The following is a 288,358-nucleotide window of genomic DNA, read 5'->3' as shown; positions in this document are numbered from 1 at the left end:
TGATCTATGTAATGGCCATTAATCATCGCCCACCACATTTTTAAAAAAATTCCTGAATGGTTGTTCTTGGCCCAGGGAATCCTACTCAATGACAATTTCATACACATCCATCCTGCCTTAGAGTCTCTGGGACCCTTTCCTCCAGCAAAGGAGATTTTCCATTCGAATTTAGGGTTGTCCCATTGATCAACACCACACTACTTTGGAATGTAAGGGCACACTCGTTATTGTGGACTGGATGTTATCTGATAACACGAATGCTTGATTAGAAACTACCTCATATGCTTCAGATCTCAGGATGTTTTTCTCAGAAGACTGAAGTCAATTGTCATGCTTGGCAATTATCTAAAACAAAAATAAGCACCTTTTACAGAACCTCACTTAATGAGCTGAGACTGGGCTAAGCATTTTACATGTATGATCTCACTTTTTTCTTTTTTTTTAATGTTTATTTATTTCTGAGACAGAGAGAGACAGAGCATGAGTGGGGGAGGGGCAGAGAGAGAGGGAGACACAGAATCCGAAGCAGGCTCCAGGCTCTGAGCTGTCAGCACAGAGCCCAACGCGGGGCTCGAACCCACAGACCGTGAGACCATGACCTGAGCCGAAGTCGGACGCTCAACCGACTGAGCCACCCAGGCACCCCTGTATGATCTCTATCCTCACAGTGACCCTGAGGAATTATGGCCACTTTATAAGGAGGGGACTGGTGTTCAGAGAGGTTAAGTGACTTGTTCAACAGGACGCAGATGGTATGGGGTAGAGCCCAGAACCAAGGATAGCAGATTCTAAATCACCCACAGGACACATCAATGTGTGCCTAAGAAATGGTGGACCGGGCCCAGTTGTGACAAGGACCCAAAAGGGTGGTGAGCACATTGGCTAAAAACGAATGACTGTGTTTCACTAAGTTCCCACACAACTTTTTTATTGCCCTAAGAATATTTGTTTCTTTCATTATTCTCTTGTTATCTGCCATAAAGCTGGAAACTGGAACCTGAGGCTAGGAATGGTTGGGAGAGCATTACTCCTCACTTCTCCACTGGAATTTGACATAAGGCCATATATCTAAGGCCACATTAGGAATCTCTTGAAAGCAATAAGTTTGCAAACTACATTACCAGCAGCAAAGCATACCACCTTGGGGTTCATGAGGTCTGCGTTCTCCGAGACTAGAATGCAAACTATAAAATCCTTGAGACCTAGGAGGATAAGGAAGAGTCCTCGAAGGCTCCCTCTGGATGCAGTAGACAGAGGCTCTGTTCTAGGCAACCCACCTGGGCCTCCTATGGACACTTCCCTACAAATTACAGTGATGCTCTGATCAATGTCCAGTGAAACTTCCATTCAGATTAAATGACATAAAATGGTCAAAAAACAACCATGTTTGGGTCTGAGCATGCACCCTGCTTGACCTGTTCTCATCAGGGTAGATTTCTCCATTGGGCCAGGAAAAAAAGAAGTTCTAAAAATGCTGAATCCAGGTATTTTTAAATGGATAAAAAAGAACATATCAAAATTTAATGGAGGAAAATAGGTCAGCTCCTATTTTTCTTCAAGAAACAAGTCTCGGTGGTAAGGCCTTGAATGTGCCACACACTGAAAAATATTGCCATTAGAGGAACTGACACTGAGGCCTAAGAGTTCCCTCCATCTTAGACTTTCTGTCTCCATAAGTGACAGGAAATGTGATTTATTTGTAGAATTTCACTGTGGGTTGCTTGCGGAAAGTTGACTTGAAAAAAAAATCTATCAAAAAAAGACAGGGGCGCCTGGTGTCTTAGTCGGTTAAGCCCCCGACTTCGGCTCAGGTCATGATCTCCCAGTTCGTGGGTTTGAGCCCCACAGCCCCACAGCAGGCTGTCAGCTCAGAGCCTGGAGCGTGGTTTGGATTCTGTGCCCCCTTCTCTCTCTGCCCCTCCCCTGCTCACATTCTGTCTCTCTCTCTCAAAAATAAATGAATAAAATTTTTTAAAGAAGACAAATGTTCTGTGGAAAGCAGATACGCAAATGAAAGGCAATGTTTTTTTCTCAACTTTTTTTTTTTTTTTTTTTTTTAATTTTTGGGACAGAGAGAGACAGAGCATGAACGGGGGAGGGGCAGAGAGAGAGGGAGACACAGAATCGGAAACAGGCTCCAGGCTCTGAGCCATCAGCCCAGAGCCCGACGCGGGGCTCGAACTCCCGGACCGCGAGATTGTGACCTGGCTGATGTCGGACGCTTAACCGACTGCGCCACCCAGGCGCCCCAGAAAGGCAATGTTTATGTTCCACTGAACTACCGATGATTTTTAAAAATAGTAGCTGTGAAGCAAGGCAGGGTTGGAACTATTACTGGATATTATGCCTTATCTAGTTAATCTTGAGAACCAAAGTGAGTTAAAGGTGAGAAAGCAGAGCTATTCCAGGCTTTACCACTGATTCGCCAATTAATGGGAACTTTCTTTTCTATTTCCTGTGGAAATGTCATTATTGCCTTACTACATGTCCGTGGAGTGATGCTTCCAACAAAGAATGCCACATTAACGTCCTTTGCTCTTGTGTCTAATTCCAAAACAAGGCATTCAATAAAAGCCCAAATGTCCATCAACAGATGAGTGGATAAACAGTGGCATATCCACCCAATGGAATATTATTTGACCATAAAAAGGAGTCGAATTCTGAGACTTGTCACAGTGTGCATGAACCTTGAAAACATAATGCTAAGAGAAAGATGCCAGACATAAAAGGCCACGTGTCATATTATCCTATTTACATGAAATGTCAGAATAGATAAATCCATAGAAGCCAAATGAATGCTAGTTGCCAGGGGCTGCAGGGAGGAGAGAACTGAAAGCAACGATTTATTGGGTACAGGGTCCCTTTGTGGAGTGATGAAAATGTTTTAAAACTCGATAGAGGTGGTGATGGCACAACATTGTGAATGTACCAAACGTCACTGAAATTTTTCACCCTAACATGGCTAATTTTATGTCCTGTGAATTTCACTTCAATTAAAAAAATGTTTGCAATAAGACAAGGCATTTACTTTATGTTTTTTTTTAAAAAAATGCCATATGGAAATTTTAATACAAGAGGAAGAGTTAGGACTGTGTGATAAATGCTTCTAATAAAACAAAATTATGAACACAGGCATCCTGTCCTCCACAGCACTCAACAGAGAAACATAAAATCCTTCAGATGGGCCAAAATCTTCTGAGGAGAAGTGGATTCAATCAAAGAGCTATGGATTTAGTTGAGGGGCAGCTAGGTGGCTCAGTTGGTTGAGTGTCTGACTTTGTCTGGGGTCATGATCTCCCGGTTCAAGAGTTCGAGCCCCACATCAGGCTGCCGTTGGCACCATGGAGCCCACTTTGGACCCTCTGTCCCCCTCTCTCTCTGCTTCTCCCCCATCCGTGCTCTGTATTGCTCTCTCTCTCAAAAATAAATGTTAAAAGGGGCGCCTGGGTGGCTCAGTAGGTTGAGCATCCCACTTCGGCTCAGGTCATGATCTCGTGGTCTGTGAGTTTGAGCCCCGTGTCGGGCTCTGTGCTAATGGCTCAGAGCCTGGAGCCTGCTTCAGACTCTGTGTCTCCCTCTCTCTCTGCCCCTCCCCCACTCACATTCTGTCTCCCTCTCAAAAATAAACATTTAAAAAAACTGATAACATAAATAAACATTTTAAAGATTTTAATAAAATTAATAAAAATAACCTTAAAATTGGGGCACCTGGGTGGCTCAGTCGGTTAAGTGTCCGACTTCGGCTCAGGTCACGATCTCGCGGTCCATGAGTTCGAGCCCCGCGTTGGGCTCTGTGCTGACAGCTCAGAGCCTGGAGCCTGTTTCAGATTTTGTGTCTCCCTCTCTCTCTGACCCTTCCCCATTCATGCTCTGTCTCTCTCTGTCTCAAAAATAAATAAACGTTGGGGCGCCTGGGTGGCGCAGTCGGTTAAGTGTCCGACTTCAGCCAGGTCACGATCTCGCACTCCGTGAGTTCGAGCCCCGCGTCAGGCTCTGGGCTGATGGCTCGGAGCCTGGAGCCTGTTTCCGTTCTGTGTCTCCCTCTCTCTCTGCCCCTCCCCCGTTCATGCTCTGTCTCTCTCTGTCCCAAAAATAAATAAACGTTGAAAAAAAAATAATTTTTAAAAATAAAAAAAATAAATAAACGTTAAAAAAAAATTTTTTTAAAAAGAATAACCTTAAAATTAAAAAAAAAAGACCTATGGGTTTAGTTGAGTGGGGAAAACTACCAGCCACAATGTTCTACCCTCCACCCCCTATGCAAAACTGCTGCAAATGACAACCTCTCCCAAGGTTCTCACTTTATTTATTTATTTATTTATTTATTTATTTATTTATTTTAATTTTTTTTTTTTTCAACGTCCATTCATTTTTGGGACAGAGAGAGACAGAGCATGAACGGGGGAGGGGCAGAGAGAGAGGGAGACACAGAATCGGAAACAGGCTCCAGGCTCCGAGCCATCAGCCCAGAGCCCGACGCGGGGCTCGAACTCACGGACCGCGAGATCGTGACCTGGCTGATGTCGGACGCTTAACCGACTGCGCCACCCAGGCGCCCCATTTTATTTATTTATTTTTAACATTTATTTATTTTTGAGACAGAGAGAGACAGAGCATGAATGGGGGCGGGGCAGAGAGAGAGGGAGACACAGAATCCGAAGCAGGCTCCAGGCTCTGAGCCATCAGCCCAGAGCCCGACGCGGGGCTCGAACTCACGGACCGCGAGATCGTGACTTGAGCTGAAGTCGGACGCTTAACCGACTGAGCCACCCAGGCGCCCCCCAAGGTTCTCACTTTAAATGTGCAGTTCGTTATGTCTGCCTCATGCTGGGCACCTGAGGGTGGGGTAGCGAAGCTGTCCACCCCACCCCCGCCACAGATGACCCCTTGGGCTCATGGAAGTGCTGCATTCTACCGCAGTCAGTGACCTGCCTCCATAATCAGAGACCAACCTCCCAACAGAGAGAAACAGACCTGACTTTTAACCAAATCAGGGAAGGTGAGAACGTTAGGAAGTTCACCTTTTTGCTGTTTCCGGCTCTGCGAGATTTGCTTTATAGCTTGCCTGCACACAACCCTAACCTAAGAAAGGTGTTCAAAAGAAACAGGCGGCCCAAAATGGAGTCACTTCGGTTAAGGCCCACCAAGACTTAATACCTAGCCTCACTGCAGTTTCTGCCTTTTCCAGGAGTAGAATTTTATTTATCTATTTATTTATTCATTCATTCATTCATTCATTCATTCATTTTTAATGTTTATTTTTGAGAGAGAGAGAGAGAGAGAGAGAGAGAGAGAGAGAGAGAACATGAGTGGGGGAGGGGCAGAGAAAGAGGGAGACACAGAAGCCAAAGAGGGCTCCAAGCTGTCAGCACAGAGCCCAACACCGGGCTCGAATGCATGAACCACAAACCACAAGATCATGACTTGAGCTGAAGTCAGAAGCTTAACCAACTGAGCCACCCAGGCGCCCCCTAGGAGTGGAATTTTAAACCAATCAGTTGTTCAGTACTCCTGAGGTTGTCTGCCTAAGACCCCTGCCCTCCCCACTAAGGGAAGGTGACTTTGCCTGAAACAATCCTTACCTTTTGCTAATAACTTCCTTGGGCCACCCCATTCCTGCCTATAAAAGCCTTCTCTGTTGTACAGCTCCTCAGAGCACACTATTTGTTACACGGGATGCTTCCTGATTCATGAATAGTTGACTAAAGCCAATTAGATCTTTAAATTTAGTTGAATTTTTGTTCTTTAACAAAAGGTACTGTACACGAGAGATCTATCAATTTTGAATCCCAGGCCATTACTCCTACCCGTGCTCTTACCAGAAATTAATGCCCTGGAATTCAAAACTGCCACTGCCTTGACCCCAGGACCTGACCTTTACTGCTCACCTGCTTGTACCCACCAACTCTGGTCCACCTTTTTCCTTAAGCTCTTCTTTCCAGCTTATCTTTTAACTCAGGCAAAAGACCCAAAGGGTGTAACATTCTATGATGGAAACCGAAAATACCCCTCAAGCAATAAGGACTTCCCAGACCAAGAGTTCTGGCGGGCCCAGACCACCCAGACCAGTTTGAACTCAACTCCAGATTGACACCTGTGCAGATGGACCACAGAGCAACCCATGGAGTGACTGACAGTTACCTGTACCTCATTATAATACTACAATCTCCACCCAAGGAGGACCACCAGCCTCACTGACATCACATACCATGTAGATATAAGCAGGTTTCCTTAAGGTGCATGTGCAACCTTATGCCAACTCCCACATACAATGACAAGGCTTCCCTATCTAAATATTCATTCTAACCCTAAATAAAAGAAATCCATTCTCCCTTGCTCAGGGAGTCATGGCTTTGGAAGTTACTGGTGATCTCCTTATTTGCTGCAAATAAAGTTACCTTTGCGCAACAACTCACCTGGTGCAGTTTCTGTCTGTGACTCACCAAGGAGCAAACTCATGCTGGTTCAGTTACAGAACTGCTTGGCTCGTAAAATACTTTGCCGAAACTTGAACATGACTCTACTGGCCATGGTCAGAATGGCATCGGACTGGCGTCAGCAGGTTCAAAGCTGAATCGGTGGAAGAAGCAGTGAGGGCGTTTCCTAGTGCAGGTCTTTCCACATGGGATGATCTAGGAGCATCATCTGAACAGACCACCAACCTTTGCACACACTCTTTGCAGGTCGACTGTTTGCACAGGACAGTGGCTGGAAAATCACTTATCTGAGTGCACACAGAAGGTAATCCGTAAGCAATTATGCAGAGTTGGAAGCCGAAGCTGGATGCAGCCCTGAACGCTACATTTGTGTATGGCACCTTCATTTAGAAAGTCTTCCATACTGCGGGGGAAGAAATCTAATTTGTCAGCGTTGACAAGAAAACAGACGTGATTATTCTAAAAATGACTATACCTTGGGGCTCATTTTCAGCAGATGCAGGCACAGAAAACACGGGAATACGTACACCCTGAACCATATGGGGTTTCCAACCAAATCTCCTACTGTTATCTCCCTTGAGAAGAAGGAAGGAAATAAACCAAGAAAATAAATATTTGTACATCGAACTGATAACTAGAAAATCAGTAAACGAGACAAACCCCAAAGATTGGATAGCATTATACTTGTCTTCCTCTCCTTGCTCTAGAGTTTTCTGCACATCTTTGCAGAGGGAGCAAGGATGGAACTCATCAAAATAAGAAGTTACAGTCCATCTCTACACGCCTCAGGCCATGAACACAACATTCCTCTGATTAAGTATCTCCATTCATATCAAGGAACTTGAGAAAGACAGGTTTGCATTGGCATTCTTTTTTTTTTTTTTAATTTTTTTTTCAATGTTTTTTATTTATTTTTGGGACAGAGAGAGAGCATGAACGGGGGAGGGGCAGAGAGAGAGGGAGACACAGAATCGGAAACAGGCTCCAGGCTCCGAGCCATCAGCCCAGAGCCTGACGCGGGGCTCGAACTCATGGACCGCGAGATCGTGACCTGGCTGAAGTCGGACGCTTAACCGACTGCGCCACCCAGGCGCCCCTGCATTGGCATTCTTAACCAGAGAGGTACCACCTGAGTTTGTGAACTCTCTGGAATTTACAAAATGTTGCAGTTTACCTGTATGTAACATGTAAAGTGGAGGTTGCAAATTTCATTAGGCTTTCAGAGAGAGCCCTGCCCCCCAGAAGCTCTCAACTCTTTATTTTAAAGGGCTCCCATGAGACAGATATTGAAACTGAGCAGAACCTAATTTTGATCCAGCCCTAGAGGTACGCCCAAGCGTTAGAGTTTCACTCCCTGTTTGTTCAACCAATTTTTGTTGTGCCTACCATGTGCCAGAATGGAGGGTAGGGCAGAAAACTATTGCAACATTTGAAGCCAGAAAGCAGGCAAACATTACAGAAGAGAACTCACAGTGGGAAACCAAATCAGATACATTTTAGGAGACAATGTTTGCTCCGGGTCAGTGATGAAGGAGGTTGACCTGTCCCACTTGAGATTTGAGTCCAGACCAATTACAGTGGGAAGAAACCTCATAAACCCTTCAGCCTTCCCTGAGTTTAATCTACACAGGAAGATACTGCATTGTGAAGGTTGCACTTTACATTGACATCACATATCTACAGATATTCACAAAACTGAATTAAGTCATTAACATATTGTGGTTTCCCCAGATTCTACTCCTACATAGAAGTTTTTGACAGGCTAATGTTGCTTTGTCTCACATGAGTCCATGTGAAACTGATTTTGCCCTCTACAGTCTGCTCTGGTTAGATTCCATCTCATCCACAGAAAAAGCACGAGTCAGATCCGTAAGCACACCATTTAAAAAACCAAGTTCCAGCCCAGAGAACGCAGGTCGTGATCCTTAGTGGGTAGGTCCCACGGAAAGCCCCACCCCCCATCCCAATGTATCTCTCTGACTGGCTGCTGAGAGACTGTCTAGGGCTTAGAGATGTACAGTTCACACCGCAGGCAGCAGACCTGGATGGGAACCAGACAGTGCTGCAATCGCAAACCCCACACTTCTAGTCTCAGGCCATTCTAGAAATGTGCCATCCCATTTTACAGATAAGAAAACAGAGGTACACATATGCCCATAAAGTGACTCAGTCACTCACAAGCCAGTGTTCTTCCCATTCCTCCATAATTATTAACCACAGCAATGAGTCAACCTTAAGGCAAAAGTTCCAGATCAGCCCCAGGCAAGACAGCTGGGCTGGCCACATTTGGCTTTTCTTCCCCTCACCCCATCCAGCCTCTCCCCTTTCTATTTCTTCTCCTGCCCCAGTGAATCATTCACCCATTCTTAAGGCCAGCCTGCTGGCCCTGACACCTGCTCCCTGGGGGCGTGTTCTCTCTCACCTCCAAGGGCAGTGGAAATGTCCTCCACAACCAGCCCTCTCTCCCCCCACATAAAATGTGTGCATCTTCGCAGTGACCTTGGCGACCCAGGCTTCATATCTGCTTCCCAGTGGAAAGGGGGGAGGGCGCGGGGAATCCCCTCCGTGCCTATAAGCCATCAGGTCCAATCTCGCTCCCACCAGCCTCTCTCCACCAAACTCAACACTCGGTATTAGCTCCTTTTCGTTCTCTGCCTCAAACCTTGGGGGAGCTGCTAATGAAGGGAGAACTGCGCGGAGAGCATGGGTGGTGGGGTCAGCGAAGCTGGAAGCCGTCCAAAGGGGACAGGCTCCGCAGGGCCCATGGAGAGGTGACACTTCCAGGGCAAACCCACAGCTGCCTGAGTCCCGCCGCCCTGCTCTGTCCCAAGGGGAGAAACACCGTTAGCAGGCACCTGACCTCAAGCCTGCTCCTCCGCCAGAAATGCAGGTGGCAAAAATAAAAAATGAAGGACAGCCCTGAGAGAGAGAGGGGGGGGGGGAGGGAGGGAGGGAGGGAGAGGCAAACCAAGAAACAGACTCTTAACTACAGAAACAAACTGATGCTTGGGGAGGGGAGGCGGGGTGGGAATGGGTGAAACAGGTGATGGGGATTAAGGAGTGCACTTGCGATGAGCAGCAGGTGATGTACGGAAAGGTTGAATCACTATCTTGTACACCTGAAACTAATATTACATCGTATGTTACCTGGAATTTAAATAAAAACTTAAAAAAAAAAAATGAACGGAGAACCCAAGTAGGTCTCGGGCAGAAGTCTCCGCCCCAGCACCATGCGATTCAAAGCCCCCCTCCCAAGGCAGTCTTGCTCGTGGGGGGCTCTGTATTCCCCGAGGGGATGTAGGCAGCCGTGAGACCGGAGTCTGGCGTCAATCGCCTCGCATCTCCGCAGGTCTGGACCACTCCTGGCTCGGAACCCTCCCAAAGGGATTCGCACCCCTCTCGGGCGCCACCTGCTGGCCGCTGCCTGCGCGTCAGCTCCGTGTCTGTCAACGCATGATTGTCACAGCCGCCTACTGGCGAGTTGAGGACAGTTGGATGAGTACAAGGCTTAGAGCGGTGCCTGGTGGAGTAAGCACTAGAGAAAAGGTTTCTTCTAACAAACCTTGTGTGGGCCGTGTCCCTCCAGTCACAAGACAGCACTACATTTCACTTAACAAGGGCACAAGGCTAAAAATGAGGCATTCTTACGCAACCAACTTGTAGATTACAAAGAGAAAAAATGGTTTATTCACATGATACACAAGGTGCAATAGTCCTATTTATTCAGCCACTAAGAGTCTCAGCCTCAGTTGTCATTTTCAGACAAAACCCAAAATTCTTCAAGCTATGTTAACATGAAGAACATTTCCTCGTTCCTCCTCAGCTGTACTCATACTTTACAGGAATCAATCTAACTTTCAACCTTTTCTAACATAAATGGAGAATTGAGAACAGGGGAGAGAAACTGTACTGCTTGGTAACTCCTTGTTATGGGCTGAATTGTGTCTCCCCACCCCCCCCCCGGCAAAATTGATATGGTCACGTCCTAAGCCCCAGTACTTCAGAATTTGATGTTAATTGGAAATAGGGTCAGGGTGCTCAGTCAGTCAAGCATCCGACTTTGGCTTGGGTCATGATCACACGGTTTGTGGGTCCGAGCCCCGCATTGGGCTCTGTGCTGATAGCTCAAAGCCTGGAGCCTGCTTCAGAGTCTGTGTCTTCCTCTCTCTCTGCCCTCCCCTGCTTGAGCTGTCTCTCTCAGGACTAAATAAACATTAAAATAAATTTTTTTTAAAAAAGGAAACGGTCATTGAAGTTGTAGTTAGTTAAGATGAAGTCATGCTGGAGTAGGGTGGACACATAATTCAATATGACTGGTGTCCTTATCAAAAGCAGACATTTGAGGGGTGCCTGGGTGGCTCAATCGGTTAAGCCTCCAACTTCAGCTCAGGTCATGATCTCGCAGTTTGTGAGTTCGAGCCCCATGTCGGGCTCTGTGCTGACAGTTTGGAGCTTGGAGCCTCCTTCATATTCTGTGTCTCCGTCTCTCTCTGCCCCTCCCCTGCTTGTGCTCTCTCTTCCAAAAATAAACATTAAAGAATTTTTTCGGTTTTTTTTAAATAAAAATTAAAAAAGGGGAGGGGGGCATTTGGACACCAACAAACACCCTGGGAGAAGGCTATGTGAATGTGAGGGCAGAGTTCGGGGTGATACATCTACAAGCCAGAGAATGCTAAGATCAACAGCAAACCACTAGAAGCTAGGTCAGAGTCTTGGAACAGATTCTCCCTCCCAGCCCTCAGAAGGAACCGACCCTACTGACCCCTTGATATTGGACCTCTGGCCTCCAGAACTGTGAGACAGTATCTGTTGTTTAAGCTACCAAGTGTGTGCTACTTTGTTATAGCAGCCCCAGCCAACTAATACACACTTCCACAGCAAGAAAGCATAGAAGGTTTAGACATACAACTCGGTGGTCCATGAATACACAAGGATTTGTTCCACAAAGACTTTTGGGTACCTGCCCTGGGTAGGCACTGTGCTCCATCCTGGGGCTACAATGGTCCCACCACACGGCCCTCGAACCACAGTACTGAATTCCCTATCACCGGGGTGAGTATTTGGGAAGGGAAGGGGAGCCGTGAAAAGCTTGGACATGGCCCAACAGGGGCCTTCATGTGACCAGCAGCAGCTGCACATTAACTGCGGAGAGCCAGAGGTGGCCAAGGTGACAGAGGCCACATCATCAGGAGTCTGACATTGACAGAAGAGGCGCTTGCCGTCTTTATATGCCCACGATTGTGTTGCTGATGCAAAAATATCAAGGGAAAACATCATCTCGTAACAAGTGGCATGGCAACGTTTCTTGTTAAAAAGACACCTTGCTAAGAATTTAGCTTGAAACCCCAAAGGTTATACTCCAGTAAAACCATAGGGTCATTAAACTGCTCACAGGTAACAGCTGGGTCTATTGACCAAGGTTTTTCATCTGGTTGAGCTCTGCAGAGGGAAGGAGAGACCTCTAGTGGGAGGGCAAGAGAGAGGAGACAGGGGACAAGATAGAACAGTCTAACTGGGATTTTTTTCTGGTGTTTATGGGGGGTGCTTAAAGTCCCCTCCCTCCAGCTTACCCTAGGAATTTTTCAGTGACTGCCCCATGCTCCTTGGTCCTTTGAGGGCTTAGTGGGGGCAAACCAGTGAAAAGGAAAAATGAACAGCTGACAGATGGCTTAGCCCAGAAATTACTTTATACTTGCTTATCATCTCTCTGATTGCAAGGCATGTGCACAAGGAAGAGCACAGTCTGACCCCATGTAAAAACTATTCCCTGAAATAACAAACTCCCAAGATGGCAAGACATTCTTAAACTGGTCCTTCTGGAGGCAGGGAAGCTTATCTGACTCAGGTCTCACAAATACCTTATAAGATTTAGAACATCCTGCCCATTTGAAAGATGAGGAAAGAACCCTCAGGAGAGCCTAAGTCACCAGCCAAAGAGTGCAGTGATGTGCTGTGGGAGCTGGATTCTCACCCCATCTGCCCAGTACCCTTTGCTCCAGACGGTGCCTGCCCAGCCCTTTCATGCACCACAGGGAGTCCCCCAAACAGGGAATCGCAGACCGTGTTCTTTGAAATAAACATCTCAGGGGCACCTGGGTGGCTCAGTAAGTTAAGCGTCTAACTCTTGGTTTCAGCTCAGGTCATGATCTCACAGTTCATGGGATCGAGCCTCACATCAGGCTCCAAGATGACAGTGCAGAGCCTGCTTGGGATTCTGTCTCTTCCTCTCTCTCTCTCCCTCTGTCTCTCTCTCAGCCCCTCCCCCTTCTCTCTTTCTCTCTCAAAAATAAATAAACATTAAAAAAAATTTAAAAAGAAAATGAAATAAACATCCCAACAAATTTCCTAGGGGAAAGAGGATAGTTGGAGCAGTTATAAGATTTTTTCTAGAATGAAAGCCCTTGGTGTTCATGGACTCTGCAGTCTAGTTCTCTCCATTGGATCACATCCCCAGAAGCACTGCTGACCTTGGCCTGTCTCACTTTTAGACTCATATACAGAAAGATGACCATTAAAAGTTGTTTTGTCACATCTGCCCAAATCTCAGTTCACAGAGAGATGATTTGTACAGCCCAGAGGAGCCCAAATTTTTCCTTAAGGGGCAGAAATCCATTGAGTTCCCCGTTTTTTTATGTTATATGGTATTAATTCCACCCAACTGATTAAGATTCTAAACATATTAGGAGTTGCATTCAGTCTGCAGGCTGCTAAATTATATTTTCTTAAAGTTCATGAATTATGCTTTATATACAATGAAATTCAAAACAGCTATTAGTGCAGCAGATCTATATATCCTGAAAAGAAAATACTTCTACAGCATGTCAAATGAAATTAAGTAAGGAGAACAGTATATATAACATGTGCCTATTTTTATTAAAAAAAAATAAATAAAAGATTACATGTAAAGAGGTACAAGACTTACAACCATACAACAGTGAAAATTGGGAAAGGGGCCCCAAAGGACAAGAGAGTTCTGTAGTCAGCTTTCCACTGAACATCAAGGGAACAGCCCGAGAAATTTCTACTTTGCCAATGGGCCGTCCAAACTGGCATAGTCAGTCTTTGACTCAATAAGAGTTGTTACCATGAACAGGTATTGGATTTCATCAACAGCTTTTTTGGCATGTGTTGAGATTATCCTAAGACTTTTCTTCTTTAATATGTTAATATGATCATTTATATTAGTTGATTTTATAATGTTAAGTCAAATCCAACTCATTCATGATTTACACATTTAATTTATGCAGGATTTTGCTTGCTAATATTTTCTTTAGGATTTAAAAAAAAATTAATGTTTATTTTTGAGAGAGAGACAGAGAGAGACAGAGTGCAAACAGAGGAGGGGCAGACAGAGAGAGAGAGACACAGAATCCGAAGCAGGCTCCAGGCTCCGAGCTGCCAGCACAGAGCCCGACGCGGGGCTCGAACCCACAAACTGCGAGATCATGACCTGAGCTGAAGTCGGACACTTAGCCAACTGAGTCACCCAGGCGCCCCTTTAGGATTTTTGTAACTATGTTTATGAGTGATTTTCCCTTCCCATTCAGTCTTTATCAGATTGTGGGATCAAAGCTATCCATCTCTCAAAAAATGAGCTGTGTGGAAGGAAAAATAAGATAAAAACAGAGAGGGAGGCAAGCCATAAGATACTCTTAAAGACAGAGAACAAACTGAGGGTTACCGGAGGGGAGGTGGGTGTGATGATGAGCTACATGGGTGATGGACATTAAGGAGAGCACTTGTTGGGATGAGCACTGGTGTCATATGTAAGTGATGAATCACTGGGTTCTACTCCTGAAACCAATACTACACTGTATGCTAAGTTGAATTTAAACAAATAAATTTTTAAAACTAAAAAAAATTTTTAAAAGAGGGAAAAAATGAGCTGAGTATTGTTGTTTTTATATGTTCTGGAATAATTTGTATAAGACAAATTATTGGGCACCTACGTGGTTCAGTCAGTTAAGTGTCTGATTCTTGATCTCAGCCCAGGTCATGACCTCATGGTTCATGAGATCAATCCCCATGTTAGGCTCTGCACTGACAACATGGAGCCTGCTTAGGATTCTCTCTCTCCTTCTCTCTCTCTGCCCCTCCCTCACTCTTGTTCTCCCTTAAAGTAAGTGAATAAACTTAAAAAAATAAATAATTAAATTAAATGAATCATTTATTTCTTAAATATCTGACAGAGCTTGTCAGTAAAAACCATCTGGATATCCTTTGTGGAAAAGTTTTTACCAAATGGTTCAAACTCCTTAGATGATGAAACTATTCAGTACATATCGCTTCTTGAATCAGTGTTGGTAGGCCGTATTTTTCTAATTTCCATTTCTAATTTTTCCATTTCATCTAAACTTTAATTTTTATAGGCTTAAGTGGTTTACACTATCCTATTATATTTTAATGTCCACATTCCTAACATTTTTAATTTCTAATATTGTTTCTTTTTTTCTAGATCATTCTTACCAGAAGTTGGAAAAATTTTTTAGTCTTTTCAAAGAACCAAATTGACTTTGATGATCCTCCCCATTAAAAATGTTTTTCTAGGGGCGCCTGGGTGGTGCAGTCGGTTAAGCGTCCGACTTCAGCCAGGTCACGATCTCGCGGTCCGTGAGTTCGAGCCCCGCGTCAGGCTCTGGGCTGATGGCTCAGAGCCTGGAGCCTGTTTCCGATTCTGTGTCTCCCTCTCTCTGTGGCCCTCCCCCATTCATGCTCTGTCTCTCTCTGTCCCAAAAATAAATAAACGTTGAAAAAAAATTATAAAAAAAAAAAAAAAAAAAAAAAGAATGTGTGCCTGGATGTCAGGATTTGAGCACCATCAGGACTTTCTCATCCTCTCTCTAGTTTTCTCCATGCATCTCCAGTGTCTCAGGCAAGCTTCTCCACAAGGTGGAATCATGGTGGCCAGTGGCCCCATCATTATTCTCTCAAGAAGAAAAGTGAGGATGTCCCCCAAAAGCTCCAATTAGAAATTCCAAGTGGGGACTCTGGCCCAGGTTAGGCAACATGATTATCATTGGACCAATCATCATGAAAAAGAAGGTAATGTGGATTGAATTGTGTACTCCAAAAAGACCTGTTCAAATCCTAACTCCTGGTATCTGTGAATGTGACCTTATTTAGAAATAAGGTCTTTGCAGATGTAATCAAGTCAAGATGATGTCATACAGGATTACGGTGGGCCTTAATCCAATACTGGTGCCCCTATAAGATGAGGGAAATTTGGACACAGAGATACACACACAGGGAAAACACCATGTGACAACGGAGGCAGAGAATGGAGTGATGTTTGTAAACCAAGAAACACCAAAGATTGTCAACTACCAGAAGCTAGGAAAGAGACACGGGACGGATTCTCCTTTGGAACTTCCAGAAGGAGCCAACCTTGCCAACATCTCGATTGGACTTCTGGTCTCCAGAACTGTGAGAGAGTAAGTTTCTGTTGTGGTAAACCACCTGTTTGTGGTATTTTGTTTTGGCAGCCCTAGGAAATTCATATGGGGAGATAGTGGTCTGGGAGGCTAGGTACTATGAAGGTAAGCACCCAATACATGGATGGAGGGGAGGAAAGGGCTGTATCCCAAAGAAAGGAGAGGGGCTCCATTAACAGGGGAAGAGGGTAAAGGGAGCCGGGCAGGCAAAAATAGCAGCCACGACATTAACACACACTGTCATCACCTTTGGCTGGATTTCTTACAGGTAAAGAGAAAGCAATATGGTTTTGCATTGCAGAAAATGTTTATTTCTTCTTCCAAAGACATTACAGACTCCTTCATCCAAACTCAGGAATATATAAGCCACTGCAATTTGAATAGTTTTATTCTTTCAATAAGGACTTAAATAGCTTGATTTTCTTTGACACTCAGGAAGGTCTTGGATTCATTCGGTTGTGCAATTCTGCTGTAAGAAATGTTTTATTAATTATACCAAGGTACATAAAAAATTAAAAGTTAAGTTCCTGTGAAGCACATATTCTATTTCAGTTACCTATCAGATTTAACCTTTTATCTTGGCCATAAAATTCAAATTATGCATCAAATATAATAAAGATCTGTTTCAATGAATCGAAATTAGTTGTCATTTTAACGTGCCTTTAAACTATTCTTAATTGATAACATGCTTTTATTAAATGGTCAGTTCAAAGATGTAAAAGTGTTACTTATAGAGAGTGATCTTTGAGCAGACACTATCAGATAGATGGCCTTGTGCTTAAAGATTCTATTTCAAGGCAAGTCCCCTGCAGTTAGAATTCTAATGAACCACACATACAGAATCCTTTAACAGCTTGGGTAGACAGGAATGTTCTCCAAGACCATACTCACTTTGAAAGTGCTGAGCCTGTGAACGAACTTTAAAGGTTAGGGAATTAGCTGTGTGAATATGCGTTCAAATAAGTCAGCAAACATCGAATCTACCGAGACCTTACAATAGCTAATGTGTCAGGTGCTGCTGTATGCACTCTGTGGGTATCAACTAAGGTAATACCCCCCATCCCTCACCATGGGATGGGTACGATTATCCCCTATTTTACAGAAGTAAACTAAGAAACAGGTTATGAGATTTTCCCAGATCATGTAACTAACAATGTGCCGAGCTCCAAGATTCTAACCTAGACCAGAGTCCATAATCTTCACCTGCTGGAGACACAGAGCCCTGACCTCCTGCCTTCAAGGGTCTTTGAGGAGATAAAACCTTTCCACATGAAATCATAGCCAACAGTGCTTGATGGCAAAGGTGAAATAATTCATACGGAAGACAGTCCTACCGATCAGCAGGGTGTTTGACGACCACCAGAATGGGCAGGTAGGCTGGGAAAGGTCAGGACTGGCCTGAAAGGACCTGGAGGACAGACAGGATTGGATTAAGGTGAGCAGGATTTGGATGCTCACCATCCACGGAAGAGTCAGTTTGTCTCTTCTTTGCCATAAGACAGAGTCATCAGTTTCCTTTCACATTGCTAAGGCCACAAGCCACAGGTCACCAAGAAACATGGCAAAAACCATCCAGGTAAATGGCTACAAAGCCCTGTAAGTAGGGTCAACAACTCATCTTGGTTGTTCTGGACTTCCCTAGTTTTAGCGCTGAAGTCCCAAGTCCCAGGGACCCTGTGAATCTCAGGCAAACATGGTTAATCACTCTGCTTGTTAAATTTTAATAGGAGAAAGACAGTTTTTTTTAAGAAACGGTTTAAAACAAAGCTGATGCCATGCACATATTACAGTAGGTAAGGTGACCTATCAAAAGACTAAAACCTTTGAACTTGAGGTCCTCTGGACACTGCAACATAGAGGCTGTGGGATCTTAGGACAGTCACCACCATTCTGGGCCCAGTCTCCCTCCCTATAAAATTAAAGGTCTGAAGTCAGATAAGCTTTAAGATCAATTTCAGGGCTAATAACCAGTCTATTACTCTTGAGTTAACATCAGTATTGGGAAAGCCCTGTGGCCATAAACATACACACACACACACACACACACACACACCTATACAAGTAGACACTTATGCACACCTATACAAAGCTTTCTAATTTGTGGGGGGGGGGAAGTCTCGTGGTACGTATTATCTTGCATTTGAGATGTGAATTAATTGGAAATATACTCAGATAAATTTAGTACTTGGAGGGGTTTTTTACCATGATTCTTTTAGATTTTTACTGTTTCCTAATTTTACTGTCTTAATGAGTTTTACAAACAATAGAGGAAATGCCTTCAGAATAAAATAATTGATAAAAATCAGAAGACAGTTTTCATGAATACTAACCTTTGGCTCCCAGACGTGTGCCTTGGGAAGGCCAGATGAGCTAGGACGGGACATAAGAAACAGGAATGCTCTGGCTCCAAATAGGAGCCTGTGAACAGAGCTACTACAGGGCCACTGGAAGGCAAGGGTAGAATTTGTCTAATGGAGTGTTTGGTGAGAAAATGCCACGTGGAACAATACAAGTCAACAAAAATCTATCAGAATGTCAGCCAAAAAGAGATGTGGCTCAGCAAATCTAAGTATAAGCAACTGAAAGTTAAGAAGTATAACAAAATGGTTGTAAACTCCCCATTTTCCATACTGATGCCAGGGAAGGGGAAAACCTAGGTTCAGATCACTGGCCAAGTAGTATATCATGTGACCCACTCACCTTTCCTCTGTGCCTTAGTATGATTGACTCTTGCTCAGTGTTCTCCAAAGGACCCCAGGGCCACCTTGGTTAATCATGTCCTTGAAATAGACCATAGGCTCTGGGAAATAGATTCAGACTATGAACACTGATACCCTTCTGACCTGACTCAGCTTTGTACTCAGCTCCCGGGTCCAACCTGCTTCTATGGAAGGCAGGTGGCAAATAAACACACAATTATGTTGTCCTATCCACTGAGAGTGGGGTGCATCACAGGGAGGGTCACAGTGTCCATCAAAGACAGCAGACTTGGATTTTAGGCATCTGGTAAACCAAGCAATAAATATTTTTACTTTCCAAATCAGCAAGAGGGATACCTCATCTTTCTTTCTTTGGTAAGAACTTGCTCTGTGGGGAGATTGCAATTTAACCCCTAAAGTGCCATCGCTGATGGTTAGCAAGCACTAACTCCCTGCCATTTCATATCTCCAAGTTCAGTGCAAGTGTCCCCTGAACACAGAGGTACTCCTGAGTGGGGGTGCCACAGAGCATCCTGACAGAAAAACAATGAGAGTTTAATCCCAGCCTAGAATTCCTCTTCACTGCAAATGGAATCATCAGTGTGATGTAGGATGCCCCCCAAATACACACCTGCCACCAGCCATTCTTTCATTAGAGTTTTGTTTCTGAGGCACCTGCGGCTTCATTCTCCTATTACAGTATCTTCCCAGACGTCAGTCATTTAAGATAACATGGCATTTACGAAAGGATAAACATAGATATCAATGAAACAGAATACTGTCCAGAATTAGATGCACGCTTATGAGATCAGTTGGGTTTTAACAAAGGTGCCAAGGCAGTTCAAAGGGTCAAAAAACTGTCTTTTCAACAAATGGTCCTGGAACAACTGGTTATCCATTTGCAAGAAAAAAATTTTTCAACTTCAAACTTTACCTCAGACAACACAGAATAAAATGACTCAAAATTGATCATAGTCCTAAATATGAAAGCTAATACTGATAAAACTTCTAAAAGAAAACACGGGAGGGAGGGAGCCAAGATGACGGAACAGCATGGAAGTTTTTTGTGTGTCTCGCATCCATGAAATACAGCCAGACCAACACTAAACCATCCTGCGCACCTAGAAAACGGATCTGAGGATTAACACAACAACCTGAACCACAGCATTCTCAGGTACGCAGCGGGGAGAGGTGAACTTGAGGAGAGAGAAACTGCGGAGGGAGCCGCTCTTGCGGACAGAGAGAAGACAGAGATGCTGGGGGAGAGGAGTACAGGAAAAGCACCCCTCCCCAAAAGCAGCTGGAGAGAATGTGGAACATTGGAAACAGCCGCAGGGACTAAACTAAAAAGGGAGAAAGGAGAAAGGAGAGGGTTTAAATTCCATTAAGACTGTAAACAAGGGGAGCGCAAAGGCTGCAACTCCGCAGCTCCCTACCTGGCGGTGCTCTGGTGGGAAGGGCGAATCCCCAGGAGCAGAGTGGGGTCCGGGAGTTTCTTGGGCCACGCGGGGAAAAATGGTTCCACTGCTGGAAGGACGTTTGGTAGAGGCTATGAGGCCACCTGGTCCCAGCAGACCCCAGAGAACAGCCACATTCGCTGGTGCTGGAACAAGGTCGTTAAGGGTGAAGCCTGGTGCCAGATGTGTGGTCATTTTCCATAATCCCTGAAACGCTGCTGCTACCCTATCTCGCGAACTTTTTCTGGGGCGAGCTGGCACCTGGCCGCAGTCTCGGGCCGGCAGCAGCAGGGTCCAGCAAGCGTTCCTGGGTGCAGCCGGCATTCAGCCATTGCTCATTCGGCCATTGCTGGTGAGACCCTCCCGCAGGGGGCAGAGCGGGTCAAAGTCGCTGTCCTGCGGAAGTAAGGGGCCGGGGAAAACAGCCGCCTCTGAGACAAAACTCAGGAGAGGGGTACTACCTGGGGCTTGGTTACGGACAGTGTAAAAGTGGGGAGAGGATGAAAGCTGAAGACAAAGGAGGGGTGCACGATTGCTGGTCGGAGAGAACAGAGTTCTGGCACTAGTGACTGGGTGGCTGGGGGACACCATTTTCACTGCTCCTGAGCATGCGCAATGCACCTCCAAGCGCCACAACAACCCACCCCGGTAGGCTAGCAGCGCCATCTAGTGGAGACTGGAGCCATTACACTAAGCCCCGCCCAACTGGGCCAACCTCCCTCTTCAAGAACACAAGTCTCATCCCCTGCTTAGTTTATGGACTATACAGCGCTTCATAGTCTGACTTCTAGGGGAAAACGAAGTAATTTCAGTCGTATTTCAGTCTGTTAGTAGGTCCATCTATTTTCAATTTTCTTTCTTTTTTTCTTTTTTCTCTTTTTCACTTCCTTTTTTTTACTTGAATACAGAAAGAGAAAAAAATCATTTTTATTTTCAATTTTTCTTAAGAATATTTTCTTTAATTTTTTAACTATATTTTTTACTTTTGTGTAAATTTTTTCAAATTCTATTTTACTTCCATCATTTTATTTTAGTCTACTTCAGTGTATTCACTTTTCCAAATTTTCAAACAATTTCCCTTTTTTCTTTTTTTCTTTTGTTCCCCCTTTTTTTCTCTAACCTATCAAGCCACTTTCAACACCCAGACCAAAACACACCTAGGATCTAGCATCACTTATTCAATTTTGTGTGTGTGTGTTTAATTTTTTATTTTAATATTTTTGTAATTTTAAGTTTTCTACCTCATTAATTCCTTTTCTCCCTTCAAAATACAAAACAAAGGAATTCATCCCAAAAGAAAGAGCACGAAGAAAAGACAGCCAGGGATTTAACTAACACAGATACAAGCAAGATGTCTGAACCAGAATTTAGAATCACGATAATAAGAATACTAGCTGGAGTTGAAAATAGACTAGAATCCCTTTCTGCAGAGATAAAAGAAGTAAAAAACAGCCAGAATGAAATTAAAAATGCTATAACTGAGCTGCAATCACGGATGGATGCAGCGGTGGCAAAGATGGATGAGGCAGAACAGAGAATCAGTGATACAGAGGACAAACTTATAGAGAATAAAGAAGCAGAAAAAAAGATGGAGATTAAGGCAAAAGAGCATGATTTAAGAATTAGAGAAATCAGTGACTCATTAAAAAGGAACAAAAGCAGAATCATAGGGGTCCCAGAATAGGAAGAGAGAGAAATAGGGATAGAAAGGTTATGTGAGCAAATCATAGTGGAAAACGTTCCTAACCTGGGGAAAGACACAGACATAAAATCCAGGAAGCACAGAGGACTTCCATTAGATTCAACAAAAACCGACCATCAACAAGGCATATCATAGTCAAATTCACAAAATACTCAGGCAAGGAGAGAATCATGAAAGCAGCAAGGGGAAAAAAGTCCTTAACCTACAAGGGAAGACTGATCAGGTTTGCAGCAGACCTATCCACAGAAACTTGGCAGGCCAGAAAGGAGTGGAAGGATATATTCAATGTGTTGAATCAGAAAAATATGCAGCCAAGAATTCTTTATCCAGCAAGGCTGTCATTCAAAATAGAAGGAAAGATAAAAAGTTCCCCAAACAAAAGTTAAAGGAGTTTGTGACCACTAAACTAGCCCTGCAAGAAATTTTAAGGGGACTCTCTGAGGCGAGAAAAGATGAAAATATAAATAAATAAATAAATACCAAAAGCAACAAAGATTAGAAAGGACCAGAGAACACCACCAGGAACTCCACTCTACAAGCAACATAATGGCAATAAATTCATATCTTTCAGTGCTCACTCTAAACATCAATGGACTCAATGCTCCAATCAAAATACACAGGGTATCAGAATGGATAAGAAAACAAGATCCATCTATATGCTGTTTACAAGAGACCCACTTTAGACATAAAGACACCTTCAGATTGAAAATAACAGGATGGAGAACCATCTATCATGCTAATGGTCAACAAAAGCAAGCTGGAGTAGCCATACTTACATTAGACAATCTAGACTTTAAAATAAAGACTGTATCAAGAGATGCAGAAGGGCATTATATCATAATCAAGGGGTCTATCCACCAAGAAGACCTAACAATTGTAAACATTTGTGCGCCAAATGTGAAAGCACCCAAATATATAAATCAATTAATCACAAACATAAAGAAACTCATCAATAGTAATACCATAATAGTAGGAGACTTCAACACCCCACTCACAGCAATGGACAGATCATCTGATCAAAAAATCAACAAGGAAACGATGGCTTTGAATGACACACTGGACCAGATGGACTTAAAAGATATATTCAGAACATTTCATCCTAAAGCAGCAGAATATACATTCTTCTCCAGTGCACATGGAACATTCTCCAGAATAGACCACATACTGGGACACTAATTAGCCCTCAGCAAGTACAAAAAGATCGAGATCATACCATACATATTTTCAGACCACAACGCTATGAAACTCGAAATCAACCACAAGAAAAAATTTGGAAAGGTAGCAAATACTTAGAGACTGAAGAACATCATACTAAAGAATGAATGGGATAACCAAGCAGTTAAAGAGGAAATCAAAAAGTATATGGAAGCCAATGAAAATGATAACACCACAACCCAAAACCTCTGGGACACAGCAAAGGTGGTCATAAAAGGAAAGTATATAGCAATCCAGGCCTTCCAAAGAAGGAAGAAAGATCTCATATACACAACCTCACCTTACACCTTAAAGAGCTGCAAAAAGAACAGCAAATAAAACCCAAAACCAGCAGAACACAGGCATTAATAAAGATTAGAGCAGAAATTGATGCTATCGAAACCAAAAAAAGCAGTAGAACAGATCAATGAAACCAGAAGCTGGTTCTTTGAAAGAATTAACAAAATTGATAAACCCCTTGTCAATTTGATCAAAAAGAAAAAGGAAAGGGCCCAAATAAATAAAATCAAGAATGAAAAAGGAGAGATCACAACCAACACAGCAGAAATAAAAACAATAATAAGAGAATATTATGAGCAATTTTATATGCCAATAAAATGGGCAATCTGGAAGAAATGGACAAATTCCTAGAAACATATACACTACCAAATCTGAAACAGGAAGAAATAGAAAATCTGAACAGACCCATAATCAGTAAGGAAATCGAATTAGTAATCAAAAATCCCCAAAAAAACAAGAGTCCGGGGCCAGATGGCTTTCCAGGGGAATTCTACCAAACATTTAAGGAAGAGTTAACACCTATTCTCTTGAAGCTGTTCCAAAAACTAGAAATGGAAGGAAAACTTCCAAACTCTTTCTATGAAGCCAGCATTACCTTGATTCCAAAACCAGACAGAGACCCTACTAAAAAGGAGAACTATAGACCAATTTCCCTGATGAACATGGATGCAAAAATCCTCAACAACATATTAGCCAACTGGATCCAATAACACATTTAAAAAATTATTCACCATGACCAAGTGGGATTTATACCTGGGATGCAGGGCTGGTTTAATATCCACAAAACAATTAATGTGATTAATCACATCAATAAAAGAAAGGACAAGAACCATATGATCCTCTCAATAGATGCAGAGAAAGTACTTGACAAAATACAGCATCCTTTCTTCATAAAAACACTCAAGAAAGTAGGGATAGAAGGATCATACCTCAAGATCATAAAAGCCATATATGAACGACCCAACGCTAATATCATCCTCAATGGGGAATAACTGAGAGCTTTCCCCCTAAGGTCAGGAACAAGACAGGGATGTCCACTCTCGCCACTGTTATTCAACATAGTATTGGAAGTCTTAACCTCTGCAATCAGACAACACAAAGAAATAAAAGGCATCCAAATTAACCAGGAGGAGGTCAAACTTTCACTCTTTGCAGATGACATGATACTCTTTATGGAAAACCCAAAAGATTCCACCAAAAAACTGCTAGAACTGATTCATGAATTCAGCAAAGTTGCAGGATATAAAATCAATGCACAGAAATCGGTTGCATTCCTATACACCAACAATGAAGTAATAGAGAAATCAAGGAATTGATCCCATTTACAATTGCACCAAAAACCATAAAATACCTAGGAATAAATCTAACCAAAGAGGTGAAAAATCTATACACTGAAAACTATAGAAAGCTTATGAAAGAAATTGAAGAAGACACCAAAAAATGGAAAAATATTCCATGCTCCTGGATAGGAAGAACAAACATTGTTAAAATGCCGATATTACCCAAAGCAATCTACTATCATTGACTATAGCATTGACTACGTTGACTATAGTCAATGCAATCCCTATCAAAATAACACCAACATTCTTCACAGAGCTAGAACAAATAATCCTAAAATTTTTATGGAACCAGAAAAGATCCCAAATAGCCAAAGAAATCTTGAAAAAGAAAACCAAAGCAGGAGGTATCACAATCCCAGACTTCAAGCTACACTACAAAGCTGTAATCATTAAGACAGTATGGTACTGGCATAAGAACAGACACTCAGATCAATGGAACAGAATAGAGAACCCAGAAATGGATCCACAAATGTATGGCCAACTAATCTTTGACAAAGCAGGAAAGAATATACAGTGGAATACAGTCTTTTCAGCAAATGGTACTGGGAAAACAGGACTGCGACATGCAGAAGAATGAACTTGGACTACTTTCTTACACCATACACAAAAATAAACTCAAAATGGATGAAAGACCTATATGTAAGATAGGAAGCCATCAAAATCCTCGAGGAGAAAGCAGGCAAAACTTCTTTGATCTTGGCCGCAGCAACTTCTTACTCAACATGTCTCCGGAGGCAAAGGAAACAAAAGCAAAAATGAACTATTGGGACCTCATCAAAATAAAAAGCTGCACAGCAAAGGAAACAATCAGCAAAACTAAAAGGCAACCAAGGAAATGGGAGAAGATATTTGCAAATGACATATCAGATAAAGGGTTAGTATCCAAAATCTATAAAGAACTTAGCAAACTCAACACCCAAAAACAAATAATCCAGTGAAGAAATGGGAAAAAGACATGAATAGACACTTCTCCAAAGAAGACATCCAGATGGCCAACTGACACATGAAAACATGCTCAACATCACTCATCATCAGGGGAATACAAATCAAAACCACAATGAGATATCACCTTACACCTGTCAGAATGGCTAATATTAACAACTCAGGTAACAACAGATGTTGGCAAGGATGCAGAGAAAGAGGATCTCTTTTGCATTGTTGGTGGGAATACAAGCTGGTGCAGCCACTCTGGAAAACAGTATGGAGGTCCTCAAATAACTAAAAATAGAACTACCCTATAACCCAGCAATTTCACTACTAGGTATTTATCCAAGGGATACAGGTGTGCTGTTTCGAAGGGACACATGCACCCCCACGTTTATAGCAGCACTATCGACAATAGCCAAAGTATGGAAAGAGCCCAAATGTCCATCGATGGATGAATGGATAAAGAAGATGTGGTGTATATATATATATATATACATTGGAGTATTACTCGCCGATCAAAAAGAATGAAATCTTGCCATTTGCAACTATGTGGATGGAACTAGAGGATATTATGCAAAGCAAAATTAGTCAGAGAAAGACAAAAATCATATGACTCCACTCATATGAGGACTTTAAGAGACAAAACAGGGGTGCCTGGGTCCCTCAGTCGGTTAAGCGTCTGACTTCGGCTCAGGTCATGATCTCACAGTTAGTGAGTTCGAGCCCCGCATCGGGCTCCGTGCTGACAGCTCAGAGCCTGGAGCCAGCTTCAAAATCTGTGTGTCCCTCTCTCTCTCTCTCTCTCTCTCTCTGCTACTCCCCCACTTGTACTCTCTCTCTCTCTCTCTCTCTCTCTTTCTCTCTCAAAAATAAACATTAAAAAAAATTAAATAGGTAAATAGATCAACAAAGTTTGGTATATCCATACAAAGGACTACCAGTCAACAATAAAATTGAACAAAGTACTAATGCACACAACAGCATAGTTGACTCTCAAAAATATTATGCAGAGTGAAAGAAGCCAGGAACAAAATACATATATCTTGCATGATTCTGTATACTTGAAATTCTGGAAAATCCACCTATAGTGCTAGAAACAGATCTGTGGTTGCCTGGGGCCAGAGGTAGAGAGGCCAAAGGAACTTAGGCATGATGGGAACATTCCATCTTGATTGTGGTCGTCATGATTTGTATACATTCATCAAATTCGCCATCACTTAAAAATGGTGCAGTTTATAAGATGTAAATTTACCTCAGTAAAGTTGTTTTTTTGTTTGTTTTTGTTTTTAGGAAGAGAGAGGAGCACGAGCAGGGGAGAGGGGTAGAGGGAGAGAGAGAGAATGTTAAGCAGGATCCACGCTCAGCACAGAGCCCAACACAGAGCTTGATCCCAGAACCCTGGGTTCATGACTGAGCCAAAACCAAGAGTCGGACACTCAACCAACTGAGCCACCCGGGCGCCCCGCAAGTTGATTTTTAAATAAAAAGTTCAGGGGTGGGAATTTCCAAGAAAGAGACATTAAACTACATTCTGGCCACAAAATGAAACTTTTTTCCTGAGCTCAACAGAGAACTGAAAAGAAATAAAAGAGAGGGCATTTTCATCATTTGAATCAATGTCTAAAATCAACTGTGAGAAACACTGTCCTCTATAATTTCAACTATCCTGGGAAAGACCTTCCCTTAAACCCATATTTTGGTTCAGATTTCAATTATCAGCTAACAATTTAGCAAGAAGTGGTCAGCAATCATCTAAGAGGGCAGGCTTTGTAGAAGCGGAACAGAAGGGAAGAAAAGGCTGTGATTTCACCAAAAGCTTCAGGAGAATATCCCCATGAGCTATGGCGTGGAGGGAATTAAATAATCTAGGGGGGGGGGAGAGAAAGAAGGCAGAACAGGCCATCCTCATGTACTAAGCCTCTTGGTCCTGCTCAGGGAGTTGACCATTTTGGTTTCCCATGGGACAATCTGGACACATCGAAGTGGAAGAAGGAACACAGCAAATGAATAGTCAAGAATAAGCAGCCCCAGGGGCACCTGGGTGGCTCAGTCTATTAGGCATCCGACTTCGGCTCAGGTCACCATCTCCTGGTTCATGGGTTCAAGCCCGCATGGGCTCTGTGCTGACAGCTTGGAGCCTGGAGCCTGCTTCGGATTCGGTGTCTCCCTCTCTCTCTGCCCCTCCCCTGCTCACGCTCTGTCTCTCGCTATCACAAAAACAAATAAACATAAAAAAAAAAAAGAATTTAAGAAACAAAAAATTGTCAGTTAAAAGAAAACTTAAAACTTGCAATTTAACAACTTTAACAATTAAAATGATTTTTATGCTTTCAAATAGGCTATTTTCCTTCTAATACATTCCAGTGTGTGTGTGGAGGAGAGAGTATGTATGGGCAAAACAAAATGTTGAATGCATGAATATAAAATTTTTAAAACAAAAGTTCTTAAAACTGAAGTTTTAATTTTTTGAAAAAGGTAACCATACCTTATGGCGTATATTTTATAGAAGTAAAATGTTTCACAGTTCTAGCCTTCAATTATCATCTCGTTGCCCATGTGCAGAATGGACACCACACGTCGTGCACGCTGTATTTAGACCTACAAATATGCAACTTTAAGGATAATATGCATTGTTTTAATATTGCAAAATATTGCTCAGCTGCCGCTGAAACTCCTGCAAACACTGTGCTAATTTATGAGTTCCTCTGGAACGAAGAATTGGAACACAAAGAGAAGCCGGAGAAGGAACGCTTGGCACAGCTGGGAAGCAATAACTCTTTCTACAAGAATCTGTTGGAAGTTAATTAAAGATAAATTAATTAAATTGTCTTTGCTTTACCTCGGTGCTCTGCTGCTCACATCATTCTTACACCCCAAAGGCGCCCCAACACAGACAGCCACATGACAGTGACCCCTCGTGACATCCGAGGCAGCTGCCTGTGTGTCAAGGACACGGGACCAGAGGCACAAAGCAGTTCCCTGAGGCCTGAATCCGGCTACTTACAAAAGCAGGTGTTTAGGTTTTAAATTAGCATTTAAATTAGTGGTAAATCAAACTATGCCCATGTTGAGTTCCTCAGTGACAAAGTTGCCCCTTTCTCTGACGTGTGTGTGCGTGTGTGTGTGTGTGTGTGTGTGTGTGATAATGGACTCTGCAAAGCATAGGGTTCAGGGCAGGATCCCCTCTGTCCAGGTCCAAGGGCAGCACTGCTTGAGATTTCTCTCTTAAATTTTTTAATTTTTTTTAACGTTTTATTTATTCTTGACAGAGAGACAGCATGAACGGGGGAGGAGCAGAGCAAGAGACGGAGACACAGAATCCGAAGCAGCTCCAGGCTCCGAGCTGTCAGCACAGAGCCTCACACTGGGCTGGAACTCACAAACCGCGAGATCGTGACCTGAGCCGAAGTCAGACGCCCAACCGACTGAGCCACCCAGGCACCCCTCTCTTAAATTTTTTTTTTAAATGTTTATTTTGAGAGAGAGCCTGAGCAGGGGAGGGGCAGAGAGAGAGAGGGAGAGAGAGAATCTTAAGCAGGATCATGATCTAAGCCAAAACCAAGACTCAGACACTCAACTGACTGAGCCACCCAGGTGCCCCTCTCTTAAATTTTTAGTCTGAAGATATCCACCAGGTTTTTTAGGATCTGTTAAATTAATTTTTTTTATTTTTTTTCTAAGTTTTTTATTTTAATCCCAGTTAGTTAACATACAGTGCTGTATTAGTTTCGGGTGTACCAATTAATTTTTAATTATATAAGTAATATGTGAATTGTTTCTTTATTGCAAAAGTATTTAAACGTTAAAGGTAAGGCTAAAATCCAATTCTTTCATCCTCCCATCCCACTGTTATGAGTTTGGCTACAAGTTCAATACAAATCGTTCCAAATGCGTTACCTCATGGTAATAACTAACACTTGTGACATATTTACACTGTGCTAGACATTGTTCTAAGCATTTTACACGCATCATCTTTTTTTAATCCTCATAACAACCTGATGACACAGCTACCTACATATATTCATATATTTATGTAGCTCTGTGTGTGCCTGTAACATAAAATGAATCATACTTAGGGCTTAGTGTTGAAACTTATTCATTCTTTTAATATATCTAGGACACCTATTCATGTAGGGACACTTAGGGTATACTTTCCTTCCCAACAGCAAGAGGCACATGGAAGCAAAATTTGCTTTGGGAGGGAAACAAGTTTTCCAAAGGCCTCCAGAATGTTCCATTTACTGAGACTTCTAATTTCTTGATTTCTAATTCGTTTCAGCTTCTGAGATCCGCAGGCAATTAGCCGTCAGGTGAAAGGTTAGCTGCACAGCTGGCCAAGGCAAAACTCCAATCTGGGCAAAAATTCCTATCTGCTGTGCCTCGTTTTCTCCCACTGGACAGCTCTGTGAACGAAAGAGGACAAAAGTCCCACCAGGCTAATTCAGGATGACTTCCTGATAAATAATGTGAAGGAGCAGAAAGTGTAATGTCCATACAATTATTCTTTAAGCAAAGGGACTCCTCCTACTCTAGACTAAGTTACTAGAGAGCCCAAGCGAATCTCAGCTTCCCCTTCGCCTCTCCCAGCATCAGGGCCCCAGCACCACATGCAATTCTCTCTGACATCCTGGACTGAAAAAATCTCCCCCCAACCCCATCACTACTTTCTTCTCCACCTCATAAACAGATAAATCTCTTTCTAAATGGAGCTTTCAGCTTGGTATGGGAAGGGAAAAAATCTAAGTATTTCACACTAATAAGTGAGTGGCTGGATACCTCTCCTTCAGAACTGTCCAAAAGATGTCTTGTTTTAATCCGGTCTCTACTTGGGGAATTGAGGCTCTTTGGGGCAGACATTTAGGCACAGAGAGAACAGTCAGATGCTTACTCCTCTTTATTGTTGTCAGTAGGAAAGACAGATTAGCTGATTAGTATTTACGATGCATCAAACGAGCCAGGATCACAGAGTAATGCAGAGCAGGGCTGAACATGAATAAACAAATAAAGTGAGCATCATGAACTACCCAAGGCTGTTGGGACCATAAACCTGCAAGCCAGAGATGAGGGAACAAAAGAGGCAGAGATTTCATGAAAGCGGATATTTTTAGCTTTTCTGCTTTGCGATAGCAAAGTAGAGTTCACCTCCTTTATAAATCAAGGGCTTGGGTTTTAGCATGCTAGAACCTCTCTGTTTCTTCATAAAAGAAAGCACCAGGATCATTTTTCTAACACTTATTTGTCCCCAGATTCTCAGTGGGAGAGTTTTCCACCATCACCCAGAGTCAAGAAAAAAAGATTCTTGCACACCTGGGCCATCGAGGTCCTGTCTCTAGGTAATTCTCCATGATTTTAAGGCTCTGTAAGAGCTTTGTGCACAAATCAGCTCTGTAACATTCACCCCATCACCTCTAAAACATAGAGCCAGTACACGTCATGCCACTGTGCTAATCAGCAGAAACGTGGTGTGCACAGACTTCGTGGGGACAATTCTGCCAGGGGCACCCACGCTCCTTCCACAATTGCTCTGGCCACCCCTCTTGCCAGAGATCACACGCCCCAGTTCTCTGCCTGGTCCTCACTGCTCGAATGAATCCACTGGTTTTGGTCCCCCATGGCCCAGGCAAGAAGAACATGATCCGTGTTGGCCTGCTCACAGACTCCAGACTTGGAAGTGGAAGGGACTACACCCTCACTCCAGATGGCTGGATTCGGTGAAACCTTTAGCACTCCATGAACATTTGCCACTCATTATCCAATCAGCAGACAGTCTGGGCAAGTAGACCCACAAAACATCAAGGAGTGAGTGTACAGGAGGTCCTGTGTCCCACGCCTGGGGCAGGAAGCAAATCTGGGCCATGGCCACGGAGTCTGTGCTGCAGGTAGAAAATGTCACAGAGGGTGGGGGAGGCGTATTCCTGAAGTCCTGGGATCCGATGACAACTGGTATAATGACAAGAGGAAGAACAGCCTATGGGAGAGGTCATGACCCACAGCACTTCCAGAAGGAGTGGCCAGTTTATACAAATCAAACCCATTTTAAAGATGAGGACCACTCCTGTCCCAGGTGCCTCGGTCTGTCTTAGAAGCGCTTACCGAGGTTGAGCGTAGCTCCAGGTAAGTTGGCTCAAAGCATCCCCTGCTTGGAATGCAAAAGGGAAACCTTCTGCCCAATTCCCCCATTCCTACTGGAAATTTTCTATTTTGTACTTAAAATGTTAAAGAACTCCTCCTGAAATCTGTGCTTGGAATGCAGGAATCTAAATTACTTGAAAGACGGTGCTATATAAACGCTCTTTGTAAAAGTTCCTAGAGGAGTGGTCCTCAGACTTCAGCAAACATCGAAACTGCCTGGGGATCCCAAATGCTGATTCTGAGACACCTCCAGGAGTCTAAGGTTGGATCTGTATTTTTAACAAGGACTCTAGAAGATTCTGAGAATTTTTAAAAATTTTTTTAATGTTTATTTGTACTGGGGAGAGGGAGAGAAAGAGAGTAAGTGTGCAAGCAGGGGAGGGGCAGAGTGAGAGAGACAGAGACAGAATCTGAAGCAGGCTCCAGGCTCTGAGCTGTCAGCACAGAGCCCAACACGGGGCTCAGATTAATGAGCCATGAGATCACGACCTGAGCTGAAGTTGGATGCTTAACCTACTGAGCCACCCAGGCTCCCCGATTCTGAGCATTTTTAACAAGGACTCTAGAAGATTCTAAGGTGACTAGTCCATGGGTCATAATTGTGAAAGCACGTTGCCATGATTCATTAGAAACATCTGGAAAAAGCACTTTAGAAATAAAATGTGTGTGGCTTTAGTGAAAAAGAATCTTTCAAAGTGTAAATCATAGAACTGTTACCTAATTATCATGAGAATTTCAATGGTTTCTGGATGGGGAGAAGGTGATCTCTCCTGAGTCACCAAACTCCCAGTGAAGACCAGCCGTGTGCCAGAAGTTGGGCTGAAGGCAAGGGACACGGATGTACTTCTAGTCCTCGAGAAGCTTATCGTCCAGGGAGGGAATTCAGTTGGTGATCGCTGCTGTATAATTCACACTCACTGCCTAGCTAAGCCTGACCACAACTAGTTGGACAATCGTGGACAAGTTGATGAGCTTCTCCAGGGTTCCGTGGGGAAGAGAAAACAGGAGACAGAGGCTAACTCAACAATACTTCCGGTTTCTTCCCGCTCTAAAAAAGTCTATGATTCTACCTACACCCCTACTTAAGTAGCCATGCCCAAAATCTCTTCCAAGTAAGTACATAGAACAGACTTAATTGTGAAAGATTTCATCTTATGATCCTTTTTAAGAATGAAATTGCATCCTATTCAGGAAGCACTAACCAGAATGGAAAACAAAACCTCATGTCCAGGGGTCTTGATCTAGAATCTCTCCGAAAGGTGCCCAAGAGAAATGTAGATCTTTTCCTGAATATACAGACCGTCATCCTCAAATATTCTACATACGGCCTGGAATGTTTGCCTTCAAGAATACTCAGCTAATTTACATTTCCTTTCAAAATAACTTTCTTCGTGCCAACTCATAGTGAGGACCAGTGAAAAGAAACCCCTTTCAAACCTTATGGGAATTAGATATTTCTTTTTTTTTTTTTAATTTTTTTTTCAACGTTTATTTATTTTTGGGACAGAGAGAGACAGAGCATGAACGGGCGAGGGGCAGAGAGAGAGGGAGACACAGAATCGGAAACAGGCTCCAGGCTCTGAGCCATCAGCCCAGAGCCCGACGCGGGGCTCGAACTCACGGACCGCGAGATCGTGACCTGGCTGAAGTCGGACGCTTAACCGACTGCGCCACCCAGGTGCCCCGGGAATTAGATATTTCTAAGAACAACCTCACCTTAAAACCATTCTCTCCCACAATACAGGCTTTAAAGCAGCACATTCCACGGTAGCTATTTGCTTCACGGTGGGACTCACCAAGTATTTCTCTTACATAAACTTTTGTCGCATCATAAACGAAATGTTACATATAAGCCATTATCTTTACATATTTTTTCAGAAACACAAAATAATAATAGCTAATATGTACTCAATGCTTTGTGAGGTGATGGCCAAAATCCTGGATGTGTTTTGGTTTATTAATGCTAGAAGAAAACTCCCAAGTTGGTACTATTTTTCCCCATTTTACGGGTGGGAAAAAATAGGTTCCATGCGATAGAATAACTCGTCTGAGTTCACACGACAATACAGCCAGAGAGTCTGGAGGCCAGAATGTACGCTGTTACTTACAACACGATACCTTGCAAGAACAGAACCTGAGACACAGCAGGTGCTAGAACGGGAAACTAAGGTCAACAGCCAGCTTGACCTTCTCTTCAGGCTCCCCAAGGTGATGACTCCTTGGCATGATCTGTTTTGACCTTTGAGGTCCATCTAATCCTAACCCGATTGAAATTTGAAAGTTAAAACATAGTATCACCCTCGAGATACAGTCAGGCTCCATTAATTCACAGCTTCCGAACCTTCCATCATTTCTGTACCCTCTGTATGATTTTCCCCATGTTCATGTATCACCTAAACTACTTCATGCTTAATTTACTTAATATTTCCTTCGAAATCATCTACTTTATTTCAAAAGGATCATTTAATATCTTTGAATTCACTGGGTGCTGTGCTAGTTATATTTTTTCCAACTAACTTTAAAATAAATATATAGCCACTGAAATTCAAAACCCATTCTGAGATCATTTCTTAGGATACTCGTGGCAGGGACACACTGCCATTGAAGTCTGTGGCTTCCAGAATGATGTCAGTTAAAAGGTATCAACAACAAGGTCTTTACTGGAAGCCGGTAGGAACCTTGTACTTGTGGAATGTCTTTACTGATAGACACACATGCAAGGACAGGTTCCCCCAACCATCTGTGCCTTATAAACCCCAACCAACTGTCTTGAAGAAAAACGAAGAAATACATATGTTCCCAGGGAACAGTGTTTGCAACCCTGTCATGTACAATTTGTCTTCACGTTAAATGTAATATGGTATCTCATTTGGCATTAGATCTTTTAAGCTCTATTTCCCCCCCCCCCCAAACTAGTGCTTTTTCTAACTTCCGTATATTTGGGTTGACTTTGGAAGGGAAACTTCCACTGTTGGATGGAGGGCAGGGTTTTAAGGTCTCCACTGGTCTGGGAACTAAGTTACTGACACTGGGATCTCTCCCGATTCCTGTGAAAAGAAATTCCCATCAAAGAAATGGTTTTTATCATAGTGTGTCATCCCAGCAAAAAGAATATAAAGGACTGAAGGCAGAAACTATGGCCAAATTCCGTTCACTCACTTTCTTATCATCCTTATAGAATCAGACTTATTCATAGTTCTTGGTGTCCTGAGAGCTGGTTAATCCCTCGAAAGAAAAAGGTGACGAGCCAGAAAATAGATGAATCACTAGTTAGTGTGGACAACTGTGAGGTCACACTTCCTGCTGAACTTGTAGGCATTTTTTTTAATGTTTATTTGTTTAGAGAGAGAGAGAGTATGAGTGCACAGGGGAGGGGCAGAGAGAGAGGGAGAGAGAGAATCCCAAGCAGGCTCCGTACTGTCAGTACAGAGACCAATGTGGGGCTTAATCCCACATTGTGAGATCATGACCTGAGCTGAAATCGAGAGTCAGATGCTTAACTGAATGAGCCACCCAGGTGCCCCTGACCTTGTAGGAAATTTTAGAATGTACCGAAGAAGCAGGAGAAAGATATGAACCCGGGGGGCGGGGGGGGGGAGATAAGGAGAGCATCTGATATATTTCTCTATAATTGTCATCTTTATTTCACATAAAAAGGAGTCTTAGACTCTAACAATGGAAAAGAGAACTGCACCACCTTTTAGTTTTATAATTCATGCTACCATTTTACTCTGTTTCGAAGAGACAAATGATATTATAACATTCTTAAATCACTTTAGGCTTAAATTTATGTTAGGAAGGTAAACCGTGATCACTGATGGTTTCATAATAAGTTTGATTTCCACTCAGCCTCTCTTTACAAGACCACAGAACTCATTCCTTAAATTTAAATCCCATAAGAATCTGTTAAAATTACATCCAAAAGAACAGTCACCTTTTGCTTTAAGTGTTTAAAGTCAGCCTGTCAGTACTGTTGGAGGGGACACTCTAGGGAGTTGAATAGAACTCCTCAGCAGATTGTCAATAAATCACATGATGCAGGCAAACAATGACTTCAGGATTTCAGAGATAAATTGTAAAAACCATGAAAACACAACGTGACCTGATGGATAGACAGAATTTTGCCCTCAACTACAGTGCCATAGACACCAAAATAACCCACAGAGTGGTGTTTTCCCACCTGCATGGAGTTTTAGAAAATTGAGTTAATTGCTTGCATTTAAAAATTGGGAGAGGGGAGCCCGGGTGGCTCAGCCGGTTAAGCATCCGACTTCGGCTCAGGTCATGATCTCACGGTTCATGAGTTCAAGCCCCACATTGGGCTCTGTGGAGCCTGGAGCTTGCTTCAGATTCTATGTCCCCCACTCTCTCTGCCCCTCTCCAGCTCATGCTCTGTCTCTATCTTTCTCAAAAATAAATAAATGTTAAAAAATTATTTTAATAAAATAAAGATAAAAATTGGGAGAGTTCACAGAAAATGTGGATTTCCATCTACACTTTAAAAACTCATTTCTGATGGGGCGCCTGGGTGGCGCAGTCGGCTAAGCGTCCGACTTCAGCCAGGTCACGATCTCGCGGTCCGTGAGTTCGAGCCCCGCGTCGGGCTCTGGGCTGATGGCTCAGAGCCTGGAGCCTGTTTCCGATTCTGTGTCTCCCTCTCTCTCTGCCCCTCCCCCGTTCATGCTCTGTCTCTCTCTGTCCCAAAAATAAATAAACGTTGAAAAAAAAAATTAAAAAAAAAAAAAAACTCATTTCTGGCTGAGAATGTAAGCTGGTGCAGCCACTCTGGAAAACAGCATGGAGGTTCCTCAAAAAACTAAAAATAGAACTACCCTACGACCCAGCAATGGCACTACTAGGCATTTATCCACGGGATACAGGTGTGCTGTTTCGAAGGGACACATGTACCCCCATGTTTATAGCAGCACTATCGACAATAGCCAAAGTATGGGAAGAGCCCAAATGTCCACTGATGGATGAATGGATAAAGAAGATGTGATATATATATACAATGGGGTATTACTCGGCGATCAAAAAGAATGAAATCTTGCCATTTGCAACTACGTGGATGGAACTAGAGGGTATTATGCAAAGCAAAATTAGTCAGAGAAAGACAAAAATCATATGACTTCACTCCTATGAGGATTTTAAGAGACAAAACACATGAACATAAGGGAAGGGAAACAAAAAGAATATAAAAACAGGGAGGAGTACAAAACAGAAGAGACTCATAAATATGGAGAACAAACTGAGAGTTACTAGAGGGGTTGTGGGAGGGGGGATGGGCTAAATGGGGAAGGGGCATTAAGGAATCTACTCCTGAAATCATTGTTGCACTATATGCTAACTAATTTGGATGTAAATTTTAAAAAATAAAAAACTAAATTAAAAAAAAACTGCTAGGAGAAATCTAAAAGAAAAATAAAATCATGTAGGGGCACCTGGGCGGCTCAGTCGGTTAAGTGTCCGACTTTGGCTCAGGTCATGATCTCATGGTTCATGAGTTCAAGGCCTGCATCAGGTTCTCTGTTGTCAGCACAGAACCCGCTTCAGATCCTCTGTCCCCGTCTCTCTGCTCTTCCCCTGCTGGCATGCTCTATTTACAGATTGAAAATCAGTATTTACAAATACAGAAGTGTAGATCTATTAGAGTAGTGAATTTACATATAATGCCTGAGTTTGATTTTAATAGAATAAACTGAGGTATAAAGGAAAACTAAAAAAAAAAAAAGAAAGAAAGAAAGAAAGAAAGAAAGAAAGAAAGAACAAAACCTCATTTCTGGCAACACTGCATCCACCTTCCAGCAAGGTCAGAGAGAGAGGGAGACAGGGAGACAGGATAAGTCCAACTGGTGACAGAATAAAGAGAGTCCCTGGGAAGTCACCCATTCTGTCCGTGGCCAAGCAGGTGCTAATACTGGCCTCTATCCTTCTTAGGAGGTGGGTAATTTTGCATACAGTGTGTTTCTGGGAGCGATTAGATTGTCAAACTCTGCCATGAGTTACAGACACCATCAAAACTTTTCAGACAAGTTAGAAGCGAACTCAGAAGCTATCTTTCCAGAGTTCCCGAGAGGCCATTCAAGTTGGGAACACATACAAATGTGCAACTACAAACAATGATGTGCAAGACACCACATTTTTCACTTCTTTAATGTTTGTTTCTTTTTGAGAGAGAGAGAGAGAGAGAGACAGAGTGCACACGAGGGAGCGGCAGAGAGAGAGGGAGACACAGAATCCAAAGCAGGCTCCAGGCTCTGAGCTGTCAGCACAGGGCCCGATGCAGGGCAGAACGCACAAACCGTGAGATCATGACCTGAGCCGAAGTCAGATGCTTAACCAACTGAGCCACCCAGATGTCCCTCATTTCTTTAAATCAACTCAAATGCAGGTAGCACCTGCTAAGTAAGCACCATCACCACACAGAATATGGCTGTGACAGGGTCGGGATTATCGAGCATGATGGCAGTGCACAGGGGACAACCTCGCTCCCAGGGGCGCCCTACAGACTCACCATGAGAAGTCCTCTCTCCCAGGAGGGAAGGTAGACTTTTGCTCTCATCTCGTGTCCGGGAATCCATCTCACCCGTGTTCAGTGGCCGTCCCGGGGGAGTGCCATCATGGACCATGATTCAAAAGGGCACTAGGTGGGTATTGGACCAGTGCCTCTGGCCTGTTTCTCAGAGTGAACTCATCAATTGAGCTGATCAGACGCCAGCACAGGGAACAGGAAGGAGATATTGGAAATCTATGGCCAAGTGGCTGTGGGAAAGAGTAGCTAAGTGAAAAAAGCAATTTGCAGAGAGTACATGTGTGAAGAAAATAGCTGGAAGGACGCACATCAAATGTCAACACTGACCCTCAGGGAACGCATGGGAGTAAAGACAGCGACTATGGCTAACTACATTGTAGCTCACACAGTCTGCTCGCCTCAGGTTTCCTACATGCATTGCTTTCATAATTATAAAAGCTTTTTGAATCAAACATTTATAAAATATCAAGTATAAGATATTCTTATATAAGGGGTGCCTGGGTGTGTCGGTCGGTTAAGCGTCAGACTCTTGATTTCAGCTCAGGTCCTGGTCTCATGGTTCGTGAGTCTGAGCCCCATGTTGGGCTCTGCACTGACAGGGGGGAGCCTGCTTGGGATTTTCTCTCTCTCCCTCACTCTCTGCCCCTTCCCTACTCTCTCTCTCTCTTCCTCTCTCTCTCTCAAAATAGATTTAAAAAATTTTTTAAGATATTCTTACATAATACATGCTATATGTAGGAATATATGCACTAAAAAAGCTTGTCTCTGGGTGGTGGAATGGTGAGTAATTGTTTCCTCCTTTATAATCATCTGTATCCTCCAAATGTTCTACTTTGAAGGAATTAAGTAAATTTAACAGTACATTTTAAGATAAATTTTGTATCTTAAATCATCTCTCACCTTCACCTTCTCACCCCTAAAAATTTTAACTAAAACAGAAACCTCTCCTTGCCTCCCTGCCCCACCCTGCTGATTTCCCACATATTGTGTCCCTACATTTCGTCACTCACAGCTGTCCATCCCATGACAACTTCTCTTGACGTGGTCAGTCAGTGACAACATTTCAAACAGAATCTCAGCATTAAAACCGGCTCAGAAGGAAACCTGGAGAGGCAGCAAGCTCTTAAAGGCCACGTTCATTGTGTTCCCTCGATGTCCCAAACGTGCACATCCACTGTGTTGAGAAGATCTTCCACTCAAAATTCATGTTCTTTGATTCAAAGCATATTGACCATAAGCATATGGAGGTGAATACAGATCATCAGGTAAAGAGAACCCTCCCCTCAAAAAAGTTCTATTTTTTTTATATTCCCAGACAGGGGCTGTTGGAGCTTCAAATGGGTTTATCTAGAGTAATTTCTTGGTAAAGAATGGGCAAATCTTCACTAGATAATGAGGCTGAAGGATGTGTCACCCCCACTCATGAAAGCTATTCCTGGAGCTCGTCCTAAATCCTATAAACCTCTGATGAATGTTCTTGATATGAATGATGGCCTACAGGTACTTGGGGAAACTTCTCAAAAACTCTTAAGTACAGAAAAATTCACACGTGCTAAGTCCGAATGGTTATCAAGTAACAGAAACATACAGTCACGATGCAGTTTCTGTACGAAGTTGTACAACTTGGTGGAATCTGTCTCATCACTTTAAGGATACATGAAGCAAAGGGAGGATGGAAACACACACACACACACCCACACACACACACACATTCATACACAAACACATATGAAACAGGTCCCAAGCAAGGACATACAGCAGGATGATGACCTTGTGAGTTAGAAATCTCTACTCACAGTCCCTTTGGATCATGAAAAGTAGGTCATGCTCATGTCCCAAGGTCTGTGACCAGGTCAAGTCCAGAGGACAGAGTCAACAAATTATTCATTTCTAAGTTCAAAAGGCACCGTTCAAATAAAAGACAGAAAACATCTGAAAAGAGGTGCCATCTGGCAGAAGTGGCTCCCCATCCTGTGCCCTCCCCACCCCTCACCTACCTCTTCCCTTACCCCGGAGCTACGCAGGAAGGAGGCAGAGAGCGGAAAGGGAAGGGAGGGGGCCGAGGCAGTCTGTCTTTGGGCCCTGCTCCCAGAAGAGAAGGTGTGAAGGCTGGTGGCAGAGACCCAGAAGGATTAGAAATCCCAGAGTGGAAAGCATCAAGCCTCATCTGCCCCATGTGGAACCCTGGACACTCCATGTCTTGTCTCCCATGTCATGAAGGCCAGGAAGTAACAGCACAGGGAGAGCAGCGAGGATGGTTTGGAACTGAGAGGGTCCTCACAGTCAGTCACAATCTTCCCAGAGTCCCAGAAAGGCAGGAGAAAGAGAACCATGCTTTTGAGGAGCTCCTGAAATGTATGGTCAACTCAGAGCCCTCTTCCCTATAAATTCAATGTCCCCGATGACACCACAAGACTGGGTGTGTCCTGCCCCGGAAGACACTGAAGTAAGAACTCTCCAACGCTCGCCAGGGAAGGAAAGGGGGTGTTTGTCCCCTAAGGTGTTGAGAAATGACCAGAACCTGGAAGATCCAGGGGGAAGAGCCTCTGAGGGCTCACTGCAGGGTCTGGGGTCTTTTGCTCGGGGAACTTCCATGATGGTTCAGATCCTGTTGGAGGGGCAGAGGGCTTGCTTACACCGACAGGCGGGAAGGATCTCCAGGGAGGACATGCCAAGCTCACCATCCACCACCTGCTTGGCTCCTTGGACTTGCTGCTGGCCCTTAAGCCAGAATGGGATTTCCAGGAGGTACGGACAGTAAGCTCTGGATCTTCCATGGACTGGCTACGCAACAGCGGTCCGTCAGATAAATTACCCTCCCTGAATCTCACTTTCCTGACGGTGAGAAAGGACACAGCCACCTCCCAAGGCTTTGGTAAAGCACACAGAATGCCTCAGGAAGTGGTAGGTAGTCCTACCTCCCTCTCCCTGACCCCAGCTGGAATTCTCCTTGTCCGCAGCATCCTTACAGAGACAGCTTAAGGCCCAACACTTACTATTTGACTTTTATGCCCATGGCTTCTTCCCTCCTCAGGTCTGCATTTAACAAAACTGCACGTAACTCTTCATTTGCCTTCAAAGTACACAGGGAGGGAGGGTGGGTGATGGGTATTGAGGAGGGCACCTTTTGGGATGAGCACTGGGTGTTGTGTGGAAACCAATTTAACAATAAACTTCATATATTGGGGGAAAAAAAGTACACAGGAGAGGCATAAGGAAATACTTTTTAGAGACTTACATCAAAAACACCTAATTATTTATTGACCCTACTATTCGCCAAGCATTTTGCAAGGGGTTTTATAAATATAACCTTATGACCCAAAGGGGTCCTCATTTTATAAATTTTATGCACAAGTAAACCGAGGCCATTAGGTTACATTAGGTTATGCAACAACAATAATGCATCATGTTTATTAAATATTTATTATATACCAGCTACTATTCTCTTTATAGATATTAAATAGAAAAATAAATATGTTTGTGTACCGGGCACATACTTCGCATTAAGTGTGTGTTGATCATGTATTATCAGAAGTTCACACTTCATTTCTCCCACAACCCTAACAAGGGGGTAATGTCCCCATGAGAAATCAGATCACAGAGAGGTTAAACAAATTGCCCGGGTCACAGGGTTCCTACATGGTAAAATGAAGCATTGAACCCAAAGAGCCGGATCTCAGCGACTACGGTCTTCTGCTCAGTCCCACAGCTGGAAGTGACAGAGGCAGAATCCATACCCCAGGTTCGTCTGACTCGAAAGCTCTTGACCACCTGGTAATTTGCAAGGGGCCAAACTCCACTGACATAGAGAAAGCTCAGGCAGCCTCTTTGTCGTGGTGGAGGATGAGCGCACGTGACACCACCCCCTACCCAGGCCCTCTGCAATGGCTGTCTATTCCAAGTCTGCAGGTGGCCACTCTGTGTCAGACAGACAGACGATGTAAGCCAGGCAGTTGGGATATAATAATATCCATGGCCATCAGGCTGCAGGGGAATGCTGCTCTCAAAATGCAGACGTCCTCGTTTCTAAAGCAAAGCTAATTTGCTCTCCTAATGGATATGATTGCTCCCTCCTCCAAACCCTCAGAGCATTTACTGCACTGTCTCCTGGAACTTCTCATATCCTGACGTGCATGACGGTTATTTCTAGAGTCTAGTGCCTTAAGAGCTATATGGTTAAAGATGGATTGGCTGCTATGGAAGAGACATCTCCAAATAAGAGTGGCTTAAAGGAGATGGCAGTTAGTCTCTTGCTCACATAGTGGAACAGGTGCAGAGTGCAAGGCTGGAGGACAGCTCTGCTCCGCTAGGCGCTACGCAGGGATCCAGGCACCTTCCGACTGCGACTCTGCCGTCCTCAGAGGGTTGCCTTTAACTGGCTACAATGTGTCAACACCGTGTCCAAATTCCAACCAGTAAGAAGGGGAGAGGGGGCCAGAGAGCAAAGAGAGGGCAAGTCCCTGCCTTCGAAAGGCAGAACCAAGTTAAAAGTTCTTATACTAGCAAAAAAAAAAAAAAAAAAAAATGGAGAGCATATAGTGAAAGAAAGTTGGCCATCTCAAATGACCATTTCTTAGGAAACGCATTCAAAACGGTATTATATGAATGCAAACAACATTTCTCCATCCAACAAACATGTATAACAACATGTCACCCATATGTCACACACTGCTAATTATTGGGAATCCAGTGCAAGGTGTTTACAAACAATGGATGAATAAATGAATGAGCCCTTTTATGGAACAGCATCTGGAGGTGAGGGCATGAAAATTTCATGAAGGTAAATAATTTAAAATACGGACAGAAGTAATTTCTTCCCATAGAAGGTCATAGATAAAAACAGACACATTTAAAGCTGAATTTTTTGTGGCTTGCTGAAAAATATGGAAAATCAATTATAAAGAAAATAAACAAACAGACCTGATTTATTGGGCTATACTGCCACTAGCAAAATATATTATAGAGTCCCAGTGCCGAATTTTTACTTTAATGATTTTTTTTTTTGTATTTTACTTTAAGACACATTTTTACTTTTTCCCTATACAAAACAAAACAAAAAAAATTGTCATTTACAGGGTAGATAAATATACAGGTCTAAAATTGAATTCTTTCTGTGTCTCCTATAAGATAAACATTCAAGGGATTTAATCTGGGAGAGGAGCCAAAAATCCAACTCCAATTTATTATTATTTCTAAATTATATATAAAGCACCACATAAAACCTTTAATAATAATGTCAGTGGCTGCCACTGGAATGCATTATTGTTTTCAGACATCCACATCCCCAGCTAGGCTTTTCTCATTTCCCAAATTCCATTAAGATGGGATTCCCCCCCTCCCCACCTCTCACCACCATAAAAAAAGTCCAGCGACTGATTTGCCCTACACACTTTAACTAAAGTGCCAGCAGCACTGTGAATAGTAATGTTAACGAGCGAGTTTTTAAAATTCAAATTGAGAGATGCACGGAATTTTTGTGCTGAATTAAAATGACCTTGGGTTTAATTAGACTAGTTCTCTGAACTTAGGTTTTAGGTTTCAAAGAAGCAGAAGTATTTGTATTTCCCCCCACCTCGTGTTGTTAACTTGTGATGTTTTTCTCTGCACGCATGGCCCCTGAGAACCTGACAATTTCCCCTTTCTCTCCAAGGAACCCAAACATCGTACATCCCCAGCATGCCATTTCTAGGAGAGCTGCCCCTGGACACATTCTGATAGCTTCCCGCCCTCAAACTGCTTTGGGCTCCACCTAAAGGAATCATTTCTAGGCTCTCAATAAGTTTCTCCTTGACAGGAGGCAGAGCATTGTCTCTTAGAACTTTGTAAGTCTCCTTTTACGTAACTTAATTGTGCGCGCATTTATTCGGCTAGTGTAGGTAAAGTATTTGGCAGTGTGTTTGGCAAATAGTTACCATTTGTTTAGGGCTTAACTCAAACAAGGTACCATTCCAAGCCCTCTGAGATTCATTCATTCATTAAAAATACTTATGGATCATTAAGTAGGTATGTGTGCCCATACGTATGAATGAATATATTCATTCAACGTCTATCTATGGAGCGATGTGCCAGACTTCAGTCTAGGTTTGCAAAAACATAGTCCCCACCTTCATGGAGTTCACAGGCTAGTGGGGAAGGCAGACAGCCAAAAATTTGCACAAGTAAATGTGCAACTAATTATCCAGTGGGATAAATGTTGTTGCCCTCATATTATAAAGCGTGGGTTCCTGTGGTTCAATTTCCTGGTGGTGTCACAGTCAGAGAAACACAACCCAACAAGCAGAAGTCATTTCAACCTAGCTCAGATCTCTGTCGAGGTAATGAAACCAAGGAAAGATGAAGAAGTGGTCACACCAGGAGGCTGCAGACGTATAATAATTCAAGGCAAGGTGGTGCCCTGCGTGGGATCCTGGAACAGAAAGAAGACATTGGTGGAAACACTGGCAAATCCAAATACAGTCTGCATGTTGATGAATGGCAATGTGCCAAGGTCAGTTTCTTAGTTTTGGCAAATGGAATATGGTGATGTTAGGGGTTAACACCAGTAGAAACTGGGTGAGGTATAGGGAAACTCTTTTCTGCTGTCTTTGCGATGTTTCTGTAAATCTAAAATTACCCCAAAATAAAAGGCTTGTTTAAAAAAAAATAACACACATCTTTATTTGAATTCTCAAAAATTCATGATGGCGTCTAAATACGCCTTAACACACAAAAATCTCCATTTGTGATTTACCTCTTATTTTGCTATCTGTTGCTGCGTAACAGATCAACCCAAAACTTAGCAACTTAAAACAGCAAATAGTTATTATCTCACACAGGTTCTGAGGATCAGGGATCCTGAGAGTGGCTGAGCCGAGTGAATCTGTCTCGGGGTCTCTGATGGGGCTGCGGCTCCCGACATCTCAGGGCTGGGCTGGGACTGGAAAATCAAATTTCAGGCTCACTCATGTGGTTGCTCGTATGCTTCAGTTTCTTGCCTGGTTGTTGGCTGGAGCTGTCAGTTCTTCACCACATCAGCCCGTAAATCTAACTGCTCCAAAACAAGGCGTGCCTGGGCGGCTCAGTCGGTTAAACGTCCGACTTCAGCTCAGGTCATGATCTCACGGTTTGTGGGTTCAAGCCCCGCATCGGGCTCTGTGCTGACAGCTCCGAGCCTGAAGCCTGCTTTCGATTCTGTGTCTCCCTGTCTCTCTGCCCCTCCCCTACTTGTGCTCTTTCTCTCTCTCTCAAAATAATAAGTAAACATTAAAAAAAAATGTTTTAATAACTCTTCCAAAATGAAAGCATATTTAAAAAGTAGAAGTGGTAGTTAGATCTCCTAGATGCTCTCCCCAACTTCATGGTCAACCATGCAGGCCATTTTTAGGTATGTGATTTATCCCCTAAATAGGGAAACTCTGAAGGGTCTCCCACAGGGATGCTGGGTCTTATTATTATTATTATTTAAATTTGTGTTTTTCTGATGGAGGTTGAGTACTTCTTCATATACTTATTATTCATTCAGTTTTCCCCTCTGTAATTTGCCTAGACATATAATTTCCCTTTTAATTTTTTTCTTAATTTATTTTCTATATTTTTCCATGCTGATTGTTAGATATTTTTCTCTGCATCTCAGAAACTATTTTTAGTTATAGATGTTGCACATAGCTTACCAGCTGTCACCTATTCATTCATTTTGATGATGGCCTCTTAACAGCAGCCCCCCAAAATTTAAATTTTTTTAAGTTTTAATTTTTTTGAGAGAGAGAATGCAGGCACACGTGCACACTTGCATGAGTGGGGGAGGAGCAGAGAGAGAGAAAGAGAGAGAGAGAATCTTAAGCAGGCTCCATGCCCAGCATATATAGCCCTATGCAGGGCTTGATCTCATGACCATGAGATCATGACCTGAGCCAAAATCAAGAGTCAGACGTTTAACTGACTGAGTCACCCAGGCGCTCCCCACCAAAAGTCCATTTTTAATGCATTCAAATCTATCTCTTCCTTTATTGTATAAGTTTGAGGAGCCTGTTAAGAAATCCTCTCCACCCAAGATCATGAAGAATAATTTACATTTTTTTCTTTTTTTTTTTTTTAATTTTTTTTTTCAACGTTTATTTATTTTTGGGACAGAGAGAGACAGAGCATGAACGGGGGAGGGCCACAGAGAGAGGGAGACACAGAATCGGAAACAGGCTCCAGGCTCCGAGCCATCAGCCCAGAGCCCGACGCGGGGCTCGAACTCACGGACCGCGAGATCGTGACCTGGCTGAAGTCGGACGCTTAACGGACTGCGCCACCCAGGCGCCCCTACATTTTTTTCTATATGGGACAATTCTATCTTTAAATTTATGTCTTAAAGCCACCAGGATATGGTTTGAGATGAGGATCCAACTTTTTTCCTCCAGATAACAACCCAATTTTCCCATCTACAATATCAATTTTTCCATATACAATTTGATAAAATACCAAATTCCCATATACACAGGGTCTGTTTCTGGATGCTCCTCTGTTCCATCGGACCTGTTTTTCTGCCTTGTTCTATAATACATGTTAATATCTGGTATCGTAAGTCTCCTTTTTTTGCTCCTTTTTTCCCCCCAAAATGTCTTAGCCATTCATGAACCATTATTCATTTATCAAATTTGTAGAATCAGTTTATTAAGCCCCCTAAAAATGCTCTTGGAATTTTAATTGGAGTTCCATTGCATTTACAGAATAAATACGTGAAAATCAACTGTTTTATAATGTTGTCATCTCACTCGTAGCTCTTCCTTTATTTACATCTTATTTTATATCCCTTAATAGAGTTTCAAATTTTTCTTTGTCAAGGTCTTGAGACTTTTTATTATGGTAATTCCTAGAAACTGGATAGGTTTGTGGGGCTTGGCGGGGTTTTTTTTCTATTTTAATTGGTATCATTTTTAATATTTTATAATAAGCTATTTATAGAGTATGTGTTAAAAAATCTCCAACTATAATTCCTGATTTGTGTCTTTTATCAACATGCAACACCTTGAGATATATATAATTTTTTTCCATACACTTGTTTTGTTTGATACTGAAATTGCTTATTGAGCTTTTATTTGCCTGGGCACACATCTCTTTTTTTTTTTTTTTTTTTTTTTTTTTTTTTCAGTTTGCCAGTGTCCTTTGGGTCCAAGTGCAACTTGGTAGATGGTGAATGAGTCACTGGATCTCAGGATTCTCTCACTAGCCCATCCTGGAGTCCTTGACTTTAAGCAGTCATCTTTCTTCCCAGAGCTTCTGCTCCTCAACTGTCTCCTAATTGTTCTGAGTTCACCTTACTCCCTGAAGAATGACTGTTTCTTGGCTGGTGATAGCTGTCCAGTAGAAAGAGAAGACCCTACCTGCATTTCTCTGGGTGAGTTGGGGGTACAGAGACAACTAGGGGGTACCTAGGATTTCCAGGCTCAAGCGATTCCTGCCTGGGCATCCTCTAGGGGTGGGAGTGATAGACGCTCTGGTCTCATGGAAGTGGGCACTCAGATCAATCAGTGTATCTATTTGTCTACTTGTATATGGACTGCCACAGATTGTGAGCTTTGGAGCAACATGAGTTCTGGTCCAGCCATGCAACGTAAGCCTTGCTATTGCACTGGGGAGTGCCTCCCAGCCACCCACCTGGTCCACCCAGGGCAATGTGAGGGAGGAAGAAACCCCCAAGTAAAACCCAGTCTTAGTTCATCCTGGCTTGGGTTTCTGACCCTGCACAACTGCAGCCCCCATGCCCTGCACCCAACCTTCCACTTCCTCCAAAGAGTTTAGGGTCAGTTGCAGAGTGAGTCCTCCCCATCTCCTCTCGGGTGCCTCCAGGGCTGGGATCAGAAGCCACTGGCTTCCTTGACCAGAAGATGAATTCTGAATAGCCTGTAACGGAGATTTTTCTCTTGCAAGAAATTTTGTGACTGTTTGTTGCCTATAAATCAACTTAATTTACATTTTGAGCCTATGGTCAGGCTAGTGGGAAATCACAAGCCCTTTCTCTCTTTATTTTCAATAGGTGATATATTTATATGGCTCAGAAATAAAATATATGTAAAGTGATGCTGTGAAAATCTCCTTCTCACCCTCATACATAACCATGGATATTGGTTTCTTATGAATCTTTCTAGGCTTTCATTATATTTATATACAAGTGAGCATAAGAATGTAATTGAATGCAAGTGTGTGTGTGTGTGTGTGTGTGTGTGTGCGTGCACACACACACACACACACACACATTCTGATTTGCTCCCTTTTCCCACAAAATATGGCCTACTACACAATCTACCCAGCATTTTACCTTCGTTCTCTCCCTTGAAATGTCTGGTAGATCTTTCTCTACAGAGAGGTTGGTCATTCTTTTCTGCAGCTGCCTGGTATCCCATGGCAAGGAGGACTGTGGTTTGACCAACCATCTCCCACTAACAGACATCGAGATTGTTCACGAACTTCCACCATTTCAACAACGCTACACTGAATAATACAGAGAGTTTAAACAATGGGGGGAAATGGAGAAACTAGCATTTTATTATGTTTTTCCCAGTGATTTCTTTCTCCTGCTGCTGTTTCTTCCTGCTGCATTTTTATCTTGCTGGAAGCCAAATGCTGATGCTTTATTACAGTTTGCGCATGGTTCAGGGCCATTTTCACAGTTGGAATTACACAGTAAAACAGAAAAATGCATATTTGTGGAAGTCCTAAAAGTAGTGACAACAGCAGCAAATCTCACATTTTTCCAGGATCTTCTGCAGCCCTCAGTGCTGACAGGGCAGGCTGGTGGGGACTGGGCAGGTTCGGCGCACGGTGACACAATCAGATGCAGACCCCTCCTTAGTGTCCCAGGACACTAAGAAGCCTAGGTTGTGCCAGGGCTGCGGACGACCCGGAAGTCACCCAGGAATTTTTTCCTCCACTCACTGGTGGAGAGGATGGAAAGCCAGGACTCCAAGTGATATCTGCCTGCCAGCGTTCGAGGCAGCATTATTCACAATAACGAAGGGGTAGTAGCAAGCCTAGTGTCCCCTGAGCAATGAAGAAATAAGAAAACATAGTATGTGCATATAATCGCATGTCATTCAGCCTTTTTAGGAAGGAAATTCTGGCAAATGCTACAGTATGGATGAGCCTTGAGGACATTACAGTAAATGAAATAAGCCAGTACAAAAGGACACATACTATGTGATTCCACTGCTGTGAGGTCCCGAGAGGGGTCACACTCCTAGAGACAGAAGGTACAATGGCGGTTGCCAGCGGCTGGTGGAAGGGAGTGGGGAGTTACTGTTTGATGGGTACGGAGTTTCTATTTTGCATGTAAAGAGTTCTGAATATGCATGGTGGTGACGGTCGTATAGTAATATGAATGTGCTTAATGAGACTGAATTGTACACTTAAAAATGGCTAGGATGATGAGTTTTATGTATATTTTACCACCATTTAAATTTGGTTTTAAGAGGAAAGCAAGAAAGCAAGAAAGCAAGAAAGCAAGAAAGCAAGAAAGCAAGAAAGCAAGAAAGAAAGAAAGAAAGAAGAAAGAAAACATATGCAACCCCTTGAGGTCTCTGTGGAAGCAGCTGTAAGGGAGGCTTTTCCAGTGAAATCCTTGTTCTCCACGACCCCTTCGCCTGCAATCAGTGGAGGGAGTCACAGAGAAAGTCTCCACCATGAGGCTGGTAGCAGTGGGAAGGCTGGCTAACACTTATCAGCCAGCCTCTAAGCTAGGCTTCTTACTTTATCTCATGTGACCCTGTTAAAGCTCCACAGAGTCAACACTATCTGCATTTTGCAGATGAGAAAACTGGTGACCAGCAAATCCAAGAAAAATAACTAAAAACCATTAATGCTAAAAAATACCACAAAATAAAAACAAACAAACAAAACAACCAAACCAAAAAACCCTGCAAGGAGTAAGGTGGACAGGACACAAAGTAGATGACAATCAGTGCCTTCCCCGGTACTAAGGCATCCAGCTGAGACCGTAAAAGTCATTTCACGCACAGCAACAATCTAACTACTAAGGACTGGGGAAGCACTATGAAAATCTGCTGAAGAAACTAAATACAAGAGGGATTGGGGCAAGGGGATAGTGTCAGAAAATTCACTCCTACCTGGTGTAATGGACTGAACATGTATGTTCTCCCAAACCCAAATGCTAAATCCTAAAGCCCAGAGTGACAGTATCTGGAGGCGGGGCCTTTGGGAGATGAGTCAGTCCTGAGGGTGGGGCCCTTGAAAAATGGGATTAGTGCCCTTATGAAAGAGACCCCCAGAGGCTCCCTGGCTCCTTCCACCACGGGAGGCCACAGTGATAAGATGGTCATTTACGAACCACAGAGCAGGCTCTCACCAGACACTGGATCTTCCAGTGCCTTGATCTGGACTTTTGGCCTCCAGGAAATGATTTTCTGTTATAAAATACCCAGTCTATGGTAGTTTTGTTATAACAGCTCAGACAGACTAAGACACCTAGTATTAGCTCTGTACAATTTGAATTTTTATGACAAGTATTTTTATAACAATGAAAAGCTGCTAAAATACAAGTAAGGTTAAGAAAATTGTCCAGGTCAGAATTTGAAAGCAAATCAATCCAAATCCAAAAGGATTCCTTTATCCTCCACCACCCCAGAGTCCACCCACGATGACCCCTGTTGGTTTGCATTAGGATCATCAACAGAATGAAAACACGAATATCTAAAACTCCTGTGGAGGGCTAAGCGGGCCCTGACTCTACACAGTGCTCTGACTCCAGCATAAACACTGTTGCTATAAAAAGGTTCCCTGATTTAAGAACTTTCCAAGCCAGGCCACAGTATGGGACAGGGGGTGTGACACGTGGGGCAGAGTCGGCAGGAGGGCACGTTACATTGTATTCAGAGAATGGTGCCCCCTGGACCATAATTCAAAGCAGAGCCTTTGCTCTGGGCCCCGAATTTCCTATCCCATTTTCCCAGCGACTTGTTGTATGTCACTGCCCCCAAGTCTCACCCCTTGGCTTGGACCTAGTTTCTCCCTACCCAGGCCCTTTGGATGGGACCCTTCACTTATACTGTCTGCTTCCCCTTGGCACTGAGCCTTGAAGCTTTGGACCTACCCTATGACAGACCAGACTCCACTTCATGAGAGCAGATTCCGGGCAATTTCCTGAAGGTGCTGCAGGAAAAACCTTTATCCCTTGGCTCCCTGGATGACCACATTCCCTGCAAGAATCCATCTCATTGTACTCTTAGTACCTTCCCAAATCCTCAGCTCTTTACAAGACCCACAGCAATGCACAGCCCAGAACTCCCAGAAAAGGACACCCAATCACTCTTTTGTGCTTTCCTTTCTATTACCCATGCCCAGATTTCCAGTCTACTAGGCCCACGTATCTCTTATATATTCATTTTATGTACAGCAAATTCCTCCCATACAGTTGAGTTACTCTAGAAATGTAATAACATTTGCAAAGCACTCTTGCATACCTGTTTCACTTGGTAGTTACAGAAACCCTGTTAGGTAGCCAGGTGACCCGCTAGGACGGGCCATCTGCACAATAACAATCATGATAATATCTGACATTACGGAGACCTGGCTGTGTTCCAGGCAATGTGCTAATAAGCACCTCATATGCATTATCTCATTAAAGTTTAAAACCACCCTCTGAGGTTGCCATTATTATCCCCACTTTACAAATAAGGACACCGATGCTCAGAGATGTTAAGTAACTTTCCCAAGGTCACACAGCTAGTAAGAGGTGGTGCTGGGATTCAAACCCGGGTCTTCAAAGTTCTTTCTGTTGTACTATGATCCAGAAAGATATGGTGATAGTAATTAGAAATGCCAAAGTGCATGAAGGGTGAAAGAGAAAAACCATAAAAATCAAAAAAGAATTCAAAAAGCACATATATCTAGACCAATGACCCTACACTCCTCCTGGAACCCAGGAAGTTCTGTATCATGATTGATGTCATTTACACAGCACTACTCTGTGCTAGGCCAAGGGGCTTCCGCGTGACTTTCTCTTACTAGTTGTGTGACTTAGGCATGGTCAAGTCTCCCAACATCCTGAACATCGTTTTCTCTCTTATAAAACGAGCTGGAGATGCCTAGTCACACAGCTGTTATTACAGGTGAACGGATGGCACTCAACGTTACCGTCACAATGGTTGTGATCAGAGTAGGGGGACACTCAAGGCCCCCTTAGGTATGAGGGGCCCCCTTCCCAGAGCACCCTACCCCGACCCTAGCCTGCTGTCTCCCCCCACAGCATTGGCCAAGACTGAGTACATGACCATCCCTAAATCAGTCACTGGCAATGGGATAAATGCCATCCAGGTTAGACTAGTCACTGGCGGGGGGGTCGGAGTAGGGGGTGGGGGGGTGGAGGGGGGACACAGTCTAAACAGGCAAAAATAATTTACAAGAAATTCCTTTTTACTTTGTTTAACTTGAGCCTTTCTAAACATCTTCACAATTCTCGGGAGCCACTCAGGAGGCCCCTTCTCCCAAAGCTCCCCCTCTACTTCCAGCCCTCGGATCTCCCTCCCTCGTATGATGCATCCGCCCATCCCTTCTGATGCCAGCTTCCCCTTCTCTCCAGTCTGGTCCTTCTCCACCTCGCCTTGGAGTCATCCTTACTCCTCTTTGTCTCCCACCCAAACCCAATCTAACAGAAAATCCTTGGCCTCTACCTTCAAACCAGGTAGAGGGGCTGGTGGCTTCTCAGCCCTTCCCTGCCCCAGCTGTGGTCCAGGCCACCACACTCTCTCCCCTGAATTCGTGTAAGATCACCCACGATCTCCCTGCTCCCACCCTTGTCCCGTGGTGAACGCCATGAAGTGCCACCCGGATCCGCCCTTGGGACCACAGCACTCATTTCCCTAGCGGTCAGGAGTGTCACCTGCTGATGGCTCTCAGCCGAGTCCCTCCCCAGGAAGGCCCTCTGAGGAAGTAAGAGCAGCCCACGTCCTATGACTGGTCAGTGTAGGGATATAAAGCCCCAGCCACTTCCCTCAATCCAGGACATCTCCCATTGAGCCAATGTCACCGTTGCAAAACACTGACGTGCAAAACACCACGTGCCCTGCCTCCCTCACTCCCCGACGGACGCTGCTGTCGAGGGTACACCCTGCACACCCTCCTCCCTCTCGGAGTCCGTTTCTGGGGAAATCCAACTATGACACCCTCTGCTGTCTCCTTTCCCACCGAAGCAGCCAGAAGGATACTGATAGTATCATAACACAAATCCCATCATGTCACACACTCTGCTCACATCTCCCTCGTGGCTCCTCATCTCTCTCAGGCTAAAAGCCAAGATCCCAGTAATGGCTCCAAGGCCCCCAAGAGTCTGCGCATGAAACTCTCTCTCCTTTGCTCCCTCCCCACAGCCTCCCCACCCTCCCTGCCATGCTGGGCGTGCCCCACCTCGGTGCCGTCGTCGTTCACACTCATGTGCGCCCTGCCCGCCGTTGTCGTCCAGCTCCCTGCAAGCGTCAGTTCTCACCTCCCTCTAGCCTCTGCCCAGATGTCGCCTGTGTGTGAAGCCAAGCCTGACCACCCTTCCAGGTTCTAACACCCCTCCCAGACCGTTCATCTCTCCTAGCCCACTTCATGTTTTCCGTTGCACTTACCGTATTCTAGAATACCAGCACTTACTATGTTTAATGCTTATTACCTACCACTCCTCCCACTAGAATGTAAGTTCTCGAAACAAATGATCCCTGTTTTGTTCAGTGCTGCATCTCGAGGGCCTAGAATGAAGCCTGGCTCATAGAAGGCTCTCAGCGAATCCGTGTGGAATGGACAAGTGAATGAATCCAAGAATGAATCCAAACGTGCTTTACAAGAGCCTAAATTCTCCCCAAAACGCAACAACAGTTCATTTATGTCATCCTGGGAAAGAGGAATAAATCTCTGTCAATAATTTTTATCCCAGCACATAAATACACTCTGGGCCCTCTACCTTACAGCAGAAGCCTTCCTTATAAGTGAAGATTATACCTTGTGAGTGAAGAAGTCCCACCAATTTCAGTACCCAAGTTCATATATGTATTAAAATCAGATTTCTGGGGCGCTGGGTGGCTCAGTCAGGTAAGCGTCTGTCATGATCTCAAGTCATTCAGCTCAAGTCACGATCTCACAGTTCACGAGTTTGAGCCCCTCATTGGGCTCTGTGCTGACAGCTCAGAGCCTGGAGCCTGCTTCGGATTCTGTGTCTCTCTCTCTCTCTGCCCCTCCCCTGCTCACACGTTGTCTCTCTCTTTCAAAAACAAACATTAAAAAAATTAATCATATTTCTGCCTAGTGAAAAAAAGAATAAACGATATGGTTGGCCCATAAAGGCTTCCCCACGTTGTTACAAGGACAACATGAGATCTTGCATGGCGACGGCTTCTTCTGATGCCTGACAGATACTTAGCACTGTCTGGAAGGCAGATTCGGTTATTTCTTTCATTTCCTCAGTGCTAACCCAGGGAGAGCCAAAATATCAGACAGGTTGCTGCTAATGGTGGCGGGCATTAGTCTTTGACATTAAGAAAAATTTATTTTCCAATTTTCTACAATGTAGCTAAAATTACAATATAAATTGCACAAGTATGTATTTACCTAAGGAGCAGGAGGAATAGATTGTGAGTAAAACACATTGGAGTATTATTGGAGTAATACACCCAGTGTGCGCCTAGATAAATAATATGAATACATTTTTTAAAAAAATTGTTTAATGTTTATTTATTCTTGAGAGAGAGAGACACACACACACACACACACACACACACACACACAGAGTGCGAGTGGGGGAGGGGCAGCGAGTGGGGAGACACAGAATCCGAAGCAGGTTCCAGGCCCTGAGCTGTCAGCACAGAGCCCGACATGGGGCTCGAACTCACAAACGGTGAGATCAGACCTGAGCCAAAGTTGGACGCTTAACCAACTGAGTCACCCAGGCACCCCTGAATACATTTTTTTAAATGCCTTAACAAAGAAGTTAACAGTAGTCAGGTTAACAGACAGTTGAATCAGGAATACAAGATTCAATTGATGGAAATTACTATTAAAGAATTTTCCAGTGGAGAAAGTGGTGCATCCAATGCATCAACCTTTCTTAAAAGGCAGAACTAGGAAGCAGATGAAAATGGGCCAGGGTAGTAAGAGCAGTACCCTTTACTATACACAGAGACAAATCCTTCAACCAGCCCAGGTGGTTTATTTGATCCTATCAGGGTCTGATCTTTCTGGCTTTTTTGGAAACTTTTCAAACTTTAACAAAGTTCACTTCCTCCTTTGAAGGGTGAAGTTCACCAACTCTTGTACATACTTAAAGAGATTAATTTTTAAGCTCTCTCCTCTGATATAAAATGTACACCTCCTCCTCTCCTTTCATGTTCGGTTCCCACTGGGGCAAAGCAGGCACAAAAGGTCTGAAGGAGCCTCAGCTACTCTTAAGGAAGAAATGCATGGTTGTGATCAGGCTGAAGAAATCGATCGGGAAGACTTAAAAACGAGCCCATCCACTAATTGTCTCCTATACGTCAGACACTTTACAAACATGAGCTCATTTAAATCTCATAACAGCCCTTAAAAGTGTAACGGCTATCATCCTTATGGGGCACATAAAGCTCCAAAAGGTAAGATTATACAATGACTAAGTGGTGGAAGAAGGAGGTGAGCAGGCATAGTGATCTGTTTCCAGAGCCCGTGCTCTCAGCCATGACCCTATGTACCTTCCGACCTCTCAGTAAAAGGCCTGCCCAGGCGGATGAGGCACTAGGCATTTCTCCCCTGGGACCACAGACCAGGGTGCAGTGACAGAAGCGCAACAGCCCTGGGGGCACAGGGACCTCGCTCAGGGCAAATGCTGGTCCTTGGAAAATGCTCCAAAGAGAGATGTGCCTGTGAAGAATTTGAAGGCAAAGCTATGGAAGCAGTTGTGGGATACAGAGCAGTAGTGTTTGCCCAAGGCGGTGAAGACATTCTGGTCAAGTAGTGACTTAAGGAGTGATTTAACTCAGCATTTTACCATGATGCACTTTTAAGGTGTGGTTTTCTTTGTATTTACTCAGCTTATGGTTTACGGAGCTTCTTGAAACCATTGTCAGTTTTGGAAGGTCCTCGTCAATTTGCTCTTCAAATACTGCTCCTGCCCTAGTCTCTGACCTGCTTGCCTTCCAGGACTCCAAATACACGTTAGATCGTTCATACTCCATATGTCTCTTACACTCTTTCCTGTGTTTTCTATCCTTTTCCTCTGTGTGGTTCAGGCTATTTCTTCCTGACCTGCCTTCTAATTTACTATTCCTCTCTTCAACTACTACATCGTATCTGTGTTGAAACCCACTGCTGAGTTCTTATCTTCTATTACTATATTTTTCAGTTCTAGAATTTCCATTTGGTTCTTTTCACATCTCCAATTCTCTACTCCAAATTGTCCGCTAATTTCTTGATGATATTAATCACCATCATTTTTAAGTCTGTATTGAATAACTCCAATGTCTGGAGCTGTTGTAGCTGTGTTTTTTCTTCAGGTTTTCAGTCATGTAGATTTGACATGATGTATGAAAAATTACACAGAAAATTCGAAGCTCTGGGTGATAGTATCTTCCTTCCAAAACAATTTGTTTTTGCTTCTTTCAGGCAGTTCACGTGGGAGCAAATCACCGTAATGCATTCAGGGATTCAGCTGATTTAAATCTGAGCTTCAGTCTTGGTGAGAGGTTCTCTACTTCTGGTTCATCCCCATCTGAAAGAATGGACTTTCAGAAGTCCCAGCTGAAATCCTGTGATTTGTATCAGAACCTCTCCTCGTTGGTGTGCTGTAAACTATCATTTCTGTCCCCTCAGTCCCATAAAAATGCCAGAAGCTCTGCTGTCACCTCCATGGTATCTCAGTCACCACCTTCTGCTTTGGCAATTGCCTCAAGGGGATAAGTGGCACCCGCTGTCATGCTTACGTTGCTGAATCTCCTCTCTGGAACCTTGGTCCCTTGGGTCCTCGCTTCTTTGGTAGGTCTCTGCTACTCCCAGACATTGTTTTCTAGATATCACAGCTCCTAGTTGTTTATAGCAAGATGGTGTGCAATAAGCTAGTCCATCATTACTGAAAGTGGAAATCCCTCTCGTGGCTTTGTAATTGAATAAAGTGATGAGTTGGGTAGTGAAAATTGGTGTCACGGCAGTGGGGGCTGCTGGGCAGGAAGCCAAAAAGGGAACAAGTGTATTCTGGAAGACAAGATTGCTCAGCAAGAGGAAACACTGGATGGGCTACTTTGCTCTCCCTCTTCCCCTCTCATGCACGTAATTTGGATTTAAGAGTCTCTGGAAGGTGGATTTGAGAATCTGAATAGGTTTGTAAGGAAACAATACCTACAACCAATAACTGTATTTTCTGAAATTAGAGCTTTATGGTCAAGGGCAAATTTCATTTTTAAATAAGAGTAAATAAATGAAACATGCAGGGGTGCCTGGGTGGCTCAGTCGATTGAGGGTCTGACTCTTGGTTTTGGCTCAGGTCATGATCCCAGGCTGTGAGATCGAGTCCTGCATCAGGCTCCACACTCAGCATGAAGCCTGCTTAGGATTCTCTCTCTCTCTCTCTCTCTCCCCTGCCCACACGTGCATATACACTCTCTCTAAGATAAAAATAAATAAGTAAATAAAGTGCCACAGATACCATAAAAGGAATTTAAAATATTGCTAACACTGGCTACAATGAATTAGACCAAGGACTAAATTTCCATTTGCTTGAATGAAAGCAAATTAATTGAATGCAATATGAATCATATGCACCCCATACAGTGGATAACTAAAACCTTTCTGGAATATAAAGCCTTTCCAGAAGATTTGGAAAGGTTCAGAAGTCATATCATTAGGCTTCCATGATCTTATGTGCAAGCCACATTTAAATGACATCTGCTGGTCAAAACAGCTTGTGGATTTAACCTTTTGGGGTGTCTGGGTGGCTCCGTTGGTTAAGCGTCTGACTTCAGCTCAGGTCATGACTTCACCATTCGTGAGTTTAAGCACCATTCGTGCTGACAGCTCAGAGCCTGGAACCTATTTTGGCTTCTATGCCTACCTCTATCTGCCCATCCCTCACTCACACTCTGTCTCTGTCTCTGTCTCTGTCTCTCTCTCTCTCTCTGCCAAAAATAGACATTAAAAAAAAAAGTTTTTAAATGCCACCTTTTGGTAAACACACCCCTTCTAAGTGAATCAGACTTGAAAGCCACTGTGGGTGTGTGAAATGGTCACTGTGTTCTGACAGAGGCGTGCCTTATAGAATTCTCCTTTCCAACAACTGTCCACTTTTGCTTTAATTTCATTCTTCAGTAGAATTAACTTTTGGTTTGAAAATAGAAAACCGCTTTACCACCCAGCTAAGTAACTGAGGTTGAAATCTACATGTAAGATGGGGTTTTGGTGGATACCAGCACTGCCGTTCAGGGAACAGAATCTTGAGGGTGATTTTGAGCCTTTTGAGAGTGTACAAAGACTGAAATAAAGCCACCTCAGGAAAGTCTTATTTCCTTAGCAACTTCCTGTTTCATTGGACCTCAGAGAAATCATACCTGTTCAGTGACTGAATTTAAAACTCATTTTGAGTTTATTTTTGTGTATGGTGTAAGAAAGTGGTCTAGTTTCATTCTTCTACATGTTGCTGTCCAGTTCTCTCTCCCAGCACCATTTGCTAAAGAGACTAAGACAGTCAAAGAAAGACAGATATCATATGTTTTCACCCACATGTGGATCTTGAGAAACTTAACAGAAAACCATGGGGGAAAGGAAGGGGAAAAAAAAGTAGTTACAGAGAGGGAGGGAAGCAAACCATGAGAGACTTTTAAATACAGAGAACAAACTGAGGGTTGATAGGGAGTGGGGGAGAGGAGAAAGTGGGTGATGGGCATTGAGGAGGGCACTTGTTGGGATGAACACTGGCTGTTGTATGTAAGCCAATTTGACAATAAACTATATTAAAAGAGAGAGAGAGAGAAATGTAAAATACATACATACATACATACATCTTTTTATTTTTTTAATTTTTTTAATGTTTATTTATTTTTGAGAGAGAGAGACAGAGCACGAGCAGGGGAGGGGCAGAGAGAGGGAGACACAGAATCCGAAGCAGGCTCCAGGCTCCGAGCTGTCAGCACAGAGCCCGACACGGGGCTCGAACTCACGGACTGCGAGATCATTACCTGAGCCAAAGTCAGACGCCCAACCGACTGAGCCACCCAGGCGCCCCAATAAATACATCTTAACTCAAATGTTCACAAAGCTTTCTCTGAAAGGAGGTTCATCAAAAGGTTGATCTAATGTGTCTATCTTCCTATACACACACATACATGTGCATATATATTTGGAAAATTGGAAACAATTCAAAAACCAAATGATGGTGATTGGATAAGTCAAAAGTGATTTAATTTTATAGATTTTTCAATGACAGAAACTTCAAGCAATAACACACATAAAAAGTAAGTTCCAAACATTATAGTGTGATTCCATTTTTTTAATGTTTATTTATTTTTAAGAGAAAGAGACACACACACGGAATGCAAGCAGGGGAGGGGCAGAGAGAGAGGAAGACACAGAATGCGAAGCAGGCTCCAGGCTGTGAACTGTCAGCACAGAGACTGACGTGGGACTTGAACTCACGAACGGTGAGATCATGACCTGAGCCAAAGTTGGACCCTCAACCGACGGAGCCACTCAGGTGCCCCAAATGTGATTCCATTTTTATGAAGAAAGAAATGGTGTAATTTTATTTTCTCATTTATGCCTCTCCGTATTTTCCAAATTTTCTAATACAACACGATGTCAAGAGCTATTTCATATTTACACACTTTGGGGTCTGGCAGAGTTCCCAATTATATACTGATACGAAATGTATTCCCAAGGAGCAGCAAGCAGTCTAGGATGCAGTGTAGGGCAGGTCTAGGATGGAAAGACGTGAGCTCCGGTCCCAGCTTCCTCATCCACTCCCGAGTCTCTGTGGACAAGTCACGTCGCCCCTGGGAACCTCGGTTCCCTCATCTATAAAGATGGAGATGATCATCCCTGTCCTGCCTTCTTCCCTTAATGAGCACAAAGATCAAACGCAGTGAAGTTCATGAAAGCGTTCTGCCAAGGGGCAAGTGCAAACCAGTAAGAGAAATAATTGCCACTGCTAAAGATGCTCCTAATGTTCGTATGGGTCTGACTCAAGCTCATAAAGTTAAGGCTCTGTATTTTACATCAATTAAGATATTCATCCCTACCGTGCGCCTGTTCCATCCAATACAAACATGGGACCCTATGCAGAGCACTAAAGCGGGGGTACCAGACAGGTGGGTAGCACCAGCCAATCCAGAAAGAGAGAAAAAAAAAAACAAGATATTTACAAAACCCACTAAAGTAAGGAACAGCTGTCCAGACCCCAGGGGCACATTATCAACAGTTATACGACGCCAGAAAAGGTAAGGATGTTGTGGGAGATATGTCCACATATGAAGGACAGGATAATTTTTTAGATGATTAACATACTCCTCTCCCTTCCAAATCCATGAAAAAAAAAGAATTTTTGATCAACACACTGAGATATTTTGTCCAAACATGGGAGGAACATAAGAAAAGCAATAAGTAAAATCTTGACCTTTCATCTCAGTTTTCCATTCTTGCTTTCTCTACTCTGACAATTCCACCACTGAATCATTGTGTCATCTTAGACAAGTCACTCCATTTTCCTTTTATTTTTAAATATTTTTAAATGTTTATTTGTTTTTGAGAGAGAGAGAGATACAGAGTGTGAGCAGGGGAGGGGCAGAGAGAGAGGGAGATACAGAATCCAAAGCAGGCTCCAGGCTCTGAGCTGTCAGCACAGGGCCTGATGCAGGGCTTGAACTCACAGACCACGATTTCATGATCAGAGCCGAAGCCAGACGCTTAACCGATTGAGCCACCCAGGTGCCCCATCTGCTTTTCTGATCTCAGTTTCTTTACCTGTAAAACGGGCCTGTGCCATTCCAAAGCCACAAACATTGAAGTGATACATGAAGCTGTCGCTAAGTTTTGGGCTCCAGATGGACACAAATGGGCTTTGGACTCAGGAGACGGGACTCCACGCTGGCTTTGTTGTTGTCTGCAACCCAAGCCCACCGCCCCCCACAGTGCTCAGATTGCTCAGGACTGGTTAGGAGGGTCTTGAGCCCCCAAGTCTAGCCACCCTTAAAGCTACACACATCCATCGTCCGCCCAGACTGGCTTCCCTCCACTTCAGGTGGCACTCTGTGTGAGGACACTGCCTCTGACATGCTGACCCTGTACAGACAGGGAATGCACGTGGGTTGTTTTTATACTTACAAAAATAAACAGATCTGCACTGAACAGTCCACATGCTTTCACTGCCCAGTAAGATTCCTGGTGGCCAAGACTAGAAATGTGTGAAATCTCATGTCTCCCTTCCTCTTCCCTGACTTCTTCCCAAACTGACCATCTTATTTTGCTTCCAGATCTTCACTCTAAAAAGCTCCCCTGATGAATAATCCAGGGTATATAAATCTGTGTCCATTTTTAAGACTATTTCTGAAAGTGAAACTATGGGGTTATAAGACCATTTTAAGGCTCTTAACACACAGTATACCACATTGTTTTCTGGAAAGAAGTATCAATTGATATTCCTACCAGCAATGTAAGTTCTGTGCACGTCTTTTTTTTTTTTTTTGCCATTATGAGCAGTTTTTTAAAAATGTTCTTCTTCTTCCCTCTTAGTTTGTATTTCTGAGATAAGTTACAAGCATGAACGTTTCATTTCAAGTGTACTAGTCTTTTTTAGTGAATTATCTGTTCGTGTCCTCTTCCTATTTAAGTGGCTATAAGTTCACCCTAAAAAATTTTGTGAAGCAATTTCTTCCTTAGGGGGGAAGACTCAATTCTAGCCAGAAAAATAAAAAGTGGCCACTTTCTTTTCAGTTGGTTGGGATTGGCACCATGCAAAATGAAACAACATCTATAAAATAAAAACAACTTTAAATATTCATTTCCCTTTGAGGCTTGGCGACTGGGAACGTACTTCTAGTTTATTGCACACGCTCACTCTTGCTATTCAAGAAAGCTTTCCAGAACTTTAAGATATGACAAGGAGAAGACTTTATGTTCTTCTCTCAGTACCGAAGAAAGCAGACGTGGCTCTAAATTCCGGCCAGCAGGTGGATTTCATTCTCTGCACAGAAGCAGCACATGTTTTGACTAGTGATGCCCAAGGATCAGAAACCTTAATCTTCATGTCTCTTCTGGAGGAGACTTATTGAGACTCCAAATCGCCAATTCAGAACTCATTATATTTGACAACAGTTGAGGTAAACTATCATTTTCAGGTAACAAAACATTGTCATTTCGTAGACAACGAAACTCCACAGGGCCCCATCGACAGAAAGTGATGACAGAGGAAGGTAATAATACACTGTCATCCAGAAACCAGAGCCGTGCGAGATTCAGGTGTTGACAAAGCTAATTTGGGAAAAGGAAAAACCATGTAGGGCCATCTAAGGCATTGGGAAATGAATTTTGAAGGGAGTTAGGTGAAAGGCGTTTGAGCTAAAAAAAAAAAAATTGAAGCAAAGTCTCAAGGGGTAAAAAGCAACTGTACCTCACAACTGTTGTTTCTTTTTTTTTTTTAATTTAATTAATTATTTTTTTTTTAATTCACATCCAAGTTAGTTAGCATATAGTGCAACGGTGATTTCAGGAGTAGATTCCTTAATGCCCCTGACCCGTTTAGCCCATCCCCCCTCCCACAACCCCTCCAGCAACCCTCAGTTTGTTCCCCATATTTAAGAGCCTCTTATGTTTTGTCCCCCTCCCTGTTTTTTTTAATATATGAAATTTATTGTCAAATTGGTTTCCATACAACACCCAGTGCTCATCCCAAAAGATGCCCTCTTCAATACCCATCACCCACCGTCCCCTCCCCCTCCCTGTTTTTATATTCTTTTTGCTTCCCTTCCCTTATGTTCATCTGTTTTGTCTCTTAAAGTCCTCATATGAGTGAAGTCATATGATATTTGTCTTTCTCAGGGTGACTAATTTCGCTTAGCATAACACCTTCTAGTTCCATCCACATCGTTGCAAATGGCAAGATTTCATTCTTTTTGATTGCCAAACAACCCGTGTTTCAAACACAAGACTCAAGAGCTTCCTGCCCAAATGCTGAACAAAGTAACAAAATCTGTCCTGTTGCCACACATGACCAAGACATGACCTAAAGCAAGTTGTAATGAATGATCGAAAAGCGACACTCCAAAAGAGGCAAATTAAGGAATTTCTAGATGGCCTCCGGAAAGATTTACCTAGTAAAAGCAATCATGGATCCCATTTAGAGAAACTTTTTGACACAAGATGATACTTCAGCGGGGGGGAATTTTGTATCTTTTCACGGGGGAGGCTTTGTAATTAAAGCTTTTTTGTTCAGACCAACAAAATGCATTCAGTCCGGATCCTTGAAGTGAAGGTGAGCTCTCCAGCCTAACAGACACGTCACAGGACCTCTTTGTGTTTTAGAAGCGGCACCTGCGGCCTGGTCGGTGGCTCAAGTACCTCCCCTCACCAGGTGACCCGCCACACAGGGGTGCTGGAGAGCAGAGGGTGAAGACGTTTACCCTCCCTTCTCCTGGCTTTCGGATATTCAGGTGGGAACCTGTCACTCTGATGTGGCTACTCTGCCTAGGGTGCGGCACCAGGTTGAGGACAGCGTGGCAGAGGCCGTGGGGGCCAGGGAAGAGGGGCAAAAAGGGTCTGCATGTCCGTTCGCCTCCCTTCAACGTCCTTTGAAGGCAAAGGCTGGAATCCCAGTAGTCATTCCCCCTGTTCAACTGTGCTTTTTGAATAAACCCCTGAGACCAAACTGAGGCACAGGGGCTGGGGGAGGCAGCGGCCACATGGGGCCGAGACAGGTGCAGGGAGCAGGTGGGACGGGGCTCTGGTCCCACAGAGAGGCCGGACTCGCAGCTGGGGGCAGCACAGCCAAGAAAAGAAAAGCCACTGGGGAGAGTGTAGAGTCGGCTTGATTCATGGAGGGAGCAGAAGGCAAAGCCAGAGAGAGGCTGGGGAAGAGGGCAAGGGGGACAGGAGATTGGGAACAAAGGAAAACCTCTCAGTGGGATGGGGAAGCCAGGGGCAGCATCTGAGGACAAGCTGGGAGGGCTGAGGTTCAGGCTGGACTGACGAGCCAGGGCGGTGTTGTGGCTACCTGGGACTGAGGCAAATGGGTCATGGAAGGGAGAATGGAGAACCGGCCCACGGGACAGCCTCCCACACATCCTGAATGCACTTCCCCACTTCCCACCTGGCCACTACTTACCTGTCCTTTTAGGTCACCTCAAGAGGCTGTCCCTGCCAGTACCTCCGAAGGGAGGGGAAGGGTACCAGGGGATTCATTATACCATCCTCCATACTTCTGAGTGCGTGAAAATTTCCATAGTAGAGTCTCTTAGAAGTCACTCTTTAACATAAGGAATGAAAGAAAAACATGGTGGGTCATCCCAAGGATGCCATTTGCACCTGTTCATGAACCTGAACCTGCAGCTCACCCTCTAACGAATCTACTAGCTCCAGAACGGGTCCTTGATAATCCCCGGTCCGTTTGAGGTGTCATCGTGCGGTTTCACATGCTGAACTGTATTTTGTGGTAGTTTCCGGGGATATTACGTGTGTATACCACCCACGTAAAATCGGTCCGTTGGACCTAAGACTGAGGTATGAAGAGGCTGCGCTGTCTCACGAGCTCCCCCTGGTGGTCACAACGTGAAGTCATCTTCCAAGTGTTCTGCGGGGCCAGTGAGTTTAGAGGAAATCTAGAAGGGTTGATGTTTTAAAGCAGGAAAACAAAATATCAGGGAGAAAAGAGAATTTAAGAAGGAAAAACATGTTTTCTTGATCGTTATCCCAAAAAGAGCTTAGGGAATCAGGGCATGCAGAAGTAACACACAGGTGCTTTCTTTTTTTTTTTAAGTATATTTTTATTTATTTTGAGAGTGTGTGCGAAGGGCAGAGAGAGAGAGAGACAGAGACAGAGAGAGGGAGAGAATCCCAAGCAGGCTCCACACCATCAGTGCAGAGCCCGACATGGGGCTCAAACCCACGAACCATGAGATCGTGACCTGAGTCGAAATCAAGAGTCGGACGCTTAACTGACTGAGCCACCCTGGTGGCCCACAGGTGCTTTCTAACGGTCCTGCTGACCTGCGGGAAGCAGCAAAGAAGCATTAGCATCCCCACCCCCGCCATCCCACCCCACTGGCTCCGCTGTCCCTCATCCTCCTTTCTAATGACCGCCGCCTCCTCCAGGCCGCCATGCTTCACACACCTGCACAGCCGCTAGCTGCTCTCGGCTACAGGAAACCTGGCAAAAGTACAACCCAGGGGGGAGAGAAGTGGCCGTGAGCCAGCCGCGAAGGCCTGGGTCTTCCCTGACGTGAGTGCTCCTGGCGGCAGAACCGGGCGTTCTGAGTGCTGCTATGTGCCTGGTGCTGTCACACGCACTTTCCCCACATTTCCATTGCGTGTCACACAACTGCGGGGTGGAGGAATCGCACGGCAGAGGAAACGGACCAAAACCAAAACACGCCGTGCCTGCCGACAAGTTGGGGACAAAGTCTTGCCCCAGGAGCCACAGCGGAGGGCTTGGACACCAGGGCGCGTGGGTGCCAGAGCTCTTTATGAGGCTGTCAAGGTCTGGGAAGCTCATTCGGAGGTGAAATGGCAGGACAAGACGGATAACCTGCCGGAAGTATGACAGACATCTCGAGGAGAGGGCCCAACAGCAGGAACGCAGGGTCAGGGTCACTGCTCACAGACCGCGTGTCGTGACTATGGCACACATATGGTCTTCCCGCCGGGATGGCGGTTATCTACTATGATATAATCTGTGTAGTTATGATTACACTCGCATTTTGAGAAAACACCCTTACTTGAGAGACCCAGGAAACACACAGGTGTATCAGAGCTACAGAGCTCTCTCCCCTTGTTACACATCAACGTAACCAGCCAGGTTACCATCATCGGTTTTATGAGGACTCGGGACCTCCAACTTCAGACACTCCTGCTTTTTTTGGTCCCACACTCTGGGTCTGAAACCCTTTCAGAAGGACGAGTGATGACCTTCCTCACCTGGGGAAAGTGAGGACATTAACCTGGATCAGGGGCTGGGGTGGGAGGTTCCAGGCGGGGGGGGGGGGAGGGTTGTTCCTGGGGGAAGTGGGGAGATCAAGCTGGACTCGGAAGCTATGCTCACGTCTAGGTTATGTTCTGGAATTTGGTGAAAGTTCTGTTTTGCAGACCACTGATCTGGATGGCCTTCCAAGGCCTCTTCCATGCGTTAAACCATGTTTTTGATTCTTAAAATTCTTTTATTCAAGAAATATTTGGAAAGCGCCTTAGTATGAGACAAGACTGTGCCAGGCCTGATATGCTATCAATAGTGAACAACATGCTAATAGATGCCGATTCCGCCCTCATGGGACCTACCAACTATGCGCTTTTTTTTTAACAGAAATTGAAGAGTAATACAAATACACGTCCACAGGCAGAGTCACCAAAAAATTCGAATACGTGTTTCAAGTGTTAAAATCTCAAAATTCCTGAAACTCAGCTGGTCCACAATTTATTCTTTGCACACTGGTTCAGGTGTTTCTTCTTTGCACAAGACTCAAAAGACATAGGCAGACGAAACCACTTGTCAACTGAAAATTCAAACTGGATTTTGTTTAGTATCCATAAACAACCCTCATTTTTCTTTATGTCGTCAATTTGGGGAAGATAAGTGGCTATTAAGTGAAAAACAATAGTACTAGGTGTAGAGAAATGAAGGCCAAAACGGAGTCAGGGAAACTGTGTTCCAGCCCCGGTCTGCAGTCAGAGAAAGGCACTTAGCGTTGTGTCCTCAGCCGGAGAATGAGGTTGGTTGGAATGAACACATGTTGCCTGAGATCACTTCAGCTCTAAAGTTGTTCTGTCCTAATTCTATTATTAGGAGTAAATGCTAGGAACAAACCACATACAGCACGTACTCACAATGAAAAAGTAAATGAATGCAGGAATATTCACAGGAACATTTTTAAGAAAGACGAGAAATACAGACGTATGCTGCTTTTTAAAAATGCCATTACTGTTTTATTCACACTAGTTAGAATATATACACAAAAAAATGTGTATCATATGTTGCTTTCAAAAAATTCTATGTTCCATGAGAACTATGTAAACAGTGTAAAATGTTTCTATCGCATAACAAAAGAAGAAAAATCGGCATTCCCATGTAGTATTAGGAAAATATTTAAGATAATTTGATTTTAAAGTCATAGTAAAACAAAGTGAAATATTACAGAACAGTCTTTCCAGGAAGTAGATCTACAGTCTAGAAGCAATACATTTCATACTCTGAAATACTTTGGTATACGTGAAATTAATACAAAGCAAAAAAACGAACAAAAAAAACCCACCCCAAAACCTAAAAAGTCTACTTTGGTTCTCATATTAACTGAAAGTTTAGCAATGAGGCGACTGCACAGCTCCTCAGATGACAAAACGGAAAACCTCTCATTTGCTCCCCACACCCCTGCGAGTGGACGCGGATGTGCCCGGAGGACACTTCACAGGACCTCTGGAGCATCTCACTTCTTTCCACAAGTACGCTCTCAGCGAGAGCCTGAAAGGCTTCATAAAACCTCAGATTCAACTCGGAATATAAGTGCTCTTGGTTACTTCCTCTTAGACACCAATGACCCCTCATTAAAGCAGCTCGAAACTACAAGTCACATTGAAGGTAGAATATAAATTTTTGGAAAGTCGTATTACTATAGTTTCTCAAGAAGTCCATACTTGAATAAAAGAACATACTACATTAATTTAAAAAAATGCAAGTTTAATGGCCCATTGACAATAGGTTTTTAAGAAACAGAAATAACCATCTGCATGCTACAAATATTTCTTCATTGATATCACGCATTACTCTGACAGCTGTACAACTAAACTGATCTGAGGAATTTTTAATTGCATCATTTTTCAAATTATGTTTTCTTATCTATACTGTCCACATGTGGTACTGATTTTCTCCATTGTCTTTTTGTTCTGTACGTTTTCTTTGAAACGACTTCCTACATGTGAGAAATTCTGAGCAAACGCTGATGAACCACTTTTCTGTCATCCATCACGAGAGCAAACTGGGAATGTCTTCTGAGGGTTTTCTCAGCAATGCAATTTCTTGCCCGACTTTCTGGAAAGACAAGAAAGCCTTTAGAAGAAAAAGAAAATACCTGGTGAACTTCACAAAGTTACAGTAATAACACACTAATGCACTGTTATTCCTTCCTGAAGTAAAAGAAATACTGTCAAGTGCCTCCGAAGAACACAGCCCGTGAGCACAAGGCCTCGGGCCTTCCACGGGGGTGGACGTGAGGCGAGGAGCGTTCACTGAGAGTCGCCAGCATGGTAGCTCTCCAGAACAAAACACGTATGGAAAATAAGAGAGAAAGTTTCTGTCAGATTCATGAGAGGCTTTTTAAAGAACAATTCTTTTTCTATTTTTATTTTTTTAATTTGAGAGAGCGTTCATGAGCAGGGGAGGAGCAGAGAGAGAGAGAGAGACACGGAGGGAGAGAGAATCCCAAGCAGGCTCCACACTGTCAGCGAGAGCCCAATGCGGGGCTCAAACTCACGAACCGGGAGAGCATGACCTGAGCCAAAATCAAGAGCCGGACACTCAGCCAACTGAGCCATCCAGGAGCCCCTTAAAGAATACTTCTAAAAAGGACTAAAGGAGAAAAACATAAAATTATTCAATAAAACTGGCCTAAGCTTACACGAACCAAGTAGAGAAGGACTGTTCATATTCTCAATTATCGTATACTATTACAACAGTCTCAGGAACCAAAGTTCTGGCCCAAATTTTACAACCAAGTATAAGGAGAAGTAAAACAATGAGCAGTGAAAAATTCTGTATGAAATGAGAAAGGTTCTTAGTTTTTCATGCTAGCTTTTGCTTTCTTTTGTGGAAAGACACTGTCAGGGGAACTTGGGTCATTTCAAAAGTCATTTGCGACAACAGCCAAGACCGTCGTATACTCAGAACTTGCACCGCCAGACAGCAAAATCTTTGTTACGGTCACTAAAACACCGTATTTCACAAAGTGTGAGACACCATCGATTGTGAGATGTACCATCATTTCAGGCACCCATCTTAGGCAAAGAAAAAAAGATGTTCAGGATACAGACTCTAAAAGGAGACAGAGACCATCACAAAAAGTGGGGACACGGAATGGCCACAGCCTCAATGAGGGGTAAAAAGAATAACCCTTCCTCTACAAAGGACAGCCAAGAAGTCTGCACGCCTCTTCCTTGATGATGGGAAGAAGGGAAAAGATATTCCTTGGTATGTGAACTGGTCCCCCAGCCCTGCCAGCCCACAAATTTTATGTCTGAATTCATACTAGCAGCATCGTCCAAAAACCTGAAGCGGAGAAATTAGCTTAAGCAGGCTCAGGTTGGTAGTGCCCCGCCCAGTAACTGGGAGAAAATAACGCAACCCCTTTTGGCAAGAAGTCAACACCATCCAGGCAACAGCTGATTAGAAGATGCAGTCCAGGGGCACTTGGGTGGCTCAGCCAGTTGAGCGCTGACTCCAGCTCAAGTCATAATCTCACGGTTGGTGAGTTCGAGCCCCCGCATCGGGCTCTGTGCTGACCGCTCAGAGCCTGGAGCCTGCTTCGGATCCTGTGTCTTCCTCTCCCCCTACCCCTCCCCTGCTCGTGCTCTCTCTCTCTGCCCCTCTCAAAAATAAAATAAACATTAAAATAAAAAGAAGATGCAGTCCAAACGTAAAGATAAAATGTGGAAAATATACGACTTGCAATCAGTAAAATATGGTAGACAGATGAGTAAGTCAATAGAAGAAATGTCAAAAAACCTAGAAAACAAAGACTGGGTACAATTATCCTGATGAGCACTAAGCTATGTATGGAAGTGGTGAGTCACTATATTGTACACCTGAAGCTAATATAACACTGTATGTTAACTACACTGAATTAAAAAAAATTTTAAATCAATTTTCTTGGGGTGCCTGGGTAGCTCAATCGGTTAAGTGTCCGACTCTTGGTTTCAGCTCAGGTCATGATCTCACAGTTTCATGGGTTCGAGCCCCGTGTCGTGCTCTGTGCTGGCAACCCAGAGCCTGCTTGGGATTCTCTCTCTCCCTGTCTCTCTGCCCCTTCCTCACTTGCACTCTCTCTCAAAGTAAATGAATAAACTTAAATAAATAAATTTTTTAAAAGCAATTTTCTCATCAAAAAAAGAAAACAATACTGGGCATATAATAAAAATGTCAAACAAGAACTTACCATAGAAACATCAAATCAATGACCAAAGGATGCATTTCAATATATGGCATGGGCAAAACAACTAAGACAAAAGTTAAATCCCTCTATTCTTCTAAAATATATCTTTCTAACCTATAAAGTTAAATTAAAACACTATATAAAAACAAAAAATTAAATGTAATTATTGAAATGGTAAGTCATCTCAAAAGACTGGCTTATGTATTTTTAAAACATATTCTCTACCCATCCAAACCCCCAAAATCCAAAGCATAAGCAAAAATAAAAGGCCAATGTCAAACTGGAAAAAAACTCTGCAGTGACAAAACGTTATTATCCTTAAATATTATAATATAAATCATTAAGAAACAAAAATATCCAGAGAAACACGTTAAGACTAGACAACTGACAAAAAATACAAATGGGCACTTAAATATACCAAAAATGTTCCATTTCACTAATAATGGAAATATAAACTAAAACAATTATAACAATTTATGCTATCAAATAGGCAAAGTTTTTAAAAATAGTAATACCCAGTGTTGGCAAGGGTACAGGAAAACCAGCACTTTTATACTGATGGTAAACATGAAAACCAAGAAACCTTTCTGAAATGCAATTTAGCAATAGGTAGTATAGATCAAAATCCTTTTATTTTGGTTGTTTTTATTTGAGAGAGAGAGAGAGGGAGGGAGAGGGAGAGAATCCAAAGCAGGCCCCACAGTCAGCACAGAGCCCAACAAAGAGCTTGATCCCACAATCCTGGGATCGTGACCCGAGCTTAAATTAAGAGTCGGACGCTCCAATGAGTCACCCAAGCACACCAAATTCCTTTAAAATGTGCAATACTCTTAAATCCAACGATGCTACATGTAGGAATTTATCCCAGATATGTGCAAAAAGCATATGCAACTACATGTCAGAATTATTTATAATAAAGTTGGAAAACATCTAAACACTCGACAATAGTAGATAAATTAAGTATTTTAATAAATAACAGAACTATAAAATAGAATACAATGCAACTCTTAAATACTATGAACAGTAAAGCCTTCTTTATACTAGTAAAAGATCAGAATGACCTAAATGCCTATTAACAAGGAGCTGGTTTAAAAAACTATAGTGTAGGGGTGCCTGGGTGGCTCAGTTGGTCAAGCATCTGACTTAGGCTCAGGTGGTGATCTCACAGTTCGTGAGTTCAAGCCCTGTGTCAGGCTCTACGCTGACAGCTCAGAACCTGGAGCCTGCTTCAGATTGTGTCTCCCTCTCTCTTTGCCCCTCTCCCACTCACACTCTGTCTCTCTCTCTCTCTCTCCCAAAAATAAACATTAAAAAAAAATTTTTAATTAAAAAAAAAAAACCACAGGGGCGCCTGGGTGGCTTGGTCGGTTAAGCGTCCGACTTCGGCTCAGGTCATGATCTCACGGTCTGTGGGTTCAAGCCCCGCATCGGGCTCTGTGCTGACAGTTCAGAGCCTGGAGCCTGTTTCAGATTCTGTGTCTCCCTCTCTCTCTGCCCCTCCCCTGTTCGTGCTCTGTCTCTGTCTCTCTCTCTCTCTCTCTCTCTCTCTCTCTCTCTCTCTCTCTCTCTCAAAAATAAACATTAAAAAAATTTTTTTGATTAAAAAAAAAAAACACATAGTGTAGCAGTCAATGGAATAGCACACAATCATTACAAAGAATGAGGCAGCTCTTATGTTCTGATACATATACTTCTCTCTGCCTGAAATGAGCTTTCCCCAGATACCCGCCTTGCTCACTTGCTCCAAAGACATTGTATCAGTGAGACTGTCCCTCACCATCTGATACAGAATAGCAACGAGTCCCATGCCAAACGCACTCCCTCTCCCCCTGACGCTGCTGCTCTACTTTTTACCATCTGGCACACTTCAATTGTTTATTTACTGTCCGTCCTCCCCCAGACGAAAGAAGATCCCTGAAGGCACCACCAACGTCACCACCTATCTGCATCAGTGTCCACACTCCTCTCCTAATCTGGCACCGGGAAAGATGCATCCCTGTTCTTTTCCTAAGGCTAAACGCTTCACTTGACCTAGGCCCCTTCCTGCACTGCCTTGGCAAGTATTTCCTCTACAATTATCCCCTTTTGCTCCTGTCTTATCATTTTCTCCCCCCAGCACTGGGTCGTTCTCAGTAGCAAACATACCTTAATATCATAAAATGTCCCCCCATCTTATTTCTATTCCTTCACAGCAGAACTCTTTCCTATCTGATCCCTCACTTCTCCTCAACCCACTTTACCTCTGCCATGGTGTTAACAAGGTTACCAGTGAAGTTCTATGCCCTCCTCGAGCCTCAAGCACACGGCCCAAGTCTTGGCCCTCCTCCTTCTTGACCTCTGTGTCAGCAGCCCTGGACACCACTGACCACTCTCTCTTGAAGCAATCTTCTCTCAGCTTCTCTGAGATTGCAAGCCCCCAAATTTTCTTTCACTTCTATGGCTCCTCCTTCTCCACCAGACCTCTTCTCTTCTCTTCTCCACCTACTCACTCCAAGGTGATCCCATCCAGTTTCCGGCCTCAAACGGCCAAGTATATGCTGATGAATGATTTCAAGGTTATTACCTTAAGCTCAAACTTTCTTCTGGGCTTCGGGCCATCAGCTTCACAACATCATCAACTACTGACTTAACACAACAGAACTACGGATTCCTCGTCCCCACTCCCCACCCCCACCCCCACCCAAGAGCCTGCTCTGTCCATAAGCCCTCCCAGGAAAGGTACACAATCCACCCAGCTGCTCACCTCAAAATCCTAAGAGTCATCCTCAACTTCATTCCTTCCCCGCTTACGATGAAGTCCTCCCTCCACAACAGATCTGCCCTCAGCCATCTGTCACCATCCCTATCACTAGAGCCCTCGTCAGTCACCACTAGCCTCTTCACAACTCCCCCTTCCACCATTCTTGCCCGGCAGTCTGCCCTCCACCCAGCACCGAGAGCATTCCTTCTACAGCCTAAGCCAAGTCATGTCACTCCGCCCATTAAAGCCTTCCATGTTTCCATTATACTCAGAGTAAAATGCAAAGGCCTTACCAGCGACCTCATAACCAGGCCCGCCCACCTCTCTGACTCCTCTCCTCTTTTATTACCACCAGCCACAATGATCTGCTTGCTGTCCCTCAAACGTGACACGCCTGTTCCCATCTCATGACCTTAGAAGGAAGCTGCCCTTCCTTCTGTTTCTTCTCCCCAAATCCTCAGATGTCCACCTCCTTCTCATCTTTCAAATTTCAAACCCAATGTCATCATCGCCCAGCAAGGCCTTTCCCAGTAGCTACCCATCACTTGCAACGTCTTCCTATTTTCTCTCCACAAAACCTACCAATATCTGGAATGTACTTGTGGGGAAAGCACAGGTTTACTACTGCTCTCCTCCCAGGAGAAGGGAAGTTCTTTAAAGGAGAGAAGGCTATCTTATTATCCATTTATCCACAGCATGAAAACTGGTGCCTGGCACACAATAAGTACTGAATAAATATTTGTCAACCAAAGGACAGACCATTTTATAACTGAAAATCTGAACTGGGGTAGCTTTTGACATCACCTCCAGTTTATTTTAGTACTATAGTATCAGAAATGGTGAGAACTGGTAAAACTATATCAAGAGCCTGATTGCAAAATGGCTTTTTTAAACCTCTTACCTACTCTGTTGACTAAGACTCCCTAATATATATTAGGGAATGATCTAAATGTGCATTAATGGGAAACTGGCTAAATAAGACGGAGTACAGCCACACAAGAGGTTACTATGCGTCCACTAAAGAGAATGAAAAAGATACCAGCCAACATAAAATACAAGCTGCACAAGTGAGAAGGTTGATGGAAACCATCAAGTAGCACAATACGTTCAATGAGATCCCTTTGTTTCCACGTGCACACATACCAGCCTGGATATGCACAGGGCGATCCCTCGAGGGCAATCCTGAAAGTGGTTACCGCTCCAGAATAAGGTGGAGGCTGAACTTTACATTTATTGTTAGAAAGATAAAAAGTGCCAGGAACTACTTTTGACTTCACAGTTTAGAGCTCACCACTTGTATTTCATGCTTTGAAGGGCTTCAAAATTTCGAGCTCTTTAAAAAACACACCTCTTTTTTGTAAATGATGCATCATCTAGTGAGGAAGAGGAGGTGTCGGGGTCTCAGGAGAACCGTCAGGAACGCAGGCTGGCTCGTTCTTCATAGGTTTAACCCCCTTCTCTACCCCTTCCCTCTATAAGGACTGGGGCGCATAAAGCATTGCTTTTATAACCCTCCATGCAGTTTGGGGTTGGAGGAGACATGGGACATGTGGTACAGGCTTAGTCAATAGCAAATTCATTAGTGAATTTGCTTTCCTAATTAAAAGGAATAGATATAACGGACAATCCTTTCCCCCGTATTCATGTCTCAAAGGTACACATGATGCCTGGAACCACGGGACCCGTCTTGTAATTGTGGAGTAAGAGCCGAGGTGCAGATGAAAAGATGCCAACAGTGTGGATGTCCAGTGACTTTACCCAACAAATGACACAAGAAAAACAAACCTCTCTTCATTTAAGGTACAGTGAGCTGGGTTCTGCTACCTACAACCAAAACAACTCCTAACTGATATTCTTGGGAATGTCTCATTGAAAGAAATTGAAAACAAAAGAACTCAAATTTGATGTGGAATTAGAAAACTGTTAACACATCAGAAATGCAGACTGCAAACCAATTCCCCTCTTTAAGGTCTCTATTCTGAATTTTTAAAAAAAAAAAAAAAAAGGAAAAAAAAAACTACTAGGAAGAAACAGAAAAAAGAGAAAATTATAGTCAACATCAACTCCATAAAAAAGACTTCAGAGAGGTGCCGGCTGGCTCAGTCCAAGTGGAACATGTGACTCTTGATCGCGGGGTCATGGGTTCTAGTCCCACACTAGGCACAGAGATTACATTAAACAAACAAACAAAAAACAAAAACTAAAAAAGACTTCAGAATGAAACATTCACAATGTATACACATAATAAAGATAAACTCACAGAATGAGACTGAAGTCCAATCAATGCTGGGGCTGTTCTGGACTAATGTTCATTGTTCGATAAATTTCTTTAAGTAACAGCAGGGCAGTATCTTCAGATTCCCTATCACAAAGAAAAGAACATTTTTACTTAACAGACCATGAGTAGAAATTTACCTCTATGCCTAAAGGTGAAAAATGCAACTTTGGTTCTAGTCAACCTACCTAAGAAAGGCAAATGAAAATAAAGTAGTGTAGCCTTAAAGCTGCCCTTAAAAACTAGATGGATACCGATCAGCTACAAAACAGCTGTGCCGCAATATGAAAGGGTGGCTTTTCAAAGTCCCCACCCGCTCTCATTCTGTGAAAGGTATCCCTACAGAAACAGTGTGCAAGTACCAAAGGCCTGTGGTCAAAGTCAGATGACACACTGCCATCTTGTGGACAACAAACTAAAGGGGGAAAATACTGATTCTGAATACACGGCCGCCGAAATTAATATTCCATCCCAAGTGATAAATCCGCAAAAGAGTCTCCCTAAAACTACTGTATGTGCTAGCACCTAAAGGCCACGGGAATGTTATCAAAGAAGAAGACACTTACCAATAGCATAAATGACTCTGAAGAGCGAAAAGATATTCATTAAAACTCTCTATTGGCTTTTCTTGAAGAACGTAGTCAATTCGACGGCCTCCGTTTAGCATTCCCACCTTTCCTAAGTAGTCCTCATCCTTGGAAAAATCTGGACTTTCAACAATCTTTTCTGCTAGAATTTAAACCATTTCAATATCAAAGTCAATCACTTAATCATTATCCTTTGACTTTAGCTGACTTTCTGGGCTCAAGAGAATATCGCTTGCCACACGTAGCGACCTGGGGAGCTACCAGGCTCCCTTCCCATTCCTCCAAAGAGCCGGGGGAAGGAAGAGGGGCTGGTTACCCGACAGAGAGGAGAAAGAGCCAACGAGCTGACAGCAGTTTTGAAGAAAAGGGGTGAGAGAGTTGCAGAAAGAAAGGAAACAGAATTAGAATCTGAAAGAGTCAAAAAACATCACGGCACAATGACCTGACTATGCAGGTAAAGTCTACAACATAATGACACAGTTCAACAACAGCAAGATAACTTCTCACAGCGAGCGGGCCTTTAACATGCCTGAATGCGAGCTTAGCTCTCAACTCTGACATGCCATTCTGGCCTTAGGAGTTTCGACAAAAATTTAAGATTGCAGAGTAAAAAAGTCCAGCACCTATCAGGCGAAACTCCAGGAAAAGGCCGACACGCATTCTGAAGCAGTTTATCAGAACAGATTTTCCTTTGTAGGAAGAACATTTTAACAAAAGAGACTAGAATGGAAACGCCTCATTGAACAATTCGTGAGTATTATGTTTACAAACGACATTTGTACTAGAAAATGCCTCAAAGGTTAAATTTACCTTCAACGACTTGTTTTTCTTCTTCTTCTTTGATCTGATTGGCCACCTTTTCCAGTTCTTCCTGAAGCTGAGCTGAAGAGGTGTGAGCACGGGCAAACTCGTTCAGCGTCTGCCAAGCGCTTTTCAGGGAGCTGATGAAGCCCTGCTTCAAATCAGATCCCATACGAGAGAGACTGTCTTTCAACTCTAAAGAGATTAAGACGACATATCAAGTGAATTAGGCACTGGGTAAAATTCTGTACCACGAAAATTAAAACAAAAGTTAACACTGTCCTCAGACAGGTTAAGACCCCCTCAAGGCCTCAAACGCCAACCACACGGGAGTTTCTCAGCCAAGAACTTTCAACATATAAAAATGTTTTGAGGAGTCTTACTCTGTCATTTTTTTAACAACTAAAGCTAATCCAGCCAAAATGTATACATTTCCTCTCTCCAAAAAAGAAAAGAAAAGAAGAGAAAAGAAAAGAAAAGAGTTCAAATACCATAAAAATTCACGTGCTTTTTTTTTTTTTACCATAAGTTAGAAGAAAAAAAAATAGACCCATAAGATTTAAAAGATGACTGCTTTTCTAATCTGTAATGGTAAAATGGTTTTGAGAATTTGAGATTCTGACATAACCACAATTTAACTTCTTTAAAAATGAAAAAACTCCTGCCCCTTCAACCTTTTCTACTTCAGTCTAATAAATCCTATTTGAACTCAAGGTATTTGAGTATCAAATTTCTCATTTTAAGTCCAAAAGAGTTAAATACATTTTTATTTATTTTTTACTGTTTATTTATTTTGAGAGAGAGAGAGCAAGTGAGTGCAAGTGGAGGAGGGGCAGAGAGAGAGAAAGAGAGAGAATCCCAAGCAGGCTCCACACTGTCAGCACAGAGGTAGATGCGGGGCTCGAACTCACAAGCCTCAAGATCACGACCTGAGCCAAAATCAAGAGTCAGACAGACACTTACCCGACAGAGCCACCCAAGTGCCACAAAAAAGAGGTAAATATTTTTTAAAAGCATGATGTAAGCAAAAAAAAAAAAAAAAAGGAAAGGAAACCCCCACTTTCAAATAAAAAGGCATGATCACTTTCCTCACTCTTCTGTGCTACACTCCCATCCTTTCCACCCAGATCTTTAAACCTATGAGTAATATACACCCTTAACTGGCATAAGAGAAACCTAAACCCCACTTGGAATTATTATCGATCCACTACGTTTAATGAACATTTTTAAAGGGAAAAGTTTATCCTGTTAGCAAGGACATGACAGCTCACTTAACTTAGCATAGGGTTTATTTCCTGATTGTTGGTCCTTAGTTCGTGTTACTCGGCTTCCCAACTCCAAAAATTATGACCAAATTCTATCAAAATCTATGCGTCTCATCATTTTATTACCAACTTCCCCCATTCCTAAGTATCTCAACCATTAGAACGCCATTTCAAGGAAAAAGTCAACAAGGAGAAGCAACGCATTCAAAACCTTTCTTCACAGTTCCTCTGAATGTTCTAATAAATGGGTTCTAAACACAGCAGGCATTTCAATAACACTAATTCCATCAAGAAAGAACTTAGTGTTAAAATTTTCATAATTCAATTACAAATGACAGGAAACACCTAATTCATTAGGACTGACAGATTCCAAAATGACAAGAAGGAAACAAGTTTTTACAGTATTTGCTTTTTACCTAAATGAAGTCTTTTTCTGCCTTTGTGATGGGGAATGAGAACTGCTTTCAGGTCCAAATCTGGAACAATCATAGGCTCTAATCTATACGCCACTGGATCAAGCTGTAAAGGGAAGAATTGGAAATTCAGGAAAAGCTGTTTTATCTTGAGTTACGTATCTCAGTTGGGCGACCAAACGGATAACCAGCAAACCAGAGATTTTGATTTTTTCCCCCAGGTTATTCTGGTATATTACCAGTATAATTATACTGGTAATTATGAGGAGACTTCCACGTTTGTGGGTAAAATTACTTTGCAAGCAAAACAACAGAAATATTTCCTTGAACAAAGGCTCTCTGGTAGAGAAGTTTATTGGAAAGCATCAGACGGTTCTCTATTAGGACAGAGAGCTGAGCTGTATGTACCTCAAAATCAGAGTTAGTTCCTAAGAAATAAGGATCTGAGAAGCTATTAGGATGATCCAGATAGGTGTTTCTATGTGGGTGTTTCATCTTCTCCAAAATAAAAAGTAATTCAATTCACTCACTGGATGATAAATATTGAAGAATCCTTTACAGGTGGGAAGCCTGTAGTTCTCATCTATCCTATCCACTCCTCGAACAGTGAGAAACATACCAATTGGAGATCCCAAGGCAAAGAAAATCTCTGGTTCAAAGTCTAATGAGTTGTAAACAACAGAAACCTAGGAAGAATCAAAAATAATGAAAGATCATCATTCCAGTGGCATATAATAGAAAATTCACAAGTTCAAGCTGGAACTGCACTTAATTAAAATCACCTCAACGCAGATGATGCCATTCTAGGTGCGGCTTTTGAGGCTTATAATCACTGTCACGGCTATTTTAAAAGGGACTAAAAACTCTCTCTTTAAAATCTTCACAGGCTTCTCCATCTTCTGTTGTACAGCATAGTATGTACAGTACACAGTAAGCATTCTATTTACTTTGGTTATAAATTACCCTTAAAACTGCAGACTCTAGCTTCAAACCGCCTGGGTTTGAATCCTGGCTCCACGCCTCACTATGTGGCCTTGGGCAAGTTTCTTAACCTCTCTTGCCTTAGCCTGTTTCCTCACCTATAAAATGGGGATCATAACAATGCCAAACTCATAATGGGGTTAAAAAATCAAGAACCTAATCCACATGAAGGGCTAAGCACAGGGCCTGGCGTTTGCCAACTGCTACTTCTATTCCAGCGACCATCTTTGTTTGTTCAAGCAAGTTGCTTTCCATTAGGAAACGATGTGCCCCCAAAGAGCTGTTTTGGGACAGCTTGCATGGAGTGTCACAGCCCGCTGAGAACTGTCGAGATTAAGAAAAAGCACCTACATTGGTGCCACTCTACAGTTTACAAAGCTCTTCTGTTTGCTGCTCAGTGGCAGGATACAGGCCTTTGTCACCCGAGTACCCTGAGAACGAAGAACAATCCCCACGTGCACGACAGAGACCCAATGAAAGGGATGTAGGCAAGATGATCATGTCACCCCTTGGATGAAGATGTCACTTCTCGGATGAAGACGGTTAAGCTCAGACAGGTGGCACCACTCACCCGAGAGCACTCAGCCGGGGTGGCAGAACGAAGACTTCTCATTCCCACTCCGATGCACCCTCGACTACACTAGGCTGCCCCTTCCAACAAAGTGTGGACTGCACATGCCTTGGCTTGTCCTTATATATGCAAATTCAATGGTTTCTGCTACTGATGAGGGCCACACAGGATGTGCTCCCAAGATTACCCACTTCCCCCAGCTCCAGACAAGAAAAAAAGAAGAAAATCCAAAGCTAAAAGGAAAAATACCAACCAGAAAAGGTTTTTACCACACAGATGACAAAGACCAAATACCCTTAATATACAGAAACTCTTCGATATCTGTGAAGGGAAAAAGAACTCAGCAGGAAAGTAGGTAAAATCAGCACTTCTACAAAGAAATCATGCCAAACAGACCTACGAGCCAACAGCTAACTTGTCTAGTGCTCAGAAACACAGCGAGGCGCCATTGTCCCCACAAGGTTATCAGATCAATGAAATACTAGAAAGAAAGTAAAAGTCCTCTGTTTTCACGAAACAGTTATTTCTTCAGAAGAAAGAGACCAAAGTGACAGCACTGACTATCCGTAAAGGACGCATGTGTAAAGGGTAGCACCAGTGTCAGTGAGGAGACTGGATGGGGGTCAATGCTATAAACTGCTAGCCAGAGTACAAACCAGCACAGCCTTTTCAGGGGCAAGTAGACAGAACTACCAGAATTTTGTGTGTACGTTCTTGGGCCCAGCTATCCCACTTGTACTTATTTAGCTAAAGGAAATAACGAAGAACGTGCACAGAAAATTGGTTTAAAAGTGTTTATCACTGGGTGGCTCAGTCAATTAAGCATCTGACTTCGACTCAGGTTATGATCTCAAGGTTGGTGAGTTTGAGCCCTGCATGGGGCTCGCTGCCATCAGCATGGAGCCTGCTTCGGATCCTCTGTCTCCCTCTCTCTCTGTCTCTCCCAGGCTCACTCTCCCTCTCTCAAAAATAAATATTAAAAAAAAAAAAAAAGTGTTAATCACCGGATTACTTAAAAAGGTGGAACACCAGAAACTGCCTACATGTCCGATGTTCTGGGTGAACTGTGTCCCCCACAAGATACATAGCACTTCCTCAGACCTTATTTGGAAATAGGGTCTTTACAGCGGTAATCAAGTTATAATAAGGTACTCAGGTGGGCCCTAATCCAACATGATTGGTGTTACTATAAAAAGGGGAAATCTGGACAAAGAGACAGACACATAGAGGATGCAGACACAGGAGGAGCCATGTGAAAACAGACACCTGGAGAGCTACATCTATAAGCCCAGGAGCCCCTGGAGGGCCGCCAGAAGCTGGATGAGGCAGGAAGGGTTCTTCCCCGTAGGTTTCAAAGGGAGCGTATCCTGCTGACACCTCGCTAGACTTCCAGCCTCTAGAACTGAGACAATAAGTTTCCGTTGTTTAAAGCCACCCACCGTGCGATAGCTACTTGTTACGGCAGCCCAAGCAAGCTAATACATCCGGTAACAAGTAAGTGACAAAATAAATCATTATCTTTCCAAACAGTAATACAAGGCAGTCATTAAAAATGACAGAAATATTTAGAGATGGGAATATATCCATAATATAGTGTTTGAAAATAGCAGTAGAATGTTTTGGTAAAACACTATGTAGTATTTTCCCATTTTTATTAAAGCATATATATATAAATATATGCTTAAATAAAACTCTAGAAGGGCTTGTTCAAACACTTCACAGTGGTTAGTTCTGGCTAAGGAGAATATGATGTTGTTTCTTTTCTCTTGCTTAAGCAGAGTTTCTTGGCTTTCCGGCAACAAGCCTGCACACAGGCTATTGTCCACACTGCCCCATAGGCCTTTGGGTAACAGACCCTACTTGCCCACATTGGCCCACCCCCCACAGAGGTGGCATGTGACTTGGGCTGGGTGAATCAACTTGTGCCCCATTCCCCAGGCAATACGAATTGGCCAAAATGGACTTATAACCCAAACTAGGTCAAGTAAATTTTCCTAACTGGACCAACCAGGGGAGATTCCTTTTCCTCTGTGGTCATAAAGCTATAAGGAAAGGAACATACAGTCAATGACACCCATGAGCCCAGGTTCATGGAGAAGGCCAACTACCAGAGAAGGGCATGCAGTGAGAGCGTCCTGGTCACAGGGAGTCCCTGTTTCCACAAATCTTCTGTGCTCTGATCCTTCACAGTTAAATGAGGAAATACCTGCCCTTCATTTGCTAAAGTATGCTCAAGTCTGCTCATGTTTAAAAAGAAAGACATTTTAGAGGCGCGTGGGTGGCTCAGTAGGTTAAGCATCCGACTCTCGATTTCCTCAGGTCATGATATCACGGCTCATGGGTTCGAGCCCCACATCAGGCTCCACACTGACAGTGCAAAGCCTGCTTAGGATTCTCTCTCTCATTCTCTCTGACCCTCCCGCATTCTCACTCTCAAAATAAATAAATAAACTTAAAAAATAATAATAAAGGGTTCCTGGGTGGTTCAGTCAGTTAAGTGTCCAACTTTGGCTCAGGTCATGATCTCACAGTTTCTTGAGTTCAAGCCCCACGTTGGGCTCCACACTAATAGTGCGGAGCCTGCTTGAGGTTCTCTGTCTCCTTCTCTCTCTCTGCCCCTTCCCCATGTGAACTCTCTCTCTCAAAGTAAATGAATAAACATAGGGCACCTGGGTGGCTCAGTCGGTTAAGCTTCCAACTTCGGCTCAGGTCATGCTCTCACAGCTTATGGGTTCGAGCCCCATGTCAGGCTCTGTGCTGATAGCTCAGAGCCTGGAGCCTGCTTGGGATTCTGTGTCTTTCTCTCTGCCCCTCCCTCGCTCACGTTCTGTCTCTCTCTGACTCTCAAAAATAAATAATAATAAATAAACTTAATAAAGGTAATAAATGAAAAGAAAGACATTTTAAAAAATGCAATCTTTATCAGTGAATTGGGTTAAAAGCTTGAATAAACTGTAATAAACACCTTGTTCCATTTTCTGCCTTCTTTAAATCAGTCGTGAATTCCTTTATGATAAGGAACCTTAGAGACCCAACTATAAATACATTCAAAAATACAATGTCTATAAAGATTTTAATACTCCCAAGCCACTGAGATACAAGTATAATAAAGTATACTATTAAATGAAGCACCACTGACTCCTTGGTTTTTATAGAAATTTTCTGGGAAAAAAAAAAAAAAAAGAAATTTTTTCTCCAAGGGAAGAATTGTGAATACTAAAAACTGTAAGTCAAGTGAATGCAGCAAGTTTCTCTCACAGGAATCTAAGGATATATTAGTCTCCCCTCATCCAAGGGGATACACTCCAAGACCCCCCGTGGATGCCTGAAACCTCAGATAATCTGGTACACTATATACCACGTCTTTGCCTACACATACATACCTACGACAGTTTAATTTATAAATTAGGTACAGTAAGACATTAACCACAATGACAATAAAATGGAACAATTGCAACAATATACTATAATAAAAGTTATGTGAACGTAGTGTGTCTCTTTTGAAATATCTTCTTGCATTGCACTCAGCCTCTTCTTGTGATGATGTGAGATGATAAAAGGTCTACGTGATGAGATGAGGTGGGGGGAATGACGTAGGCATGTGACGTAATGTTAGGCTACTGCTGACCCTCTGACCATGTATGTCAGAAGGAGGATCATTTGCTTCCAGGTCACGGTCGACCTTGAGTCACTGAAAACTGCAGGTAACTGGCGTCTACTGTGTTCAGAACATAATTTTCTTTCTAAGTACTGCCACTCTGTTGCTGATGGCTATGAGAGACTAATACTATAAAATATAAAGTACTGCTACAAAATAATGGAAAAACTGAAATGAAAACAATTTCAAAAGTAGTAACGTTCAGTACACAATCCCTTATTTGGAACATTTCCATGAAAGCAGCATACAATCCTACTGAATGCAAATCAGTTTTCTCCATCGCCCCCCATAAATGTTGAATTTTTAAAGAATTTAAAGCCAACTCGGGGCGCCTGGGTGGCTAAGTCGGTTAAGCGGCCGACTTCGGCTCAGGTCATGATCTCGCGGTCCGTGAGTTCGAGCCCCGCATCGGGCTCTGTGCTGACAGCTCGGAGCCTGGAGCCTGTTTCAGATTCTGTGTCTCCCTCTCTCTGACCCTCCCCCGTTCATGCTCTGTCTCTCCCCGTCTCAAAAATAAATAAAACGTTAAAAAAAAAAAATTAAAAAAGAATTTAAAGCCAACTCAAATAAAAAAGATATACGATTCCAATATAAAATGTGCAGCCCTAATCAACATATAAACTTACCTGTCCAGTGCCAACTTCAAAAGACTCATAATCAACATGCACAGAAGATACATAAGCACCAACTGGAAGTTTCCTCTTGGACTCATTAGATTCTGAGGGGAGAGAAGCCGTCTCTTTAGCTTTCTGAGCACTTTCCTCTTGCCCTTTTGTCGAAGCAGCCATCACTGCCTTCTTTTCTGATGCTGCTTTTTTCTGTTCCTGTGAAACACCAACAATTCATAACATAACCTTGAGGAAAAGTTCAGTTAATCAGCTATCACTATGGAACACGTTATGCTGATGGTAAGGAATCCTCAGTCATTTCTTAGGCAGTGTGGTGATTAGAGAAATGTCCTTTTTAGAGACACACACTAAATATTTAGGGAAGAAACACCAGGATTTCTACAATTTACTTTAAAATTCTTAAGAAAAAAGGGGCGCCTGGGTGGCTCAGTTGGTTGAGCATCCGACTTTGGCTCAGGTCATGATCTCACGGTTTGTGAGTTCGAGCCCCGCATCGGCTCTGTGCTGACAGCTCAGAGCCTGAAGCCTACTTCAGATTCTGTGTCTCCCTCTCTCTGCCCCTTCCCTACTTTCTCTCTCTCTCTCTCTCTCACTCTCCCAAAAATAAACATAAATAAATAAAATGCTTAAGAAAAAAATGACTAAGAGACTAAGAAAAACAGCAAAACAGCAACAGTTAAATCTAAATACTGGCTATCATTATACAATTCACTCTACTTTTTTTTTTTTTTTTAATATATGAAATTTATTGTCAAATTGGTTTCCATACACCCAGTGCTCATCCCAAAAGATGCCCTCCTCAATGCCCATCACCCACCCTCCCCTCCCTCCCACCCCCCATCAACCCTCAGTTTGTTCTCAGTTTTTAACAGTCTCTTATGCTTTGGCTCTCTCCCACGCTAACCTCTTTTTTTTTGTTTTCCTTCCCCTCCCCCATGGGTTTCTGTTAAGTTTCTCAGGATCCACACAATCACTCTACTTTTCCATAGAACTTAGATTTTTAATAAAAAATGCCAACTTCTTCCTTTATGGTCTCAACTTTAGACAAATTAAAGTACCATATAATTGTAAAATACATACTTCCCATAAAGATATGAATTTGGGGAGAAATTTCTTCATTCAACATGTTTACACCCATCATGTCTACATGGAGCCACTGACCAATTTTCCTCAAAACCATTTTGGGAAGAATGGACGAGCCCCCTACAGCTAGAGTCGCACAATGGAAAAACTACTCAGAGATAAAAAGGAATGAACTGCAAATGTTGCAACAACTGGATGAATCTGAAAAACATGATTGTGAGTAAAAGAAGCCAGATACAAGAATATATGATGCTGATTCCATTTATGTGAACTTGAAGAGCCAGCGAAACTCCACAAAGATGGAAACCAAAGTAGTAATCGTGTGGCAGGAGGAGTGGACTACAAAGAAGCGTGAGAGAATTATCTGATGGCAGAAATGTTCTAACTCCCATCTTAGGTGGTGATTACACAGGTGCAAAAACGCTCAAAACTTCCTGCGCTGAACAGAAGACCCACGTATTTCCATGAGTAAGGAAGTAACCAAAGCCTTAGGAGCCTCTGTGGAACAGGTATGCCTCTGCAGTAATGAGATCAGGTCTGTTTGTGAGATCACTGGTTTGTGAGCGCAGCCTGACACAGCAGCCCGACAGAGTCAGAGGAACGTGAGCAGCTGCCACGGGTGGACTGGCCTGTTCACCACAAGCCCACATCTCAGCGGCCCTCGCTCGCCAGGCTGCACACGACTGCCTAAGTCTCTGCTTAAAAGGGCGCCTCAACAAAACAGCTGGCCAAGCGATCTTGTCTATTAAGGGCTTCCAAACACCAGGAAATCGGGAATCAAGTCTAACTGGTTAATTCTTAAGCAAAAAGAGAATACAGAACTCTCTGCCAGCCTTCTTTTCCACTTCCCAACACACCCCCATCATCTCTCACTGAGTCACTAAATAATCACAATGACTGCTCTGAGATGTGTAACAGCCCCTCACTGCAGGGGTTCAAGAACCGCGTCCCCTCAGAAACTGGAGCAAGAGGTTTACGGGGGCTATATGAAACTATGGCCCAATTCACACACACAAAAATTTTTTTAATGAAGTCAATCCAATTTAAAAATGGGCAGCGGATTTAAATAGACATTTTCCCCTAGAAGACACACATACACATGGCAAACAGGTACACGAAAACGTTCCACATCACTCATCATCAGGGGAATGCAAATCCAATGCACAATGAGGCATCACCTAACAACTGTTAGAATGGCTATCGTCAACAACGGCAAGAGATAACTAGTGTTGGAAATAACGTGGAGAAAAGGGAAAGCTTGTGCACTGTTCATGGCAATGTTACCTGGCGTAGCCACTACAGAAAACAGTATGGAAGTTCCCACCAAAATTAAAAGTAGATATACTATATGATATCTAGAGGGATAACCAAATCAAACAAAATCACGGTCTCGAAAAGACATCTTCTACCCCCATGTTCATTACAGCATTTTTTACACAACAGCCAATATATGAAAGCAACCTAAGTGTCCACTGATGGATGAATGAATAATGTTTTGGTGGGTGTGTGTATAAATCTGTGTGTGTGTGTGTCTGTGTGTGTGTATATACACGTAGGAATATTATCTATCAACAAAAAAGAAAGGAATCTTACCACTTGCAACATGGATGGACCTTGAGGACATTATGACAGGTGAAATAAGAAAGAGAAACACAAATGCTATAGGATCTCACTTAAGTGTGGAATCTAAAAATCAACAAACTTATAAAACTTGAGAACCATTTGGTGTAGCCAGAGATAAGGGCTGGAGGGTACGAGAAATGGGTAAAGGGGGTTAAAAAGTACAATCTTCCAGGTATAGCATTTAAAAAAACTTTTTTAACCAAGCTGATAATAGAATTGTTTCAATTTTAAGCTGACCTCCAATTTTTTTTCCTTTAGCCCTCCATATCAGCCAGTAGGCCCTAGCCAATAGCAAAAGAAAGCAAATGTTAATGGCAAAACCAGGAAGGAATCAAAATGTTAAAAACTCATTTATTACAGACACATTGCTCATGGCTGAAATTTTATAATGTGGTTTATGGTACATATTTTTAAATTTTAACATGTCTAAAATAAAAATTAAACTTCAGACTAAACAGATGATTTGATACTAAGTCGTAATTTGTGACAGAACTAATAAGCAGGAGAGTATTTCATGGTATTTCTTTAAAAGCACCATGACTTTTATGGCACTTAGGTGGCTCAGTTGGTTATACATCCAACTCTTGATTTTAGCTCAGGTCATGATCTCCTGGTTTTTGAGATCAAGCCCCGTGTCGGGCTCTGCACTGACAGCTTGGAACCTGCTTAGGAGTCTCTCTCCCTCCCTCTCTGCCCCTCCCCCTGCTCACATACATATGCACTCTCCCTCTCTCTCAAAATCAATAAACTTAAAAAAAAAAAAAGTACCATGACTTTCATGGCCATAAAAACATGCTTCAGAACCACTCCCTTATAAAAGAAAATCCAAACTCCAACACCTGCCATTCCCGCCTCCAGGAACCTTTGTCCTACAGTATTCCCAATTCACCTGTTTCAGCCCCAGGAAAACACAAGCCCACTCCTGGAAAGCCATCTCCCCTAATCCTCTCTCTCCTTCAAGCTCAAGCATCAGCATTTGGAGGAGTCTTCTCTCCCCATTCCCAGCCCCTTCTCCCCAGGCCAGAAATACCACCCCTCCCCTGGCTGACAGCACAGAAGACGCTCTGTTCCAGGACCGATGCCTCATTTGTGGTCAAATCTCTGCCCCTAACTAGACCACCTAACCTTGTTCGTCTCCAAATCCCAAATACCGAGCATGGTGCCTGACCCAAAAGATATTCATAAGATGCCGAATAACTCAACTACACAACCTAATCGTAACAAATCAGTTCTATGACTTTATAGTCTATTGCGTATAAAGTGACATATGTGAAGTTCCAAACACGTGACACAAATAGAAGAACCACAGAAATTAAAAAGATGGAAGGATCAACATAGACCATGATAACAACAATAAAAATAAAGTAGCCACGCTAAGTGCTAATTTCTCTAAGTATTGAGAAAATCTGTCAAATTAATTTGATTAATAAATGAAAATTAAACAAGTGAGTTTTTCCCAGTTGTTCTATTTCTTTCTGCATGCTTTTTAGTTGTGGCTTTGTTTTGTATTGTTAATAATTTTTGCTTTTTGGTTGTTACTAATTTAACGAGATTTTAGTGGTCTGTTCTTGTTTCTTTAGATGGTGAGGCCTGAGAAGGGAGAACATGAGCTAACATTTACTGGGGGCAGAGCCGACACGTATGACTTCATCCTCACTGCAGCTCTATAAGGAAGGTAGCATCATTCACATTTTAGAAATGAGGGAAACAAAGGATCCGAAAAGTGAAGCAAATTGCTCACGAGTAAGTAGCTAATAAGTAGTTGAACTGGGAACTAGGGTGACCAATCCATCTTCCTGTCCAGGGCCTACCCAGTGTTTGCACCAGGAAATCCCCAAATACCAATTTTAAAACTGCAAGTCCTTTGGCCTGGGAATTGTCTCGGTTCCAGGAAAATCAGGATGGTCAGTTACCCTAACTAGGACTGAAATTCAGCTCTGGCTGCCTCCAAAGTCTGGGCCTCCGTCAACATGACTGTGCCCTCGGGCAGGGAACACAGCCGCTGGCCTAACCATACCAGTATCAACACAAACTTCCAAAATACAAAGGAGCTAGTCAAAGATGGGTTTGGGTTTCTATTTTTAGGGCAGAAATCAACTTTACCAGTTTAACCGCTTTCTGTTTTACAAAGTTAGCTATCTTCTTTCTGGGTCCAAGGGGTATGCCCATCTCCTTCAGGTCATCAACTGTGCACATAAGCTTTAAAAGGAAACAGATAAGCACATTAGTTAATTGGTCTAATGACAGATGAGCTGCAACTGAAATAAGGAAATGATAACAAGAACCCATATCACTGAAAGCAATCTAAGATCCAGTCGATTTTTTAAAAGTCCATTTGTTGGGGCGCCTGGGTGGCGCAGTCGGTTAAGCGTCCGACTTCAGCCAGGTGACGATCTCGCGGTCCGGGAGTTCGAGCCCCGCGTCAGGCTCTGGGCTGATGGCTCGGAGCCTGGAGCCTGTTTCCGATTCTGTGTCTCCCTCTCTCTCTGCCCCTCCCCCGTTCATGCTCTGTCTCTCTCTGTCCCAAAAATAAATAAACGTTGAAAAAAAAAAAAATTTTAAAAGTCCATTTGTTTTTAAATCACGGATTAATTTAGGTTGTAAAATCTGGGGCCTCCACATCTAAACCATTCTATTTATTTTTGGCTGAAAATACATGCGTGTTGTACAAAATTCAAAAGCTACAGTCGAGCAGACAATGAAGTCTCTCTCCTCCCCTCCTGTCCTCACCACCCCTCTCAGCAGCCACTGCTGACAATCTGCTCTCCTTCCAGAGACACCTTCTGTATATACAACACCTATGTGGTTTTCCTTGTATGTGTAGCCTGCTATACAAACAGGACTAAACTGTGCACTTTTCTCATAACATACCTTAGGAATCACTTCACACCAGTATTTCTGACACTACCTTATTTATTCCACAGCTGCAGGGTATTCCATTGTGTGCATGCACCATTAATTATTTCACTGGTGCCCTACTGGTGGACATGGAAGGTGTTTCTGAGGTTTTGCTATTATAAACAGTGCTGCAGTGAATACCCTTGTAGAAATTCTCGTGTAGGGGCGCCTGGGTGGCTCAGATGGTTACGTGTCCAACTTCGGCTCAGATCATGATCTCACCATTCGTCAGTTCGAGCCCCAAGCCCCACATTGGGCTCTGTGCTGACAGCCCAGAGCCTGGAGCCTGCTTCCGATTCTGTGTCTCCCACTCTCTCTCTGTCCCTCCCCTGCTTATGATCTTTCAAAAATAAACATTAAATATATATATATATATATAAAATAGTTTTTTTTTTTAATTCTTCTGTAAACACTTTTTTTTTCTCCCCTTATTTTCCTACTGTGTTGATGGGCTTTGTGGAACTATTTTGTAGGAGCTTTAAATAATAAGGAAATAAACTCTTTGCCCAGAAAGGATGTTCCAAATATTCTTCTTAATCTATTGCTGGCCGTTAGATGTTGTTTAGGGCATCTCCTGCTATGCAATCTTTCTCTTATGGCTTCTGGGTTTTGTGTCCTACTTAGAAGCATTCCCAGATTATACTAAAAAACAAACAAAACTCCTGCCTTCCATTTTTTAAACATGTAAGTTTCTGCCTTATCTGAAATGTATTATGACGTAAGAATGTTCAAACCATTCTTAATGTTTGATCTTACAGGAAAAACAATTTCAAACAGAAAGGAACGAAACTATCATCGGTACCAGAGATTCCATGTCAATCTTTTCCTTTTCAAAAGTGCTAACATATTCAGAGAGGCTAAGTGCTTCCAGAGTTTCTTGCAAACTTAGGACTTCTTCATTTTCAACATCAAGGTCACAAGACTCATCCAAAGTCAGCTTTGACTCTTCAGGCATCTTAAAAAAAAAAAAGTCAAGGGAACATTACAAAGCTCAGAAAAACTTCCACAAAATGTCTCCTGACCTACAGAAAATCTTAAACAATTTTGCTCCACAAAGAAATCCATTTTAGGTAGTTTATCATCCAAAGTTTGAATGTTCTGAAAAAGAATATAAATTTAATAAATCATTCTCACTCCCGTTTTCTACAGTAATTTGCTTAACATTTTTTAAAATCCTAAACTTTCTTTCACATTTAAATTTATAATCTAGAAGAAAGAAAAGTGAGAAACTCCAACAAGCTACATGATCCTATCATACTTATAAACCTCAGGATAATTTGATTTATAAAAACATTTCAGGAGCACCTGGCTGGCTCAGTCAGAAGACTCATATGACTCTTGATTTCAGGATTGCGAGTTCAAGCCCCACGTTGGGTGTAGAGATTGCTTAAATAAACTTTAAAAAAAATTTTTTCCGGGAAAGTTCAGACTTTAATAAACTTTTCAGCTTCACTTCTAAATCTGAATGTTAATCAGGCCATACCTGCTTTTCCTGAAAATGTGCCTGCTTCACAACTCCATTAGCAACAGCAAAAGGCCCAGGAGACTTTGACAAATTCAAATCTTTTTGATTAGATAGGATGTCAAATAATATTAAAGAACCTAGAAAAAAAATTGCATTTTGCTTCATAACGTACTAATAATTTTGTAACACTAATTATCATTTTTTTTACAAAGTCCCTAGACAGAAGTCATACAAAAGTTAAATGTCATTCAAGATCTGATCATCAATATCATTGTTTTACCAAATAGCAAAATAAACTAAAATACAAAGCATTCCTAGGTAATTGAAAAGCAAAAGCAAAGGGGCGCCTGGGTGGCGCAGTCGGTTAAGCGTCCGACTTCAGCCAGGTCACGATCTCGCGGTCCGGGAGTTCAAGCCCCGCGTCAGGCTCTGGGCTGATGGCTCAGAGCCTGGAGCCTGTTTCCGATTCTGTGTCTCCCTCTCTCTCTGCCCCTCCCCCGTTCATGCTCTGTCTCTCTCTGTCCCAAAAATAAATAAAAAACGTTGAGGGGCGCCTGGGTGGCGCAGTCGGTTAAGCGTCCGACTTCAGCCAGGTCACGATCTCGCGGTCCGTGAGTTCGAGCCCCGCGTCGGGCTCTGGGCTGTATGGCTCAGAGCCTGGAGCCTGTTTCCGGTTCTGTGTCTCCCTCTCTCTCTGCCCCTCCCCCGTTCATGCTCTGTCTCCCTCTGTCCCAAAAATAAATAAACGTTGAAAAAAAAATTTAAAAGTTTAAAAAAAAACGTTGAAAAAAAAATTAAAAAAAAAAGAAAAGCAAAAGCAGAATCTAACTAGACTCACCGCATTCATGTCTACCCTTTATAAAACTTAAAACCTGGGGCACCTGGGTGGCTCAATCGATTGAGCATCTGACTTTAGCTCAGGTCACAATCTAATGGTTCGTGGGTTTGAGCCTCGCGTTGGGCTCTGTGCGGACAGCTCAGGGCCTGTAGCCTGCTTCAGATTCTGTCTCTCCCACTGTCTCTGTTCCTCCCCCACTCACACTCTGTCTCTCTCTCAAAAATAAACATTAAAAAAAGAATTAAAAAAAAATTAAAACCTGTAATTCTAAATCTCACACTAACATTGTCACCCTCTCTAAAAGCAGTGAGGACTCAACAAAAATCATGTTTAAAATGTGGATATTTGAGTTTTACCTAAACTGTGACCAGCAACAGAGACTCCTCCTTTAAAGTCTGGATTCCGACTCATAAAAAGTGCATGTAGACGGTTGATCTCCATGCTCACTTTTTCCACAATCGTCTGACAGTAGGTGGGGCTATTGTAAAATAAAATATCTAGCAAGGTTTCATTGGTAAAGTGACGAAACCGACCAATACTTGGTAAGGTGATTTTCTTAATATTCCTGTTTAAAGAGACGAAAAAGTATATTCAGTCAGTAGCCACCTTAAACCTATAGATTTTTTAAAGTTTAGATCCTGATTTCTAAATACACAATAAGTAAAGGAATCCCATAGGCTAATTATGAGCTGATTCTGTAGACAGTTATTATAAATGAATCAAGATAAAGCAAAAATTATGTGTGCCTATAGCTATACTATGACTTTGGGGCTTCATGAAGAGTTATTACATAAAAGAACGCCTACGTAAAAATTTAAATTTTATTTTTAAAGATGAAAGGCTACTCTTCCATTTTTCTTCCAATTAAGTGGAAATGAGGACACCTGACAAAAACTGCAGCGGAAAGGACAACAGGGAATATAACAAAGAATCAGAAAGCAGCTTCATGCAATGAAAAATCTTTCCTGATTTGAGAATGGAGGTAGCCAAGTTCATGAACATCCACATGGAGAGAAAACACCCTCATAATAGGGCCTGCCTGGAATAACATATGGAATAACACAGAATGCCGTCTGTAGAATTAGTTTTATTAAACTACATGCCTTGAAACATTATGATGTTCACTAAAACCCAGACATGTTATTAGCCCTGTGCCCCAGCAGAAATGTTTACCTCAATCTGTGTTTCTCAACTGAGAGCATTCAAAACTGAGTGGGACACTAACTTGTCGTAGTGCCTACAGAGTGCTGCTGGTCTTTAACAACGACTGGAGAGGTCTTTGGCTGTTATGGGTTCGAGGCCAGAGGAGGGAGTGCGTGCTGTTGTTGTCTAGTGGGTAGAGGCTAGGATGTTCCTAAATGTCCTACAACATACAGGACAGCACCCTGTCTCAACTACTACAGGTGAGAATAGTATTCTAAAACTGGCTTAAATTCCTTAGATTCTCAGGGCACCTGGGTGGCTCAGTCAGTCAGGTGTCTGACTTCGGCTCAGGTCATGATCTCACATCTCATGGGTTCGAGCCCCACGTCAGGCTCTGTGCTGACAGCTCGGAGCCTGGAGCCTGCTTCGGATTCTATGTCCCCTCACTCTCTGCCCCTCCCCCGCCTTGTGCTCGGTCTCTCTCTCTCTCTCTCTCTCTCTCATAAACATTAAAAAAAAAAATTCCTTAGAGTCTCTTATTTATAATAGGAACACATACGTATGCCTACACACATGTGCAAAAACACACATGTAAACACACACAGATAAGTAGCATATAAACATTAACGGCCAGTATTTAAATCATATGTCAGGGCAACTAGAACATTTAAATAAACAACTGTATTTGTTGAATATATCTATTGAAGCTACAACAAACTATTTTATATTATGGTTTAAATCTTGAATCTAAGTGTGACTAATCCGAACGACAAGTTATCAAAGTCCACAAACCTGTCAACACCTGTGGCGTCCCCACCCAAGGAACTGTGCCAATGAACAGGAAGAAACTCCACTCTGCTTACTTTCCGATCGTCTAAAGATTTCTTGAAATGTGTCTGCAGCAATTTCAGAGAAACCACCCGAAAATCATCCACTTAAAAAAAAAAAAAAATTCAGGAAGACAAATTAAATAGGTTAAATTTTCCCAGCTTGACAGGTAGTTAGCAATTCCCATTAACTATGCCAGTATGCTTTATAACAAACTCTTAAGAAAAAAAATAAGAATGACAAAATCAGTCCAATAAAGAAAAAACCCAACTTTTAGGAAGCTCTTTTCAACTTTTCAATAGTTTAGAGGAATATGTAAATGAATTAACTTAACTACCACTTCTGGAAGGCAGCATGGCACTATGGGTACAGACTCTGGAATCAAACTACCTGCCACTGGACCCCTGCCCAAGAACCCACAGACCACGAAAGCAGAGAAGCTAACTTGCGCTTACAGGCCTCAGTGCCGCACCTACCGGTGCAGAGGACAGACACCCCCAGGGTTTATTGGGAGAGGTAAGTAAAATGACACACACAAAATGCCTGGCACAAACCAAGTATTGAATAAGTACCAACTATTATACAAATATAAAAACAAAACTTCAAAAATGTAAGTAAACAGGCAGATTCACTGTTCCATTAAACAACTTCTTTCAACTAATTCACTTTAAATTTAAAGCTCAAAGCATAGGTATTCCCAGTTGCTAGACGTGCTTAGGCAGAGGGTGTCTGTCAGGAAAGGCTAAATCATTTCAAAGATCTCCCTAATTCTAATTATTCTAATTCTTCACAGTCTAGGATTTTATGAGTTACACGTATCATAAGAGCAAATGAAGTACAAATTATTTCCCAATGACCATTTAAAAATCTCCTGTCCTTACAGTTCCTCAGCCGGTAGCACACAGCTGGAAACTATCTTTAAGATGAACATTTAGGGGCGCCTGGTGGCTCAGTCGGTTGGGCGACCGACTTTGGCTCAGGTCATGATCTCACGGCTTCTGAGTTCCAGCCCCACGTTGGGCTCTGTGCTGACAGCTCAGAGCCTGGAGCCTGCTTCCGATTCTGTCTCCCTCTCTCTCTGCCCCTCCCCCACTCATGCTCTGTCTCTCTCTGTCTCAGAAATAAACATTTTTTTAAAAAAAATTTTTTTAATGAACATTTAGTTTTGAGGGAACAGGTCTATCTTAGAAAATATTTTGCCAGGTATTTTCTATTTGTTTTAACATAAGGGTGTTACCTTTTGAATGTCTCTGAATAATACCAGAAAATGATACTTGTTCCAGGAAAAAAAAAAAAATGAACATTTCAATGTTCTTCTGTTAGTTCTCAAGTCATCACATGAAATAAAATGACTAACTTACCACATTCAATAATGCTTCTAAAGCGCAAGTCACACACAGGTCCAATGCCATGCACCATGAACACCAAATGGTCAACCCGAGGCATTTCTCCTACAAAAGAAATGCATACATGGCTATATACATGCAATATTATAGATATCCCTTTAGTCACCACAAACTGGGCAAAGAACTGTAGGACCCTTCCATGCTAATAAGCTTTATTACTCTCTATGAGATGAGAAGAACAAAGCTCAAGGTCCATCTCGGTAAGTAACAGTGAACTAGACCAAGAAGTGGAGGAAGGTCACCCCTGATCCCAGAAGTTATGAGCATGTGATAATCATTAGTTTTGTGCCTCCTGCATCTCCATAACCTTCGTGATTTCTTCAGGATTCCCCAGGAGACTACTAAGTCCCACATGGAAAAGCAATATGCCAATATAAAACTTTAAAATATTTCCCCCAGTGGGGCGCCTGGCTGGCTCAGCTGGAGGGGCATGCAACTCTTGATCTTAGGGTTGTGGTTTCAAGCCCCACACTGGGTATAGAGATTACTTAAATACATAAATGTAATTAATTAAAATAAAGCATTTTCCCCAAATCCTTCCATTTCCCTATACAATATATATCCTGTATCAAGAGCATCTTCAAGATATATATAGGAAAATCAAGTTAAATCTATTATCTTACTCGGGCATATAGGAACATCTACAAGTTAAATTTACTATTTCACTCTGGTTATTTTGTTCAGATTCACAATGAGTACATTTACTTTATAATTTCATAAGACAATGAAACAAAAACGAAGTACATAACTGTCAAAATAAAATGTGTATATTTTTTAATGTTTATTATATTTTTGAGAGAGAAAACGCGCGTGCGCGTGCCAGTACAAGCAGGGGAGGGGCAGGGAGAGGGGGACAGGATCTGAAGCGGGCTCTGTACTGACAGCAGAGAGACCGATGCGGGGCTCAAACTCACCAACCACAAGATCATGACCTGAGCAGAAGTCAGAGATTTAACCAACCGACCACCCAGGTGCCCCTGAAATGTGTCATTTTCAATGGTGCAACAGGAGAAACCAAAGCATATACACTGGAGCAGGGGTTGACCAAACAGGCCAAATCTTGCTCGCTGCCTGTTCTTTACAAAGCTTTACTGGAACACAGCTATGCTCATTTGTTTATATACTCTCTACGGATGCTTTCGCACTGCAATGGCAGAGTTGAGTAGATCCGACCAAGTCCATATGGCCTGAAATATTTACTACTTGCTCCTTAACAGAAAAAGTTTGCAAACTTGCACTGGAGTAATACAAGGTAGATAAGGCATAACCAAAAAAAGCCCAAATGTATTGCCAAAAGCCTGGTTTCAACCAGCAAAGTGTTTCTTCACAACAATACGTATTTTAGAATTTACATTACATGGTTTGTATATCTTCAACAGGATTCTCAACTTAAAAATTAAGAGAGAGAAAACAGGATAAAAAGAAAGATATGTGCCAACCTGGCTGATTTCTGCATGTTACAGCAGGTATTCCTAATAATTGCTCCCTTTTTCATCATTCTAAAAATGATGCTACAATAGAGGAGTCGAAAAAAGACCTTGGCCCTAAGCAAACTATACACACCATCAGGAATTTCATCAAGGTTATCATCAATTCCACGCTTTACAACCCTGGGCCTTGTCTGTCCATCTTGTGTGGTTCCCCATTCATCTGGCACTGATGAAGGCTGGAACTGAACAATAACCTTCAAGACATGACAGAAGGATTATGACAGAGCTCACGACCAAGTGCATTTCCACTACAGGCTAAATAATTTATTTCAATACATACTAAACTACTTCATAGTATGAATAATTTATAAATCAAGTACTCGTATTGTTCTCCCAACACCAATTTTATAACAGTCCTGCTAGAGTTCATTAACCATTAAAACTAGGCAAATCAACACCATTACCTCCAATGCGTATACTGGAAAATACTACAACTAAATCAGAAGTAGTATACCTTGATTTTAAAAATGTAACGTAACAATCCAGGGTTATGCGTAAGAAATTAAGGAAAAGTTACCTAGAAGAGAAGAATCTTTGCCTAACAAAAATATTTAAGGCATAGTCCTTTAAATAGCAAGATTCTCAATTAATTTACAAAGTTCAATTTCAATGCCAAAAACTGATATACCCACCACTTTTTAGGAAAACACATATTCTGTTAAACCAACTGTATTGAACTTAGTCCTATGTCACACAGAACATTTTCTTCAAAAAAAAAAAAAAGGATGCATGTAAGATGGTATGCAAAATGTTTGTGTTTGCATCAAAAACAAATGAAAAACAAAAGGTTAAGAGTACTAACAGGAGGAGAAAAAGGAAATGCAGAGTAAGAGGCTTTTATTCTTGATTTGATACCTTTTTATATTGTTTCAATTTTGTTGGCAAATGAATGTTTTTATTTTTATTTATTTCAGTATCAATAAGAACTACAGAAGTGATGAGATTAAAATTACTTTTGTTTTCTTTTATGCTTTTCTAAAATAAATAAATAAATAGCCTATGTTCTGAGAAACTATGGTATGCCAAGTACTATGCTGGATGTTTTTGTAGAAATTACTTCATTTTATTTAAAATATGATCCTGACCCTGGAAAGATTGAAGTAAATCTTATCACAGGTGAGGAACCTGGAACTCAGAGAGACTAAGTGTGGTAAATGAAAGACCACCACTAATCAAGACCTTAAAAAAAAATAAATTCATGGAGACAATACGAACAAAAATAGGAAGAACATATTTTTAAAAGGTGAAATGAAACATCATCAAGTGGAGGGTGGGTAAACTATGATGTACACTAAACTTCAGCGGACACACAGACATCAACAGCCTCATGAGAAAAATTCAAATTTCATTTTTGTTTCTACGATCAATGTGAATAAGCAAGCTTTTAAAAGCCACGTGCTTGTTACAACTAGATCCCTACAGAAGTTAACAAAAATGAGCATTTATCTACAAATCAAAGCCACACTGAGATACCACCTCACACCGGTCAGAGTGGCTAAAATGAACAAATCAGGAAATTATAGATGCTGGAGAGGATGTGGAGAAACGGGAACCCTCTTGTCCTGTTGGTGGCTGGTGCAGCCACTCTGGAAAACAGTGTGGAGGTTCCTCAAAAAATGAAAAATAGACCTACCCTATGACCCAGCAATAGCACTGCTAGGAATTTACCCAAGGGATACAGGAGTGCTGATGCATAGGGCACTTGTACCCCAATGTTTATAGCAGCACTTTCAACAATAGCCAAATTATGGAAAGAGCCTAAACGTCCATCAACTGATGAACGGATAAAGAAGATGCGGTTTATATGTACAATGGAATACTCCCTGGCAATAAGAATGAAATCTGGCCATCTGCAGCAATGTGGATGGAACTGGAGGGTATTCGCTAACTGAAATAAGTCAGGCAGAGAAAGACAGATACCATGTTTTCACTTGTATGTGCATCCTGAGAAACTTAACAGAAGACCATGGGGGAGGGGAAGGGGAAAAAAAAAGTTACAGAGAGGGAGGGAGGCAAACCATAAGAGACTCTTAAATACTGAGAACAAACTGAGGGTTGATGGGAGGTGGGGGAGAGGGGAAAGTGGGTGATGGGCATTGAGGAGGTCACCTGTTGGGATGAGCACTGGGTGTTGTATGGAAGCCAATATGACAATAAATTATATTTAATATAAAAAAAGGAGCATTTATCAACCACATTCAATAAAATCTTTATTGAAAGGAACCTTACACTTTAATATCTTTTTTTTTTCCTTAACACTTTAATATCTTAAACATTACCTTTGGATTGTGCATAACGATGGTCTCTCCACTTGGGAACTCTAATCTACGGTGCCACTGATTGGTGGTTACTGCTTTTTTATATTCAGCCTAAAATAACAGAAACATATAAGCCAAGAAGACAAATCTATGCCACGGTGAGAAAAAGTGTGGAAGAAAAGTAGAACTATGATGATGATAAAAATAACGTAACAGCAGTTCTCATGTACTATTTATCATCCTTGTCTGTCATTTTACGTACATTATCTTATTAATTAATTACTCTCAATCACTCCTAAATAAGATTATCCTCATTACATACAGGAGAGAACAAAGGTTTACCCAGTCTATTAGTTTCCTAGAGCTGCTATAACAAAGTACCACAAAATGAATGGCTTAAAACAATAGAAATGTACTGTCTTGGAGTGCCTGGGTGGCTCAGTCAGTTAATCCTCCGAGTTCAGCTCAGGTCATGATCTCACGGTTCGTGGATTCGAGCCCCGCATCAGGCTCTGTGCTGATAGCTCAAAGCCTAGAGCCTGCTTCGGATTCTGTGTCTCCCTTGCTCGCTGCCCCTCCTCCACTTGCACTCTGTCTCTTTCCCTCTCAAAAATAAATAAACATTTAAAAAATTTAAAAAAACAAAAACATAAAAAAAAAAATGTACTGTTTCACAGTTCCAGAGGCTAGAAGTCTGAAGTCATGTGTCAGCCAGGGCCGTATCCCTCTGAAACCTATAGAAGACTCCTTATTCCTTCCTTGCCTCTTCCTAGCTTCTTCTGGTGCTTTGCCAGCAATCTTTAGTGTTTTTGCTTTAAAGATGCAACACACCAATTCTCTATTTTTACTTGGTATGATGTCAAGTCATACTGGATTAGGGGCCCAACCTTTTCCAGAATGATCTCGTCTTCACTAACTATACCTGCAAGCACCCTATTTCCAGGCAAGATCACATTCTGAGGTGCTACAGGTTAGGGCTTCAACATATCTTTTGCGGGGTGCAAAGGAGGACACAATTCAACCCCTCAGTAGACATTTTAAGTTCACAGCTGCACGAGATCGCAGGCGTAAAGTAGCACGGGCAGAACCGCAGTTCACTCCCACCCTCAAATTTCTGACTCCAAAGACTGGACTGTTGAACAATCTTCTTTCTAGGGAAGATTAACATTTTAGGGGCCCCTTTCAACGTTAACACAGTGTTGTTTTAATGTTTTCTGTTAGTGCCAATTATCTCAGTTTTAATAACTACTACATTAAAAAATAGTAAGTAGGAGCGCCTGGGTGGCTCAGGCAGTTAAACGTCCAACTCTTGATTTCAGTTCAGGTCACGATCTCACGGTTGGTTGGATGGAACCATGCGTCAGGTTCTACGCTGACAGCCCTGAGCATGCTTGGGATTTTCTCTCTCTCTCTCTCTCTCTCTCTCTCTCTGCTCATACCTTGCTCACACGTGCTCGCACATATCCGCTCTCTCTCAAAATAAATAAAAGTTAAAAAAAAAAATAGCAACTAAAGTGTTCTGTATTTCATTTCCAGTGTACGTAAATTGAATTCATTTATTAATTCAACCATTAAGTAGAATTATCGTAAGAAATGAATGCAATTATGTGAAACAACATTAACCACCAGTTTTAGAATGGCTAAGTCTTAAAACATTTGTTTCTATTCCGTTTTCTATTTTCAAAAATCAGAAGTTAAGCTCAAGTCTTTTACTGAACAGTGATCAGAAAAGAATCCATATGCTTGGCACGTGCTTTGAACAACAGATCCCAGCAGACTAAGTTGGTTTGAATGTTTGATACAAGTATCTAGTTTCCAGATCTGTGATACGCCCCTATAAAACAGTCTACCTTCAGCTACTGAGGCCATGATTAGCACCTCATCTGAACAAAGGCACCACTGAAAAAGCAATCTTCTCTGTGAACAGCATCAAAACAGGCTCTTAAAAAGCCTGCTTCGTTGTGAGCGGTGTCACGTGAGGCTCCAATGTATACAGGGCCTACGGTTTGGAAGGAAAGCATAAAAGAATGAAGCCCACGTACCTCTAGTTTTTCACTGAACTCCTCTGTATAGGGAATAAATCTGCTGTCTGTGTCCCCTTTGTAAAACCAAGTACAGCGTCTGACTTCCGCCGGCTCCTCTTCCCAGTACACAGCCTTCCTCAGTCGATCATAGAGATAAACGTCATAGCGCCCTCCATCTGTGCCTAGAACCACACTCTCAGGGTCCGGCTGGACTGGAGCACAAAGTTCACGTTTTAACCCGACAGTTACAAGGCAGGTTGAAAAATGATAAGTAATGAAAATAAATAAATCAACTTTAAAAAATAAAAGTAATAAATAATGAATATGGTGGCTAGTTGACCCCTAATGACACAGAACTAAGTTCATTCGTGTTTAAAAATTGAAGTTTGGGGCGCGTAGGTGGCTCAGTCAGTTAAGCGTCCGACTTCGGCTCAGGTCATGATCTCACGGCTCGTGAGTTCGAGCCCCGCGTCGGGCTCTGTGCTGACAGCTCAGAGCCTGGAGCCTGTTTCAGATTCTGTGTCTCCCTCTCTCTCTCTCTGACCCTCCCCCGTTCATCCTCTGTCTCTCTCTGTCTCAAAAGTAAATAAACGTTAAAAAAAAAAAAAATTAAAAATAAATAAATAAATAAAAATTGAAGTTTAACATTAATTTGTGCTACTCAAAATTATGACTCTTCTTGGAAACAAACTTGGCAATAAATTTCATATATTGAAAAAAAAAAAAATTATGACTCTTCCTAAGTGAAGAAAAAATAGCCGGAGCAGAGTTGTGTAGTAGGACCATAAAATAATTCAAATGAAAAATAAATAAATAAAATAATAATTCAAATAACTGGATTTTCTTTTTTTAATCCAAGCAGCAAGTCTCCATGAGGTATGCTTCCAGAAGGTATTGAGGGATTAAGTCTCATGATGAAATATCATCAGGATGAACAAAAACACATAATTCTATACTCCAGGACTTCTCAGAGCCTTAACACACTGCATTGCACTATCTCAAGAGGTGAATGAAGTTAAGTCACTTTCAAAACTGCCTGACTACAGAACACTTTTCAAAGCATCTTCAGGAACAAGAGTTCTAAAGAAGATGTTTTATAAATGTCCGTTAACTACAAAAGAATGACAGAAATAGGAAAATTGACACCTACATTATATGAACTACTCTATGTCTCTAACTTAAAACATCTTTAAACAAAGAAGAAAATTACTAAAACATTTTAAAAACCTTGCTTAAATAATTCAGGCCTTCTATTACTATCACTATCTTAAGATACAGAGTCTGGTGAAGTCTACAAGGGTTAAGGAATTTGACATTCACAAAATATGAGCCATGGATAAATACTATTTCTTCTCTTCCTAAAATGAGATAAAAATGATGCATGATCTGTCCTTACCTGAATTATAGATTTCTTCAAGATTCAAAGAGTCAAACACACTGAAAGGCATCCACAATTGTTTGTATTCTACCTCCTTGCAGTAAAACCAGTGGGGTTGAACAGGTTCATATTGGTTTTGAAGTAGAAAAGGAGGGGGCGTTTGCACAGAAGGACCTGTGGGTCTAGCAAGAGCCTGCTGTTGTGTTGGAGGGGTCAACCCCGATGGCACTGAAGGAGGAATCTGGAACACACCAGAAAGACAGGACTATGATGTTTGTCCAAAAAACAACAATTCCGTATATGCCTCAGACCCAAAGTAACATTCATAATGATTATCCTACATATATCTCTGGACAACCATTTAGTTTAATAATTGGGCCCTAAAACAATGTTTCTTAACAACAAAAATCAACAAAATCCAACATCAGTCTCAAAGTAGACTGGGCTTTCTCAAACTGATGGTGAAGTAAACTGGCACCTTTACAGAAATCAATCTAGCAGTGTGTCTCCTGTGATTTATTTAATCTCTATAACTTGCATATTCCTTGACCTAACAATTCTATTTCTAAGAACTCATCTTAAAGACATAATACAGAAACCAAAATTTACCTACAAAGACATATACTAAACGGTCACTTATAACAGAAAATCACTGGACACAATCTAAATGTCTAACAGAGACCTGATTAAGTACATTATCTGTGACTTAAAGGGTGGAATTCTCTAGAGCCATTAAAAATGTTTTAGGAAAGGGGCACCTGGGTGGCTCAGTCGGTTAAGCGTCCTACTTCAACTCAGGTCATCATCTCGCAGTTTGTGAGTTCAAGCCCCACGTCGGGTTCTGTGCTGACAGCTCAGAGCCTGGAGCCTGCTTTGGATTCTGTGTCTCCTCCTATCTCTGCCCCTCCCCTGCTCATGCTCTGTCTCTCTCTCTCTCTCTCTCTCTCAATAATAAATAAATGTTAAAAAAAAATTTTTTTAACGTTTTAGAAAACAATCTTAACATCTAAAAAACGTTCACAGAAATCATATACAATGTTTGTCTACAAAAAAAGATAAAACATAAAAAAAATGAGAAGAAGGGTTATCCAGATGCAATTTTTAATCATTTGACTATTCTGCATTTTTCAAATTTTCTGCACTGGAAATACTTTTAAAATCAGAATCAGGGATGCCTGGGTGGCTCAGTCAGTTAAGCATCTGACTCTGGATTTCGGCTCAGATCATGATCTCACGATTTGTGGGTTTGAGCCCTGCATCAGGCTCCACACTGGGATTCTCCCTCTCCCCCTCTCTCTCTGGCCATCCCCTGCTTATGCAAGTTCTCTCTCCCTCTTTGTCAAAAAATAAACTTAAAAAAAATTTAAACATGATGTGGCGCCTGGGTGGCTCAGTCGGTTAAATGTCTGACTTCAGCTCAGGTCATGATCTCACAGTTCATGAGTTTGAACCCCACATGGGGCTCTGTGCTGGCAGCTCAGAGCCTAGAGCCTGCTTTGGATTCTGCATCTCCCTCTCTCTCTGCCCCTCCCCCACTTGTCTCCCTCAAAAATAAACAGTAAAAAAATTAAAATAAAAAAACAATTTTTTTAATTAGAAAACAATTATTTTTAAATGTTTTAATTAAAAATCATTTTGGAATGTTGTATCAATGTTAAAATTATGGAGGTGATAACTGTACTGTGGTTATGTAAAAGGACATCCTTATTCTTAGAAATTTGCACTAAAATAGTTAGGAGTAAAGAGTCATAATGCATTCAACTGACATTTCCCAAACAACTTGCACACACACATAGTGACAAAGGGAGAGAGAGGATGTCCAAATGTGTGAGTGTGTGCCTGTGCACAAGTAAAAGAACAAATGGGGTAAAATGTTAATGACAGGTAAACACGCATTAAGGGCACTGGGGTACTGTTTGTGCTATCTTTATTTTTGTAACTTTCAAGTCTGAAATTATCATTTTTAAATTTCTTAATTAGAAACCTTTTCAAAAATTTAATCAGCAAACTAATATGTTAACTATCCCACATGCTGTGACGCGCTTACCTTCCAATATGCTGAAATCCAACATTATCAAGTTTGTGTATTGATAGGATTTAAATTAAACAATAAAACTGAGCCCATTCTCTATTCCCAAGAGAGAAGTTAGGTTATTTTCTGATTATAATACCGCTATCCCTGCCACACTTGGGTTAATTCTTCCTTTGAATCATTTCCCTTTTTTTGATTCAGTTGATTTCCCTGTGGAAGTCAGTTCAACAATCAGCTGGGGAAAAAGCATAAGGGAATTTCATAGAATTTACCCAATGCAAATGTTGCCCCATCACCCTCCTGAGATAGAGTTTGACTGTCTAGACCCAAACTTCATAAAGTAAATAAAAGAAATTATAGAAGTAATAAATTTTAGTCCCTGTAATTGAATGTTTTGATTGAGTAGGATAATTAAAAACTGAGAAAATGGCAGTCTGTTAATAAATGCTTCAACTTTGACATATCCCCAGATAACATTTATTATTGGTATCTTACTCTAAAATCTGGAAATATTGACATGTAGTTAACTCATTAAAATCAGGTACTACTTTCATAAATCAATAATATATGAACCATTTAATGAGCTTCCTTTAAATTTTTTTTTAATGTTTATGTATTTTTTTGAGAGAGAGTGGCAGTGGGGACCCACGGCAGAAAGAGAAGGGGGACAAAAGATCCAAAGTGGACTCTGCACTGACAGCGGGGAGCCCAATGTGGGGCTTGAACTCACGAACCGTGAAATCAAGACCTGAGCCAAAGTCTGACTCTCAACCAAATGAGCCACCCAGGTGCCCCTTTATGATTCCTTTAAAAGAATGTTTACTTCAGGGGCGCCTGGGTGGCGCAGTCGGTTAAGCGTCCGACTTCAGCCAGGTCACGATCTCGTGGTGCGTGAGTTCGAGCCCCGCGTCAGGCTCTGGGCTGATGGCTCAGAGCCTGGAGCCTGTTTCCGATTCTGTGTCTCCCTCTCTCTCTGCCCCTCCCCCGTTCATGCTCTGTCTCTCTCTGTCCCAAAAATAAATAAACGTTGAAAAAAAAAAAAAAATTAAAAAAAAAAAAAAAAAGAATGTTTACTTCAAAACACATAGCTTACAAAGAATCACCTCTGAGAACAGTTTATCATCACATTGACTATTAAACGCCCAGTGTTGGGACACCTGGGTGGCTCAGGGGGCTGAGCGTCCAATTCTTGATTTTGGCTCAAGTCATGATCTCGTGGTTGGTGGGATCGAGCCCCAGGTCGGGCTCTGCGCTAACAGTGTGGAGCCTGCTTGGGATTCTCTGTCACCCTCTCTCTCTGCTCCTCCCCGACTTGTATATGCAGGTGAGCATGCGCCCGCTCTCACATTCTGAAAATAAATAACTTAAAAAAAAAAAAACAGGAATGAAAAAATAAAAATAGAAGCTCACTTTTTAAAAACACAGGCTAAGATGAGAGAGAGATAAAAAATCAGAGTGAGGGAGGGGCGCCTGGGTGGCTCAGTTGGTTGAGCATCCAACTTTGGCTTAGGTCATGATCTCACGGTTCCTGGGTTCGAGCTCCGCATCAGGCTCTGGGCTGATAGCTCAGAACCTGGAGCTTCCTTTGTATCCTGTATCTCCCTCTCTCTCTGCCCCTCCCCTGCTCGCATTCTGTCTCTGTTCTCTCAAAAAGGAATAAACGTTAAAAAAAAAATTGCTTTTAATAAAAAATAAAATAAAAAACAAAATAAAATAAATCAGAGTGAATAGCTAAGATATAAAAACACATCTCCGTACCGGTGGCAAAGATCCTACAGGCATCTGGTACATCTGAACCGGGGGTCCGGCGGGTGGAGGATGGGGGGGATGGCCTGGTGTTTGGCACTGTTGCAGCTGTGGGGGTGCAATATAAGGATTAGCCCTGCTGCTTACAGGGGTGTGACGATATGGATTGTGTCCTTGTTGGGGCGTTCCTTGCGGTGGGCTCCCAAAATTGGAAGGAGGGAGACTACTCGGCTGAGAAGGCAGGTAAGTATTCATTCCCATCTGTGCAGAAGGTGGAGCACCATACTGAGCCTTCGAAATGGCTGGTGAGCACGCATTCGACGCATCTTGGGATCCAGTTGTCAAAGGGAGGGCAGCTGGGGACTTGGAGTATGCCGAGGGTCCAGGCGATGCTGCCACAGTTGTTAACGGCGACTGTCCAATATTCCCAAAAGGATCACTACTGCTTGATACCTGAGAGAAGTAACTAAAGGTCTGTGGGGTAGACGTGTGAGCAGAAGTCTGACCGAGGAAGCTGTCCTCCTCCCCAACATCGGTGGAATCTTCTGAAAAGGAACAGGAGAGCCAAAGATTTAAAGGATATTCTATTTTTCTGTAGCTACGATCCTATAAGGCAGATCGAGCAATTGCACGTGTTCTTTTTTCTATTTCTGCATTACAAAAAAGAAAGAAAGAAAGAAAGAAAACCTTGTTCTTTTTTTCTTTGAGATGAAAAACTAGAAAGTAAGAATACGAAACAACAAAAGGAGGGAAAAAATCAGAATTCATTCATAAGCCCACCTCCCGAAGACAATCACTGTTAACACGTTAATGTTTTGGTACATAACCTTTTATATTTTTTTAAATGAATAGTCAAGTATTTATTGTAAATATATATAAGTTACACATATCTGTATATAGGAGTTTTTGAAAACAGAAACAAAACCTATACCTACTATTTTTACATCTTATTTTGAATTTCCTCCTGGTAAAAAATAATTCAAATATTTTCTGCTACCAAATACACGCAGTTTTATTTCTACAGTAATAAGAAACTTAAGTGCAGACATGAACTCTGTTGACAAGAAGGGGTGTGTCGGGACTCTTACCTACAAAGCATTCATTGTACAAATGAACACGTGGTATTTGTATTCCCAAGGCAAAGTAGGTCAACCATTAATTGCCATCCCTAAAATCACACTATTGCGACCAGAGAACTAGCCATTAGAGAATGCCAAATCACTAAAAAAGCCATTTTCTAACCAAAGTTCACTTCTCTTCACTTCCCTTTGCCCAAACTGATCTTCACCACAGGGATTATCAACCCCAAACTACCTTCTCTTCTGCAACCAAGTTGTAAAATAAAAGTATTCTCCCTCTACATGGCCTCAAAAGTCCAACCCACTCTTCTTATCAAACTTTTATAAGCCCTTAGCTTGTAGAAACTTTCTTCCTAGGGGCGCCTGGGTGGCTCAGTCAGTTGAGCGTCCGACTTCGGCTCAGGTCATGATGTCACGGTTCGTGGGTTCGAGCCCTGCATGGGGCTCTGTGCTGACAGCTCAGGGCCTGGAGCCTGCTTTGGATTCTGTGTCTCCCTCTCTCTCTGCTCCTCCCCTGTTCATGCTCTGTCTCTCCCTGTCTCAAAAATAAATAAAGATTAAAAAAAAAATTTTTTTTAAAGAAACTTTCTTCCTAATCTTTTCCTTCCCCCGGCTCATTCCCTCTTATCTCCTACTGCTGGAGGCATGGAGCCCAACAGAAGACCCACATTCAGCACACAGGCACACTGTGATCCTTGCCCCCTGAGAGGCCTTCTTTCACTGGCTCACAGAGATTCTGGCTTGAGCTTCTAGGCTGCTCCCACTGTATTTCTCACGCATCAATTTAACTGAGATACTCCACTACTCAAAATACTCCTCTCCATTGTTTCTTTGTAACCAAAAATAAATTCTCACCTCCTTCACAAAGTCCTTTGTCTGCTGGCTTTATTCTCCTTTGGAGATACATCTCCAGTTCCCTCTCTCTCTTTTCAGCTGCCTGGACCTCACTTGTCTTACATTTCTCAGTTCACCTCTCAGCAACTAAAAACATGGAATGGAAACAAACAAACAAACAAACCCCTGTGGTATCTTTCTTCCTTTAAGACAACCTGGGAGCAACCTGATCCAAGAGACTTTTTTCTGATTAGCATCAACTGCAAATGAAATACTGATCTCCGCATGCTGCCAGCTCACCTCAGGGGCACTTTCTAATTACATGTGGACACATTCGGCATCGAAACCTACAACCTTAATGAGCACTTGTACACTTTTGACACTCCCAAATCTGTCTCAAACCAGGAGCGTTCTCCTGTGCTCCACAACCTATCAACCAACTGCTTCCTCAACACTTTTGGCAGACTCAGCCACATACACCTCAAACCTACTAAGCCTGAAAAAGAACTTACCACCTTAACTGTCCTCCTTCATGCGCTCCTTTTAGCACACCGCACTATCTCAACAGGTGTTCACCAACATCCATCCAGACACTCAAACCAAAACATCATCTCTTAGACTCCTCCCCCGCTTCCTTTCTCAATCCCTTCATTTAACCATTCAGACACTCATTCAAGAAACATGTACACAGTATCCATTACACGCCAGTCAGGGAGCCAGGTCTTCTGGCTAAAACTGAAGGAAGAGAAGGAGCCTCTGGGCTGATAAAGCTGACAGTATGGCCCCCAGGGAGTCACTGAGGCCCAACAATTTATAGTCTAAAAAATCTCTCCCCTCTCTTCCCTGCTCTTCATACCCAATGTGGCTGGGTAGGGCTAGAGTGCCATCCACTCATGCCTGACTCCCAGTGGCCCCCAGACTGACCGCTCTTGCTACAGTCAGCTTTACTCTGGTGCAATCTCAGAAAACTCCAGTCTTTTGAAACACACCTCCAGTTTCACTGCCTTGTTACCTTAAGATCCTTCGAAGGCTCCCCCACACCCTACAGGATGAACTACAAACTCCTCAGTACGGCATATGAGGCGCTTCGTGATCTAGTCCCCACTGACTACTCACGCCACTCCTCTGCACACACTCTAGCAACAGCTGCAAACTTCAAGAAGCCCACAGTCCAACTAGAGAGGCAGATATGTTTATTTCACAAACATGTAGGTAACACTATGTGCCAGGCACTGCACTCAGCACCTTACAAAAATCAATCCACTTCTCCTTACAGTTTTATGAGGCTGTACGGACATGGAAAGTGAAGCACAGAGAGGTAAAGTAACATGCCTAAGGTCATACAGCAAGTTCCTGGCACAGCCAGGGCTGGAATGCAGTCTGTGCCCCTAGACACTGTGGTCTGGGTAATGCCACACAATCATTAAAAAGCAACACCCCTAGACAATAATAAGGAAATGAAAGAGCTAGGGTGCACGTAGGAGTGGGGGCCAAGGAGAACAGGAAACGGCTTCTTAGACAATGTGATGATGCACTGTCTTGAAAGATGAGTACTGCATCGTGTACCTCTACTTTGCAAGTATTACAGGTCTATCCTAGGAGATCTCCTACTGTATCCTAGTTAAGAAGCACTATGCTCTTTGCATTCCCTGCCAGCACCTGGCACACTAGCATGTGTTCGACAAAAATCTGTGTAATGCCAGTGCCAGCGTGGAGCGTCCAGCCCTCGGATCAGAGGATTCCTCGACGAAAAGCAAGTCTCATGATCTGGCCCCCTACTTCCAATATTTCAAAGTCCCCGGGCCACTCAAACCTGGCCACGGATGGCCCTGGCAAGCCACCCAGAGTCGCATCGAGGCGCAAGGAATACCTCCTTTCCGACCCTCGTCACCCCACGCCCTCCGCCCGCCTCCCTGCACACACTCTTCCCACCGGACACCTCCCCCCCTGCCCCCACTACCTCCAGGCAGGAGCAAGGAGGCCGAGGCAGCGGCGGCTTGGGTGACTGGGATGAAGGGCACGTTGAAGCTGAATTCCGTGGCCGAGGAGGAGAAGAGTAAGTTAGTGCCCGAGGAGGAGGTAGAGGCGGCGCCGCCGCTACCGTTAAGTTTCCTCTCGGCCATGGCTGCGGCCCACCGTCCGTTACACGTCTCCTGGCAGCCGGTGCGGCACCACCGGCCGGAAACCGGTCACACTCGGGGCCAGCACACTTCCGCACTTGCGCACAAGGCCCGGAACTCGGGTCGGCTCGTCAGCGGCCTTGCCCTTCCCCTGGAAAGCGCCGCCAGCAACCAACATGGCGGCGCTGGCTTCACGCCCGTGTCCTGGCACGTGACACTCCCCGGCGCGGCCGCGGCGGAGGCTGGGACTGGAGCGTGGGAGTGGCAGTACTGCTGGTTCTGAATCGAGTTGACGCCGAGGGTCACGGATTGCGGGGGGCGCGCTGGGCTGCCTAAAAGTATCGACAGAAGAGTTTAACTGGCAAGATTTTGGAGGAACAGCGGGAACCTGCGGGAGCAGTCAGCAGAGCGCTGTCCCCATTGGGAGGGAAGAAGAGGTGTTGAGCCATTTGTAGCCAAAGCTGAGCCCAACTCACCCACGCTAGCACTCACATCCAACCCGCCCACATGTCTTTCTGGACTGAACTGAACTCTTTTTGTTGGCCCAGAAATAGAAACGGTAAAACTTTTGAAGTTTTTAAGCCATGTTTAAAAAAGGAGCCAGGGAATTGAAATTTGGAGATGCTACATTTTAAAATAGCTTTCTATATCTGTCTACAATAATCTGATTAGTTAAATCCCAAAATGCGCCGTGGGTGACTTGGATGTAATTGTCACCTTTCATGTAGGTAGAGATTATGAAATAAAAAATAACAGACAAGTAGCTTTTTTGGAGGGAGGGAGAGAAAGATAGACCCCAAAAGAAGCTTTGAAATAATGAAACTCCTCCCCTGCAGCCATTCACTCCTGTGCAGAACCTGTTTACTTAATTCAGTAACTATTTAGTGTGCTTACTGTCAGAGATAAACAAAGTGAGACACTAGTTAAAGCAGTAAGGATAGATTTTACTGGGTAATAACTACTACAACAGGAAAGAGGGTACATCGTGAACTGAACTGAACTTCCCCAAAAGACTGCAGACTTTCCAAAGATCAGAGTGCTAAGGGGAAAGCATTGAAAGATGCCAAGGGATGTTGGTCCACGTGACTAGGCCACCTAGGTTTGTTAACTGCCAATTATCTGGAGGAGAAACAAACTTCTCATATCTTTATGACAGGCAGTTGTACAAGTTAGAGCAATATACCACCAGGCTGGGAGGAGATGGGCCTTGAGAAGACAGTTCTGTATGGCAGATTTACATCTCAAAATTATAAGGGATATAGAATTGCAAGTTTTCTAAAGTAACTGCTCTGAAATGAAGCTCAGGGGCCCAAATGCCTAGCACCAGGTTTTGGCTGGAACATACAGTAAGTTCTCCTGGCAGCGTTGAGCTTTCTCAGGGCAGGCATTTTAAGGAGGACTGGGGTCATTCTAGGGACATGACCTTACACTGTTAGAAACCTTGCTAGAATTGGGTCAAGGAGAGAGTCTTTGTCGTTCCTATGGGTGACCAAGGCACTACACCAAACACTGCGGGTTCGGTGGTGTTTAAGAAAGACACAGAAACTTTCCATCTTAGAGCTTATAGTTTGGCCAGGAAGACAGGAAAGTAAACAGTGGTGAAAGTTGTAATGTAGAATTTCCCAAGTGTGTTATGTCTAATATGGACACCATCAGGGGAGGGAGGTATAACCCTTCTGTGAGAAAAGATAGCAAATATTTAGACTAATCAGACCATCAACAAAGGACCTACATAGTGTTGAGTGACGTGAAAGGCTTCCTCGAAGAAGAAAATTTAAAGTCAAGCCCTGAAAGACAATGAGTAGAAGTTAAGTGGAAAATTTGGTGGTTTTGGGGGGGGGGTTGGAGGAAGCAATGAGAGATCATTTCAAAAAAAGTCACAGTATGTAGGAATACCCTGAAATGCCACACTGAGCAACTGGAAGAATGTTGGGAGATGAGAATGAAAAGCAGAGCAAGGCCAGATGATGCAGGGGCTTACAAGTCAAGAGCAACAGGGAGCCAAAGAAGGGGTTAAAAGAGGGTAGAGAGGGGAGCCTGAGTGGCCCACCTGGTTGAGCATCCGACTTCAGCTCAGGTCATGATCTCACGGTTTGTGGGTTCGAGCCTGGCGTCAGGCTCTGTGCTGACAGCTCACGAGCCTGGAGCCTGCTTCACATCCCTCTCTCTCTCTGCCCCTCCCCCCGCTTGCTCTCTGTCTCTCTCTTAAAAAAATTAATTAACATTAAAAATGTTGGGGCGCCTGGGTGGCGCAGTCGGTTAAGCGTCCGACTTCAGCCAGGTCACGATCTCGCGGTCCCTGAGTTCGAGCCCCGCGTCGGGCTCTGGGCTGATGGCTCAGAGCCTGGAGCCTGTTTCTGATTCTGTGTCTCCCTCTCTCTCTGCCCCTCCCCCGTTCATGCTCTGTCTCTCTCTGTCCCAAAAATAAATAAACGTTGAAAAAAAAATTAAAAAAAAAAAACATTAAAAATGTTTTCAATAAAAGAGGGTGGTGGGGCGCCTGGGTGGCTCAGTCGGTTAAGCGTCCGACTTCGGCTCAGGTCACGATCTCGCGGTCTGTGAGTTCGAGCCCCGCGTCAGGCTCTGTGCTGACAGCTCAGAGCCTGGAGCCTGTTTCAGATTCTGTGTCTCCCTCTCTCTGACCCTCCCCCATTCATGCTCTGTCTCTCTCTGTCTCAAAAATAAATAAGCGTTAAAAAAATTAATAAAAGAGGGTGGAGAAATAACATTTGCCCTGTAGAAAGTCCACTCTGACTTCAGTGTAATAAAGTAGATACGGAAAGAGCAACCCGGGCTGCTACAGTGGACCAGGGGAGCCGTGAGAGTGGCTCAAATTAGAGCAATTGCAGTAGGAATGAGCAGAGAATTCCTGGGGTAATTCCTGGGGAGAGACATCACATTGAACCAAAGTGTCTTCATTTCCTTCCTCCTGAAACTCTGTGGAAAACACAAATAGGTGTGTTTGATTTTTAAACCCAGAAGGATAAGGGGGATAGGAGAGGATTCTGCAGCAGCAAGATTCCGCACACACACACGAAAATGGACCTGTAGTGGGTGAGTTAGCAAACCAGTAATGGGGAGCCCAAGAGCAACTTGTTTGCACCACAGAATCTTCATAAGATTGAGGGTCTGATGACCCCAGGCACCTGAAGCTAAAGAGTTTGGAAGATTGGGTAAAACTGTGGGAGAAGCTGTTAGGTCTGTACCCCTACTCTGAGTAACTGGAGCACTAACCATCCCCCTTCTGGAAAAAAAAAAAAGACGAAATTTTCCCTTCCGGAGTGGGTAACAGAAGAAACACTTAGCAAACGTGTACATACTGAATAAAAAAATAATCTCTCCCACAACCCCAGCCAAGTTTCTCCACTCAGCTCTGAGAACACTGGCTGCCAGATCTTCAACCTTCAGGCAGAAGATTAGAAAATTCTTCTTTGGGGCGTGGGAAAGAGAGATGTAGAGGTGCTGAAATCTGGAGTCCCTAGGAAGACAGCCCAGCCAGATCACCCCATATTAAGTTCACAATCAACAATCCCTATTTATATGCTCTGAGCTCCCAATCACCTTGTCAGTCCCCACACTTTTTTTTTTTTTCAGTCGCTTCTGTGGCCAATGTGGGGCTCAAACTCACAACCCTGAGACCAAGAGTTGCATGATCTACGGATTAAGCCAGTCAGGTGCCCCTAGCCCCCACACTTTAAATATGATCACCACATAGTTGAGAAGATCCTTTAATGTGAAAGAGATCAAAACAAGACACACACAAAAGGAAGGAGAAATAGCAACTTAGAATAAACAATGCACACGGGAAGAAAAAGACTTAGAAAATCTGTCAATAATATCCTCAGAGGGATAAGAGGGTCAGTAACCAAGAAACAAGATCGGTGTGTTGTTTTTTAAAAAAATGTTTTTTAACATTTATTTATTTTTGAGAGACAGAGACAGAGCATGAGCAGGAGAGGGGCAGAGAGAGAGGAGACACAGAATCCAAAGCAGGCTCCAGGCTCTGAGCAAGCTGTCAGCACAGAGCTCGAACCCACAAACCGTGAGATCATGACCTGAGCCGAAGTCGGACGCTCAACCAACTGAGCCACCCAGGCGCCCCCAGGATGTCATTTTAAAAAGAAAATAAATGTTCAGGGAACACACAAGAAAATCAGTAGAAGGAAGATAAATAGTGAGGAAATTTCCCAAAAAGTAAAGCAACAAGACAAACAGATGGGAGCTAGGAGAGAGACATAAGAAAATTAGAGTGCTGGGCAAGGAAAGCCAATATCTGTACATTAAGAGTTCTGCTAAGAATAGAGACAGAGAAAACGCAGGGGAGGGAATAATCAAAGAAAAAACATTTTTATTCCCAGAAATGAAGGATACCAGTTTCCAGATTGCAAGGGTTGAGTACCCAGCACAATAGTTGAAAATAGACACACACACGAGAAAACGCTGGAGACAAATAGAAGATTCTTAAGGCTCCAGAAGGATAAAAACAGGTCAAATGCAAAGGAATTCAGCTCTCAAAATACTTACCCCTCCAGCACACCTTCTAAGAAAGCAAATGAAGGAGGTCCTCCACCAAAATAAAGGAATAAGCTAAGGAAGTCTTCCTATGTGGGATACAGGAAACGTGATGTGCAACCACAGGTGTACCGGAGAACGTAAGCTGTTTTAACAAAAAAAAAAAAAAAAAAAGAGGGGCGCCTGGGTGGCGCAGTCGGTTAAGCGTCCGACTTCAGCCAGGTCACGATCTCACGGTCCGTGAGTTCGAGCCCCGCGTCAGGCTCTGGGCTGATGGCTCAGAGCCTGGAGCCTGTTTCCGATTCTGTGTCTCCCTCTCTCTCTGCCCCTCCCCCGTTCATGCTCTGTCTCTCTCTGTCCCAAAAATAAATAAATGTTGAAAAAAAAAAATTTAAAAAAAAAAAAAAAAAAGACCGCAAAATGCAGTGGCTCAAAGTGAAGGTTCATTTCCCACATGAGAGTACATGCAGGTAACCAGTTTTTCATCTTCAACACAAGGCTTCCAAGGCCGCTCTAGTTTTTTGCCAGCCAAGGCAGCGGCCAGAGGTCAGAGCAGTTCAGGCACAGACGTCTCATCTTAAGAAGTAAGGCAGACCTTGTACAAATCACTTCTGTTCACATTCCGCTAGTGAGAACTTGGACAAAAGGCACTCCTGGTACAAGAGCTGGAAATACGATCTTCACCTGAGTATCCACATCCTACCTACAATTCTGTAACTGTTCTGTATGGAGAAAGAAGATTTTAGTGGGCAAATGATGATCGCCACCACAGTCTGCCCCTCTGGCCACCAAACGCCAACCCTTCTTCCCAAATGTAGAATATACTCACTCCTCAAAGGAAGCAACATGCTGCATCCTGTTCAACAGTCTAGGATCTGTGGGTGCAGCTCAGCCCTTTCCACTGGGCCTGGATGTGGCTTCTCACCTATGGCGATAGGGCACATTAGACAGTCATGGGCCGAGAACAGGGTAACTGTATGGAGACTCCCACCGTTGCACAGAAATGATTAAATCCTACGAGGCATAAATTGAAAATACTCCCTGAGAGTGGAGAATGTTTTTGATTGGTCCTGACTGCCCCTGGTTTGGGCCTCTAGAAATACTTCCTCAGTCTACAGTCCTCCCTGGCCTCACCTTTGCCCTCAGGGAGGTTTCTTCTTGTCCCTGACCATCCATGGCTATATCCCAAGTGGCACGAGGAGGCACGTCCTCTTTGGGGGCTGTACAGCTTTGGTAGCCCACTGTCTCTCCTATGAGTCTGGGGCCTGAGACTTGCCTTAAAACTTGACAAGTTGCAGACTTTTTCAGGCCAAGCTCCTGGCATTTTATTTCCTGAAAGTTCCATGTTCTTTACTTCCTTGTCTGACTTGAGCCCTTTTTCTGTCAGCCTAATAGGTATAGGTGGGAAAGCTACATCCTTGATCTGACCTTTGCCATAAGGCAGGATTCTTTAGTTTACCAGAGAAATCTTAAAAGACCCTTGGAAATGCCTTTGAGCAAGATTCTTACCTCCTCTGATCTGAATACTGAGGCCCTGGTCTCTCCTGTGCTGCCTCACTGGATGGTCCTGGCTACCTGTGGCTATCGAGGTCTAGAAATGTGGCTGTCTGAATTGAGAAGTGCTGTAACTGTAAAATGCACACCAGATTTCAAAGAATTCATTCTATTTTTTTTTTATTTTTTAATTTTTTTTTTAACGTTTATTTATTTTTGAGACAGAGAGAGACAGAGCATGAACAGGGGAGGGGCAGAGAGAGAGGGAGACACAGAATCTGAAACGGGCTCCAGGCTCTGAGCTGTCAGCATAGAGCCCGACGCGGGGCTCGAACTCACGGACCGCGAGATCGTGACCTGGCTGAAGTCGGACGCTTAACCGACTGCGCCACCCAGGCGCCCCTCAAAGAATTCATTCTAAAAAAAGAAGATAAAATATTCATTAATAACATTTATATTCATCATCCCAATTACAATATTTGGAATATGTCAAGTTAAATATAGTACTAAAATTTTTTAAGTTTATTTATTTATTTTTGAGAAAGACAAACCCAGTGTGGGGGCGGAGGGGCAGAAAGAGAGGGAGAGAGAGAACCCCAAGCAGGCTCCACACTGTCAGCACAGAGCCCAATGTGGGGCTCAAACTCATGAAACCATGAGATCATGACCTGAGTTGAAACCAAGAGTCAGATGCTTAACTGACTGAGCCACCCAGGCACCCTACTATTAAAATTAATGTGATCTGTTTCTTTTTACTTTTTTTTTTTTTAACATTTATTTAGTTTTGAGAGATGGAGACAGAGACAGCATGAGTGGGGAGAAAGCGGGAGACAAAGAATCTGAAGCAAGTTCCAGGCTCCAAGCTGTCAGCGCAGAGCCCAATGCGAGGCTTGAACTCATGGACCATGAGATATGACCTGAGCTGAAGTTATAGGCTTAACCGACTGAGCCACCCAGGTGCCCCTCTTTTTACTCTTTAAATCAACTTTATTGAGGTATAATTTACATGATAAGTGCATGAACTGTAAGTATACAATTTTATGAGTTTTGACAAAAATATCAGTATAGAATAAATCCATCACCCTACAGATGCCTGAGTGGCTCAGTTTGTCGAACATCCAACTCTTGATTTCAGCTCAGCCCATGATCTCACAGTTTGTGGGATTGAGCCCCACATCTAGCTCTGCACTGACAGCACAGAGCCTGCTTGGGATTCCCTCTCTCCCTCCCTCTGTGCCCCTTCCCCACTCATGCATGCACACTATTTCTCTTGCTCCCTCTCTCAAAAATAAAACATTTAAACATTTTTAGAATGTTTTATTTATTTTTGAGACAGGGAGTACAAGCGGGAGCGGGGGAGAGACACACAGAGACGGGAACAGAAGATCCGAAACAGGCTCCGCGCTGACAGGAGCAAGCCCCACGCGGGGTTCAAACTCACAAACTACAAGACCATGATCTAACCCAAAGTTGGACGCTCAACCAACTGAGCCACCTAGGCGCCCCATCAAAATAAGTATATTTTTTAAAAAATAAATCTATCACCTTAGACTATTCCTTTGTGTTCCTCTTTCCAGCCAATTAATAACGTCATAAATTCTATTCCCAGCCCTATTCCACCACTGATCTACTTTCTATTTTTTACATTTTTACATCTGTCTTTAGTAAGTTTTGTATAAATGGAACCATATAGTACATATTCTTTTGTGTCTTCTTTTGATTAATGTAATATTTTTGAGGTCCATCCATGTCATGTGAATCATAGGTCATTCTTTTTTCCTTGTTAAGTAGTGTTTTATATGACTATACCACAGTTTGCTTATCCATTCATTGGTTGGTAGAGATTTAGGTTGTTTCAAATTTGGGGCTATTATTATTAAAGTTGCAATGAAAATTTATGTAAAAATCTTCATGGGAAATGTTTTCATTTCACCTAGGAGTAGAATTACTGAGTCTTCTAGTCATGTATATTCAACTTTGTAAGAAATTGCCACATGATTTTCCGTCATCTTTTTTTTTAATGTTTATTTTTGAGAGAGAAAGAGACAGAGTGTGAGTGGGGGAGGGGCAGAGAGCAATGCAGAGACACAGAATGTGAAGCAGGCTCCAAGCTGTCAGCACAGAGCCCGATAACTGTGAGATCATGACCTAAGCCAAAGTCAGATGGTTGACTGACTGAGCCACCCAGGTGCCCCTTTTCCATCATCTTATTTCCCCACTGTATCATCTTATTTTCCCACCAGTAATATCTATACTTGGTGTTGCCAGTATTTTAAATGTTGGCCATTCTAACCGGTGTGTAATATTATCTCACTATGGTTTCTTATTTGTTTTCTATTTAGAGAGAGAGAAAGAGAGAATGTGTGCACATTCAGGCACATTCAGGGTGGGAGGGGCAAAGGGTGGGTGGGTGAGAGAGAGAGAGAGAGAGAGAGACAGAATCTCAAGCAGTTTCCACACCCAGTGCAGAGCCTGATGCAGGGCTCCATTTCACAACATTGAGATCATGACCTTAACTGAAATCATGAGTCAGGGGCTTAACCAACTGAGCCATCCAGGTGCCTCAGTTTGTTTTCAATTTTTTTTTTAATTTTTTAATGTTTTTTAATTTATTTTTGAGACAGAGAGAGACAGAGCATGAGCAGGGGAGGGGCAGAGAGAGGGGGAGACACAATCTGAAGCAGGCTCCAGGCTCTGAGCTATCAGCACAGAGCCCGACGTGGGGCTCAAACTCATGGAGTGTGAGATCGTGACCTGAGCTGAAGTCAGATGCCTAACTGACTGAGACACCCAGGCACCCCAGTTTGTTTTCAATTTTTAATTGAAGTATAGCTGATATATCTTTCAGGTGTAAAATATATTGATTTGACAGTTATATACATTATGAAATGCTCACCACCACAAGTGTAGTTTCTACCTGTCACCAAAGTTATAACAATATTATTGATTATATTCCCTATGCTGTGTTTTTCATTCCCGTGATTTACTGATTTTATAATTAGAAGGTTGCACCTTTTGGGGCACCTGGGTGGCTCAGTCGGTTAAGTGTCCGACTTCAGCTCAGGTCATGATCTCACAATTTGTGAGTTTGAGCCCCACGTCAGACTCTGTGCTGACAGCTCAGCTGCTTCAGATTCTGGGTCTCTCTCTCTCTCTCTCTCTACCCCTGCCCTGCTTGTGCTTTGTATATCTCTCAAAAATAAATAAACATTAAAAAGTAAATAAATAAAAAAGAAGTTTGTACCTTTTATCAACTCTTAATGTGACTACTAATAACTTTTAATTTACATATATGGCCTGCACGATATTTCTGGGAGGCTGAATATACAAACAATGGCCAGACCATATTTAACAAAAGAACTCTGACAACCTCTGCAGCGATTGGCCTAGAAAAGTCAGAACTTGGTCAATGAGTCCAACTTCCCTAGTAGTTGCCCCCCACTCACTCCTCAGAAAACAGGGATAGTTAAGAAATCCCTTCTTGTTTCTGTGTTCCAAGAAAGGATTATAAATGCAAAAGACCAACTCGTTCTTGAAAATTCCAACATAAGGCTCACCTCCATCCTTCCTCAACGACTTCCTTGCTTTATGAAACTCAAAATTTACCACTCTCCTTTGAGATGTTTCTGAACGAACATTCTCCCTACTGCAACAGCCTGAATGAAATCAATCTCCTTCGCTGTCTCAGGCATTTCATCTTTCACTGATTGCTACCTTCCTTCCAACCACTAAACTAGAGCCACCTTACTTTGTGTTTGTTGTGATAACACCCCACTTACACCACTTGCTGAATTACTTAGAGTAATGCTAGCAGTTGTAACAAAGAGGCCTCAGAATGCAATGTTCATATAAAAATCCAGGCTGTCACACAGAGTCGTTCTAGTCATCACCATCCTGTCCATCACAAAGGAGGAAAGAACATATCCAGGCCAAAAGTTTTCTCCAAACAAATTGAGGGGGAAGTTCCAGACATAACATTTGCTCCCAGTTCATTGGTAAGAACCTAATCACAAAGCCCTACCTAGCTGCAAAGAAGGCTGGGAAATGTAGTCCCTCGTTGGGCAGCCAGCCTCAGCTATACGTCTGTAGGTAGAAAATGCAGGTCTTCCCTAGGAAATCTATAGCTGTGGAAGATGGAGGAAACAGATTTTTCTGAAGGGTCAGTGAAACCATGAAAGGAAAGAGAATCTTAAGGATAATGGATAATGGTGGTAGGAGATCCTAGGAAGACAGTTTTGTACCAGAGGTAAAGGGCAGCAAGTCTAGATCAGAACAGGTCAAAAGGCTCTAGGAAAGATACCCAAGAAAAGGTGTCTAAACACCTAGAGAGGAAATTTAGGCAACGGATGGAAAATGTGTATTATCCATTCAGAAACCATTTATTGAGCACCTGTGCTATGCCAGGCACTGTTCTAGGTGCTAGGGAATAAAATAACATGTAACTACCAAAATCATTGCTTCAAGGATCTTACAGTCTAGTGCAAATTCTAGTGCAGTTGAGGCTTAATTAATAACAAATGTGTAGAAAACTAGCAAATGTTTAAAAAAATTTACTCCACCCTGAAGGCAACTGCATTCAACTCTTTCTGCTGATTCTTTCAGGATTTCTGTTTCCAAATTAACATGATTACGTTGCCACTTCTGATGTTTTTCCTGTTTGCATTATATTGTTGACTTTCCAGGTGAACAATGAGGATTTTGCCCCTTTTGATCTTTGTCCTCATCACATATATGAACCCTTTCCCCCTAGCCTCTCGCTGAAGTTAAATTATAACATTGGTTAGATTAACACTCAAGTTTTACCTTTATTATGATTACATAAAGATGATTCATAGCCAAATGATATAATAAGTTGTCACTATTTTAATTTTTGTTTGCAAGCTTTGTTTTCCTAGGCTTGGAACACTCTTCCCTCACTTTTTGCCTAGTTACCTCTTATTTATCTTTCAAGTCCTAGGGTAAATGTCACATTTCAGGAAAGTCCTCAAACATCCTTTGCCTTTACCCCACAGAGGTAGACAGGGTTATTTAATGCCCTCCTAAAAAATATAGGCTTGGTGTGGGGGCAGCGGTGCCATTCGTGGTGGCGGGAAGTCAAATCTTGCCACAGAGATGTGCTTTTATGGATCCTCCCTGGCCTCTTACATTTTCATAACTACTTAGTAGTAGTATCAACACATCTTGCCTCAGAAAAATTAGGTGTTATGATCATTCACATTTTAAAATAATGACATTTCGGGGTGCCTGGGTGGCTCAGTTGAGCATCAGACCTCGGCTCAGGTCATGATCTCACCATTTGTGAGTTCGAGCCCCAGGTCTGGCTCTGTGCTGACAGCTCAGAGCCTGGGGCCTGCTTCAGATTCTGTGACTCCCTCTCTGCCCCTCCCCTGCTCATTCTCTCTCTCTCTCTCTCAGGAATAAATAAATGTTAAATATATATATATATACACACACACACACACACACAAAATGAAATAATGACATTTCAAAAGCACCGTGGGGTCTCTTTAAGTAAATCTGAGCGATAGTTTGTTTCTAAGTCACTAAATACAGAGGAAGAAACCTAAAGCTTCAGTGTTCCTCGCCACTGTTGACTTGGTATCCATCGGCAATTTCATATGAAGCAAATCAATCTGCAATTATTATAACTTAAAAGCAGACATTTTCATGTCCGCATACATTTAATTTGCCCGTTACTGGTCAAGACACTAACATATGGGATTTCTCCATTTAATACAAGGGTCTTGGCAACCCTCTCTGCTAAACACATGAATAAATGAACGACATGGTGGTAGTGCCCTGGATTTGAAACTCCGTTTTCTCAGCTCACCCAAACTCACAAGAGCCAGATGTATAATCCAGTAGACCAATTAATTAGTTCACAATGAGAATACAAACCACCCGCCTTTGCCCTAAGTAGGGCTTAAGCTTCGAGTTCAGTTCTTATTCTCAGGCTTTCCACTTTCCAGTCTCCATTCAGATCATCCTCCTGTTTAACACGCTCTTTCTTCAGCTGTGGATATTTCAGTTTTCTCAGGTGTGTTCCAGTCCTAGGAGAAACATGCTGTTTCATCCCTGAACTTGGATGTTTTTCTGAATTCCCTCACTAAAAGTTTACCCCTAGATTTGATCTTTTTGTGTGTGTTAATGCCACCATCTTCAATCTTAGGGTATCCAGAGAGAGGCACACATTGTTTTACTCTGCTTAGCTTTACTGCCTTTCCCAAATACTGCGTTTTTTCACAAATTGAAAGTTGGTGACACCACCATTTGGCGCAAGTCCATTGATGCTATTTTTCCAAGACCATTTGCTCACTGGGTATCTCTACATCAGGTTGTGTTAGATCTTGGCAGTATTTCAAACATTTTCGTTATTACTACATTTGTTATGGTGGTGATCTGTGATCAGTGATCGTGACTTGCTGAAAGTTAAGATGACAGCATCTTTTAAGTTAAAAAATATTTTTAAATTGACATATATACTTTTTAAGACTTAAATATATTGCACGCTTGATAGACTACTGCATAGTGTACACATAATCTTCATGTGCCCTGGGAAACCAAAAACTTCATTTGATTTGCTTTATTATGATTTTCGCTTTATTGAGATGGTGTGGCACAAAGGGGCAGCATTTCGAAGGTATGTCTGTACACACCTTCTGCAGGAACCTGCCAAAGCTCCCTGGTTGTTTCCAGCTTCTAGGCAGAGGCAGACAGGTACGTTTCCACAGTGAGGAGCTTGCCTCTCAAATTATGAACTCGTCACTCTACCACAGTGCCAGAGATCCAGCAAAAGGCGCTTGTGAGTTTTCAAAGTACCCCTTATCCAAATGCATACCTCCCCCAGTGGGATCAGACTTTATGCAGCTGAGGGAGTCACTGTATGGGTGTTTCAGGCAGGGCGCCACAGAAAGGAGCAAAACAAAACAAAACAAAACAAAACTAGCACCAAGAGTGGATGGACCGACACCCAGGGCTGTTTTGCCCACTAATTTTGCCCAGAGAGGACCCGAAGGTCTCCTTGGGCTTGTGCTTTTGGGCTGCTGCGCCCTCCAGCCTGTGCAAGGGCTCGTATTACGAATTAATAAACCGGACCTCGGGAACTTCCCCCTTCACACTAGCACAGCGTGACAAAACGCGATACGCAGAGCTCAGCCTCGAAGCCCTTCCACCCACCAGCCCTGCGTGCCCTTCCTTTTGCCCATCTCCAAGATGGCGGCCGCCCCGCCGCCGCGTCGCCGCCGCGTCCTGGCTCCACCCCGCCCCACCCCCGCGCTCCCGCCGCCCCTCCTCCCGCCCTCGGGGCCGCGCCGCGCGCTCCCGCCGCCCCTCCTCGCGCGAGCTCCACCCAGGTCGCAGGCAGCGCGGTCGGCGGCGCCTATTTCCCGCCATTGTGCGAAGTGGAGGCTGGGGGCCCGCACGCGCCGCCTGCCCGTGGCCAGCTGCTCCTTGGCTGCCGCCGCCACAGCCGCCGTTCCCTGAGGCGCGGGCAGGCCGGGCGGCCCGCGCCCCGAGGCTCGCCGTGCGTGGGAGGGCGCGGGCGACGAGCGGCCGAGCCCCCGAGGAGGAGCCGCGGCGCGGGACGCCGGGCCGCGCCGGCCCCGGCCCGTCGGCGAGATGCCCTGTGGGGAGGATTGGCTCAGCCACCCGCTCGGGATCGTGCAAGGTTTCTTCGGTGAGTGGCGGCGCCGGGGGCGGGCTGGGCGGGCCGCTGAGTTTGCCGAGCCCGGGGCCCGGCCCCGCCGCGCGGCCCCACGCGGGGCTCCCCCGGAGGCTGGCGTGGCCGGCCAGGCCTGCGCGGAGACACCCCCGTGCCAGGGCCCGTGCCCGTGCCCGGGCCGCGGCTTCCCCGGCCGGCCGCAGGTGCCTCCCACCTGCCCGATTCGTGATTCGCGAGCGGCCAAGGTTACGCGGCGAGGAGCCGGCGACCGGCCGTGATTGCCGGCCTCGCTCCCCTCCGTGGCGCACCAGGGACCCGCGCCCCGCGTTTGACGCTTCGCGGAGGGGTCCTTGAACCTTCGGGGGGCCCGCCGAGACGGGGCGAGGAAAAGCACTTTGCCTATGGGAAGCCTGCAGGATATTTCAAAACTTCCGGTGTGTCGGGGGAGTGCTCGCTCGCAGCAGAAGTTGGCTCTAACTACTGTATTACACACATCCTCCCTTTTCGCGATAAGATTAGGGGTGACAGCTTAATTTTTTCTGTTATGACTTTAAAGCCTTTTTAGTACACGTCTGCTTTCGTGCCAGAGCTAGCAAGAAATGTTGAACTCAGCTGAGTTCCTACGTAGAAAAGGGCTTTGAATGCTGCAGACCAGCTTAGTAAATTTTAGTTGTAGTTCTTGTTAACGCTACTTTTCTGCTAAGCATCCATGGAGGAAAATTGAGGCTTGTTTGCGGTTAACTGGGCATTTTAACCCCCCTCTCCGTTCTTTTTGGACTTACGAGTGGTGGAGGCAAACCAGAAATCACTGTTAGATTGTGGCACCTGGAGGTAGCTTAGCAGTGAGTGGCCTTAGCTCATTTAAAACACCAGGCGGGTGTTAGTGAGAACGCCTTGATCTAGAAGCTGGTCTCCAGCAGCCAAAACCAGTGGCGTAAAATGCACGTATTTCTTGTAGGAGGGATTCAGCAACTCTTTATTCATTTTCCCTATAATTTGAACTAGTTTAGTTTTCTGGTTTCCCAGGCTGAAACTAGAAGCAGTAAATTAGAAGGCCTGTGTAGGCATCAGGACTGAGTCCGTGAACACTGACAACCTGATAAAGAAGTCTAAAACTATGTGTGTGTGTGTGTGTGTGTGTGTGTGTGTATGTATATATATATATGTGTGTGTGTGTGTGTGTGTATGTGTGTATATATATATATATATATTTTTTATTTTTTACTATATCCATAAGGGTGCTTTGAGGAAGGGGCATATAGTCCTCCACTAAATCTTAGTAATTGATGTTCACATTACTGGAACCCATAATTGATGTCCAAAATAATGGCTCCAAAATGTGGAGTGAAGATTAAATTGCACAGTTGGTTTAGGTCGCTGTAAATGCATAGGTACTTCTTAGGGAAAATCCATCAAAAGTGAAACGTTTTGGGGCACCTGGGTCGCTCAGTCGGTTAAGCGTCCAACTCTTGGTTTCAGCTCAGGTCATGATGTAACAGTTCATGAGTTTAAGCCCCGCATCAGGCTCTGCGCTGATGGTGCAGAGACTGGGATTCTCTCTCTCTCTCTCTCTCTCTCTCTCTCTCTCTCTCTCTCTCTCTCTCTCTCTCTCTCCCCCCCTCCCCCCCCCACCCCGATTGTCCTCTCTCTCTCTCTTTCTCTCTCAAAAATAAATAAACTTAGAAAAAAAAAGTTTTGGTGCTGAGGGGCAAAGTTCCAGTTATGGATATTTAGTAAATTTCCCACACCCTGGTCTTGCTGGATAAATAAGATGACTTTATATTTGATGTAGTTTTGAAAGTATTTGTCATGTTTTGTTTCCTATGTGTATGATCCTAAGGGACATATCTCATTATAGTACAGAAAGGGTATAATTCGGATAAAAATACTGGCTTTACAGTATTTTGTAAATTTTGTAAGTTGCTATGGGCACCTGGATCTTGTTGAAATGTTTCCCTACAGAATGTCTTATTTCCCCATATAGATTATTTTATAGAGAAGAAAATAATACTGCTTTATAGCCATAATTTTTTTGTAGAAGCTGTTCTGAAGTATATGTTTTTACTGTATTTTCCTACTGCCATGAATATGTTGAGTACCTTTGTAATAACAGCATTACAGGTATGTTTCTGTGAGAAGTAGGTCAGGTGTTAAACTTGTAGACTCTTTTTGGTTTTGTAGTAAATTGTTTCAAATTGATTTTTCACCCAGTTAGAGAAATGACTGTTGTAGTTTATGAGGCCTTTCTTGGCTCCACCCCTACCTAGTTCTCAGACCTCACCTTATCACTACATTCCCTCTCCTGCTGAACCCTCTTTCAGTTCTTTAATTTTGGACCTTGCTTCTAGACCTTCTGCATCTCAGCTCTTTCCTTTGCCTGGCCCCCTCCTCATTCCACTTGTACTTTCCTGGCTAAATCTTCTTTTGGAAACCTAAGTTAAGTACCCCTTGCTTCGGTTACTGCAGGATCCTTTGTGTCCTGGAAATTATTATACGTTAACCCTAAAAATAAAACTGCCGGTTATCTTACCAGTAAGAATGGGTTTACTGGGAAATAACAGAATTACAGTGCGGGACATGCATGCAAGCTAAGGCAAACCATAGACAAGTCCCACAAACAAAGGAGAGGAACTTTATTTTATAAAGGAGGAGGAAGTTGGGACGGGTTATTTTGAAGGGAAGCCCATTGGAGAAAAAGGTTCAGGGTGATGCTGGTTTCTCACTGGCTGAGTTGCAGGGATAGTAGATATCTTGTAGGAGATGCAATGTACATCTCTCTCTGTTGGGGCCTGTAATTGATACTTACCTGTTAAAGATTTTTTTGTTAGGGATCTTTAATTGATAATTCTTCTTGTAATTAACATTGAGTGGTAGAGCTCCCCCTTTCAGCCTCCCAAGTCCACTTTAGTGAGGTTTCCCTTTATTAATTTTCACATATGTAAAGCAAGTTGTTGAAAGTACTTGTTTCTTGGGTTCCTTTGCTATATTTTTTCTCAGCACATTCAGGGCCTGTCTCTGACTTATTCACCAGTATATCTTCATTGCCTGGAATGCACCTTGCACAGTGAAAATGCTCAGTGAACATGTGTCAGAGGCAGTGGAAAGACTGATGAATCAATCAGAAATGGTGTGAATTGGGGTGGTTACTGTGAGCGCAGGTCTCAGACATAGGACAGTCCTGGCGGACCTCCTATTGATTCAGAGAATTCATGATCGTACCAGGTATGAGCTACATTCACATGCAAGTCCTGATTCTTCTTCATTTGGATAGGAAACTTTGAAATTCTGTGAGTGGCCAATCATAACTACCTGGGTCATAATTCATCTTTGCGAATCAATCTGTACTTTAATTTGTATCTGCCATGTTATAATTGCACATTTTTTTAAAAATGCACATTTTTTTCTGTAAGCCCTCATAAAGTGTCATTAATGTTTCACTTGGAGTTTCTTAAAGATTTTATGTACAGGACATTGAGATCCAAAGCTTTAAATTATGATTTAGGAATACTTCAGCATTATCTTTGTTGGCCTCTGTTATGTGTATAGTGCTAATGGCTGAGTCCCTACGATGATTATTTAGTGATCCATATCAAATTGCTTCCTTTAAACAAAGGCAGGAATAATAATTAAAAACAATTTTGGTATCCTTTTTTTTTTCTCCTAATCAGTTTTTATTTAAAAGAAATTTTTTTTCTTCCTTCACTCAGGTCCTCTCCACTGTACCACATTAACCCTGAAAGACTAGCTATACTCATTCCTGTCCTCTGCTGCCTCAGTTTCTGTTGAATGGTGTTCTCCTCTGGTATGACTATACCCACACAGGTGGCTCCAGCAAGCACCAGGAAGAATGAACATTGGTGGAGCCATCCACGGGAAGCATGATGCACTCAGCTCTCAGACAACCATGAAATAAATGAGAGGACTTCTGTTGTAGCCTATCTCCATTTTCAACCACTCATTCTCATCCTTGAGTGGTAGCTGTTGAAGTGGAATTTGCTTTATTTAAACGAAGACTCGTAAGACAAGATTTCTAGATCTAACTGTTGGTTAGAAAAAATAGATAAAATAAATTTTCTTAGGGCAGCTGACTGGTTCAGTCAAAGGAGCGTTCTACTCTTGATCTTGGGGTCATAAGTTTGAGCCACATGTTGGGTATAGCTATTTAAATTAAAATACTTTAGGGGTGCGTGGGTGGCTCAGATAAGCGTCAGACCCTTGGTTTTGGCTCATGTCATGATCTCACAGTTGTGGGATCGAGCCCCACGTTGGGCTCTGTGCTGAGCACGGAGCCTGCTTGGGATTCTCTCTTTCCTTCTCTGCTCCTCCCCCACTTGCACATACTCTTGCTTTCAAAGAAGAATAAGTAAAAAATTTAAAAACATTAAAATTTTTTTTCCTTCCCTGAATTAATAACTCGTCAATTTTGGAAAACGTAGGAATGCTTATTGACCAGTTTCTTTAACTGTTTTTATTAAAAAAAGTTTTTTTAGTGTTTGTTTATTTTAGAGACAGAGCATAAATGGGGGAGGGGCAGAGAGAGCCAGAGACAGAATCTGAAGCAGGCTGCAGGCTCTGAGCTGTTAGCACAGAGCTGGACAACCCATGAACCATGAGAAGATGACCTGAGCTGAAGTCGGACGCTCAACCGACTGAGCCACCCAGGCGCCCCTCTTTCACTGTTTTTAGATTGTTGGTTGGGTCAAGATCATTATTATTGGTTATATTCAAAGTACTGTGGTTATATCCAACAACCAGAACTAGACTAAAAGAGCAGTGTTATGTGGAGAAGGGCAGGGAGAAGTATTTGGTCACTAGCATTTTAAAGAATTTAAAGCAATAATAAAATTGACTAAAAGTTTGCTTTTTTATTGTCACCACGATTCTGGACAGACAATTCATCCCCTTTTGTTTGTACCCATCTTGGATCTCTCCTATCATCCTGACCTTGGTAGACCACTGAAAAAAGGCATTTGTTACAAGGCTATGGAACCCAAAGATAGGGAGGATGTCTTGGCGTCCCAAAAGTGGAATCTGGAACTGGAAAGCTGGCAGGAATCTAAGCAGCTCTTCTCAGATTTTCTTCTTAGGCTATATTCATCTCTGCACACGAACTTTATCTGTCTCTACTCCACAGCTCCCAAATTCACTTGGTCTCAGTTCCACACTAGTTAGCATCTTTATCTTAATCTCAGATTCCAGGGTTAGAGAATCTGATTGGTCCAGCATGGCGTCAGGAGTCCACCCGTGCACTAACAAGCTGTGTCCAGGGCACAGAGTTATATAGGACAGTCCTGACTTTTGAGTCCCACACCTCAACAATGGGGCAAGTTCTCAGAGAAGAAGAATGGATTGGGCACCTGTGGCAAAAGGTGTAGATATGTATGTATGCATTTTTAAATAATAGATCACACATGATTTTAAGAAACATGGTAATAAGTAGAAGGATGCCCTTTTCCCACTGAAGTAACCACTTGTGATCCTACTTTTAGTGCCTTTATTTTTGTTTTGTTTTTATTGAGATCTAACTCACAGACATTTAGGTATGTATACTTCAATGGTTTTTAGTATATTCACAGTGGTATGCAGCCATCACCACTATCATTTCCATCATTCCAAAAAGAAACGCTGTACCTATTAGCAATCGCTCCCAATTGCCCCCTCCTCCATTCTCTGTCAATCAGTCTACTTCTGTTTATGATTTACCTATTCTGGACATTTGTATAAATGGAATAATACATGTGGGCTACTGTGTCTGGCTTTTCACATAGCTTAATATTTTCAAGGTTCAACCATGCAGTGGCATGTATCAGCACTGTATTCCTTCTTATGACTGAAGATAATATTCCACTGCACGGATATACCACGTTTATTCGTTCATTCGTGGATGGACCCTTGGGTTGTTTCCACTTCTTGGCTATTGTGAAGCGTGCTGCTGTAAATATCAGTGTACAGATTTTTGTGTTTTCACTTCTTTTGGGATATACCTAGGAATAGGCTTGCCTACTCATAATGGTAATTTATCTTGATGTATATATACATATATATGTGTGTGTGTGTGTGTGTGTGTGTGTTTTAGGTTTATTTTGAGAGAGAGAGAGAGAGAGAGAGAAAGTGCACACTCATGAGGACTGGAGGGGCAGAGAGAGAGAGGGAGAGAGAGAATCCCAAGCAGGCTTCGCATAATCAGTCGGGAGCCCGATATGTGGCTTGAACTCACAAACCGTGAGATCATGACCTGAGCCAAAATCAAGAGTTGGATGCTTAACTGACTGAGCCACCCAGGTGTCACTTTTATGTTTAATTGTTTGAGGAATTGCCAAACTATTGTCCAAAGTGGCTATACCATTTTACATTTTCACCAGCAATGTGTCAGGTTTCCAGTTTCTTACATCTAACATTTGTTATTTTCTGTTTTATTAGTTATAGCCATCCTAGTGGGTGTGAAGTGATAACTTCTTGTGGTTTTGATTTGCATTTCTCTAATGACTAATGATAATAGCATATTTTAATATGCATATTGGCCATTTGTGTATTTTCTCTGAAGAAATGTGTATTCAAATCCTTTGCAAATTTTTTAGCTGGGTTTTGTCTTTTTATTGTTGAGATTTGAGTTCTTTGTATATTCTGCATACTAGACTTACCAGATATATGTGATTTGCAAATATTTCTGCCATTTTGTGGATTGTTTTCACTTTCTTGGTGTAATGCATTTCAGTGTAAGCTTTTAATTTTTTGTGCATAATACACCATGGTTTATGTAGAGGAACAGAAAGCACAGAAAAACTTTCATAACATTCTATTTGTATACGTTCAAGTTTTTAATTTGATGAAGTCCAATTTATGTCTTCCCTTTGATTGCCATATTGTAGAACCCATTGTCTAATGCCAGATGTAAAAATTTATACCTATGTTCTTTCTAAGAGTTTCAGAGTTTTAGCTCTTAGATTTAGGTGTTTGATTCATTTTGAATTAAATTTTGTATAAGATATGAGGTAGGGATCGAAATTCATTCTTTTGCACATGGATATCCAGTTGTCCCGGTATCATTTGTTTTTGGCTTATTTTTTACATTTGCCAGTTTATTATAAAAGATATTATAAAGTATTCAGATAGACAGCCAGATGAAAAGGTGCATAGGGTGAGATCTGGAATAGTACCTCGTGCTTTTGTCTCCAGGGAACTGGAGTGTGATAGCTACCTCCCAGCAGTGGATGCATTTGCCAACCTGGAAACTCCCGCACTGTTTTTTGAATAGTCTGTTCTGCCCACTGAATGGTTGCCACTTAATGGTTGCCATTGAATGACACCTTTGTCAAAAAAATCACTGGACCATAGATGTGTAGCTTTATCTCTGAACTCCCAGTTCCGTTGGTCTATATGTTTATCCTCATGCCAGTACCACATTGCCGTGATTAACTTTGCAGTGTTTTTAAATCAGGAAGTGTGAATCCTTCAACTTTGTTCTTTTTTAATATAGTTTTGGCTCGTTAGAGTCCCTTGCATTTCCATATAAATTTAGAATCAGATCGCCCATTTTTGCAAAGATAGGCAGTGGGCATTTTGGTAGGGATTGCATTGACTCTTTTAGTTCTTTTGATAATAGAGTATAGTTAAGATTACAGACTCTAGAGCCACACTGCTTCTTAACTTCTGAACCATACTGGGTATTTGGCTCCCTGAGTCATTTTTTAAAATATTTACTTTTTTTTTTTTAACTGCTGAATGATTTTCAGTAATAATCATGAAATGAAGCTTAAAGTATTATGTATTTCAAAATAGTATAGTTCTGCTTATTGCTTCTGTCGCCTTCTTCTGTACGCAACGCCCCTCCCCCCGCCACTGATTTTAGAATTTTTTTGTTGAGTTCCACTGTAATGATGTTGTTTCATGTTGGTATGGGTACCGCACATGAGATTGGAAGAATTTTGTTTTAATTGTGTAATTAATTCTTTGAATAACTTCCCAAGTTCCTACAGGACAAAAAAGAAACAATTGATAATTAATAAGTGAATTCCAACTACTTGGCAATGGCAAAGAATGAAATCTGGTCATTTGTAGCAACGTGGATGGAAACTGGAGAGTGTTATGCTAACTGAAATAAGTCAGGCAGAGAAAGACAGATACCATATGTTTTCACTCATATGTGGATTCTGAGAAACTCAACAGAAGACCAGGGGGGAGGGAGGGGGGGAGTAACAGAGAGGGAAGGAGGCAAACCATAAGAGACTCTTAAATACTGAGAACAAACTGAGGGTTGATGAGGGGTGGGGAAAGTGGGTGATGGGCATTGAGGAGGGCACCTGTTGGGATGAGCACTGGGTGTTGTGTGGAAACCAATTTGACAATAAATTTCATTAAATAAATAAGTGAATTCTGATAAAACAAGCAACTACAAAAGACACAAGTTAGGCAGTTCCCAAAATCGTGCCCCTGATGTTAATGTATTTTTTGTCATTGTTAACGTTTTTTCTTTTCCTTTCCTTTTCTTTCCCTTCCTCTTCCTTTCCTTTTCTTTTCCTTTTCCCTTTCCTAGAGAGAGCACACACACCAGGAGGAGAGAAGGGCAGAGGGAGAGAGAGAATCCTAAGTAGGCTCCATGGTCAGCGCTGAGGCCCATGTGGAGTTAGATGCAGGGGCTCAATCTACCATCATGAGATTGTGACCTGAGCCTAAATTAAGAGTCAGTCACTTACCCAACTGAGTCCTCCAGGCGCCCCTGTTAATATATTTTCTTGATTCATTCTTTAGTTACAAAGCGAATAACAGTTTGATAAGAATATATTTTAGTATTAAATACTAAATTCAGTGCAATATATACGTGTGAGCTAAAATTTGCGCTTCCTATGCCCCCATGCCTCTCATTTTGCACTGTTTTAAATATTAAACACACTCCCAAGTTGTCTCATAGAAGATAGAGTTGAAATAACTCAAGTTCGGTCTCTTCATCTTTACAATCACTGTGGTGTTTATTTAAAATCTGTTGTATGCATGTAGGGCTCTAGAGTGCCACACAGGGATTGGGGGATATTCACTGCCCCTAAGAAACTTTGGACTGTTCTGGACCAGTTAGAGATTTACTGTCCAAACAAATGCACTTAGCTGAGTCTTGATTGGGAAGAATCTTGACAGTATTTAGTCTTCCTAGCCATGAATGTGGAATATTTCCCCATTTATGTAGTTCTTGAGTTTCTTTCATCAGGCTTTTATAGCTTTCCTCATACAGATCTTACACATATTTTGTTAGATTTATATACAAGAATTTCGTTTTGGGGATGCTAATGTGAATGGTTCTGTGTTTTTAATTTCAAATTCCACTTGTTCATTGATAATATGTAGGAATATGATTGACTTCTGTATACTAACCTTGCATTTTGCAATCTTGCTATACTTGCTTATCCAGGCGGGTTTTTCTTTTTGTTGATTCCTTTGGATTTTCTATGTAGAAACATGTCTTCTGTGAACACTTTTATTTTTTTCCTTCTTGGCCAGTATACCTTTTCTTTTTTTTTTTTTTTTTTTAATTTTTTTTTTTCAACGTTTATTTATTTTTGGGACAGAGAGAGACAGAGCATGAACGGGGGAGGGGCAGAGAGAGAGGGAGACACAGAATCGGAAACAGGCTCCAGGCTCTGAGCCATCAGCCCAGAGCCCGACGTGGGGCTCGAACTCACGGACCGCAAGATCGTGACCTGGCTGAAGTCGGACGCTTAACCGACTGCGCCACCCAGGTGCCCCATACCTTTTCTTTTCTTTTCTTTTTTTTGTCTTAATGTATTAGTTATGGCTTCTAGTACAGTGTCGAAAATGGTGAGAGGGCCATCATTGCCTTGTTCCTATCTTAGTGTGAAGCTTCTGGTTTTTCACTTATTTTTAATTCTTCAGTTGCTTTCCTTTTGAATGTAGAGGCATATTCTAAAGTTGTTTTTTCTCTCCAGCAACTTTAGATACCATTTCAGAGTTTCCATTTCATAAGATGAGGAAATAGTGTCTACACAACCCTCCATTGCTTGTACCCAATTTTTGTCAGTCATTGTGCCACAAATGTGGCACCAAAGTTTACAGTGCTCTAGTGCTTTGTCTGACCGTATTATAAAGGTCAAAAACCAGTGAGTAACATTTATGTTGTTATGATTGTATAATAGCTTTCCCTACAGAATCTACTAGGGTGTTTGGACCAGTAGGGGAGGAAGTAAAATCCTGTCATTAAATTATTTTGCTTTAAGGACAGTGTTTCTTTTTTTTTTTAATTTTTTTTTTTCAACGTTTATTTATTTTTGGGACAGAGAGAGACAGAGCATGAACGGGGGAGGGGCAGAGAGAGAGGGAGACACAGAATTGGAAACAGGCTCCAGGCTCTGAGCCATCAGCCCAGAGCCCGACGCGGGGCTCGAACTCACGGACCGCGAGATCGTGACCTGGCTGAAGTCGGACGCTTAACCGACTGCGCCACCCAGGCGCCCCAAGGACAGTGTTTCAAGAATCAAGGTCAAAAGGTTTCTCTTATACTCCAAAGTTTACTATCAAGCCATAATTTATCATTTTTCATCATGAAATAGGTTTTGCACTTTATCAAGTGCCTAGTTTTCTATCCCCTGAGATGGTTATATTTTTTCTTTAATCTTTTAATGCCATAAATTATCCTCTTAGGTTTTCTGGTCATAAACTACTTTTGTATTATTGGGATAAGTACTGCGTGATCATGATTTCTTTTTGAATACTCCATTGGATTCAGTTAATAGTTTATATGGGAGTTTTGCATCTTTATCTTTTGTGAACAGCTTGGCTTGAAAGTGCATAATTTTCTGGACTTGGGACTTCATGGGATTGAGAGGAAAGATCAGCAGTTTTTCTCTCGTGCAGTATTAGACATACAATGTTCTTTGACCAGATGGTGATAACCAGAAGAGCTCTGCCTGCCAATCTTGTGGCAGTTCGTATTCTTTCAGAAATTCATCTTTCACCTGGATTTTCAAATCTGTTTATAGTTCATAATATTTTGCATAGTTTTTAGCATTTCTGTCATCTATAGCATTTTCCCTTTTTTCATTTTGCTCTACCTATATTCTTTCCTTTTAGTATTGTCTTCTGTGTCTTGTTTTTATTTGTCTGATTTTGTTCTTTGGGTTTTCTTTGTTCTGAACTGGCTTGCCAAAAAATTTAGCTATCTTAACATTGATGATTTGTATTAGTATTTTTCTCCATTTTATTTACTATTTTTCTTATTCTTTGGATTTTCTCTTCTAAAAGCTTCTTAAGTTGAAAAGTAATAAACTCATCTATTTCCATTCTTTCTTTGTACTCGATAAGCATATTCGAATCTATAACTTCATAAAAACCACCTTGGTAACCCACAGACATTAAGCTGCACAGCTTTCTTTGTTATCCGTCTGGGAGAATTTCATAATTACTCCCTATAAAGTCCTCTCTAAATTATGGATTATTTATTATCATGGGCTTCTCTGTTTTTAAAAATCATTATAGACATAAGGGTGCTCATGTATTAAGCTTCCCTTTTGTACTGAGTTCTTGGCACATTTTGGACAGAGAACATACACCTGGCATCTGTTGAGGCTTCCTCTGTGACTAGTACGTAGAACTTTTTGTAAATGTCACATGCTAAAAATGTACTCTGGATATTTTTATTTATTAGAGAGCTTACTATCTTCATACCTGCTGTGTATTTAATTTTGTGTTTCATGCTTGATTTATGTTTCTGAGAGGGCTGTGTCAAGTCTTTGTGATTTCTGTTTAGTCTTTCCTCCTTAGTTCTGAAAGTTGTTGCTTTATGTATTTTGAGGCTATGCTGTCAGGTACATACACACTTCCTTGAGCAGTACTATGTTAAAACTTAATTTACTTATATTTGTATTCTTGCATTTCCTTATTGAACAGAAATTTGACATCATATTCAATAAGTTCTTCCAGCATCTCATTCATATTATTTACTAAGAAAGAACTATGATCTCTTTGTGGATGTTCTTCAACTTCTTCGTTTTTAAAATTTTATTTATTTTGAGAGAGGGGGAAAGAGAGAATCCCAAGCAGCCAGAGCCAGATGTGGGGCTTGAACTCACAAACTACGAGATCATCACCTGAGCCAAAATCAAGAGTTGGACGCTTACTCAACTGAGCCACCCAGGTGCCTCAACTTCCCTTTTGAATTATTCCACTCATTTGTGCTAGTTGCTTTTTAGGTTTGTTGCTTAATTATGATGCTTGGACTTCCCCCCCCCCCCCCCATTGCATTCATGAGTTAATTCTGTTGTTTCTTAGACCTTAGGTCTTCCTCTTTAGCGGATTCTTCATTTTAAATTTAAAAATATTTTTAAGAAATATTGTGTGAGAAGAGAACAAGAGATTCATCACATAATGATAAAACAGCTCACTAAGAGGCCCTACATGTAAATGCACCTAACAGCAGAGCTTCAGAATACAGGAAGTAAAAACTCCTGGAACTGGAAGGAGAAATAGAGAAATTTGTAATTATATAATTATAAGTGGAGATTTTACCATTTCTCTTTTAGTACTCTACAGAACAAGCGAATAGAAGATAAGCAAGGATTGGGGCACCTGGGTGGCTCAGTTAAGCATCCAACTTTAGCTCAGGTTATGATCTCATGGTTTGTGAGTTTGAGCCCTACATTGGACTTGCTGCTGTCAGCATAGAGCCCATTTTGGATCCTCTGTCCCCCTCTCTGCCCCTCCCCTGCTTGTGGGTACACATGCACGTGCTCTCTCTTTCTCAAAAATAAATAAATGTTAAAAAAAAAAAAAAAGCAAGGATTTAGAAACACTGCAAAACACCATCAACCAAATAAATCTAATTGACATTTGTAGAATGCTCCACCAACATCAGAACATACATTTTTTCTGAGTGCGCATAGAACATTCACCAAGATAAGCCATATTCTGGATTATAAACAATATTAACAAATCTTAAAGAGTTGAAATCATCAACTATGTTCTCCAGCCATAATGAAGTCAGATTAAAAATCAGTAACAGATGACAAGAAGATTCAAAGTTGTGGAAATAATATTTCTAAATAATCCATGGATCAAAAAGTCTCTAGGGGAATTTTAAAACATTTTGAACTAAATGAAAATGAAAACACAGCATATCAAAATTTGTGGGAAAGAGCCAAAGATGTGCTAAGAGGCATTAAGTGCATTTATCAGAAGAGTAGATCTCAAATCAATAATTTAAGCTTCTGTCTTAAAACTAGAAGAGCAAAATAAACCCAAGTCAGAAGAAAGGAACTAATAAAGGTAAGGCAGAAATGAATGAAATTGAAAATAAGAAAAAAGAAAATCAGTGAAACCCAAAGCTGTTTGTTTTATTTTTTTAAAAAGATCAGTAAAATACATAAGCCTATAGCCAGACTAGCAAAGGAGAAAAAAAAAAAAAAAAGACACAAATTACTAGTACCAGGAATGAAAGAAGAGCTACCACTACAGACTCTATGGACATGGAAAGGATACAAGATAACTCTAAGGACATAAATTCAACAACTTAATGGAGCAGTTCTTCAAAGAACTGTATTTCCTATTTTTACTGTGACAAATCACCACAAACTAAGGGCTTAAAACAGTATAAACTTATCTTACAGTTCTGGAGGCCAGAATGATGGGAGTCTTACTGGGTAAAATCAAGTTGTCAACAGGACAGCATTCCTTTCTGGAGGCTCTAGGGGAAAATCTATTTCCTTATTGTTTTCCAGCTTCTGGAGTCTGCCAACATTTCTTGGCTCATGGCTCCTTTCGAGTTCTTTTCTCCTCGCTCTGAAGACTTCTGTCTCCCTCTTCCATGTTAAGGACCCTTGTGATTATATTGGACGCACATGGATAATCTCTCTGCTTTAAGGTCAGCTGATGATCAACCTCAATTCTATCTTCTACCTAAATTCCCCTTTGTCGTGTAATATATTCAGTTTCTGGGGATTAGGATGTGGCCATCTTGGGGTGGGGGGAGGCATTATTCTGCCTACCACTCCACATACTCATACTCACCCCAAGGTAAAATAACCATCAGCTCCCCCTCTTTCATGTGTCTCCCCTACAAAAGCCTCTGTTCTAATTTTTGTCTCTGTGATTTTGCCTATTCTTGGTACCTCATGTGAGTGGAAGCCTACAATATTTGTCCTTTTGTGTCTAGGTTATTTCACCTAGCATAATGTTTGTAAGGTTCATTCTTTTTTTTTTTTTTTTTAATTTTTTTTTTTTCAGCGTTTATTTATTTTTGGGACAGAGAGAGAGCATGAACGGGGGAGGGGCAGAGAGAGAGGGAGACACAGAATCGGAAACAGGCTCCAGGCTCTGAGCCATCAGCCCAGAGCCTGACACGGGGCTCGAATTCACGCACCACGAGATCGTGACCTGGCTGAAGTCGGACGCTTAACCGACTGCGCCACCCAGGCGCCCCTGTAAGGTTCATTCTTGCTGCTCTCATTGTTTGACAGAGTACAAAGATAATTCATGGAAAAGGATATTTTCAACATAAATGTGGGAACACATTTAAAACCTTTAAATCTCATACCTTATACAAAAATTAACTCAAAATGTGTCACAGTTCTAAGTATAAAATTTAAGACTGTAAAAATATAAAACTTTTAGACGTAAGTAGAAGATCTTTGTGACCCAGGGTTTGGCAGTGAGATCTTAGACATACACCAAAGACACAATGCATGAAACAAAAATTTGATAACCATCAAAACTAAAAACTGCTGCAAAAAAATACTATTAGAATGGAAAGATAAGCCATTAATTAGAATATATGTGAAAACCATAGATGAGATTTGTATCCAGAATGTATAAAGAAAGCACAATGGTAATTAACCCAGTTTTAAAAAGGGCCAAAGATTAAATAGATGCCTCACCAATTCAGCATCATTAGCCACTAGGGAAATGCAAATCTGAACCATGATGAGATGTTACACACCTATTAGAACAGCTAAAATTGGAAAACATAGTGACAGTACCAGATGCTGGCAAGGATACAAAGAACTTGATCTTTTATACATTGCTGGTAAGAATGCAAAATGGTACAGCCATTCTGGAAAAGAGGTGGAATCTTAACTGTACATTTACCGTATACCCAACTGTCCCATTCCCAGGTTTTTACTTAGAGAAATGAAAGCCTACGTGTACACAAAAACCTCTACACAAATGTTTAGTTGTTTTGTTCATAGTTGTTAAACTTGGAGACAATCTAAATGTCCTTCAGTGGGTAAATGGAGAAACAAATTGTCATTCAGCTATACTGTGGAATACTATTCAGCAATCAATAGAAATGAGCTATTGATATACTCATGTGTTAGGGTTCCCAAGACCACTTCTATCTTGAGAGACTCACTAGAAGGACTTAATGTGACTCCATGTATAGTTTTATTCAAGGCCAAGATTTATTACAGCAGGATAGTAAAGATACACAGCTGGATCGTAAGGGAAAAAGACACAGATGAAGTCTGGAGGAATCCACGTGTAGGCTCCCTTATTCTGTCTCCCCTGGGAGAATTCATGGATTGGAAGACTCTGTTAAGATGTCAGTTCTCCTCAAATTATCTGTAAGTTCACCACAACCCTAATCAAAATTTCAGCAGACCTGACACAGAAGTCCATAAGCTGGTCCTCACAATTACATAGACATGTTAAGGATGACAATAATCAAGACAAATTTGAAGAACTTAACTATTTGATTTTTAAGACTTAAGACCGAGCCATAATGGTTAAGACAGTAACGAATATAGTATTAAGACAGCATAAAGATAAATAGATCAGTGTAACATAGCAGAGTGTGGAAATAAACTAACATAAGTACAGTGAGTTGATTTTTTGATACAAGTGCCAAAGCAATTCAATGCTAAAAAGAAAGCCTTTTTTTTTTTTTAACGTTTATTTTTATTTTTGGGACAGAGAGAGACAGAGCATGAACGGGCAAGGGGCAGAGACAGGGAGACACAGAATCAGAAACAGGCTCCAGGCTCTGAGCCATCAGCCCAGAGCCTGACGCGGGGCTCGAACTCCCGGACCGCGAGATCGTGACCTGGCTGAAGTCGGACGCTTAACCGACTGCGCCACCCAGGCGCCCCAAGAAAGCCTTTTAATGTTGGAACAAGTGGATATCTTTTTGGGGAGAAAATGAGCCTCAACCCCTATGTCACAATATAAACAAAAACATTAATTTGATGTGGGTTTACAGGCCTAAGTATGGAAAATAAAAAATGTAGAATATCTTCATGACCTTGGGGGTCAGTTACTATGAAAGAAAAAAAACTTGGCAAATTGGACTTCTCCTTAAAAGACACCACTAAGAATGTCAGAGAGATAAGGGGAAAATAATGTGCCGTGCATATATATCTGGCTTCATCATCAGTTAGGTGGCATGGTCTTGTTTGTATAACTTTCTTTTTTATTTTTTTAAAAGTAAACTCCACACCCAATGTGGGGTTTGAACTCAACCACTGTAAGGTCATGAGTTGCATGCTCCACGGACGAGCTGCCCTCCTCCCCTCACCCCCCCAGCATGTCATGTTTCTTACTCAGATGCACTCAGAATAGCAATGTTGCTGTGGCTGTCATGGCTGTGTATCAGCCTTTTCTTTAAACATCCATTTTCACTGAAAGCAAAAATGCCCATTCTTATTTACTTATTTATTGTCCATTTTGGTAATCCTTTATCGGCACTCCTCTAGTACAACAGCAGCTCTCTTTAGTATGCATCAGATTCACTTAGAGGGCATTTTATTTGTGTATTATTTTTTTTTTAATTTTTTTTTCAACGTTTATTTATTTTTGGGACAGAGAGAGACAGAGCATGAATGGGGGAGGGGCAGAGAGAGAGGGAGACACAGAATCGGGAACAGGCTCCAGGCTCCGAGCCATCAGCCCAGAGCCTGACGCGGGGCTCGAACTCACAGACCGTGAGATCGTGACCTGGCTGAAGTCGGACGCTTAACCGACGGCGCCACCGAGGCGCCCCTGTATTATTATTATTTTTTTTTATCGCGATTTACCAACAGCACTTTATTTTTGTCTTCTCGACATCTTGTTCCACGGCCTCCTTGGCCCTTTCTGCCGGGGCATCAGAGTCCAGCGTTGGCACCGGCCGTGTAAACACTGGCTGCAGTTTTCCTCCTCCTCTGTTGTGACTCTGACTTCCTCCTTGCAGACATTCCGTATGGGCATGACCGGTCCTGTCAGCTGGGTTTGACCGATTTGAGGTCTTCCGGAGAGCGCTCCCAGAGAGGGGCAGAGAGAGAGAGGGAGACACGGAACCGGAAGCTGGCTCCAGGCCCCGAGCTGTCAGCACGGAGCCGGACACAGGGCTCGAACTCACAAACTGGGAGATCATAACCTAAGCTGAAGTTGGGGGCCGAGGGCGTCCAGGAAGGAGGATGGGCTGGGAGCGGTGCCGCCACCACGGCACGCCGGCCTGCAGGACTCTGCAGACTGGTTCTGCCCTCTTGGATTCCACCGAGATCACTGGTTCATGCCGCCTCCTTGTGGACGCCAGCCTCTCGAGACTCTTCTGAGCTGAAGGCCCTGCCGGCTCGCACTTGGGTGTGACGCTGCGGCAGAGGGCACCTTGCTGTGGGCTGGAGGGGTCCAGGCGCAGGGTGCGGGTGAGGCACCAGGCCTTTGGTCTGTGGATCTTCCAAGCCGGCTGGTTGAACCACAAGGCGCGCGCCACTGTGGTCCTCGTGGAAGTGGGACTTCGGGGTTCTGCCATTGCGGCCGCTGGCGGTGGCTGCTCCAAGAGGGGATAGCCAGCGGGAAGGGACGGGCGTCGCAAAGCCATTTAGGCATTTTAAAACGCAGATTGCTAGGCCTCAGCTCCAGAATTTCTGATTCAGTAGGTCTGGAATGGGCTGGAAATTTTGGATTTTTAACAACTACTCAGGTGATTCTAATGATGGTGGTCAGGGCACGCGCTGAGGACCAGTTTCCCGGTGGATTTAACCCTCGTTGCACATCTGAATCACCTCAGGAGTTTATTCCTCCCTCCTTTTTTCAGAATTAGACTTGGCTCAATTAAATGAAAGTGTTTGGAAGCCCTGCTGAGCATGGTGTTAGTGGAATTTTATGAATATTTCTAACAGAATCAGCTCGTCACAAATAGTTCCTTCCTTTACTTCACGGCACCATAGCACCTGTGTGATGAATATAAATGGTGGAAGTATTGGCTAGCTATGTGGTTTGCTGGTTCTCCCCAAGCAGATAATTCCTAATTCTGTCAATAATTCACTTTGGTCTTGGCCAAATGCTGTAATTTTTTCAAAGCCTTGGTTTTCTTTTCTTTTTCTTTTTTTTTTAAGATTTTATTTTTATTTTTAATGTTTATTTATTTTGGAGAGAGTGAGAGAGTGCAAGCGGGGGAGGGGTTAGAGAGGTTAGGCACAGAATGTGAAGCAGGCTCCAGGGCTTGAGCTGTCAGTGGGGCTTGAACTCAGTGAACCGCGAGACCATGACCTGAGCCGAAGTCATACGCTTAACTGACTGAGCCTCCCAGACACCCCTAAGATTTTATTTTTAGGTAATCTCTATGTGCAACGTGGGGTTCAAATTTACAACCCCGAGATCAGGAGTTGCTCCACTAACTGAGCCAGCCAGGTACCCCGGTTTTCTTCTCTTTAAAAAACATTTTTTTTTAATGTTTATTTATTTTTGTGAGAGAGAGACAGAGAGTGAGTGGTGGAGGGGCAGAGAGAGAGGGGGGGAGATGCAGAATCAGAAGCTGGCTCCAGGCCCTGAGCTGTCAGCATGGAGCCTGACGCAGGGCTCGAACTCACAAACTGTGAGATCATAACCTGAGCTGAAGTCAGCCACTCAACCAACTGAACCACCCAGGCACCCCTCTTCTCTTTAACATGACATTAGAAACACCTTTCTCTTCATTTTACAGTCATCATTGTAAGAGTTGTCAATGGATGCTAAATCTGGGGGTGGGGCAAGATTTGTAATAATTATTTGCATGCTCTTGAAGTGCCTCCTGCAGATTACTTAACAGTTGCAAAGGGGAAAAAAGTAACTGTACTGTGGAGAGATTGGCTATCCTTTTGACTGGGTGGTTAAGGTGAACATCATCAGTGAGGGGAAGGTGGACATTTGTCTCTAGATGATACCATTACAAGGACACAGCATCGCTTAGGGAATAGTCTGATAGTGCACACCTGCAATCTAATCATAAGAGAACATTAGACAAACCCAAAGTGAGAAGCATTCTATATTTTTATCTAGGGTTTGTATTCTTCTTAAATATGAATGTCATAAAAAATAAAGATTGAGGAACTGTTCCAGTTTGAAGATTAAAGACACATGATAGCTAAAAGCAGTCAGTATGTGATCCTAGACTGGCTCATGTACCGAAGAGGAAAAAGTGCAATAAAGGATAGTATTGGAATATGGACGGTGGGTTAGGTAAAAAGCATTAGTTTTGAATTTCCTGAGATTGGTAACAGTACTGCTAGTTATGTAAAATAATCTCTCTGTTCTTAGGAAATGCATATTGAAATATCTAAAGGCAAAAGCGTATGGATGTGTGTAATTTAAATCGGGTCAGAAAACTATGAGAGCAGATAAATGGAGCAAAGACAGAGGTATTCTTTGTACTGTTCACGTGATTTTTTGGAAAGTTTGAAATTACTCCCAAATTAATTTTTTTTTTTAAAAGAACATCCTCTTTTTATTTCAGGATAGCTGTAAGGGAAAAAAATCTGTATAAAAATGTTTTCAAAGAACATTGTGCTTTACAAATGATGGTTCATATGCTGCTTTGCGTAGCTTTAGGCCTTGTTCTGTGGTGGTCTCAGCTAGGGTGTTGGCTTCTGAGAGCCTGCACGAGGTCACCATGCCCTTCCTTGTGACACCCAACCCCCTGGAGGGCAGCCCCCCCCCGGGTGCCCACTGCAAGGCTGCACCTGAACGCGAAGTGCCACACCTGACCAGAGTCTGTTGTTACGTATTGTAATATTGTACATGTAGCTGTGAAAAGTGCCTTTTTTTTTTTTCAGCCCAAAATGGAGTTAATCCTGACTGGGAGAAGAAAGTAATTGAATATTTTAAGGAAAAGCTGAAGGAAAATAACGCTCCGAAATGGGTAAGTTTATTGCTGCTGGGTTGGGCTGACTTCCAGGTTCTCTCTGTAGAGTGGTAATCCACGTAAAATTTTAAACTATATACACACATTATATATATACTATATGTATACATTAATGTGCCCTGTCTTCTGCATTAAGTGTATATGTATTAAAAGATTTTGCCCTCTTTCAACTGAAACGTCGAGCAGTTCGGTGCTTCTATGTTGGTGCCTCTAGGTGGCAGTAACTGACCATATTACTCTCTAAGACCAAAAAAAAAAAAAAAAAAAAAAAGGTGTGAGTCTCTATTATCTTTGTTTTATTGCTTTCATTTAAAAAGAATTGGCATGTACTAGGTTGTTTTTAATGTTTATTTATTTTCGAGAGAGATGAGAGACAGAGTACAAGCAGGGGAGGGGCAGAGAGAGAGGGAGACACAGAATCCGAAGCAGGCTCCAGGCTCTGAGCTGTCAGCACAGAACCTGATGTGGGCTCTAACTCACGAACTGCAAGATCATGACCTGAGTCGAAGTCAGGTGCTTAACCAACTGAGCTACTCAGGTGTCCCTGGGATGTACTCGTTTTAAGAGAAGAGCTCAGTAAGGCAAATGCCTTTCTGCTACTTGCGAAGTTTACATTAGAGTCCAGTGTCATTATACAAACTAGGAAGAACTCAGTACTTTTATGCCCAGCACTTATGTTAACTGTTGAGATCATTGGCTTCCTAATGGGGTTTGGGGTGTGTGTGTGTGTGTGTGTGTGTTGCAGTTTGGGTCTGGATATATAGTTTCTGTATATGTGCTTAATGTTTTACAGATAGGAGTATTGACTTGTTTTCCTTTAAGGTGCCATCATTGAATGAAGTTCCCCTTCATTACTTGAAACCTAACAGTTTTGTGAAGTTTCGCTGCATGATTCAGGATATGTTTGACCCTGAGTTTTACATGGGAGTTTACGAAACGGTTAACCGAAACACAAAAGCACGTGTATGTATTGCTTTTTTTCATGAAACTTTCTGTTTGTAATTAGTGGTATTAATCTTATCCTTGTTGTTTCTGGTGGTTTTGATTCAGATATACTGATATGATACTGTTTTTCTTTGTTTTGGATCATAGGTCCTTCATTTTGGAAAATACAGAGATGTAGCAGAGTGTGGGGTATGTATCCTTAAGATGTATAAAACATTTTTAGTAAGAATTTTTTTTCTTAAATGTTTATTTTTGAGAGAGAGAGAGAACACAAGGGGGTGTGGGGCAGAGAGAGGGGGGTGGACAGAGGATCCAAAGCAGGCTCTGTGCGACAGTGGAGAGCCCGATGTGGGACTCACAAACCATGAGATCGTAACCTGAGCCAAAATTAAGAGTCAAACGCTCAAACCGACTGAGCCACCCAGGTGGCCCAATATGAATTTTTTCTTAAGCAGCAAATTTATTTCCTTTGGTTGATCTTAAATGTATTTATCTTGTGTGTAAGTAAGTTCTAAGAAGTCACATGAATGTTTTATTTACCTTTTATTTGAGTTTCTCTGATGTGGATGTATTTTTGATCTTCTAAAAATCTCTTAGAAGGTGGAGTACTATAAGTAACAAAACTAATTCCTTTTCCTAATATCTCTATACTTGGTTAAAAAATTACAGGTTATGATAAGTTATTTTAAAATAAAAGTGGAAGATTAATTTAGGACTTAACACTTGCTTAATTAAATTTCATTAAATCCTGTCATCTTTTTGTAGGAGGAAAAATGTTTTTAATAAACTTAAGCTTTCTTTGATAAAAAGAGGTAATGGAAGCTCTCTTACATATCATGGGAAAGGCAAGAAGGCAGAGAACACCAGTCAGGATTATGTTTGGGAAAGGGATTGTCATGAGGTAGAAACTTACTAGGAAAGCAGTTATAGAGAGGACCTACAGTATATCTGCAGTTTTTTAAAAATTGCTTTTCTGATAAAAGCAAAAATAGCTCCCATATTTTACTTTTTATGTGTTTTTCATGTGGTTCTATTGAAATTGATGGTAATTTTATTGTTGGGGAAAAAAACAGGTATCATAGGTGGGGATTGATCAGGTAGGTGCTTACGTAGAAAGGTGTCACCTCCATTCTAGGGTCTAGTTCTCTGGTTTGCTGATCCAGAATCTTAATTTAATCAGATTATGTAGGGCTTTTTATATTTTGGGAGTCTGACTCCTGCTTACCCGAACCTTAAGAGATTGATTTATAACCCTCATACCAGCCGTTAATTCACAGTAGAAGCTGTGCCTGGCTGAATAAAGTGTTCTAGTTCAGGGGCCAGTCTGAACAGAACAGCCCTAATTTGGAAGGTTGCCGTGAAGATTACATTCAACAAAAATGTATCTTCCTACAGTTATTTAGGGGGACCCATGAAAGATGGATTTGTTCGTCTTAACACATGATGAACCAGGTCTCCCGACGTCTTTTTTTCTTTTACAGTGTTTCTACAAAGTAAAATGTGGGAGTAAAACGTGGTGCCAAATCGAATGAGTTAACTTTATAAATGCTTGCTGCCTCCCTTTTTTGAGGAATCCTAAGGCACATTAGCCTAATGTATTAATAAATACACAGTTTTGTCCAGTACACAAAATGCAATATCACCATAGATTACCAAATCTCAGCATCTGGAAATAGGAAAATATAAAAGATGATGTGTCTGTCCACGTGTGACACTTCCGAAGGCAAATAGTTTCTATTGTTTTGCTAAAGGTCATAAGTAAAAGCACCAAACTAGGAAAACTTGGGGCCTGGAAAGAAAGCAACAGCAGAAAGCCCAGGTTGTACATATTGGCTAAGGCTCACACTTGATGTCTCTTGGGTTTGTGGGTCCTTGGGCCCTTGTTTTTTTCCTTACAAAATGGAATATATATTTTATTTTCTAAGAATTTTTTTGTACTATAAAAGTAGTATGTACTTATTAAAGTAACATTTTAATATTACATCCTGGGTTCTTTCTTACCTCTTAGGATTTTCTAAGTGTATTTGATATAGAGAACATGCCTCTTTTAGGGAATAATATCTGACTCCAATCTCATATCAGTTACCTCCTAATGAATATTTCATTAAGTTCCTGTTTTGTAGGCTGATTCTGATCATTTTCTATGAAAGAGACAATGGAAGTACCATGTATCCTGTTTATTAAAAAGGATTTAATTTTGTAACAGGGTGCTGTGTATTATGGATTTGAGGGAAGCTAGTATATTCATCATTGCATGTGAAATGATTTTATGTCCATTTTCCTTTTTAAAAAGTGACAGTTTGGATTTGGTATTTGTTTTTTAGTTCTTAATGTGTAATATTTACAATGATTTATAAATAACATGAAAAATGTGACTTGCTAATTAAAATTTTTGTTTTTGTTTTTCTTAGTAAAATTTTAAATATACTTTTTGTGTACATCACAGCCTCAACAAGAAGTTGATTTAAACTCTCCACGGACTACCACATTGGAAAGACAAACTTTCTATTGTGTTCCAGTGCCTGGGGAATCTACGTGGGTAAAAGAAATATCCTTTATCTGAAGTTTCTTCCATATTGAATGGTTCCTGATTAATTGAAAAGACCACAATTAGGGAGGGGTACCTGGGCAGCTCAGTTGGTTAAGTGTTCACCTCTTGATTTCCACTCAGGTCATGATCCCATAGTGTGTGAGTTCAAGCCACGAATCCACCTCTGCACTGACAGTGTGGAGCTTGCTTGGGATATTCTCTCTCTCTCTCTCTCTTTCTCCCCCTCTCCTCCTTCCTCTCCCTCTCTCTTCTCCCCCTCTCCTCCCCACCCCTCCCCTCCCCTCCCCTCCGTCTCTCTCCCTTCCTCCCTCCCTCCCCCCCACCTTGTTCACACACACCCACTCTTTCTCTCAAAATAAATACATTTAAAAATAAAATAAAAAACAATTAAATTTTGAGTTTTTAGAAACTTCATCTTTTTATGCCAATGAAGTTAGCCGGGAAAAAATTGTTCTTCATTTACAGAGGTTGGCTTTGTTTTAATGAGGTGTTTTTCATTTGTCCTAAATAAGAAAGCTTATAAAACAACCCAACTATTCATTGTGGAGAAATCATAAAATTATGGTATATTCCTATAGTGAAATACTGTTGGGGCACCTGAGTGGCTTAGTCAGTTAAGTGTCTGACTCTTGATTTCATTCAGTTCAGGGCTTGATCTCACAGTTCATGAGTTTGAACCCCAAGTCCAGGCTCTGGTGCTCGCAGTGCAGAGACTGCTTAGTATATTCTCGCTCTCCCGCCACTGCTCACACACACACTCAAAATAAATAGAAAAAACTTAAATACTGTTAAAAAGATTGAGGTGGCTAAATTAAAGGTACTTGAAAAGTACCATAGTTAAGTAAAAACATAGTTTCAAATTAGAGCTAATGCTGAATTTCTTAAGGGAAGGCAACATGTTGGCTATTTTGAGAGATGTGGAAACATCTTGGTGTCTTTTTTATTTTTTAAATTGTATAATTTTTTTAGTTAGTAACTTTTTTAGGCATAGTTCACATACCCTGAGATGCGTAGATTCTAAAGGTACACTGCAGTGATTTGGACAAATGCATACCCATTCCATTTACACCCGTCAAAGTAAAGAACTTGTGCCAGCAAGTTCCCTTGTGTCTTTTCCAGGCACCTGTCTCCTCTTGGAACCACTGTCCTGATTTCTTTCACTATAGCTTCATTTTACCTATTCTTGAGTGTCCTGAAATGGAAGCAAGAGAGTGTGTGTCTGATTTTTGTTCTGCATAACATATTTGAGATTCATCTCTGTATGTATGTTAGTAGCTCCTTCTTTTTTATCACTGATGGTATTTGTTTATATTTTTTTTCTGCTTGATGAGCTTTTAGGTTGTTTCCAGTTTGGAGCCTGGTGTTTTCTTTGTGAGAAGATTTTCAATTAAGTTTAACAGTTTTTTTCTGTGTCAGTTGTAATAAGTTGTATCTTTCAAAGAATTGTTTCAAAATCATTTAATCTAGTTGTACTTATGTCAGTATCAAAGCTTTTCATAATATTTCCTAGTTTTCCTTTTAATGTCTGGGGCATATCTAGCAATGATCTCTTTTCGTTTCTAGTAATACTAATTAATTTTTCTTTTATTCTTGGTCAGTGTTAGTGGTTTGTCAGAGAACCAACTTTAATTTTCTGTTTTCTATCTCATTGACTTCTGTTCTTGTTTCCTTTTATGATAGTTTGGTTTTAATTTTTCTCTCACTTCTCAAAGTGGATGCTCAGATCATTAATTTCAAATCTTTTATTTCTAATATTAACATTTAAGGCTATACATTTCTCTATAATCACTGCTTTAATTGCATTCCACAGATGTTGATTTGTTGTTTTCATTATCATTCAACTCAGACATTTTCTAATTTCCCTTGTGGTTTCTTCTTTGTTCCTTGATCTTTACAATAGTGTACTTGCATTCATCCACTTCATACTTAGTGCTGCTGCCATAACACTTGATTTGTACTTAAATTGTAGAGCCCCCAGTATATTATCATGTTTGCTTTAAACATTTGGCTTCTTTGTAAATTAAGAAATGAGGATGGGGTGCCTGGGTGGCTCTGTCGGTTGAGCATCTGACTTCAGCTCAGGTCCTGATCTCACAGTTCATGAATTCGAACTCGTGTCAAGCTCTACAGCTCAGAGCCTGGAGCCTGCTTTGGATCCTGTGTCTCCCCCTCTGTCTGCCCCTTCCCTGCTCATGCACTGTCTGTCAAAATTGAATAAATGTTAAAAAAAATTTTTTTAATGAGAAAAATGTCTTTTATGTATTTTTGTGTGTATGTATCATTTCTAGCTCCCTTTGTTCTTTTTTAAGTTTATTTATTTTAAGAGTGCTTGAGCAAGGGAGGGACAGAGAGAATCCCAAACAGGCTTAACTGACTAAGCCACCCAGATACCCTTGTTCTTTTTGCTTTTATATAGAGTCATTTTCCTAAGCTTTTTTTTTTTTTTTTTTAAAGTACACATCTGTTGGTGATGAATGAATTTTCTCAGCTTTGGTTCAACTGAAAATGTCTTTATTTCACCTATATTTTTGAAAGATGTTTTCGCTGGATATAGAATTCTTGATTGATAGCTGTTTTCCCTCCCCAGTGCTCTGGTGGTATTGTCCACTGTCTTCTGGCCTCCATTGCTTTTTTGATGCAAGGATAGCCATCATCTTACTGTATTCCTGTGTGTAATGTCTCTGATTTTCCTCTGGCTGCTTCTAATTTTCTCTCTTTGTCTGTGGTTTTCAGCAGTTTGACTGTGATGTGTGTGAGTATTTTTGTATTTATCTTGCTTGGGTATTTTTGAGATTTTGGATCTGTGGACTGGTACTTTTCAGGTTTCGGCCTTTATTTCTCCCAATGTTTGTCTGTCCAGTCTCTCATCATTGTGTCATTTTCTGAGGATCCACTCACATGATCATTAGATTCTTTGTTACTGTCCTCCTGGTGACTGGGCTTCTGGGAGACTTTTGTTTTTGTTTTTATTTTTATTTCAGGTATCTTATTTTTCTCTTCTTCATTTTTCTTTTTTTTTTTTGTTTCCATTTCTCTGCTAACATTCCTCATCTTTAACTCATCTCATCTTTGCTTTTAAAATTGTGAATTTTATAATTGCCCTTTAGTGTCCTTGTCTGTGAATTCTAATATCTGAGTCATCTCTGTGTTATTAGTGATTTTTAAAAAAATTTTTTTTAACATTTATTTATTATTGAGAGAGACACACAGAGCATGAGCAGGGGAGGGGCCGAGAGATGGGGAGATACAGAATCCGAAGCAGGCTCCAGGCTCTGAGCTGTCAGCACAGCCCAACGCGGGGCTCGAACTCACAAACCGCGAGATCATGACTTGAGCCGAAGTCGGACGCTTAACCTTAACCTTAAGATTGAGCCATCCAAGCACCCTGTTTTTAGTGATTTTTAAATTTTTTTTTAATGTTTATTTTTGAGAGAGACAGAGCGTGAGGGGGGGAGGGGCAGAGAGAGAAGGAGACAGAATCCAAAGCAGGCTCTAGGCTCTAGGCTCTGAGCTGTCAGCACAGAGCCCAGTGCAGTGCTTGAACTCACGAACTGTGAGATCATGACCTGAGCCGAATTCAGATGCTTAACCAACTGAGCTACCCAGGCGCCCCTGATTATTTTTAATCCTGATTGTAGGTCATATTTTCTTGTTTTTCATCTGTAGCTAATAATGTGTTACTATATGCTGATATACAATATTGTAGAAAGTTTGGTTTTGTCTTATCTCAGGAATGTTGCATTTTGTTCTGATAGGTAGGTGATTTAAGTTGATCCCTTGGACCTTGTTTGTCATGGCTTGGTTTTGGGATTGGTTAAGGTGGGTATGGAGTGGCCCTTGCTGTGTAGGACACAGTCCTTATTCATGAGATGCGCTATTTCTGGGTCACACTTAAGTGCCCGATATGTTCATCAGGGTCCAGTTCTAATATTGTACAGTTTCCCCCAGCTGCATTTAGCTTCCAACCAGCTAGCAGCTGTTCTCTGCTAGGCCTCAAGGAATCCTGACTTGAACATCACAGGTTTCAGTTCAGCCAAAGACCCAAATGGAACCTGCACAGATTTCTGGGTGTTTATCTGCAACCAGTAGCCCGAACTGGGTGTTCTGTTTTCTCTACCTAGCAAGGGCAGGGCCTTTACTTCTCTTTGTTGCAATTTGGGCAGTGTTCCAAGAGAAAGCTGGGAAGAATGTGGAGTTTATCCGCTGTGTTTTCTTATTCAAGGATTATAACCTTACGCTCCCTTACGGTGACTAGAAATCGTTGCCTTGTGTCTTTTGCCTAGTTTTACACTTCTTTATAGCAGGGGTTGGGGGCATGAGGCTAAGTTGCTACCTTCATAATCAAAACTGGAAGTCTAGTCTTCTTTTAAAAGAATGTTTTAATTTTAACCAAATTGCCAAACTAGTAATCTTTTATTGGTCCTGTAATTAGCATACCTTAGGATATTCATTTCATGGTGGACTTTTCTTAACTTATTTAACGCCTATGTTAATGCAAACCAAGCTCGAGTCAGTCCTTCAACGTCCTACACCCCCAGTCGTCACAAGAGGAGTTATGAAGATGATGAAGATATGGACCTACAGCCCAGCAAACAGAAAGACCAGCATGCGGGTGCCAGACAAGCAGGTATTGTGTGCCAGTGGGCTTTCTGTAGACTTCTCTCTCAGATTCGGTTTCAGAGTGAATTGTCGTGTGATGCAGCTCTAGATTTAGGAGCTGGCAGTGATGGGACAACCTCACTTTCAAGTTTATTGCAATTACAGACGGTTTTGAGAGATTCTGCAGTACTTTTGGTCAGACTGTTTCATAACCAAGCAGTTAAGCATCACTTAGTGAAAAGTGTCTGCTCGCCTATTAGTTTGTAAGGGTCTTCAGGTGGTTAGTCAAGAAAGGCCTTTGGTCATTCTTCATACTGGTTTTTATCTCTGCTCATAAGTAATACGGAAGCATAGTACTTTATCCTGAAAATGTTTTTTCCATATCTGAAAACATCCTTTCTTATTTTCCTTTTGAGATAGTGGTATTTTAAGTTAGATTGAGAACACCAGCAGAAAACCTGAAATTGTGGCACATGAGATGACTTAGTCCTCAGCTTGAGAGCAGAAAGCCCTCAGGATAGGCAGAATTATATTTATACATGTTTGTAGTGGTTTATCTCGAAATGTGCTGAAAACCCAGTGAATTCTTGTTAACACAGGGAGAACAAAAGGGGCAGTGCCCTAAGAGATGAGACCATTTCAGGATTGGCATAGTTCATTCTCGATCTCACCGATCACGGTTTTTAGGAGTATTCTTTATTGTGGCAGGTAGAGGTTTGTCTTTCCTCCTTTTCTGTCCAGTCATTGAGCTTGAGCACCCTCATCAGAGGGCAAGTTGAAGGGAGAGGAGGTCAAACAAGTCTGTCTTGTCAGTGAGCTTCTGTAAGATTGGGCTGAGGGTGGTAAACAAAGAATTAGTAATGAATTTCACTTACCCATATGTTTTCCTACTTAGTAAGTTCATATTACTATATTTCCTTAAAGCCAAGGCAGATTTTAATGTTCTTAAAATTGGGATGTTTAATAGTAAATCTATACAAATGTGGTTATTCTTTTTCTCCACACCACCCCCCCCAAACAGTATAAATTAATGGTGTAGCATAACAATAAGTAACCTTAGAATCCAGGACATAGTAATTCTCTTATTGTCTAAGCAGTTGATGCTCTCTTCTGTTTTTTGCCTTTTGTTTGAATGTCATACTGTAGGGGTTTTTTTAATACATTTGAGTGTATTATTTATGTAAAACTTGTTTGTTGGTTTCTGGGTAATCTGTCAAGCAACATATATTTTTAAACTTTCTTTGAGATAAGTGTAGACCACATGGCAGTTGTAAGAAATAATACAGAGAGAGCCTGTATATCCTTGACCCAGTTTCCCCTGATAACATCTTCTATAATTCTAGTAGAATATCATAACCAGGAAATGGTCATTAATACCACCCATTGACCTTATATTCACATTTCTTATATGCACTTATTTGTGTGTGTGTGTGTGTGTGTGTGTGTATTTAGTTCTGGGCAGTTTGGTCACGTGTAGATTTATGGGCCCACTACCACGGTCAAGATCCAGAGCAGTTCCTTGCCTGCCATCTCTCAAGTTGCCTTGTAGAGCATACTTACCCCTTTCCTGCCTCTCCCCTCCCCACAGATTCCTAACCCCTGGCAAACACTAACCCATTCTTTATGCTTCTGTTACTGCATGACCATATGTAGTCAGGTATACTTCAATTAAAAAAAAAAAAAAAAAAAAAAGATTCCAGCCTAGCATTAACCCTAAAAAAAAAAAAAAAGGTTACATAAATGCAATCAAATATTACGTAAACTTTGTGGATTGGCTTTTTTCATTCAGAATTTCCTTGAGATCCATCCAAGTTGCTGCAGGTATCAGTAATTTATTCCTTTTTATTTTTTTATTGCTGACCGATACTTTATGGTATGGCTGACTATCTGTTGATTCTAATTAGTTATAAACCCTAGGCTGGGACTGCTTCAGAGATAAGAGGGTACTTTTTAATCATCTTTGTATCCCCAGCAACTGGTCTGATTCCTAGTACATAATGATGCTAATAAATATGTGGTAAATGAATATATTGCTGTTATATGGTTTTATTCTGCTTAATAAGTAGAAAAAAGTTCTACCAAGGTGGGTTTGTTGTCTGTAAACCATGTATTTCTTAAAGATGTCAAAGTAACTATTAAATGTTAACTTTTAAAATACTTACACTTGAGATTTGATGGGAATTTTTTGCCATCTTATTGTAGGGAAGAAATGATTAAAATTTGCAGATCTTCATAATAATCTTTGTTCTTTTAGGTCAGATAGTAGGTTTTGTTAGCATATGTTATTTAAGAACCGTAACAACTTGAAGTTTGTGAGTTCAGCAGCACCATTTATATCAAACTTGAGAGGCTCTTTGGAATGTTCTTTATCTCTGGGAAGCCTTAAAAATGACTAAGTGCAGTGTTGTTCTTTGAATTTAGGCAGTGTTGGTGGTCTTCAGTGGTGTGGAGAGCCAAAACGTTTAGAAACTGAAGCTTCTACTGGGCAACAGCTGAACTTCTTGAACTTCTCTTCTCCTTTTGACCTGAATTTTCCACTGCCAGGGGAGAAGGGCCCTGCATGCCTTGTGAAGGTACTAAACCCTTTATAGACCCCATGTGGATACAGATGTGCTATGCGTCTCAAGTCGACATGGAGTGCTCTTAGCATTGTGTTTGTTTCCTGTGGCTGCTGCAGCAAATACAACTTCAGTAGCTTTTAATAACAACAAAAATGTATCATTTTATAGGCTTTAGGTCAGAAGTCCAACATGGATCTCACTGAGGATAATATGCAGTCCTTAGGGCTGCATTCCATTATAGATGCTCCGGGAAGACTGTTTTTCTAGCTTCTAGAAGTGCTCACGTTCCTTGGCTTGGGACCCCTTCTTCCATCTTCCAAGCCAGCAGCCATCCCTCTCTCTAACCATTTTTGCATAGTCACATCTCCCTCAGACTGTTGGTAGGAGAGATTCTCCAGTTTTAAGGGCTTTCATGATTATATTTGGGTCCAGTCAGATAATCCAGGATAATCTCCTCATTGCAGGGTCTTTAATTTACACACATTCCTTTTGCTTGCAAGGTAACACATTCACAAATTTCGGGGATTAGGATGTGGACCTCTTTAGGAGGCCATGTTCTGCCCACCACAGCATTCTGAAAGAATTGAAGAATATTCGAACACAGAAGAGGAACAGTTTTTTAATTCATGTCTACTGCCTTCCTTAGTCATTTCCATCTTCCTAATAACGACTTCATTTTCAACATTCTCGCCCCAGAATCCATTTCTCATTTGAATTTAAAATAAAATAGAAGGCAGCAAATCTATTGGTAGTTTGTTCTCCAGTCTTGCTTACCCTGGTTTTTTTGAAGTTTCAGAAATGATCTTGAGAATTTCCATTCTCATATTTTGTGGTTTTAACTTCAGTGGCACTTCAGTTATGTAACACAGGGACCAGAGTTAGGACAGCTTTCCTGCCATGCTTCAGTTAGGTCTCCCCAGTAGGAGGCTTTGCCAGTTACTAAAGTCCATTAAAGACAGACAACTTTGAAAGTTTGTTTTATTGTGAAAAACCTCATGGCCTGAGTTAGTGTTAATCCTCCTAATGGTACCTAGTGTGTGAGTAAGTCCAAAGGTAGTCATTCTGGTTTTTTCCCCCTTCCCTTGGTATACCTAATGGATTTTGAATTATATAATGCATGTTTCTTGTTTAGTTGGCCATCCTTCTTTGGGAAAGCCCTTTTCTTCACAGCAGTGTGGTATATTGAAAACAGACCATGGTCTGGGAGTCAGGAGTCCTTTGTTTTAATTGTTAATTGCTAACTAGGAGAATGACTTCAGGCGAGTACTTTACCTCTCTTGGTTTCAATTGATGAAATAAAGGAGTTGCCTTAAGGTCCATTTCCTGTATTTTATGATTTTTTGGTGTTGGTTAGTGCTAACAACATGATTTTGTGTGGTTTCGTCCTGTTAGGTCTACGAAGACTGGGATTGTTTCAAAGTAAACGATGTTCTTGAGTTATATGGCATTCTGTCTGTGGATCCTGTGCTAAGTACACTGAATAATGATGAAAGGTGAGTCTGTTTGCTCTTTTTGGGGGAACTTTATTTTGATATAATTTCAAACTTGCAGAAAAGTTGGAAGATCGTTATAAAGACCTTTCTCCCTATGCCCAGATTGACCAGTTGACACTTGTGCCTCATTTGCTCTGTCATTCATTTGTGCTCTTACATGTACACATTTTTGTGTGCATACATACATTTTTCTGAAACACTTGAGAGTAAGTTGCCTACATTATACCCTAAATACTTGAGTTCATACTTCCTAACAACAAAGACTTTCTCATACACATTCAGAATATAACTATCAGAATTAAGAACTTTGCCATGAATGCACAATACACTGACCCACAGTCCACACTTAATTTCCCCAGCTATCTCAGTCATGTTCTTTCTGGTGTTTGTTTTTTGTTGTTTTGTTTTTCTTCTTTTCCCTGGTACGGTATCCATAGGGTCACATGTACCACTAACCTGGAATAGTTCTCAACTTTTGTCTTTTCTGGTCTCGATGCCTTTTTTTTTTTTAACAACAGAAATTCATTGCTCACAGTTCTGGAGGCTGGGAAGTCCAAGAGTAAGGTGCTGCCAGATCCAGTGTCTAGTGAGGGCTCGTATCCTGGTTTGCAAATGGCTGTCTTCCGTGTCCTCACATGCACAGAGCCTTGACACTTTTGAAGAGTAAAAGCTAGTCATTTTGTAGAATATCTCAGTTTGCGTTTGTGTGATGTTTCCTCATGATTAGATTCAGGCCATCATCTCGGGAGACATGTGATGTCTGGTTGCCCTATTACTGGTGATACTAATTTTGATTACTTGGTTGAGGTGGCATTTGCCAGCCTTTTTGTCCTACAAAGTTACTGTTTTTCAATTTGTAATAAACAAGTAATTTGAAGGTGATACATTGAGACTATAAATACCTGGTTTCTCATATAACATCCACTTATTTTAATATCCATTGATGATTCTTGAACCAGTTATTACTGTGATGGTGATTTTGTTATCAGTCATTCTTCCTACATTTATTTATTGGCATTCTGTTGGAAGAGCAATTTCCCTTCTCTCTCATTTGTTTATTCCAGTTATTTGTTTATATCAGCATGGACGTTAGCCTGGTATAATTTTGAGATTCAGATTTTCTCATTTTGCTAGTGGGAGTCATCGTAAGCAGGCTTTGGGTCCTTGCTGACATGACCTTTTCGATTTTGAACATCTCTTTTCTGGCACATTAACAGTGTTTCAGCTTCATCTTGTCCTTCCCATGCTCCAGCTGCAGTATCAGCCATATTTCTAAGGAGCACCAGTTTCTTTTAGGGAGGAATTGTATTTAAAAGTCTAGATCTGAGTGCTTGTGTGCTCCTTGGTACTAGGATTGGTATTGCTTCTATGCCCTTTGAGTGGACAGTGCTGGGAAATATATATACACATACTCGCACTGTATACATACAAATAAATGCACGTTTATATACACATACACATAGATCTGTGTATTTTCAAGTCTGTATATCAGAACCATGAGTTCACACTGTTTCTGGTTCCAGTTCAGCACGTAGATCGTCCTTCCCCCTTCCCATGTTTGTAACTCCTTTTCTAACAGAAAGAAGCTTGACTCTCATTATTCTCCATACATCCTGCAATACAGGGAAGGTCATTGCAGAATTGGTAGTCCATAGCACTGCAAACAACAAACCTCATAACTTGAGTTCAAGATTTGTTTCCATTTCTTCTTGTTTTAGAATGAGGTTTGTAGTCAGAGTGTTATGTCCAGAATTACTGGGGTGGGTACTTTCCTTCCCCTTGGTTCTTTTTTTTGCTCATCATTCATTTTATGTGGTCGCGTTCCTTTGCTTCCATTGTGCTTCATTTCAGAGTTTTTCTTCCATCCTTAACTGTTTTGATTTTTAAAGTCTAGAAAACATTGACATTATTGCCAAAGTTGCAGCTGTACACAAAGAATGCAGGGCTGTCATCGCCCTGCCCTGTTCCCCTCACCCTCCACAGGGAACCAGCCTCCCTTTCCACTTTTATCTTCCATGTAGTTTTGGCCAAAATAAGTAGAAACGTGTGTATTTTATTCCCCCTTTATTCTTATGGAAAAGGTGGCACAGTATATGTATTCCTTTATACTCTTTCTGCTCATTTAACAATATATCCCGAAAATCCAGATCTTCCTCATTATCTTTTGAGTTTGCCAGAAGAGTGGAATCGCATCTCGCCCTTCCCCTCCCCCGCCCCGCACACACACACGATAGCTTTGTTGAGTATTGGGCATTGATCTTGGTTTCTCCACAGAAAGAACTTTTCACTGTTAAAAAAAAAAGGTACAAAATAAAAATTTTAAAGAACTTTAAATAAATAACATTTCCATAATAACAGTATAGCAAATTACTTTTCTCAGCTGTTTCTGGTTATGATGATTTTTCCTACGTCGGTTTCTTCATTTGCTGAGGCCACGCAGTGTAGAGAGAGACCCGGATCGCTTGGGCTGGGTCGGCAGCCTGGTTTGGCCATTTACTGGCTGTGCAGCCTTGGGCTTAATTGCTGCGGTGGCTTGGTTTCCTCTCTGTAGCTGAGGGTGTTGGTGCACAGCGAAGAACACTGCCCAGCACATAGTACGCGTCACAACAAGGGTTGTCATTGTCCTTGTGTGTGAGGGAGATAGCAGTATGAAGTGGGGACTCTAGAGCAACCTGTAAAGTCTGAAGTTCTAAAAACATTTTAGTGTTTTGTTTCAATCATATCACAGCAAATCTATCGTCTGCTCATTTATTTGGCAAATTTGAAAAACTCACACTTTATTTTCACTGCTTGACTACTCTTCAAGGGAGGTGTCGTGTAGGAATAACATTTAGGAAGAGCAATTAGGATAGAGGTGAGTGGATCTTCCACACACTGAGTAAGAGATACCTGATGGCTTTTGAGAAAAAGACCCCAGTTTGGGGGTAGCTGAGATGCTGCTGCGAAGTATTTCATGTTTCAGCTGATAGCTTAAGAGTATCTGTGTTTTGAAACAGCCTTATCAGTGACATACTCTGTTCCGTTATTTGCAGCTACAGCACACTGAGTAAAAATGTTCTTGTTCTCAAAGAATAAATCCATATCCTCCTACGACCTTAACTAGCCTGAAATCGTGTGACCTGACAATTTAGAGGGGCCGTTTTTTGTTCTTTAAGGAGATACACAGGTGGAGCCGTTCTCGGCCTGAATTCTCATTTCATTTTCAGAGATGTGTCTGGGAATTGAAGCTTTATCCTGTCTCCGTAGGGATGCCTCTTCGCTCCTGGATCCAATGGAATGCACAGACACGGCTGAAGAGCAGCGAGTGCACAGTCCTCCTGCCTCGTTAGTGCCAAGAATCCATGTGGTTTTAGCCCAGAAGTTGCAGCACATCAATCCTTTACTGCCTGCTTGCCTCAACAAGGAGGAGAGCAAAACCTGTAAGTGTAAGTGCTGACGCCGTGGGGCCCAGACCGTCAGCCCCTGTGTGTGTCGGGAGCTGCCTGTGACATGTGTTCACGGTGGCGCTGAGTTGGTCAGGTCCTCGCTCCTCAGGTTGAGCTTCTCTAGTAATCCCCCTTTCTCTGCCCCATTTTCCTCTGTGTTAATCCTCTTTATTAAAACGAAGCAAACGAAAGTTTACAGGCTGTCTTATTTTGAAGATTGGCATCACATAATGACCAATATTTTAAGTCTACGTTAGTTGTCTGTGGACCATAGTGCTCTGTTCCACTCGGGTTTGTTTCGTTTTTTTAGCTGAGATGCTCGAGAGGAGCCGTGTGTGTGTTCTAAATGTGGTCTCCCCTCTCCAGTCATTTCAGGTTTCATGTCCGAACTGTCTCCTGTCCGGGCAGAGCTGCTTGGTTTCCTCACGCACGCCCTTCTGGGAGACAGCCTGGCCGCCGAGTACCTTATCTTACATCTCATCTCCACAGTGTAAGTGCGGTCGTCCCGGGGTGCTGAGGGCAGCTGGGGGTGGTGTGGAAAGTGGAAGAGAGCGGGAAGGTTTCTCTGCTAACTTGTGTGTCACAGTTTATTAGCTTCATCATCAGATGGTTTTTATTCGTTCAGTGTAACAAGTGTTACACAAGATGGCAGACAAATTCCTTTTCTCAGTTTCACATTGAACCTTTTGTTTATGTCTCCCGTAAATAGAAGAGCCACAGTCAGACAGAGCCTGGCTGATGAGTAAAATGAGCTGTTTTACTCTTTTTGGGTCCTGCATTCTCTGTTCATACAATCCAGGGCTCCACACAGTTCAGTGTGTGCACCTCTGACTGGTCTGTGGACGTGAGCGCCTCTCCCTTGCACAGCACTGTACGTGTGTCTTCCCTGATTTCGGAAGTAACATGTGTGTCTTCAAAGTTTCAGGAGCGTAAAGAAATGGGAAGTCATCTATAATCTCTCCAGTCAGAAATGATCTCTGTTAACACATCTTGGCTCACGTCCATTTCATCTTTTTTTTTTTTTTTTTTTTTAATGTCTGTTTATTTTTGAGAGAGCAGGGGAGGGGCAGAGAGAAAGGGAGACAGAGGATCTGAAGCAGGCTCTGCAGTGATAGCACAGAGCAGACACAGGATTCGAACCCACCAACCATGAGATTGTGACCTGAGCCAAAAGCAGCCACTTAGCTGACCACCCAGGCGTCCCCATTTCGTCCTTTTTGTTTGCATATGGATTGGATATATCCCTACACAGATACTCCATTGCATTCTTAACACAGATCTACATCTTGGTTTTATCACTGAATATATCTTAAATATTTTCCCTTTGTGATTCTTCATAAAACTTTTCAATGGCTGCACAGTATGTATTTCCTTATAGACAGTTGTACTGTTTCCATACGTGTTAGATTTCCTAGTTTTTCATTGCAGTAAACATCTTTGTACTCCAATAAATCTTTCCTTGGATACGACTCAGACAGCCATACGTGATGGTTGAGTGCACAGATTCTGGAGCCAGACTGTAGGTTTGAATCCAGTTCTCCCACTTCCTGACTGTATGAGCTCTGGGCATGTTACTTCAGATTTCTGTCTCAGATTTCTTACCTGTGCAGCGAAGATGACCTACCTTAGAGTGTGTGGGGACTAAATGAGGCATTTAAGCTCTCTGGACAGTCCCTAGCACCTGATCAGCACTTAGGTTCTGCCTGCTACTTTTATTGCTGTCATTCTGATAAATGAACCGATCAGAGTAGTCTGCTTTATTTATTTTTTCTAAGTTTATTTATCTTGAGAGAGAAGGGGAGAGAGGGGAGATCCCAAGCAGGTTCGGTGCAGTCAGGTCAATGCAGAAGTGGACACGAGGCTCAAACCCACAACCCTGACATCATGACCTGAGCCGAAATCAAGAGTTGGACGCTTAACCAACTAAGCCACCCAGGCACCCCTAATCTGCTTTATTTTTAATGACAATACCGTGCTGATCTTTGTTTGCTCTTTGGTGGAAATCAGGAAATGACCTGAATATCTTATTGGTTGGTGTCTTTTTTTTCTAGATATACAAGAAGAGATGTTCTTCCACTGGGAAAATTCACAGTTAACTTGAGTGGTTGCCCGCGGAATAGTAGCTTCACAGAACACTTATACCGAATTATTCAACATCTTGTTCCAGCAGTAAGATCAATATAAATATTTATTATAAACCTAAGCAGACTTGAAAAATTTATCTAATTGTCTTTCATTCAACCCAAGTATTTAACTTTGAGATTATAATAGATCTTACTCAGGGGAAACAAAGCCTGCCAAGTTCCAGAATTTAAAACCTATTCACCCCTCAACATGTCACTTTTCTGTTACTGCCTTAGCATATATTTCTGCAAATCTAACAGCACGATTGCAGGGAACTTCCTTAAAATTGTACTCTCAGTCGATGCCTGTTTGTGCAGTTTGGTATCCTTTGTGTACGTTAAAAATCTTAAATCTTTAAGTGAACCTAAATTACAGGAGCATAATTCATTTAGCTGAGGTAATAAAGATCTTTATGTCCATTGCCCCAGTTGTAATTCTTGCTTGCAAAGTCGAGCTGCCTTTGTTTGCCAGGGCATCTAGAACGAGCGTCACCGTGGGGAGCGAGGGAGTTGCTTCTGAGTAGTAGTGTGACCGGCAGTGCTGACCGCTTGTTTAACTGTGCTCACTGAGGGCGAGTGTCAGCGCTCTTCTGGGCCCTCAGGAAGCAGCAGTAGACCAAATAGACCAGCATTTCTCACACTCCTTGACTCACTTTACGCTCTTAAATTATTGAGGACTCAAAGAGGTGTAATTTATTTGGGTTGTTTTTGTCATCAGTTTACCATAGTAGAAATCAAAAGCTAAAATACTAATTCACAAAAATAAATCAGTTACATAGGAACATAAAATATTTTTGTAACTATAGCTATTTTCTCACACCAAAAACCATTAGCGATAAAAGTGACACAGTTTTTTGCCAGTCTCTTTAATATCTGGATTAGTAGATCGCTGGGTTGTCAAATCTGCTTCTGCATTCAGTCTATTGTAATAGGACACTTTGATTGAAGTATATGAAAGAAAGCTGGCTCCTTACAGAAAAGTAGTTGGCCAAGGAAGGACTGTTTTCATAGCCTTTTCGGATACCTGTGGATATTCTTTGATACTAGACCAAAACTGCCTACGGGACATTCTCTTGAAGGATGGTTGCAGGTGTGGGATCTGTAATCTCATCCGTGAACTTGCATTCTCCACTACAGTAAATTCATTGGTCTCTCTTGCACGTTGAATGGATCTTTCATCTATGTGTGATTTTGACCTCGTGGACTCCATAAAAGGGTGTCAGCAACTCCCAGGCAGTTCCCTAGACCACATTTTGGGAATTACTGAACCGGTCAGATTTTAGATTGTAGTAGAACACCAGTAGATACTAAGTAAGTATGTAGTATGTCATTGAAGTGCCTTGGTGAACAGTAATGGCCCAGGAGAAAGGGTCTTGGGGGCGCTGGGCCAGGGTGGAGTTGCTAATGTAATCCGAGTGGTCAGGGAAGGTCCCGCCTTCAGGGAATTCAGGGAGACACTTGGTCGAGTGTGGGAGCAAGTCAGATGCTCTGTCGGGGGTGGAGGGTGTCCATCCTGGGCAGAGAGAGGCAGCAGTGTGCCTGGCACGTTGGAGGCCCAGTACAGGCCGGTGTGGCTGGTGCAGAATGAGTTCTGGGGAGGAGGGGAGGAGGTGAAGTCTGAGCACATACTAAGCACGAATTGTATTTTGTAAGGTGTCTGTGCTGGGTACTCAAGGTGTGAGAGTGGTAAGGGATTTCCTTTTGGTTCCTTCTTATTTTGCATCACTTTGTAGTGGGTTTGCGGGTTTTACTCTTTTATCGCTACCATATCCCACTCCCTACTGTTCCTCTTATGTTTATGTCCAGCACCAAACTCTTTCTGAACTCTTGCCTTGTTCATCCCTTGTTTAGTTTCCACAGCGGGTTAGGTATGAGCGACCTCATGCCTGCGTGGAACTAGACCTGCTCTGTGCCACCTTGTGAATGACAGACTCTGCTTCTTCAGGGCTTGTTTGCTTCCATCTTTGGTATTCCAGCCCCCTGCGCATTTTCTTTGAGTCACCGAGCCAGCATACCATAATCCTCTGAACTCTGAAAGTTTCTCTCTTCCTCAGCACCCTTTTCCCCAACCCCAGTCTCCACCCCATCCACGCCTACCTCTTCTGAGGCTGGAGCAGGAGGAGGGGTTGGAGTGGAAGCAGGGTGCAGAGGGTGTTGGTGGGCTCGGGGAGATGGAGGAGAGGCTGCATGTGGTCTAACGGATACCGAAGCGTGTTGAGACGGGACGAGGAGGCTGCATGCAGCAGGTACACGACCCGCAGGGCCCAGTCCCCGCTCCGTGCGCTTTGCACCACAGTGTTTATTTATCGGGGCTGTTTGTTCACTGGTCTGCGGTAGCCTGATGAATGAATGTGATTTTAACTTGAGGCACACAGAGGAAAATGAAACTTTTCTCTCCCCATCTTGAATAAGTATTTTCTGTTTTGTTAGCATGTGGTCGTGGTAGGCAAAAGAAGTCAAGCTCCTGAATATTTGATAAATGTATCTGAATTATCTGTCGTTTCTTGTTCACTGGTAAAATAGAAATTAGTCATTAAGAATAGCAAACAAAACGGTTGAGAATAAAGCAGCTCATACAATCAGTGAAATTCTTATTTAAGATGTAGATATTATTTTTGCTTCTAAGAGCTCAAGAAACCATGAAACTGCACCCTGAGGTTGCAGAGATAAGCTCTTTCTTACACACATGTGGCAAGTGTTTAACCCCGCGTGTGTATTTTCTTAAAACAGGGAAACTTCGTTCCTTGCTTAGTGAAACGTGTCTCTTTGTAGTCTTTTCGCCTGCAGATGACTATAGAGAACATGAACCATTTGAGATTCATCCCCCACAAAGACTATGCAGCCAACCGCCTCGTCAGCGGGCTCCTCCAGCTCCCCAGCAACACTTCCCTTGTGATCGATGAGACTCTCCTGGAGCAGGGGCAGCTGGACACACCAGGTATGGACGGGGGATGCTCCCCTTCATTTCTGACCTCCCGGGAAAGCCGGATCTGGTAAGGACTTTTGAAAGAATCACTGAACAAAAGGCAGACTCCCGTTTCACAAATATTTAATTAAGGTCAAGGCTCGCCCTATGATCTGCATGCTGTGGGTACTGTAAACTTACAGATTGGGTACATCAGCTGTGTTTTGTGTCGTAGTATGGAAATAGTACAAGGACAGAGCAAGGACGTAGCAAGGAGTTCTTTAAAAGCTGAGAAGGCAGGAGATTTTGCCTTCAGTAATCTGTTAGCTAAAAAGGAGAGGGTAGAAAAGATCTAATAAGATGTTTTTTACCGCCCGATGTGAAACTTAAAATTATTTTTCCCAGAATCCCTGAAAAAAAATTACTATGTTGAATGGTTTGAACTAGCCTCAGTTACAAAACATGTTATAAAATCACAAGAAAGCAGATTGTGCTCAGCTGAGGTTGGAGGAGGCACCTTGCTGGTGGGGGTTCAGGAGGCAAAGGTAGAACAAGTAGTGTGGATGGGGGTGCTTAAGGCAAAGGTGAATCTAAGAGTCACTGCAATTCAGTAACCTCCTTTCTCTGCATAAAACAGTTTTAGTTCTGTCGTTGCAGACCTGTGACACCGCACACAGTGATCGTACTTACTGGGAACCTGTCTTAGGCCTGGTTGCACGCTGGGTGCTAGAGTGATGTGGGGGATCTTGGCCCCAAAATACGTTTGTCCAGCATTGTCTGTGGTGTCTGTTAACGTAGTGAACATTTAGTTGAACGGTGCCCCAAACGCTTTTTTTATAGAGGTAGAAACCTCACGTCTTAAAATCAATGTCCGTAAAACCAGTTTGTTTAGGTGATTAAAATCAGATGACCAAAAAATTATTTTTTTTATTTTCTAGGTGTTCATAATGTGACTGCCCTGAGCAACCTAATAACTTGGCAGAAAGTCGATTATGACTTCAGTTACCACCACATGGAGTTCCCCTGCAATATTAATGTTTTTATCACTTCGGAGGGGAGATCACTCCTTCCGGTAAGAGGAGTCATTCTGAGATGGAGGGAGGTTACATTGGAATGGGATCTGTATTTTTGTTTTCTTTCTCGGTACTGCTTGTTATTATTGGTAAGTTAAATTTGTTTCACAATTGTGGCTGCTGATTGTCAGTAAGAGAACTGGTTATTTTGTTCCTGCCTTGGGGATGAAAACCTCTCTGAAGAACTGGCCATCGGCAGATCACAACACAAGCAAGGGAAAGCTTTTGGTAGCCGAAACTCCCACATCCAGGCCTGGAGAGGAGAAGCTGTCTGTAAATTGCCTGATTAACATCTAGACCTTTGTTCTTGCTGCCTCGATCCCATTGTTTTCTGTCCGTCTTCTGTGAGAAGTATTTTAGAGTTGCTTTTAAAGTGTTCCCAATGACATGGTAATTAGTTTTGTGCCTTATGGTGGAATGCTGTGGTAAATCATCAGCGTGATTTCTGAAGAGAGCTTTTAATTCTGAATCTTTTAATGATGAAAAGTATGCCCAGTTGCTTAAAAGGTATGTCGTTTCTCTGGAAACTAATGTTCACCTGTGATTTATGAGAAATTGCCTCTGGATAAGAATGAAATAGCCCAGGAGTAAGTTTTCTTTGGGAAAGTGTTATGTTATGTGGTTTTTAGAAATGCAGATCAGTAAGAAACAGTACCTATTCCAGGATGAGGAAACCTCTAAAACATTTTAATTGGCTGCTTTTTAGAGGTGGGCTCCCTTTTTATACTGATACCCTTTTTACTGATACTGTTAAGGAAATAAAAGTAACCAAACAAAGGCTAACTTTAGTGAGTATTGCTGAGGTAATCATTGTGCTTGTAAATCAGTGTTAGGAAGTGACATCCCCACCCCTCCCAGGGCGCCTTGGTGGCTCTGTCAGTGTAGCGTCCGCCTCTCGATTTTGGCTCAGGTCACAATCCCAGGGTTATAGGATCAAGCCCCGTGTCGAGCTCTGGGAGTGGAGCCTGCTTACGGGTCTCTCTCCCTCCCTTCCTGCCCCCCTCCGTCCGCTCTTCCCTCTGCCCCTCACCTCTGCTCGCATGTGTGTGTGCTCGCTGGCTCTCAAAACCCCCCAACCCCCCAAAAAACACAACGTGCCCTTCCCCCAGTAGTAAAGAGTATTTTCTGATACGTGCAGGGGCCGATAAGGTGACGCATCCCCCCGAACCGTCAGACCCTGTGGCAGCCTGGAAAGCACTGTGCCCTTTGTCCTTGCAGGCCGACTGCCACATCCGCCTGCAGCCACAGCTCGCCCCGCCCAACATGGAGGAATACACCAACAGCCTCCTGGCCGCGGTGCTGCCGTCCGTGCTCAACAAATTCCGCATTTATCTGACCCTCTTGCGGTTCCTGGATTACAGCATTTCTGATGAAATCACCAAGGTGGGTTTGGGTCAAAACACGGGATTTCCCCGTGTGGAATCGGACCGTCACATCGACTCCCGTGTCCTGGGACCGCCCTGTGGTGCCTGCGGGTCCCCCGTGCCCTTGGTTCCCTCGTTCTCCGGCGTCGTGTCGTGTCGTGTCGTGTCGTGAGGAATCGTCCCTTGTATACAGTTGCGGTTTCCGGGTCTTTGTTTTTATGGTTTGTCTTCCTAGTAGCTGTCCTGGGTTCTGCGGCTCCCAGTGTGTGTGGGGTCCGTCGCAGCGTGTACGAAACGGCGACTGTAACCCCGTTCCCGGTCCCCCCGGTGCTTTATTGTCACGCACGTCACACCGTCGGGCCTGGCTCTCCGCCGGCGCTTTTACAGTTTGTGCTGTGTGCGCTCGTCTTTAAGTCGGAGGAGAGAAGTCCCAAGGCAAGAGACCTGCATCCTGCTTTTGTATTTAGCTGCGTGCTCACCTTCGCCGGTGACGTTTGCGTGGATGCGAGTCACCGTGCGGGGTCCCTTCCGTTCCGGCCTGAAGAGCCCACTCGGGCTCCTGTGGGGCAGGTCTGCTTCCCTGGGCCTGTCTTCGTTTCTGCTTCGCTTCCGGAGACTGCTTCTGCCGGATGTGGTGTTCTCAGTTTAGAGACTTCTTTCAGCTCTACCATTTCCTCCGGTTGCCTTCCGGGCCCGCGGTCTCTGACGACAAGCCCGCTAGGGCCTGAGGAGAAGCTTCTCGGTGCACGGTGAGTCCTTTTGCCCCCGCGCCTTCGGGACTCTCTCTGGCCCTTGACAGCTCAGCTGGGGCGCGTCTAGGCGAGGAGCCCCGGGAGCCTGCGCTGCCGGCCTTCGTGGGGCGTCTTGGGTGTGCGGACGGGGGCACATCTTGGGAAAGTCTTGAAGAGGCTTGGTGGGTTTTGGGGGCACCCGGCATGGCTCGGTCGCTCAAGCGTACGACTTCTCGGGTCGCCATCTCGCGCTTTGGGAGCCCAGCCCCGCGTCGGGCACTGTGCTGTCAGCGCGGAGCTGCTTCGGAGCCCCTGTCCCCCTCTCCCCCCTCCCCCACTCGCGCTCTTTCCAAAACAAATACTAAAGAAAGATTTGGTGAGGTTTTGACCATTACTTCTTTACGTTTCTTTCTGCCCCCCCCCCCCCCCCCGTCTCCTCTCCCCTCGACACGCCCATACGTATGCGAGTGTTCGCGCGTGGAATCGGGTCCCCCGGGTCGCTGAGGATTCGTTCGTTTTCCCCCCTCCCTTTTACTGTCTCCTCCGCAGACCGGACATTCGCATTCGACCTTCCCACGCGTTCGCAGAGACTTTCTTCTGCCTGCGGCGCAGAGCTGCTCTGGAGCCTAGCTTCTAGTGAATTTTCAATTTTGGTTCTGTTTTTGTGAAAGAATTTGTCTCTGTTGAGGTTCTTTATTTGGGGAGACGTTCTCGTCCTTTCTCTGAGTTCTTTATATGTGGTTTCCGCTGGTTGTTGGAATGTATTTAAGATAGCAGATTTAAAGTGTCTGGTGAGGCCGATGTTTCGGCTTCCTCAGAGACAGTTTGTTGCCTTCTTTGTTCCCAGTGAAGGGCGCCGCACATTCTTGTTTCCCTCCCCGTCTCCTCAGTTTTGTTTGGGAAACCGGATGTTTTACGTCGTCGGCTGGCCCTGCTCTGGGGGCTGCTCCCCGCTCCGGGGGTGGTGGCGTGTCGTTCGGCGACTTCTGAGTGAATTCTGTGAAGTGTGCTCTTGGTATGTGGCTTAGCGGTCAGCCAGTGATCAGACAGAAACTTAATTTCCTCAGATGCGATGTCTCAGTCTAAGCCGAGGGCTGTGGGTCTTGTGTGGACAGGCCTCCTGCTCTCAGCCATGCAGGTCACGACTGTGACCTACCCTTCTCCTTCTCACACAGAAGAGGCTACTCAGAGGGGATGGCCTGGAGCCCGCTCCCTGTACACGCACGGGGCCTTCTGCGTTCCCGGGGAGAGGGGGCTAGATCTGTCCGCTGGGGGCTCTGGGAGGAAAAACCTCGCATTTCCTAGTTTTTTCTTTGAAGGGTTTTGGTTAACCGCGTATCTGCCCCGACTAGTACCCGACGCTTGAGGCGGCCGGGACGATCGGTAATCGCTTCGGGTGGTTTCTGGTCAGTCCCCTGGGAGAAGAGGCTGTTCACACTGGGCAGGCCGAGTCAGGCTGAATGAAGACCACCTCGCAGGTGGGTTCTCCCGGGGAACCGCCAGTCAAATAACGACCGTTCTCCCCGGTGGTGCTTTGAGAGGACCCTCTCCAGTAGTGGCCGAGAGTTCCCTCTTCAGGGCTGCTGGGGCCAGGGGATAGATAGGGCAAGCTGAAATGACTCACAGCCTCGTGTTGTGTCTTTCTGGAACAAATGCTCCCTGCATTCTGGTTAATTTTCAGCTCTCGAAGAAGCAGATTTTCGTATTGTTTGCTCCCGTTCTTGTGCCCTTTAATGGGGGAGAGAGTTTTCAGAGGTCCTCGCTCTGCCACTGTGGTGACGTCACTCTTCCCCGTAGGCCACGCACACTGCCGACCGGGACGTTTGCCTTGCCGGGCCCCGGTTCCGTCAGCAGCGACAGCCCCGCGTGTGACGTGTGCTCCTCTGTCCGCTACCTTCTGGTCTCCGCGGCCTCAGAATCGGGGCCCGTGGCCCATGTTACTCTCGCTTTCCCTGCGGAATGCATGTCGCTTTTCCAGAAGCAGTCGTCTTAAAGTCCGTTTCCTCTCTCGATACAGGCAGTCGAAGATGACTTTGTGGAAATGCGCAAGAATGACCCTCAGAGCATCACCGCGGACGACCTCCACCAGTTGCTCATTGTTGCTCGGTGAGGAACGATGTGTCCGTGAATTGCTTCTTTGTTTAGTAAGCCGTGTACGAACCTCGCGACTGGGGGGAGTAACAGAGGCAGATTTCTACAAATGGAAGATGTTCTTCCTTTAGAACACCTTGCGAAAGTGCTTAGCGAGGGGGATTGCTTGGCAAGTGACCACTACAGTGGGACGGGCTTGCTCTTTGGCTCCAAGCTTCAAAGATCCCTCTGTGGAAGTCTAACTGGGCTCTTGACTTCCGTGTAGCTAACAGATGGTCTTGACCTGTAACCCAGGATTCCTAGGTTCTTTAAAAAAAGAGAGAGAGAAGGAAAGAGAACTAGAGACTGCCCTAAGTCTAGACTTCAATCTATTTCTGTGTTTCATTCCAGGTTTCTGTCTCTCAGTGCCGGTCAGACAACGCTGTCTAGGGAACGATGGCTAAGAGCAAAGCAGCTAGAGTCTTTAAGAAGAACCAGGCTTCAACAGCAGAAATGTGTGAACGGAAATGAACTTTAAAGATCTGACACTTATGAGAGTAGTGGGCAAGTTGTAGCCACATTATTGTAAAATTCAAATGCCATTTATACCACATTGTTTTGTAGATAATTTGTATCAAAAACCAACGACTTTTCCTGAAATCAAGCCTGGTAACATCTGAAGTTTATATAATATTCAGTAAGGGCTTTTACCTTACTGATTTTATGGAGCTTTTGATTGTTTTATAATTATATAAATTAGTAACAATGTACAAAAATGTATTTGATATTAAAAGTTTAATATTGATAATGTTGCTGATTATACCATTTCCTTAGTTTCAGCTAAGTCATAGGCCAGACTCTGTTGAAATGCTCATGTCAACTTCATTTGAAGAAAATTGTTGGAATTCCAAAGTCAGAAGGGTTGTTCGCTTCAGATTTTTACATCTTTCCGATTAACGGTGGGTCTGAACGTGTTTAGTGGTCCAGGTTTGGGGAATGGGGTGTACTTGCCATTAAGTCACACGACCGTGTGAGATTCTGCAGTATCATTTCCCAAACATTTGGCCACAGATTTTTTTTCCCCCACTTAACAGTTGTTAATAACCTACAAAATTAGTCTTTTTACGTGGCAGTGGTTCCCAGACTTTTGGATTTCATGGACCAGTAAGGTTTCCAAAAATTTGGGGGACAGGGTTGCCAATGTTTTGCCAAGTAATCTGAAAGAAACCCCTGTATTGCCATTTGTTTCTTCCTAAAAGGACAGTCTCCGAAGGAGAGTCCTTGAAATGGAATAAACACAGCTTTTTCAAAAACAAAACAAAACACTACATTGTCCTTATTTTTCTCATTTCACCCCGGTGCATCTGGGAACCACTGTTTCATGGGGTTTGTTTAGGGGAATGCTGCTGGCCTGGGATAGGATATCTTGCCCAGATCTGAAGAGAGCAAACAGTTAACTTTTTAAAAGATGCCTTCTGTAGAAAATAAAGTTTTAAATTGTTTTCCTAATGGTCATTTAGTTGCTTTGATGATTGTATTGGATTTTGAACTTTTATCTAAGTTTCTCCATTAGTTCCAGATGAGTTAGTTCAACTAACATTATCTGCTAGTCCAGGAATAACTGATAAAGCTATGGTAAGTTTGTCCCAGACCAATTACAGTTGTAACATGAAAGCTTTTAAACTAACAGAAAGCAGTTTAGTACAGTGTAGTAGGGAAACTGTGGTATCAGAAAGGTTTGGCAAGTTTAGACCATTACTTTTGTTAGAAGCCATCAGTGGTAACGTATAAAGATGGTTTTCTTAGGCAGCAACTTACATAGTGGGAAATGCGAGAGCTCAGTTAACTCCCGAAGTCTGCCCCCCACTCCAAATTGACACAGCTAAACAAGGAAACAGGGTCTGCCTTGAAAACCAAGGAATTCGTTATGCTTAACTGAAGTGAAAATTACTAGTTGTTTAACTTTTCCTAAACTCAAATCTATTTTTATAAACTAATGTAAATAATGTTTATATTTAGAATTCTAACTGGTTTTCATTTTTATAACTGGTAGACTAGACTTCCTTAAAGTTTTAGAAATGAAATGAACACTCAACTGGATCTGTGAGAATAAAATTCAAGAGAGTAGATTAGTTACCATGTGATTACTGTGCCAATGTAAACTGTAATTTACCAAAGAGAAGTACATGATTTGCTTGATTTTGCAGAAAAGTTCCCCTGAAAGGAAAACCCTCTTTCAAATAAATAAAACTTCCCAAATGACCAGTACTTGGGGTTGTTTTTCATGAATTGTAAGACTCTTCCCCTGTGACGTGTGGGGAAAAGATCCCACTTCTTCCTGGTAGAAAACCATTACTGGAAACTGTGTCCTTCTGGCGTCCCACTTGGGTAAGACAGCCTAGAACTCTGGGCTTCGGAACTCCCTTGGCCTTTGCCTACACACTGGACCTCACAGGATTGTAACCTCTACGTGAATCACCAGGAAACTGAACATAGTACCCTCACTGGAATTAAATGTTGCTTTATTTTTCAAAAATCTCTTTGGAACGAATTCTGTGGAGCTTAAAAGATACGTTTTATCACCTGACTTTGCTTGTATTTCTCTCTCCCGTTGTGGGACACTTCAGCATTTCAAGACCCAGAAGAGAAGCTGCTTGAGAACAGGATAAAGCATTCAGTGTTCGGGTGTTTAAAATTTGCGATGTGCTTCATCGTCACGAGGGGGCACTTGGGTGGCTAAATCGGCTAAGCGTCCAACTTTTGGTTTCAGGTCAGGTCATAATCCCAAGATTGTGGGCTTGAGCCCCGGGTCAGGCCCTTCACTGATCGTGAAACCTGCTTAAGATTCTCTCTCCCCACTCTCCCAAATTAAAAAAAGGGGGAGGGGGGGCAGAATACCAGAAGGGCTGTGACCTTTTTTTTTTTTTTTAAATGTTCGAGACAGAGAGGGAGACTGAATCCCAAGCAGGCTTCACGTTGAGAATGGACAGCCTGACGCAGGACTCAAACTCACAAACCCTGAGATCGTGACGACCTGAAGTCGGCTGCTTAACTGAGCCACCCAGGCGCCCCCAACCCTTATCTTTAAAATGTTATTCAAGGACTCCTCATACACACTGTCACATTAAATTACAATGGTCTTTTATTTTAAATAGTCACAAGATTCGACACTTCAAAAAAAAAAAAAAAGATACCGCTAATAAATAACAAACGTGGAAATACTTATCAAAGTTACAACAGACATAATGTTTAGCTGAGAATCCCTTCAACAGAGTAAGGCTCTAAAGATACCAGACAAACCAGAACTTGTTTGTAATAACGTTCTTGTCGTGTAAGGGCCCTTCTGGGGCCGTGGTTCCACGTGGTCAGGATTTGAAGTCCTGTAATCGGTTTCAGCACCGCTGTGCTTCAGCTGAACCTTTAATACTTTTCAGTGAACACAAGATGTTAAGGAATGCCTCCCTGCAACAAATGATGACTTGAACACAAGAATTACCAGTATCTAATAAATGCACAGTCTTACACTCCTGAAAACAGCAAAAATTTAAGGTGCTGATCTTCACATCTGGTGTCTCAGGTTTCATGACTGACAAGTCTTAATCCTAGACTTCGGGGTGCAGAAGGAAGCAAAATATTTTAAATTTAGGCTACGGGGAATGCATCAGATGGGCATACCCTTCTTGGGCCAATAACCCTCAATTTAGTCTTTCTAGGGGATGGTTAAGCCATCAAAACTAAGTTAGTAGTTTTTATATTCAAACGCTTCTTTGTACTAGTAACTCTAAAGTCGCTAAGAACTAAATGTATTTACACAAAAGAACGGACAGAACAAAAACACATGGTGAAGAGGCTGTTCCCCTACATGTGTCCACGTGTGTACTTTCCGTGTTTACTTGCACACGCCACCCACCCACCTCACTCCCAAGAAGGGTCGTTCAGGTTATTCTGTCTCAAAGTAATTATCCCGAAATTCCTTCCAGAGAGACACCGCTCCGTAGCGTATAAGCTACTCACGTGTGCACCCTTCGGGGATGACGCACTTCTGTTGTTCTGGCTCTCAAATCTGGACATCTGCTCAAGTTCACACTCCTTTTAAAACCTTTCCCGATAAACACAATTAGCATTTGCGATCCCTAGCTTCAAAGACCACGAAGGTTAAAATTGCCTCACGCATGAAACCTCTTTTTGGATCAAACGAACGCCAAAGGATTCTTGGCAGCTAAAAACTAAATCTGAATTATTCGTGTCTGGCATTGTGTAAACATATTTTTAAGTTCGTTTTGCCGGACTTCCTGGACCACTTCAGACTCTGCAGGGCTCTTCTGGACCTTGGCCACCGCAAAGTTTATCCCCTGGGTTAACCCGGCTTGGGTAATACTCGCCACCTGGACCATGGAACTTCGGATCTTCGCAAAGGGGGAGACTGCCCTGCTGCCAGCGCCCTCTGAAGGAGAAGGAGTCACCGGAAGCCCGGTCTCCAACTCCCGCGTGCTGGAGCCAGAGCCCGGGGTCTTCTGAGATCCAACCGGATGCACCGGTTCAACCGACAAATACTGGGGGCCGCTTGCGGAAGAAGCCACGTCTAACTGAGACGGTCGAGAAGGTAGCGGTTCTGTTGATTCAGACGGTGTTTCTTCATTAGAAACTTGATTGGTCACTTGGTTTCCTTCCTCACTGGCCTGCTGAGAAACAGACCCCGCTTCTGATGGCCGGGTCATTTTGTTTTGTGCATCTCGTACAAATCTGTGGCAGTAAATATCCACAGGCTTGGCAAAGCCAGTCAGTACGTGTATGTTGTCGGCAGAAGGGCTCTTCTTCAAAGGGGACTCCTGGCCTTTTCCAAAACCACTTCCGTGAGCGGCACCCTCTGGAGGGACGTGAATGCTAATATCCGTGCTGCTGAGAGACTGGGACCGACTGCCTAATCGAGGTGCTGAAGCAATAATCCCACAACTCGGAAGAACGTAGTCTATTGGCCCTACGTTCTCTAGGGAGTTAGCTAGCTGTCTGTCTTCATCAGACTTGGAATTTGTGAGGAATTCATCAGAGTGGTAGGAGTCGTTATCTGAAGACATTTCCCCATCCGACTCTGCCTGGACTTTATTATCCATCACACTGGTGTTCTCCATGGTTTCCAGACTACTATCTGATTTCCAGAGATTTACTTTTAAGTTTGGTTTTAGAAAGTTAACTTTCATTTCAGGTTTGGTAAAGCTTCCTAGCTTTCGTAGATTGCCAATATTTACATTAGATTTGGTCTGTTTCACTTTTTGATTTAGAGATGAAAATTTGCTCATTAAAAAATTTTTTCCCTGTGCCAAAGAGCCTTGGTTTTGAGATCTGATGCCAATGATGTCTTCGTGAGGTTTACTGCTCTTCCTACAAATGAGAAGAGAAAAAAAGTTCCCTGTGAAATCCAATATGCCAGTTCCAATTACTAATGTAAATGAAAACGGTTACTTTCATTGGGCCCAATTTCTTAAACTCATATAATCCCTTGGAATTGAGGCTATAATAGTACTGTCCAATAGAAATGTGAGCTATATGGTAATTGTGAGCTACACAGTAATATAATTTTCTAGCCACTACTAAAAACATGAGATTTTGATAATCTTCTGTGTATATTAAGATACTGTATCAACATATAATCACTATTAAAAGACAATGAGATATTCTTTTCGGTATGAAGTCTTTCAAGCAACCAGTGTGTAGCAGTTGACCACTGGGCAGCAGAAGCCTCTGGAAACAGTGTGGACAAGTTGTCCCCAAGTTCTGAGTGGGAACAGTGGCCTGGCTGTGACTTTAACCCCAAGTCCAGCAAGCAGTGTCCTGCCCTTACCATCCTCAGGCCATGCACTGAACAGCCAGTCCCTGGAAACACAACACCTGTAAGATCTTAGTCTGACTCCGTGAAGCTCTTCACCATAGTTAGGTTCATCATATTGGGTTCTTTGGGATCAAACCTTTTGTCTTTAAAGTTGACTGTAATTATTTCATGTTTCCTTCAACTGAGTTCTCTCTGGCATCCAGAGGAGAGGGAGGCAGCAGAGGAAGGCAAGGGAGAGAAGCATCCCAATGGTTGCCTCAACCTGCATTTTGGGGTATTCTGAGAATTAAGCACAAAAAGTTCCCCCAAAAACCACACCTAAAATTCAGGCAACAGCAGTTATCCCCTCGTCTGTGGTGGATACATTCTAAGCCCCCCGCAGTGGCCATCTGAAGCCATGACTGGACTAAACCCTGTATATATACTAGGTTCTTCCTTACACATATGCACCTGTGATAAAGTTTAATTTATAAACTAGACACAGTAAGAGATCAACAGCAGTAAGACAATAATACTGTAATAAAAGTTATATGAACACAGTCTCTAAATACCTTCTTGTACAGTACTCACCCCCCTTCTGATGATGGGAGATGATAAATGCCTACACGATGAGATGCAGTGAACGACGTAGGCATCGTGACTTAGGCTACTACTGACCTTCTGACAATGGGTCAGGAGAAAGACCACCTGCTTCCAGACCGTGGCCGACAACAGGTAACAGAAACGTGGATGTCAGGGGGAGGGGAGAAACTACTACAGTCACTTTGGGGGCATGTCCACCACATCCACAATCTAAAGGACCAGCAAAGACAACAGGCCCATAAATGGGAATCTAACATCTTGACTAAAGCTGCCTGCACGCATTCCATTTGGCTGAATTCGGATGGGAGGGAGGGAAAATTTTCCTTATGTTTTCTATGATTTACTTACATTTATTTAAAAAGATACGGGCTATTTAACATAGCGTTTTCGCATTTGGCATCCCTCGTGACAGCTATGAATGTCAGAAAAAAGTATTGCTGTTTGCCACATGTCTCAGTATGTACGTTTGACTCTTGCTGGTCATGTGGGATTGCTGGTCATGAGCATGTTCAGAACAACTAGGATGTTATTAAAGCGCTACTGGAACAATTCTCTCTACTAACAGAAGACCGAACAATTATTCTCTAGATGACCAAGTGGCTCTCTTTAGTGGAATGTGAACCATGAAATGTGATTAGATAGAAAATCCAAATTTTAATGTAAATAATCTCTTCACAGGCATTCATTCCTTCCCCAAACTCAGAAACCACTGGTGTTTAAAACATACTGGCTCGGGGTGCCTGGGTGGCTCAGTCGGTTGAGCATCTGACTTCAGCTCAGGTCATGATCTCACAGTTTGCGAGTTTGAGCCCCACGTCGGGCTCTGTGCTGACAGCTCAGAGCTCGGAGTCTGCTTCAGATTCTGTGTCTCCCTCTCTCTGCCCCTCCCCTGCTTGTGCTCTCTCTCAAAAATGAATAAATGTAAAAAAAAATTTTTTTTAATTTAAAAAAAATTTTTTTTTAACATTTATTTATTTTTGAGACAGAGAGAGACAGAGCATGAACGGGGGAGGGTCAGAGAGAGAGGGAGACAAAGAATCTGAAACAGGCTCCAGGCTCTGAGCAGTCAGCACAGAGCCCGACGCAGGGCTCGAACTCACGGAGTGCGAGATCGTGACCTAAGCCAAAGTCGGACGCTTAACCGACTGAGCCACCCAGGCGCCCCCCCCCCAAAAAATTTTTTTAAATATATTTAAAAGAAAAAAGAAAATAAATAAAACATACTGGCTTGTCATTTTCTCTATACAGTTGTTTAAATTATGGCCACAAGTAATGTATTGCTTAGATCTACTCTCAAGAGAGAGCATTCAGATTCAAACAAAAAGCATTACTTATTGATCCACAAAAACGGGACACTTCCCAGCCTAAATACCAATACATTATCACAGATTTCTCCCCATCTTGCAAATACTTTTAAAGGAGTAAGACTTTGAATAACAATGTCTTCATTCTTCAGAAAATCAAAGTACTGTACTTACCTCTCAAGTTTTTTCTCAATTATAGGTACATCTAATCCCATGGCTTGCTTGGTTATCTGCAGCATCTCCGCAATGCACTGAAGGGTATCTGAAACCCAAATACAACTGCTTGACAATCTCTCCAAAAACAGATGAAAAAAACAGCACTTGTAATTCAGAACCCTGAATGAAACGTGCGGTCTTAACGCTTAAATACAAATGTACTTGCTGCGATTTACAGAAAACTGCTTCTTGTTCATTACTCTCCCCCACTAATTTAAAATGTCCTAAAACAAATTTTTTTGTTGTTCTAAAATTAATAAAGGGCAAAAGGAATTAATAAAGGGCAAAAGACCCAAATCAACTGGAATTAGAAGTTTCTTCTCATTTGTCCTGTGTTAGACACCAAGGTTGCAACAGCCACGAACAAGACAGGAACGGTCCCCGACGAGTGTCCACGAGAGGCACCTGGGTTGGGGGAAAAGGCCTGGCACCCATATGGCCAAATACACAGATCTCCCATCAGATACCCTTGCCTGAGCTACATCAGCTCAAGTAACTTCCCTGCTTTGCTGGGGACAAAGTTGCTATGTGAAGGTTGCAAAGCTCACAAAGCGGTTTTCCTGGATCATTCCGTTTGTAATGGTATGTACCTTCCCCAGTTCCACCTGGATTTTTAAGAGCAGATCAAAAGCTACCCCTGAATACAGGCATCTCTTCATTACCTTTCCCGTCCTCTTCTGGATTGCGCATTACAGCTCTCAGTGTGTGGAAATAGCCACTTGCTTCTTTGTATCTGTAGTGCAGTCGCATGCAGGAGAACTTTGGCTTACCAAAAAGAGTGGGTTCAGGACCTAAAAACCCAAAGGAAGATGTTTAAACGATTCATATAACACTCACTTTTTTAGCTCCAAAATACCAACACTTACTCATCATTAACTATTTAGCACACGTTTCTTATTTCTTCTAAATGAGGACACACAAAATACAAGCTTACTGTGATGATTTGGTTTGATGAGACTACATAAAAACTCTTCTTCAGTTTCAAATATGTAAACTTTCTTGATCCCTGGGTTAATCCTCACAAGGTATTAAGCACAGTTATTACAATCTATCCATCACTCATCTCTAAGGAACAGAAGAGAGTCCTAAAAATTAGACTACTTGCAGTATAGTATCAATACCCCTTTCTGGGTCCAGTATGCTATAGTGCTTGCTCAAACAAAGTGACCCATTCTTGGAAGAAACCATGTTTGCTTTCGAGGAGTTGATTAGCATGTTAAAATTTACCTATTTCTATTTTTTCCAGGTCTTCTAGACTTAGTCGTTGATACTGGTTTACCTTATCAACTTCATCATCATAACTGGATAAAAGGAAAGGGAGTAAAAACAGGATTAAAATCAAAAGCATATTTGGTTTGTCGGCTGAAACAGCAGCAACTTCTATACAGTTAAAATATTCCAGGGCATAATACACTATGGGATAAAAGGTTAAACATTTTAAAAACTAGATGAAATGGCATTAACATATATATACAGTTCAAAAGCTAAGTAACAATCAGCTTATATCTTACATTAAAATGAATTACAAAATGTAATTTGTTTTATAAAAATTTTTAAACCCAACCAAACTAAAACTTAACCTAAAAGGCAGGTAAACACATACATACTACACTAAAGGCATGTATCTGTGAATAATAACAGATACATCTGATATCCGAAATCAAGAATAAAAAATCCATACATCAACCTCAATGGGCACCTGGGCCAATGACTAAAAAAAAAAAAAGACCATTCAGAGTCACACAAGTCCAAAAAGAGAGTATTTACTTAACAGGAAAACAAAACAAAACAAAAGCTGATTCTGGTAAGGCTAATGAGGAAGTGCTTGTAATTTTGCTAGTGGCATTGTTAATTGGTAGCCTTATTGGAGATCTGATAAACCACAGAAGTATTGTAATTCATCATACCCTTTTAACCAAAGAGAAGCAGGTGTGTGCATGTGTGTGCACACACATATACAATTACCTGCACAATGACAACTGTATCATTCCTAACAGAAAAAAAAAAAAAAAAAAAAGGAAGTATTTCAGTGCTAAAAGATGGGGAACTTTACTGTAGAGTAATAAAAAATAATGTAGAGTCATTTACATTAAAAGTATGGAGTACATCAAAACATGGAAAATATATAATACTTAAATACTGAAAAAACATATAAATACTGATTACAACTCTAAAATCCCATTTTCAAGTTGATAAGAACAGTTATATGAGGTAAAGAAGTTCAGTGAAGTTCCTTAAACTATGTAACAAAACCAGACTCTTAATTTTTTTGTCATGAATTCTAATAAGGAAGTTGACTTAAATTAAAATAACAATTAAAAAGTTTTAAATCAAAAAGCAACTTACTAGGCCACGTAGTAGGCAGAGTTAGAAAGCAGTAACAGCACATCCACATCTCTGTGAGTAGCATCAATGAGGCTAAACAGACACGACACAAATAATTAAATATTTTCATTTTCACCTGCATTTGTGCCAAGATTATTTGTATAGCAGAGCCACTTGTGATAAAGATTGGTTGGGGGGGCAGAAAATCAAATAATCAAGGAGTCCCACTTTTGAAGTTAAATGTATGCAATCTATCCATCTGGAGGGGGGAAAAAAGGAACTCCGTTTGAGAATGGGGGGTAGGTATCAGGGAGGACTAGCTGAGGAGAGAGGTCCCTTCTCAGAGAGAGGTGGCCAAAGAGGTGGGAGGATTCGGCAAAATAAGATAATATGTGGGGAGAGGGGTTTGAGAAGAAAGGAAAACCAGGGTCTCAGAAAAGAAGAAAAGGTCTACATGATCTCACAAGACCTAACCATCAAAACGACAGCACACATTAAGGATATTTTTACATATGTGCAGAATGCATCTTTTGAAAAATATTTACATAAATAAAACATTTAGATGCAAAAATGGGACCAAGCCCAAGCAACTTGGTGTATTTCTTACTCCAGATTAATTTATTTGGCTTTTAAGGAACAAGTAAACATTTCCTTATTCTAAGTCCATTTTTTGGACTTGTTTTACCATATTTTTACCTCCCCTCTCAAATCAAATATCAAAATAAGGGTCATAAACATGAGTGTTGGTGAGACCATTAAGCCCCACAGCAAAATCTACATTCTTGTAAGATTATGAATTAAAAAATGGTCCAAGTATAAAAATCTACAAATAATCAGCAGATAAAGCGGGCAAAACCTGAACTCAAATAAAAGTCTTAATATTCATCTAATATTAACAATATTAATTTCCAATCAAAAGGTGGAAGTTAATCTACATTCTTATATTGGTCTCAATATTCCACTGCACGAGTGGATATTGCTCCTTTAGAATTTCATACCTATTCGCCCAGATTTGCCAAAATGCTACTACTGAAAAACAAATGGAAAACAGTAGGGAAAAAAAATCATTTGTAGATGGAAGTCACGTCCTTAAACTGCGTCAGAATGAGGTCATTGTTTAATGCGTACTGCAGAGACTAACTAACCAAAATCTTAAAACTGCAGTAATTTACATCCGCGGCCCCCTGCCGCAGCATAACTCAAACGGTCTTAATCTGAAATAACTAATTCGCCTCAGTTTTCACCTACAGTAAGACACCGAAAAATACAACGAGTAAGATGCTAGGAACCGACGTTACGCAGATTGGTCCAAGAATCACGCGCACTAACTCATCAATCCACCGGGAACACAAGACCACGCACTCAGGCTACCGGCAGCTCCACCGCGAACCCCGGATCACACTACGGCGCAGTGGGGGTTTGCGCAGCGATACTTACATGCACTCTGAAAACTGATGCTGGAGCCAAGCCATAAAAATTCTGTCACGACACTTATCTTAATGAGAAATTCTACTTCTACAAGTCAGTGGTTACTTCCTCCGAGCTTTTTCCACTGAGGCATTAATATATTTACATCAGTCCAACAGGATCCTCAGTCAAAAACATTATGTCTTTAACGAAAAGCACTGGGCACGTAACAGGCGGTCAAGAAAAAGGTCAGCCCTCCCCCCCCCCCCCCGCAATTTTACTGGAGTCTTAGCTGCAGTAAATACTTAATTTCCCTCCCCGCCCACCCTGCCCCTGAAGCGCACAAAAAAAGACACGTTTTTCAACACGGACAGTAAACGAAGGAAGCCCCCCCACCCCGCTTAGGTACCTCCCCACCCCCCGCGTTTGCAGCTTCCGAAGCTGCTCTACTCGTTTTTGTTTTCCTGCCAGTCAGGCATGCCCTCCTTCCACACGATGAAGACAAAAACTGCCAGCACCACATGCAACCCCACCACTGCGACAATGGTCGCATAAAAGCCACTGTCGTCAGGAGACATTAACAGGAGACTTTGGAAAAGGAGCAACTTGCAGGAAAAATACAGCCCCACAGGAACTTTAACCATAAGTCCTGCAAAAAGGAGAAAAATCTTGAAAGTCGTGGCCAGGCTGCCGCCTTCGGGCTTGGGCTCGGCAGCGTTGCCGGTGGCATTGCCGGTGGCGTTGGCGGGCCGCTGGGCGGTTGGTGGAGGCCTGTGGGAGCGCGGCATCGCGTCCGTCCGTCCGTCAGTCCGTCCGTCGAGAAGTCGAAGCTCAATCGGAGCCGCCTGCAACCAAACTCGCGCCTGCAGCGACTGCGGAGACTGCGGCAACTGCGGCAACTGCAGCGCCAAGCCACGCCCAGGAGACACGTCTTGCTTCCGGCCGCCCCCGCTGCCGCGGCACGCGCCCAGTGCGCATGCGCATCCGCCCCCGCTATCCCGCCCCCGCGCACCGCGCGGTCCCAGCCCGCGGGGGCGGAGCGCCGAGGTGCCCGCGGTCCGCCCGGCCCGGCGTTCGCACTCGCTGCGGTTCAAAGGGACGCATGCGGCCGCGGCAGTGTGAGCATCTGTCCGCTGCACTCACACGCCCAGCAGCGTGGCCGCCCCACGCCTCCCCACGCCTCCCCGCTGCCCTGAAACGAGTGGAGAAGTGGGCATCTACTCGGGGCAGAAAAAGCGGGCTCGACAGAGTTGGGCAAAATAACGAGTGGGCTGGTGGAGGTGCCGAAGGGCACCTGGGCGGTACGCCCGCTGTCCTTCCACTCTGCCGACTCCCCTCGCGACCAGCAGCGCGCCCCCAGGCACCTGTCGTTCAGGGCCCAGCGTTTTCGCGGCAACGGGGCGCAGTGCAGGGAGCAGGGACTCAGACCACCCGTCGTCCGCGCCGCTGGCTGGCCGTGGGGGTGCAAGCCGAGCTCGTCGCTGGAAGGCAAGAGGCCGCGACGGGAGTACCCGGGAGGCCCGCAGGCAGTGCGGGAACAGTGCAGCGACAGTGCGCGGCCGCCCCGGGAGGGGTGGAACAGCACGGGGAGCGGGTCGTTCCTGCGGTGGCAGGGCTGCGCATTTGTCAACTGCGGCCCAAACTGTTTTCCTGCCAGAGTTAAGTGACCGGGACCGCATTGCGGCGAGCCTCTGACGCAAAATTTAACCGACATCAAAAACACCCAGCCATTAATTTTTTAGTGCAGTATTTAAAAAAAAAATCCTAACGCCAAAATATCATGAACAAAACACCAGCCAACATTTGAAATAACGACAGGATCTGACCCTGCACTTGTACAACCTTGTCTCACTTGCCTCACTCCATCCCCAGCCCTGTAAAAGTTTATTTACCAAAACACAGTAGCTCAACAACAAAAAGACACAGAACTGTTTTTAAATGGGCAAAAGATTTCAACAGACATTTTTCCAAGGAAGATACACAAATGGCCAACAAGTACAAGGAAAAATCCTTAACATCCTTTGTCAGTAGGGAAATGCAAATCAAAACCACAGTCAGATACTACTTCACACCTCTTAGGAGGACTGTAATTAAAAAAAAAGGGGGGGGGGACAAATGTTGGCGAGGTGGAAAAATTGGAACCCTCATACACTGTTGAGAATATCAAATGACACAGTCACTCTGGAAAATAGCTTGATGGTTTCTCAACAGTGAAACACAGATTTACACATGACCCAGCACTTTCCACTCCTAGATATGCACCCAAAATAAAAACTGATGTTCAAACCCAAACTTGTACAGGACTGTTCTCAGTGTTACTATTTACAACCGCCAGAAAGTGGAAACCACCTAAATGTACATCCATGGAAGAAAATAAGCAAAACATGCTATATCCATATGACGGAATGCTACTCAGCTACAAAAAGGCCTGAAGTTCTGATATGGTCCACAGCATGCACGAACCATGAAAACATGATGCTAAGTGAATGAAACCAGTCACAAAAGTGGTCATAAAAGTCACTTATTATATGATTCCATTTATATGCAATGTCCAGAACAGAGACATCTATAGATAGACAAAAAGTAGACCAGTGGTTGTCCGGGCAGAGGGACAGGAGAATGGGGAGTAATTGCTAGTGGGTGCAGGGCTTTCTTCTGTTGTAATGAAAATGGTCTAAAATTCACCATGGGGATAATTGCACAATTCTATGAATATACTAAAAGCCATTTAATTGTATGCTTTACATGGATGGATTACATGGTATATGAACTCTATCTCAAAGAAGGTGTTTTTAAAAATATATACACACAACCCAGGAGCAAATGGCGGAGGCAGGTAGGTATCAACTGCTGAAGACCCCAAGCCCCATGGCTGGCTGGCTGGCTGGGGATCTGAGCCCACACAGCCATTCCTGGAGCTCTCTCTCCCTGTCCTCCATCAGGGTCCGCCTGCTCTGGGTTTACCTCTCTGGCTTAGTCGATAGACTGTACAAAGGTTCCGTAGCAAGTCAGCCAAAGAGCAAGTTTCCAAACATCCCCCTTCAAGGGAAAATGGTCCGCCATCTAAAAAAAAATCTTTAATCTTTGCAAATGAGGAAAAATACCGGTAGTGAAGTTAAAGAAATTTTAGCAGTATTAGAAAGAATGACAGCCACAACAAAAAGTAGAGAGGAGCTGACAAGCAGGAGAATTCTAAAGAACTGTGTGTATTCGAGATGCAGACACACAGTTAACTTTGGAAATTCAAATGGGCACATGAGACCCATCAGAGAATAACCCACCTGAGAGGAAAATGTAGTGAACCCGAAGATGGTAATAATTCTGTATCTGAAAAAGCATCACCTCTGGAATAAAAGAGAAGACTGACCTGAAACAACGATGGCTTCTGCTCCAGCTCCTCCAAAACCCAAATGTAAGGCTCCAAACCATGCCCCCCATAGGGGCCGACGCTGGGGCCAGCCGCAGGGTGGCAAAGTGTCTCCCATTACCTCAAAGATACCAAGACTCTTGATGGGCGGGTCCCGGCCTTCTACCCAAGCCACCAAGCCAAAATACAACCTTCGAAGTCACTGCCTCAGCTTCACTACCTATTCTATCCATGTCATCTTGTCCCACAGCTTCAAGGGTGGCAGTTTCTAGTAAAACAGTAATAGTGGGAAACACAAAGGGCAAGAAAAAAACCTAGCAAGCAGCTAACACCTCAACCGTTATCAGATGCAACCGCTTTCAGTTTGGTCAGCCTCAGGGAAAGGAGATCCTTCCCAGACCAGAGTAGAGAGTCTCAAACCTGAGCCGTCTGTCCCTGTCACCCAGTAGACCACGTGCAGATTCCCACAAGTCTGTGTCCCCTCTGCTCCCCCAACCCTGTCCTCCTCTTGAGAATCCATACGTCACTTCCTCAGACACTCCTGATGTCCGACGTAGCAGTGGGGCTCCCTGCCCATCTCTTGTCGGACCAAGTCCAGTGCCTGTGCTGAAGAGGCAACACACAGAACCATTCTCCTATCAGGAACTGGCTACGTGTGAGAACCAACAAGACACAGAAGACGACACCTCGGCCAATGAGATGTAAGCTGATGGGACAATCTTCAGAATCTTTCTGTGTCCTATAGCACAGAGGTCACAAGGTTTCACTACGTCCATGACTCTGGCTCTGATGGGCCTCTTTTGTCCACCAATGACCACGAGGAAGAAGACAAGGATGAGGACGGCGGGGGTGAATGTGCTTCGGCATGTGACATGGGCAAAGGGATCCTCTCATCACACTAAAACTTAGCCACAGACCGTCTAAGAAAGAATTAGAAGACAAAACACCTCGCAGGGGTGACACGTGAAGAAGAGAGGCAGGGAATCCAGGAACAGGTTGGAAATTAGGAGACTTAGCCAGAGGCCCACAGCCGAGGAATTTGAGGGAAGAGATATCCTTAACCCAAAGGAATGGGTAGGGAAGGATTCAGGGACACTCGCTGCCTAGTATGGGTTATCCGAGTAAATTATTCTTCCTCAGGAGCTTCAACCAAAGATGAGCAGAACACAATCACTGTCTCCCAGTTACCAGAAAGCCCAACGGTATAGTGCAGGATTAAAGAAAAACGAGGAGTTCAATCATCAGGCACTAGAAAGGGGTGGAGGGGTCAAAAAAAAATCAGAAAAAAAGAGAAGTATTTCATCATGTGAATGAAGAAAGGACAAAACTGGGATAGGCATTGGCATCTGGAAAGTTATTACGGGTTTGGGAATCTAACCACCCAGCAATTTTCTTAAGGACCTGATCTGATCCCAGGAGAGGAGACCAGTCTTGTTTCAGCTGTTCTGGTACATACGGTACCAGTAATTTATGTTGTGCCAGTGAGCCCAGTTGCCAGAAAAAAGCCTTGAGTGTTTTCATACACATTTTTCTTAAATGCAGGAGGCTTCTTCTGACTCTTAACAAGCGTGCCTACCCAAGTTGTGCAGCAAGCTTTAAATACAGCACAAACACACTTTACCTATTTTTAAACTCCTCATCCAGGAGACCAACTTCATGTGAGAATTACAGGATTGGAAATCAAATCAGGTGTAATGTGACCTTGCAAAATGGTAGTCAGCTTTAGAAAAGAACATTTTGGGGCACCTGGGTGACTGTCAGTTAAGCATCCGACTTTAGCTCAGGTCATGATCTCATGATCTCACGGTTCGTGGTTTCAAGCCCCACATTGGACTCTGTGCTGACAGCTCGGAGCCTGGATCCTGCTTTGGATTCTGTGTCTCCCCCCTCTCTCTCTACCCCTTCCCTGCTCACACTCTGTCCCTCAAAAATAAATAAACATTAAAAAAAAAAAAGAACATTTTGGTCTTTCCCTATTTCAATAATCTCCAAAGCAGAAATAAAAATACTTGATCTAAGGAATATGATATTGACAATCACAACACCTTTACAAATCTGAAGTGCAAAGTTAAAATTCAAGCAAACTGCAGGTGTGCTGCCCATAATTATTCCTGAATCTCCCTCTTTTGGGATGCTGCCTTAAGTTGAACTAATGTTATTTAAAAAACACACACAAAAACCTAAGGTACATGAATCAAAAATTTTTACCAAATGGCTCATGGGAACCCAGAAGTTTTCCGCTAATTTGTATGTAAGAAAAACTCATCTCTTATTTTATGAGTCTGAAAACTGCATCCACACATACAGTATTGATTATCAAAGTGAAATAATCCAGGAAATTAAAGTCATGGAAGGATTCCCTATGAACCTACAGTCAATATTGTTTTTAATTTTAGTATACATATAAATATTACCTTGCATTCAATTGTTCTTTCAAGCTTGTTTTACGCCTTTTATTAAAAGCACATGAAAGGTAAAGTGCAATAAAATCTAAACAGAGCCATTTGTCCTCAGAGCTTGGTCTAGAATTTTCTGCAATGTTTCTAATTCATAATATTGAAGATTATAATGTTAGATTTTAGCGTAAAAGCAAACACTCAATCTGTGAATGAATTTAGATCCTGCTGTTCCTTTTGAAGAACAACTTGAAACTGGATGGTTTTCGTTTAAAAAATGTTGAGCATTCGTTGGCCGATTGATTTTGTGAAAGGCCAGGATACTTTCCAAACAATCCAAGTAAGTGCCATCATTGTTCCTCTTGCTGCACTCAGTGGTGGGCAACAGAGCAATAAACCTAGATTCTGGGGTGTGTGTGGGGGGGGGGGGCAGGCAGCTGTGAACTGTAGTTCTACAATTTGACTCAAATATGGATTTTTTAAAAAATTGCATTAAAATATGTCTCTTCATTGCCGAGTTTTTTAAATGCCCCTTCAATTTTGCACCCAAAGTGAGTGCCTCTGTCAGCTTGCCTCAGTTTCCAGCCCTGGTATATGAAAACTGCCATGCACCAAGCATCCATGCCCACAGCTTGATGGACAGCCACTAGTGCTAAGTATGACAACAACATCAGAAATTGAAACACGTTAGTTACCAGAACGTGACTCCAACTCACCTAGGGTCACAGTCAATGAGGGCCCAGCCCCCATGGAACTTTTCATCATCAGGCAGCAGTAACTTCATATAACTTTGTAACAGCTGGCTAATTAGTTCCTGGTGGCTTCTCTGATTCTCCTTATGCAAAGCTTCATGCTCTTTCTCCTTGGTAAATATGGAATAAAGATCTTCTGTCACTGGAATGCCTTGCATCAAATCTAGAGTAGAAAGTGTTAATATCTATCATCATCTTAATTTGCTAATATAATTTAAAAAAAACAAGCCAGTGTAAGACCTAAAACAATAAAACGCATAAGAAAACAAAGGCATGGGGGCGCCTGGGTGGCTCAGTCAGTTAAGCGGCCGACTTCGGCTCAGGTCATGATCTCGCGGTCCGTGAGTTCGAGCCCTGCGTCGGGCTCTGTGCTGACAGCTCAGAGCCCGGAGCCTGTTTCAGATTCTGTGTCTCCCTCTCTCTGACCCTCCCCCGTTCATGCTCTGTCTCTCTCTGTCTCAAAAATAAATAAATGTTAAAAAAAAAAAAAAATTAAAAAAAAAAAACAAAAAAACATAGGCATGAATCTTTGTGATCTTGGATTAGGTGGGTTTTTTCTGGTTTTTGTTTTTTTAAAGTAGGAGTCACACCCAGCACGGAGCCCAACAGGGGGCTTGAACTTAGAACTCTGAGATCAAGACCTGAGCTGAGATCAAGACCTGAGCTGAGATCAAGAGTGGGATGCTTAACCGACCGAGCCACACAGGCGCCCCCCTGCATTAGGTCTTTTTGTTTCATTCAGATAGGGCACAAAAATCATAAGCTACAACAGCAAACTAGACAAAGTGGACATCATCACGATTAAAAACTTGTGTGTCTCAAAAGGCAACGCCATGAAACCGAAAAGAATCTACAGAATGGGAGAGAGTGTTTACAAATCATCTGATAGGGACTTACATCCAGAACGTACAAAGAATTCCTACAAATCAGTAACAAAAAAAACAAACCAATTTTCAAACGGGCAAAGGAACTGAACAGACCAGCTAACTTCTTTGTGGTGTGGCATATAGCTCAAGCCTTCACACAGCACTGTAATCCATTCTTTACAGGTGTTCAGGACAGTGAGCCTAGCAGCTTCTGGGAGAAAGCTGCTGGCCACTGGCCTTACAAGGGGAAGCAGTAAGCCCAGACTGCTGTGGCCTCACGCCTTCTCTCACCTTAGGATTAGGGTGAAGCTGATGCAATGGATGGTCAAACAGAGAGGGACAGAGTCTGGGTCCTCAATGACTTAACTGAGCTGCTAGATCAACCAATGGAGGAAAAGTGTCTTATTTTTTCTTGAATAAACTGCTCAAATCCAATTTTCCGGTCAATGCACACCCTACCTATGGCCAAAACCAAACTTTTTTATACCAGACTTCTCAAATACCTAACTGACCAGTGTATAGGCCTTACCATTGCATGTATGGCAAATAATCAGATTAAACAATAGAATTTCAAAAATATTCTTAGAGGGATGCCTGGGTGGCTCAACTGGTTGGGTGTCAGACTCTTGATTTCGATTCAGGTCATGATCTCACGGTTTGTGGGATCGAGCCCCACGTCCAGATCTGCGTTGACAATGCAGCCTGCTTGAGATTCTCTCTCTCTGCCCCTCCCCTGCTCTAAAGCATGCACTCTTTCTCTCAAAATAAATAAACTAAAAAGCAAAAAAATTCCTCAGAGACCATAGGACGAGTTGTTACTTTGGTTCTAACCCAGAACGTTCTACATTTACTTTAATCCTATGAGGTAATACTTTCATGAAAATTAAATTAAAAACGTGCCACTGTATGAATTCCACTGGGCAATCTACCTCCATTTCCTCTTCTAAATCGTGATAAGAACTGGTTAGGATAATCTCTAAATAAGGAACCCTAACATCATGTTCATTCATGCTTACAGGAAAGGATGGTGTGCTGTCCACAGCAAGAACATATGACAAATGTCATACAGGGCAAGAAAGACATCTCATCACATCTCTCAGCCTTGAGTAATGGAAAAACAAATAGAACATGGAGTTTTCAGTTGATGAAATTTTAGGGTACCTCATGCCATACTCCAGGAACCTCAACTCTGCCTTCTGTTACATGAATAGCAAACTGACAAATACACATGGAAATGAGTGGTTGCTTTTGTGCTTCAGCCTAAAAAAATCTGTCAAAGTCTAGTCTTGAAAAAATCTGAATTTGATTTCTTGGGTAAGATGCTCAATATAGAAACACAAGTAAGTATATTATAAAACATGCGCTGTGTTAATGAAGTTGGTTTCTGCAAAACACTAGTCAGGGAGGAATAACAAATTTTAAAGAAAGAAAACCATTTATGTTCCTTACCTATAACAGCTTGCCTATAAGCATCCTTAAATCGATTCAGGTAATACCGATTTGCCGAGTTCACACCATCTTTCATAACTCCAGCTAACTTCCTTTCTCCTGTCCTTGTAAAGTCACCCTGTTGAGGAAAAAGTCATTCTGACAATTGATTCAAATGTAAGAATTTTCCCAAAGTCAATGTGGGCTTTCAATACAAGACCAAAATTCTATAGGCTTTTACAATCTCTAAATAGTGCTGTTAAATTAAAATACCTACTAATATTAGGCTGTGACACAAGCACATCAAATAATTAAAATGCTATTTGTGGCATTAAGTCTTCAGTTAGAAGGTGCTTTAAACTAAATCCATTCTTGGCAACCTGTAGAATTTCTAGAATTTACAGGTCAGAACTTACTACATAACAAACAAAAAGATCTAAAGCCTCAACCTGGTAGGATACTCAAAAACTACAAATTTCTGATGTGGGAAAATGTGGACCATTCGCTAGAGTTTATTACAATGGTGTTTAACTGGTGGATGTGGATGTTTGTGTCCAGAGAGAAAGAGATTTCTGTATTTTTCTGTATCTTGCTGCCCATTACAATTTCTGTAGAATGATTTAATGAAGAGCTAAATTGTTTTCTCTTGCTTTTCAAAAGAGGTGTCAGAGCAAGGCCCTGGAGGGCAGTGATTTAAACTTAAACAAAAGGAAAGCACTGTCGTCTTTTTTGTTTTTCCCCATCACAACCCTACTCTTTCCATCCAAGGCGATTTCAAAAGCAGTCCTAACACTGATGGCTTAGGAAGAACATATTGCTAATTAATGAAGTTATTCATAGGAAATATTTAGCAATTGCTAATTAGTGAAATTATTCATAGGAAATATTTAGCAGTAAGAATCTATTTTTTTTTTTATTTTTATTTTTTAAATTTTTTTTTTCAACGTTTATTTATTTTTGGGACAGAGAGAGACAGAGCATGAACGGGGGAGGGGCAGAGAGAGAGGGAGACACAGAATCGGAAACAGGCTCCAGGCTCCGGGCCATCAGCCCAGAGCCTGACGCGGGGCTCGAACTCCCGGACCGCGAGATCGTGACCTGGCTGAAGTCGGACGCTTAACTGACTGCGCCACCCAGGCGCCCCTGTTCTAATCTTTATTATTTCCTTCCTTCTGCTAACTTTGGGCTTACTTTCTTCTTCTTTTTCTAGTTCTTTGAAGTATAAAGTGAGATTGTTTAAGATCTTTCTTTTTTCTTAACGTAGGCATTTATAGCTATAAACTTTCCTTTTAGAACTGCTTTTGCTGCACCCCATAAGTTTGATATGTTGTGTTTCCAATTTCACTTGATTCAAGATATTTCCCTTTTGATTTCTTCTTTAACTCACTCATTATTCAGGAGTGTGTTTCATTTCTACATATTTATGAATCTTCCAATTTTCCCATTATTGATTCCTAGTTTTATATCACTGTGGTCAGAAAAGACACTGATATAATTTCTACCTTTCTGAACTTGTTGAGACTTGTTTTGCAGCCTCACATATGATCTGTCCTGGAAAATGTTCCACGTGTGCTTATGAAGAATGTGTATCCTGCTGTTGTTGGATGAAATGTTCTATATATGTCTGTTGGGTCCATTTCACTGTTTCCTTATTGATTTTCTGCCCAGATGACCCATTGTTGAGAACGGGGTATTTAAAGTCGCCAACTATTATCGTACTATGACTTAGGCAAGTTATTTCTCCTTTTCATTCTATTAGTCGCTGCTCTATATATTTAGGTGTTCTGATGTGGGGTGCATCAAAGTATTTCTCTTTAAACACGAACTTGTACAAGGACTTCTAAAGTTCAATTTCTTTAATTAATAAAAAGCTTTTTGAGATTTATCACTCAACCAAAGATGGACTATCTGATGCCTGTTGAGACCTTGACAGTTTTTTTATAAGAAATATCCTGAGATGAACTATTACCTTAAAGGAAAATTAACACAAAACTAAACTAATTCAACCACTTCCTAATGCCCACAGAGGGAGCATTTAGTGACCAGTAACTATAATTTACATGTAAATTAAATTCTGTGAAGAATGGCTCTGTAGGATCCTCCAAAGACTTATTCATAACAACCACGAAAAGATAATAAAATATTTCTTCAGCATTTACTATGTGCCAGGAATGGCCCCCACATGCACTAAGGCGTATAATACCATGACAATCTTTTTTTTTTTTTTAATTTATGCTTTTTTTTTTTTTAATTTTTTTTTAACGTTTATTTTTGAAGGAGAGAGAGACAGAGCATGAGCGGGGAAGGGGCAGAGAGAGAGAAGGAGACACAGAATCCGAAGCAGGCTGTAGGCTCTGGGCCATCAGCACAGAGCCCGATGCGGGACTCAAACCCACCAACTGTGAGATCATGACCTGGGCCCAAGTCGGACGCTTAACCGACTGAGCCACCCAGGTGCCCCTTTTTATGCTTATTTTAAGAGAGAGAGAGAGAGAGAGAGTGCACACAAGAAGGGGAGGAGCAGAGAGAGAAGAAGACATAGGATGTGAAGCAGGCTCTGGGCTCTGAGCTGTCAGCATAGAGCCCGACACAGGGCTGAAACCCATAGGCTGCGAGATCATGACCGGAACAAGATCATGACCTAAGCTGAAGTCAGGGCTCAACTGACTCAGCCACCCAGGCGACCCTCTCATGACAATCTTTTGAAGTGTGCCTAGTATTATCCTGTTTTACAATGAAGAGACAGACACAGGTTAAGTGACTTGTCCAAGGTTGCAGAGCTAGTAAGACGCAGGATTGGGGATTCAAATTCAGTGGAGGCCAATCATCATACTAGGGACTGAGTCCTGTCAACGGACACATTTTATCTGTATAAAGTTTTAAAAAAACAACTATTTCACATGAAATTCCTCATTTCCAAACTCCCGTGAAAAACTGGAAAATCTAGCAACCCTGGGCCTCTGTCCCAAAAGGAAGCAGAACAGTCCCCTCCTGAGACAAGATATGCTTTTCCTTAGGGTCATACCCATCTCCCCCTTTAATCTAGTGGGTGGTCACATTACCTGGCCTCAGCAGGATGTGAATGTGTGATTCGCACCTTAGCCAAACATTCCTGAAAGGAGTCAGCTACATAGACTACCATCTGTAGCCCACATATCTTCCTCTCAAAAGCAGAGTCAGTTTTCAACCACGTCCAATCTCCCCCAGAATGATCCACAAAAGCATGCTGCACTTACTTACCTTCAGAGCAGCTGTCCCAGCATATTGTCTGCTAATGGAGTCTCCGTTGTTGGCCCACATTATCTGATAGATCCGATTGCATTTCACTGGTAGTGGCTGTTCCGGGGGCATCACACCTAATTTTTTTAGCTGAAATTAACACATTGGTGGATTAGCTACATATAAGCCAGGAAACCATAGCATAAAATACACACTGCAGAAAAAGCATGTTCATAAACAGTTTAGGATCCTCAAATAAAAGTAATGGTGTTTTCAGACTTTCCCCCAAAAAAAGCACAGTTGGGAGAGAGTTTTACGAACTGTTACACATGAATGAATAGAAGGAAATATTTATACTGCTTTGGTGTAATTTTTAATGTGTAGGCTCTTATTATATTTTGTCCGTGTTTTTAATTTTCCTATGAAGTCAAACTATCAAAAAAGCCTACTGAGACAACAATAACACTAACGGTAACACAGCAGTATGTGCCCAATAAAGGTGAACTCTGTGCTGGGGTTCTAAGAGATTTTTTATATAAATTATTTCCTTTACTCCTCATAACAACCCTACGCAATCAATACTCTTATCACATCCATTTTAAGGATGAAGAGACAGAAGTTTCGAGAAGCTGAGTTCTTCACATGGGGTCAAACCTCATATGTGGTAGACAGAGCCAGTGCTTGGACTCAGAATCTGGCAGCTTTAGTGTAACGTTAGAAGGAACGGACTCACAATCTCAAACAGTCACTAGGCTCTATCAAAAAAGCCCTGAAACCATGCTAAGAATTTCCACCTTGAGAACTCACTACTCAGGTGTTGCGGCGTTCAAAGATCTAAAGGAGGACACCGAGTGACAGGCGTAAGGACTGCACAATGCAGCTGCAACCAACCGGGGCGTGGAGGGTAGAGGCTGGTCCTGTGGTGCCAAAGGAGCCAACGGCTGGAGAGGGCGCTGCCAACAGGACCATAACACAGGTGAAGAAGCCTGTTCCTTCTCCTTCCTCCAGCCTCCTGGTCTTCCTCTGGCACCTCCTACTGGCAGAGACCAACACAGAGCTCGGGCTGAGCAGAAAGTGTGGCAAACTCCCAGCCCCATGTGCACAAGGCAGGGTTTGGAGCTGAGAGAAAAAAGGCGTATGACCACAAAGTGCCACCCAATCGACGTTGAAATGCGGGGGTCTCGTATTCTTGAATTGAGTACGTAAGAAAATGCCCCTAATTCCACTTATTTCTAGTGAAGGTTGTACTCGGCAGGTTTGAATGTAACAAGGTTGTTCGTATGCTGTAAATTGTCTACAGAACAAAGATTTTAGTTACTTGTTTACATGTGGGGAAGAAAAGTTAGAAATGAATACTTATAAATCCGAGGGACCACCAATTACCTGCTGTTCCATGACCACTCGCGCAATGGCGGCTTGGACCACGTTGGTGCGATCCAGGCAGTCCATGCAATTGACACGAAAAATCCCTTCTTGTTTACATATTACTCCAGCTTGATCCACCCTTTTCAAAAATAGTATGGGATTATGTTACAATATGAAATACTTCAGCAAGTTTTTCAAAAACCACAATTCCTTAGAGTAGAATAACAACAATAGCACTGGTTATCCATTGTTTGACATATCATTATGTGATGGGCATGACTGAGTACTTTGTAGACGCTGTTGTTAATTTACCTAGTAACTTGGTAAAACAGATGTGATTATTCCCATTTGGGGAAAAAACAAAAACAAAACTGAGGTACAGTGACTTGCTCCAAGTTTCACAACTACGAGGCAGAGGTGACACAACCCCAAATTATGATATTTAAATAATTTAAATATATATTAAAGCCAGAATTATATTAATATATTAAAGCCATAAATATATGATATTTAAATATTTAAATATATATTAAAGCCAGAAGCCACTTTAAAACACCATCCTGTCCCTCCTTTTTGACTCCAAGTAGAAATGCATCTGAACGCATGGAGCTTGAACAAAGTCACTTTACCACTCAGTGAGAAGGCATGAAGCATGCCTTGTGCGTCCAATCTCTCTGTCCACCTCTGGCCTTTCGAGTCCAATTGAAGGTTCTTCCCTAGCATTTAAGCCAATTTCTTCTTCCTACACCTCCCTCCTGCAGTCTGAGAATCATCTTCCTTCTAATTTTGAACTACCTGCAAGCTGAGACCGAGTACCTCTAAGGCTTCCTTCCCTTAGATGAAGGGATGGTGAGAAGAAGAGGAAGAGGAAATATAGACCATGGAGCATTAGATGGAATTAAACAACAGTCCTAGAGCATTTCGCTTCATCTTGCCTGACCATCTGACACCTCTTCCCTTTTCAAAGCTAATGCTGCCTAGTGACTGACACTCTCGAAAAGGAGACTGGGAATTAGGAAGCAAAATAAGAAAAACGAACACGCTTTTTCAGCTTGCTGCTACTATTTTAGTGCTTAGCAGTACCAGACAAATACATCTGATTTCACAGTCCAACAGTTTGTCAAATTGACTTCTTAGGAGATACCTACCAACACCACTTCATGTCAAGAATAATGTCATAAATGGCATCCGTTAGTGTTTGAACATTCTCAAACTTCATTCCTCGGCTAAAACACATGCCAAAAGAAAAAAAAAAGTTTAATAATAGGTTAAACCTAATAACAGATTTTTTAGCTTAAGTCACAGTATTTAAAGTAGCTTGGAAAAATTAAAGAAAACTATTGCTGTAAGTATGTGAGGTTAACTCTACTATAAATTATATAGGCAATTATATACATATTTGTAATTAATCTCTATTGTGAAAGAAAATATATTTAAGAATACATTGAAACCTATCACAGCTATCAGAAGCTTCTTTCCCCCCACCAAATTTTCAAAACTTAGGTAAACGAACCCACATCAGAGCCAGGATTAGGACAAAAGAAGCTAGCTTTCAGAACACACACAAGTTAAAATTACCATCAAAATGATCCAGTGACTGTTGTTTTTCCAGAGCAAACTCTAGTGAAGCTTATCCATAGAGAAAGAAGTATTATTAATAGAGCATGAAGATGAGCCAGCAGAATGATTTTTAAGTAAGGGTACTCGATTACTTCTGCTAGGCTTGGACTCAAGCTGAAAGGAAAAGCTCCAGAAGTTCTTCGAGTGATAAAAGGAAAAATGGAACTCTCCATTGCCATGTTGTTTTGGGGAAGATGAAATATTTCAGGAACAATTCAATTTTTAGCCAAAATAAAGCTCATATGAAAATTAAAACTAAGTTAACAATGAGAAGAAGAAAGTGTTCTTCCCCGTAAGGAAGAGGAGAGCTCAGCTTGCTGTGGGAGCGTGTACCACAAACACTGGAACTGATCAAAACTCCCATCAGGAAGCCCTCTTACCAGTGCTCATGGAAGTCAAATGAGACATAAGTGAGGTGTGAGCTGTTGAAGAGTAACACTTGTTTCAGGTAAGCATCGCCGATAATTTTCTCCCTGCCTGCCTGGTCCACCAAGTTAATAATAACCTGTGAAAGTTAAGGGAACACAAATTCAGTTTAATCAGATGCTAAACTCAATGTGGTTTTGAATCAGTTTATTTGAAATTGTTTTAGAAATATTTGATAGCCATACTTAGAAATTTATCCACTCAGGCATAAATTTTTTCCCCTATAAAGTTAGATTTTCACTTGTTATATTTAGGTAGCATTAATAGTTGTTTAATGTACTATGTATCTGCAATGACCAATTAGAATAAATTGGTAAAAACCAATTAAAAAACCAATTAGAATTGGTTATAATAAAATAACAAACAAGGTCCTTTGTAATGCAAATATTAAAAATATTTAGAAGTTTTAAAAAATATACAAGACCTACTTATGAGCACTATAAAACTTTGCTTAAACACGTAAAAAAAAATCTGAGTAAATGGAAAGACACACTATGGTGCTAGATAGTGAGATTCAATATTATAAAGATGTCAAGTCTCCCCAGATTAAACACTCAACAATCCCAATCAAAATTTGATCAGGATCTTTCTGTGGACTTTGACAAGTTAATTCTGAAGTTCCTCTAGAAGGTAAGTATATGGAAAAAGTTTTGAAGACTAATAATAAAGGAGGACTTGTCCCATTGGAAAGCAAAACATACTCTAAATCTGCAGCAATTAAGACAGAAGTACTCGTGGAGAAACAGATGAATGACCCATAGAACGGGACAGCCAGCTTAGAGACAGACCTATGCACATTGAGGAATCTAAAATATTAACAATATCATTCTGGGAGAAATAAAAAATACTCTATAAATGGTACTGGGATAATTATCTATCTACATAGTGGGGGAAAACTTACTGTAGCTCTCTAAATCTCATTATATACAAATCATAAGATGCATTAATGACCTAAATATTTTTTGAAGTTATAAAAAAGCTAGAAGAATATTCGGGGTGATGTTTCCATAACTGTAGGATGGGACGTAACTTTCTAAGCGTAAGAACCAGAGGGCATAAAGAAAAAGATGGACAAATGTGACAACATAAAAATTTAAAACCTCTTTACCCAATGACAATACAAGTAAGCAAAGGTAAAACAAAACAAAAAGACACAAAGGACTACGTGGGGGAACAGACCCGTAACATTAAACCAATACTATATAAGAGTGCTATAAATTCAGTAAGAAGAAGAGTAAATTCACAATACAGAGGAAATTCACAAGAGAAAATATATAAATAGCCAATAAACATGAGGCTACAACTTTGTTAATAATCAAAGAGACAGAGGCAAACCAAGAGACAGACTCTCAACTGTAGAAAACAAACTGGTGGTTACCGGAGGGGAGATGGGTGGAGGGATGGGTTAAATAGGTGATGGGGACTAAGGAGGACACTTGTGATGAGCACCTGGAATCGAATGGCAGTGTTGAGTTGCCATATTGTATACCTGAAACTAATATTACGCTGTATGTTAACTAAATGGAATTTAAATAAAAGCTCTTAAAAAAAAAAAGAAATACTAATTTTAAAACAGAAAACTAGCTTTCATCTTTACAGAGGCAAAAATTGAATCCTAAATGTCATCAGCATCGGTGAATATACGGGGAGATGGGCATGGCTCCCACTGTTGCTGAGGGTATAAACTGTTGGGATCTTTTGGGGAACAACAAAGTGGTAGTTATCAAGTTTCAATGCATCCTGTTTGATCCGGTCATTCTGCCTCTAGAAATCTGTTCTGTAAAGCAACTAAGTGTCCCAAAGTACACAAAAGTTGTTTTCTGGAATTTTTGTTTTTACAATAGCAAAAACTAGATCCTAAGGGTCCACCAAGAGATAAACGGTTAAATAACAGCCATGGAACATTAAGTGAAAACAGCTGCAGAATAGCATACATGGTATAGCCCTCCACTGACTTCATTTTAAATGTGCATATATACACGTGTCCAGATGGGCTTTTGCTGCAAATGACAAATCACTGACTCAGGTCTCAGAGCAAGAAGTCTGGAAGCGGCATGGTTCCGGAATTGCTTAATTCAGTGGCACCAGTACCAATTCTCCCCGTCTTTTTGCTCTGCCATCCTCAGCACACTGGTCAGCCCTGAGGCCAGTTCATTCACGGTTTTGCCATAGCTGCAGCGGCACGTCACATCCACACACAACAATCACGGAGGGACTGTTGGGTTCTGTATCTCCGCTTATTTATTAGAGCAGGAGATCTTTCCCAGAAGCTTCCCAGCAGACTTCCCTCACATCATCCCTCACTGGCCAAACTGCCGATGAACACAAACAGGCCAATGCCTAAGCCAATCACTGGCAACAGGAACAGTGGTGCCACCCTGATTGAGTCAGGCTGACCGTGGGCCCACCTCCCAGAAAGCAATTACCCAGGGGATGCAGGTGGACAAGGGAACATTACTGGGGTCCTATCAGAAAGGAGGTGTCTGCTCAGTACACACGCTGGTAAAACTGACGTGTACAAACAGGCTTTAAAAGTCCGTACAGAACAGGGATGAGGGTGGTTAAGGAGGTTATTGTTACTACTTCCTTTACACGCTTCAGTATCATTAAAATTCATATTTTAAGCAAGTCTATTTTTTTAATGTTTATTTATTTTTGAGAAAGAGAGACAGAGTGAGACCGGGGGAGGGGCAGAGAGAGAGGGAAGACACAGAATCCAAAGCAGGTTCCAGGCTGTGAGCTGTCAGCACAGAGCCTGACACGGGGCTCAAACCCACAATCCTGAGATCAAGAGTTGCATGCTCGCCAGCTGAGCCAGCCAAGTTGCCCCTAGTTGTTACATTTAAATTGTGGTTTGGAGCGCCTAGGTAGCTCAGTCGGTTAAGCATCTGACTTTAGCTCAGATCACAATTTCACATTATCTCAAAAATAAACAAACGTTAAAAAAATAATAAATTGTGGTTTATTTTCTGTAGTGCTAATTATAATTGCACATATTGCTGATATATGAACTTATTCACACTGTAAAAAATTTCAACCATATGGGAATGTAAGCCGGTGCAGCCACTCTAGAAAACAGTATGGAGGTTCCTCAAAAAACTAAAAACAGAACCACCCTATGACCCAGCAATGGCAGTACTAGGCATTGATCCAAGGGATACAGGTGTGCTGTTTCCAAGGGACACATGCACCCCCATGTTTATAGCAGCACTATCGACAATAGCCAAAGGATGGAAAGAGCCCAAATGTCCATCGATGGATGAATGGATAAAGAAGATGTGGTATATATATACAATGGAGTATTACTCGGCAATCAAAAAGAATGAAATCTTGCCATTTGCAACTACGTGGATGGAACTAGAGGGTGTTATGCTAAGTGAAATTAGAGAAAGACAAAAATCAAAGGACTTCACTCATATGAGGACTTTAAGAGACGAAACAAATGAACAGAAGGGAAGGGAAACAAAAATAATATAAAAACAGGGAGGGGGACAAAACAGAAGAGACTCAAATATGGAGAACAAACTGAGGGTTGCTGGAGGGGTTGTGGAAGGGGGGATGGGCTAAATGGGTAAGGGGCACTAAGGAATCTACTCCTGAAATCACTGTTGCACTAGATGCTAACTAATTTGGATGTAAATTTAAAAAAATAAAACAAGTTAAAAAAAAATTTCAAACATAAAGGTCAAATCCCTTCTCACCACAACCCAGACCCACACCCTTCCCTGGAGGTAACAACAGTTACCGTTCAGTGTGTGCCCTTTCAGCCCATATAAAGGTATGCCTACGTAAATGTGCACGCCACATATGTGTGAGAACATATATGTGGAAAAGAACTACGTGTATATAAACGACACGGTTTTGTTTTGTGGGTTTGAAATGGCAACACACCATATGCTCTTACAGTCTTTTCTCGCTCTGTGTGATCTTAAGATGTTTCCATGCTAGTGCACACAGATCTACCTCATCGCTTTTAAGCGTCTGTAGTCAACACTTTATTTTTTTTTTAAATATATATATTTTTTAACGTTTATTTATTTTTGAGACAGGGAGAGACAGCATGAACGGGGTAGGGTCAGAGAGAGAGGGAGACACAGAATCTGAAACAGGCTCCACCCAGGCTCTGAGCTGTCAGCACAGAGCCTGACGCGGGGCTTGAACTCACAGACCGCGAGATCATGACCTGAGCCAAAGTCGGATGCTTAACCGAATGAGCCACCCAGGCGCCCCTGTAGTCAACACTTTAAATGTGTCACACTGTTTATCCACTGACGTTCTGATGAACAGTCAGGTTACTTTCATGCTGCAAAAAATGCTCTTGTACATGCCTCCTGGATTGAACGTGAGTTTCAGGTACATTTAAACATTTTTTTGTATTAGAGTCCCAGTTATTTCACATCCTTAATGGAACTTGGTATGTATGATTGTTTTATTTTAGTCATTCTGGTGTATAAGCGGTTTTAGTTTGTATTTCCCTGATGATGGGTGAAGTTCAACACCCTTTCAGATGTTTATTGGCCTATTAAATACACTTTTTCATGAACATCTGCTTAAGTCTTTTGTCGCCTTTTCTTTTAGGTTGTACATCTATTTTTAGCGTTTTTAAGAGGTTTTTTTGTTTTTAGTAACTCTAGATAGGAATCTTTTGTCCTATATATTGTATTAAAAAATCTTAAATATCTTCTACTTTGTGAATTGCTTTCCCATTCTTAGTGGTGCCTCTTAATAAACAGAAGTTCTTTATTTTAATAAAGTCTAAATTATTTTTTCATTATGGTTTGGGATTTAAGTCCTATTTAATTTTAATACAGTTTAAATAAATGATAAAACTTTGATAACAATTAAAAATTTAGTAAAGTCAAATGTATCAATATTTTTCATTATTGGTTAATGCTTTTTAAGTCCTAAGACCAAAGATCAAAAAGATGCTCTGGGGGTGCCAAGGTGAGTCTGGGCCAAGGCCCTGGGTCTTTTTAAAACAAAACAAAACAAAACAAAACAAAACAAAACAAAAAAACCCTATATTTTCCTTTAAAAGGTTTACAGTTTAACTTTTTGCATTCAGATCCATATCCACCTAGAAATGACTTCTATATATAATATATAGGAAAGATATCAAAAAGCAAAACTACCAGATTAACAGTATAAGCATATTTTATTTTGATTGATAATACCATTCAAAATAGCTATACCAACTTATGTTTCCTCTAGCAATCTGTGAGCGTTCTCATTTCCCCAATTACTTGCCTTTATTTCTTACTGTCAAACTTTATAATTTTTTCAATCTGAGGGGTTTTAAAATTTTTTTATTTTTGAGAGAGAGAGAGCACGAGGAGGGGAGGGACAGAGAGACAGGACAGAGGATCCGAAGCGGGCTATGTACTGATAGCAGTGAGCTTGACTTGGGGCTCGAACCCATGAACCGTGAGATCACGACCTGAGCTTAAGTCTGACACTCAACTGAGCCACCCAGGTGGCCATGAGGGTTTGCTTTTTATTTCCCTGCTCAGACTTTGGGACTGCACGAAATTTCTACATTAATTTTGGAAGAACTGAAATCTATTCAGTATTAATCCTTCTTTCCAGGAACATGGTATTTTTTCTCCATTTATCCAGGTTTTCCTTTGCATTCTTTAGTAATTCTTCATCCCATCTCCCATCCCCATACACCACAGACTAGACTATCGTAGACTCTAAGTCTCAAGTTCTCTCTTGGCCAGCAAAAGAACAGATGCAGGATTAAAAGTGAGAGATGGCTCATGTCTGGGAAAAGACAAGAGCCCCGAATAAGGGTCCTTGCTCCGTATTTATGAAGATTTACAAACTTGATGGGAGTGCATAAAGAGACAATGAATCTGTGAACATTAACTCATGGGCATGAAGGAAAGGGGGTTTTGAAGATATACGGTGTTTGGGGTTTGGGTCAATATAAAACAAAATCCTGGCACCGCACAGATGGTTGTTAAAGGCAGACAGGAGGCACTGCGTCTGTTTATCTTAGCTAGCCTAGGGGATAAGACAGGGAAAATAACCTCAGGGTTAACAAGGCACCTTTCTCTTGTTAATCAGCTCAGCTCTGGGCAGCATCACCGCAGGGCAGCAGTCTATAGCCTTATTTACCTGTTTACCTAATTTGGTCCTTCCTTCCTGTGAAAGCTTTCTGCTATAGCACTAATTTGGGGGGCTTGGGGGGTAATCTTGCTTACCCTACATATCTTTGTATTGGGGGCCTTTGCCCCACCTACTCTATTCTGGGGGCCTCAGCCACCCCCCTTTCTCTATCCTTATAACACCCAATCTTGTTTACCCAAACTTGGGTGTGAGCATCCTATGGCTTTGTAATTCTTTTTTTTTTTTTTAATTTAAAAAAAAAATGTTTATCTTTATTTTTGAGACAGAGACAGAGCATGGGGGGGGGGGCGGGGAGAGGGAGACACAGAATCAGAAGCAGGCTCCAGGCTCTGAGCTGTCAGCACAGAGCCTGACGCGGGGCTCGAACTCGACAACTGCGAGATCATGACCCGAGCCAGAGCCAAAGCCGGATGCTCAACAGACTGAGCCACCCAGGCGCCCCTGGCTTTATAATTCTTTATGCCTTGTTAACCCATCAGTGCTTATTCCCCAAGCTTATCCCCCACAGGTTATTCTATACAAATCTTGTATCTGAAATCTGGTCATCTTATTGAACTTGTAATTTCACTTAATAGTTTTCACTTGATTTTAGTCTATATGATCACAGTCCTACATATAAATACATGAGAGGTGGGCAGAGAGAAAAGATCTTGAAGATAGACACATATCAAATTGTTATCTTCAGGAAGCAGAACTACAGGTGGTACTGAGAGATGCCTTTCTTTCCTTACTCTGGATACTTCAACTATAATAATTAACGACAGTAGACTAATTCTTATCTAAAAACAGTCTAAAGTAGCTGATTCAATTCTTCCTAGAGAATATTAGAAATACTCTTAGCTTATGTATTCTTCAACTTCATGGCAAGATGCCATTTTGTTTAATTACAAATAGTATATTGTTATTTTCACGAAATTTAAAGAAATAGATACATAACCATGGCTGAAAATGAAGGAACATTAATACAGATCAAAGCCCACCTGTTTTTTGTAAATTTTCAGTTGTTCTTCGAAATGGGCACAGAAATAGGCAATGGTGTCCTTTTCACCTACAAAGAAGTGATACAAAATCTATTTTTCTTTCCGATGTTTGAGACAGAAATTAGTGTCTATTCCACCCTTACTCTTACTTTTCAACAATTTCTTGGCCACCAAATGTAACTAAGATGGTCTAAAACCAGTATTTTAAAATAAAATGAGCCAAAGCCAAAGCCCTCAGATTCCTTTTCCCCCCAGTTAGACTGCACCAGGTCACACTGGAAAAGCACACTATGTAATCAGGACCTTTATTGTTCATGTGTCCAGCCTGTTGTCAGAAAGGGTTCCATGTAGTTTATAGTAAGAGAATAAAACTCCTCTAAAAATATGAATATTATAAACTGAAGGTTTACTGGATTCTTACAAATATCAATTGAGTTTTGAGAGAAAAATATTCTGTAAACAATTTTTAAAATCAACCTCATTGAGTTACCTGGTTAGACTGATATGATTTAGCCATTCCAGCGCTAAAGTTAAAATACTAGAAGAAATTAAATCCTCAATAGCTAAAACAACAACAAACCTTACACAGCGAGACACTTGAGTAAAGGCATCTGATCTATTTTTTGTAGATGCCATCTGAACATATCTCCTGCTTCTATTAATATTGACTACATTCACCCTTTTCCAAAAGTAAACATTTCATAAAGTATTCTCCAAAGAAACAATTAAAATCTGTGAAATAAGCTTTATTTTATTCTATTGTGAGGGCATTTTTTATTGTTAAACAACTTACTTAAACTGTCAACAACCATTATAACTCTTGCAATTACAATACCTCTATTAAATCTCACCAACTGGAATATTGTTTTAAATGAAGTATCTGGCCAAGCAAATCCAAACCTATAAAATACCTAATATTTTAAAAAATACTCTCTCAAATCATCATCTACGTAATGAACATGCTTACTTTTGTCCAGTCGTGGTCGCGGATTATATCGATACCCAACCTGGCTCCAAAAGACAGGCACAGAGCCTCGTGTTTGAATAAATGACAAAGTATGATTATGAACATGAATCAACTGCTCAGTTTCCACATAATTGGCAACATTGCCATTTTTATCCACTCCTCTTCGTTTATAACGCATTCCTAAAAGAAAATTAAAACAGAAAACAACATAAAAAAACATTAGTCTGATTAGATATGCTACTGCTTTTTCTTTTTTTTTTTTTTATGTTTATTTTGAGAGAGAGGGACATAGAGCACAAGCAGGGGAGGGGCAGAGAGAGAGGGAGACAGAATCCAAAGCAGGCTCCAGGCTGTCAGCACAGAACCCGATGCAGGGCTCAAACCCACGAACTGTGAGATCATGATCTGAGCCGAAGTCGGATGCTTAACCGACTGAGACACCCAGGCGCCCCTGATTAGATATGCTTCTTAACCAAATCCATCTTCCCGGATAGCTTTAAGGATCTAATGTGCAACTTCCAGGCAGAACAGCATCAACTTCCCCCAAACTCATAACTCTATGCATCATTGTTTTGTACAAGTTGAAGCGAAGCTACTTTCTGTGAACTGAAAGGGAAAGGTTTTCCCGAGGGCGCTGGTGCTCAGGAAGGATTTATTACCGTGATACAGGCTGTCAGTGGGAACAATGGTATTTAGAAACATATCCCAAGTGACTTTCTTCTCTTCTCCATATATATACCTCTTTTTCTTTCTGCTTTTGTTAACTCTCCCCCATTCACCTCCCTCCAAAAATTGGTCCCCAATTACATCACACGATTTAGAGTCACTGAGCACTTTGAAGCCAATTATGCTTCCAACTCCATTATTGTCATTAGCATTTCAACCCATCTGCAGCTTTTCCATTCTCGTCTGAATTTAACTTGCACATGATTTCAACCCTTTTACTCACCTGCTCTGTGCCTACTTCGGCGTGAAATGAGAGCCACGAGAAATCGTGGGTGAATGTCATCTACACAGGTGGACTCCTGAGGGGGGGTCTCTGGGCTGCTTTTCTCATCATCAGATGATTCATTATAATTAACCACAAGTTCTTCAATCTGCACGAAACCTTGGATAATGGGGAGAATCCAAAAGTCCACATCTGGTGTCTGAAAACAATATGAATATCATGTTGTTTCTATTCTGTATGGTCCTGCTGCTTTCTTAAATAGAGGCTAGCACATATTTGTCGGTTTCCTAGAAGCAGAAACCTTCTGTTTCTTAACCATGTTTTCTGCTTATTGGAGAATGGCAGAAAAAAGGGAGGGAGGAAGGAAGACAAAGGGGAGAGCCTTTTTCTCTATGGTGAGCATTCAAAAACAGCTGCCTGAGAGGTCCCTGGCTGGCTCAGTCGGTAGAGCAGATATAGCATGAGACTCTTGATCTTGGGGTTACAAGTTTGAGCCCCACATTGGGTATAGAGATTACTTACAAAAATAAATAAATAAAAAGAGCTGCCTAAGAGGACCCACCGGATAGAAGCCACACTGCCTGGGTAACAAATTCAACCTCCACCACTTACGAACTCACTCTGATGAATCACTTAACCTCACCGTGCCCCAACGTCCTGCTTTGAGAAATAGGAAAAACTGTTACCTCATTTGGTTGAGTGAGTAAAATGTAAAAAGTGTTTGGCATAGTGCCTGCCTTATTGTAAGGATTTAACAGACATAGCTACTATGATTATTCCCATTGGTACAGAAAAAACAAAAAACAAAAAAACCACTTACAGGCTGATTTTTAACTCACCATTGTATCAAGGCTTTAACAACATACAACCAACTCTGATCCCCTTACTACAAAGCGCAGAGGTCCAACTCTATGTTCTAGTTTAGAAAAAACTTGCCTTGCCAAGCTAAAATCCACATAGTAAATGAACCAAAAAAAAAAAAAAAGGAAAAGGAAAAAAAAAAACGCTTTCCATAAATATCTTATTTTACAATGTCACCCAACATAATTAGGAGAGTATTAATTACAGTTAGACATTTCCCCTTCTGTGCCTTTGAGGCTAAGAATACTCCAATTTCCCGGCTGACTGTCTGCAGGGAGAGTGAAGGGTAAGAAGTACTCTAGGGTGTTGTTCTCTTTCTCTCCCGTCTCCACAACTGTATCCAGCCTTAACCTCAGCATGACCTTCAAACCCACCTCATCATCCATAACCACATAAGCCGGGCAGGACCTGTCTCACAGTTTTGTTTTATGGAGCAGCAGACAGGATCCTAGGAAGGTGGTTAGAATTGAAAATTATGAAGGGTCTATATGCATTCATTATCCTTACCACCATCCTCATTATTTGTATTTTTGTTCTAGCAACAATGCAGAACTCTTGACGGGAACAGAGAAACACACGTGGCCAAACGCCACCTCTACTGCAAGCCATCAATTTTAAATGGTAATTCGAAGTTCCTGACAGAAACCCTGCAAAACGTATTAGAGCCCAATGTGTCAGCAAGCAGGAAAAATATGCATTATCGTCACCCTTATTTTTCTCCCCTGTCACTGAGTCTCAGTGGTCACAGTTTGATCAGCCTCCTAAAAAGAGGTGAGAACATTTTCAAGCCTCATTCTCAATAGAGGCATGACAGATATCTCGTGGGAGACACTGCTAAAGTCAAAATCATTTATACTAACCACTGCCAAGGGGGAGAGATAGGAGAAAAAAGGTTTGAAATTTTTGAAAAGTTAATGAAAAGATAGTATGTCATCCATTCAGCTATTTGCCCACTTTGTGTCCAAAACAGCAACTGACACACAGGAGGCCTTCCATACATATTTGTTGACTGAGTGAACTGTCCTTGGATGGGTATAATTCTTCCACACAGGAGACAGAGTGAAGGAACAGAGTAACCATTAAACTGGAAGGATCCTCATACAATAATCTCAACATATTCCCTCTCGTCCCTGATTCAAATACTGGCAGTACTGGTATGTCCTCAAAGATCTTTCTACTCCAATCCCCAGATGAGGAAACAGGAAAGGGAAGTGACTGGCATCATTAAAGAAAAAGCACACTTCACCATTTCCAATGGGTGCAAACAAAATCTCTGTCTCCTAGGAACTCTGTGGACATTAGTTCCTCAGCCTTAAATTACTTCTATCCCATGGGAACCTGCTAAAAAGGCAGGCCTGTGGCTAGGCTGTAGAGTTGGGAACTGTCTTAAAACAAGGTCTTGGTGTTCATAGCTAAATGATTCCCATTCTAGAGAGGAAAACATTATAGTGAGATTTTTTTTTAAGTAGACTCCATGCCCAACGTGGGGATCAAACTCACAACCCTGAGATCCAAAGTCACATGGTCTACCGACTCAGCCAGCCAGGTGCTCCCATTTTAGTGAGATTTTGAATTCGTTTTAATACAGTGTTTAAAACTTTGCTTAACAACCATAACTACCTTTAGGATATTTTAGAAACAACTACTCACACCAATCTCAGTAAGATCTTGTATCATATATTTATTCCAAAAAAATCGGTCATCAACCTGGAAAAGGTAGAGAATGAACAGTTCAGAAACATGTTGAGCTTTCTTATAGAAGTCAAATGGGCCCATAAATCATTCTGGAGGGCAAAGCCTGCCCTGAGCCATGAGAGAAGTACCTTCTGCCAGAGGGGACGGGGGTCCCTCTCCCCAGTGCTTTGCCTCTGTACCGAATTGGTTAGGTCATAAGTCAAGCTATAGTAAAAGGATTCTGAGTCCATGAACATCTTCAGCAACTCCTCGAGTAATCTCCTCTCCAACTTCTCCTTTTCTTTACTTTCCTTAACCTGTAAGAAGTTAATCTACTATTACTACAGGAATTCAATGTACAGCATTGTGTGGATAATACCCAACTTCCTAGGAGGGAAGTGAAAATAATCCCAAGAACCATACATGGGACAAGCAGTTTGAAAACAAGTTTCCTGGGAAGGAAACTACCCTTCAATTTAAAAGTAATCAAAGATGGATTCCAAGCCCGTATCAATGAAACTCTTACTTTCTTTTTATTAGGAGCAGACACATTGGATTTAATGTGTGTAAAGGTCTTCAGTAGAAACTTTGAGTCATCAGGAGATGGTACAATCTTCTCTGGTTTGTTAATTCCAAAATGATGCTTCTTACAGAGCTAAATAATTAGGAAGAGAAAGAAAATTCATTATTATTACCGTCTGCTTGTTAAATGTCCGGGTACAAGTGCACAAGTGACTGCTACTGCTCATGCATGGTAGTTAAAAGAAAACCTCAAGATTTATTAGTAAAATGACCAAGTAGACAACTGATATTAGAGAGCACAGCTATGGTTTCAAGGATTAGAAAGCTACCATAGAGGGGCTCCTGGGTGGCTCAGTCGGTCAAACATCCGACTCCTGATTTTGGCTTAGGTCATGACCTCAATGGTTTGTGAGATCGAGCCCCGTGTAGGGCTCTGAGCTGATGGCATGCAGCCTGCTTGGGATTCTCTCTGTCCCTCTCTGTCTACCCTTCTCTGCCCCCACCCCTTCTCAAAATAAATAAAAATACACGTTTAAAAAAAAAAAGCGATCATAGAGGATAAGAAAGTAATACAGGACAAGACATCCTTAGGATTTAGGGGTGGGAAATTCAGGTTTGGATCACAACGACAGTAAGTCCTTACCCAGTATAACTGAAGAATAACATACTCTGGTTGAGGTTTATCCATGCTTTGAAAATCGGCATCTGAGATTTAAAATATCGCAAAATACACATCTGCTATGCCCTAGGGGCATTACTTTACAGCTGTCTGCTAAAGATTCATTCATGCTAGTTAATGGAGCATTTGGGTTGAGAAGATGTCAAGAGTCTGCTCTGTAGGGAATCTTAAAAGCTGGACATTTCAATCACTCTCCTCCTATCCTCATACCTACTAACGGAATCAGCATAAAAACATACTCTTTGGGACCAGAGATTAAATTTGAAGAAGCCGTAAGCAGAGGCTGCAGGAAATGTGCAGTCTAACTGACAAGTATGAGGAAGAGGATGGGAACCTGTTAAGAGAAGGGCACAGAGGTTCCAAAGAAGGCTACCTGCTTAAAGCCAAGGGTTTTACATATAATTTTCACGTGGCTCAACACACAAGGCAAATACTCTGAGAGGTACACAGAGATTCTTTTAACTGTATGCAGACGAATTCCATGTTTTCAACGCAATGGGTGTATCACTACACTAAGTGGTAGACATTCACGAAGAGCAAACAATTACTACGTGCCTATTGTAATTAGTGTCTTACTTGCAAAATAACTATTACTAGATGATAAGCAGGATAAAAAAATGAGAACAGAATCTAGCTCAAACTGTGATTTTAAATTTAATAAAAAGGGGAGAGGTATTCCTCATCGATCACCCTTGGAAGTGGCCAATTTTGTCAATTCTATATACCTCAATAAAGCTGGAGAAAAACCATAAGTGCAGACTGAGAATGGGACTGTATTCAGACAGAACAGGATCTTACAGACTTCAGGCCTTTTCAAAATTATGGCTATCAAAACCTCCGTTCACTGGGGTCTCACAACCTGACTGCAATTTTATGCTGCTCCTGCTCCGCTTATGAACACAGGGGACCCGAAGATGGAGTCGCTCACGGCTGTCCTGCCGAAACTGAGCTGACGATTTCCCAGAGAGTAAGCAAAACTACCAGGCTCTGAAGCTGACAGGGAAGGAGAGGAGAGCTAAGCAAGTACACACCGCTCCGGGGGCTCTCTCCTCCTCCCCTCCTTGCGTGCGGCACTCCCACCAGCATAGAAACAGACCGATAGATCTTTCTTCAAACACCTTCACTTGACGCCTCTTCTTCTGCTAGCCAGTGCCCTGTTCTTGTACTCCTCACTGCCTCCAGCCCATGGCATCCCCTCCTCTCCCGGGCCCACTCCAGTCAGGCTTCAGCCCCCCACTACTCTACGTAAACTGCTATCTTCAGTGCGACCAATGACCTCCACTTTGCTAATAAGTCCAGAGGCGGACTCATCTTAACCTCTCGGTGGCATCTGACACAGTTGGTCACGCTCTGTCATCACATCATGCCATCTGTCATGCACTGTCTGCACTTGGCTTTCACCGGTTGTTCCTTCTTTATTTCTTCTGCTGGTTCCTTTCTGACCTTTTGACTCAATGTCTTGGGCACCACAAGGCTCAGCTCTAGACCCCCTTCTCTATCTAAATTCAGTCCCTTCGTGATTTCATCCAGCGTCGTGGCTTCAGATACAACCCATATGCCAACTCCTCCTTCCCAAGTGGGTATTTCCAGTCCAGCTCTCTCCCCAGATTCTAGACTCTCAAATCCCAACATTCCCTTCTGAATTGCCACCGGGCATCTGAAATTCAACGTGTCCAAAACTAGACTCTTACTTTCCCTCCACTGCCTTCACCTCCCACTTTCCTCCCCTTGTTTACTCCACTCCATCCACACTGGCCTTCTTGCTCCTCAACACGTCAGGAATGCTTCCGCCTCGGGATTCCATTCTAGCTGTCCTCTCTGCCCAACACCCTTCTCCCCAGACCTCTCACCACAATCTCCACTCCTGAGCACTCCGCCCACCGCCCTTCCTGTGCCCTTTTATTTCCCATAGCATTTATTACTTCTCAACATACTGCATAATAATCATTATGCTGACGTTTACTATCTGTAACGGAAGCTCATAATGGCAGAGGTGTTTGGTTTTTTGCCTCCTGTATCTCTAGTGCCGCATAGTCCCTGGCACAGGAGGTCACAATATTTGTTACGTGACTGAATGAGCGCTGATGCTAAAATATAAATGGTACACTCCAGGTTCATACACGGGGCAGGCATCGAAGTAGTCCCAGGAAAACGGTCACTGCCCTTATTCCAAGAATATACCTCACCCCCCACGCCCCCACCTGCATTGGTGCAGAATCACTGGGGTAGCAGAGAACTGGTTTTAAAAAGAGGCTCTCCCGTTAGACCCCTGCTGCCTCCTCCGCTTGCAACACTGAGCAACTGTTGGTTAGCAATTTTTATACAGAATGTTAGTAATTATCTAGTCATATTAATAACACTCTCAAAAAAATTGAAAACATGCCCAAACCTAGTTAGGGACTATCACGATTTTTATTTCCAAAACAGGGTATTAGGCATTTGTCAGACATAGTTATTCCTTAACAGTACTCAAGCCAGCAAAATTTCTCCCAGGAAAGTAGAAAGCAGATGCGTAAGACCCAACTACTCTAAAGTCAGACCGTGTCTGCACCCACACATTCCTCACTCTCAGAAGGAGCGGAGACCCTCTCCTCTGCAAGGCTAGTTTCCTGCTGTGTCCCTTCTAGGACCAGGACCTTTCCTTCATTTCCTCCTCTCTTATCTGTTCCAGCCTCTAAGAGCCCCTTTGCTACCATCTTTTAACACTGTTAGAATTTACCAGAACATGTATCTTTTAATCCATTCCTTAACCCTAGAATCTCCTCTGAGGTAGCAGGGTAAAAATGGTGTCATGGTCACTTGAATTGTGAGGATTGTGGTCTGGTAGGCATGGGTCAGAGAGTAAAAGCCCAATGGGACTGCTCAGGCAGAGTAAAATAAGGGCCTCCTCAAGTATGGAGAGGACAAACTTTATCCCTAAGAACATGACGCTAACACTCACCCCTGTGATCTCTTTCTCTGGTTCCCACGACTCTGGGCTCTTCCCCCACCTCTAACTTCTCCTGCTTAGTCTTCTATGTTGGCATCTCTTTCTGTCACTAAAGACGGTGGTATGTCCCAACATTCTGCCCTTAGCTCTCTTCCCCTTCTTCATGAATTCTAGAAAATGTCATCCTCTCTCCTCATTTGAACTATTGCTAGGTTTAACTACACATTTCTAATGCCACTCTTGTGCTGAGTTCATGACCCAAAAATATAACATCTCCCAGCTACTGACACCCTAGTCCCTCAAATTCAGCATTTCCAAAACTGATCAAAGTTTGTTTCCCAAATCTTGTTCTTCCTCTGCTTGCCGTAGGTCATTGACTACACTATCTACTGGATCCCTTACACAAGAGATGGACCCCTGTGTGGCCATCTTCCATTATTCTTCCCTAGCGTCTCTCCTATCGATCCCAGCTAGTTCATGCTGATTGCCATTATGTTAATTCAGATCCTTACCTTTTGCCCAGATCAGTATTTCTCAAGGCAGGGGCTACTGGCTAAACAGGAGAATTCTTTATACATAATTATCCCACATAGAGCAGACAACCTAACAAGCCTCCTCTCACAAGGTAGCAAGTTGGGCTCCAGCACTGAGCATGGTTCCAGGCCCCCATCTCTCCTGTAGTCCTTTTAGTTCCCTTTACTGTGCAGATGCCAAATCTCCACCTCCCACTGCCTGATTCTGGACCCAGAACCAAGAAGGCCTATAGCCTCAGTTCGACCTAATGTCCATTTATGGTCCATGAAGATGCTTCTCCTCTCTAGGCCTGGCCATGTCTTTGTTTTCCTTTTTCTTTCTTTTTTTTTTAAAAAAAAAAACAAAACAAAACAAAAAAAAAAAACCTATCCCCTTCCTGGGCTTGGAATAGAGCCTAATCCCAATATCCCTTAACTTCATTATCCACAACTCCAAAATAAAAAAAAAATTAAAAAAAAAAAAATCAATGAAACCTGCAAGTTAATTTTTTTAAGTTTGTTACAAACTCATTTAATTGCCAAATATGCCCTGAACTGATAGAAGGCTATCGAAAGTCATCCTAGTATGAATATTCGTATGATTCTTTAGGAAATATTAATGTATTATATTATGGGGTAATGCCCCAGACTCACTGGATATGTATGGAATGCATGGAATAGCCTTTTGAAAACTCTCAAAATCCTGAATTCTAAGACAAATATGGCCCCAAAGTTTTCAGATAAGGACTGTGATCTGTATAGCAAAGCACAAACGCAGGATACCATCTTACCTGGAAGTCGATTTCTGTCTCTTAAAACCAATTTTTCTAAATAGAGATTTAGGGGCACCTGGGTGTCTTAGTCAGTTAGGCGTCCAACTCCAGATTTCAGCTCAGATCATGGTCTCACGGTTCGTGGGATGGAGCCCTGCGTCAGGCTCCACACTGACAGCACGGAGCCTACTTGGGATTCTCTCCCTCTCTCTCTCTCTGCCCCTCCCTGGCTCGTGCTCACTCGCTCTCTCAAAATAAACTTAAAAAAATAAAAATAGAGATTTAAATTTACTTAAACAATTCCATAAATATTTTAGAATCTTCCACATAGTTACCGTTAGAAAAGTGTAGACCACAATTGTTTTTAAAAGGGCTAAATTTTTTTTTAAAGGGTTACATTTATTTTTTTTAAATGCAGGCTACCATTTATTTTTAAGTTTTTATTATCACCACCTGGTGCTCGTCACAACTGTGCGTTCCTTGATCCTAAAAGGGTTAAATTTAGTCCTTCTGAAAAACAAGGATAGAGAAAATAACCTCTTGGGATCCTGTCCAGTCCTAAGATGCTTTGTTTAGACAGAGCTCTTGGGATTACAACATTCAGCACTGACAGTGGGATCACCTTCCCTTTTCCAGAGGCCCAGCCAGTTGTGCGCAGTATGTGCTTAGGCCCTTATCACAGCTTTGATCCACACGATCTCAAAAAGAAAACCACCACCAGAGGCCCCAGGGTGCTCCGCTACTTCTTGTATTACTCTAGCAACTTCCGTCTCACAACCAAGATTAAGGGCTGATGTTGATGCTGCTATTTAAGAAATGGAAAATGAATGATTTTACTTTCAAAGTTGGTATCTGTGTCCATCTGGAGCTAAAATTTTAAAGATGTCTAATGGGAAACCAAATATGGAAAATGTTGCAGTTATCTATTAAGGCAATGAGATACAGCAAATAAGATATGCAGACATGGGACAGAAGGCTATAAAACTTTAAAGGATGTTTTTTCAAAAGCAAGAACATCGATGTTATCTACTGAACCCCACAGATTCTTCACGCTCTTGGATAGATGTTTTAAAATGGCATACTGCTCTGAACAACAGTCTGGTGCTTCCTCAAAAGGTTGATCACAGGGGCGCCTGGATGGCGCAGTCGGTTAAGCGTCCGACTTCAGCCAGGTCACGATCTCGCGGTCTGTGAGTTCGAGCCCCGCGTCAGGCTCTGGGCTGATGGCTCAGAGCCTGGAGCCTGTTTCCGATTCTGTGTCTCCTTCTCTCTCTGCCCCTCCCCCGTTCATGCTCTGTCTCTCTCTGTCCCAAAAATAAATAAACGTTGAAAAAAAAATTTAAAAAAAAAAAAAAAAGGTTGATCACAGAGTTACCGTATGACCCAGCAATTCTAGTCCTAGGCCATGCCCGAGAGAAACGAAAACAAGTGTCCACCAAAAACTTGTGCACAAATGTTCACAGAACTACTCCTAACAGCCAAACAGTGAAAGCAACCCAAATATCCATCAACTGGTGAATGGATAAATGTGATATATCCACACAGTGGAATGAAAAGGAATTAAGTACTGAGATACGAACAATGGTTATGCACCTTGAAAACACTGCACAAAGTAAAAAGAAGCCAGTCACAAAAGGCCACATATAGGGTCTCCTGGGTGGCTCAGTTGGTTAAGCGTCGGACTCTTGATTTCAGCTCAGGTCATGATCTCACAGTTCGTGAGATCGAGCCCTACATCAGGCTCTGCACTGACAGCAAACAGCCTGCCTGGAATTCTCTCTCTCACTCTCTATGTCCCTCCCCACTCCCTCAAAATAAATAAATAAACATTAAAAAGTATTTAAAAAATAATATTAAAAACAAAAACAAAAGCCAAATATCATATGATTCTATTTAAAAGAAATTTTCAGAATAGGCAAATTTAGACAGTAGATCAGTGGTTGCCTAGGACTGAGGGAGCTGGGGTTTGGAGAAAAATGAGGAGTGACTGCTAATGAGCACAGGGTTTCTTCATGGAGAACATACATAATGAATATGTTCTAACGTCGATTGTGGTAACGGTCACAAAATTCTGAATATATTGAAAGCCACTGAATTATATGCTGTAAATGGGTGAACTGTATAGTACGTGAATTTTTTTTTTTAATTGGCAAACAAGCCTAATACTTGAGGTGAAAAGGCAACCAAGGCAGAAAACTAGAAAATCTATTAAATTCCAGAGTCTGGAATAAGACTGTTTCTGCTCTAATTACAGAACACAGACGAGGCCCCAGCAAGTCTGAGAAGTGACCGCACGAAAGAGTCCGAGGGCCCTGCTGGGAAGGACGAGGGCACTGAAAGCAATACACAGACATCCAAATTAGAAAGAGGTAGAAAGAAACATAAGAATTGGTTTTAAAAATATGTATGTTTATGAAAAATAACAGGAGTTAAGTAGGAAAAAAATATGTAAAAATGCAAAAAACCGAAAACTAGTCTAAAAATTTCAAAGTAATATTCCTTCAAAAGCTTGGGGCAATGGAAATAACCATTAAGACTCACTAAAATATGGACAATGATTATTTCTAAGTAGTGGGCTTTTTTCCCTTCTCATTACATACAATTTACTATGAAATCAAAACAAATAACAATGATTGCTAAGCTTCTAAAAGCTCCCTTTAAATGGATTTATATGGCAATTGGAATAAAGATCCCAAAGATTTAAATTAATGTGTTGGAAAATAAGCAAGCAATTCATGATTTCCAAAATAGCTGTTCTTTGCCCTTTCCTCCTGTTTTTCACTGTTGAAAAGCTCTCCTAAAAAAGGGGGAAAGGCTTAAGTGCAAATTTCTAAAATGATAATCTCCTCAGAGAAAGGTGTGCCAAACTACTCATGAAAATAAGATCTGGAAATATTTTCCCTATGTCATGTTTACCCCCAATTAACAGGGATCATTACATATTTTCAGCTCTTAACATGGACCACACCCTTAATGTCCATAAGTGCTATAGTTAATATGGTCCAATAGTGCTGTAAAAACATTCAACTCTCTTATGTTGGGGGTAAATCTCATTTTCATTTTATTTAAAGATAATCTGTTTTACTTGAGAATATCAAGAGAGAAAAAAGGAAAAATGTGAAGAATGAAAATCTCAAAGTTTTCATAATATTCACATTTCTGTGTTTAAAAATTCCACATAAATGTCATTTGCTTGCCCACCCCCCCCACCATTTTTACAATAGCCAGCTACGAATCTCAAGAATATTACAGATTAGGGAGCAAAAGGGTGCCAGAAAACTTCCCTGAAAAATCCAACAAGGGTCCCAGGCTTCTCTGGATGAGGAGTGACCGTACATTTCCCAGAGTGGGGAGTGCAAATGTGCAGACCAATGACTGACAGGTGGATAAAGTGCCAGACAAGCTGGTCCCCTACTCTAAATCTAACTACCAGGGTCCCTAGCTTAGTGCTTAAACCAGAACGCCAGTGCTCCCCCTCAAGGCAAAGGTTGGTGACAGAAAAGTCATGCTGATCTTCCAATTTGTCAGCAAAGCCATCCAAAGACAATGATGACACATTTATTGGTTTAGTAAACTGAGTTTTTGCTAGTCTGGCTGCCCTTCCCTACGATAAAATGCAAACAAAAACTGCCAAGACCTGCTTTTAATAGGCTTAACTGCTACCTAAGTTATTTGTCTCTAGATCAGCAATAATGATTAATGTTCTAGCACTGGAACCAATAAAGGGGAGTAAGAAATACTCTAATCTTTTTTGATTCCCATAATAAATAAAGTATCAGGGTCCTCTTAAATTCAATTTAATGTTGGTTTCTAAAAATTAGATTGTCAAACTTCCAGTACAATCTGAAACATAAAAATAACCGTATTTTTACTTATTTTTCTAAACAATTTAACCCTGTCCCCAAATTTCCTCCCCAGGAGACCAGCCCAGAAAAACATGTATTGAACTGTGGGAGAGTGGGTGCTCTGGTACCTGTTACCTGCTGTTTAGGTACTAGGGAGGCAGCTCAGCGGAGTGATACAGGACCAGATGGCCTGAGTCCAGGCCCAGTCCCCATGATGTGCCAGCTGTGACTTAACTCTTGCCAAGTCTCCTTCCTTCATCTGTATAGCGTGGATCCAACAGTGCTCACCTTATAGGGTGCTCTGAGGCATCAGATAGGATAAGCCACTCAACCTTCAGGGCCTCACATATCACATAGTGATGAGGACACCCCAGGACCAGGGCAGAGTGAGGACATCCCTAGAGGCCACATCCCTGCACCAACTGCAAACATGATACAAACACTTTCGTGGGCTACTTCTACCTACTGGTGGTACAGTTGGTGAAAAGAAAAAAAAAAAAATACTGGCCCTGGGAAATCTCATTATTTTGGCCTTAAGTCCCTCTATTGTAGGCTTGGTTTCCTTTTGAAAAATTAAAAGATTGCACTAGATCAGTGGTTTCTTTCTTTAAGAAAAAAAAATTTTTTTTAATTACAAAAACAAATATATGTTTAAAAAAATTTCAAGAAATACAGATAAAAAAGGATGCAGAATAAGTTAAATCTCATCACCTTCTTGACTAACTCCACTCTCTCCCAAATCAGGAGTTTTTAAACTGTACTGTGCAGAGTTCTGGGTTCCCTGGAAGCAGAAAATGGCTTTCCAGTAGAGGCCAGGTGGGCAGGGTCCCAAGGATCCCCTCCCCTGTATCACCACCTCTGCCTTTATGCATTTTATACACTGGATTCCACAGATTTTGAAAGTTTCCACTACTGAAGTGAAGTTTGAAAACCACAGGATTAAGTTACTTTTAAAAATATTATCCAGTTCTAAAATTACGATTTTGGACTATTAAACCAAATCCTATTTGTTGTTATATTTACATCAAGCTTCCATAAAATTTCCTGAGACTTCCACCTTACCTCTAACTCAAGATCCTGAGGCTCCATTTCAGAAAGCGACAGCACAGCAATTTTGGTAACTTTACAGACCTCATGGTCTCCTGGAAGTTTGCCCACCAACGCTTTCTGCCGAATTAAAATAAGCCACCATGGAAGATCTGAAAGAGAAAAAGTCACACTAACGTCTGGTATCTATAAAATGCTACTATCCTAGCAAGCTGAAGACGAATAATCTAACAACACAATATACATTAAATATAACCCTTCAAAGTAAAGCACACGACAAAGATATAAAAATGGCCCTGAATATGGGAAAAGATGTTCCGTCTCACTCATAATTAGAGAGATGTAAATTAAAATGTAGTGATGCCACGTTTACCTATCGGACTGGGGAAAATAAAAGGTATGACAGCACATTCACTGGCAAGGCTGTGGGGACACAGGCACCATCATACAGTGCTGGTGGGAATACAAACAGGCAAAACTTTTCTGGAGGGAAATTTAGTGATACCTAACAATAAAACATATGCACTTACCTTAAACCTAGCAATCCCACTCTTGTGAGTTCACCCAAAGATATGCAGCCAGCCCAAAAGTAGGTAAACTCAAGTCTATTCATTGCAGCGGTTTGTAATTGCCAAATACTAGAAACAATTTAGCTGTCCAGACATAGGACAGTGGTTGAATAAACTGGGACACATCCTCTCAGTGGAATACTATGAAGCTGTAGAAAAGACATTAGGCATGTTCTAGGAACTGACAAGAAACGATTCCTGGATATATTACATGGATAAACTGGAGATACTTATAGAACAAGGATATAATGAAGTCATAGATGACTTATTATCAAATCAAAGTACAAAAGAGTATCTAGAGTGTGCCACCTTTTATGGAAGATATGAGGAAAAAACACACACACTGCTGAGTTACACACAAAAATAAAAGAGAAATTAGAAATTAATGAGACCGGTTACCTACAGAGAGTAGTAGGCAGAAATATGATGCAAAAGGGGGGAAATGGAGATAAAAGGGATCAGGGGAAATGAAAGTTCTCTGAGTATACCCTTTTGTATAGTTCTGACTCTTAGGACTACGGTGATATTTCACATCTCCTCAAAAATAAGGAAATAGTTGCTTTCAACCAGAATGGGGAGTGGGGGCAAGACTAAAAACTAAATGCAAACAGCAACTTAACTCTAATACAAATGGAAAATGTAACCACATGGTTAGAAAAAACTCACCTAAATAACTCTGGAAAACATTATTTTTTAAGGATAAAGACAAAAAGAACTATATATAATACTGTACTCTGGTTAGTGAATTTGTTGGAAGGGCGTGAGTTAGCGATTCCAAAACCACTTTATGCGCACACTAGGACCAAGCAAATAATATACTGAGACGAACGGGTGGGGTGAGAGGGGAGGGAGATGGTAAAACAAACTAAAGAAATCTTTAAGTACAAGAAAGAAGGAAAGAAAACACCCAAGGGCCCAACAATGATCTTTCCAATCCAAATTTTTTATTTCTCACAAGATTTTTATTTATTTTTTTTAAAGATTTTTAATTAAATGAGAAATGGTCTAGAAAAGACGGCATGCAAATGCTATTTTTCAGTTCATGAGGTTACAGACACCCTTAAAAAAAGTACTCCCTAATTAACACCAAAAATAAAAATAATCAAAATAGTGTTTCAGTAATTTCTTGTGGAAAAGCAACATGATGGATATATATTCACCATATAAAAAATGTTCTTAGAGAGATATATAGCATTTCAATTTCCCCCAAATATCAATCAACTCACATTCTAGGGACTGTGCTTTGAAAATGTGCTTAAGGCATCTCATAGATGCAAGAGTTTGGAAGAGTTTCATAATTCTTTATAAAGTAGGATGGAAATTTACTCCAAAGTTTCAAGGCTTTTACAGGCCATTTCATTATTCATTATCATTAAACCTTAAGCAGGGACCTACCACGGGCTACGGAGTATTTTAGGCATGGATCAAAGTTATCAAGCACCTATCATATAATAAACCTAACACATAATAAATAAAGCACATAACACTTGTTCTTCAGAAAGGTAGGAGTTAGCAACAAACAATATACTGTTGAATGTCAATACAGTATTTTGTTGAATAAAACAAAATCCTTACTATAGGATTCCTAACCTCACAGGAATAATTTCTTTTAGAGTGCTGGCAGTTGACCAGGCAGCCAACACTAGGAAGTCCTTTCCCTAGCTTATGCCTTCTAGCTGGAGTTGACTTTGGATACATTTCATATTAACATTGCAAATTATGGTTTTAATAAATAACAGCAATGAAAAACACAATATGCATAATCAAATGTAATAAATATCTTTCCAATAAACCACCTTATGGCATAGTGCCAACATATAAAAATATTAACCTTCGAACCGAGGTTTTGCTCCATGCATAAACTCACTTGGGAAACCAAAACGCATCATTTTTTTCTTTCATAAAAATACTGATCCTGCCAATACTGAAATACAACTTCCAAACCCAAACACATTTTAAAATAAAATATGCATACTTTTAGAGTTTAGTTAGCTAGTTCTACAGAAAAAAAAATATATGAAAAAAGGTGTTCTTTAAAAATTTATATATTATGGACTGAAGTTCAATATGTTTGGGGAGTTATAAGGAAGAATAAATCTGAAAAAGTATAACGTAAGTGATCAAACAACAGAGAAAATCTGTAGTGGGCTGGACTTTGAGGTCAGAACTCAGACTGAAATTTTAGCTCACCACTTATTTATCGGGTACCTAGCAGCACAATACTTAGCTGACTTCCTGGTTTTCTTATTTGTACAGTGGGATAAAACTGCCTGCTACAGAGAATAGCTACGAGGATTAAATAATCTTTATGATTCATGTTATTGTTACTAAGAGCTAACGTTTACCAGATAGCAAAACATACTATAAAGCAGGTAAATAAAACAATGGGGTAGTGGCATAGGAATGGCCAAATGAACACTGGAAGAGAACAGAGCAGACAGATACAGACCCGTAGAATATGAACACCTGGTACATGATGATAAAGCAGGGGAGAGCGTGTAGGTCATTAAACGGTGCTGAAACACATACTGAAGCATTGGTGGATAAACAGGGCATCTGGAATCGGCTTTGAAATAATTTAGCAGCTGGAAGTGTGCGAACCATGGATTTAAAAAAGGCTTTTTTATAGCTAACTTCCAACCAATCTACAAACTGCATCAAAAAGAAAACATGAGGGGTGCCTGAGTGGCTCAGTAGATTAGGTGTCAGACTCTTGATTTCCAGTCAGGTCATGATCTCACGGTTCTTGAGATCAAGCCCCGCGTCGGGTTCCATGCTGAGCCCACTTGGGATTCTCTCTCTCCCTCTCTTTACCCCTCCCCTGCTCATGCTCTCTCTCTCTCAAAAGAAATAAATAAGCCTAAAAAAACTAATAAAAATTAAAAGAAAACATGGAAAGTAAAATTAATAGGGGAATAGATTTCTACTAGTTATAATCTAAGGAAATTGGGATGATGAAAATATTTTGGAATTAGTGGTGATGATTGTACAACTCTGAGAATGTATTAAAAACCACTGAATTATAGGGGTGGTTTATATGGTTCACCATATAAAAAATGTTCTTAAAAGAGATATATAGTATTTCAATTTCCCCCAAATATCAATCAACTCACATTCTAGGGACTGTGAATTTTCAGGGGTGAATTTTACGGCATGTGGATTACATCTCAATTTTTTTTTACCTTTTTATTTAAAAAAACTTTTTTAATATTTTGAGAGGGAGAGGGAGAGAGAGTGAGCAGGGGAGGGACAGAGACAGAGAGGGAGAGAGAAAATCCCAAGGAGGCTCCATGCTGTCAGCACAGAGCCCAGTGCAGGGCTCAAAATCATGAGACATGAGATGATCACCTGAGACAAAATCAAGAGTCGGATGCTTAACTGACTGAGCCACCCAGGCAGCTCCTCAATTTTTTTTTAAAGTTCCTTCTAAAAAAGAGAAAAGAACTTGTTAGGAGTCTTACCTAGCAAAGCAGAGAATAAAAAACCAAAAAGTGTATTTTCTGCCCAAGACAAAGGTAAAACTAGGACAGCCTATTAATTCTTGAATTACATCAACATCACTCCAAACAGCTACCAGTTTTCACTAGTGTTGAAAAAACAAAACAATTAAAATTATCACAATGGAAAGAAAATGAAAATTTTGAATTGGACACAGAGCTATCTCCAGACAAAAATCACTGACTCTAGAAAACAAAACAAACAAAAACCTCATGGAAAATAATAAACTTCATTTCTATAATTATTTTGCTTTAGGTGAAACCGCACATAACAACCCTGTAAGCCTGAAAGTCTGGCAAGAATGAACATGTTAGGAACAGGGTTAAATGATCCAAAAATATGTTTTATAGTTTAAGAAAAATGTAGAAGCATCCAGTCACTAGTGTTTGGCAGTCCCAGTATGCATCAGGCAAAATTCTATAATTAAATTTTTAAAAGCACCAATGATATTAATTTATATCATCCACCAGGGAAAAAAAAGTGTGGCTCAATGAAAGCTGCCACATTGAGATGTGGATGTGCAGTGCAACCAAGTCAAAGGTAACTTCGGCGTAAAGATACTCTTTCACCTTTTTTTAACATATTACAATGGGAGAAATAGTCAGTTTTGTAACCCTGGCTCCTCCAGGAAGAGACAGACAAGGAACTCTGACTTCCCCAGCAAGATAAGAAAATGGATTAGGAAATAATTATCTTGAAAAGGATGACCAGTAGGGCAAGCTAAAACAATAGTACTGGAAAAGATTCAGCTGTTTGCTCTATACAATAATTGACTCACTTAAAAGGGTAAAAACAATTGTGGAATAAAGATTTTCATCAAAAAAAATTTTTTATCCAATTTCAGAAAATGTTTTTACAGACACTCATGACCTTACCTCTGGGAAGTATTCCATCTACATGTTTCTCGACATGGTATGCATCCTACCAACATAATGATAAGCATGTGATCCAACGATGAGTGGCCAGCAATCCTTTTTTGTTAATGTTAATTTTATGAAGAATATATAAACACATTCATTTGCTTAAAAATGTAAACGTTGGGGCACCTGGGTGGCTCAGTCGGTTAAGTGTCCGACTTAGGCTCAGGTCATGATCTCACAGTTCCTGAGTTCAAGCACAAAGCCTGGAGCCTGCTTTGGATTCTGTGTCTCCTTCTCTCTCTGCCCCTCCCCTGCTCTCTCTCTCCTTCAAAAAAACATTAAAAAAATGTAAATGTTAACAGATAAAACTAAACTTCCTTTTGATCATTATTCCCCCTTCCACAGATATTCTTTATATCAAATCCAAACCCCACTTCAGGAGAACAATTAGTTACTATGCTTGGCACTAGTCCTTTTACTTTTTATTTAAAAAAAAAATTTTTTTTTGAATGTTTATTTTTGAGAGAGAGAGAGAGACAGACAGAGCATGAGCGGGGGGAGGGGCAGAGAGAGAGGGAGACACAGAATCCGAAGCAGGCTCCAGGCTCTGAGCTGTCAGCACAGAGCCCGACGCGGGGCTTGAACGCACGATCATGACCTGAGCCAAAGTCAGATGCTCAACCGACTGAGCCACCCAGGCACCCCTGGCATTAGTCCTTTTAATCTTACTTGAAAGCTTAAAGATGACATATAAAAAAAGACTATTTTTTTTAATGTTTATTTTGAGAGAGCACATATGTGAGCACACACCTGCATGCAAGGGGGAAGGGGGAGAGAGAGAATCCCAAGCAAGCTCCACGCTGCCAGTGCAGAGCCTAGTGAGGAGCTCGATCCCACAAACCACGAGATCATGACCTAGCCAAAATTAAGAGTCAGACACTTAACCAACTGAGCCACCCAGGAGCCCCTTAATTTTAGTTTTCATATGAAACATTCAAATGTATATTGATTTACCTAGAATTTTTCTTTGAGAATGAGCTACTGATGGGTATTCAGTGTTGCTATTTATTCTTTTTCTTTCTTTTTTTTTAAATTTTTAATGTTTATTTTTGAGAGAGAGAGAGAGACAGAGTGCAAGAAGGAGAGGGGCAGAGAGAGAGAGGGGGACACAGAATCCAAAGCAGGCTCCAGGCTCCGAGCTGTCAGCACAGAGCCCAACGTGGGGCTCGAACTCATGAACATGAGATCATGACCTGAGCTGAAGTCGGACGCTTAACCAACTGAGCCACCCAGACGCCCCTTATTCTTTTTCTTTATAGCACAACACAGCTTTATCTAAGTATTTCCAGAGTATTCAGTTCAGCTTTCCTAGAAACCATTAGTCTTCCTTTTGCACTTCGAGTTGATGGGCTTAATATTTAATCACATAATTACAATAACGAGTTTAACAGATATAAACAGGTTTGGGAACAAGCACCATCCATGATCCACCAGGAGAGAGCGAGCGAGCTTCCTGCACAGTCCCCTACCAGCCAGCAGCTTTCAGCCTTCAGAGCATCCAGCATATCTACCAACAGGCTTTGCAGAGAGGCAGTGGGGGGAGATGGTTCATCTGGTAAATGGCTTAAGTGAGATTCAATTAAAAGAACTCCTGAAAGAAATGCACACGCAGTACATATTCATATGTGCCAGACAATTGAAGTGAATGAAATATTTGTGTGAAAAAGATTTTGCTTTTCCTAGTTTCTTTTCTTCTGGCTCACCTTTTCCAAAGACTGGTTCTAATTTGAACTGGTTCAGTAGGGTAGGAATTTTTAAGACTTTATTTGCTTATTTATTTATTTACTTACTTACTTAGCATACAACCATAGTTGTTTTCGTAGCATACAACCACAGTTTGTTTTGGAGGTTCTGTTTTCACTGCTCTTTTGGACACTTTCTACTTTCTCTGTATCTCTCTCCAACCATTCGTTATGACCAAAGGCAAAAATAAAAAGAGAAGTCTGCTGTTGACTCTCACACATTTACCTCCTTTAGCTTGCTCGCAAAGAGTAGACTATATTCCTGAGGACAAAGCAACCCTGCACCTCTCCTGGGTCCACTTCTCAGAGGAGAAGGTGGGAAATGCGAAGCAATGAGCACAAGCTGTCTTAACACAGTCCTGTGTAAATGGAGGGCCCAGCACAGCAGAGTCCACGACTACACCCACATGCAAATAAAAACTAACCCAAAGACAGATGGGTATTATATACTCCTAAGTTATTTGTCATAGAATATTCGAATACAAATATTTAAGTTCTTGAAGGGCTTCTACAGATGGTATCTCAGGGAGGGGTCTGCGTTCCCACAACATATACTGGAAGATGGAGACACACTGGTGAAGAAGGAAAACGAGAATTAGGAAAGGAGATTAGAGTTGGCTCACCTTTTCTTTCTTCTGTATCAAACTGATATCAAGAATACTTACATGATTCTCTGTCATTTCAAATTGACAGTCTGAACCAATTTAACTTAAATGACTCACTGCTCTTTATAGATTTTGAAGTTATGTTTAGGTGCATACCAATTTAAAATTGTTATACCTTTCTGGTGACTTAAATCTTTTGGTATTATCGAAATGTATATCATTCTATGCTTCTTGCCTTAAAGTGTGCTTTGATATTAGGGGCACCTGAGTGGTTCAGTCGGTTAAGCGTCCGACTTTGGCTCAGGTCATGATCTCACAGTTTGTGGGTTCAAGCCCGCGTCGGGCTCTGTGCTGACAGCTCAGAGCCTGGAGCCTGCTTTGAATTCTGTGTCTCCCTCTCTCTCTGCCCCCCTCCTGCTCGCACTCTCTCTCTCAAAAATACACCTTAAAAAAAAATTTTTTTAAGTGTGCTTTGATATTAGTATACTGCACATCAGTTTTCAGGAGGTTAGCATTTGCATGATTTTTTCTATCCTTTTACTTTCAACCATTCTGTATACACATACCTAAGGTACTTGCCTTGAGAGCAGCTTGTAGATGGATTTCACTGTTCTTCCAGTATGAAAGCTTTGTGCTTTAATAGAGTTTAAATCCATTCATATGTAATTATTGATGTATTTAGAAATCAATCTACCATCTTATTTTTTGTCCTATCTGTTCTATGTACTTTTCTTGCCTTTGGGGGGATTTTTAAAATTATTGCTGTTCTATTTCCCCCTTTATTCACATTTTACAATCTTTTATTATTTTGTTAGTGATTATATTGTAGGAGATGAAAACATGAACCTGACCTACAAAAGCCTTTTTTTTTCTTTTCTTTTCACACTAGTTTTACTAGTTCCTGGACAGGGGAAAGGACCTTAGAACACCAATTCCTTTCAATTCCTTATCATTTCTACTGTTGTGTATTTTAATTCTATCTTATTTTAAACTCCATATAAAGTCAAATTCCTGGGGCGCCTGGGTGGCGCAGTTGGTTAAGCGTCCGACTTCAGCCAGGTCACGATCTTGCGGTCTGTGAGTTCGAGCCCCATGTCAGGCTCTGGGCTGATGGCTCGGAGCCTGGAGCCTGTTTCCGATGCTGTGTCTCCCTCTCTCTCTGCCCCTCCCCCGTTCATGCTCTGTTTCTCTCTGTCCCAAAAAAAATAAATAAAAAACGTTGAAAAAAAATAAAAAATAAAAATAAAGTCAAATTCCTTTCAATTTGCCAACATATTTACATCTCCTGTAGACAGAGATAGAAGGGATAGAGATCCCTTCCCACATCTCCATACTCCATCTAGAGTCATTTACCTTTTGCCTGAAGAACTCTAGTATTTCTTGTTAGCAGATCCTGCTGGTGACAAATTCTCTCAGTTTCCGTTTGTCTCAAAATGTCTTTATTTTCCTTAACTTTTGAAGGTACAAAATTCTAGACAGGCACTTTGAAGACATCATTCTGTCGTCTTTTGGCTTCCATTGTTTCTATCAAGGCTCACTGCATGCCTTTAAATTTAATGTGTATTTTTCCTTTGTCTGCTTTCAGGGTGTTTTCTTTGTCTTCAGTTTTCATCAGTTTCATTTTGAGATGCCAAAGTGTGGTTTTCTTTATACTTTTCCCCTTGTGGTTCAAAGTACTTCTTAAAGCTGTGACTTGTATTCATAATTGGTTTTGGAAAATTTTTGGCTATTATCTCTTCAAATACTGCTAGTCTGTTGCTGTCAGAAACAGAATCTCTGACTAGTTTCTCTTGATCTCATTTTTTTGAATGTATGAAGTCTCTTCAAATGAGCCATCATATATTAACACACCATACATTATAAGAGAATCTAATAATTGGGATATCTTAATGGCTTATCTCAGGATAAATTATGCTCCAATTTGAAGGATCCTGTTTTTGGTTTGTTTTGTTTTTGTTTTTTTTAAATACCAATCTTTGGTAGGAATTCAAATTCAGTGGGATGTATGCATAAAACCTACTTCATTGATACCCACTGCATAAGCTATTAATTGGCCAGTTAGTACTTTTATATGAATGTGAGCAAGACTCTATAAAGGTTTTATGCAAATTTATAAATGAATTTAAATTTTTAAAGATATGAATCCACAGTATATTTAATATGTTTTATATTTAAAGCCATTTCTATTTTTTTTAACTACATTAACAGAAATGCTCCCCCTCCCCCTTAATAGAAACAGATCACTATACATCCCTGAATACATTTTAGGGAGCATTGTACATCGAGTAAGTGGAATTGCAAGTAACACTACCACTATACCAGCACTGTTACTTTCAATCAGGTACCTAGCAGCTAAGAGTACATGACATTGGCCTTCTAATTCTCTTACCAACTCAAAAGCCAATTATTAATTTGTTTATCTTCCATACATAGTAGTTACTCAATGTTTCCTGACTGGCTGCTCTGTTGACTAGTAAAGGTCCCTCAAGTCTGGGTTTATAGAAAATTGACAATGACTCACAGAGCATCTAGGGCAAGAGGCACTTTTAATAGGCACCATTTCAAAAATACCAAATGGTGGAATCAGAAACATATTCAGGTCAGCTTATGATGCTTAGGATGAATTTAGGTCCCTGATAATGACCTGCCATAAAATGAAATAATCTCTGACACTGTATAAAAATATAAAATCTTTTGTGTAATAGTTTTAGAAAACTAGAAAAGTCAAACTTATAAAGTGTCATTGGGCAAAATGAATTTATATATAAAAGTACATTTTCAACATAACTATAGCTTACCTTCCTTAAAGTGCAAAGATGTATTCTCCTATGTTTATTAAAAACTTTAATGTATTACATATTTTCCTAACTATTAGGTGTAACAAGTACATGAAGTATAACTGGGATTTCTACTCATGATGCAGGTTTACCAACAGGAAGATAAATTACTGGTTGAGAGGGGGCACAAGCATGCCTCAAGGCTGGAGGCAACTGGCCCCTCCAAGAGGGGACCCCAAGCCCACAGGCTGTAACAAACTTATGACCAACTCAATTCAATCAATAACTTTCATTTTCTGCTCTGGATGGCTGATACTGGCCCACATCTACGTAAATGACAACTTACTGTATTTAACAAGAATCTCTTTTCTTAAACAATTAGGCCTGACAATAATTTGATTATCATCACTTCAGAATGTTCATTAAGATAAAAAGTTCAAAAAGAATTAAAGGGGGAAATAAATATAGAAAGAACCTTTATAGGTGGTCCATACACACAGTCACTCTTAACGTAACAATCCTTTCCTTCTGCCAAAGCTAAAAATTTTAATATCACTGCCATATGAATCACTGAGAGAGACTGGAGTTTAAGAACAAATGGCTGGGCACCTGGCTGGCTCAGTCGGTTAAATGTCGGACTTCAGCTCAAGTCACGATCTAATGGTTGGTGAGTTCAAGCCCCATGTCGGGCTCTGTACTGACAGCTCAGGGCCTGGAGCCAGCTTCAGATTCTGTGACTCTCTCTCTGCCCCTTCCCTATTCATGCTCTCTTAAAAAATAAACAAATGTTTAAAAAAAAAAAAAGAACAAATGGCTTATAAGTAGAAAATGGAATGGAAGGGGTACCTGGGTGGCTCAGTCATTAAGCATCTGACCCTTGATTTCAGCTCAGGTCATGATTCATGGGATTAAGCCCCCTATCAGGCTCTGTGTGGACAGTGTGGAGCCACTTGGGATTGTCTCTCTCCCTCTCTGCCCCTACTTCACTCTCTCTCTTGCTCTGTCAAAAGAAATAAACTTAAAAAAAGAAAGAAAATGGAATGGTAGTGGAATAGCATAAGAGGCAAGCTGGCCCATCTCCTAAGAATCTCCCTGCCCGAAGATATGAAAATCTGATTAGAAATGCGCTCGGAAACAAGAAGCTTGCTTATCTGACAACCACTGGGAAAGCTCAAAACTGTGGGTCACATTTGTGTGTCCAATTTGTCCTGCCAGGGTGGTGGAACCATCTGCACCAAGGAGACTGGAGCTCAGATCAGGGACAAGGGAGGTGATGGAAAATTCTGAAGTGTAAAGTGATGGAAGAGACTGAAGGGAGCAAAGAGAGGAAGTAAGGGCCATTCAGCACCCACGTACCTTGGGAGAGAGTAAAAGGAAGAGGAGAAAAGCAGAAAAGAGTGAGAAGATGCCAGAGAAAGGAACCTCCTGCCACGTAGCTGCCTGCTTCCCAGACCCAAAACCATTCACAGAATAGGTCCCCTAAACTACAATTAAAGAATCTTTTAAGGGTTAACCAGGAACCTAGTCACCACTGAAAATTTTACCCCCAAGATAATGATTCTGAGACCCTCATGAATAACAACGTGAATATAAGATGACTACGTTTGAATTACATTTTAAGTCATTCCTACTTTGGTAGAAATATTAGGTCACAAATAATACTTCCTTAGAATGTTTCCTTCAAAGCAACTTGAAAAAGTACATGAAAAAAAAAATCATCAAAACTTACTCAAAAGAGGTATTTATTTTTTTAATTAAGATAAAATCAGGGGGCGCCTGGGTGGCTCAGTCGGTTAAGAATCTGACTTCGGCTCAGGTCGCGATCTCGAGGTTTGTGAGTTCAGGGCCCACATCAGGCTCTGTGCTGACAGCTCAGAGCCTGGAGCCTGCTGCGGATTTTGTGTCTCCTCCTCTCTGCCCCTCCTCCACTCATGCTCAGTCCCCTTCCCTCCCTCCCTCCCTCTCAAAAATAAACATTAAAAATTTTTAAAAAGATAAAATAAGAAGTAATAACAACAGTGTACATCACAAGTTACCTTCCAAAATGGCTTCACTGAGATATAATTTACATACCATAAAATTCCCCCACTGTAAGTATACAACTCAATGATTTTAATAAATGTATGGAGTTGTAAAACCATTATCCCAATCTTCACACGTTTTTAAAAATGTGAGTTGTCAGTAGACAATAAAACAATCTACTTTTCTCACAATGCAAATGGATGCCGACAATCACATGGGTATTTAAACATAAGAAGCAATGTCTAAAAGGCCTGCCCCAAGAACCAGGCCTCCAGTGGAGGCCAAGAGCACCACAAGGCTCTGCCAGACTTCTCTTTCTTCCCTCCAGGGCCCTTGACGGCTGGGGTTTTCCAATGGCTTTTCAGGAAAATACTGAGGCAAGGCTAGTGACACTCCACTCATTCATCTCTAAAGTAGGTTGAAGATTTCATGTCATCAGTGTCCTAGCCAAGTCTCTGCGGCAGACTAAAATCACACTTTTTAAACCACATGCATAATACATTTTACCATTTTAATGATGGAGACATCTTCCCCACGTCAACAGTGGAGAAGGAGCAGATGGCCAGCACAATCTGAATGAACGAGAGCTACCGCAGTGAACCGTGTCTCTGGCTGTTCAATACTACGACTAGTAATTCACTTAATTACTAAACCAAGAGCCTCTATTGCCACTTCAATCAAGATTCCTTACAGTTTTCACGCTATTCCTGAAAATCTCATGGAATATATATTTTTCTTTCTATATTCAGACACTTCTTACCCTAACTGAGCTTATCTTATCTTCAAAATAGATTTTTTTTTTCCAAAATAGATTTTGATTTAAAGAACTTTTGTGATCCATTTAAAGCCTCCAGCCTCATGCAACCTCTTCATGGAGATCTCCGCGAAGGTACGACTATCTCCCCGGCATCGCACAGAAAACAGGAAACATCAATCATGTGGAAAGATCAATCATGCATCTTTTTTGCACAGCTGCTGACTCCGCCAAGAGCCATCTATCTCTCTTCTCACTCTCTGCCCTTACCCTAGCCTTTTCCAGATTACCTCGCTCATTTCTCAGGCCTTGCTTCGGACATCGAGTCCCCAGGGCTGCCTTCCATCCGGGACCCGCACCCACCAGTCAGGCCCCTCTGCCACGTGCTTCACCACATCCCACACTCTTCTCCAGAAGCTGAAGTCTAATGAGCACACAGTGTGACTGGGTAATTAATGTCTAGCTCCTGGATCCAATCCTAGACTCCTAGAAGCTTCGAGTTTTGTTCACCCTGTGATCCGCAGCACTGAGTGCAGACCATGACACGCAGTAGGCGCCCCATAATTATTCGTTACAGTAGTATTTGCTGTATATTTATGAGTAGCCCTGCTATAGGCCAGCACGGGAGGACACAGCAATGAGCACAAGAGAAACAGCTCCTGTCTTCCTGGAGATTATCCTAGGAGATGGGGTGAGAGAGGGCCATGAGAAAAAAGGAACACAAAAAATTAATGTGTAATTACAAGTGTGATAAGAGTATCATTCTTATGTCCCCCTAGACCCTACAATGGATAAAAAAAAAAAAAAGTGTTGATATTTCATGGTGCTTTTCTCTCACCTATTTACCATGTTACATGTCCCTATTTTCTGCTCCTCAAATCGGTAAACCCCACTGATCAAACCAAAGTCAGACACATTCAAGTTGTCAGAGATAGCCTACATTACACCCTCGCTTGAACGTGGAACTGCTCGCAAACCTGTGGGGAAGAGGCCTTCCTCATATTGTGACCCTATTTCAGAGACAGGGTCTTAAAGAGGTAATTACGTTAAAATGAGGTCATTAAGGTGGGTCCTAATCCAGTGTGATTGGTGCCCTTGTAAGAGGAAATTTGGACACAGATACACACAGAGAAAGGCCAGTGTGAAGACAATGTGAAGACACAGGGAGAAGACAGCCATCTACAAGCCAAGGACAAAGACCTCAGAAGAAACCACTCGCCAACACCTTGACCTCGGGACTTCTGGCCTTCAGAATCGGGAGAAAATACATGTCTGTTCTTTAAGACCCCCAGTCTATGGGACTTTGCTATGGCAGCCCTCACAAACGAATACTGTTCCTAAGTCACACCTGCTGACACTCCACAGAGCTCAGAGTTCAGTGACAGTCAGGAACAGTGGCATGGCTCACCCACGCCGCTGTTAAGACTGTCAATGACATCTGTTCAAATAAACTTATGTTCCCATCACACTAGACAAGAACAAAAATTCGTGCCTTGAAATGCAGAGAATAAGTAGGAGGGAAACAGGAGTGAAAAAGAGTTTAAGTACAGACATGTTATCCCCCCCGGCCCCATCCTCTACCCCCAGAAGGGAAGATGCTCCCAGGGGAACATGCATCTCAAATCATTACATTAGATCTGGTACATCCAGCGAACGAACCTCCAACTGGCCGAGCTGATGGTGTGGCCAGAGCAAGAGCTTTAGCGGGCCCTAAGGAGGCCTGGGGATGAGGCATCACAGGGCAGAGAATGCAGGGAGGGAAGAAGGCAGGGAGGGAAGAAGGGTGGGGAACTGGGGGGGGGGGGGGGTGACACACTGGGGTGTGGCTGCAGTTAGCTCTTGTGGGTGGTGGGTGAGGGAAGAAAGAGCAGCAGGGGGCCCAGAAAAGATGTTCCTTTGCTTCCTCCCCACTCCCCCTCTTAAGAGCCAAACCTCAAAAGGGATGTGATGAGACGGAGGGAAAAAAAAGTACAGAGATTACTTTCCCTGCCTTTCTTACATTTTCTTTCTCCACCTCCCCCTTTTCCAACATCCTGGAGAACAGGTATCCCCAGTGCTTACCAACCACTTGTTCTGAGTCCAAAGGCAAGCGGTGCAAGGAGGGAAAGAGCATATAAACAGAGGCTGACCACAGGAGATGCCCATGTTCACCACCTCCAAAATGCCCACACTTTCACTGCATCACGAACTCATCGACCAACAACGTCTATCTGTTCATTGCTTGTATGAGACAACTTTGCATCGTCTGCCCAGTCCAAGGCCTCCTACTCTGATCAAAGAAGTAAACCTCTGGAGCGCAGTTGAACTTTGAGAACCAGGGGAGGCCCATGGCCCAGACAGCACCAATAGGAATCTCTTTTTAGGGGTCTGAACTAGACTCCCTACTCAATCCCTGATGGCTATAGGCAATCTCCGGGGGTTGTAGGGAACAGGAGCTGTTGTTGGGCTTGAGGGCTGAGGGTATCATTTATGAGCAGAAATTTTGTCCTACATACACAGAAACAGAAAGCCAAAAGAAGAGAAAAATAAAGGAGATACATAGGAAAGTGGTGCTCAGAGACCCCCTGCCCCAAAATGTAATCTCAGATCCTGTAAAACATCCACTTCTTGGTTTTGGTCCCTGGGGTTTCTAATAAAACTTCGTTTTCTGTATGCTGATAGGTTTATTTTTGCAACCAAAAGAGGCTTAATAAAATAGTGATAATTTATTAAGTACCTCCAGGTATATTACCTCATTTAGACTCACAATACTGGGGGGGGGGGGGGAGTAGAAAGGAGGGCAGTTATTTTTAATCTTGTTTTACAGCTTACAAAGCAGAGGCTCATGGGCATGGTGGCCACAGTGAATCAGCCTCCTGGGATACAAGCTTTGTAAAGTCTCCTCCAATGTTGGCTCTGGACTTGGCTATGGGACTTACTTTGGCCAATGGGATATTAGCAAGCTCGATAAACCTTCTCATACTGACACTTGTCTTCTTGGCACTCAGCCACCACCTTGGAAAAATGTCCAGGTATCCGAGAGAGAGAGGACCTAAGGGAGGCCTTGTGTGTAAGAGAGGATTTACACGGGCAGAGATGCCCCTGGAATGAAAACAGATACCGCAGGCAAAATCCTGGGTGGACACAGTCACATGAATGACACCAGATGACAGAAGAGAAAGGGCAGAAGAGCTGCTTGGTCAATCCATAGTATCATGTGATATTTTATGTTGTTGTTTTAAGGCATTAAATCCCAGGGTCTTAGCAATAAGTAAACAAAACAGATGTTAAGCAACCCCCTCTATTTCTCAAAGCTAAGAAATAAAGCTTGGATCCAGATCTCCTGATTTCAGCGATTTATTCACTGCTGTAGGATGTGACTGAAACTGAAGAAAAATAACTCAAAAGTTTCATAAGCTTCATTTAAACAATAGAAAATGAGTTTTAGCTCAGAACACTCAGCTATGAAATTATCCTGTCAGCATATAAATGAATTAAAAATATATTTATGTAAATGTGGACAGGTAGGAGAATGTTACTAAAATACTTAGCATGGTTATACAATGTCTAAATGCTTTTCTCCTTGTACCACAGAATTATAAAACTACCAAAGACAGAATATCCAACAATGCTTTTTTTTAATGTTTGTTTATTTTTGAGAGAGAGAGAGAGAGAGAGAGAGAGAGAGAGAGAGAGAGAATGGGGGAGGGGCAGAAAGAGAGGGAGATACAGAATCCAAAACAGGCTCCAGGCTCTGACCTGTCAGCACAGAGCTTGATGCGGGGCTCAAACTCACGAACCATGAGATCATGACCTGGGCCGAAGTTGGACACTTAACTGACTGAGCCACCCAGGTGCCCCGTGGTACTATTTCTAACAGCAAAAATAACCCCCTAAACAATTACCCAATGACAGGAAAAAGGACAAATTTAGGATATATTCATACAATAGTGAAAATAAAAAACTAAAGCTTCATATATCAACATGGATAAATCTCAAAAACATCAAATTAAGTCAGGGAAAAAAAGAAGTAAAAAAAACCACAAACAGCTTAATAGTAAAGTCCCCCAATACAAACCTTAGCAACTTACTACTTAGGGATACATATGTAATAAAAGCAGTAATGAAAATCAAGGGAATAATAAACACAAAATTAAAAATAGTAGGTGCTCTATGAGCACCTGGGTGGCTCAGTAGGTTAAGCGTCCAACTCTTAACCTCAGCTCAGGGCTTGATCTCAGCTCCACGCTGGGTGTAGAGCCCACTTAAAAATAAAATAATAGGTGCTCTTGAAGGGAAGGAAGCAGGATACACTTGGAGAAAGGCACAGTGAGGGATCCAAAGACCTTGGTCATGTTTCATTTCTCAATTTGGGTGGCAGATATATGTATGTTTTACAACCTATACTGTACGTCTATAATAAATAGCTTTTTGTATCTATGATACATTTCATAATAAAAAATTTATTTAAGACTTTATTTTATTGTTTTAAGTGACCTCTACACCCAACGTGGGGCTCAAACTCATGACTCCAAGTCACATCCTCTACCAACTGAGCCAGCCAGGTGTCCTGATAAAAACAAATTTTAAAAAACAACCAAAGAATCTAACAAAGGAAAATTAGATGGTCTCCAGTAATAGGTGTTTTACAACACAGAGAAAGCAACCTAGCTCCCAAATGCCTAACAATTTTATTTTATTTTTTAAAGATTCTATTTTTAAGTAATCTCTACATCCAATGTAGGGCTTGAACCCACAACCCTGAGATCAAGAGTCACACACTCTACCCACTGAGCCAACCAGGTGCCCCACAACAATTTTATTTTAGAAGAGTAAAAAAGGGCATACTACAGAGGTAGCTAGGCTCCCAATTACACAGTAATTATGGTAAAGCTGCCTATAGTTTTTAACTCATTAAAACTGATGCCAAAGGAAAAATAGATATTTAAATATAGTACTTAAAATATTTCAGTTAGTCCTTTTCAGGACTTTTTGGAACCTGCCTATAAAACATCTCTTTTCTCATCAACAAAATTCCCTCTGAACCCCAGATACAAGTGTCTGTCTTTGAAGCAAGGGCCTGGTGAATAACCTAGACCTTTCATCAGTTTGCCCTGGAAAGGGCCACACTGCATGCTAAGAGAACCATGCCCTTCCTTAGCCAGAGTTGATTGCATCCGGGATGGACAGCTGACCAAAGTAGGCCAGTCATGGCCTGCCACGTGCCTATCTGTGCAGTCTTAGTCCCATCACCCTCTCCCTTGAAATCAGTGCAGTTTGTGTAGTTTTGTCAGAGCACCTACCACAATTATCAGACAATTTCATATTTATTTCAGTGATTACTGACCGATACCTGTCTTCCCAAACTGTAAGCTCCACAACAAGGGTGAAAACAGGTCAGTTTTTTCTCACTATTGCGTTCTACCAACTAGCATAATTCCTGACACATAGTAGGTATTCAATTTTTTTTTTTCTTTAAGAGGAAGAAAGGGTTGTAAAATTATCCCTCCTCCTCCCTCAAGCTTTATTTTTATTTCATGAAACTTACATGGAACTTTATCTACTTTGGGCAGACCTAAAATTAAGGCAAAGGAATCAAAGCCATAACAGAATCCACATTCATCCTCAAAGAAGAAAATATCATAGGATGCCACGTTAAATTTGACAAATTTAAGGACTTGATAGAAACATACCTGAATGAAGCTGAATTTTCCCAATAACACCTTCTACCAATCCCAAACAAATGGGATTCCAGGCAAGAAGTAGATCAGTAGCTAAAATAAAATAAGAAGCAATCATGAGAAAATATTCATCAGAAAACATATTAAAACAATAGCAGCCTATTCTAAATGATCAACATCCCCAAAGGGCAGTTATGAACATCCAGAACTGTAAAGCAATTTGTGAAAAAGCATTAACTCCGAGGTCTGAATTAAGGTTTCTGACATCAGGACGTGATGGGGAGAGAAATGACAAGCCGAAATTCTACTCTGATGGGAGGCAGTACTTTGGCGCCCTGCAGTGGAGGAAAGAGGCTGGTACATTGCAAGAGGGCAAGTTAGAGGAGTTCTCTAACCATCCTGTGGCCCATAGCTAGTCCCAGATTCAAAGACAAGGCCTGAGAAACAGCCACAGAGATGTCGACTTGCTGGATCACACTCTGGAAAACATGTTTTCCCAAAGAAGCTTACACCAAGCAAAGAAATCCAGAAAGCCAGTGCTCTTTTATGTGACTTCTCTGGCAAAGGCAGTAAGAACCACTGCCATTTCCTGAGTGTCTACCATGTGCCAGGCATCCCAATCAGGGGTCCTTAGAACAGAACAGAATGCTTTGGTGACTCTTCTCAATTCTCCCAAGAATGGCACATAACTGATATTATTCTCCACGACCAGACAAGAAGCTAATTCATTACACACAGTGGATGTGTGAGAACGTCAGGGCTTAATTCTCTTGTGAGAGAAACCCAGGTTGCAAAAGTCTGTTAAATACACGGAGATAAATGTAGCTCTAATGGTAACTCAATAGCTGGAAAAAATTACCAAGAATGAAAACAATATTTGTCTTAGCAGGAAATTTAAATTACATTTTAATTATTACCATTTAAATTTTATTTTAGTGAAATTTATAATCAACCTATAACTCACAGGGTAATTACAGACTCAATAGTTCATAGTCTCCAAATTCATTTGAGTTTTGACTACTGTATCTTAAATGTCTTTGTTGTTAATGATCTACTCAGTGGGAGGCATATGAAGTTGACTCCTCTTTGGGCAGAAATGCAATTCAAACCAGACCTGCATGACTCATGGTCTGTGCTCTTAACCATCCTGCTACAGAACCTATACATGGAACTAACCAATAAGAAGATATTTACATTTTAAGTAATATGCATTCTTACTATAAAAGTAATACTGTACAAAATTGGGAAAAAGTATTTTATCACTCCCATTCCACCAGCCAGATAACTTATTTTGCTATGTTTAGGGTCATAGTTTGTGTGCATACCAAATCACAAGACTGCAAATATAGCAGTATATGCAAATTGTTTTTCTTATAACATGAGTATTGTCTCATGTCTTTAAAACACTCTTTAAGGCACCTGGGTGGCTCAGTGAGTTAAGTGTCTGACTCTTGATTTCAGCTCAGGTCATGATCTCACAGTTTGTGAGATCGAGCCCCATGTGGGCACTATGCTGACAGTGCAGAGCCTGCTTGGGATTCTGTCTCTCCCTCTCTCTCTGCCCCTCCCCCACTTGTGCTTTCTCTCTCTCACTCTCAAAATAGATAAACTTAAGAAAAAAAAAAACTCTTCAAAACTATAACGTCACAGCTACGTAATTTTCCACCACAGGAAGCACTTCTTCACTCTTGGGCATTTAAGTGATTTCTAGTTTGTCCCTATTATTAAAATATACTGTAATAAATGATGAACATTATGCAAATATTGTATTGCCTCCCTAATTAACAGCTTTAGGGCAGATTCCTAGGAATGAAATTCGTAGATGAAAACAAAAAAAATTTAAATATTCAATTCAAATATTCAAATATTACCAAATTGCTTTCTACAAAGGTTATATACCAAGTTAAGATTTCTGCCAGAAACATATAAAAATTCTTGTTTTAAAACACGCTTGTGGCCATTCAGAATTTCTTTTTTAAATTGTTCTCATTTGCTGGCATCCATTGCCTAAATGATGTTTATTTTCTTTTCATTGCTGATAAAATTAAACTTCTAATTATAAAACTGGCTTATATTTCTTCTATGATTTTGCTATTCATATTTTCTAACACTTTTTTTTATATTCCTTATTGATTTGAGTCCCTTTTATATTAAAGACATCAACTCTGACATATTTACAAATGTTTTCAGTTCTTAATTTTTATACACAACCTTTTTTCATTATCTTTACACCTAAAAAGCTGTTCTTTACCCAGTATTAAATATTTATTAATTTTATCTTTGTTAATTTTTAAAAGCTTAACTCTACTGGAATTCAGGCTGGTGTGTAGACTAAAAATACCCTGATTTCTTTTCAAAGAGTGTGCCAGAATCTCTATCAGGCAGTCCAAGTCTCAACATCTGCCAACACAGATGCCCCTCTAAGCAAAGAGCTCCAATCACCCATAACCCTTCACCTTGACCTCAAATGAACAGACCACAATTTTGTGACTCTATCCTTTGGGACCAAATGAGCTATAGCAATAAGAAAGAGGAAACAAAGTTAGAGGTAAAGCAGTCAGGAACAGTCACATAGAAGAAGCGGAACTTGAAGCATAAGTAAAGCAGCAAAAAATAAATAAATAACGCAGAGGAAAGCGCAAAGTTTGTTCTGGAATGTGTCCCTTCACTGGAGAAATGCTTATCAAGTACCTGCCAGGGACCAGGCACTGTACCAGGCTACGTAGGTAGATATAAAAATAAAGGAACAAGCTGTCTCGAACAGAAGAGCAATGGCGTGGTGACGATGTGGATTGATAAGACTGGAAAAAGTAAAGTGAGGCCAATTGTGGCGAGATGTGAATAAAAAACTAATGAGTGTGTGCTTCCTGGAGACCAGGGCAGGCAGATAATGGCATAAATAAAACAAGACTGCAGCCAGGGATTAGCTGACAGTATTGACAGGAGGCGGAGACTGAGAGCAGGGAAAGGAACAACTAGACGATTGTTGCAAGGGTCTTAGCCGGACGGGACCTGGAGCTACACAGCTTGAGGGTGGGGTGAACAGTAAGTGAGGACTGCACAGGAGGTTAACAGAAAACACCTCGAAGAAAGCCAGGGAAGGATGGGAAAATAGTAAGTAAAAAAAGACATTGAAACAGCTCTTCTGAGTGGGAGAAGAAGGAGAGGGGGCAGGGCAGAAAGGACAGGGTATACAACAGCTGAAAGAAAAGGTCGGTGAGAACCTCCTAATTCAATACCCTTTTCCATCTTCAGCATTTTGAACAAGAACACATTAGCCATTCAAGAAAATTTTAACTTAAAAAAAAAAAACTGGAAAAACTATAAGGATGACCAAATTTTGTGCTCTAATGACTGAAAATAGTCACAGATAATCTTTGAGATCCAGAGAGAGCCAGTTAAACCCGTTAAGACTGAGTTTCTTGGGAACGCAAGCTGGTGCAGCCACTCTGGAAAACAGCATGGAGGTTCCTCAAAAAACTAAAAATAGAACTACCCTATGACCCAGCAGTTGCACTACTAGGCATTTATCCACGGGATACAGGCATGCTGTTTCAAAGGGACATGTGCACCCCAAGTTTATAGCAGCACTATCAACAATAGCCAAAGTATGGAAAGAACCCAAATGTCCATCGATGGATGAATGGATAAAGAAGATGTGGTATATATATACAATGGGGTATTACTCGGCAATCAAAAAGAATGAAATCTTGCCATTTGCAACTATGTAGATGGAACTGGAGGGTATTCTGCTAAGTGAAATTAGTCAGAGAAAGACAAAAATCATATGACTTCACTCCTATGAGGACTTTAAGAGACAAAACAGATGGACATAAGGGAAGGGAAACAAAAAGAATATAAAAACAGGGAGGGGGACAAAACAGAAGAGACTGAAATATGGAGAACAAAACTGAGGGTTACTGGAGGGGTGGTGGGAGGGGAGATGGGCTAAATGGGTAAGGGGCACTAAGGAATCTACTCCTGAAATCACTGTTGCACGATATGCTAATTAACTTGTATGTAAATTTTTAAAAATAAAAAAATAAAATTAAAAAAAAAACAACACTGAGTTCCTAATGTAATAATCAAGGAGAAATAAGAACCAGAGGAGATATTCAAGGAAGAAAAGAAAACAGAAGATGATGAAATCAAAAGTACAGGTGTAAAAGTTGCCCTTGGAAAGGAAGGTCACTACCTTTCTCTAAGTCTGGGAGAAGGTGAAAAGCTAAATATAGCAGTGGAGAAGCAGCAAATGAATTGATCAGATGGCCTTGACTCAGTAAAAGCAGAAGTCAAAGTCATCTTCGCTTTAGCAGGGAGGAGGGAAGTTCGGAGGGAGATGGAGAGGGGCACCAGAGGCTTGGCTTGGCGAAGGGAATCCAGAAAGTCAATTTTTAAATGTTTTATGTGTGCATGAAACTCAGTGTTTTCAAGAAAAAAAGGTGTCAATCCATTAGTGGGTCATGAAATCAATTTTGTATATAATGAGATCAACATTAACATCAATGAAACTGAACAGAATAGAAAATAGGGAAATTGCACCAGGTAAAGAGAAACATTTCATGAAACTTTTGTTTCTGGTACACACATATAAGTATGTGCTCACTAGGTCATAATTTAAAAAGTGTTCCTTATTATGGATCTCAAACATTTGAGCATACTATTTAACCTTAGGGTGAGGATTCATTATATCAACTTTGTTGATTATTTTGCCCAACTCGTGTATGTACTAATATTTTTGATTGTTTCACCAAAAAGTTTTTGAGAGAGGGCTTATTTTTATAACCTTACACTTTGTGTATATTTCTCCATTTTTCCCTTAGTTTTTTTTTTTTCACATTTTGAGACTGTGTTGTCAGGCAGATACACATTCAGGATTATTACACCTTCCCTGGTGAACTGCTATTTATCAGGATGTAATAACGGCCTTTATTTTAAATGTTTATTATTTTTGAGAGAGTGAGTGCATGCACATACAAGCAGGGGAAGGCAGAGTAGGGGGAGACAGAGGATCTGACGCGAGCTCTGCACTGACAGCAGAGAGCCTGATGGAGGGCTCAAACTCACGAACCATGAAATCATGACCTGAGCTGAAGTCGGACACTCAATTGACTGAGCCACCCAGGCACCCACCTGCCTTTATTTTAAATGTTGCCCTTTGCCCTAAAATCTGGTTTGTCTAACATTAATATTATGAAAGAAATTACAGCAGGCATTAGAAAAGCATAAATATGAACATCAATGATCCAAACGTATCACTTCCACTCCTCCAGCCTTAGGGACAAAGTCCAAATTCCTCGGAAAGGGCTGCAGGGGCTGGTCTGGCTGGTGTCCACCCTCCTCTTGCCCCCTCCCTACCCCCCAGCACCCTGGCCTTCCCGCAACCACCCAGAAGTGTGTGCAGGCTGGGTCTGGAATGCTGCTCCACACCCACTTCTGCCTGCTTTTCATTCCAGACTCAGAACAAGAGTCACTGGTGTTCCCTGACACAATGCCCACTCCACCCACCCAGGAGAACTGATTAGGCACTCTTTTGTGGCCTCCTGAACCCTGTGCTTATTTCTATCATGGCACCTTATTTTGGTCTAATGCATCTGATTACTGACTTCCCTATCTCCCTGACTGAACACAAAGCTCACGGAGACCTAGTCTCATCTAGCTTTATGTCCCCAATACATGGTACACAGCAGGTTCCAAAATGCTGAATGGACAAATGAAGGAAGATACAGCGTGGAATAGAGAGGCAAGTTGAGGTCAGGTAACTTACACTGAATCACACAGTGATTCACTACTTAAAGTGGCAAAGTTAAAGTCACTTGGTCTATTTCAGATAAAGATATCAGGGCTGACTGTACCAAATACAACACAGACTTGTCAAAATCAGAATACCACTTCCCACTTAGTGCAGGGCTCTTTTTTAATGTACCTCTAACACCGTAAGGTTCCCTACAAGACGTTCTTGAGCGTAATACCCTCATTTTACATTGGAACAGGCCTTTCAGCTCACCAACATCATTCCAGCTGCACAAGTCAGAACCTGGGAGTCATCCAAAATGTTTTTCTTCCACCCCAAGTCCTATCGATTTACTCCTCAATATCTGATGAATGTTTCACTTCTCTCCAACCCCACTGCCATGATCCTTGTCCAGGCCAAGACCTCCCCCATCTAGATCATTAAAAACGCTCTCATCAGCGGTACATCTGACAGGCTGCTTCACACATAACAAGCATGCAAATATTTACTGAATGTGGTGAGGACTCTAGATTTGGTACTGTGGGGCAGAGAGCTGTAAGTTGGGGGTGGACAACAGAGAGTAAATGCAGGGGTCATTCCATCCAGATGGGGCAGATTTGCATTGGAGATTGAATGTTAGGACCAGCGTGGAGAGGATGGACATGAGAGGACGGGCCTACAGCCAGAGATCCAGGTGATAGGACAGGGCCAGGTGCACAAGAGCAGCCTCGGCAGACACCGGAACCAGGAGATGAGACAGAGTCCAGAGATGCGGGCACGATGAGGGTAACGCCTGTGCTCCGTGCCCCAGGGGAAGAGTCTCAGCTCCACAGCTGCCTCTGAACCCCTCTCAGCAATAACTTCTCTGCTGTCAGCGGAAATCCCATCCAACTTGTAGGGTACTTAATAAGGATCAAATGAGAGAGAATCATGAGAAAGCGTCCAACACAACGTCTGGCACATCAACATTCAATAACTTTTAGCTCGAGTTGGGAAATGTAAGTGTTTAAAATTCCAGGTTCCTACCACTCAAATAGTTCCATAGATTATTTCAAGGTATACATATGGTTTGTTGTTTTTTTTTTTAAACAGGAAAGGCAAAAAGGAAAAAAAAAAAACTTCAAAGTTTTTACTTATTAAATCTTATGGTAGGACCAGAATTCCCAAAAGCCTTCTCAGAGTAATGAACGTTTTATGAGAATATAGCAATGCCTAGATATGCCCCCAGAATCCTGTTTCCTCAGAACATGAAACACGCAGCTCACAACTGGGTGTCCAGCCTCAGTCCCAGCAACCCAGTTTGGGTCCAAATGGCAAATTGAGCACCAGGGCCAACTTCCTCCCTTCCCTAAATCTCCCTAAGGACAGAGGGAGAATCTACAAGAGGTAAAAACCTAAAAAAGGGGTAAAAACATGCTTGGGAAAAAGACATGAATATTGGTACACTTTCCTTACGTATGTGAAAATAAGTACTGGGTCCTAAGACATAAAAAACCACAGAAAAATATAAATAGAATGTATTGTATAACTTTTCATCAGCAACAGAAAGACACCTGACAAAAATTCAAGCTATCCAATGGAAGAAAGGAAAAAGTGGGAGGAAAAAGAAAAAACAAAACAAAACCACATGTACGTAATGGGAAACATAAAAAGGTAGAAACAACTCCTAATAATAATTATAATAATCTATATAATAATTGTATATTCTATATTATATAATTAAATAACTTATTATAATAAATGTATAGGTTATTTTTTAAATTTTATTCATTTTTGAGAAAAAGCACACGAGTGGGAGAGGGGCAGACAGCGAGAGAGGCACAGACTCCAAAGTAGGCTCCAGGCTCCAAGCTGTCAGCACAGTGCTCAACGTGGGACTCGAACCTACAAACTGTGAGATCATGACCTGAGCAGAAGTCAGACGCTTAACCGACTGAGTCACTCAGGTGAAAATGTATCATTTCAACTAACCAATTAAAGGGCCAATTGTTAAGTTTCAACTTACCAGTTTATTAATTCTATGCCTATTTGCCACTGGTAGCAGGCACTCATTTAATAGTTATTGAACCAAATGAATAAATAAGTAAAAGCAAGCATGAAAGATTGAAGTGGAAAATGGATTTCTCCTACCAACTTTATCTTCAATGTTATTTCAGTATTATCTTCGGTGACATTTAAAAAGACTAACATTTCTTTTTACCATATTTAGTTAGTTAGTTTTGAGAGGAGGCAGGGAGGGGCAGAGAGAGGAGAGAGAGAGAATCCCAAGCAGGCTCCATGCTCAGCTCAGGAGCTCAATTTCACGACCTGAGCCAAAATCAAGAGTTGAATGCTTAACCGACTAAGCTGCCCAGGCACCCTTGTTTATACTGTTTTTAAAGGAAGTCCCCAGGGGCGCCTGGGTGGCTCAGTCGGTTGGGGAGCCGACTTCGGCTCAGGTCACGATCTCGCGGTCCATGAGTTCGAGCCCCGCGTCAGGCTCTATGCTGACAGCTCGGAGCCTGGAGCCTGTTTCGGATTCTGTGTCTCCCTCTCTCTGACCCTCCCCTGTTCATGCTCTGTCTCTCTCTGTCTCAAAAATAAATAAACGTTAAAAAAAAAAAATTAAAAAAAATAAATAAATAAAGGAAGTCCCCAAAAGACCAGCATTTTGCAATAGGCACTCTTAATACTAAAAGCATTTATTTTTCAATAAATATAATAATGCAGGTGTGATTTCTCACAATGGAGACTCGCCTGAAAATTCGAGGAAACTGTAAGCTAACTTAAAATGGCTTCCCTTGGGGCGCCTGGGTGGCGCAGTCGGTTAAGCGTCCGACTTCAGCCAGGTCACGATCTCGCGGTATGTGAGTTCGAGCCCCGCGTCAGGCTCTGGGCTGATGGCTCAGAGCCTGGAGCCTGTTTCTGATTCTGTGTCTCCCTCTCTCTGCCCCTCCCCCGTTCATGCTCTGTCTCTCTCTGTCCCAAAAATAAATAAACGTTGAAAAAAAAAAAAATTAAAAAAAAAAAATGGCTTCCCTTGCCAACGTACAGATGAGACAAAACAACAGAGGAAGGCCTAAAGAGGCAATGTACCTGGCACAAGAGGGGAGCTCAGTATGTCTTTAAAACTGCTGGGACTCTGCCGCCTGGTAGGGTACCTTGCACACAGTTCACTTCAAAATGTGTGTGTGTTTAACCCGTCACTCTTCACTAAGGAAATAAAAGTTGGCATTAGAAGTCTGCTTGTACAGAGGACACACGTAGATGACATTAATCTAAGCATATGTAGCAACTACACTCGGTAATGGACATCCTATCACCAATATGAACGGCTACTCTGGAGGCAGAAGGCAATGGTATGGCAGAGAATATGACCAATGGGCCTCTACCATCCTTCCACAAAGAACAGCCATGTAACTGATGTGCTCCAACAGACTGCTTTCTAATCGCTCCTTCGAAAGGGATGGTCCAATGTGTCATACAGATTTGAAATTTGCAAATAGGTTCTAAAATTTAGGAATTTCAAAGTTAGCTAGTAGAGTTGCTTACAAATTGCAGAAGTATAGCACTTTTGAAATAACACCAAATTTAATGTAGTGGAATAACTAAAGTAACATACACCCAAAGATATTTGGGTATTTTGTCACAGCTCAATTGTTTGACCCATTAGGTCAACATTTCCACTCTTATTTCAGGCCCCTTTGGCAGCACATGGCTTCTCTTTTCACATGCCCTCCTCTTCCTGGTATACAGAAAACAAGTGATTAACTACTGTATGCCTGCAGAGAGCATTAGTCATTCATTCCAAGAGCCCAGAGAGCCTGGCGCTCCCTCAGCCCTGGCTAGAGAAGCCTGGGTGTCACACATCTACTAATGTTTATAGGCAGTTTCACTTGTGTCTTTAAGAAAAAGAATAAATAAGGTATGAGGGTATGCATAAATAATCAGACCCAAGTTTCATTTCCTGCTAAAGACAAAGGATATTACTGCTCTGAAAGACAATCACCAATACCAAAGTCAGATGAGGAAAAGGGTTCTACAAAGAGGAACTGAAAGTTCCCATCAGTAGCTCATCCATGCCTCAGTTCTCAGAATGATGCAAGGAAACAGGTTAGGGAATAATTTGACTCAGGTGCCATCTTAGAAATGCAAAGTTGGATACACGTTTCTTTGAACAATGGTAATTATTTTCCAGCATTAAGCAAGCTAAAGAGCTAACCCAATTTAGAAGTTCTAGCAGCTGGTGATTTCCCCATGTGAACTCCAACTCAATGGTTACTGACCCTGGCTTCTCATTGAGAAAATGTGGATGCCTGGGCCCCACCCCTTCAGAGGGTCTGACTCGGTTGGTCAGGGTGGGGCCCTGGCATAGGTATTTTGTTAATCTCCCCTAGGTGATTCTAATGTACTGGCCGATTGAGAATTACTCGTCTAAGGGATTATAGGTTACTGGGTGGAACCTGCATTAGTAATTTTATTCTATTAATCACTTTGATTCATAGAGGATGCCTGTGCCATGTAGGACTTTAAACACTTCCATGAAATAAAGCACGGCTTAGGATTCTCTCTCTCTCCCTCTCTCTCTCTGCCCCTTCCTGCTCGTGTGCATGTGCGAGCCCGCTGTGCTCTCACTCTCTCTCAAAATAAACAGACTTAAAAAAAAAAAAAAAGAAATGTTTCAAAAAATTACCCGTATACTTAAAAGATGAGAGACACTACTTAGGAAAGGGATCTTAAGAATTTTCAGACTTTTCTATTAAAACGGGGATCTAATTATGGTGCAGCAACAGAGCCACAAAGTTTTGACCATGATCATGAAGGGTATCAGAAATTGTTTTTTATTTTTTTTTCAACGTTTATTTATTTTTGGGACAGAGAGAGACAGAGCATGAACGGGGGAGGGGCAGAGAGAGAGGGAGACACAGAATCGGAAACAGGCTCCAGGCTCTGAGCCATCAGCCCAGAGCCCGACGAGGGGCTCGAACTCACGGACCGCGAGATCGTGACCTGGCTGAAGTCGGACGCTCAACCGACTGCGCCACCCAGGCGCCCCATCAGAAATTGTTTTTTAAACTCTACCAATAACCAATCGAAAAACTGTTATGATTCTCTGACACGTAAAGTCCCAGTTGTCCCATCTCAAGAGAAGGCCAATGCACCTCAAAAAAGAACAGAGGACAATAAAAGGGGAAAAAAAACCAACTTTTTTGTGTGTGAAAGGTCAGACAATGTAATCAGGTCATGGGAGGACCTGCTGGAAATGTATAGAATTACGAAAGGTGTGGACTCCACAGTGCATTCAGAATACCAGCACAGGAGATACATGTCTAAAAGACCTGGTCTGATACATGTCTAAGATACCTGGTTTGAGAATAAATGAAGGCAAGTACAGCTTAAATTGCAATTTTCCAAACTCATTACCTTAAGAAGCTGACGATATGATCAGGTCAAATAAGGATTAGATAAATCCTTAAACAGTAAACTCATAATGCGTTACCCAAGGAACAGCATTGTGTTGGGTGGGATAGACCCCTCACCTTCTGTGCTCCCCAAAACAGTTCTTTGATAGATCTTTCAGAAATGGGATCCTAAAAGCTAAATCAGAGCTAATAATTGGTATTTTCTTTCCTCATCTTATTTCTTTAAAAAAAATTTTTTAATGTTTATTTCTGAGAGAGAGAGAGAGAGAGAGAGAGAGAGAGAGACAGAGCATGAACAGGGGAGGGGCAGAGAGAAAGGGAGACAGAATCCGAAGCAGGCTCCATCCAGGCTCTGAGCTGTCAGCACAGAGCCCGACACAGGGCTCGAACTCGTGAACTGCCAGATCATGACCTGAGCCCAACAACTGAGCCACCCAGGCACCCATTCTTCCCTCATTTTAGAGCTCTTAACCAAGATGCATAAAATTAGCACTTCAATTATTAAATAGACACAACCTTTCTCCCAGCTGGTGTTTAAATAATTTCCTGGCTTTTCCTGGAAAGTTTGTTCAAAGCTGACCCCCTCCATCTAGGATGGTCTGTGTCATTCTCCCCCCCCCCACAGGCCCTCAGCGACAAAAAGCTCTGCCTTCAAACCCACCATCAGATCTAGGATTTGCCACCTTAGCTGGCCTCAAATGAACTGCTTCTAGATCAAAAAACAAAGACCACAGCAGAGTGTCTGTGGGTGGGAGGTAGGGGGGGAGCCCGGACTACTTCAGTCTGGCCATTATCAACTTTTTTTTAGATATCCAATTAGGCCAGGAAATAAAGTCCATAGCAGTCTACTAAGGTATACAGCCAGCTTCTTCCAGGGCTTCCCACTTTTATAGGAGACATACAATCAGACTATTTACAGCTGGTAGAAACTTCACAGAACCAAATAAAAGGGCACCGTTCTTCCCATTCCTTTTACTAGGAAGAAAAACAGATTTTCACCATCTTGCGGGGGAAAAAAAAAAAAAGACAACACTAAAACCTCGAACTTCAATACCCAACTCAAGCCTCCCACAGAGCTGGGCCGTACATCTCTGTCACAGAGCCTGTCACTCTAGAATCCTGTGTGTCTCTCCCTCATTGGACCATACCCTCGGGCTAAGGTATAGCATTTTATCCATCTTTTTCTTTGGCACAGTGTCCAGTAGACAGGTCTTCAATAAATGTTGAGAGAATAAATAACTTCACAGAATTTCAGACAATATAATTTGGAAGGAGACAAACAGAATGCTAAATTAGAGGGGGAAAAGTGAGGCTGCTTCTTTGCGAGAAGGAAATACAGATGGTCCCCCACTCACGACGGTCCAATTTACGACTTTGACTTTACAATGGTGCAAAAGCAATATACATGCAGTAGAAACTGTATTTTAAATTTTGATTCCACCCCCCCCCAGGCTAGTGTTACGCAATACCACACCCTCAGGCTGCTGGGCAGTCACGGGTACCTGTAGCTCCCAGTCAGCCACGTGACCCCACAGGTAAACAACCCACACCCGAAACAACCATCCTATACCCATACAGCCATTCTGTCTTCACTTTCAGTATAGTATTCAACAAATTACAGGAGATATTCAACACCTGATCATAAAATAGGCTTTGCGTCAGAGGATTTGTGCCCAACTGTAGGCTAACTAAAGTGTTCTGAGCATGTTCAAGGTAGGCTAGGCTATGTTTGGTAGGCTAGGTATATTAAATGCGCTTTCGACTTATGGTATTTTCAGCTTATGAGGGGTGATCAGGACGTAACCCCATTGTAAATCAAGGGAGATGTGCACTGTAAAGAGGTAAAGGGGGATAAATGTAACAGCTACTAGAAAGAATCGAATCCTGGAGGTCAGGAAGTACCCAGAAGGGACAGTAGCAAACTATTTATTACTCTACTCAACAATTTGTTCTGTCTCCTGAGGGTCTGAAATAGGGAGAAGAACGTTTATACTTGGCATAAAAACGAAGTATAATGATACTCAGAAGCATCATTAATATCATACATGCAGACTACTAAAATTAAAAACATTATGGCAATGTTTAAAATTTCCTAATATTTCAGATCCTGTGACTGTTTCAAATTGTAGACACTGACCATGGCAGAAACTGTGAAATTTGAAGTTTGGTGTAATTGAAAAGCTGTTTCAAAGAATAAGATTCATAGGGGCGCCTGGGTGGCTCAGTCGGTTAAGCATCGGACTTCAGCTCAGGTCATGATCTCACAGTCCGTTGAGTTCGAGCCCCGCGTCGGGCTCTGTGCTGACAGCTCAGAGCCTGGAGCCTGCTTTGGATTCTGTGTCTCCCTCTCTCTCTGCCCCTCCCCTGCTCATGCTCTGTCTCTGTCTCAAAAATAAATAAAAACATTACAAAAAAAAATTTTTTTAAGATTCATAAAGAAAATGTATTTTTAAATATCCCACTATAAAGTTAAAGAAATGCCTGGTTAAAGTTGAATCAACCTGAAATAAAATGAATTACCTTAAAAGAAATAACAACAAGAAACACTGACCTAAAATCAACCTGTATTTCATTCAACCAGGCTTACCAAAGAAAGCAGCCAGGAGTGGATGCTTTTTTGTGAATGAGAGCAGTTTCTTTAAGGGTCTCACAGCAACCGGAAAATGAGTCATCCTAACAGAGCACGAGATTTAATTAAGATCTTACCAGTATGTGTTGTGATAGTACTATAATGCTAAACGTTCAGGGTTTATCATCAGTTGAAAAATACTATTAATGCATTATTACTTAACATAGTATCAACAGCTACTGATGATTTAAAAAATGTATTATTTCTCTATTTTGTTAAACATACTCCAAATGTTCTTCTCAGTTCAATTATGGTCGGTTAATACATAATGATTATAACTTAGACTTGCTAACAGGTAATTGTTAGAGGTTCTAGGACATTGCTGTCACTTCTCAGGACTTGTGTTTGCAAAACTAGATTTTTAAAGGTTATATTTTAAAACATTTGAACACGGCATCTTGGATGGCACAGCCAGTCAAGCATCCAACTTCAGCTCAGGTCATGATCTCGCAGTTCCTGGGTTCAAGCCCCACGTGGGGCTCTGTGGTGACGGCTCGGAGCCTGGAGCCTGCTTCAGATTTTGTGTCTCCCTCTCTCTGTGTCCCTCCCCTGCTCACGCTCGCTCTTTCAAAAATGAACATTAAAAAAAATTTTTGAACAGAAATAGAACAGTTTACAGTTTACTCATAGAGAGATACTGCTCACAAAGACCCAACACATTTAAATCCCCATGAAACCACACCAAAGTTAGCCTATGGCTCTGAGAATCCACTCAACAGCACAAACTAGTTTGATTTGCTAATAGTCTAGTATCTATCTGCAAATACATCACCTAATTTTGTCACGTCTGTGCTGCCGAAGCAAGGACAACCCGATTTTGTCATAAATCACAAGGACCAAAATTAGCAACAAGCAATTTGTGGTTTTTGCATAATGGCCAGTTCAAGAAAAATTAAAATGTCTTCGCATCCCATTTATTTTCATTCAAAGACAGAAGAGATTTATTGAATTCCAGACTTAAAAGTCCAATTCCTCCCTTCATGAATAAAATGACAATGAGAAATTAGCACGTTTTTTGTTGTTTTTGCTGTTGTCAAGACAGGCAGTGTTCTAGTCTTCTGTTCCTATCTTCTCCATTTAATCTTCCCAACAGACCCTTTGCTGCTCGGGGTACCCAGGGTTGACCAGGGACCAGAATCCTTTCAATTCATTCAATATAGTTTTTACAGAAGACCTGCTATGGGCCAGGCGCTAGAGAAATAACTATAAATCTACACCTCCTTTTTTTTTTTTTTTAATATTTATATTTTGGGAAAGCGCAAGTGGGGGGGGGGCAGAAGAGAGGTGGGGACAGAGGATCTGAAGTGAGTTCTGTGCTGACAGGCTGACAGCCGCGAGCCTGATGTGGGGCTTGAACTCACAAACTGCTAGATCATGACCTGAGCAGAAGTCAGATGTTTGACCGACTGAGCCACCCAGGTGCCTCCAACATGTCCTTCTTCTTTGGGCTGAGTTATTAGCCTGGGAAGTTAGGACAAAGGGGAGTCAAGCTGCTGGGCATCGGGGAGCAGCACCAATGCAACCAAATTTCTCAAAAACCAAGCTGTCTGGGCTCCCTGGTTTCTGGCACCTGAATGCTCTAGCCAAAAAGGCCTTGAGACTGCCTCTCCTGAAACCAGCCTTTGGCAAGTCCTGGCCTCTGCTGGCTAAGGCCTGGTCACAGCCCAAGCATCTGGGAACCAGGGACTCTACAGAGGTTCTTCCCCTCTTTGAAGGTGGCTGCCCCGAAGACGTTTTCTCCTCCACTCCCTCTCTGCTCTGCGTGCTCTGAAAGGATGCCTGTGAAATTGGATCTAGGACTCCTGACGGGAGACTGGGAAAGGCTTCAGGTTGCTCATCACTGGCTGAAATAGTTCCCATCCAGTACATATCGATGTTTCTGCTCAAAGATCTACCCTTTATCTATTCCCTGCCCAAACTGCAGATGTTCTAAGAACCGAAGAGAAACCTGATAAACTGACCCTAACTGGAAAAACAATTAGTCAATTATATAACAATGTTCCCTGTACTACATGAACTAATTCTGCTACAAGGAGTCAGGGCAGGGGTAGGATCAAAGACTGACCAGTAGTCCCAGTTATCAGCCTTTCATTCTACATAGATCCTTTCTCAATGTGCATGCTCTGACATGTGAGGCTCTTTTACTCTCTACATATGCTACCCTATAATGATTATGATAGCGAAAGATACATTTCAGATATTACCATTAAAATATAAATCCTACAACTGTAGTCAAGAAGGTAGAAAGGTTTATAAAATATTTTTGTCAATACTGGGGAAAATTTGGCTTTAGAGTCATATACTGGGTTAGAAGCCTAACTCTTACTCTTTGAACTTGGACAAATTCATTCTCTGTGCTTCAGTTTCCTCACCTATGAAATGAGGATAATAATAAACCCTCCTCCTGATGTTTATTGTGGGGATGAAATAAAACAGTACGTGTTAAGGGCTCAGAACACTATCTGATTCGGAAAAATGCTCAATAAATAAAAGCTGTTACTATTACTATGATTAATCTCGGTTGACAATGTAGACAACAAAATATGCACAAAAACTTCCCACAATCTATAAAACTTGATTGCAAAGGTCATCAGTCACCTTAGAAAAACTAGGTTTTTTTAAGCTAAAGAAGTGGGGGAGTAGAAACAGCGGTCTTTTCTATCTTGCACACATCAATGTTCATAAAAATAAATGTACAATCTAACTGCTAGCTTGTTAGAAATATAAAATACGGGAGAAAAGGGGTTTGGGGTATAAAACTGATAACCTGCTTAAAGGAAACTGAAGACTAAAGACACCAGGAAAAAACCTAGTTATTCAACAAAATGGTTAAAATATTTTTACAACAGATTTAATAATCCAATTTTAAATCAAAATGCCCAATTACATTTTGTCGTGGTAATTTGTGAATTTTTAGTAAACGTGGTGTTTAAAAAAGATAAAGTTCAAAAATCTTTTTTTTCCCAAGTAAACAGCAAATGACACTAAACTCTAAATAAACTGAATATAGTTTCATAAAATACGATTCCTGAAAAGAGATAAAAGTTCTATGTTATTTCAATTCCAGAGCTACAATTTCTCATTCAAAAAAAGTTAACTTCATATGGCATACTAAAAATAACTTTCATCAAAAAATAACTCGACAAAGAACAGGAACACTTTTAAACGTTTCTGTGAATTCTGAGAGCCACTATCCCCTCCAAAAAAAAATGTTCTCTGGTATTCATTAGAGTATCATAACTATAAATATAGTTTACAGGCTTATGAGTGTTATGTATATGACAGATGCTCGCTCTCATCTTTTCATGGTCACTCAGTCTCAGAATAGAATGAACCAATACTCAGCAGGAAATTACATAACACCCGTCATATCAGACAAAGCCACAAGGCTAGTAGCAGCAATGTTGAAGACTAAAGAGATAAGACCTTATCACCCTTCCCCAATAGTAGACTGTTTTATATTCCTTTTTTTAAGTCTTTAAATTATAATCCTTATTCTCAGATAGTAAAACACCACTCTAGGAAGATTAGTGAATATTCACACGGAGCTTTATCATTTTCCCTGGCAGAACATAAGACAATCTCTGGTAGTCATTACCTTGCAAGACAAAAGCATTCACCAAAAAGCAGTTGCTATGTATGAATACAGACTCCTCACTACCCTTAAAAAAGTGGAAACACCAGAAAAATAAAAAAATAACAGCACTCAAGTGTTTAGCTAGAAGAAAAAACTGAAAAATTTAAGCAATGTTAAGAAAATAGGGAATACTACCACAGGGATTTAAAAAAAAAAAAAAAGGTGATACTAAATCAGGTAGACAAATAACACAAGTGGAAATACACCTTTTCTCGTGGTTATTTCCTCACCCTGCTGGACAGAGATTTTCTGCCCCAACGAGAAGATATTCAAAACAGGGCTTAAAATGAATATTAAGCATAACACAACATCCTATTTTTATGGCAACGATATCACTGAGAGAAAACCCGGACTTTAGCTCAACTCAACCAAAAATGCCTTCTTCATCCTAACTACTCTAAAGCCCACATTCCAAGATGAGTAAAGTCCTTGCCTTGGGGAATACGCTGTCCAATAGGAAAGAAGTAAGCAAAGTACTACCATGTGATGCAGTATGGGCTATAATCAAAGTGTGTACTAAGTGTATAAAGCACCTAGAAACACAATAAAGGTGACCAGTAATTCTGCCCCAGGGATGTGGGCCTGGGTGAGCACAGCGGGGAGGCGGTATCTGAGCAGGGACTTAACAGAATAAATTAGGCAGGAAAAGGGGCTGACAAACATTCCAGGCCAAGGAAATGGTCGTTTAACTTTAAATATCAATACAGATTCTTTTGATGTCTCTAGGAAAAAGACAAGTCCCGTTTCAGGTGGTTCAATAGCCGAAAACAAAAACCACAATGCCCACAGGCTTTTTTTGGTTTTATAATACTGCCCTTTGGAAGAGAAAAAAGGAGTTGGTCAGTAACCCATTCAGTTAAATAGCCAATAGGAAGCAATGAAAGATTTTAAATGCTGTCATTACAAACAATAGCAAAGCTGTCCATAAAAGCAGAGGGAAAAGAGCCAATAAAATGAAGACAATATTAAATGATTCTATAGAAAAAGATCTGAAAAACACTTATCCAATTAAAATACCATTATTAATAGCCATTCTTTAGAAAGGACCTTGAGTACTGGATAGGAAAAACTATTTGGAAAAGTTAAGTGCATGGGATTCTTTATTCACTGGCTACACTTGAACACACCTGAAGATCAAAACAAGCTGTTACTTCAAAAACATAATGGCCTCTTCCTTCCTCTAGATTTTTAGTCTACTTCTGTCTGTGGTCTGCTATATCCTCAGAAGTGATATGAATTTAATTGCACAGACTAGTCATTTTATTCAGGAAAAAAAACTTTTAATTTGCCTTCTGATATGGACTTTGGATATATAAACAGTAATTCAAACCACATGGCTTAATACAAAATCTAGGCCCACATTACCCTGTGAATATTCATTAAAGGCTTACGCCTGTGACTCACTGAGCTTCTTGAGCTCAGAAGTAGGTGTTTCGGTAGCCTTCCACTGAAAGCATACAAGAAGAGTTGACTTACTTCACTTTGAGTAATTTACGCCCAAGCAACCATTAGGATTGGAGAGCCTCTTGTGTACAAGAAACAAACAAACCAAAGAAAAGACAAATAATTCACTTAAAACCCCTCCTATTCTCAAGGCTTCCATGACCTTACTTCCTTGCATGCAATCCCACCAGCTTGGTTCACCTCTGTCAATCTTAGAGGCCAACAGAAAGGAGAGACTAGCCCTAGAAATGGAAACAACCAAGTCCACCCTATTTATATAGGTCTCAATCCACTGCCCAAATTCACAGGTGACCACCTAGAGAGCTGTTTTTTATGAAACACATTAATTCTTGTCCTCCAAGATGTACACTGAACAAACACTGAACAAATTAGTGCTGTTTTAAACATATTTTATGTACAAGGACTCCAAAGCCCAACCCTCATTTTATAGTCCAGGAAATGCGCCACAGAAAAGTGTTCTGCCGGATGAATTGGAGATGATCTCAAGTTCATCCAGTTGTAATAGCCAAGCCCTAAGAATCTAAAGGGTCGGCTGTTAGACAGCCTGGAAAATTTTGCAATCTACCTTTCTTCAAGGGGCATCTGAAGCCTTACTCCAACTGGAGGGGCAGAGGGGTGAGAGGTGTTAGGCAAATGGTCAAATCAGAAAAAAACAGAGAAGAGAATGACTGGAGACTGGTCAAATTTATCCTGTCTACAGCAACTTCTGTCCCAAGATCATCAGGAACCTTATCTGAGTGTGGTAATTTGTCTTTACTCTGAGTAGAGGAAATAAAATGTAATTGCAGGAAAATACAGCCAGAGCCTAGGAAAAAATAATAAGTTCTCCTTCACTGCTCTCACAAATCAACTAGCAGGCCCCCATAAGAAAGCAGTGGAACCTGCCAGAAAGCGTTCTGGCAGGCTCTCTCTGTGAGCCCAGGCAAGTCACTCAAGTTTCACACGTTGTCTTCTTCTCACCTGAAAAAGAGAATACCACCACCTGCTTTGTAAGGTTGTTGTGGGGAATGGGAATAACCTATTAAGGGAAAAGGTCCGAGGAAACCATGTTGTTATAAACACTAACAGCTGTCATGTGAAAAAGCTCATTTGGACCTTCTATACTTCTCAATTCATACCATGTAATTCTTGTCTACAATACACACAGAATTACAAATAAATTTTAAATGTTCTGGCTATTTCTTTAAAGAGCCCTGTCCTCTCACTTCTCCTAAAATGAAAGCTCTCGGAGGTTCTCAGGAAAAAATAACTGGGAACCTCAAAGGAGAGGTGCACTGAGATCCCCCCCTCCCCCGCCCCCCAATAAAGGAAACCGCGTCCTGGACTGTCAGCTCTTTGAGGGCAGGGACTGCTCTATTTAACTCACCACTCTCAACTAACTTTCCTAACACAAACTCATCGCTGCAGACTTAGGCATCTCCTAACAGCTTATAGGACACCCAAATGTGGCCCCACGACACATCCTGTATCACACAATACTGAGTCATACAAAAGTATTAAAAGTTTAACATTACGATGCAGTTCAACCGTAACACTAAAATCAAAGAAAGGGTGCTTTAAATCGGGTGCTTACGAGGTAGGCAGAAGGAAGTCACACCTTTAACAAGAAAGGACCAGAAACACACAGATGTCAACAGGGAGTGAAGCTCCGGCAGGACGTTCCACTGAGCTGGTGCGTCGGTTCTGGTCTGAGATCCGGACGGGATTCGAACCCATAACTTGTCTCAGAGGACGTGCCAGAACCGCTCCAGAGTGGAAGAGGCCTCTAAGGCCAGGCGCACCTCGCCCCAACTTTCCGACCCCGCGACTCAGCTCGGATCCGCTCCCCACCGGCAGCAGAGCGGATCTCGACGCGGAGGCGCGCTCGGAGGGACGAGGGTCGCCGGCCCTTTGTCCCCCGCGGAGGGGAAGGGGCGAGGCAAGCGCTCCCTCCCGCCAGGAAATAATGACAGCTCGTGCGCCTCCCCTCGCGCCCGCCCCGCCCCGCGCGCCTGAGCCGCAGTCGGCGCCCGCCGGGCTGCCCGCGGCTAGGGGCCCGGCCGCGCCCCCTCCTCGCCCCCCACCCCGCCCCGCCGCACCGGGCCCGAGGCCACCCCGCGCCACCAGTCTCACCGGGTCGGAGCTGGAGGCCGCCGTCGCGGCGGCTGCACCACAGCGCGCGCTCGCCCTGCTGCAGGATGTAGTGGTCCTTGGCTTGGAAGAGCTCCATGCCGGCCCCAGGCGCCGAGGGAGGCAGCGGCGGCGGCCGGGCGCGCCCAGGTCTCCGCGGCCCCCGGCCCCGGCGGCGGCGACCCGCGGGGGGCGCGCGGGGCGTACTAGTCGACTGGGGCCGCCAGAACCCACGCCTCGAGGAACGGCGGCTGAGGGAACGCCCCAGCGGCCAGGCCCGCGGGAGAAGAACGCGCACCAGCGGCGGCCGCGGCTGTGGCCTTGGAGGCCTCTCCCTCGGCTCCGCCTCTTTCCCGGCCCCGCCTCTGGCACCTCCCCCGGCTCCAGGCTCCACCCACTTTTCTGGCTCCTCCCCCGGCTTTTCCCAGGCTCCTCCTCCTCCCTGTCTCCTCCGCGCGCCTTTTCCCTCTCGGCTCCTCTTCCTGTCCCTTCCGCCGCCCTCTCCTCCAGCTTCTCCGGGGTTTCTTCTCCTGGCTCCTCCCCTCAGGCTCTTCCTTCTCCCTCCTCTCCCCCTCCTTCACCCCTCCGCCCGCTCTTCCCAGGCCCCTCCCCTGGCGGGCCCGCCTTCCCATCTGGGGCGAAAGCGGGCAGAACCCGGGCTTGACCGAGTTAGGGGATGGCTGACCTGCCCTGTGGCCCGTGGAGCAGAAGCTCACTCGTGGGGTTTTTCTTCCCATGCTGGCTCCTCGTGGGGTCTTCCCTCCCGTGCTAGCTCCTTTCACATCCGTACATCCACCCTCTCCCCCCCTGGGCCTGAGCAGCCCAGAGACCCGGACCAGCAGAGCCGGGAAAAGCGACCCAAGACGATGGTTACTGGGGTCTAGCCCCAGCCAGACCCTCCGCTGAGCAGGGCCGTTCTCTGTTTTGTATTTACTCTCAGTGCCTTGTGACGTTTGACAACAGCAGGTATCCAATAAATGCACATCAAGGAGCATGTAAAAATAGAAAATACACAAGTATTATCATAGGGCTCTAAATAGCGAGGAAGAAGGCAGCAAAGTTCAGAAGAGATCATGTCCCGAATTAAGCAGGATGGGTCTGAGAAGGCATCAAAAAATATGTCGATTAGTGGAGTGAAAGGGATCTAGTTTGACAAGGATAAGATGTCTGGTGGAAGGTGGAAGCCCTCCAGAATATCTTTGAGCTATTTTGAAAGGTCAGGTGGTATCTTGAACCCAATGCGGCTTGGGAGTCAAGTACCCAGGTCAGCTCCAGCTCCAGGCATGATCTAGTGTGTAATCTTGGCAAGGTCTCTTGGTCTCAGATGGTGGTTGGACTAAATGACTTTTCTTTTTTAAAGTTTAGCCGTTTATTTTGAGAGAAAGCAAGAGCAGGGGAGGGGCAGAAAGAGAGTGAATCCCAAGCAGGCTCTGCAGGGTCAGCGTACAGTCCTACATGGGACTCAAACCCATGAAACCTGAGATCATGACCTGAGTCGAAATCAAGAGTCAATTGCTTAACTAACTGAGCCACCCAGGTGCCTCTGAACTCAATGACTTTTAATTACATTTCATTTTATAAATCTGTGACTTTTGCTAGTCCTATCTCTTGTATTCTGTAATGCTTTAGAAGGAAAGAAGAAAAAATGAGGTAGGAGATAAGAAAAGGAAAGCAATACTTTTAACCTTCTGCTTAGATAAAAGTGAGAGGGCCCCAAAGCAGCAAGGAATTCCACATAACTAATTATTCCAGCCCACACTGATTTCCCTGCTGAATTTCCATAGCACAGAAAGACCCCTGATGGCAAAATGTCTGGAATCTCTGATAAGCCCCAAGCATCCTGGACTGCCCAGATGTCTTCAACATAAAGATCAAGAGGAGTGATTACTAGAGCAAATCTTTGTGATGTGACTTAGACACAAGATGATGGAGATAAGGTTCCGTGAAATCATCACTTTCAGATTTACTGTTGAATTCAGCCGTATGTTGACTTTATTTAGCAAAAAATTAGTAGGTGATGAGAAAGCCCTATGATGACAGTTTGTTCTACAAATTATATCATTATTTTTAATGAATCACATTGCCAGATGTGAAGAAAACAATGCTATTGTAATTGAAAACAATTGGCTAGTTGATTGAAACTTCTCCTGATGTTTTAAATCAGTGGTTCCAACCCTAGCTACTTATTAGAATCACCTGGGGAGTTTTTCAAACACACCAACGCTAGGACCTCAGACTAATGAAATCAGAATCTAATTGGGGTTGGCTCTGACATTAGCATTTTTTTCCTCAGCTACCCAGAAGATTCTAATGTGCAGCCAGGGTTAAACAACACTTTTAAAGTGAAATTTATTGGAAAAATCTGCCCAATAGCAGCTTAGCAGAAAACAGCAGTCAATCATTAACTAATACCATGGAAGGGGGTGGCTACCTATAAATTCAGAGTTAACAAGCAGAATCTTTAGGAGACAGAAAACCTGAAGAAAAGTTGCTCTTGGACTCTGACTTTCTCCGTCTCTCTCTAAATGGATGCCTGGCTGAGCAGAATGAGTGAAGCGAGTAAATGCTCTGTCCTCGGCAGGTATCACATCGCCAGTCTCCTGCCACAGCTGCCTTGCCTTGCTCTTGCTACGGACTTCCTGAACCTCAGGCCTGCTTCTCCATTCCCTTGCTGGCCTCCCCGTCTTGGTCTGTGGCTACTGGCTAGCCTTCATCACTCTCTTCCAACTTCCTAATTCCAGGCCCTCTTGCCCTTGAATAGTGTTATCCAGGTTGTACTGGAAAGTCTATGTGATGCTGTTTTGCTTTTTAAACAGGAATAACCATCATGCATGTTACCTATCTTCTGTGTATGGTATCCTTATGCCCATTTAAGTATATCCCCTAGGGAGTTAGTTGTACTAGACAGCTCCGAGTGACCTCAGTCAAGTTACTTAATCTTTTTTAGTCTGTTTCTTTATATATTAAAAGAGATGATCACTAAGGGTTCTTCCAGCCCTGAAATCAATGAACATGAAGAAATGTGTCCACATAGTTAAACCTATGCAAATAATGATGGTTAAATGACTCAACTCTGATTATTGATTTGGCCTTCAGTGTCAAGTTTACTATTTGTCTCTGAGATTTTTGTGTTCTGATTGGAGTCTAGTGTCCGCTGGTAAAATGTGACTTTTAACATCATTTCCTGTCTACTTGCCCACAGTCTTGTATGTTGTGTGTCTATGAGAACTTTCTTCAGTCTGGTTTGTGTATGAGAAATCTCCCAAAGGAGGGAATTTTAAAAATACATGTTCTGCCTGCCGGGAGGCTGCTAATTCATAGGTCAGCAGTGCAAGTAGTTAAAGGCACAAGACCCTTGGAAGCCAAATGTTTGCGTTTGACCAGTCCTCAGCCAATTTCTCATGGATTTGTCTGCCAGTAAACTTGTGCTACCTCCTCCCCTAACTTCATCAGGGACAATTGGAAATTGTAACAACCATCTCAGAGCACTTGGACATATATAAAACTGCTTGAAAAGCACCATGGAAGAAAAAAGGGAAAAGCCTCTCAGGAGACTGTCACATTGGTCCGATAGAAAGATACCACTCTGGGGGAGCCTGGGTGGCTCAGTCAGTTAAGCGTCCAACTTCAGCTCAGGTCACGATCTCGCCGTTGGTGAGTTCGAGCCCCGCGTCGGGCTCTGGGCTGATGATGGCTCAGAGCCTGGAGCCTGCTTCCGATTCTGTGTCTCCCTCTCTCTCTGCCCTTCCCCCATTCATGCTCTGTCTCTCTATGTCTCAAAAGTAAATAAAAACATTTAAAAAAAAAAAAGATACCACTCTGTTCACTGGAGAAGACCATCTCCTTCATTTCTATACTTTGGAGGGCTAAAAAGTACTCATTGTTGGGGAGCCTGGGTGGCTCAGTCAGTTGAGCATCTGACTCCTGATTTCAGCTCAGGTCATGACCTCACGGTTCATGAGTTTGAACCTTGTGTCAGGCTCTGCGCTGACAGTGCACAGCCTGCTTGGGATTCTGTCTCTCACTCTCTCTCTGTGCCTCTCTCAAAACAAATAAGCTTTTCCTTTTTTTAAAGTACTCATTATTTAGTTGTATGGCCTGATAAAAGTGTCCACCTAAATTATTGTTTAACCAGCTGTAATAATTTGTGTGTGTTTGAGAGAGAAAAAGGAATCGATTCTTTCTACATCTAATCTCCTTCCAGAGGGAAGGTAATTAGCCTTTATAGTGATGATTTCATATTTGTCTAAAGCCAGCTGTCTCTCACTTCCTTTCTGTTATGCATTTACTTTCCAATTAAAAAAATAGTTAAATTAGATAGTTCTAAAAAAAGCTGTTTTGAAAAAAATGCCCAAGATATACTGTTACACACTAAGTCCAAATTGCAGAATAGTATTTTAAAGTATCCCATTTGGGTTTTTAAAAAGGGAGAAAGAGAGAGGTGTTTTTATAGGCCCAGAACATTTCTGAAACAAAACAAAAAAAAGTACGGTTACTTCAGAGGAATGATGATGAGGGAGCGTGGGGCAAGCTGAGGACAAAGGACAGGCTAACAGCATCCCCCCCCCCCAACAAAGGTGGGATATGCGTGATCTTCCTCGACACTCCTGGCTGCCCCAGAACAGGGGAAAGGAAAGAAAGCAGATGGTTGACTGATAGAGATCACAGTCATGCAGGACAGGAGTCTCCTTCCATTTATGGATAACTTAGTAAACTGCAAGGAAAAGCCTAATCTCCAGAAACCTATAGACTCTATTTCCTGGATCCCAAATATCACCCTCATCAAGATGTAAGGAGGTTTAAGTGCTTGCCGTGGTGATGTGGGAAACAAAGGCAAATGAAAAATTAAATCCCCTTATTGCCAGCAGCCCAATGACAAGTCCTCGAAACAAGTGGAGTGACCTCCATCTAGGAGCTCAGCTGCCATGATGATGACACTTTGCTGAGGGCAAATGAAATCCTGGCTTAATATTATCCCAACCCCCTAGGATCCTGTAAGTCTCCTTAAATGCATAAAAATTCCTTTGCAAACCTCCTTTATCTTTAACCCCAAGTATATGTTAGCAATTATACTCCGGACTTATGGCCCCCTGATGTAGATCTGAAGGGTCTAATGACTGAGGTTTTACTAAACAGTAATAAATGATGTTTTCCTCACAACAGCCAGCCCCTCAAGGTCCTGAAAACCTTGCTTCCAAAATTCCTTAGAGACTTATGCTGTCCCTAACTATAATCAGTCACTCTTCACAATCCCAGTGAAGCTCTTCCTGCCCACGGGTCCTGTCCCCGTGCTTCAATGAACCTACCTTTTTGCATGAAAGACGTCTTCAAGAATTCTTTCTTGGCCATCAGCTCTGTACCCTACCATCACCCCAAAATCCCATCAATGGGAAGGAGAGATGGGACTGGCAGGGGAAGGGAGATCAGAAATGTAAGGACGGCAAAAACTTCTCCTTTTCACTTTATACTCCTGTATGATGTTTCTGTTTTTTTAACCATGTGTTTTTAATGCTTTAAATTTTAAGACAAACAAACAAGAAACACTAGTTAAATGTGTCTGTGTAAAACTCATTCTTCCACCACACACAAAAACATTTTTAGGTAATTTATTGTCTAAGGATCTAGAACCTTTTGTCTTCACAAGTCAGCAGTCCAAGGCATGGGTCTTTTCATTTTTCATATTCTGCTTAGTATTTTTGAGCTTTCCTAACTTCTTAAATGCTGTCAAAACAAAGTATAGTTAAGTATATAAGCCATCTTTCTGCACAGTATACTTTAAAAAAAATCTTTAACATTGATTCATTTTTTGAGAGACAGAGAAAGACAGAGTGCAAGGTAGGGAGGGGCAGAGATAGAGGGAGACACAGAATCCGAAGCAGGCTCCAGGCTCTGAGCGGTCAGCACAGAGCCATATGCGGGGCTTGAACCTATGAACTGTGAGATCATGACCTGAGCCACAGTCAGCCACCATGATGGAGCCACCCAGGAGCCCCTGTATACTTTTTTAAATGGAGCATAAGGAATAGAGTTGTTTTCTTAGGCACGTTTTCTAAACCACAGCAATAACTGTGGCTTGTTCTTCCTCTCTGCCAATTATAACTCTCCAGTGGATGGCCTACTGGGGTCGGTACCATAATAAATCAATAACAATTGTCAAAAATGCTGTCTGTTAGATAATCATGTCAGAGATTTTTAAAATGTTTTTTAATGCTTATTTATTCTTTTTTTAAATTTTTTAAATGTTTTTTTGAGAGAGAGAGCGTGAGCAGGGGAAAGGCAGAGAGAGAGGGAGACACAGAATCCAAAGCAGGCTCTAGGCTCTGAGCTGTCAGCACAGAGCCAGATGCAGGGCTCATACAAACTGTGAGATCATGACCTGAGCCAAAGTCAGACACTCGACTGAGCCACCCAGGTGCCTGTAGAGATTAAAAAAAAAAAAAAAAAAAATGCTTTGTACTGCACCAGAAAACAGCAGGGGGACTTGCTCCTGCAGAAACTTACATCCTTGAAATGCTGCCCAGTAGATTTTAAATCCATTGTTTCTTCTCCTAGTTAAAGAAAAAGAACATCTCACTGTTTTTCACCATTTTGTAAGGGTAGCACTTAGTGACAAGGAAATACAGGGTTTCGGTTTTCCTACTAGTGGCCCATCCTTTTCCCTCTATTTTCCAGCAATTCTTCAATGAGTCTGAGGAAGCACAGAGAAGGTGTATATTGGGGGAGGGGTTTCTGGACTGCCCGGACTGGATGGGCAAGGGGTGGGGTACCCAGCTGGGGGAAGTGAAGAGTGGAATAGTATTTGCAAAGTCCCCAAGGTGACCTTTTAACAAGGCTCATGATGAGTAACCAGATACCAGCTGCAGATGTGGCAAACATATTTCAAAATCTGGCCATTTCATTAGTATCAGAGTAATGTTGCTGCTTTTTGAATATGGCGAAATCCTGACATTTAAGTTGCCTGTAAGCAGTGCCTTGCTTCTCATGGTTTTTCCCACTGCGGTTCTATGATTTCATCAAGATTCCAGGTTGTAGGTGTGATGCTTGTAAAACTGTAGCCCAAGGGATTCAGTCCAGGGCAGCACTGAACTTAAAAAAAGACCCATTCCACACAATTAAAAATAGTTTAAGGAAATGCAAGTCCTTTGTGTGTATTTCTCAACTGTAAGTTGTTTTTTTAATCTTACTTTTCTTCTCACCACTGTCTTCATACAGCACAGATACTCCTAACCCTCTCCAGGCTCCTTCCTCTTTTTCAGTTCTTTGCTGTGAAATCTGACCCCAGGAGAGTCAGGGGCCCTTCTTGGAGGATGGGAAAGGGAGAGAGATAGCAGGAAGCTAAGCCAGAAAGCTCTCCAGCTGTGGGGCAAAGGGAAACACCCAGACATTAACAAGGGTGTCTCGTTACTTCAGTGGGAGCCTGTTACTCCCTTGGGATTCAGTATAACTATTTTCATTTTGAAAAAAATGTGCCCTGTAAATATTTGGGGGGTTGAGGGGGGCCTTCCATTCTGAACTTTTCTCCCCTTGTGAATTCACGATGAAAACTGGAGAATTTGGCCCCGAGGAGGATAACAAGCTTGAGGGACTGATATTCACCTGCAGAAACAGACCAGCCCCGGATCTGAAAGCACTCCCCAGCACACCACCAGCTCCTTGTTTCCTGCTGACCCTGACTATGATATCATAGGATATAATTTGATGTAACAGCATTACTTGCTATTCTGCCTGTCGAGCTTGGAGCTGAGAAATCCAAGGGGGATGGGGAGAGATAGGTAGGAAAGAGTAGTATAAGGCAAGCAGTTCAGATGGGATCTCTTTTCTTGTTCTCCCCTGCCCACCCCCCTGCTGGCCCTGGGCCCTGCCCCAGCCCTGGTAGACAGAAGTGTTTACCAGTTGCATGTGACCCCATCAGCGCTGGCCAGTGGGGAGCCCCCGTCTGGCCACCACCTCCATTCACCAAAGCCCTGTGGGCCAACAAATCTCCCAATTCTCTCTAAGGCCGGCTTCCTGCATGTAAAATGCAGAGAAAATAGAAAATGTTCTTTATAAGTTTCTCAGCAGGATTCAATGAGGTAAAGTCTTTGAAAGGGTGTTCTGACCTATAAAGTGTTACAGAAATGTCATTTTATAATTTTGTAAAAATCTGCTTTATGTATTAAGGGTCTCCACTAGATTTCAGATTATTTCATAGATTCCTAACATGTTTTATACATGTACATATACATTATGTTAATATATATTAAGAAGAAATATGTTAATATATCCATGATTCAGATGCTTTTAGCTCAAATCACATCACTGGGAAATAGGAGCAATTGATATTAATCATGTAACTAGAAGGTGGATGTTGGCCTGGATTCAAATTAGAGACAGAGGGTTTGCCCTGAGGCTAATGACACATAAGCTTCAGGACGTTTGGATGTCATCCAAAGCTCTGTACCAAATTCTGTACCCTTTCTGTATTTTCCTTTCTAAGAGGACCCTCCATATTTTAAAAAGCATTAGGTACCACAAGCCTTGCTCCCAACACTAGCATAAAAGAACATTCTGTGCTTCTACATTCTAGAAGAATTTGTGCCTGCTCTTTGTGTTCTCTTGATTTGTCCTTCCCTCTTCAGATCATTCTCTGGCATCATTTTAGCCCCTCCCCCCTTTCTAACCTCAGATATACTTTCTGCTACCTCAATTCTTTAATCCACTAACAATCACGTAGCTGGGGAACACATGTACACACACACCCACACACTCACTTCTCTCAAGTGATAAATTTGGAGATCGGAAATAGTGTGTTCAAGAATAGCACCATTCATCCCAAATGACTCAGAGAGCTATTCCCAGTTTATGCGGAGACTTTCTGGTGAAAATGGAACTAGGAAGAATTCTTTGATTCGATAATGCTAGGCTTATAGATTTTCCAGGAGAAGATTCAAAAGTACAATTATTAGGAAGCAAGTGTTTTCATCGTGTGGTATTAGGCTAGATTGTCTCTGGAAGAAATGGAACACTCCTTGGGGCAAGGTATACTTGCCCTTGAGTGATTCAGAAGGAACCTGGCCACACCCTTTCCTGGTCAAGGAACTCTCTGGAATTAAGTAAGGCACACAGCCCTCTTCTAACTCGTAGGAACCCAGGCTCACCCCTCAACCCCCAAAATGCACACGCACATACACACACTCCAGAGCCAACAGAAGGACATCCTTAGTAACATCAGGCTGAAGCCCAAAGTGGTAAATACTTGGGGAGACAGAGGGCAGGTCCCAACCTGTTGCAAGGTTTGGAATTTTCTAAACGGATTGGGAGACATCAGACTGGAAGGGGATTAAATGAAGGCAGGAGGCAGACACTGAAAAATTGGAGAAAGAGAATTAAGGACACGGGTAGTATCCATTCAGAACATTCTCTGAAGGCCTAGCCTTCACCCCACCCCCACCCTGAGTGGCATGAGGAAAAGACGGAAGTCAGATGAAGGCAGAGCTTCCAGCCCTTCTACTGGACTGCTTTAGGTGGCTTACCTGACATTTCACTAAAAGCCAGTTGAAGGGCACCTGGGTGGCTCAGTGGTTAAGCGGCTGACTTCGGCTCAGGTCATGATCTTAGGGTTTGTGAGTTCAAGCCCCGCATCAGGCTTTCTGCTGTCAGCACAGAGCCGGCTTCAGATCCTCTGTCTCCCTCTCTGTCTGCTCCTCCCCTGGTCTCTTTCTCTCTTAAAGATAAATAAAAAAACATTAAATAAGTAAATAAAAAATAATAAAAGCCAATTGAAACGCCCAGAGGCAGCTGAATAATAGCCCTCGAAGATGTCAGATCCTAATCCTGGAACCTGTAAATTATGCCTTACAGGGAAAAAGTGTCTCTGTCAATATGATTATGGATCTTGAGATGTGATTAAGGGTCTTATCCTGGATTAATTGGGTGCGCTCTAAAAACTCTCCTTATACCCTTATAAGAAGGAGGCTGAGGAAGACCTTAAAAGTTCTCATCCCAAGAAAAAGAACGGTAACTATGTGAGGTGATGAATGTTAACTACATGGTTGTGGTAATCATATAGATATATATATGTATATGTATATATGTATATGTATATGATAGATCAACTATCTATCATATATAAATCAGTTCTTTATGCCATACACCTAAAACTAACAGTGATGTTGTGTATCTATTATAGCTCAATTTAAGAAGAAAAACAGGAGGCTGAGGGAGATTTTACACACAGAAAGAAGGTGATATGAAGACAGAACGACACTTGAAGATGCCAGCCTTGAAGACAGAAGTCGCGTGTCCACAAGCCAAAGAATGCTGGCCGCCACCAGAAGGTCCATGAGGCAAGGAACCGATTCTGCTGAGACCCTCGGACGGAAGCAGGGCCCCGCTGGCCCCTTGATTTTGACCCTTTGACTCTGTGAGGCTGATTTTGGACTTCTGAGCTCCAGAACTACAAAAGAATAAAGTATGTTATTTTAAGTCACCATTGGAAATTAATACAACCCCTGTTAGAATGACACAGGTGTTTGGTCTGTCAAGGATGGGCAACACCAATTTCTAATCATCAGATGTGACAATGCTGACTCATGTGTCACTAGCAGAGAGGCCTATTGTGCCCAGGCCCTTCTGACCTGAGGGAACTGTATGGGTTTCTGGGGCCACCTTACAGACCACCACAAACTCAGTGGCTTAAATCAACAGAGAGTTATTTTGTCACAGTTCTAGAGGCCAGAAGCACCAAATCAAAGTGTTGACAGGACTGCTTTCTTCTGAAGGCTCTGAGAATCTGTTTTACGCCTCTTTCCTGCTTTCTGGTGGCTTCTGTGATCCTTGGTGCTCCTTGGCTTGGAGCTGCCTCCGGTGCTCCAAGAGTACCTCCGGTCTCTTTCCTCTGTCTTCACACAGATCTTCGTATGGTGTGCACCCTTGAAACTCTTTTCTCTTCCCCTTTTCTGTCTTTTACAAGGGCTGAGGTCATTGGATCTAGGGCCCTCCCTAATCCAGGATGATCGCATCGAGACATCTTTAAATTAATTACATCTGCAAAGACCCTACTTCCAAATAAGTTCACAATCACAGGTCCCGAGTGTTAGGATTTGGACATATCTTTTGCAAAGACACTCTTCGACCTACTACAGAGGCCAATGCCCCTCCTTTCTCACTGGGTGGGGGAATTACAGAGAACTCTAGTAATCATCCAGCTTAATAAAGACTCAGCAAAATGCAGCAACTTGTCTAGGAGCAGGCAAACATTTCTAACCTCAGACCTCATAGAAACCAACCTTGGAATTTCTAATTTTGTGTGATTCCCAACACACTACCCAGCCTCTTGGTAATTCCCTACCTAGGAACAATTTCATTTACAATTAGCTTCAAACATATACTTCACTCATCTTCACACGACTCCTTTTGGCAGAAAAGACAAGCATACCATACACTAAACATTAAAACCAGGGCTTCGTATTTCAAGTTTACATCTAAGAGATTTAAGAAAACATTGCAGGGGCGCCTGGGTGGCTTCATCAGTTGAGCCTCCAACTCTTGGTTTCGGCTCAGGTCATGATCTCACGGTTCAGTTTGTGAGTTCAGAGTTCTGAGCCTTGCATCAGAATCCGCTTGGGATTCTCTCTCTGGCTCTTACCCTCTCTCTCTCTCTCTCTCTGCCCCTCCCATGTGTGCTCTCTCTCTCTCTCTCTCTCAAAATAAATAAATAAACTTTAAAAGAAAGAAAGACAGAAAGAAAAGAAAGAAGGAAAGAAAGAAAGAAAAGAAGGAAAGAAAGAAAGAAAAGAAGGAAAAGAAAGAAAGAAAGAAAGAAAGAAAGAAAAAGAAAGAAAGAAAGAAAGAAAGAAAGAAAGAAAGAAAGAAAGAAAGAAAGAAAGAAAAAGAAAAAACATTGCAGTGTCTGGGGCATCTGTCTGGCTCAGTCAGTAGAGCATGTGATCTCAGGGTTGTGAGTTCTAGAGTAGAGCTTGTTGGGCATAGAGCCTACTTAAACACACACACACACACACACAACAGCAACAACAACAACAACACAACAATATTGCACTTCTAACACTTCCCTTTCTGTACCTGTTGCTAAATGATAATGTTCTCATAAAGGGAAAATCTCTTTAAAAATTAGCTGATTTTACATCCCAAAGCAGCTATTCTGACATTTCAGAATATAGATGATTCTTCACACTGGACGTACAAGAATCGCCTCATGGTTGACAAGGCATTTTCTAGTTCTAAAGCTCTTTATATGTGTTATCTTATGTGAGATAATGGATAGCGTCAAGACGTCCCGTGGAATGTCAGCCGGCAGTGTCCATTTACCGCAAAGTGTGTTGGAAAGGAAAGGGAGAGTCATTTCTGAGGTCTGTCCTAGACATTGCCACTTATAATACCCACCACGGGTTTGAAATCTCTCATTTGGGCCGGTAGCGGTAGCTACTTACTATATGACACTTACAAGCCCCCAAGCACTTGTCCAGAGCTGTGCTTGCCCCTGCCCTGCTCACTTCCTGTGTCTGTTTCACGGGGCTGTTGTAAACAGGTTCTACAAAGTGGGTGGCTGAAAACAACAGAAATCCATCCTCTCACAGTTCTGGAGGGTAAAAGTCCAAACTCGGGGTGTTGGCGGGACCATGTCTCTCTGAAGGCTGTAGGGAAGGATCCTTCCTTGCCCCTTCCTGGCTTCTGGTGACTTCAGCCATCTTGGCACTTCTTGGCTGGCAGCTGTGTTATTGCAGTTTCTGCCTCCACTGTCACATGGCCGTTTCCCCTCTAATCCAGCCTGACATCATCTTAACAGCTAATTCTATCTGCCAAAAGCCCTATTTCCAAATAAGGTCACATTCATAGGTTCCTCAAGGACATGGATGGGAGGGGGGCACTATTCAGCCAAGTACACTTGCCCAAGGAACATTTGTAGGTCTCTTTGGATGGCTTGATTTTCTTTCACTGCCCCCTTTTAATACACCAATTTCTTATGTCACTTAGAAAGAAAAAGCCATAGGGGCACCTGGGTGGCTCAGTCAGTTGAGCGGCCAACTTTGGCTCAGGTCATGATCTTGTGGGTTTAAGGCCCGTGTTGGGCTCTGTGCTGACAGCTCGGAGCCTGGAGTCTGCTTCAGATTCTGTGTCTCCCTCTCTCTGCCCCATCTCTGCTCACGCTCTGTCTCTCTCTGTCTCTCAAAAAATGAATGAACATTAAAAAAAATTTTTTTTTTTTAAAGAAAGCAATTTTTTTTTTCAACGTTTATTTATTTTTGGGACAGAGAGAGACAGAGCATGAACGGGGGAGGGGCAGAGAGAGAGGGAGACACAGGATCGGAAACAGGCTCCAGGCTCTGAGCCATCAGCCCAGAGCCTGACGCGGGGCTCGAACTCACGGACCGCGAGATCGTGACCTGGCTGAAGTTGGACACTTAACCGACTGCGCCACCCAGGCGCCCCAAAAAAAAAAAAAATTTTTTTTAAAAGAAAGAAAAAGCCATAAAGAGTTTAATAGAAGCCTATACAAATTAATTGTATCGTTTCCTTCTATTTCTAGAGAGTAAAGATTTATCTTCTCTTAAGGAAAGGTAAAACATCAGCCATTAGGGGATTTAGTATGACAGCCACCAAATTACCAAAGTGTGAATATCAGCAGCCGTTTCCCTCTGCTCCAGGAGTGGATGTTGGATGTGTGCCCTCAGGAAGAGTCCCGCCTCCGCCAGCCAGCCCATCTGTGATGACATACCTAGAGCTTTCAGAGCTGTACCAAGCAGGTCTCCAAATTGGTGGTCTGCCACCCATCCTTCTCCATGCCCTCCCTCTGCCCTTCAGGCTGAGCTCCGAAGTAGGGAAGGACTATGGCCGGTACTCAGCTATATCAGCAACTCAGCCTGCCATAAGACAGTGCCACTGACCAGGTGGCTCAAACAATAGAAGTTTCCGGGGCGCCCGGGTGGCTCAGTCAGTTACGCGTCTGACTTTAGTTCAGGTCATGATCTCGTGGTTGACGAGTTCAAGCCTTGCGTCGGGCTCTGTGCTGACAGCCTCAGAGCCTAGAGCTTGCTTTGGATTCTGTGTTTCCCCCTCTCTCTCTGCCCCTCTCCCATTCACATTCTGTCTCTCTCCCTCTCTCTCTCTCTCAAAAATGAATAAACATTAAAGATCGACATGTCATCAAGGTTGATTTCTTCTGAGGTTCCCTCTCCTTGGCTGGCAATTGACCACCTTCTCAATGGGTCCTTACATGATTATTTCTCTGTCATGTGTTAGATGTGTCCTCATCTCCTCTTCCTTTTTAAAAAAAATTTTTTTAACGTGTATTTATTTTTGAGAGAGAGAGAGGGAAAGACAGAGTGCGAGCAGGGGAGGGACAGAGAGAGAGGGAGACACAGAAGCAGGCTCCAGGCTCCGAGCTGTCAGCACAGAGCCCACATGGAGCTCAAACCCACAACTGTGAGAGCAGGTGCTGAGCCGAAGTCGGACGCTTAATGGACTGAGCCACCCAGGCACCCCTTGATTACCTCTTTAAAGACCCTATCTCTAAATACAGTCACAGTCTGAGAACTTCACCATAAGAATTTGGGCGGGGGGGGGGACACAATTCAGCCTGTAATAACATTCAAAGATCTCTTCAGCTTACCTACTCTTCTCCCCATCACGTCCCACCACCCTTGGGGCTCCAGCCAATCACCCTACAAGATGAGGAAGGAATCTTTTCTCTCAGCCCAATGTGAACTATATTAAATAATATAGACATATATAAGACAGATACATGCAGCAATCTACCCATGACTGATCGATTCTGTGGGGTCCTTGGATCATTGAGAGTACCTATTAAAATGATCATTTCAGAGACATATTGCAAATATAAACTAAGAAAATGGGGAAAAACAGAGTCAGGGAATTTAGTTCCATTATTCATTTAATTGAAAACAACAGGTTTGCTGTGTGCTAAAAATAGCACCAAGTGTCTGAGCCAGATGACTGAGAATAGAAAAATCATAAAGATCTCAATCATAACCAAGACCTAATTTGAGGAAGAACCTCCTTAAAGCACATAAAAAAGGCGAGCAATGGGTAATAAAAAGTCTAAATTTCAGAGAATGAGAATCAAACGGTTGTACACATAGAAGAATAAGATGAAACAGCTATTCGTATTTTTCTTTAGGGCTTGAGGAGAAAAACCATTGGCAATGTTCTAGAAAAGAGTTAACACTGCAGCTGCAAAGTAAGCATGCAAAAAATATCCCTAGCATCAGGACAAAGGATTCCTCTTTCAGCAGGTGGAAGAAAACCTTTTTTAGAGTTAGGAAGTATGAGACGAGCAAACTTATCACTAATGATGATGTAAAGAAGCAATGCATACTGGGGCGCCTGGGTGGTGCAGTCGGTTAAGCGTCCAACTTCAGCCAGGTCACGATCTCGCGGTCCCTGAGTTCGAGCCCCACGTCAGGCTCTGGGCTGATGGCTCAGAGCCTGGAGCCTGTTTCCGATTCTGTGTCTCCCTCTCTCTCTGCCCCTCCCCTGTTCATGCTCTGTCTCCCTCTGTCCCAAAAATAAATAAACGTTGAAAAAAAAATTAAAAAAAAAAAAAAAGAAGCAATGCATACTTTTTCAGGTCATCAGCTTGGTGTATGTTCCAGGCTCTATGTGATTCTCTGTAACAGTAAAAGTTGTAAAAAAGAAAGAAAGAAAGAAAGAAAGAAAGAAAGAAAGAAAGAAAAGAAAGAAAGAAAAGAAAAGCATGAGGTCAACAGGATTTATATATTTTTAAAAATGTTTATTCATTTTTGAGAGACAGAGACAGACTGAGTGCAAGTGGGGGGTGGGGCAGAGAGCGAGGGAGACCCAGAATCCGAAGCAGGCTCCAGGCTCTGAGCTGTCAGCACAGAGTCCTACGCGGGGCTCGAACTCACAAACCGTAAGATCATGACCTGAGCGGAAGTCGGACACTTAACTGACTGAGCCACCCAGGTGCTCCCAACAGGATTTATATTGATTTCACATATTAAACAACAAAACCCATAATCTATAGAATTGTTGATTGTACACCTGAAACTAATATAACACTGTTATGTTGCCTATACTGGAATTAAAATAAAAAAGTTAATAAAAAAAAAAAACCCTGCAATGCTAGACAGGCATGCCATTTACACTCATCTTGACAACCTGACAAGTAAGGGAATATAGTCAATCAAAATATCCTTCTCAGCTAGAAATCTGTGCATAGATGGAAATAAATAGCTGAGTCCCAGATAGAATGGGGAAATAACACCCTTGCCTAGGTGAGGAATCACCAATGACATCAGAACAAGAATTCTGGTCAGGTTCCAAAGTGAAGATGTCTTAAGGGAAAAGATGTGAACAACAAGTTCTGAGGAAAGTCAGTTTAAAGAAAAATTAAAGGGGGGAGGGGAGCAAAGGAAGATAATAATGCTACCTCTAATTTTCCACAGCAGCTTCTACAGCTCAAAATACTTAAAAGACAGGGGCACCCAGCTAGCTCAGTGGGTTAAGCATGCAACTCTTGATTTCAGTTCAGGTCATGATCTCACAGTTCGTGAGTTTGAGCCCCATGTCTGAATCTGTGCTGACAGCTCAGAGCCTGGAGCCTGCTTCGGATTCTGGGTCTCCCCCTCTCTCTGCCCCTCCCCTACTCATACTCTCTCTCTCTCTTAAATAATAAATATTTTTAAAATTTTAATACTTAAGAGCATATTTTTCTTCTGAGGTCGTAGAAGCTATGTAAACCAGCATTTACAGATGGTTTCTGTGGTGCCTGGGTTCTCCCGGTAGGATCTCCAGTCCTGAATGGAGCAGCACAGAAGGAGCCCGTGGAGAGAATGTCTCTCTTTCCCTGGGAGCTTCCCCCAATTCGAATATATATTACTTTAATATAAAAATACTGTATAAAATACTATACAATTATTATTAATAATTCTATCAAAACTTCCATCAGAAGTCTGAAAGCTATTGAGAACAAGGATTAGTCCTATTCTGTAGGTTAAAATAAGAAAGGGGACAGAAAGATGTGGTCATTGGGTCAGTGGATTAGTTTCCTAGGGCTGCCAAAGTACCACGTGCTGGGTAGCTTAAAACAACAGAAATTCATTCTCTCACAACTTCTGAAGCCTAGAGGTTCAAAATCAAGGTGCTGACAAGGCCATACTCCCTCTGAAGGCTCTAGTCTTCCTTGCCTCTTTTGGCTTCCGGTGGTTACTGGCAATCCTCGATACTCCTTGGTTTATATAATGGGTCACCCCACTCTCTGCCTCCATCATCACAAAGCATTTTCTGTGTGTCCATGTCCAAATTTTCCTCTTCTTATGAAGATACCAGCCATCAGATTAGGGCTCCAGTATGACCTCATTTTAACTCGATTACCCCTGTGAAGACCCTGTTTCCAAGTAAGGTCCTATTCACATGTACCGGAGACCAGGACTTGAATATACCTTCTGAGGGGATACAATCCAACCCACAGCAGTCATTTGGAGAACAGGATATTGCTGTCCAGAGGTAAGAATACTGAAAAGGACCAAAAGCCATGTCTCTCCAGGCAAAAAGGGAGACAAGACCATGTTTGATGGTGAAATGACCCAGCATCTCTCTCCGAATAAGCTCTTTCGGAGTTATTCCCATCTCGAAGATTCATGATTTTGTGACTTGAAATGTATTATCCCACAGAATCTATCTATGATATCTTTTTTAATGTTTATTTATTTATTTTGAGGGAGAGAGAACACGTGTGAGTGGGAGAGGGGCAGGGGGAGAGAGGGAGGGATGGAGGGAGGGGGGGGAAGGGAGGGAGAGAGAGAGAATTCCAAACAGGCTCCACACTGAGCACAGAGCCCTACATGGGGCTCGATCCCACAACCCTGGGATCATGACCTGAGCTAAGATCCAGAGTTGGACGCTTAACCAACTGAATCACCCAGCAACCCCCCCACCCCCATCTATAATGTCTTATGTGGCTTTTTTACTTTAAAAACTTCACATTCCTATTCCCTAAAGCTGGCAACAATGTCTTTCAGAGGAAACTTTTTCCAAAATGGGATCATCTGCTCTAAAGGATTCATCTGTTCTTTAGACTGAAAGGAGAAGAATGTCCATGGAGGGGAAACATAAAAATGACATTTCGAGCTTCCATTTTAGATAAGACTCTGTGATGGGCACCATTAGTCTCTTAATGTCATGTACAATCGTCCCCATTTAGAGATGTGGAGGATGAGTGGCAGAACACAAAATAACTTGTCAAGGTCTCATAGGCCCTAAGAGGGTAAAGAGTGAGTTAAAGACAGGTGCAATCTTCTGACCCCAAGACCAAGACAACTGGAGCTAGAGACAGGAGGAGAGAGGATCGGGTAGGAAGGGCCTGGAATGGAAGCTTCCTTCCTTCCCTCTGAACCAAGCAATGGTTGTTTAGGAGCTGCTGTTTCTGTTTGTGCAGTGATGCCACTGCCTGACCAAGAGAATCAGAGTAAGCCACTCACACAACATCCTACAACAGGGGCCCATTGTCATGTGGGTCACGCGACTGTGAGCAAAGCATTTTTCTCTTCAACTGTACCATGCTTTGTTGCGAGGCTGGAGGAAATCATGAAATGTAATCATTCTTTCTGAGTTCTGGAGGACAACCAACAAAACTGAACGATTCATTCATGGGTGACCCCACAACATTCTTTGTCCACCTTCTCCTTAAAAGCATTTATTCACTCCAAAACATGCTAGTTTTAACAAGCTGATAGCTTAAAGCAGCTACTAGATATAACCTCTTTTTTTCTTTAGAATTGCTAAATCTTAGAGATGCAAGTCATAATGACTTCTGAAGAGTTCATCTTACTGCAAGAGAAATATAGATAACCAGATTTCTTCTTTCTCTTCAAGCTTAAATATGAAATTTCATTGGATTTATCTTCGCAATTACAAAAAATTTTTTTTACCTTCCATTTCTTCCTTTTTAACTTGTTTTACTTTACTTCTTTACTTTCTGCTTTTCTGAATTATTTTATATTGCCTTCTTTGTCCTTGGAATTCTCCCATTTCCTCATTTTCTTTTTTCTTTCTTCAAACAGTTTCCTCGTTGTGCGAGATGTCTGACTCTCTCTTCCTTGTGGTTCTCTGTAGAATCATAAAAGCATAGAACTTAAGGAAAAAAGAAAATTTCAGGGAGTTTGATGGCATCATTTTATTAGCACCATGCTCTAACCAGCTGAACTAACTGGCCACCAATGGCATCATTTTAGATGAAAGGCTAAGGTCTAGGGAATTTAAGGAATTTGCCCGACATGACACAGTTAATTTGTGGAAGGACCTAGCACTACAATCCAGGTGTCTTGATTACCACACTACAACACTGATTCTTTCTTCATACCTAATTCCACATTCATATAAATCTTCATTTCCCTGCCATGTTTACTGCTGTGCAATAATGTCAAACCATAAGCTCTGTGTTATTAAGTACAGAACTTTAAAGTTAGTCTGTGCTTAAAATTTTTGAGTCATTCCTAGACAGATCGCAGAAGATTTCATAAAAATTTGTAAAACGTGGGATCCTTATTATTTAACTTTATAAAAAAGAGAAATACAAAGAAGAAGAAAAATGGGGAAATTTGGATACAGCACTACCAACAGCAAAAGTGTTGAGAAAGTAAGAGGAAGTGAAATTATACAACTCAAAAATATACTCATGGTAGACTCATAAATTTCCCTCACGAGCACAATCTAATAGTAAACATTTAGGTCATAGGCCAAGCAAGTAATGAGAACCAACAATGTTTTCCATTAACTAGAATGGAACCAAATTTTATTCAGCGTTGCGTCCCAATGATCCTCACAGTTCTTGATGCATCCTAAGTGCTCAATGCACTTGTCTAATAAATGCTGATCAAGATTAGATATGTGGGCTACAGGGTTCTTTTAACACCAAGATCCCATACCTCTAATTTTGAAACGCAGCACAAAAATATTACCAGTTAGTAATGAAGAATCCTCAGTTTTGAGCTTTCTCCATTTATCACATGTTGAGATACACACATATAAGGGATATGATTTGAATTCCTTGGGTGCAAGCAACAGCAACCAACTCAAGCTAGATTAAAGAGACTATCACATGACACAGGGTGTCTCATGGAACCTAGCACTCACCAACTCTTCCATGACTTCCTCCACATGTCACAGCCTCCCTTGCAGTTCATTTGGGACCATGTGTCTAGACCTAGCCAATGGACTGTGACATGTGTCATATTGGGACTGAGGCAGTTATGAGTGACTCTACTTACTTGAAGACATTATGTTAAAAGAAATAAGCCAGTCACAAAGGGACAAACATTATATGATTCCACTTCTAAGAAGTACCTAGAGTAGTCGACATTTGGTTGCTAGGGGGTGGGAGGAAGGGAAAATGGGGAGATATTTTTTTAGTGGGTGTGGGGTTTCAGTTTGGGAAAATGAGGAAAGTTCTAGAGGTGGTGGTGGTGGTGGTTGTATAACAATGTGAATGTATCAATGCCACTGGACTATATACCTAATCATGGTTAGGATGGTGAGTTTTATGTATATCTCACCACAATAAAAATAATAATAATAAATAAATAAATAATAAAAAAGCAAGATAGAGATAATGTGTATGGTATTGAATAAGGAGGGAGGGGAAACTATGTGCATGATTGCTTATACTTTTAAAAGGAAAATAAACATAATTTTTTCATTGTTAACTTTAGTGGAAAGGGGGGAATAGGGTAGAGGGAACTGGGCAACAAACTAGATTTATCTAAATACACCTGCTTCATAGATTGGAGTTTGAACCTCTGCAGATATACTATATAAATATAAAATCAACAACCTAAAAAAATAAAAACAGAGTGGCTGTACCTCCCCCATCAATCTCTCCCTCTGCTCCAGCAGACTTGCAGGCCACCTCTTCCAGATGACTTAGGTATAAAAGAAGGAGCTCCCTACCACTAAGGACTTCAGTGGGAGGCAAGAAACAAACTTGTGTTGGGTCAAGCCACCAAAACACTGCAGAAACTAGGATGACCAATATATCAGGTGATGTAGGATGCTCTGGACGATGTTAAGCTCTCAGTACCTGTTGCTAGTGGTATCTTTAACCATAGGGCACAAATGCCACCATGTCTTCTAGCAGCCCCAGAACCAAGAATGAATGGGAAGAATTCAGACTTCTTGTCAGACTCATATATCTTCCTCTCTTTGAACATCTGTTTTGTTTTGTTTTGTTTTGTTTTGTTTTGTTTTGTTTTTTTCCATGTAGAAACCAGTTTTCTCTGTTTCTGTCTACAGATAAATAGAAGAGAACTACCCCACAACTCATACATTTATATTTCCTCCAATCAAGAGACAAGTTCAGACACTGGTTATCTCTCAGTCCTATTCTAAATCCCCGGAAGAGGGAATGTTATTCGCTGGGCTTGGGTCAGGTGTCCCTTCATAGTCCAATAATATGGTCACTGGGGGAGGGTCCTGTCACACTCCAGCCCCTGTCCCGATTGGGGCAGGCTGTCACCCAAGAACAGTCTCCAGCAGATTGCACAAGACAGGCACTGCAGAATGACTCTGGTGGTTGGGGTATGGGTTCAGAGATCCAAAATATTAATGGCATAAATAAGAGAAAACAGAGGCACCTGGGTGGCTTAGTCGGTTGAGCGACCAACTTTGGTTCAGGTCATGATCTCACGGTTTGTGAGTTTGAGCCCCACGCTGTGCTGACAGCTCTGAGCCTGGAACCTGCTTCTGATTCTGTGTCTCCCTCTCTCTCTGCCCTTCGCCCACTCATGCTCTGTCTCTCTGTCTCAGAAATAAACATTAAAAAAAATTAGTTTTTAAAAACAAGAGAAAACAGTCTTTTTCTATCCCTTGAAAGGCTTTTACAGGCATTTAAGAATTTATATAGTGGGTATAATGAGTTGAATAGTGTCTCCCAAAAATTCACGTCCACATGAGACCTCAGAATGTGATCTTATTTGGAAATAGAGTCTTTGCGGATATAATTAGTCTTGTAGATGAAATCATCCTTAATTTAAGGTAAGCTCTACATCCAATGATTGGTATCTTCTAAGAAGAGGAGAGGATAGAGGGAGACACACAGAAAAGGAGCCATGTGACAACGGGGCAGAGATTGGAGCAAGGCCACCTCAAACCAAGGAACAGCTGGGACTCTAGACGCTGGAAGAGGCAAGGAAAGATCGATCCTTCCCTAGAGTCTTCAGAGGGACCATGGCCCTGCTAACACCTTGATTTTGGACTTCTAGACCCCAGAACTATGAAAGAATACATTTCTATTGTTTTGAGCCATACAGTTAGTGGTGATTTGTTTTGAGCCACACAATTGGTAATGAATTGTTAGGAAGCTAACACAGTGTTACTCGTGGCATCTGGGACCCAGGCTACTTCCAGCTTCCTTTCTACCATCCCTAGGAGGTGGCCCTCATCAGCATGGTCCAAGTGGATCTCCAGTCTTCATATCCACTGAGCATTGGGATGGGAAGGAGGGAAAAAGAGACTCACTCTCTCCTTTTAAGGACATATCTTGTAGTACTACCCACCACTTCCATTCCACACCACAAGCCAAGCCTAGCTGCAAAGGAGGTAGGGAAATAGTCTTTACTCTGAGTCAACAAAGGCTCAACTAAAATCTAGGTTTCTACTACTAAGGAAGAAGATGAGAAAAGATATTGGTAGACAAAGAACACTTTCTACCTCTGTGTTGAAACATTTCTAAAGGTTTTTGATTTTTGTTTGTTTGCTTCCTAGCATCTTATTTTATATTTTATTTTATTATTTAAAGTTTATTTATTCATTTTTGAGAGAGTGTGTGTGAGCAGGAGAGGGGCAGAGAGAGATGGAGAGAGAGAGAGAGAGAGAGAGAGAGAGAGAGAGAGAGAGAGAGAATCCCAAGCGGGCTCCATATACCCAGCACAGAGCCTGATGTGGGACTTGAACTCACGAATCACGAGATCATGACTTGAGCTGAAATCAAAAGTTGGACGTTCAATTGACTGAGCGACCCAAGGGCCCCTCATTTTATATTTTAGCAAAAATATCAGGGACAGGCTTCTGGAAATTTCACTGGATCTGGATGTTGAATTATGGCCAGGGGCCAGAGAAAATCAGTGGGAAAAGCATGCCAGCCCAAGAGGCAGCCTGAGCTAGCACACAGAGACCTTAGCTTAAATTCATCACCTCTTCAGGAAAGCCCTCCCTAGCTCCCCAAATTAGGTTACGTCCCTCTGTCTCACACCCATCGGCCTAAAGTTCTCCTTTGTAGCCCTCACTGTGCTTGTTCAAGTCTGTTGACCTTCTAAAGGAGAACTCATTAAGGTCAAAGACTATTCCACCTTGATCACTCGCCATGTCCCCAGCACTTGGTTCAGTACCCAGCACACAGTGGGTGCTTAATAAATATCTGTGATCAAATTAATGCAGGAACTAAGGCAGGAGAGTGCACATTTCAGTAGGGTCAGTAAGGCATATGACCAATACAGAGGCACATCAAGAAGCGGGCCAGAATGAAGACTAATTAGAGACTAGGGCCAGATTTTGAGAAGAATGGGGTCTGCTACTTTTTTTAAAGTGGAGATTTGCTTTAAGGTAATTCACATGGTAGGGGCACCTGGGTGGCTCTGTTGGTTAAGTGTCTGATTCTCGGTTTTGGCTCAGGTCATGATCTCATGGTTTGTGAGGTCAAGCCCTGCATAGGACTCTGTGCTGGCAGCATGGAGCCTGCTTGGGATTCTCTCTTTACCTCTCTCTCTGCCCCCTCCCCTGTCTGTCAAAATAAATAAATAAACATTTTTTTTTTAAGTTAGTATGGTGTAGTATACAGGATTTCCTCTTTTATAATGAAAATAATGATACGTACTTGGTAGAATGTTGGGTAGATGCAATGAGATCAGAAAAGGTATCCAGTCTGGCAGCTACTACAAGAGGAGGGAAGGGCTGGGGCACATAAATCAGTTCACTTGTTTACCTGGCAAATATTTGATGAGAGCACTAAGTGAGTCTGTAAGAGAGTCGCTCACCCTGCCTCTCCTCTAGGCTGCACACCAATAGAATCTATGTCCAAGAATCTCTAGCCAAATGGGAAACTAAAAACCAAACTTCATGCAAAGCTCCAGTAAAAGCGAGATTTGAACGTGGCCTGAACCTAGGTCTAAGGGGAGTTATAGTCCCTCCTCTCTCTCCACTGAACTGAATAGGCAGGGCCCACAGGGCAAGGGTCACTGGACCTACCCACCCAGTTACAGAGGAGGTGATTGAAAAGAGAGAATGACAGATTCCCACTTCCCACTTCCCCAAGAGGGTGGCCATGTCAAGGAGTGTTAACCACACAAGAGCGTCCTATGTGAATTCAGGAAGTAAAAGAAGAGTGGAGCCTGGGGCCCTGCCTTTAAGACCAACTACCACCGCCCCTGCTGTGAGTCAGGCTGGCCACCTCTCCAATTAAGGGAGAGGAGGAGAGTGGTGGGATTCTTTTCTCTGATATTCTTCCCAATGGGGAGAGAAGCAAGAATCTTCTTCCCTGCATCCTGGGTCTCAAGAGGAACTACAGCTGTATCTAGTTCTAAGCTTCCAGGCATTGGAAGGTTGGGGAGGGTGTTCCTAGCTGAAGAAGAGGATGTACAAAGCTATGGAGCCATGAAAGAGCATGGCAAGTCCAGAAAAATAGTCTGTAGTTAAGTTTGTTTAAAGCATAGTGAGTGTGCAGAGAAAGCAACATGAGTATCTGGTCAGGGAGTAGGAACAAGACAGTTTGTCAAGACTTACTAATTTGAAGAAACATATCTGCTATGGGATCAATACTTGTATCCTCCCAAAATTCATATGTTGAAATCCTGACCCCCAATGTGATGGTATTAGTAGGTGGGGTTTTGACAGGTCATGAGGTGATGAGGTGGAGTCCTCATGAAGGAGGAGAGTTGATCAATAGATCAATAGATCATGAGGTGGAGTCCTCATGAAGGAGATTAGTGCCCTGGAAGGAGAGGCTCCAGAGAGATCCCCAGCCCTTTCCACCATATGAAGGCACAGAGAAGTCTGTAACCCAGAGGAGGGCCTTCATTCAACCCTGCTGGTGCCCTGATTTAGGACTCCCGGTCTCCACAAATGGGAGAAATAAAATTCTGTGAATTATAAGCTACCCAGCCTGTGGTACTTTATTATAGCAGCCTGGGTGGACTGAGACAGAAATCAAAAATGAAAAGCAAACGTCGTATTTATCCATGAAATACCAGAAGCATTCTCATTAACTTAAGGAATAGGACAAGGAAGTCTGTTATTCTTGATATTCAGCATTTTTCTGGAGATTCTAGACAATGCAGTGACCCAATAAAAAAAGAATAGGAGGTGTAACAATTGGAAAAGATAAGACAAACTTATTTACAGATATGACTGCCTTTCTCTTGCTCTATTACAGAAAAAGCTGAATTGGAGACTGCACCAGTCAGCTTGTGCTGCCGTAACAAAATACCAGAGGCTGGTGGCTTCAACAACACAAATTTATTTTCTCAAGTTCTGGAGTCTGGAAGTCCATGTTCAAGGTGTCAGCAGGGATTTTCCTGAGGCCTCTCTCCTTGGGTGCCTTCTCTTTGTGTCCTCACACAGTCTTTTCTCTGTGTGAGCTCATCCCTGGTGTCCCTTACTCTTATGAAGACAGGGCATCACCCTTATGACTTCATGTACCTTAATTATTTCTTCATGTGCCCAAATACAGTCACACCGAGGATTAGGGCTTCGATGTATGAATTTTGGGGAGACGCAATTCAATTAATAACAGAGACTAAGCTCTAGCCGTTTGAATTGCTAAGGAAAATCAATAAACCGTAAGACCCAGTGGTCATAACTGAGCTTCTGGATATCTTCTCTTCTGAACTGATCTAAGAGAGGGAAGAGAAAGGGAGAGAAACAGAGACAACAATTCAAGCAAGCATGCTAAGCACTCCCTCCCCATTTTCTCTACTTACCCTCGGGAGGAGTGAGTGGGGAAGAAAGAGAGCAGATGTGTTAATCTAACAGTGGTTCTCAAGGCCAGCCGCTCATTAGAATAACCTGGGGAGCTTTACAAAATTGTCAACTCCTGGACCCCACCCGCAGAATTTTTTAGTTAATTGATGTAGGGGAGTCTGGCCTTGGGTACCTTTTAAAATTGAGATATACTTCACATACCATAAAATGTACCTTCTTAAAGTTGCACAGTTATTACTGATATTGAATTCCAGAACATTTTCATCATCCCAAAAAGAAGTCTCAGACCCATCAGCAGTCACTCCTCATTCCTCCTTCCCCCTATCTCTAGCAACTATCAATTTACTTTCTTTCTCTATAGATTTGCCTGTGTGGGACATTCTTACAAATGGAATCATATAAGATGTGGCCTTCTGTGTCTGGCTTTTTGCATGGACCTGTGTATTTTTATGAATCTCTCTTTTTGTGCAGCCAGGATTAAACACCATTATACTAACAGAAGTCCTCTCATGGAAACCAGAGAACTTCTAGAGGAATTCCTCTGAACCTCCCTTAGGGTCAGTTCCAAACAAAAGAGATGCCCCCAGCTCCAGCAGAAAAAGCTGGTAAAGGGCTCTGATCGGCCCAACTTGGGTCACATGTTGACCCCTTGGTCAGTCACAGTGGCCAGGGGATAGTCACATGATCACTCCTTTGAACTTTAGCCTAAAAACAATGGGGAGTTGCCACAGGATTTTACATAGGAGAGGACATAATCATATTTAGAAACATTTACTTGCCCTAGCCGTTTGAATTGCTAAGGAAAATCAATAAACTGTAAGACCCAGTATATTAACAGTCTGATGCAATGATGCCACTAATAAAAAAAGGTATTCTGTTATGATGTGAATGTTTGTGTCCCCCCAGAACTCATATGTTGAAGCCCTAACCCCCTACCATATGATGACATTTGGGGGTGGGGCCTTGGGGAGGTAATAAGGTTTAGATGAGGTCATAAAGGTGGGGCCCCATGATGGGATTAATGTCCTTATAAGAAGAGGAAGAGAGCTCAGGGCTACTCTCCACCATGTAAGAACATAGCAAGAAGGGAATTGTCTGCAAGCCAGGAAGAAAGTCTTCATGTAACCCAGCTATGCTGGCACCCCGTGCTTGGACTTTCCAGCCTCCAGAACTATAAGAAGTAAGTTTTTATTGGTTAATCCACAGTATTTTGTTATGGCAGCTTAACCTGGCTAAGGTATTCTCTAAACCCAATTACCAATATATAGAAAATGCAGAAGCCAGGATCTAGTTCAATGACACCAGGGGATGCAATCAATAAAAACCCAGGCAAGCAAACTCTACAGAACAGACAACATGTTTCTGTTTTTCTTTCTGTAAATAAACTGCAAGGAAAAGAAAGAGATGGGAGAACCAACAGAGTAAAAGACATTTAAAGACACAGCAATCAATTACAATGTATGCACCTGACTTAGGTCCCAAGTTTTAAAAAAATGTATGACATTTATGAGACAATTGGAAATCTGATCAGTAGATATTTAATGATGTAAAGAATTATGAATTCTTTTTAGGTGTGCTAATGGTATTTTTTAAAATCTCTATCTTTTATAAATTCATACTGAAATATTTATGAATGAAATGATAGGATATATGGGCTTTGCTTCAAAATATTATGTGAGAGGGGAGTGGGCTGGGATAGGGATAGGGCAGGCCTAGCCTTGGTTGCTGGTTGTTGGGGCTAGAGGGGTGGGAACTTAAGAACATTATAATCTGTCTCCTTTAGGGGTGCCTGGGTGGCTCAATTGGTTAAACATCCTACTCTTGATTTAGGCTCAGGTCATGATCTCACAGTTTGTGAGTTTGGGCCCCGCATTGTGCTCTGAGCTGATGGCACAGAGCCTGCTTGGGATTCTCTCTCTCCCCGTCTCTTGGCCCTTTCCTTGCTTGCACTCTCTGTCTCTTTCTCAAAATAAATAGAGAAACTAAAAATAATAATAATCTGTCTCCTTTAGTGTATGTTAAAAATTATTCACAGCAAGAAGTTAAAAAGGCAACAAATATAGTTATATTAAACCTTTCTTGGGGCCCCTGGGTGGCTCAGTGTGTTAAGCATCCAATTCTTGACTTTGGCTCAGGTCATGATCTTGCAGATTGTGGGTTCGAGCCCCACATCGGGCTCTGCACTGGCATCGGGGAGCCTGCTTGGGATTCTCTGTCCCCTTTCTCTCTGCCTGTCTCCCACTTGTTCTCTCTCTCTCTCTCTCAAAAATAAACAAACTTAAAATATTTTTTAATGTTTATTTTTGAGACAGAGAGATAGCACGTGAACAGTGGAGGGGCAGAGAGAGAGGGCAGAGAGAATCCAAAGCAGGCTCCAGGCTCTGAGCTGTCAGCAAAGAGCCTGATGCAGGGCTTGAACCTACGAACTGTGAGATCATGACCTGAGCCGAAGTCGGACACTCAACTGACTGAGCCACCCAGGTGCCCCCAAAATAAGCAAGCTTTAAAAAAAAGATAAAGCTGTCACGTCTTCATTGTTTGGTAGTGATTTGGGTCTTTGTGTATACATAAAAATACTAAAACTATATTTCCTTTAAAAAGCAGGAAGGAGGGGCACCTGGCTAGCTCAATTGGTAGACCATGTGACTCGATTTTGGAGTCGTGAGTTCAAGCCCCACTTTAGGCATTGAGCTTAATTAAAAATAAATAAACAAACAATAAAAAGGAGGAAAGAAAAGAATACTCAGGCCATTGTGGGGTAACTGGATTAGGGTTTGAAAAAATGAAGGTACAGAGCCCAGTTAGGAGGCTGTTTGAAGGACCCAGGAATGATAGTGATGGCAGGAAGGAGAAAGAAAAGATGGATACTTAGGAAGTGGACCACTGGGTGTTGGGTCTATTAAAAACTTATTGTCAATTCTTTTGTGTTGTTGTTTGGATGTGGAGAGTGATGGAGAGATGGACATTGGATATGGTGTCCAGTTTCTGGCTCAGGCGAGTGGGTGGCGCCATAGGCAGAAGTAGAAAACAACAGAGGAGGAGGAAGTTTGAGGAAGAAGGTGGTGAGTTCAAATGTACACAAAATGACTTCGACGTTTCTGTTGGGGCATCCAGGTGGAGCTGTCCAGTTGGTGAAGGGGTCTGGGCGGAGGTCAGGCAGACATATAAAGTTAGAACCTATTAGGACAGAGCAGGTGACCGTGAACATGTGGGAGAACGAGATGGCCTGGAGAGCGACTAGAAAGGAAGAGAGGACTCTGGAGAGGAAAGGAAAATATGGGCCCAGAGGAAGGCCAGCTTTGAGAGGAGAGGTAGAGAAACAGGAGCCCACAAGACAGGCAGGAAGGAAGCAGACAGAAAAGCAGGAAGAGAACTAAGACGAGTGTATATTTCATGCAAGTCATAGACAAAGGAGCAGGAGAAGGGTCAATCATTTCAAAAGCTGCTGAACATTCATATACAGAAATAAATGAAACTATCTATTGGATTCAACAACAAAGACGTTGTTTATGACCTCAGTGAGAGCAGCTTCCAGGCTGCCAAGCACATAAACCAATTGCCTTGGGTTAAAGAGTGAATGGGAGGAAAACAAAGATGCTTCTCACTGACAGCTTTTCTCTCCACAGTCCCTTCTAAGGGAGGTTGCTCTGTCCATGATCCTGTGGCCCTGAAATAGCTGTATCCTATAATATA

The 288,358-nt window shown here is 42.2% G+C and overlaps 3 protein-coding genes across 10 annotated transcripts; 1 reads left to right on the top strand and 2 right to left on the bottom strand.

The window, feature by feature from the left end:
• Positions 1-67,976: 67,976 nt before the first annotated feature.
• SEC23IP (SEC23 interacting protein) lies at positions 67,977-110,681 on the bottom strand. Of its 5 annotated transcripts, none has more exons than XM_047073538.1 (19): positions 110,466-110,681; positions 106,605-107,137; positions 102,833-103,055; positions 101,455-101,648; positions 99,434-99,523; positions 97,228-97,348; positions 95,620-95,709; positions 94,223-94,364; positions 92,644-92,852; positions 91,468-91,586; positions 90,787-90,939; positions 89,190-89,285; positions 84,378-84,575; positions 79,072-79,227; positions 78,545-78,647; positions 76,873-77,058; positions 76,042-76,201; positions 75,461-75,562; positions 67,977-68,344 (listed from the first exon to the last, which is right to left on the bottom strand). In XM_047073538.1, exons 1-18 carry the CDS (start codon positions 110,626-110,628, stop codon positions 75,481-75,483), a joined length of 3,018 nt encoding a protein of 1,005 aa, XP_046929494.1. In that variant the 5' UTR covers positions 110,629-110,681; the 3' UTR covers positions 67,977-68,344; positions 75,461-75,480. The 5 variants fall into 5 exon arrangements, with proteins under 5 accessions (XP_046929494.1, XP_046929493.1, XP_046929492.1 ...); XM_047073537.1 differs by having other exon boundaries at positions 67,977-68,362; positions 76,042-76,204; positions 110,466-110,680; XM_047073536.1 differs by having other exon boundaries at positions 76,042-76,204; positions 110,466-110,680.
• A 13,292-nt stretch (positions 110,682-123,973) lies between these two features.
• Positions 123,974-172,494, top strand: MCMBP (minichromosome maintenance complex binding protein). Of its 2 annotated transcripts, none has more exons than XM_047073535.1 (16): positions 123,974-124,306; positions 144,298-144,383; positions 145,209-145,349; positions 145,479-145,520; positions 147,778-147,879; positions 152,365-152,509; positions 154,903-155,054; positions 156,435-156,535; positions 159,782-159,954; positions 160,327-160,450; positions 162,012-162,129; positions 164,856-165,021; positions 165,927-166,060; positions 167,280-167,444; positions 170,174-170,262; positions 170,638-172,494. In XM_047073535.1, the coding sequence occupies exons 1-16, from the start codon at positions 124,249-124,251 to the stop codon at positions 170,762-170,764; spliced, it is 1,923 nt and encodes a 640-aa protein (XP_046929491.1). In that variant the 5' UTR covers positions 123,974-124,248; the 3' UTR covers positions 170,765-172,494. The 2 variants fall into 2 exon arrangements, with proteins under 2 accessions (XP_046929491.1, XP_046929490.1); XM_047073534.1 differs by having other exon boundaries at positions 159,782-159,960.
• Positions 172,495-173,350: 856 nt separating this feature from the next.
• Positions 173,351-258,984, bottom strand: INPP5F (inositol polyphosphate-5-phosphatase F). Of its 3 annotated transcripts, XM_047073530.1 has the most exons (20): positions 258,722-258,833; positions 237,756-237,836; positions 219,212-219,348; positions 209,416-209,544; positions 209,039-209,206; positions 208,866-208,922; positions 206,355-206,553; positions 205,406-205,585; positions 204,439-204,506; positions 197,281-197,405; positions 196,429-196,506; positions 195,299-195,419; positions 193,937-194,065; positions 190,718-190,835; positions 188,367-188,565; positions 180,502-180,573; positions 179,383-179,456; positions 178,818-178,946; positions 178,114-178,201; positions 173,351-175,605 (listed from the first exon to the last, which is right to left on the bottom strand). In XM_047073530.1, the coding sequence occupies exons 1-20, from the start codon at positions 258,816-258,818 to the stop codon at positions 174,453-174,455; spliced, it is 3,402 nt and encodes a 1,133-aa protein (XP_046929486.1). In that variant the 5' UTR covers positions 258,819-258,833; the 3' UTR covers positions 173,351-174,452. The 3 variants fall into 3 exon arrangements, with proteins under 3 accessions (XP_046929486.1, XP_046929487.1, XP_046929488.1); XM_047073531.1 differs by lacking the exon at positions 237,756-237,836; XM_047073532.1 differs by lacking the exons at positions 173,351-175,605; positions 178,114-178,201; positions 178,818-178,946; ... (3 more) ...; positions 190,718-190,835; positions 193,937-194,065 and adding an exon at positions 194,900-194,951 and having other exon boundaries at positions 258,722-258,984.
• Between the last annotated feature and the right edge of the window lie 29,374 nt (positions 258,985-288,358).

Source organism: Lynx rufus, unplaced genomic scaffold (assembly GCF_022079265.1).
Source record: "Lynx rufus isolate CCGP_SWC_20201006 ecotype Redwood Valley unplaced genomic scaffold, mLynRuf1.p SCAF_11, whole genome shotgun sequence".
In the NCBI taxonomy this organism is placed as follows: Eukaryota; Metazoa; Chordata; class Mammalia; order Carnivora; family Felidae; genus Lynx; species Lynx rufus.
The sequence above is the reverse complement of the archived record's forward strand: the minus strand, read 5'-3'. Positions and strand labels throughout refer to the sequence as shown.

Coding starts and splice junctions, on each gene's coding strand:
- SEC23IP (XM_047073537.1), bottom strand. CDS start 110,628: ATGGCCGAGAGGAAACTTAACGGTAGCGGCGGCGCCGCCTCTACCTCC. Junction 101,649..102,832: donor TGAAGAAATCTATAATTCAG/GTAAGGACAGAT, acceptor TTTGTGCTCCAG/TCCAGCCGGACCCTGAGAGT. Junction 90,940..91,467: donor CACATTTTCAGGAAAAGCAG/GTATGGCCTGAT, acceptor TTTTTTTTTAAG/ATGCCTGAAGAGTCAAAGCT.
- MCMBP (XM_047073534.1), top strand. CDS start 124,249: ATGCCCTGTGGGGAGGATTGGCTCAGCCACCCGCTCGGGATCGTGCAA. Junction 144,384..145,208: donor AAAATAACGCTCCGAAATGG/GTAAGTTTATTG, acceptor TTTTCCTTTAAG/GTGCCATCATTGAATGAAGT. Junction 167,445..170,173: donor TTTCTGATGAAATCACCAAG/GTGGGTTTGGGT, acceptor CTCTCGATACAG/GCAGTCGAAGATGACTTTGT.
- INPP5F (XM_047073530.1), bottom strand. CDS start 258,818: ATGGAGCTCTTCCAAGCCAAGGACCACTACATCCTGCAGCAGGGCGAG. Junction 180,574..188,366: donor CTCATTGACTGTGACCCTAG/GTGAGTTGGAGT, acceptor GTGTCTGTTTAG/CCTCATTGATGCTACTCACA. Junction 178,202..178,817: donor TCCAGAAGAGGACGGGAAAG/GTAATGAAGAGA, acceptor TTTGGGTTTCAG/ATACCCTTCAGTGCATTGCG.